This window comes from Haliotis rufescens, unplaced genomic scaffold, assembly GCF_023055435.1.
Source record: "Haliotis rufescens isolate VD_foot unplaced genomic scaffold, xgHalRufe1.0.p SCAF_13, whole genome shotgun sequence".
NCBI classification, from domain to species: domain Eukaryota; kingdom Metazoa; phylum Mollusca; class Gastropoda; order Lepetellida; family Haliotidae; genus Haliotis; species Haliotis rufescens.
Genome location: NW_025963813.1, coordinates 37,761,759 through 38,013,419, shown reverse-complemented (window position 1 = coordinate 38,013,419; position 251,661 = coordinate 37,761,759). Strand labels below are relative to the sequence as shown.

At 43.1% G+C, this 251,661-nt stretch overlaps 6 protein-coding genes and 2 long non-coding RNA genes across 14 annotated transcripts; 3 read left to right on the top strand and 5 right to left on the bottom strand.

The window, feature by feature from the left end:
* Nucleotides 1–18,775: 18,775 nt before the first annotated feature.
* LOC124123556 lies at nucleotides 18,776–25,029 on the bottom strand. Its single transcript, XR_007220454.1, has 3 exons — nucleotides 24,920–25,029; nucleotides 20,976–21,052; nucleotides 18,776–20,327 (listed from the first exon to the last, which is right to left on the bottom strand). It is a non-coding gene; the product is annotated as an uncharacterized LOC124123556 (long non-coding RNA).
* A 13,398-nt stretch (nucleotides 25,030–38,427) lies between these two features.
* Nucleotides 38,428–106,797, bottom strand: LOC124123549 (DNA-directed RNA polymerase, mitochondrial-like). The gene is made up of 32 exons (XM_048394529.1): nucleotides 106,628–106,797; nucleotides 104,729–104,872; nucleotides 102,143–103,050; nucleotides 99,775–99,903; nucleotides 98,885–99,043; nucleotides 96,790–96,858; nucleotides 95,219–95,320; nucleotides 93,723–93,872; nucleotides 92,264–92,357; nucleotides 91,600–91,673; nucleotides 89,258–89,389; nucleotides 88,262–88,378; nucleotides 86,454–86,495; nucleotides 85,241–85,317; nucleotides 84,340–84,406; nucleotides 83,305–83,440; nucleotides 82,220–82,353; nucleotides 80,573–80,673; nucleotides 79,613–79,733; nucleotides 68,730–68,814; nucleotides 67,368–67,479; nucleotides 66,211–66,289; nucleotides 64,482–64,604; nucleotides 63,035–63,157; nucleotides 60,166–60,243; nucleotides 58,968–59,156; nucleotides 57,118–57,275; nucleotides 56,309–56,407; nucleotides 54,185–54,257; nucleotides 47,516–47,598; nucleotides 40,613–40,689; nucleotides 38,428–39,974 (listed from the first exon to the last, which is right to left on the bottom strand). Exons 1-32 carry the CDS (start codon nucleotides 106,767–106,769, stop codon nucleotides 39,925–39,927), a joined length of 4,227 nt encoding a protein of 1,408 aa, XP_048250486.1. The 5' UTR covers nucleotides 106,770–106,797; the 3' UTR covers nucleotides 38,428–39,924.
* Nucleotides 106,798–107,005: 208 nt separating this feature from the next.
* Nucleotides 107,006–112,350, top strand: LOC124123555 (E3 ubiquitin-protein ligase TRAIP-like). Its single transcript, XM_046486747.2, has 3 exons — nucleotides 107,006–107,097; nucleotides 108,964–109,510; nucleotides 109,943–112,350. Exons 2-3 carry the CDS (start codon nucleotides 108,991–108,993, stop codon nucleotides 110,764–110,766), a joined length of 1,344 nt encoding a protein of 447 aa, XP_046342703.2. The 5' UTR covers nucleotides 107,006–107,097; nucleotides 108,964–108,990; the 3' UTR covers nucleotides 110,767–112,350.
* Nucleotides 112,351–122,101: 9,751 nt separating this feature from the next.
* LOC124123551 (E3 ubiquitin-protein ligase MIB2-like) lies at nucleotides 122,102–159,118 on the bottom strand. Of its 3 annotated transcripts, XM_048394528.1 has the most exons (20): nucleotides 158,743–159,118; nucleotides 150,937–151,153; nucleotides 150,549–150,720; nucleotides 149,427–149,533; nucleotides 147,992–148,189; nucleotides 144,534–144,670; nucleotides 143,584–143,688; nucleotides 141,858–141,962; nucleotides 140,629–140,794; nucleotides 139,387–139,568; nucleotides 137,223–137,371; nucleotides 136,010–136,166; nucleotides 135,160–135,314; nucleotides 134,311–134,440; nucleotides 132,883–132,985; nucleotides 132,063–132,148; nucleotides 127,267–127,436; nucleotides 125,298–125,533; nucleotides 123,962–123,992; nucleotides 122,102–122,510 (listed from the first exon to the last, which is right to left on the bottom strand). In XM_048394528.1, exons 2-20 carry the CDS (start codon nucleotides 151,136–151,138, stop codon nucleotides 122,507–122,509), a joined length of 2,595 nt encoding a protein of 864 aa, XP_048250485.1. In that variant the 5' UTR covers nucleotides 151,139–151,153; nucleotides 158,743–159,118; the 3' UTR covers nucleotides 122,102–122,506. The 3 variants fall into 3 exon arrangements, with proteins under 3 accessions (XP_048250485.1, XP_046342697.2, XP_046342698.2); XM_046486741.2 differs by lacking the exon at nucleotides 123,962–123,992 and having other exon boundaries at nucleotides 158,743–159,117; XM_046486742.2 differs by lacking the exons at nucleotides 123,962–123,992; nucleotides 158,743–159,118 and adding an exon at nucleotides 154,493–154,690.
* Nucleotides 159,119–161,466: 2,348 nt separating this feature from the next.
* On the top strand, nucleotides 161,467–179,394 carry LOC124123543 (translocation protein SEC62-like). Of its 2 annotated transcripts, none has more exons than XM_046486730.2 (9): nucleotides 161,467–161,590; nucleotides 170,705–170,813; nucleotides 171,828–171,927; nucleotides 173,172–173,301; nucleotides 174,190–174,309; nucleotides 174,703–174,780; nucleotides 176,222–176,282; nucleotides 178,102–178,221; nucleotides 178,671–179,394. In XM_046486730.2, the coding sequence occupies exons 1-9, from the start codon at nucleotides 161,546–161,548 to the stop codon at nucleotides 179,111–179,113; spliced, it is 1,206 nt and encodes a 401-aa protein (XP_046342686.2). In that variant the 5' UTR covers nucleotides 161,467–161,545; the 3' UTR covers nucleotides 179,114–179,394. The 2 variants fall into 2 exon arrangements, with proteins under 2 accessions (XP_046342686.2, XP_046342687.2); XM_046486731.2 differs by lacking the exon at nucleotides 161,467–161,590 and adding an exon at nucleotides 169,710–169,790.
* A 13,132-nt stretch (nucleotides 179,395–192,526) lies between these two features.
* On the bottom strand, nucleotides 192,527–199,979 carry LOC124123545. Of its 4 annotated transcripts, none has more exons than XM_048394525.1 (3): nucleotides 199,852–199,979; nucleotides 197,227–197,528; nucleotides 192,527–195,190 (listed from the first exon to the last, which is right to left on the bottom strand). In XM_048394525.1, exons 1-3 carry the CDS (start codon nucleotides 199,857–199,859, stop codon nucleotides 193,710–193,712), a joined length of 1,791 nt encoding a protein of 596 aa, XP_048250482.1. In that variant the 5' UTR covers nucleotides 199,860–199,979; the 3' UTR covers nucleotides 192,527–193,709. The 4 variants fall into 4 exon arrangements, with proteins under 4 accessions (XP_048250482.1, XP_048250484.1, XP_048250483.1 ...); XM_048394527.1 differs by having other exon boundaries at nucleotides 199,899–199,958; XM_048394526.1 differs by having other exon boundaries at nucleotides 199,821–199,954.
* Nucleotides 199,980–211,892: 11,913 nt separating this feature from the next.
* On the top strand, nucleotides 211,893–251,159 carry LOC124123547. Its single transcript, XM_046486736.2, has 5 exons — nucleotides 211,893–212,316; nucleotides 224,191–224,245; nucleotides 231,650–231,728; nucleotides 240,772–240,939; nucleotides 251,018–251,159. Exons 1-5 carry the CDS (start codon nucleotides 212,004–212,006, stop codon nucleotides 251,108–251,110), a joined length of 708 nt encoding a protein of 235 aa, XP_046342692.2. The 5' UTR covers nucleotides 211,893–212,003; the 3' UTR covers nucleotides 251,111–251,159.
* On the bottom strand, nucleotides 230,563–231,192 carry LOC125378650. Its single transcript, XR_007220451.1, has 2 exons — nucleotides 230,928–231,192; nucleotides 230,563–230,690 (listed from the first exon to the last, which is right to left on the bottom strand). It is a non-coding gene; the product is annotated as an uncharacterized LOC125378650 (long non-coding RNA).
* Nucleotides 251,160–251,661: the final 502 nt, after the last annotated feature.

Below are 251,661 nucleotides of genomic sequence, written 5' to 3'. Positions count from 1 at the left end.
AGTCAATGTGTCTTTGTACACTATTGTCACAAGACATACTTATACCATAGTCAATGTGTCTTTTGTACACTGTTGTCACAGGACATACTTATACCATAGTCAATGTGTCTTTGTACACTGTTGTCGTAAAAAATATTTAAACCATAGTCAATGCGTCGTTTGTACACTGTTGTCACAACACATACTTATACCATAGTCAATGTGTCTTTTTTACGCTATTGTCACAAGACATACTTATACCATAGTCAATGTGTCTTTGTACGTTATTGTCACAAGACATACTTATGCAATAGTCAATGTGTCTTTGTACGCTATTGTCACAAGACATACTTATACCATAGTCAATGTGTCTTTTGTACATTGTTGTCACAAGATATACTTATACCATAGTCAATGTGTCTTCTGTATACTGTTGTCACAGGATAAACTTATACCATAGTCAATGTGTCTTTTGTACACTGTTGTCACAAGACATACTTATACCATAGTCAATGTGTCTTTTGTACACCGTTGTCACAAGACATACTTATACCATAGTCAATGTGTCTTTTGTACACCGTTGTCACAAGACATACTTATACCATAGTCCATGTGTCTTTTGTACACTGTTGTCACAAGATATACTTATACCATAGTCAATGTCTCTTTTGTACACTGTTGTCACAAGATATACTTATACCATAGTCCATGTGTCTTGTGTACACTGTTGTCACAAGATATACTTATACCATAGTCCATGTGTCTTGTGTACACTGTTGTCACAAGATATACTTATACCATAGTCCATGTGTCTTGTGTACACCGTTGTCACAAGATATACTTATACCATAGTCCATGTGTCTTGTGTACACTGTTGTCACAAGATATACTTATACCATAGTCAATGTGTCTTTTGTACACTGTTGTCACAAGACATACTTATACCATAGTCAATGTGTCTTTTGTACACTGTTGTCACAAGATATACTTATACCATAGTCAATGTGTCTTTTGTACACTGTTGTCACAAGATATACTTATACCATAGTCAATGTGTCTTTTGTACACTGTTGTCACAAGATATACTTATACCATAGTCAATGTGTCTTTTGTACACTGTTGTCACAAGACATACTTATACCATAGTCAATGTGTCTTCTGTACACTGTTGTCACAAGATATACTTATACCATAGTCAATGTGTCTTTTGTACACTGTTGTCACAAGATATACTTATACCATAGTCAATGTGTCTTTTGTACACTGTTGTCACAAGATATACTTATACCATAGTCAATGTGTCTTTTGTACACTGTTGTCACAAGATATACTTATACCCTAGTCCATGTGTCTTGTGTACACCGTTGTCACAAGATATACTTATACCATAGTCAATGTGTCTTTTGTACACTGTTGTCACAAGATATACTTATACCATAGTCCATGTGTCTTGTGTACACTGTTGTCACAAGATATACTTATACCATAGTCCATGTGTCTTCTGTACACTGTTGTCACAAGATATACTTATACCATAGTCCATGTGTCTTCTGTACACCATTGTCACAAGATATACTTAGACCATAGTCCATGTGTCTTCTGTACACTGTTGTCACAAGATATACTTATACCATAGTCCATGTGTCTTCTGTACACTGTTGTCACAAGATATACTTATACCATAGTCAATGTGTCTTCTGTACACTGTTGTCACAAGATATACTTATATCATAGTCCATGTGTCTTGTGTACACTGTTGTCACAAGATATACTTATACCATAGTCCATGTGTCTTCTGTACACTGTTGTCACAAGATATACTTATACCATAGTCCATGTGTCTTGTGTACACTGTTGTCACAAGATATACTTATACCATAGTCCATGTGTCTTGTGTACACCGTTGTCACAAGATATACTTATACCATAGTCCATGTGTCTTCTGTACACCGTTGTCACAAGATATACTTATACCATAGTCCATGTGTCTTCTGTACACTGTTGTCACAAGATATACTTAGACCATAGTCAATGTGTCTTGTGTACACCGTTGTCACAAGACATACTTATACCATAGTCCATGTGTCTTCTGTACACCGTTGTCACAAGATATACTTAGACCATAGTCCATGTGTCTTCTGTACACCGTTGTCACAAGATATACTTATACCATAGTCCATGTGTCTTTTGTACGCCGTTGTCACAAGACATACTTATACCATAGTCCATGTGTCTTCTGTACACCGTTGTCACAAGATATACTTATACCATAGTCAATGTGTCTTCTGTACACTGTTGTCACAAGATATACTTATACCATAGTCCATGTGTCTTCTGTACACTGTTGTCACAAGATATACTTATACCATAGTCCATGTGTCTTCTGTACACCGTTGTCACAAGATATACTTATACCATAGTCCATGTGTCTTCTGTACACTGTTGTCACAAGATATACTTATACCATAGTCCATGTGTCTTCTGTACACCGTTGTCACAAGATATACTTATACCATAGTCCATGTGTCTTCTGTACACTGTTGTCACAAGATATACTTAGACCATAGTCCATGTGTCTTCTGTACACCGTTGTCACAAGATATACTTAGACCATAGTCCATGTGTCTTCTGTACACCGTTGTCACAAGATATACTTATACCATAGTCCATGTGTCTTTTGTACGCTGTTGTCACAAGACATACTTATACCATAGTCCATGTGTCTTCTGTACACCGTTGTCACAAGATATACTTATACCATAGTCAATGTGTCTTGTGTACACTGTTGTCACAAGATATACTTATACCATAGTCCATGTGTCTTCTGTACACTGTTGTCACAAGATATACTTAGACCATAGTCCATGTGTCTTGTGTACACTGTTGTCACAAGATGTACTTATACCATAGTCAATGTGTCTTTTGTATACTGTTGTCACAAGATATACTTATACCATAGTCAATGTGTCTTGTGTACACCGTTGTCACAAGATATACTTATACCATAGTCAATGTGTCTTCTGTACACCGTTGTCACAAGATATACTTATACCATAGTCCATGTGTCTTGTGTACACCGTTGTCACAAGATATACTTATACCATAGTCCATGTGTCTTGTGTACACCGTTGTCACAAGATATACTTATACCATAGTCAATGTGTCTTGTGTACACTGTTGTCACAAGATATACTTATACCATAGTCCATGTGTCTTGTGTACACCGTTGTCACAAGATATACTTATACCATAGTCCATGTGTCTTGTGTACACCGTTGTCACAAGATATACTTATACCATAGTCCATGTGTCTTGTGTACACCGTTGTCACAAGATATACTTATACCATAGTCCATGTGTCTTCTGTACACTGTTGTCACAAGACATACTTATACCATAGTCAATGTGTCTTTTGTACGCTGTTGTCACAAGACATACTTATACCATAGTCCATGTGTCTTCTGTACACTGTTGTCACAAGACATACTTATACCATAGTCAATGTGTCTTTTGTACGCTGTTGTCACAAGACATACTTATACCATAGTCCATGTGTCTTCTGTACACCGTTGTCACAAGATATACTTATACCATAGTCAATGTGTCTTCTGTACGCTGTTGTCACAAGACATACTTATACCATAGTCCATGTGTCTTCTGTACACTGTTGTCACAAGATATACTTATACCATAGTCAATGTGTCTTCTGTACACTGTTGTCACAAGATATACTTATACCATAGTCAGTGTCACCGAGTTACTTGTCTACCCTTGTTACGGTCTGGTGCCAGGGCCGCTCTCTCGCTTTATTTCCGACACCGCTCAGGAAAATTCTACACTGTCATGCATTCATGGCTAGAGAATTTGAGAAATTACATTCTCTTGTGGTTTAATGGCATATTCATACCATGTATTGACTTGAAGTTTGTTATCTCCTTTTTGTTCCCGACCTTATTCATGGGTTGAACATGTTTTTTGTAACTATGATTTTCAGACATTAGGGGAATATATATGTACACTCATATATTACTCATGTATTTAAGATCATTTTTGCCTCCTCGGTAAGCTTGTTGTTTATCTTTAATGATACCGTAAGATATAGTAGTTAGTTTGTTTTTCGTGTTTTCCCCATATTTGAAAACACACATTGGCTAAGCGCCCCAATCTGTATTCCCCGGCTGTACAGGAGAGATTGATCTCTCTGGGGTTCGCGCTCAGTATATATATACTTCTGTCAGGGATCTTGTGTCTTGATGATTTTTTGTACTTCCTTGGTCAGTCAAAGTGACCTAATTTTTAGTCGATTAGACTAGTTTGATATTCTGACGTTCTCGTCTATTTTATTGTCCTTGTCATTAGAGTGTTGAGGTAATTAACTCAAGTGTTAAGTGGTTATTTTAGAAACTCTCATTGTATTACTGTAACACAGTTGCTTAGCTCACAAGCTTGTGTATTTGCGCTGATTTAATTAAACATAGATCTTTGTCAGTGCAAATCTGGTGTATCTGATCCCTCTAATGTCATTTATTGGTACAATTAGCTGTTATTAATAAACCTGTGAACCTATTACTATGTCATCATTATTACTTTATTCTTGTTTAATGACACCCCTGATCACCCCTGATCATCCAGTTGTCCACAAGACCATAACCAAGGTGGGTTTGTATACAGTTGTCCACAAGACCATAACCAATGTGGGTCTGTACACTGTTGTCCACAAGACCATAACCAATGTGGGTTTGTACACTGTTGTCTACAAGACCATAACCGAGGTGGGTTTGTACACTGTTGTCCACAAGACCATTACCAATGTGGGTTTGTACACTGTTGTCCACAAGATCGAAACCAAGGTGGGTTTCTACACGGTTGCCACAAGACCATAACCAATGTGGGTTTGTATACGGTTGTCCACAAGACCATAACCGAGGTGGGTTTGTACACTGTTGCCACAAGACCATAACCAATGTGCGTTTGTACACTGTTGTCCACAAGACCATAACCGAGGTGGGTTTGTACACTGTTGTCCACAAGACCATAACCGAGGTGGGTTTGTACACTGTTGTCCACAAGACCATAACCGAGGTGGGTTTGTACACTGGTGTCCACAAGACCATAACCGAGGTGGGTTTGTACACTGTTGTCCACAAGACCATAACCAAGTTCGGTTTGTACACTGTTGTCCACAAGACCATAACCGAGGTGGGTTTGTACACTGTTGTCCACAAGACCATAACCAATGTGCGTTTGTACACTGTTGTCCACAAGACCATAACCGAGGTGGGTTTGTACACTGTTGTCCACAAGACCATAACCAAGGTGGGTTTGTACACTGTTGCCACAAGACCATAACCGAGGTGGGTTTGTACACTGTTGTCCACAAGACCATAACCAATGTGCGTTTGTACACTGTTGTCCACAAGAGCATAACCGAGGTGGGTTTGTACACTGTTGTCCACAAGACCATAACCAAGGTGGGTCTGTACACTGTTGCCACAAGACCATAACCGAGGTGGGTTTGTACACTGTTGTCCACAAGACCATAACCAATGTGGGTTTGTACACAGTTGTCCACAAGACCATAACCAATGTGGCTTTGTACACAGTTGTCACAAGACCATAACCAAGGTGGGTTTGTATACAGTTGTCCACAAGACCATAACCAATGTGGGTCTGTACACTGTTGCCACAAGACCATAACCAATGTGGGTTTGTACACTGTTGTCCACAAGACCATAACCGAGGTGGGTTTGTATACTGTTGTCCACAAGACCATAACCAAGGTGGGTTTGTACACTGTTGCCACAAGACCATAACTGAGGTGGGTTTGTACACTGTTGCAACAAAACCATAACCAAGGTGGGTTTGTACACTGTTGCCACAAGACCATAACCAATGTGGTTTTGTACACTGTTGTCTACAAGACCATAACCAAGGTGGGTTTGTACACAGTTGTCCACAAGACCATAACCAATGTGGGTTTGTACACAGTTGTCCACAAGACCATAACCAATGTGGGTCTGTACACTGTTGCCACAATACCATAACCAATGTGGGTTTGTACACTGTTGTCCACAAGACCATAACCAAGGTGGGTTTGTACACTGTTGCCACAAGAGCATAACCAAGGTGGGTTTGTACACTGTTGTCACAAGACCATAACCGAGGTTGGTTTGTACACAGTTGTCACAAGACCATAACCAAGGTGGGTTTGTACACTGTTGCCACAAGACCATAACCGAGGTGGGTTTGTACACTGTTGCCACAAAACCATAACCGAGGTGGGTTTGTACACAGTTGTCACAAGACCATAACCAAGGTGGGTTTGTACACAGTTGTTACAAGACCATAACCAATGTGGGTTTGTACACTGTTGCCACAAGACCATAACCAATGTGGGTTTGTACACTGTTGTCACAAAACCATAACCGAGGTGGGTTTGTACACAGTTGTCACAAGAGCATAACCAAGGTGGGTTTGTACACAGTTGTCACAAGACCATAACCAATGTGGGTTTGTACACAGTTGTCACAAGACCATAACCAAGGTGGGTTTGTACACAGTTGTCACAAGACCATAACCAAGGTGGGTTTGTACACAGTTGTCACAAGACCATAACCAAGGTGGGTTTGTATACAGTTGTCCACAAGACCATAACCAATGTGGGTTTTTACACAGTTGTCCACAAGACCATAACCAAGGTGGGTTTGTACACAGTTGTCACAAGACCATAACCAAGGTGGGTTTGTACACAGTTGTCACAAGACCATAACCAAGGTGGGTTTGTACACAGTTGTCACAAGACCATAACCAAGGTGGGTTTGTACACAGTTGTCACAAGAGCATAACCAAGGTGGATTTGTACACAGTTGTCACAAGACCATAACCAAGGTGGGTTTGTACACAGTTGTCACAAGACCATAACCAAGGTGGGTTTGTATACAGTTGTCCACAAGACCATAACCAAGGTGGGTTTGTACACTGTTGTCCACAAGACCATAACCAAGGTGGGTTTCTACACTGTTGTCACAAGACCATAACCAATGTGGGTTTGTACACAGTTGTCCACAAAACCATAACTAAGGTGGGTTTGTACACAGTTGTCACAAGACCATAACCAAGGTGGGTTTGTACACAGTTGTCACAAGACCATAACCAATGTGGGTTTGTACACAGTTGTCCACAATACCATAACCAAGGTGGGTTTGTACACTGTTGCCACAAGACCATAACCAATGTGGGTTTGTACACTGTTGTCCACAAGACCATAACCAAGGTGGGTTTGTACACAGTTGTCACAAGACAATAACCAAGGTGGGTTTGTACACAGTTGTCACAAGACCATAACCAAGGTGGGTTTGTATACAGTTGTCCACAAGACCATAACCAATGTGGGTTTGTACACAGTTGTCCACAATACCATAACCAAGGTGGGTTTGTACACTGTTGCCACAAGACCATAACCAATGTGGGTTTGTACACAGTTGTCACAAGACCATAACCAAGGTGGGTTTGTATACAGTTGTCCACAAGACCATAACCAAGGTGGGTTTGTACACTGTTGCCACAAGACCATAACCAATGTGGGTTTGTACACTGTTGCCACAAGACCATAACCAATGTGGGTTTGTACACTGTTGCCACAAGACCATAACCAAGGTGGGCTACGATCGACCTCATTCTCCCAATCTGAATTGGCGTCATTGTTTAAGTCATATCTCCAATAACAGTTTCTCTTACATAAACCTTAATCCGTTTTACTCCTTTGTCAATTTGCATGTGTCATCGGCAGTCACGTGAGAAAAATTAAGCATTTTCCTGCCGATGTGGAGACAGTAATCGGCATGTACCACTTATGCAAGGTGTGCTTGTCAAGATCGAGCTCAATTGGATATTGGCATGTTGGCAGAAGGTATCCTGCCTTTGGTGTAATTGCGACAGTCGCATTGAGGTTAGTCAATTGCGTCTGAATTGAGTTGAAAGTTTGGTGACTGAGTGCGTGGACGTTAATTTCTTTTTTGAACTGTTCGAATTGTCAGGGGGATTTTATGCTTAACAATAATGAGCAATAATGAGAGACATCGCCTTGTCACTACCGAGGGAGCTTGTCTCCATCCTGGAGCCTTTGCTGGCCTTCTGGGTTGGGGACTACTCCCTCAAGACTTCTTACAAGTCTAACACTTCTACGATCTCCATCTCCTTCGACCTAGGTCAAAGGAAGAGGCCTTTTGTCAAGGCTCCGGCCAAGACCAAACCTCAAGTGGAACGCACCCCGGCTCCAGCTCCTACTGCACCCCGCCCGGCGCAGAAGAACAGGCCCCTATGGGGAAAAGAAGACCCCTCCTCCAGTCCTCGACATGGAGATAGAGGCTTCCCTCCCTACCACCCCGCCTCCCCCGGCAGGTGCGTTGGAACTCCGGCTACGGGAGGAAGGAGAGGAAGAGGAGAGACATCCCCTCACCTGAACCTTCCCCCCGACCAACCACCACCACCGCGTCAACAGAGTCTCAGACCACGGAGCCCGCCCTAAACGACTTCAGCGTCCAGGCCACAGCACCACAACCCACATCCCTCAGCGAAGCTCAGACCCAGACCACACCGGTCGAGCCCCCCCCCCCCCCCCCCCCCCCCCCCCCACCCCCACCCCCACCCCAAAGGACAAAAATCAGATATCCTGATCAGCCACTACAAGACTCACCCGAAACTCCGTGCTGAGCTCGTCTCCACCACCATGGACAAGCTCTACGCCAAGAAAGAAGTTCCGTTCGCCATGGTGCACACATGCGGAGGCCAGGAGATCGAGTACGATATAACCAGTTTCACAGATTTGTACCACTTTTTCAAAAGTAACAGTGCTCCATCCTCCGAACACTTCATCGCCAACACCGCAGCCAGCCTCGCCAAGAGTCTCTACAAGAATCCCGACCCCAAGGAAGAGAAGCTGACCAAGAGACTCCTGCAAGGACACCGCCGCTAGACTTCTAGCTCACGCTCGCCAGCCACGCCGTGCCTTCGCACGCTTGATCTCCTCCCCTCCTCCCCTCCAACCCAAGCCCCGTGTGCGAAATACGCTTGAAGCCGGAAAGCGCACGTTAAATCTCCAATGTTAGTTAGTTAGTTAATAGTTCTCGGGAGTTTGTTGACAGAAGTATTCCTCTTTCTTTGTGTGTAAATACAATCATCTGCATGATATGGTATGCCTGACAGCAGTGCATGAATTGGGAAACAATTTGACTGTCCTTTGCACATCGACCGTGCACCCCCATTCTCTTATATGACCGTAAAACATATTCAAATGAAAGTAATTGTGTACAGACTACAAACAAACTCTTGTGCCGACGTTAATTAATATCCCTTTATTGTTATTTTGACACCATGATAGCATGTTTATCTGTATGGTTTATTGCACAGGTAACACTTTTTGTTTGTTTCTTGTTTAACGTCGCCCTCAGCAATATTCCAGGCATCTTACCGAGGCAAGAGAGTTAACTGACTTTAAAAGTCCAGTTTCCACCCTTCCCGAACTAGGCTGGAATTACTGGGGTTGATCATAACGCAACCAGTGGCTATTACCAGTTATGTCCCCTCTAAGCCTCCCCAATGGACCAGTCAGATTCCACCGCTCGTATCACTTGCATTTGCTTTACATAAAATGGTGGCGCCCAGTCAGGACGATCTGATCGATAATCAAGATCCATATTGTGATAAAACGGGTCTTACATCGCGAAATGCATCAAATCACGTGAGCAACTTGATTAAAAACATGAAAAGATTTGGAAAATATCTGTTGACAACGAGTTGGCGGGGCACATGCTTTGCAAATTCTGCAATCGACCGAAATCTGCAAGACAGGTTACGAACCGGATTTCGATTTCGGTGCGCGATTTTGATTGGACTATGCATAGACTCGTTAGTCCAGCCAAAATGTAACTCCATAATAACAGCCAAGTTCGGCAAGGGTGGAAACTGGACTTTTATAGTCAGTTAACTCTCTTGCCTCGGGAAGATGTATTCCAGCTATATGACGGCGGTCTGTAAATAATCGAGTCTGGACCAGCCGTTCCAGTGATTGACATCATGAGCATCGATCCACGCAATTGGGATCGATGACATGCATCAGCCAAGACAGTGAACCTGACCATCCGATCCCGTTAGTCGCCTCTTCCGACAAGCATAGTCGCCTTTTACGGCAGCACAGATAACATTATCCATTATGTGATACACGTAAATCAGACAGCAAAAGGGGGCAATCATAACACCTTTCACAAGGAACTGCTATCTTTTATTTTTTAGCTACAACTACACACAAGAATGTCCACTGACAACATGGGTGCTTTGCCTGAATATATATATCTACTCAGGTGAGCTACAACAACGTGGAGTCTTTATCTCGTGGTGGTTGGAATACTGTTTGCGTAACTATATATTTTATCTCACTGACTCGTGAGGAAATCAGAATTTCATTTGGCATGTGTAACAACCACATGCTGTGAATAACTTTATCACCAACATGCACAGTCTCATTTATAACACTTAAGTATTCAATCTGACATTGTAAACAAATTGGGTTCGATATGGTGCATAGGAAAGAACTCTATTAACACGCACGTCTTAGATGACATACAGTCGATATAGTATAAAGTATTGGTTACAATCACTGCACCTCACAGGAAAATCTCAAATAGAAAGTTTCTGCATAAGTAGCCTGTCAATTACCATTGGTCAATGACAGGATATCGAATTGCAATATTTCTTGTGATTTTCTACCACGCTTGATCTGATTATTGGTAGTCGGTTCAACAGTATAGTTACGCCAGCAGTATTTCAGTCATAGTCCTAATACTTCAATTCCTGGTCACGCACTCACTGTTACCAGAGTATGTTAGTGGGTAGCGGCTATAGTGAGACAGTATTACTTCAAGTACATGAAGACAATCATAATGAGGATTGTTTTATCCAAACTCTAAACTCTAAAAACAATTTAAAACTAACATTTAACAATAACAGTCACTGGCATCGGCGTCTGAATATTGTTGATAGTCCCTCACACCCGGATCTATTAGCTTAATGTATCATCTGTAGGATAACCTGATGTTTTTTACGGATACTTTTACTTATATATGTTTTCAATATTTAGATCTAAATTTAATGAGTCCCGATGCCTTCATTTTGATCAAAGTCAAACTTAAAAGGTAAACATTTCACACTAAATTGTATATTTATATAATTGTTCTATCTCTCGCACTAATGCATTTCTCCTTCCTCTTCCGATCCTGGCGTGAAAAAGACCTAGAACCAAGCTTGTTTATTTGTTGTTTAAGGCCGCACTCGGCGATATTCCAGCCATACCACGGCGGTCTGTAAATAATCGAATCTGGACTAGACAATCCAGTGACTAACATTATGAGCATCGATCCACGCAATTGGGGTACGATGACATGCATCAGCCAAGTCAGCGAGCCTGACCACCCAATTCCGTTAGTCGCCTCTGACGAGAAGCATAGTCCCCTCTTGGATATCTGTGATCGAGAAGTCATGTAGGCAGTGGGAAGCGAAGACTGCGTAGGACTTCCAGAAGTTCCCTGTCATGAAGTCGGACAAAGTGCAGTTACTATGTAACGCCATCGTTAAGGCAACAGCTCTAGTTTCGTGGGGATTTGACGTCACTGGGGCAGGCAATCCTGTAAAGGATAAGGCTTGTAAAATCGTTGAGCATAACCAAAAGGAAACCGTTGTTAGGGAGACTTCCGTGTTTGGATAATGGGATGAAGGTTCTATTCCGGGAGCGTTTGGAATCGTTTCCGAAGCCTTCACATGGATGCGGCACTCATGCAGAGAAACGCCCACGTGGTGAGTGCTGAGTGGCGCTAATCACTCTTCCTCCGTGTGGACACGGGGTAAAGTGTGTCCTCAGCACTCCATTTTCTGGTCGTATGAGGCGACTAAATCGGGCAACCTGTTTGCCGTGGGTTGCGCCCCTGTGTCGGTGGAGGAAGGGAGTCTGGTAGTTGAGGGCACTGGTTCCTGGAACTGTGTTCCCTTGCCCAACACACTACTTTGCCCCTTACTTCGCCTAGGATGGGCCCGGTCTTATCAATCGGTTGGTCATGCCAAGCCCTGTGCGTAATATTGTATATGCACACATGTGTTGTATTTAAGTGTATATTTTGGTCTTGGTCATGTATAATATAACTTGTATGAATTCACAATTCTGGATGGAATAAATTGCCTAGAGTCTTATGCCAGAAGACGGTGGCTCATTGGCCAATCTGGTTATGTTGACCTCTCTATTATGTTTGTCTCCACCTTTTTGCCATGGACTGAGCCAGCCTGGCACTACATCTGGTAGATAAATATAGCTATTCAAGTCATATCCCTGTATCTCTGGTGTTTGCATGCCGGAAATCCGACGTGCTACAACACTGTCCTTCTTAACACTCGATGGTGGGTGGGGAGCAGGTATGCTGAAACACTTTCTTTCACCATGTCAATCCAACAACCTGGTTCGATTCGCAACGACAAAAAAAAAAGATGTCTTGAAGTTGATGATTCTGGAAACATTCCCAACAAATATGATTCATGGTCCCGATTCCTGGTGATCGAGGCTGCTGACAAACAACATTTAGAATAGAATCCATTTGCCATTCCAAAAGCTATTAACGGACATTGTGGAAAAGTGGAAAATGTATTTCGTCTCCGTAGTGGTTCCATTCTTGTGGAGTGTGTGAAGAAGGAGCAATCTCTTGTCCATCGGTCAGTTTGCCAATGTTGAGGTTGCTGTTTCACCACATTGTTCGTGACAGAGCTCGATGCCTTTCTGACATGTTGGAACAACCAACTCTCCTGAAGCAATCAAAACAGAGTTGATTTGTGAATATCAACTTCTTTAATCTTTGAATGTTACGTTTCGGTACAGATGCTGGTACCTTTATCAAGCAAGTGGCACTGTCTTCCTCGATACTACTGCTTCTCAAATGCACATTAAGACAATCTCCCCAGTGGTGGAGGGTTACCTTCTACAAGTGTGTTTGCCGTCTCACTCCAAACATAGTTTCATGTTAAGAGACAAGGAAACACTACCTATAATGTTACATTGGGCCACATACTAAAATGACACAAGGCAGGGTTGTATGTTTAATCTTGACCAAACCTAAAATTCACAAAGGACTTATTGGCAAGGATAATTGATGTCATGTGAGTGAGTATGGTTTTACGCCGCTTGGCAATATTCCAGCAAGATCACTGCGGTGGACAATAGGAATGGGCTTCACACATTGTACGTACCCATGTTGGGAATCGAATCCGGGTCTTCGGCGTAACGAGCGAACGCGTTAACCACTAGGCTACCCGACCGCCCCTGATGTCATGTACCCGTGGTCAACTATAAAAGAGCGAGAAAAATACCCGTCTTGTTACCAGTGAGTCTGTTCGCGTATTGGGTTATCAATGTACCAGGTATTGCGATTTTATCATATAATTGGTAGGTTTCTCGGCAGGATAAAGCCAACGGATAAAAACGATATCCGTTGGGGTCATATGCGGATAAAGATGCAAATATCAAAGGTCAAGTAGGGACTACTTTTACTGTTTATAAACAAACATGGCGTCGCCCTTGTCATTCGGCGATCGAGTCAGAATTAACCATCGGGAATATGGATAAACTACAGGGATAATTGCTATCATTATCAAAAGAACAGTCATATAAACTGAAAATCAGTGTCTAACTGTGACGTAGCTAAGGCATTTTATACGTTTTGGCAACTTTGGCGATATAAATTTCGAAACAATTTTGCGAGGGCACGAGGCCTAGCCAAGCGGGATCAGTAACCATATCTGCAGCTTTAAACCTTCTCCACAAATTAAAATAGTTGGATTTGGCCGAAATATGTTTGAATTGTTACCTTGTTTCGTTTTGTCGCTGTGTGTACATCTGACTACACTTCTTAACGTTATGACAGGACAGACCGACTGTCAACAACGTCTGACCGTGGCCGTGACGTCTCATTGACTAGGGTTAGAGTAGCTTCCCTTTGACAAAGGGCAGTTACTCTAGCGGCCAGACCGATGGATTGCCGCGAAAGGCAATTAAAAACAATTGTTGTTTTGCGTATATGTTGCTTCGCCACTGTATAAGAAACAGATTTCAGTTGGAACTATATTGGTTTCTGTCACTGTCCGACTGACACATCACTTACCCTGTGACGTAATAAATATTAATGCGCGCATTCCAGGAAAACTCGCAATGTTTCGGTAATGTTTGTGAGAGAGGGAAAGCGATTTTGAAGCACAGAATTAAAGAATGACATTATATGATAAAGAGGTTATCACGCTTGTGTGTTTGGGGATGGTAAATATCCTGTATTAGGAATAAACACTATGTATTTAGCTCGCCAAGGCTCGCTAAATACAATGTTTATTCCTAATGCAGGATATTTACCATCCCCAAACACACTCGCGTGATAACCTCTATTTATTTTGTATTTACGTTGTAATTATTACTTAGCAGATAACATAGGAAAAAATGCTTATGTTTCATCGAGACCAATCCAAGCAACCAGGAAAGAATTATTAAACGTTGGACTGTAAACCTGTTGTCATGTTGCTATTTGTGTATTTCCACATCAGACCTCTCAAAGCACTATTCTACAGCTATGAAAAACTCGATCAGAAGTGAAAGAGTGACTACGCTGTTCCCTTGACAACAACCTAGGGGTATGTGTTTACTTATTCAATAGTCTGTGAATACGAATATAACACCGATGCAATTATGTTCTCTAACACAAAGCTGACCACACTTAAACAGCCAGTTTACGTGAAAAAATACATGCAAAGATCAATATAACCCAACCATCAAAACGTAAGATATTGACAAGGAACAGCATTAATTAGTATTCCCAAATGTCTTCAGTTCGTTCCTTGTCAACAGAAATTTCATGTCGTCATGTTGACTTGAGGGTTTGCACAAATTAAACATTCATCCTTGGCAGGTGCGTTGAGCCCAAATACCCCCAGGGGAGGAGGGGACTGAAGTTAGCTGCGGGAAAAACGAAAAACAAGCCAGCACCAGGTTCGTTGTTCAAAGGGTGAGTGAGTGAGTGAGTTGGGTTTAACACCCTTTTAACAGTATTCCAGTTATATTGCGGCGTGTCAGCTTGATTTGGGAGGAAAGCCCGAAGTGATACAGGTCTCAGACGTTTACCACCTCTGTGAAACCCACGAGCAGGGGTGTGGTGCTGACAAACCTAGAAACATAATCGGGGCGAGCCTGGATTCGAACCCACAATCATAGGTTTCTGGCGTGCCCAAGTGACGCAACTGCATAGCAAATCGCGGCGCCTTAGACGACTGGGCCTCCCGTGCCCCCGGTGATTAGAAAGAGAAATGCATTATGTGAGACAGAATAAGTTCAAAAATTCATATATTTTAGCAAGTTTTTTTATTTGGGTTTGGTTTGTTGTAAGAGGCGACCAACAGTGTCTGGTGGTCAGGCATGCTGCCTTGATTGGTGAACTTTATCGATCCCAAGCACGTGGATCGATGCTCATGATGTCAGTCATTGGATTGTCTGGTCCAGACTCGATTACTTACAGACCACCGTCATATAGCTTGAATATTGCTGAGTGTGGTGTTAAACAAGAAACAAACAACAAACAAATTATTTCTCGCATTGTGATACCATGTTTATCGGTTTGGTTTATCGCATTAATAACACTATCCATCATTTGATAAATATTATCAAAAAGCTATCATAAAAACTTTCAACAAAAATACTCTTTACTTTATTTTTGTCCGAAAAATATCTAAATGGATGTCTTGCCTGAAAATATATATGTATACCTGATCAGGTGAGCTGAACACAGTGGGGTCTTAAATGCCTTCATAACTGAAATACTGTTGACTTTACTTATCTTTAGTGACACCTGTCGGTAAATGTCATGTTCGTGACATGACGCACTCAACACCATTGTCAACTGAAGAATTTAGTCAATAACATGGCGACAGAGTCTCGTTCATCAAACTTAAAATGTCATATATAAACATTTATGTCAGGATCAATAGGTACAGAGAATAGGGTGCAACACTATCAACATGCAAATTCTTAAATGACTTTAAATAAATTTAAGTTTAGTAAGAACCTGTCACACCATAAATCTATTCAATGATAAATCCTTTAAGCGTTTTATCCTTTAAGCGAGCCTGACTACGGGATACCGTTAGTTGCCTCTTACCACAAGCACAGTCAGCTTTTACGGCAAGCTGGGGTTGCTAAAGACCTATTCTACCCGGGATCTTCATGGGTCCTGTACAATTAGCAGCTCTACAGCTCATTTTACCGAGGTAACTAGATTGATAAATCAAGTTCCGTCACAGCAGACAATCCTGATGGTGAAATGTATCAGTAATCGGCATTAGGCTTTCCAGTCACTTGGAAATGCTCATTAAACATTCTTAAAGTTTGATCTGTATGACGCAACCGGCTGTACATGTTGAAATTGCACCAAAGATAATTTACCTAATCCATGATAAGTTCAACAGAGAAGATGAAGGGTAAGCATTAAACAATGATAGGTTTAACAGAAGATAAATGGGTATGCAACGCTCCCACACCAAATTTCACAACACAGTTATTCTTCGACATAACACTCCTCGATGTACCAAATTTGACAATACAGTAATTCCTCGAATAACGCAACTTGATGTGCAACTCGCCCAGATGCAATGCGGAGTAACCCTTGGCTCCCAAAATTTCATAAAGAATTTCCCTAAACATCTGTTAATGTAAGTAAATAAACTGATGAGATTTAATTCCCAGTCGCATGTTTCTGTATTTGTAAAACAATTACATTTGTGACACATTGTACCTGGCTGCATGTGATCGTAACCATTCTGTATTTTGCTCCGGTTGTGAAACATATAATGTGTACAGATCTGGCATTATACTCACATAAAATATAATCACACCAACAAGAAACTGTAGCTGCATTGTTCGATTTAATACTCATCTCAGCTTGTTGTGATTGTGATGAATAAGGTAACCATGAAATGTCTTTTGAACTTCAAGTCGACCAAGTGTAATGCAATAACAACAGAAACAATGGCTTCTGGTATGTAATCCGGAGTGGAGTAACCGTGAGAAGCCTAAAAATACCCATTGAAACTTCATTGTTTACATAGCATAATTACAAGGGGTATATAATAAATCTTAATTTGTAGTCTTTGCCATTTCAAACATGGCAACCACTACAAGCAAATCTAAGAGAAATGTACAGTGTATCTCTCATCCACTCAAAAATGCGTTAGTGTTTGTTTCATTTTCAAAAATTGTTCAAATAACGGTGTTGTGTAAATTTTACACGTACATGTACAAAAGGTGCATACATGAGCCGGCCGTGTCCTGGTTTTTCATGACACTGAAACATCATCAAATATTAACCAATCACAGTTTTGGTCTCACAATCGTTCGGTTACAAGGCTCGGCGTTTGATAATGCGAGGTCGGCAAATGGACGTTTATTTCAAGAAACCAGAATATAACAACAGTTTGCTTCCATACATATAACCTCCAGTCGTAAAATAATACTATGATTCATTTACACTTATCATTATTGATGTAATTTCGCATACATTTTGAATCCACGTCTACGATCAAGGTTACATAGATCTACATTCATGTACATGTCACTGTGAAATAATTACGCTCCATTCACTACCATCACAGTGATGTGTTGCCATTCACTACCATCAAAGTGATGTGTTGCCATTCACTACCATCACAGTGATGTGTTGCCATTCACTACCATCACAGTGATGTGTTGCCATTCACTACCATCAAAGTGATGTGTTGCCATTCACTACCATCACAGTGATGTGTTGCCATTCACTACCATCACAGTGATGTGTTGCCATTCACTACCATCACAGTGATGTGTTGCCATTCACTACCATCACAGTGATGTGTTGCCATTCACTACCATCACAGTGATGTGTTGATCATCAGCAATTTCAGTATTTCCTAGAACGCAGGGTCCGGATCTTGGACCATGTTGGCAGTGGTATATCAAGTAATCACTGTAATACATGCAGTTTGTTTGTTTGTTGTTTAGCGCTGCACTCAGCAATATTCCAGCTATATGACGGCCGTCTGTAATTAATCGAGTCTGCACCAGATCATGAGCATCCATCCACGCAATTGGGATATGATGACATGCATCAACCAAGTCAGCAAGCCTGACCACCTGATCCCGTTAGTCGCCTCTTACGACAAGCATAGTCGCCTTTTACGGCAAGTATAGGTTGCTGAAGACCAATTGTACCCCAGATCTTCAAGGGTTGAGTAATCACCGTAATACAATCAGTTTGTTTGTTTGTTTAACGCCGCACACAGCAATATTCCACCTATACGACAGCAGTCTGTAAATAATCGAGTCCAGACCAGACAATCCAGTGATTCCATTGATCTACGGAATTGGGATATGATGACATGCATCAACCAAGTCAGCGAGCGGCAAGCATGGATTGTTGAAGACCTATTCTAACCCATATCTTCACAGGTGGCAATTCGAGCAGGAAAGGGCAGAGTAATATAGATTTTCGATATGTCTACCACGGTGGCAATGTTTAAAATCTGATTGGAACTCTGTGAGCAGATTTAAGAGACACCATATCTTGGATTAGCCATGACAAGTTACAGAACCGTGGTGTCAAAGGGTATGCTGAACTCACTAATGGACGACGGACAATGCGCCAGGACATTTAAGTCAGGGGAGCCAGAAAGGAATCAAAACAAGACAGGAGAATCATCATCATTCACTTTCTTATTCAATTAATAAAACATTTTTTCTACAATCCTCAAATTAAAATACAGATATTGCACACAAATGTCACATTCATCCTTTTTGTAGAAAATTCGACTTCAACACTTGATCACACACCTCTAACAAATTTGCATTCAATCATGTACATAATGCAAAAAGGCACATAATTACTTTTGCAAATTGAGAGTGTGGGAGTGAATATTGTTTTACTCCTCGGTCTGCAATATTCCAGTCATAGTGTGAGCCAGATAAACCAGTGATTAATAGCATGAGAAGGTGTCACACTGTTGGAATATGATGGCACACTATCACCCAGGTCACACATTTGTCCGCTCAAGCCTTGGTCCTTGGTAGCTACTCCGCAATTTAGAACACTTGACAACAACTAACACAGATGTCCTACACCAGGCAGTGTGGTAACAACATTTGAGCAGACACTTGGATCACGGCAGAACATTCAGGGGTCTGTATTCCTCTCATGCGTCACAGCTTCAGGCTGTACACTGCATCAGTGCATGAGTGAGTTGGGTTTAATGCCGCTTCGAATAGTATTTCAGACCTGAAGTGATGCAGGTCTCAGATGTTGGCCTTTTTGGTGAAACCCACAAGCATTGGTTTGGTACTGACGAATCTAGACACATCATCAGGACGAACCAGGATTCTGACACACCAATTATGCAACTCTCATGAAGGGCAGACTCTGAACCTGTTGTGAGGAAGATAGCATCCTTCATGAGACGAAGATTCATGGTGGTGGGTCCCAAATGTCGACCATTTTGTCCACTGGATCCAGAATTCTGACTGCAATGCTATTTGAATCACACTGGGGGGTTTTGAACTTGTATCACAGAAGACTGTCCTGTGTTTCTCCAATTTTGACAGAACAGAATACAATCCACATTGATGAGTAGCCACAGAAACAGGTAAGGTGAGGTGAAATGGGGTTAAACGTCGCGTCCAAGATTATTGCACTTATATAGCGACCTGCATGTATGTGTGTGTGTTTGTGTGGCTGCTTGTACAAGTCCGGACTGATGCTGAATTATAGTGCTAGGTCACCGAGAAACCATGCTGCAGTTTAACATGAATACCCCACTCAGACACAGTATACTGACTCCGAGCCGACCAGTCCTGTTTTAGCCCCTTAATACCGAGCGGTAACAACAAGTACCATCTTTTAACGTCTTTTGGTATGATGCGGCCGGGAATCGAACCCCGGACTTTCCACTCTCCGGGCGGACACTCTACCACTAGACCACGGAGGCGGTCTAGCCACAGAAACAGAACACAGATCCCCTGTAAGTCACGTGTCAAGACAGAGCCACTCTTCCTTGTTTCCATGACAACACAAGCCAGTAAACCAATGATCTCACTACTCATTCACTGCACATTGCAGGAGATGCTTCACGACTTCCCCTGGTCATATCACAGTCGAGGTGCAGAGGCTATACTTGTCTAGCAACAGCAGCACGAGGAACACCAGGCTCTCAGCTGAAGAAGTAGACTGACTTCAACACACTCCGCAGATCAAATGTACCTGAAAGTTCAGAAATAACAATCAAAGAATTTTATCATGACAGCTGTGCTAGTTGTTAAATTAAAACTACGAACACAATGCCATTTATTAAGTGGTTAAATGTAACAAATGTTAAATTTTTCTCAGGAAAGTACAGATTCTCATACTTTTTTTTTGGGGGGGGGGGGGGGGGGGGGAAATAATCGCCAGAGTGAGGCACCTAATCACCAGCACACAAAGTCAGCGATCTAACCGACTCAGTCATCCATGCTTTCAAAAATGAAAGTACGACAACTGGTAGTCAAGATCACATACTTTGTGTACCCCTCTGACAAGTATATATTGGCAACACTCCCATGGCCGAAAGCTATGAACACACAATGCCATTTTTTTGGGGGGTGGGGGACAACCAGCTGTCAGACTTTCATTTTTGAAAGCATCGATGGCTGAGTGGGTTAGATCGCTGACTTTGTATGCTGGTGATTATAGGTGCCTCACTCTGGTGAATCTCCGGACCCCGGACAGACTCAACCAATAAAAATAAAAAATACAAGAATCTGTACTTAGCTAAGAAAGTATTATCCAAATATAACATTTGTTAAATTTAAAACTACATTATACATGGTACTAAACCAGAGGACTTGATATAAGCACTAGCGTCACTCTTACCTCGTGATGGGACCTCAGCCAAAACCGAGTTAAGGAATGTCTCGGCAATTTCAGGTTCACAATCTGATCCACCATCCCTGGAAGCAAAGGAAGAAACACCCATGAATCTGTAACCCCATCCATTAGTCGAGGAACGTTACATGTCACCAGTCAAACAATTGTACCGTGATGTTCATCATCACTAAACCTCACTACCTGTCTAAAACCTGGATCCTTGTCAGCACTACACCTTCAAAGTACTTAAGTAATCCTCTCCTGGTACTCTCATTGGCTTCTTCATTATAATGTTATCTTAATCCTATCACATCGGCTGCGATATTATACTGTTATTTTTGTACATTAATGCTATCCCATCAGCTTCGTCATTATAATGTTATCTTAATCCTATCCCACCGGCTGTGATATTATACTGTTATTTTTGTACATTAATGCTATCCCATCAGCTTCGTCATTATAATGTTATCTTAATCCTTTCACATCGGCTGTGATATTATACTGTTATTTTTGTACATTAATGCTATCCCATCAGCTTCGTCATTATAATGTAATCTTAATCCTATCACATCGGCTGTGATATTATACTGTTATTTTTGTACATTAATGCTATCCCATCAGCTTCGTCATTATAATGTTATCTTAATCCTATCCCACCGGCTGTGATATTATACTGTTATTTTTGTACATTAATGCTATCCCATCAGCTTCGTCATTATAATGTTATCTTAATCCTATCACATCGGCTGTGATATTATACTGTTATTTTTGTACATTAATGCTATCCCATCAGCTTCGTCATTATAATGTTATCTTAATCCTATCACATCGGCTGTGATATTATACTGTTATCTGAATCCTATCCCACCGGCTGTGATATTATACTGTTATTTTTGTACATTAATGCTATCCAATCAGCTTCGTCATTATAATGTTATCTTAATCCTATCCCACCGGCTGCGATATTATACTGTTATTTTTGTACATTAATGCTATCCCATCAGCTTCGTCATTATAATGTTATCTTAATCCTATCACATCGGCTGTGATATTATACTGTTATCTGAATCCTATCCCACCGGCTGTGATATTATACTGTTATTTTTGTACATTAATGCTATCCCATCAGCTTCGTCATTATAATGTTATCTTAATCCTATCCCACCGGCTGTGATATTATACTGTTATTTTTGTACATTAATGCTATCCCATCAGCTTCGTCATTATAATGTAATCTTAATCCTATCCCATCGGCTGTGATATTATACTGTTATTTTTGTACATTAATGCTATCCCATCAGCTTCGTCATTATAATGTTATCTTAATCCTATCACATCGGCTGTGATATTATACTGTTATTTTTGTACATTAATGCTATCCCATCAGCTTCGTCATTATAATGTTATCTTAATCCTATCCCACCGGCTGTGATATTATACTGTTATTTTTGTACATTAATGCTATCCAATCAGCTTCGTCATTATAATGTTATCTTAATCCTATCCCACCGGCTGCGATATTATACTGTTATTTTTGTACATTAATGCTATCCCATCAGCTTCGTCATTATAATGTTATCTTAATCCTATCACATCGGCTGTGATATTATACTGTTATCTGAATCCTATCCCACCGGCTGTGATATTATACTGTTATTTTTGTACATTAATGCTATCCAATCAGCTTCGTCATTATAATGTTATCTTAATCCTATCCCACCGGCTGTGATATTATACTGTTATTTTTGTACATTAATGCTATCCCATCAGCTTCGTCATTATAATGTAATCTTAATCCTATCACATCGGCTGTGATATTATACTGTTATTTTTGTACATTAATGCTATCCCATCAGCTTCGTCATTATAATGTTATCTTAATCCTATCACATCGGCTGTGATATTATACTGTTATTTTTGTACATTAATGCTATCCCATCAGCTTCGTCATTATAATGTTATCTTAATCCTATCCCACCGGCTGTGATATTATACTGTTATTTTTGTACATTAATGCTATCCCATCAGCTTCGTCATTATAATGTTATCTTAATCCTATCACATCGGCTGTGATATTATACTGTTATTTTTGTACATTAATGCTATCCCATCAGCTTCGTCATTATAATGTTATCTTAATCCTATCACATCGGCTGTGATATTATACTGTTATCTGAATCCTATCCCACCGGGTGTGATATTATACTGTTATTTTTGTACATTAATGCTATCCAATCAGCTTCGTCATTATAATGTTATCTTAATCCTATCCCACCGGCTGCGATATTATACTGTTATTTTTGTACATTAATGCTATCTCATCAGCTTCGTCGTTTTAATGTTATCTTAATCTTATCCCATCGGCTGTGATATTATACTGTTATTTTTGTACATTAATGCTATCCCATCGGCTTCGACATAATATTGTGATTTTTGTACATTAATGCTATCCCATTGGCTTTGTCATTAAATTGTTATCTTTGAACATTAATACTATGTCACTGGCTTTGGCATTCTACATTCATCCCAGCTTGTGTTGTGTAAACATCTTGATTAATATATTTATATACAGTATCCTTTGTACTCACTAGGCATTCACCTAGTGAAGGAGCAAGAAAATAAAAGAAGTTCCTATCCATAAAAAAGTGTCATGTATACATGTAGTCATATATACTTCTAAATGGCTGTCAAAGACTTCATACTGTCAGTTTGTCCAGGTGTCCATCTGGGAACAGGCCTCAAAGTTGCGACTAAATGCAACCTAAATTTCAATTAGTCTACTGTCTTAAATTCATAGGTAGCCAAATGACTGCCTTGAAAAGTATCTTGTGGCAACTAAATTCTATTGCTTCACATAGGTAAACACAACATGTGTGCTGCTCACTGTCCTCACAAATAATTCCTCCTAAAGTCAACAATGAACCGAAATACATAAATATTACCGTATTCGACGTAATAAGCGCCCTGCTCTAATAAGCGCCCACGGCGATATTTGCTAATATATTGGCTAGTGAACAATCTCAATTGGCACCCCTTCCGATTGATTAATGTACACAAGACTTATTTATTTGTGTATAATACGCACTCGTATGTTATATGCACCCTTAATTATGGGCAATTAAATTCTGGAAAAATATATCTGTCGTATATAAACATTTCAGGCTGTAAGCATAAACCACGACATTTACGATCTTTCAACTCAAAATAATGTTCTAATAAGAGCCCCCTATTTCTAATTTTGAGAGCGCCCTGGGCGCTTATCACGTCGAATACGGTAATGTAATTAGTATTTTATTTTAGTTGATAATTTATTGGATAAGCAAGGAAAAAAACCTATGTAATCATGTAACATAAATTGCATCATTGTTTGAGTCACAAATAACAAAACTCAAGTACAGTTCCAAGACTAGTGCTATGCCTTGTATACATATTATAATAGTTATTTGATAAAAGATAATTTCAAATGCTTTTGGCTACCTACAACACTGACTTGACTTCTTGATTTTACCACTGGCTACCTGGAAGACAATACTTGTGGCCATATGGCTACTTAGTAAAAATTTAAACTTTGAGGCCTGGGCGGACGTGTTGCCACAGGTGGTAAAGGTACCGGTACTCACCTGCTGAACATGTGGAGGAGATACTGACACATGTGGTAGGGGTACCGGTACTCACCTGCTGAACATGTGGAGGAGATACTGACACAGGTGGTAAAGGTACCGGTGCTCACCTGCTGAACATCTGGAGGAGATACTGACACAGGTGGTAAAGGTACCGGTACTCACCTGCAGAACATGTGGAGGAGATGCTGACACAGGTGGTAAAGGTACCGGTACTCACCTGCTGAACGTGTGGAGGAGATACTGACACAGATGGTAAAGGTACCGGTACTCACCTGCTGAACATCTGGAGGAGATACTGTCACAGGTGGTAAAGGTATCGGTACTCACCTGCTGAACATCTGGAGGAGATACTGACACAGATCCTCAAGGACAGGCTGTTCATGAAGTGCCACAAACTGCTCTCTGCATATCTGAACAGTCAAGCATCAGTGAATTCATAAAAGTGAGTGAGTGAGTTATATTTAAAGTCACATCGGCAATATTGCAGCCATATCGTGACTATCAAGGCTTTATGATTATAAATACAATTATACTTATATAAAAACCTGCCAACGAGAATTCATAAAAGCCGGGTTGATAAGCACCATAAGCAACTCAACTACATAGCTCAGGCATCACAACATCTTCACAGTAGGAAAATAACTCAAATGTTTGTCTATCTTTGCTGTTTGTTTGTTGTTTAACTCCGGACTCAGCAATATTCCAGCTATATGACGGTCTATCTTTGCTGATAAAAGAATAAAAATATGATAAATCTGACCAATCTTGAAGTGACAGGCTACAGATATAAGTAACAAAATTATGAGTACCATCATAAAAAAACATCTAATGTAATTTGGTTTCCATATAGATCTACACCGGTCTGACAAACCGGTCAGGCAAACCAGTGATTGTTATAGTGAGCCACGTCTCACAACCTCTGTCAGAGTACAAGGACACACAGTCATGTTAGTACAAACATATGGCTTGTTGGGGACCTTTTCTAAACCGGAATCCAAACGGGAACAGATATATTAGAGAGGCATTGTAGCTAATTACGACTCATATCTTGGGCCCCATATCTTCATCGCAGCGCTGTTTATATAGCTACTGTACGATTTCGTAGCGAGCACTGGAACTTACTCGTTCAGCTTTCGATCACCATTTTATTCTCTCTCATTGTCAAACCAAGTATCATATGAAATTTATTTATTACTACATTTAGTATACATAATACAGATCAATATCGATAAATATAATTCTGTAGTATGGTAGCCTACGTGGCAACATATGGAGCTCGAAAACCGAACGAATATGGTTGCTATCAATTCCATTGTATTTTTCATTGGTGCACATTGGCTACACCTATCTCACCTTAAAAATCAACAAACGATGACCAACTCACTGACAATATATGGTGATATTTAACTTTTGACTATCGACTAGCTTATCATCACCAGAGAGGACAATACCGCAAACACCCCGTTATAGCGCGCGACGAGAGACACGTTTCTCTTTTGCTCGTTTTCATTAGAAGGGCGTCGGACATAGATCTAGTTATCGGAAAATGATGAATTGATTCTTTTTTGGAAATATTGAAAGTACACATGATAAGCGCCTTGCTAAAATAAACTTTATAGACAGCACCAACAACCAGATGATCCACATTTAGGTTACTTCAGTCAGTGCTAATTAGGCCTTTTCGGAAACAACAAGTATGTTTCTGTCTCGTCCCGAAAATACAATTTTTCATAACATTGAGCGCTTTAGACTAGGGCTATAACTAGCAGCCTACAGAGAGTCGATCTGAAAATACTTCCATTGTTTTGATTCCCTCTCTTCGCTGTATAAGAGAAATCTACTCAACCTTTCCCATGGCCCGAATGAGCCACATTGTTTCACAAAAATCAAAGTCAGAAGATTAGTACATGTAAACTTTAAACAGTAATGATTTTAGAAATAACAAGGAAGAAATGGCGATAACTGTCAGTGGTCAGTAGGCGATGCATAAGTTAGGCCTTACATTTACTTAAGCATTGACTGTGTATTTGTTTCGGTTCATTGAGGTATGAATCGAAAAACCAATGTGCAAACTTTTGTAAGAATCCGCTACGCGGATTCATACAGTTTGCACATTGGTTTTTCGATTCATACCTCAATGAACCGAAAACAATACACAGTCAATGCTTATAATTAAATTCGACAACATAAAACATGTTTTATCTACAATAGTTTAACCAAAAACAGTTGTATATATCAAAACAGACAAAAATGACGACATTGATAAACATTCCAGGTGTTGGAATACATACTGTGGCGTGCATGAATCAGGTGATTGCTTAATTTATGCACATAAATTGACACGCCTACACTGTCAGTAGCCAATCAACGGAGAGCAGGATCAAAACAATGTTCATTGGACCTGTCAGTTAAGACAAGTGGCGAAAAGAACTGCAACAGTCAGACTGTAACGAACCGGAAGAAATATGTCCGGGAGATTTTTTTTAAGGCGGCTGTTTCAAATTACATGGTCAGTTACCGCCAGATTCAAACATTACTTCCCTGATTACGGTAAAACACAGTTGGAAAAATGCTAGTTAGAAAGGAAACCCGAAGTCATGAAAGTTGAACCGAGACGAGCAGAAACAAAAACAGGCGAGCGAGCCTGCACGTTTGCTGTTTGATTCATTCTCGGCCTTCGGTTTCAAAGGTTTGTTTGGACAATGCATATGCATGAGAGTCGCTAAAAGTCCTGTGCATGACGATACACGTGAGCAGAAAGGGATCCCTCGGCTGTAATATTGGGATTCCCCGACATTCCGAAGTAATAAAAGTAGTGCGCCTCGGTGGGCGTGGCTTAATTTTTTACATTCATTCGGAAATGAATGCAATAACACGTGACCAATTCAGCTAATCAGAATACAGGAATTTCAATGAACACAACGAAAATTTAATTATTAGTCTGTGAATACGAATATAACACCGATGCAATTATGTTCTCTAACACAAAGCTGACCACACTTAAACAGCCAGTTTACGTGAAAAAATACATGCAAAGATCAATATAACCCAACCATCAAAACGTAAGATATTGACAAGGAACAGCATTAATTAGTATTCCCAAATGTCTTCAGTTCGTTCCTTGTCAACAGAAATTTCATGTCGTCATGTTGACTTGAGGGTTTGCACAAATTAAACATTCATCCTTGGCAGGTGCGTTGAGCCCAAATACCCCCAGGGGAGGAGGGGACTGAAGTTAGCTGCGGGAAAAACGAAAAACAAGCCAGCACCAGGTTCGTTGTTCAAAGGGTGAGTGAGTGAGTGAGTTGGGTTTAACACCCTTTTAACAGTATTCCAGTTATATTGCGGCGTGTCAGCTTGATGTGGGAGGAAAGCCCGAAGTGATACAGGTCTCAGACGTTTACCACCTCTGTGAAACCCACGAGCAGGGGTGTGGTGCTGACAAACCTAGAAACATAATCGGGGCGAGCCTGGATTCGAACCCACAATCATAGGTTTCTGGCGTGCCCAAGTGACGCAACTGCATAGCAAATCGCGGCGCCTTAGACGACTGGGCCTCCCGTGCCCCCGGTGATTAGAAAGAGAAATGCATTATGTGAGACAGAATAAGTTCAAAAATTCATATATTTTAGCAAGTTTTTTTATTTGGGTTTGGTTTGTTGTAAGAGGCGACCAACAGTGTCTGGTGGTCAGGCATGCTGCCTTGATTGGTGAACTTTATCGATCCCAAGCACGTGGATCGATGCTCATGATGTCAGTCATTGGATTGTCTGGTCCAGACTCGATTACTTACAGACCACCGTCATATAGCTTGAATATTGCTGAGTGTGGTGTTAAACAAGAAACAAACAACAAACAAATTATTTCTCGCATTGTGATACCATGTTTATCGGTTTGGTTTATCGCATTAATAACACTATCCATCATTTGATAAATATTATCAAAAAGCTATCATAAAAACTTTCAACAAAAATACTCTTTACTTTATTTTTGTCCGAAAAATATCTAAATGGATGTCTTGCCTGAAAATATATATGTATACCTGATCAGGTGAGCTGAACACAGTGGGGTCTTAAATGCCTTCATAACTGAAATACTGTTGACTTTACTTATCTTTAGTGACACCTGTCGGTAAATGTCATGTTCGTGACATGACGCACTCAACACCATTGTCAACTGAAGAATTTAGTCAATAACATGGCGACAGAGTCTCGTTCATCAAACTTAAAATGTCATATATAAACATTTATGTCAGGATCAATAGGTACAGAGAAAAGGGTGCAACACTATCAACATGCAAATTCTTAAATGACTTTAAATAAATTTAAGTTTAGTAAGAACCTGTCACACCATAAATCTATTCAATGATAAATCCTTTAAGCGTTTTATCCTTTAAGCGAGCCTGACTACGGGATACCGTTAGTTGCCTCTTACCACAAGCACAGTCAGCTTTTACGGCAAGCTGGGGTTGCTAAAGACCTATTCTACCCGGGATCTTCATGGGTCCTGTACAATTAGCAGCTCTACAGCTCATTTTACCGAGGTAACTAGATTGATAAATCAAGTTCCGTCACAGCAGACAATCCTGATGGTGAAATGTATCAGTAATCGGCATTAGGCTTTCCAGTCACTTGGAAATGCTCATTAAACATTCTTAAAGTTTGATCTGTATGACGCAACCGGCTGTACATGTTGAAATTGCACCAAAGATAATTTACCCAATCCATGATAAGTTCAACAGAGAAGATGAAGGGTAAGCATTAAACAATGATAGGTTTAACAGAAGATAAATGAGTATGCAACGCTCCCACACCAAATTTCACAACACAGTTATTCTTCGACATAACACTCCTCGATGTACCAAATTTGACGATACAGTAATTCCTCGAATAACGCAACTTGATGTGCAACTCGCCCAGATGCAATGCGGAGTAACCCTTGGCTCCCAAAATTTCATAAAGAATTTCCCTAAACATCTGTTAATGTAAGTAAATAAACTGATGAGATTTAATTCCCAGTCGCATGTTTCTGTATTTGTAAAACAATTACATTTGTGACACATTGTACCTGGCTGCATGTGATCGTAACCATTCTGTATTTTGCTCCGGTTGTGAAACATATAATGTGTACAGATCTGGCATTATACTCACATAAAATATAATCACACCAACAAGAAACTGTAGCTGCATTGTTCGATTTAATACTCATCTCAGCTTGTTGTGATTGTGATGAGTAAGGTAACCATGAAATGTCTTTTGAACTTCAAGTCGACCAAGTGTAATGCAATAACAACAGAAACAATGGCTCCTGGTATGTAATCCGGAGTGGAGTAACCGTGAGAAGCCTAAAAATACCCATTGAAACTTCATTGTTTACATAGCATAATTACAAGGGGTATATAATAAATCTTAATTTGTAGTCTTTGCCCGCAGTTGCAGTTTGTACTCCAAGCGAGCAACACCTCCCAAGCCAGCACAGAGCATTGCCTGATAGCCAGCCAAGGAGAAATCCATCATCGGTAATTATCACGTTATCCTTTCAGCCTTATTCACATACTCTTAAAATCACTCTCATCGTTTGTTTGTTTGTTGTTTAACGCCGAACCTAGCAATATTCCAGCTATAGGACAGCGGTCTGTAAATAATCGAGTCTTGGCCAAGCGAGCAACACTTCCCAAGCCAGCACAGAGCATTGCCTGATAGCCAGCCAAGGAAACTCCATCATCGGTAATTATCACGTTATCCTTTCATCCTTATTCACATACATCACTCTCACCGAATTAATCACAAAACCCCTAAATCCTTAAAACCAACAACAACACTCAACTCTTATAAATAACCAACACCTTATCCTCCCCCATCTCCCTAACACAGCTCGCACTCATTTCTACTCGCTACCCACGCCCACCACTCAAACACACCCTTTGACCCAACTCCTAAAAACAAAAAAACACCTAATCCCCCCTTCTCCTTAACACAACGCACGCTCTTTCCTACTCACCACCCACGCCCACCACTCACATACCTCCACTCCTTCGACTAAATATCTCCTAATCCCCGCTTTCCACTTGTCTCACCTAATCCCAGCCTTCCAGCAACAAAATAAATCTTTAATAATTAATCCATTTCACAAACCCTCCTACTAAAACCAACAACAAATAACCACCGCAACCTCCTCCGCCTCCTAAACACAACTCACCAAGTAAAAACAACAAACCAACTCACCTCCCCAAAACACCACTCCCACTCCACCACCACTCACCACAACACACGCTCTCCAACTCTCCAAACAACATGACTGACATCCGCAACGCCACACTCGCAGACATGCCAGCTCCTAACTCACCCACGCCTGCGGAAGCGCACAACACTTCCGGGAGGTCACTCGAAAACATCGTCCCGACCGAGTATGGCGAAAACACGACACACACCACCCCCACCAAACCAGCTAACTCGCCACCTCAAAACACCAAAAAACGCAAACTCGACACATCCACTCCACCTCCATCGCCCACACCCTCCCCGGCCGCCTTCCTCACGACCTTCGCCCTCTACTTCTTCTCAGCAGGCTCAGGCACCACTCTCTCACTAGAACTTTCGGCAGATAAAATAGGACTTTGGTTTAAAAGAGAAAAAATAAATTACAACAATATTAAAAAAGCCAACAAAGGATACCAGATAATCTTCCCTAACCGAGAATCTTACAACGCAGCAAATAAAATAACTCAAATATTCCACGTCACAGTAATCAAACAAACACCTAATTGGCAACAATATACACGAGGCGTAATTAGGGTTAACCCAAGGGAAACAACTGAGGACTTACAATTATACTCTCTAGAAGCTAACATAAACCAAGACCAAAACCCTCAACCCCTAATCACCAGCACGCGTAGAATAACCTCAACTAGAAACGGAAAAACGGTCCCAACCTCCATTGTCATAATCAACTTCAAAAAGACCGCTAAATTCCCTGAAGCCCCCAAACACATATCCTTCGGAGCCCACACCAACTTAGAAGTCAAACCCTATATAAAGCAGGTTAAGCAATGTACAAAGTGCCTCAAATACAACCACACTGCCTCCCAATGCACATACCGTAAAACTAAATGTAAAAAATGCGCACAAACAGACTGCCCAGGCACATGCACACCCTGGTGCATCCACTGCAAATCCACCCAACACACTTCACTCTCAAACCAATGCCCATACAGACACACACTCACCCAGCAGGCCAACAAACACATAAACATAGACACGGCTAAAATCCAAACACGAAAATTTGCTACACCTGCATCTAAACCACTCCTCCCTACACCACACCCAAACACCATCCCACAAACAAACACCACACCCATAACCGACAGCTCTGTCTGGGGCCCCTACCGAGAAACCGCACCCACCTCACACATACAAGCAGCCACTCAACCAACCACGAACCCTCCCACATCTCACATAGCCAAAACATCAACCCCCGCATGCAAAACAAACCTCAAAATGACCACCACAACACGACCCTCATCCAAGCACCCTACAGCCAATATGGTAACAACGCTCTCCCACAAGCAAGCACAACAACAAAACACAAACACTATGAAATCATCAGCTACACCCATCCCACAAACACCTTCACAATCCTCCACATCACATGCCTCCCCCATGGAAACTCAATCAGCTAAACCTAATCTAACCGATGACGAAGATTTCTCCACTACTGAGGAAACAATAGACACTACTCCAACTAAAACAAACCAAACTCCCGAACCAGCCAACACCCAAAACCTAAACAACCTCACCTTACTCCTAGCATACATGCATAGTCAAAACTCACCAAAAGCTAGCATGAAATCCTTCTACAAAGTAGCTTTCAATCTAAAATTAACCGATCTTCCCTTCTTCCTCTTTAACCTCCATCTAAAAGAACTCACCGAATAAAATAAAAAATAAAAAATAAATCACCAATCACCCGAACCCAATATTCGAAGGACTAAATATTTTTCAGTGGAACGCCAACGGACTCACCTCCCACGGCCATGAACTAAAAACTAAATTTAAACTAAATAAAGGCCCTCACATTGCTTGTATACAGGAAACCAAATTCTCAAAAAAATCCAAATTCACACTACCTAACTACAACTCAGTTAGAACTGACAGAGCTAAACCGAAAACAAGAAGAGCCGCAGGAGGACTAATCATATTTATCAGGGAAGATATAAATTACGAAGAAATAAAAATAGACACGCCAAACCTAGAAGCCAACGGCATTAAAATCACATTAAATAACCGAAACATAAACATCATAAATATTTACCACTGGGCGGAACAAAAAGTCCAACCTGAGGATCTAAACAAACTACTCCAAATAAGCGATAAATCTACTATATTCCTAGGAGACTTTAACGCTCACCATCCTACATGGAGCATAGATGATAAAATAGATAATCATGGCAAATTAATCTCCGAATGGATAGAAACAAACGACCTAGTACTCCTTAATAGCAACCAACCCACGAGGTACGATAAGATAAACCAAAAAATGTCGGCTATCGACCTAACCATATGCACCGCAGATCTAGCCCAAAGTACTCAATGGGAAGTGCACGACGTCCCGCTAGGTAGTGACCACTTCCCCATAAACATAACCATAGGAAATACAAACGTACCAATCCAAACAGAAAACCAAGAACCAAAATTCCATTACAATAAAGCTAACTGGGACCAATTCCAAGATATCTGCAACGAAGCTAACCTAAACGAAATAGATAATAATGATCCAGAAACCTATTGTAAAAACCTAACAGACTATATAATAAACGCAGCCAAAACCTCCATCCCCTTCAAAACATCTAAGACAGGCAAACCGACGGTACCATGGTGGAATGAGGAAATAGAACAGACTAGACGAAAACGTAAATCAGCCTTCAATAAAGCAAAACGCGACTACAAATATTTAAACATAGCCCACGAACTAAACCACCAGGTTCAAAAACTAGTCCAAATAGCCAAAAGTAGAGACTGGAAAAAATTCTGCGAAGGTATAAATAACCGTACAGATGCCAGAACGGTCTGGCGCAAAATCCACGCCATCAGAGGCTTAAAACGACATAAAAAAACCCCTAACATTGACAGCTCAACCAACCCCGCCCAAAAAGCAAATAATCTCGCCAACCACTTTTCGGCCGTTAGCAGTAACACCAACTTCAGTAAAAAATTCCAAGATAAACTTAAAACAGAAAACAAACCCACAAAAGAACCAAACAATAACAATCTAGAAATAAATCAACCCTACACAATGGAGGAGCTCCTCTACGTAATCCAAAACAGGAAAAAGGGCACAGCCCCAGGATTAGACCTAACTTCTTACCAAATAATTAAAAAACTCCCCCTAAAACTACTCCAGGCACTACTCAAACTATACAATCTCATCTACCTAAACGGACAGGTTCCTACTCCCTGGAAACAGGCCCTAGTCATACCAATCCCTAAACCTAATAAACCAGCTAATCAAGCTAACTCATATAGACCAATATCCCTAACTTCAAACTTATGTAAAGTAATGGAATCAATGGCTAAAAATAGATTACAACATTACTTAACCCAAAATAACATCATAAACCCAGATCAAAGCGGTTTCACTCCTGGCCGCTCAACCCTAGATAACCTCACCCGACTAGAACAAGATATTAAGACAGGACAGCTAAATAAACAATATACCACAGGCATCTTCTTAGACTTCTCTAAAGCTTTCGACATGGTATGGCACGATGGGCTAATACAAAAACTTAAAAAAATAGGACTCAAAGGTCAGATAATAAACTACATCCAGGACTTCCTAAACAATCGTAAAATAACCGTGGGTATAGACCAAACTCTATCGGACCAATGTCCCCTAGAAAATGGTACTCCACAGGGCAGTATCCTCAGCCCCACCCTCTTCAATATAATGATAAACGATCTATTCGAGGGCCTATCTCCTAAAGTAAACACATCAAAATTCGCGGATGATGGAGCCATCTGGATCCGCACTAAAAGCATGAACATGGTCCAAAATTTACTCCAAAAATCTCTTAATAAAATACAACAGTGGGCTGACAAATGGGGCTTCTCCCTTAACTCAGAAAAAACAACAGGAATAGTATTCAAACATAAAAACATGAAACCCGCCTCCCCAATCCTCCAGCTAAACAATCAAACAATCAAATTTCAAAAACAAACCAAATTCTTAGGACTTATTTTCGATGAACATCTCACCTGGGATGCTCACATCCAAAACCTAACAACTAAATGCAGTAAAGACCTAAACACCCTAAGATGCCTAACTGGTTCTAACTGGGGAGCATCCAAAGATACCCTCCTCTCTCTCTACATATCACTAATTAGATCAAAACTAGACTACGGCTGCGCCATATACAACACCCTAAACAACTCTCTATCTAAAAAACTTGACTCAATACAATATCAGGCTCTCAAACTAATTACACGCACCCAACATGGCACCTCCTACACCTCACTTCAGGCCTTAACAGGAGAAATGCCACTAAGTCTACGCAGGGAACAGCTAAGCTTAAATTTCTGGGCCGCGTCCCAATCAAACCCTCTCATCCAAAACTTAATAAACCAAAACATCAGCCCCAAAAACCAAGCTCTAGCTCGTAAACACCCCTTACTTACCCCAATATCCCAAAGAATAACAAACTACCTAAATGAACACCAAATTAAAAATCTTAAACAAAACTGCAAACAATCAAATATCTTCACCCCTAAACTTAAAATACCCAAAATAGACACAACACTAGCTAGCCAAATAAATAAACAAACCGACCCAAACATAGCTAAAACTACCACACTAGCATACATACACGAAAATTGGCCAAATTGGTGTCACATTTACACGGACGGATCCTCAGATCCGACCTCCAAACACACAGGTTTCGGAGTCCATACCACACAACCAACTAAAACCACACAATCCTTCCGACTCCCTAACAACCAATCAATATTCACGGCAGAACTAATGGGCATGGCCTCAGCCCTCCATAATCAAGAATCCAAAAACCACAAAAAAATCCTAATACTTACCGACTCCCTAAGTGGACTGCAAGCCCTCCAAAACAAAAATACCAAAAACCGACCTAAATTAATAAATCGAATACTTAAAAGCTCCAACGACCTAACTAAGGCAGGCAAACAAATAACCTTCTTGTGGATACCCGCCCACGTAGGAATATACGGTAATGAAAACGCCGATAAAGCAGCTAAACTATCCCTCAAAATCCCAGAAATAAGCTTAAACTTACCCATCTCAAAATCAGAAATTAAAAGTGTAAACAAGCAAAAAATCACCAAAAAATGGCATAACCTATATCTAAACTCAAATAGCCAAATCAAAAAAGTGCTCAGCAAACCACTAACCAAACCAAAAATTCTCCATCCATCCAAAAAAATCGACAGAGTAATCACTAAACTCCAAACAGGACACACCAACCTAAATAACCACCTAAAAAAAATTAAAAAACACACTACAGGTAACTGCCCACACTGCAAACAACCAGAAACCCCAGAACACGCACTCATCCACTGCACACACTACCTAACACATCGAACCGCATTACAAACCACCCTCAATCTAAACAAGGCTCTAACTCTAGAAGCAATACTAAACCCACAAAATAAACTAGAAAACTTCAAGGCCTTAGGCGTATTCTTAATCAAAACGGAACTAATAAAACGCATCTAAAAACACAATAACTCACCAAATCAAAATCACATAAACAAACAAACATCCACCATACCCAGCTCCCTTAGTTCTCCTCCCCAATCCCATCGGCATCTATTCCAAATCTCAAAATTCCCAAATTCTATATAAGCAACCCCTAAAACCCCCCTCTTGGGTTGCACAGACCACCTTCGCCCCTTTCGGAAACACATTAAATGGCCTGGCCGGGCCCGTGTGCGAAATACGCATCAGTCGGAAAGCGCACGTTAAATCTCCAAAGTAAGTAAGTAAGTAAGTAAGTAGTCTTTGCCATTTCAAACATGGCAACCACTACAAGCAAATCTAAGAGAAATGTACAGTGTATCTCTCATCCACTCAAAAATGCGTTAGTGTTTGTTTCATTTTCAAAAATTGTTCAAATAACGGTGTTGTGTAAATTTTACACGTACATGTACAAAAGGTGCATACATGAGCCGGCCGTGTCCTGCTTTTTCATGACACTGAAACTTCATCAAATATTAACCAATCACAGTTTTGGTCTCACAATCGTTTGGTTACAAGGCTCGGCGTTTGATAATGTGAGTTCGGCAAATGGACGTTTATTCCAAGAAACCAGAATATAACAACAGTTTGCTACCATACATATAACCTCCAGTCGTAAAATAATACTATGATTCATTTACACTTATCATTATTTATGTAATTTCGCATACATTTTGAATCCACGTCTACGATCAAGGTTACATAGATCTACATTCATGTACATGTCACTGTGAAATAATTACGCTCCATTCACTACCATCACAGTGATGTGTTGCCATTCACTACCATCACAGTGATGTGTTGCCATTCACTACCATCAAAGTGATGTGTTGCCATTCACTACCATCACAGTGATGTGTTGCCATTCACTACCATCACAGTGATGTGTTGCCATTCACTACCATCACAGTGATGTGTTGCCATTCACTACCATCACAGTGATGTGTTGCCATTCACTACCATCACAGTGATGTGTTGCCATTCACTACCATCACAGTGATGTGTTGCCATTCACTACCATCACAGTGATGTGTTGCCATTCACTACCATCACAGTGATGTGTTGCCATTCACTACCATCACAGTGATGTGTTGCCATTCACTACCATCACAGTGATGTGTTGCCATTCACTACCATCAAAGTGATGTGTTGCCATTCACTACCATCACAGTGATGTGTTGCCATTCACTACCATCACAGTGATGTGTTGCCATTCACTACCATCACAGTGATGTGTTGCCATTCACTACCATCACAGTGATGTGTTGATCATCAGCAATTTCAGTATTTCCTAGAACGCAGGGTCCGGATCTTGGACCATGTTGGCAGTGGTATATCAAGTAATCACTGTAATACATGCAGTTTGTTTGTTTGTTGTTTAGCGCTGCACTCAGCAATATTCCAGCTATATGACGGCCGTCTGTAATTAATCGAGTCTGCACCAGATCATGAGCATCCATCCACGCAATTGGGATATGATGACATGCATCAACCAAGTCAGCAAGCCTGACCACCTGATCCCGTTAGTCGCCTCTTACGACAAGCATAGTCGCCTTTTACGGCAAGTATAGGTTGCTGAAGACCAATTGTACCCCAGATCTTCAAGGGTTGAGTAATCACCGTAATACAATCAGTTTGTTTGTTTGTTTAACGCCGCACACAGCAATATTCCACCTATACGACAGCAGTCTGTAAATAATCGAGTCCAGACCAGACAATCCAGTGATTCCATTGATCTACGGAATTGGGATATGATGACATGCATCAACCAAGTCAGCGAGCGGCAAGCATGGATTGTTGAAGACCTATTCTAACCCATATCTTCACAGGTGGCAATTCGAGCAGGAAAGGGCAGAGTAATATAGATTTTCGATATGTCTACCACGGTGGCAATGTTTAAAATCTGATTGGAACTCTGTGAGCAGATTTAAGAGACACCATATCTTGGATTAGCCATGACAAGTTACAGAACCGTGGTGTCAAAGGGTATGCTGAACTCACTAATGGACGACGGACAATGCGCCAGGACATTTAAGTCAGGGGAGCCGGAAAGGAATCAAAACAAGACAGGAGAATCATCATCATTCACTTTCTTATTCAATTAATAAAACATTTTTTCTACAATCCTCAAATTAAAATACAGATATTGCACACAAATGTCACATTCATCCTTTTTGTAGAAAATTCGACTTCAACACTTGATCACACACCTCTAACAAATTTGCATTCAATCATGTACATAATGCAAAAAGGCACATAATTACTTTTGCAAATTGAGAGTGTGGGAGTGAATATTGTTTTACTCCTCGGTCTGCAATATTCCAGTCATAGTGTGAGCCAGATAAACCAGTGATTAATAGCATGAGAAGGTGTCACACTGTTGGAATATGATGGCACACTATCACCCAGGTCACACATTTGTCCGCTCAAGCCTTGGTCCTTGGTAGCTACTCCGCAATTTAGAACACTTGACAACAACTAACACAGATGTCCTACACCAGGCAGTGTGGTAACAACATTTGAGCAGACACTTGGATCACGGCAGAACATTCAGGGGTCTGTATTCCTCTCATGCGTCACAGCTTCAGGCTGTACACTGCATCAGTGCATGAGTGAGTTGGGTTTAATGCCGCTTCGAATAGTATTTCAGACCTGAAGTGATGCAGGTCTCAGATGTTGGCCTTTTTGGTGAAACCCACAAGCATTGGTTTGGTACTGACGAATCTAGACACATCATCAGGACGAACCAGGATTCTGACACACCAATTATGCAACTCTCATGAAGGGCAGACTCTGAACCTGTTGTGAGGAAGATAGCATCCTTCATGAGACGAAGATTCATGGTGGTGGGTCCCAAATGTCGACCATTTTGTCCACTGGATCCAGAATTCTGAATGCTATTTGAATCACACTGGGGGGTTTTGAACTTGTATCACAGAAGACTGTCCTGTGTTTCTCCAATTTTGACAGAACAGAATACAATCCACATTGCTGAGTAGCCACAGAAACAGGTGAGGTGAGGTGAAATGGGGTTAAACGTCGCGTCCAAGATTATTGCACTTATATAGCGACCTGCATGTATGTGTGTGTGTTTGTGTGGCTGCTTGTACAAGTCCGGACTGATGCTGAATTATAGTGCTAGGTCACCGAGAAACCATGCTGCAGTTTAACATGAATACCCCACTCAGACACAGTATACTGACTCCGAGCCGACCAGTCCTGTTTTAGCCCCTTAATGCCGAGCGGTAACAACAAGTACCATCTTTTAACGTCTTTTGGTATGATGCGGCCGGGAATCAAACATCGGACTTTCCACTCTCCGGGTGGACACTCTACCACTAGACCACGGAGGCGGTCTAGCCAAGGAAACAGAACACAGATCCCCTGTAAGTCACGTGTCAAGACAGAGCCACTCTTCCTTGTTTCCATGACAACACAAGCCAGTAAACCAATGATCTCACTACTCATTTACTGCACATTGCAGGAGATGCTTCACGACTTCCCCTGGTCATATCACAGTCGAGGTGTAGAGGCTATACTTGTCTAGCAACAGCAGCACGAGGAACACCAGGCTCTCAGCTGAAGAAGTAGACTGACTTCAACACACTCCGCAGATCAAATGTACCTGAAAGTTCAGAAATAACAATCAAAGAATTTTATCATGACAGCTGTGCTAGTTGTTAAATTAAAACTACGAACACAATGCCATTTATTAAGTGGTTAAATGTAACAAATGTTAAATTTGTCTCAGGAAAGTACAGATTCTCATACTTTTTTTTTTTGGGGGGGGGGAAATAATCGCCAGAGTGAGGCACCTAATCACCAGCACACAAAGTCAGCGATCTAACCGACTCAGTCATCCATGCTTTCAAAAATGAAAGTACGACAACTGGTAGTCTAGATCACATACTTTGTGTACCCCTCTGACAAGTATATATTGGCAACACTCCCATGGCCGAAAGCTATGAACACACAATGCCATTTTTTGGGGGGGTGGGGGACAACCAGCTGTCAGACTTTCATTCTTGAAAGCAGCGATGGCTGAGTGGGTTAGATCGCTGACTTTGTATGCTGGTGATTTTGGTGCCTCACTCTGGTGAATCTCCGGACCCCGGACAGACTCAACCAATAAAAATATAAAATACAAGAATCTGTACTTAGCTAAGAAAGTTTTATCCAAATATAACATTTGTTAAATTTAAAACTACATTATACATGGTACTAAACCAGAGGACTTGATATAAGCACTAGCGTCACTCTTACCTCGTGATGGGACCTCAGCCAAAACCGAGTTAAGGAATGTCTCGGCAATTTCAGGTTCACAATCTGATCCACCATCCCTGGAAGCAAAGGAAGAAACACCCATGAATCTGTAACCCCATCCATTAGTCGAGGAACGTTACATGTCACCAGTCAAACAATTGTACCGTGATGTTCATCATCACTAAACCTCACTACCTGTCTAAAACCTGGATCCTTGTCAGCACTACACCTTCAAAGTACTTAAGTAATCCTCTCCTGGTACTCTCATTGGCTTCTTCATTATAATGTTATCTTAATCCTATCACATCGGCTGTGATATTATACTGTTATTTTTGTACATTAATGCTATCCCATCAGCTTCGTCATTATAATGTTATCTTAATCCTATCCCACCGGCTGTGATATTATACTGTTATTTTTGTACATTAATGCTATCCCATCAGCTTCGTCATTATAATGTTATCTTAATCCTATCCCACCGGCTGTGATATTATACTGTTATTTTTGTACATTAATGCTATCCCATCAGCTTCGTCATTATAATGTTATCTTAATCCTATCACATCGGCTGTGATATTATACTGTTATTTTTGTACATTAATGCTATCCCATCAGCTTCGTCATTATAATGTTATCTTAATCCTATCACATAGGCTGTGATATTATACTGTTATCTGAATCCTATCCCACCGGCTGTGATATTATACTGTTATTTTTGTACATTAATGCTATCCAATCAGCTTCGTCATTATAATGTTATCTTAATCCTATCCCACCGGCTGCGATATTATACTGTTATTTTTGTACATTAATGCTATCCCATCAGCTTCGTCATTATAATGTTATCTTAATCCTATCACATCGGCTGTGATATTATACTGTTATCTGAATCCTATCCCACCGGCTGTGATATTATACTGTTATTTTTGTACATTAATGCTATCCAATCAGCTTCGTCATTATAATGTTATCTTAATCCTATCCCACCGGCTGTGATATTATACTGTTATTTTTGTACATTAATGCTATCCCATCAGCTTCGTCATTATAATGTAATCTTAATCCTATCACATCGGCTGTGATATTATACTGTTATTTTTGTACATTAATGCTATCCCATCAGCTTCGTCATTATAATGTTATCTTAATCCTATCACATCGGCTGTGATATTATACTGTTATTTTTGTACATTAATGCTATCCCATCAGCTTCGTCATTATAATGTTATCTTAATCCTATCCCACCGGCTGTGATATTATACTGTTATTTTTGTACATTAATGCTATCCAATCAGCTTCGTCATTATAATGTTATCTTAATCCTTTCCCACCGGCTGCGATATTATACTGTTATTTTTGTACATTAATGCTATCCAATCAGCTTCGTCATTATAATGTTATCTTAATCCTATCACATCGGCTGTGATATTATACTGTTATCTGAATCCTATCCCACCGCCTGTGATATTATACTGTTATTTTTGTACATTAATGCTATCCAATCAGCTTCGTCATTATAATGTTATCTTAATCCTATCCCACCGGCTGTGATATTATACTGTTATTTTTGTACATTAATGCTATCCCATCAGCTTCGTCATTATAATGTAATCTTAATCCTATCACATCGGCTGTGATATTATACTGTTATTTTTGTACATTAATGCTATCCCATCAGCTTCGTCATTATAATGTTATCTTAATCCTATCACATCGGCTGTGATATTATACTGTTATTTTTGTACATTAATGCTATCCCATCAGCTTCGTCATTATAATGTTATCTTAATCCTATCCCACCGGCTGTGATATTATACTGTTATTTTTGTACATTAATGCTATCCCATCAGCTTCGTCATTATAATGTTATCTTAATCCTATCACATCGGCTGTGATATTATACTGTTATTTTTGTACATTAATGCTATCCCATCAGCTTCGTCATTATAATGTTATCTTAATCCTATCACATCGGCTGTGATATTATACTGTTATTTTTGTACATTAATGCTATCCCATCAGCTTCGTCATTATAATGTTATCTTAATCCTATCCCACCGGCTGTGATATTATACTGTTATTTTTGTACATTAATGCTATCCCATCAGCTTCGTCATTATAATGTTATCTTAATCCTATCACATCGGCTGTGATATTATACTGTTATTTTTGTACATTAATGCTATCCCATCAGCTTCGTCATTATAATGTTATCTTAATCCTATCACATCGGCTGTGATATTATACTGTTATTTTTGTACATTAATGCTATCCCATCAGCTTCGTCATTATAATGTTATCTTAATCCTATCCCACCGGCTGTGATATTATACTGTTATTTTTGTACATTAATGCTATCCCATCAGCTTCGTCATTATAATGTTATCTTAATCCTATCACATCGGCTGTGATATTATACTGTTATTTTTGTACATTAATGCTATCCCATCAGCTTCGTCATTATAATCTTATCTGAATCCTATCACATCGGCTGTGATATTATACTGTTATCTGAATCCTATCCCACCGGCTGTGATATTATACTGTTATTTTTGTACATTAATGCTATCCAATCAGCTTCGTCATTATAATGTTATCTTAATCCTATCCCACCGGCTGCGATATTATACTGTTATTTTTGTACATTAATGCTATCTCATCAGCTTCGTCGTTTTAATGTTATCTTAATCTTATCCCATCGGCTGTGATATTATACTGTTATTTTTGTACATTAATGCTATCCCATCGGCTTCGACATAATATTGTGATTTTTGTACATTAATGCTATCCCATTGGCTTTGTCATTAAATTGTTATCTTTGAACATTAATACTATGTCACTGGCTTTGGCATTCTACATTCATCCCAGCTTGTGTTGTATAAACATCTTGATTAATATATTTATATACAGTATCCTTTGTACTCACTAGGCATTCACCTAGTGAAGGAGCAAGAAAATAAAAGAAGTTCCTATCCATAAAAAAGTGTCATGTATACATGTAGTCATATATACTTCTAAATGGCTGTCAAAGACTTCATACTGTCAGTTTGTCCAGGTGTCCATCTGGGAACAGGCCTCAAAGTTGCGACTAAATGCAACCTAAATTTCAATTAGTCTACTGTCTTAAATTCATAGGTAGCCAAATGACTGCCTTGAAAAGTATATTGTGGCAACTAAATTCTATTGCTTCACATAGGTAAACACAACATGTGTGCTGCTCACTGTCCTCACAAATAATTCCTCCTAAAGTCAACAATGAACCGAAATACATAAATATTACCGATCTTTCAACTCAAAATAATGTTCTAATAAGAGCCCCCTATTTCTAATTTTGAGAGCGCCCTGGGCGCTTATCACGTCGAATACGGTAATGTAATTAGTATTTTATTTTAGTTGATAATTTATTGGATAAGCAAGGAAAAAAACCTATGTAATCATGTAACATAAATTGCATCATTGTTTGAGTCACAAATAACAAAACTCAAGTACAGTTCCAAGACTAGTGCTATGCCTTGTATATATATTATAATAGTTATTTGATAAAAAATAGTTTCAAATGCTTTTGGCTACCTACAACACTGACTTGACTTCTTGATTTTACCACTGGCTACCTGGAAAACAATACTTGTGGCCATATGGCTACTTAGTAAAAATTTAAACTTTGAGGCCTGGGCGGACGTGTTGCCACAGGTGGTAAAGGTACCGGTACTCACCTGCTGAACATGTGGAGGGGATACTGACACAGGTGGTAAAGGTACCGGTACTCACCTGCTGAACATCTGGAGGAGATACTGTCACAGGTGGTAAAGGTACCGGTACTCACCTGCTGAACATCTGGATGAGATACTGACACAGGTGGTAAAGGTACCAGTACTCACCTGCTGAACATGTGGAGGAGATACTGACACAGGTGGTAAAGGTACCGGTACTCACCTGCAGAACATGTGGAGGAGATGCTGACACAGGTGGTAAAGGTACCGGTACTCACCTGCTGAACATCTGGAGGAGATACTGACACAGGTGGTCAAGGTACCAGTACTCACCTGCTGAACATCTGGAGGAGATACTGACACAGGTGGTAAAGGTACCGGTACTCACCTGCTGAACATCTGGAGGGGATACTGACACAGGTGGTAAAGGTACCGGTACTCACCTGCTGAACATGTGGAGGAGATACTGACACAGGTGGTAAAGGTACCGGTACTCACCTGCTGAACATCTGGAGGGGATACTGACACAGGTGGTAAAGGTACCGGTACTCACCTGCTGAACATGTGGAGGAGATACTGACACAGGTGGTAAAGGTACCGGTGCTCACCTGCTGAACATCTGGAGGAGATACTGACACAGGTGGTAAAGGTACCGGTACTCACCTGCAGAACATGTGGAGGAGATGCTGACACAGGTGGTAAAGGTACCGGTACTCACCTGCTGAACGTGTGGAGGAGATACTGACACAGATGGTAAAGGTACCGGTACTCACCTGCTGAACATGTGGAGGAGATACTGACACAGGTGGTAAAGGTACCGGTACTCACCTGCTGAACATGTGGAGGAGATACTGACACAGGTGGTAAAGGTACCGGTACTCACCTGCTGAACATGTGGAGGAGATACTGACACAGGTGGTAAAGGTACCGGTACTCACCTGCTGAACATGTGAAGGAGATACTGACACAGGTGGTAAAGGTACCGGTACTCACCTGCTGAACATGTGGAGGGGATACTGACACAGGTGGTAAAGGTACCGGTACTCACCTGCTGAGCATGTGGAGGAGATACTGACACAGGTGGTAAAGGTACCGGTACTCACCTGCTGAACATCTGGAGGAGATACTGACACAGGTGGTAAAGGTACCGGTACACACCTGCTGAACATCTGGAGGAGATACTGACACAGGTGGTAAAGGTACCAGTACTCACCTGCTGAACATCTGGAGGAGATACTGACACAGGTGGTAAAGGTACCGGTACTCACCTGCTGAACATCTGGAGGAGATACTGACACAGGTGGTAAAGGTACCGGTACTCACCTGCTGAACATGTGGAGGAGATACTGACACAGGTGGTGAAGGTACCGGTACTCACCTGCTGAACATCTGGAGGAGATACTGACACAGGTGGTGAAGGTACCGGTACTCACCTGCTGAACATCTGGAGGAGATACTGACACAGGTGGTAAAGGTAGCAGTACTCACCTGCTGAACATCTGGAGGAGATACTGACACAGGTGGTAAAGGTACCGGTACTCACCTGCTGAACATCTGGAGGAGATACTGACACAGGTGGTAAAGGTACCAGTACTCACCTGCTGAACATCTGGAGGAGATACTGACACAGGTGGTAAAGGTACCGGTACTCACCTGCTGAACATGTGGAGGAGATACTGACACAGGTGGTAAAGGTACCGGTACTCACCTGCTGAACGTATGGAGGAGATACTGACACAGGTGGTAAAGGTACCGGTACTCACCTGCTGAGCATGTGGAGGAGATACTGACACAGGTGGAAAAGGTACCAGTACTCACCTGCTGAGCATGTGGAGGAGATACTGACACAGGTGGAAAAGGTACCAGTACTCACCTGCTGAACATCTGGAGGAGATACTGACACAGGTGGTAAAGGTACCGGTACTCACCTGCTGAACATGTGGAGGAGATACTGACACAGGTGGTAAAGGTAGCAGTACTCACCTGCTGAACATCTGGAGGAGATACTGACACAGGTGGTAAAGGTACCGGTACTCACCTGCTGAACATGTGGAGGAGATACTGACACAGGTGGTAAAGGTACCGGTACTCACCTGCTGAACATGTGGAGGAGATACTGACACAGGTGATATAGTTACCGGTACTCACCTGCTGAGCATGTGGAGGAGATACTGACACAGCTGGTAAAGGTACCGGTACTCACCTGCTGAGCATGTGGAGGATATACTGACACAGGTGGTGAAGGTACCAGTACTCACCTGCTGAACATCTGGAGGAGATACTGACACAGGTGGTAAAGGTAGCAGTACTCACCTGCTGAACATGTGGAGGAGATACTGACACAGGTGGTAAAGGTACCGGTACTCACCTGCTGAGCATGTGGAGGAGATACTGACGCAGGTGGTAAAGGTACCAGTACTCACCTGCTGAACATCTGGAGGAGATACTGACACAGGTGGTAAGGGTACGGGTACTCACCTGCTGAACATGTGGAGGAGATACTGACACAGGTGGTAAAGGTACCGGTACTCACCTGCTGAAGATCTGGAGGAGATACTGACACAGGTGGTAAAGGTATCCGTACTCACCTGCTGAACATGTGGAGGAGATACTGACACAGGTGATAAAGTTACCGGTACTCACCTGTTGAACATGTGGAGGAGATACTGACACAGGTGATAAAGTTACCGGTACTCTCCTGCTGAACATGTGGAGGAGATACTGACACAGGTGGTAAAGGTACCGGTACTCACCTGCTGAACATCTGGAGGAGATACTGACACAGGAGGTAAAGGTATCTGTACTCACCTGCTGAACATGTGAAGGAGATACTGACACAGGTGGTAAAGGTACCGGTACTCACCTGCTGAACATCTGGAGGAGATACTGACACAGGTGGTAAAGGTATCCGTACTCACCTGCTGAACATGTGGAGGAGATACTGACACAGGTGGTAAAGGTACCGGTACTCACCTGCTGAACATCTGGAGGAGATACTGACACAGGTGGTAAAGGTACCGGTACTCACCTGCTGAACATGTGGAAGAGATACTGACACAGGTGGTAAAGGTACCGGTACTCACCTGCTGAACATCTGGAGAAGATACTGACACAGGTGGTAAAGGTACCGGTACTCACCTGCTGAACATGTGGAGGAGATACTGACACAGGTGGTAAGGGTACCGGTACTCACCTGCTGAACATCTGGAGGAGATACTGACACAGATCCTCAAGGACAGGCTGTTCATGAAGTGCCACAAACTGCTCTCTGCATATCTGAACAGTCAAGCATCAGTGAATTCATAAAAGCTGGGTTGATAAGCACCATAAGCAACTCAACTACATAGCTCAGGCATCAGAACATCTTCACAGTAGGAAAATTGTAGAATTTTCCTATTCGGAATATTCTATAAGTAATACGTTACCACTGTTATACCGAGGCTGTTGTCTCCCACAACTGCTGCTATAGCGAAATCTACCACAGAGATCTCAATTACCTCATGCAGCACGTGCGTAGCCACCTAGCTGCCATGTGACACCCTTCACTCTTGTCTCCTGCGAGAGCAAGTGCTCGGGGGACGGACGGGCGGGCAGCAGCCCAGTGGTAACGTATTACTTATAGAATATTCCGAATAGGAAAATTCTACAAATTACATTAAGTAATACGTTACCACTGTTATACCGAGGCTGACTACCACAGTAGGCGGTGGGGAGCACCTACAACCCGAATCCTGACTGCTAGCGTTCCTTCCGACCAGCGGAAGTAAACACCAAGGCGGAAGCACTCGATGCGCATGCACCTAGCTAGGCGTTACCCTATAGGAATACCAAAGCACTGTCAAGCGCATACCGTAAGGCTCAATCGTCATTGCCAAAACGATTGGTGACTCCAAACGGCCCCACTGGATAGGTATTTCATCGCCGCAGCGGATGAGAACACTGTATCCGCGTGAGCTTAATCTTAGATCAGGTTAAACAGTCGAAAAGAGGGAAATTAATTTCATTCAGACCGTATATCCCAGAGCAAGCCTACTTAAAGTATGCATTAGGCGCGTGACCTAATTCCAGTATTTGTAAGCATGCATCACAAGGTTGGGATACACGACAGACAATTAAAGACATAATTGTCAAAATACAAATAAGGACAAAGCACACAAAAAGCCGCCCTCACCTGTGGTGTGAGTGCGCTGGTTTGCGGGACCCCAACTCCTGTACCCACGGCAGTGGGAACATTGGAGTAGACCCAGATTGACCACCGTGCAAGGTCAGACGCCTGAGGAGTTCGGAATTGCGCTGGGCACACCCCTTAGGTGCCCGCTTGCGCCGCGATCCGCGGGCCAAGACGGTGCACACTCTCCACGACGGCATCAGCGACCTGTTTGAGGTAATGATTGGCAAAAACCGAGTCAGAACGCCAGTAACAACCTCGTAATATTCTGCGAACAGAGATATTCGAGTGTAGGGCAAATGTTGCCGCTAGCGCCCTGATCTCGTGCGGGTTTGACCCCGCTACCGGTAACCCCCGAGACCGGTACGCCAGATTGATGACAGAACGAAGCCACAACGCAATCGAGTTGCGAGGTATGTCAACCGTGCGATTAGGGTTACACGATATGAACAGACGGTCACGCCCTTGTCTACGTTCATTCGAAGCCTTAAGATAATACTTAAGGGCCCTAACCGGACACAGCGCTCTGTCCTCAGTATCAGCAGGATGTAAGATTTCTTTGAGTGATCTTACAGTGAATTCTCTCTCCGTTTGCCCGACTCTCTGATTCTTGGCGACGAAGCCCATGAGCAGGCCCAGGCGGACCGCTCCTTCGTCACCCCTATCGAATCGTACCTTGGCGACATCGAGTGCATGAATTTCGGATACACGTGCCGCCGTGGCAAAGGAGAGGAGAAATGCTGTTTTCCAAGTCACATGCCGGAACGAAGCACTATGCAAGGGTTCATACGGAGCTTCCGTAAGTGATTGCAACACTAGCCAAAGATCCCAGGCCGGTGCCCGAAGGCGGCCCTTCTTAAGATCGTGCTGTTTGAAACCCTTGATAATACCCCGTATCACCGGCTCTTTGGAGAGACTGGTACCCATAGCAACGTCCCGTACCGTAGCAACGGACGAGACATAGTTGGCAATGGAACCCCCGGAGAGTTTCCGGGTCTCTCGCAAGTGAGACATGAAACGAGCAATATCCTGCACAGATACCTTATCTGGCGAATGAATGTGATGTTTACAACACCACTTCGTGAAAATAACCCAACGTGCATTATACACCTTCTGGGTAGAATCACGATGCATACTAACGTATGCCCGAGACGCCCGGCGAGAAAAAACTTTACTCCTCAGACGCTCGGTGACAACATCCACGCGTGCAGATTGAACTGCCCTGCGTTTGGATGAAGCTGACGGCTGTGAGGGTGGATCAAGAGATCCGGTCTCACAGGCAGTGGAAGTGGCGACTGCGTGACCTGGGTCAGCAAGTCGGGGTACCACGATCTGTTCGGCCACATGGGCGCGATCAGTAACATTCGACAGCGAACTCCTCGGAGCCGGCTTAGAATGTGTGGTATCAACGCTGTCGGCGGGTAAGCATAAGCGACCAAGCCCGTCCAGTCTAACGCGAGAGCATCGTGATCGATGGCCCTCGGGACCGGGACTGGTGATACAAACAACGGGAGTTGATTGTTGAACCGCGTTGCGAACAGGTCGACCTTCGGACGACCCAAACGTTCGCACAGCCACTGAAACACTACTGGGTTCAGCATCCACTCTGTGGGGCTCGGATCCTGAGGCCTCGATAGAGCATCGGCCAGTACGTTCCGCACACCTGGGATGTGACGGGCGCGTATCTGGCACGGGACACTGTCCACCAGAGCGTAAAACTCGAACGTGAGATCGAGTAGCCAGTGACTGTGGGTTCCCCCCAGTTTGTTCACATAGGACACTACCGTCGTGTTGTCGGTCGCCAGCATGAGCCGGGCGTCGACGAGACGATGCTTCCAGTGATTGACTGCGTTGATCACTGCCTTGAACTCGAGACAAGTGATGTGAAGACCTAGTTCGTCTAAGCACCACAGCCCCGAGCTCACCTCCCCCTCTAGATGGGCGCCCCAGCCCACTAGAGAGGCGTCTGTATACAGGGTCAACGTGGCCCGGTAGGGCCGCATAGAGACTCCTGATAAGACAATGTAAGGGACCGTCCACCACTCCAGATGCGGTCGGAGCCGATCCGGGAGGGCGACGGTCGCACTGTTCACCTCCGTTGCTAACAACTGGATTAAAAACCGTTGCAGCGGGCGGAGTTGGAGACGACCCCGTGCGGTGCAGTCCTGGGCTGATACAAGTAGCCCTAACAGCTGTTCCCAAAAGTGAACAGTCTGTTGCACCGCTAAGACTTTGGCAATCATCGCCTGAATTTTGTGCCACCGGTCTGGGGGGACAAAGAGGCGATGGGACACCGTGTTGAACCGACCTCCGATGAACAGCAAGTTCTGAGAAGGGGTTAACTCGCTCTTGGGGAGATTGATAATCCACCCAAATTGCTCCAAGAGCCGACGTGCGAAATCGAGATGGCGTGACAGGGTGTCCGTCATTCGATTTGCTACTAGCGAGTCGTCCAGGTACGCGAAGTACCGGACACCCCTCCTGTGGAGGAACCCCACTATGGGGGTGGTTAACCGGGTGAACAGCCAGGGAGCGGACGTGTGAATCATTCTGAGTTCGGCACTGTCCTACTTGGGAACGAGAAATATCCTGGAGTAAAACCCCGGTGTTATTTCTAGTAGAGCTAACTCCCGTACTGCCCCTTCTCCACCAACCTGCCGATGGCATCGGCGAGGATGGGAAGATCGGTTTCCGAATCGAAACCTGCCAACGGGGCAACGGTGAGCGGCGGATTCGCTTTGAGATCAAGCCGATAGCCGTACCGAATCGTGTTGACCACCCACGGGTCGTCGAACACTTGTTCCCAATTCTCCCAGTAAGTCTGGAGTCTGGCTCCCACTGGGGAAGGAGAGGGGGCCCTGACAGGTTGCGACAGGCGCAACTGTCCAGGGCCAAGTGACTCGGGTTCGCCTAAGGGCCAACCGAAGTTGGCGCTGTCGGCATACGAACCCCTCCAATGAGAGTCACCTGGAGGGGCCCTTGCCGTCCGTCGACGACTTGGGCTTCCCCCAGTTCCCCGTCTTCCCGCGAAAGGGCAGCTGATTGCCCATACCGGAGCCCTCAGGGCGGGGCTACTTCCCAGAGGAAGAAGAACCCGACCCCTTAGACCTACCGGCCGCAGCAGCCTGGGGCGCGCTCCGGTTAGGAGCGGCACCCAGGCGCCTATGCAGGGACCCAACAAGAGCAAGTGTGTGCCGAGAGTCCTCGGCAACGTACTCCAGGGAAGCATTTAAACTGAGCAGGCAGTTGTAAATGCGCTGGTCACGGTCCGTGGGAGAACCTTCGACCAGACGGGCCGCTGCAGCCAAGTAAGTGTCTCCGTGAGACATGGAGTGCCGAGCGAGGGCGTCCAGCTGGTGCAAGGTAGCTTGCGTTACCGTAGCAGCCGGTGGGGCACGGACACCCAACCGCTCAACATGGGCCTCCGCGGTAGGACCAGCCTCGGGAAAGGCAAGGTCATGTACCGGGAATAAACCCTTTCTCCACGACGTCGGAGGCAACGGGAGACCCCGACCGGAGGCCGCCGCGAAGGCGTTCTCCAAGGAAGGCTTGAAACCGCGCAGCAAGGTTGATGCGGGGAAAGCCGTGTCGGAAGACTCATCGTATACCTCGGAGGAACCCACAGTCGTGGATTCCCCGCGGTACCGGCCGGGGCATGTCCTCAAAGAGGTCATAAACCATGGCCACGCGGTCCTAAACCGATAGCGGGAGCAACGGTTCGGGGGAAGGACCGGTGACCACGGGAGCCGCCGCCGTACCGGTGGACCCCGCGTCCGACCCCGCGGCCACCGAAGTGGCCGGGGACGGAACAGCCAGCGGCCTATCCTGAGATAAGGCCGCCAGCTTGGAGTCCACAAGTTATGCAAGTAATGCAGCGACGGAATCCCCGGACAGCACACGGGCCGCCAAGAGATCCGCCGCTTTACCGGTGGACCCCGCGTCCGACCCCGCGGCCACCGAAGAGGCCGGGGACGGAACAGCCAGCGGCCTATCTTGCGATAAGGCCGCCAGCTTGGAATCCACAAGTTTCGACAACAATGCGGCGACGGAATCCCCAGACAGCCCGAGGGCCGCAAGGGGATCCGCCGCAGCCGAGGAGGTGGTACCCGCACGGGGACCCCGACCGGACGAACCGGCCACCACAGGGGTGGAGACGGACTGTACGTACAGCCGGTACCGCTCAAAATCCGCAGGCCCCAGACCTTCGCACAGGATGCACCGGGTGTCCCCGCAAGGAACCCTGCACCGCGGGCAACGATCGTGGGGATCCCGGGACGACAAAAACTTTCTGCACACCCCATAACTCCGAGGAGCAGGGGTAGAGGGGGTGGATACTGGGGACATATCCATGTCAGACATTGATTGTTTGCTATAAACAAAGAACAAAACATGGTTACAACGCACGCACCACAATGATTCACAAACGAACATTTTCACAAGAAAATAAACGAGCAATGTGAACATATAACATACACATATAACTTTTATTAAAGAAATAAGTTATGTTAACCCCCAAAACATACAAGAACAGGGGAAACGTAAAACACAACGTGCATACGCGAACCCCGCAAGTATATAGAAAAAAGGGCGGGAAAATTATAACCAAGCGTAGCTACCGCAACGCCCCATAAAAGCACAGTTTATTAGAGAATAAACTATAATAAATATCACCAAATCTTCAAGGAACGCTTCAGCAGGAGAAAACACGTCTTGCTAAGCAGACGAAGGAGACAAGAGTGAAGGGTGTCACATGGCAGCTAGGTGGCTACGCACGTGCTGCATGAGGTAATTGAGATCTCTGTGGTAGATTTCGCTATAGCAGCAGTTGTGGGAGACAACAGCCTCGGTATAACAGTGGTAACGTATTACTTAATGTAATTAACTCAAACTTTTGTCTATCTTTGCTGATAAAAGAATAAAAATATGATATATCTGACCAACCATGAGGTGAGGTGAAATTTGGTTTAACGCTGTATTCAATATTTTGCACTTATATAGCGACGTGCATGCACATTTGTGTGTGTGTGTATGTCTGCTTGTACTAGTCCGGACTGATGCTGATTTATAGTGCTAGCACACTGAGATACCATGCCGCTGTTTAACATGAATACCCCAGTCAGAAACAGACTCCAAGCCTACCAGTCCTTGTATTAGCCCCTTAATGCCGAGCGCCAGACAGGGTAGCAACAAGTACCGTCTTTTGGTATGATGCGGCCGGGAATTAAACCCTTGACCTTCCCCTCTCTGGGCAGACACTCTACCACTAGACCACGGAGGCGGTCCGACCAACCATGAGATAAGGGACCTTATGGGTGAAAAATCACATTTTGAATTTTCATTATATTGTAAAACTACAAAATCTTCGGAACACAAAAATACAATTCACAAGCTTTAATTCATATTCATTACAGAGATACATGACATCACACGTGGCTATCTTCACTGAAGTAAGTTGACGTCAAACGTCTTTATGACGTCAACACAATTGTATCCCAGCAGCCATAAGGTCCCTTTTCACCTGATGGTTCACATATGTTGTTTGTCTTTCTCTGAAACGCTTGAAGATTGATCACAAATGCAAAATCTAAGACACTTTTACGGCAAACAATATGCTTATCAGCCCTGGCGAGATGAAGTATGAAAATGGAAAGCCTGTTCAAGCCTGTGTGTGCCACATACTGTAATAAGACTCACCTTATTCATGATCTCTACATCAGCCGGATGAGTCCAGTAGCAGTCGTGTACCGACACGTAGGTGATGCCCGCCCTGCGACAGAGAGACAGGCAGTCAGTCAAAGAGTCAGCAGGGATTAATAACACCTCAAACAGTACAGCAGCTACTTCGGTTGTCCGCAATTAATGCTTCAGTGTCCTCATGGGCACTTAGCAGTACAGGGACAGTCTACAGGTTCACCTACCTCCAGCAGTACAGGGACAGTCTACAGATTCACCTACCTCAAGCAGTACAGGGACAGTCTACAGGTTCACCTACCTCAAGCAGTACAGGGACAGCCTACAGATTCACCTACCTCAAGCAGTACAGGGACAGTCTACAGGTTCACCTACCTCAAGCAGTACAGGGACCTATATCACGGTGTATACAGTCTACAGGTTCACCTACCTCAAGCAGTACAGGGACAGTCTCAAGTTCACCTACCTCAAGTAGTACAGGGACAGTCTACAGGTACACCTACCTCAAGCAGTACAGGGACAGTCTACAGGTTCACCTACCTCAAGCAGTACAGGGACAGTCTACAGGTTCACCTACCTCAAGCAGTACAGGGACAGTCTACAGGTTCACCTACCTCAAGCAGTACAGGGACAGTCTACAGGTTCACCTACCTCAAGCAGTACAGGGACAGTCTACAGGTACACCTACCTCCAGCAGTACAGGGAAAGTCTACAGGTTCACCTACCTCAAGCAGTACAGGGACCTATATCACGGTGTATACAGTCTACAGGTTCACCTACCTCAAGCAGTACAGGGACAGTCTACAGGTTCACCTACCTCAAGCAGTACAGGGACAGTCTACAGGTTCACCTACCTCCAGCAGTACAGGGACAGTCTACAGGTTCACCTACCTCAAGCAGTACAGGGACAGTCTACAGGTTCACCTACCTCCAGCAGTACAGGGACAGTCTAGAGGTACACCTACCTCCAGCAGTACAGGGACAGTCTACAGGTTCACCTACCTCAAGCAGTACAGGGACCTATATCACGGTGTATACAGTCTACAGGTTCACCTACCTCAAGCAGTACAGGGACAGTCTACAGGTTCACCTACCTCAAGCAGTACAGGGCAGTCTACAGGTTCACCTACCTCAAGCAGTACAGGGACAGTCTACAGGTTCACCTACCTCCAGCAGTACAGGGACAGTCTACAGGTTCACCTACCTCAAACAGTACAGAGACAGTCTACAGGTTCACCTACCTCAAACAGTACAGAGACAGTCTACAGGTTCACCTACCTCAAGCAGGACAGGGACAGTCTACTGATTCACCTACTTCCAGCAGGACAGGGACAGTCTACAGGTTCACCTACCTCAAGCAGTACAGGGACAGTCTACAGGTTCACCTACTTCCAGCAGGACAGGGACAGTCTACAGGTTCACCTACCTCAAGCAGTACAGGGACAGTCTACAGGTTCACCTACCTCAAGCAGTACAGTGACCTAAATCATGGTGTATACAGTCTACAGGTTCACCTACCTCCAGCAGTACAGGGACAGTCTACAGGTTCACCTACCTCAAGCAGTACAGGGACAGTCTACAGGTTCACCTACCTCAAGCAGTACAGTGACCTAAATCATGGTGTATACAGTCTACAGGTTCACCTACCTCAAGCAGTACAGGGACAGTCTACAGGTTCACCTACCTCAAGCAGTACAGGGACAGTCTACAGGTTCACCTACCTCAAGCAGTACAGGGACAGTCTACAGGTTCACCTACCTCAAGCAGTACAGGGACAGTCTACAGGTTCACCTACCTCAAGCAGTACAGTGACCTAAATCATGGTGTATACAGTCTACAGGTTCACCTACCTCAAGCAGTACAGGGACAGTCTACAGGTTCACCTACCTCAAGCAGTACAGGGACAGTCTACAGGTTCACCTACCTCAAGCAGTACAGTGACCTAAATCATGGTGTATACAGTCTACAGGTTCACCTACCTCAAGCAGTACAGGGACAGTCTACAGGTTCACCTACCTCAAGCAGTACAGGGACAGTCTACAGGTTCACCTACCTCAAGCAGTACAGGGACAGTCTACAGGTTCACCTACCTCAAGCAGTACAGGGACAGCCTACAGGTTCACGTACCTCAAGCAGTACAGGGACGTCAGCATCATGTGGGAGGAATCCAGAGAGTGGATGAAGTTTGGAGGGAAGGCATTTTTCTGTTTCACAGAATTGGGTTTGCTGCAAAAAAATAGTTCATAAAAGTTTTCAGAAACATTAATTGTACATATTATCGAAATCATTCACACCTAACTGTTTGATTGGCATTCTTGAAGTTGGTGAGTAAATAAGAAAACGTACAATGTAGATTCTTATCAAGCTTGAGTGAAAATGGAAAGTTGTTGAATACAAAAAAGCAGAAGTTCTTATCCACAAAGTTGTATGTTTTCTTTATTACATACCTGTGGAAAAATTTAAAAAATATCTCAAGCACACACAAGGTGAATCTTGGTTCGCTGATAGATGACCTAGTCATGAGACCCGCGAAGATCTGAAGTAGAATATGTCTTCAGCAACCCATGCTTGGTGAAAAAGGCGACTGAGCTTGTCGTAAAAGGCGACTAACGGGTTTGTCATTTGTTTGCTGTTTAAAGCTGCACTCAGTTATATTAAAAAAATTGAATCTGGATCTGACAATCCAGTGATTGATATCATGAGCATTGATCTACGCAATTGGGATACGATGACATGCATCTACTGAGTCAGCGATCCTGACCATCCGATTCCATTAGTCGCCTCTTACAACAAGTATTGGTTGCTGAAGATCAATTCTAACCCAGGCCTTCACAGGGGTGCTGAACATTCAATGATTAAGATGTTTCCAGCTAGTGACTCATGTCTGTATCACTGCTTTCCCTACGGACAACAATCGTGTGTGAAGTTGTTCCTACTTTTCATTGATGCAGGAGTCAATGATGTTCATGCCGAGTCTGCTGAAGGTCAGTTGTTTGTGGTAGGGTTGTATGACCAACAAACCCATGGGGGTGACCCACTCCACCGGCTTGTGGCGGATCGTGGAGATGAGCTGTGCACTCAGTGTCAGCCAGTCCTAGGAAACAAGGAAGCGCATGAGAAGGAGGGACAATGCCGACACTCATGATGGGGAGGGACAACGAGGAAACTCATGACGGGTAGGGATGAGGAGACTCATGACGGGAAGGGACGAGGAGCCGCATGATGGGGAGGGACAAGGAGACATGATGGGGAGGGACGAGGAGAAATAAAGGGGAGGGACGAGGAGACGTATGATGGGGAGGGACAAGGAGACAGAAAGGGGAGGGATGAGGAGACGCATGATGGGGAGGGTCGAGGAGACATGAAGGGGAGGTACGAGGAGACATGAAAGGGAAGAGGAGACATGAAGGGGAGGGACGAGGAGACATGAAAGGAATAGACGAGGAGAAATGAATGGGAGGGACGAGGAGGCGTATGATGGAGAGGGACGAGGAGACTTGAGGTGGTGAGGAGGTTAAATGGGGTTTAACGTCGCGTCCAAGATTATTGCACTTATATAGCGACGTGCATGTACGTGTGTGTGTTTGTGTGGCTGCTTGTACTAGTCCGGACTGATGCCGATTTATAGTGCTAGCTCACTGAGATACCATGCCGCAGTTTAACATGAATATCCCACTCAGACACAGTATACTGACTCTGAGCCGACCAGTCCTTGTTTTAGCCCCTAAATGCTGAGCGCCAGACAGGGTAACAACAAGTACCGTCTTTTAACGTCTTTGGAATGACGCGGCCGGGGAGACATGATGGGGAGGGACGAGGAGACATGAAGGGGAGGGACAAGGAGCAAATGATGGGGAGGGACGAGGAGACATGATGGGGAGGGACAAGGAGATGTATGGAGAGAGGAGACATGATGGGGAGGAACGAGGAGACATGAAGGGGAGGGACAGGGAGACATGAAGGGGAGTGACGAGGAGACATGAAGGGGAGGGACAGGGAGACATGAAGGGGAGGGACAAAGAGGAGATGAATGATGGTAAGGGATGAGAAGACATGATGGGAAGAGACGAGGAGACATATGATGGGGAGGGATGAGGAGACATGATGGGGAGAGAAGAGGAGACATATGATGGGGAGGGAAGAGGAGACATGATGGGGAGGGAAGAGGAGACCTGATGGGGAGGGACGAGGAGACATGATGGGGAGGGACGAGGAGACATATGATGGGGAGGGACGAGGAGACGAATGATGGGGAGGGACAAGGAGACATGATGGAGAGGGACGAGGAGACATGGAGGGGGGGGACAACGAGACATATGATGGGGAGGGATGAGGAGACATGATGGGGAGGGACGAGGAGACGTATGATGGGAAGGGCCGAGGAGACATGATGGGGAGGGACGAGGCGACATGGAGGGGGGGGGACGACGAGACGTATGATGGGGAGGGACAAAGAGGAGACGTATGATGGGGAGGGACAAAGAGGCATATGTTGGGGCAACATCAGAAATGTTATTCAACCAGTTCATTCAGTGGTGTTTTTTTATAATTTTTTTATACATCTAAAAAAATATCTCCCAGGTATTACAGGGTTGATTCGAGGTAAATTTAAAATAAAAGCTGTTAAGTAAATTATTTTAATTTTCAGATTATTATTTTTATTCCTTTCCTCCTGTATGTTGTGATATAGGAATTAGAAAACCCTCAAGACGTTTTAGATCACAAACGTTGATAAAATTAGGAGTTCCTGAATTGACTGCGATGATAAAGGAGACAAAATGTTCACCTGGATTTCTCTTGTTGCTGTGAATTTTTCCCTAAGGCACTGGAAGGTCTTCTCGGTTAGGTAGGAACTAGCTTTCCACACTTCCTCCTGGGGGAATTCTGGGATATCCTTTAGTTTGCGCTGGATCTGGTACTTGGCGCCGTACTTGGTGACACCATACACTGTCGTCATCACGGTCTGCTTGATGACCTGCATCACGGACAACACATAGGACATGACCATTATGTAACTCCACACATTTCAGTCAGACAGTATGAAAGGCTTGCTGACTTGGTTGATGCATGTCATTGTATCCGAATTGTGTAGACTGATGCTCATGATGTCATCACTGGATTGCCTGGTCCAGACTCGATTATTTACAGACCATATTCATATAGCGGGAATATTGCTGAGTGCGGTGTCACACAACAAACAAACAAGTCTGACAGGGCAACACATGGTACATGACCATCATGTTTAAACACAGCACTTTCCAAATTGTAATCACATTTCATCATGCTCATGTGACAATTTGAGTGTGAGTGAGTGAGTGAGTGAGTTGGGTTTAACACCGCTTTTAACAGTATTCAAGTTATATCACGGCGTGTCAGCTTAATGTGGGAGGAAAGCCCGAAGTGATGCAGGTCTCAGACGTTTACCACTTCGGTGAAAGCCACGAGCACGGGTATGGTGCTGACAAACCTAGAAACATAATCAGGACGAACCGGGTGACAATTTGAATTGATACTGGAAAACATACTGACAATACAGTATAGCTTTGTCAATAAGACAGTCTGCTGGTTCACTCACTAACTCTGCATAGGTATCGTGTAGTTGATGGCGACAAACATATACAAGATAGCACTGTCAATAATCTAATGTTAGCGTACATTAATTACCCTATTTATAACGATTATACTTTGAAAAAACACGGTACTATAATTCACAGTTGCATATTTTGTGGGTTTTCGTTTGTTTGTTTTGTTCAGTGGTTGATATTATGAACATCCCACACCATCAGGGTGTGATGACGTTAAGTCAAACAAGGACAACTCAATCCATCTTAATCATCTCTTTTTAAAGCAGTAGAGTGTTTGGAAATAAGTACAACCAAGTACTGAAGGGGGCACCTGCAGACACAACATTGTCACATTGTAGACCCAGTCAAGTAGACAAGGATGTTGCTGACAGGGTTTTATATTGACTGATGTCTACCTACCTTTCGTCTGACGAATCCCTCCAGCAACTTGGCTATCTCGTGTCCCTCCGCGGCATCCCGCTGCCTCACCTGCTCCACCTGCAACATGTACCACCAAACATCACCTACATCTTCAACATCACCTACACCAACTACATCAACTACACCAACTACATCTTCAACATCACCTACACCAACTACATCACCTTCATCTTCATCATCACCTACACCACCCACATCTTCAACATCACCTATACCAACTACATCACCCACATCTTCAACATCACCTATACCAACTACATCAACTACACCAACTACATCACCTATACCAACTACATCACCCACATCTTACTACATCACCTACATCTTCATCACATCAACTACACCAACTACATCAACTACACCAACTACATCACCTTCATCTTCAACATCACCTATACCAACTACATCAACTACACCAACTACATCTTCAACATCACCTATACCAACTACATCAACTACACCAACTACATCTTCAACATCACCTATACCAACTACATCAACTACACCAACTACATCACCTTCATCTTCAACATCACCTATACCAACTACATCAACTACACCACCCACATCTTCAACATCACCTATACCAACTACATCAACTACATCTTCATCACATCACCTATACCAACTACATCAACTACACCAACTACATCTTCAACATCACCTATACCAACTACATCAACTACACCAACTACATCTTCAACATCACCTACACCAACTACATCAACTACACCAACTACATCTTCAACATCACCTATACCAACTACATCAACTACATCACCTACATCACCTACATCTTCAACATCACCTACACCAACTACATCAACTACATCTTCATCACATCACCTATACCAACTACATCAACTACACCAACTACATCTTCAACATCACCTATACCAACTACATCAACTACACCAACTACATCTTCAACATCACCTACACCAACTACATCACCTTCATCTTCATCATCACCTACACCACCCACATCTTCATCATCACCTACACCAACTACACCAACTACATCACCTTCATCTTCATCATCACCTACACCAACTACATCACCTTCATCTTCATCATCACCTACACCAACTACATCACCTTCATCTTCATCATCACCTACACCAACTACATCACCCACATCTTCATCATCACCTACACCAACTACATCACCTTCATCTTCATCATCACCTACACCAACTACATCACCCACATCTTCAACATCACCTATACCAACTACATCACCCACATCTTCAACATCACCTACACCAACTACATCACCTTCATCTTCATCATCACCTACACCAACTACATCACCTTCATCTTCATCATCACCTACACCACCCACATCTTCAACATCACCTATACCAACTACATCACCCACATCTTCAACATCACCTATACCAACTACATCAACTACACCAACTACATCACCTATACCAACTACATCACCCACATCTTCAACATCACCTATACCAACTACATCAACTACACCAACTACATCACCTATACCAACTACATCACCCACATCTTCAACATCACCTATACCAACTACATCAACTACACCAACTACACCACCCACATCTTCAACATCACCTATACCAACTACATCAACTACATCTTCAACATCACCTATACCAACTACATCAACTACACCAACTACACCACCCACATCTTCAACATCACCTATACCAACTACATCAACTACATCTTCAACATCACCTATACCAACTACATCAACTACACCAACTACACCACCCACATCTTCAACATCACCTATACCAACTACATCAACTACATCTTCAACATCACCTATACCAACTACATCAACTACACCAACTACATCACCTACATCTTCAACATCACCTATACCAACTACATCAACTACACCAACTACACCACCCACATCTTCAACATCACCTATACCAACTACATCACCCACATCTTCAACATCACCTATACCAACTACATCAACTACATCAACTACATCAACTACACCAACTACATCACCTTCATCTTCATCATCACCTATACCAACTACATCAACTACACCAACTACACCACCCACATCTTCAACATCACCTATACCAACTACATCACCCACATCTTCAACATCACCTATACCAACTACATCAACTACACCAACTACATCACCTATACCAACTACATCACCCACATCTTCAACATCACCTATACCAACTACATCACCCACATCAACTACACCAACTACATCTTCAACATCACCTATACCAACTACATCAACTACACCAACTACATCTTCAACATCACCTATACCAACTACATCAACTACATCACCCACATCTTCAACATCACCTATACCAACTACATCAACTACACCAACTACATCTTCAACATCACCTATACCAACTACATCAACTACATCACCTACATCTTCAACATCAACTACACCAACTACATCACCAATACCTTCAACATCACCTACACCACCCACATCTTCAACATCACCTATACCAACTACATCAACTACATCAACTACACCACCCACATCTTCAACATCACCTATACCAACTACACCAACTACACCAACTACATCACCAATACCTTCAACATCAACTACACCGACTACATCACCTACATCAACTCATCCGCCACACAAAATACATCTTTCATTCCAACTAAACACAAAACAATTGTGGACATATTCAATAATAACTTTTGCACCTACATCAATAAACATTATCCAACATGTACTTTCAGATTTGCGGAACCGATTGATTATTTGATGCCAAGGATCTTCCAAGTCTTCCAAGCATCAAATAGCCACCTACACCCACAAATCTGACTGTTTATCTCCGTCATCATTCCCTACCAGCTCAGCCACATCGCTGTACACATCCCGGGGCTCATCAAAGGGGCACAGGTTGACAGACTCCGCACCCGACTGGTCACGCCCGAGCGCGGCGTAATGCTGCAGGCCGTTACAGGAACCATCCTGAAATATATACACTGCAGGTGATGCCATGGCATTTGATTGGCCAACCAAGTAACTATTTCTGTGTTTATGTTTCTATACACCAAAACATAAACAAGGCCATGCCTACTAACAGACTTCTGTTTCCTGATTGGCTGATAATAGAATGGGCGGAGCTTGTGCCGCACTGTTGTGTTAATGATGTCACCAATGTTGTATTGTTGCAGTTTTTGTTGTCTTAATGAATAAAACAACAGTCTGTGATTATTGCTAAAAATATATAACATAAGAATTGACATCAGTATATTTTTTGGCATTTTAAGACTTATCAACTTAAAAACGTGGGTTTACACAGTGTGCACACCAGTTTTTACACTTAGGCCTCCATAAAGACCAAAAATATTGAACTCAGTCTTTAAACATTCTTTTATCAATATACAGAGAGAAATTATTACCTCTCTGTTCATTGGCTGGAATTTGCTTCAAAATATATTCAAAGGATAATATTTGAGTCAGTGAGTGAGTGAGTTTGGTTTTACGCCGCTTTTAGCAATATTCCAGCAATATCACGGCGGGGGACACCAGAAATGGGCTTTACACATTGTGCCCATGTCAGTATTCGAACCCGGGTCTTCGGCGTGACGAGCGAACGCTTTAACCACTAGGCTACCCGACCGCCCCAGGATAATATTTGATTCTAAGAGATTTGAGTGAGTGCACATTATGTCGCCATTTGCAATATTTCAACCACATGACAGCCTGAGAAACCAGAAATTGGCACAAACTCACTCACTCACTCGATTCATCCACAATGTACCCATGTGGATGAATCGAGTGAGTGAGTGAGTGAGTGAGTGAGTGAGTGAGTGAGTGAGTGAGTGAGTGAGTGAGAGTATGATTTTACGCCGCTTCTAATAACATTCAAGCAATATTACGGCAGGGAACAACCAGAAATGGGCTTCACACATTGAACCCACATGGGGATTCGCCCCTATTATGTTTCTAGGTATGTCAGCACCATACCCGTGCTCGTGGGTTTCACCGAAGTGGTAAACGTCTGAGATCTGCATCACTTCAGGCTTTCCTCCCACATAAAGCTGACATGCCATGATAGAACTGGAATACTGTTAAAAGCGGTGTTAAACCCAACTCACTCAATCACTCACTCACTCACTCACATGTAGTCAAAGAAAACTTGGGCACAGGGATTTTGCTAGTTTTAAACTAAATGGGGAAAAAATACATACTTTGATATCTTTTAATTTGTTAAAGATTTTGGTATTTTTTTGATTAGTTAAAGATTTTGATTTTTTTTTTATTTGTTCAAGATTTTCATTCCCCTTACCTGATGCACTGGCAGGTGACAGATGTACTGCGCGGGGTCAGGCGAGCGGACGATGTTAGCGATCTCCTTGCAGCATGCCAGGGTCTGCCACCCCTCGTCAGATCCCTGCCACCACTTGTTCCCCTGCAACAATGTACACAGAGCAATGTACATGGAGCACTACACAATTCAATGACCCGTCCCTGTGAAAGCCTTCAAAATCTATGCTAATTAATATACCGATCCGGAATGAAGCACATCATCAGCGCAATAAACATAGGTTTGAAGAAACAAAATTCAAGTAGGCCTATGCGCAGAAAAAATATTACATCATATCCTATCAGCAAATACAAGCTAACGAAAAGGTGATAACAAACATGGTCAAAAAAATTTGAGGTGAGGTGTGGTGAAATGGGGTTTAACATCGCATCCAAGATTATTGCACTTACATAGCGACGTGCATGCACGTGTATGTGTGTGTGTGTGGCTGCTTGTACTAGTCCGGACTGATGCCGATTTATAGTGCTAGCACACTGAGATACCATGCCGCAGTTTAACATGAATACCCCACTCAGACACAGTATACTGACTCCGAGCCGACCAGTCCTTGTTTTAGCCCCTTAATGCCGAGCGCCAGACAGGGTAACAACAAGTACCATCTTTTAACGTCTTTTGGTATGACGCGGTCGGGGATCGAACCCCGGACCTTCCGCTCTCCGGGCGGACGCTCTACCAATAGACCACGGAGGCGGTCAAAAAATAAATTTGAAATTTGAGACACTACATCACTAGGCATTGTTTTTTAAGCAGAGATTAAGATTACCATGTGTATTGTCTCATAAACTAAGCCAGACAGGTGTCAGGTGGACTCTAAGGTATTTGGATGCAATTATCTTAATAATTGTATCTGAAACTATTATTGTATCAGGAATATTATATTCCAATATAGTGTTATTTTTAGTATATATATCTAAAATAAAATAACCATAACCGCAGCACTTTGGTACAGCTGACCGCTATTGTCAAATACTTTTTATGTATGGGACAATTTGACCAATCACTGTTGAGCTGAAACGTGATCGCAAAAACTATGTTGACATATAATAGTCAAACTCCAACAAATATGATCAAATACTTCACACACAATTTCGCGTAAAATTTATGTAAACAATATTGATTGAACTTTTGAATACATAGTCATTCAATAAAATAGGTTACAAACATTAGTCCAGCTACAATGAACACTTTCTTTAACCAGACTGTGTAATTACATGATTAATTTGCTTACTTCAGTACAGATTTGTTGACACGTTTTTTCTGGTGTTACCAGCTGGTTACATGCTCTTGGTAATGTCTTTGTGCTTGGGGGGCAAATAAATATCAAAACTCTATTTGTGTATAAGGCAACCCCATTTAAACCCCCCTATGTCTAGGTATGAAAAACTCGCCTCATACACAGAGATATATTGTATTCAAATAATATACTTCCCTTACACACCACACAACACACCCACTTACCACCACCCCCACCCCTCTATACACGCATACACGCACCCACGCACACAAGCATGCACCCACACATGCACACATACAAACACAACAGGTCCAGAACCTGCCACCCTTGGCTCTCATCCCTCCACAATCTGACACACAATGGGATAACGGAAATCGTGTTCAAAGCAGTGTCCTAACCCACTCACTGACACACTTCCCTCACACTCAACATTTCTATTCCAATGAAGTGACTTACCGTCATTGGATTGTCTGCAGAGTCCAAGATCTCCGGCATCATTTCATTGGCATAAGCCAGTCTGTCTTTGTTGGAGGATCTGGAAGTCAACATACACCAACATTACCACGCTTTCTCTAGACCTGCTCAGAGCCGATATTTCGCCCAGAGTCTAATGCCAGTAATAATTCCAAAATTGAACAATGTTAAAATACCTCTTAAGTTAAGGGGGGGGGCACGGATGTCCAAGTCGTCTAAGGCGCCGCGATTAGCTGTGCAGAGTTGCGTCCCTTGGGAACGCCAGGAACCTGTGATAGTGGGATCGAATCAAGGTTCGCCCCGATTATGTTTCTAGGTTTGTCAGCACCATACCCGTGCTTGTGGGTTTCAACGAAGTGGTAAATAGTCACTTGAGAATTTCCTCCCACATTAAGCTGACACGCCATGATATAACTGAAATACTGTTAAAAGCGGCCTTAAACCCAACTCACTCACTCACTCACCCAATTTGCCCAGTAAGTGCACTTAGTTTAGAATCCTAGTTATAAGGTGAGGTGAGGTGAAATGGGGTTTAACTGACTCTGAGCCGACCACAGAGGCGGTCCCCTAGTTATAAGCCAATGGTGGCATCATCCTATTGTTCTGAAGGTTTCTTCAAATGGTCCAAAGCCTGCAAACTCACTTGCTAGAATCCCTCTCATTGGCACTTTCCCATGAGCAGAGTCCCCTTGACTTTCTACCCTAACTATAGAGTGTCAAATCACCAAGCATTCATAAATATTGGATTTATAAACATCCATTTAATATGCATTTAATGTTTATTTTTGAGGGGTTAAAAGTCATGATACTTCTACATGAAAGTTCCGTGACATGAATCAAATGTCAAACATGTCACGTTTAGTTTTGAAACCCACTTTCTTCCCACTGAGCTACTAGAGCAGGTGGTGAAAAGATGTTCAATATTATATGCCATGACTTCAGTTGTCCACATGCTGCACATGGTTTTTCTCTTGCCAGCTGTACTTATTTTACTATAAGGTTTCCCTATGTCCCTTATCTTACCCTCTCTCTTTCCATTCAACATCTGGATCAAGTGTTGGTGATAAGACCATGTGACACACAAACATCACAGCTGTTTACAAAATACCATGACAACATGAACTGGAGGGGCACTGTACCTCTTCTTGAAGCCTGTGAGGTTGATGAGGTGAATCTTCAACCAGTCCAAGCCGTGGTCACCCAGGGGTTTACCCTTCGCAAACAACAGAATACTCCGAGCTACGTCACTCCCTGAAACAGACAGAAATATATTCCCTGTATTACATTACAGTACTCTCATAGAAAATGATCACAAAGCAGTGAATGTGGTTTGGGGCCACTTTTAGAAATAGTCCAGCAACATCATCACAGCACAGGCTTAACACATTGTACCCATGAGTGGAAACAAACTGGCCCTCATTCCACAAAGTGATCTTAGCGCTAAGACAATCGTAACTGCCATACTTTAACATAGACTTACGACAATCAGAGTGCTAAGGTATCTTTGTGGAACAGGGCCCTGGGCATTAGACATGACAAGCCTATGTTTCTGACCCACAATGATAGGTGCTACAGATGGTGTTGACCTTTCACACACCAGACATATTAAATTGCGAGCCGTGAAGATCTGGGGTGGAATAGGTCTTCAGCAACCCATGCTTGCCTAAAGGGGACTATGCTCGTTATAACAGGCGACTAGCGGGATCGGGTTGATGCATGTCTATTATCATGATATTAATCACTGGATTGTCTGGTCCAGACTCGATTATTTACGGACCACCGTCATATAGCTGGAATAGTGCTAAATGCAACAAACTACATATAGTTATCATCCATGTCATTTTTGAAAAGTCTACAAATGTCAAGCTTGTTTTCTATTTGCTGTTTAACACCGCACTGATCAATATTCCAGCTAAATGATGAGACAATCCAGACATTGACAAAGAGCATCAACCTACCGGTATGCAACTGGGATAGATTAAAGCCAGACTTATTCTAAAACTTGGTTTTCAAATCTGCCAGCTCTCAAAACTTGAAATGTTGAAAAAAATGACAAAATGACAAACAGTCTTATTTTTTTCATTCTGCTTACCAGAAATATGTTAAACTTTAAACAACAATCATCAGAAGATGAGATCTCATCCCGGTCTGGTGCAATTCCGAAATGGAGTTTGTCTACTCATACCCCACTTTTGGTTCATTGCCACTGGATACCCTCAGTTCAGTGAAGTAAAAATTCATGCTGTTCCGTATTTTTCAAAATCCCAAATCATCAAAAGGCACCAGGTCACCACGAGGCTGATCTGTATAGCAAGTTTCACCTAGAAATATTCAACAGTTTTGGAGTTCTGCTCCATGCTGATTGCTATATCCCCAATCCCCAACCCCCATCTCCCACCCCCCATCTCCCACCCCCCAACCACCAGGGGGATAAAAATGCAACAACTCAAATACTAACGCGATCGCCACCTCGATTCAACAAAGATCAAAGGTCAACTCACCCAGGTGGTTCAAGTGAGGTGGACAGGGGTAGGTCCGGCCACGGAAGTCCATGTTGTGAGGGAACCAAAACATCTCATCTCGAAACTGAAGTAGAAGCATTACTGTACTCCACAAGGCAAGGCTGGTAACACTGCAATCTCAGTAAAATTAGATCTTGGCTCTGGCTACTGCTAAACAAAGATCTGAGGACATCCCATTAGGGGTCACGTCAGAAAGACCTGTCATCTGACCAATCAGAGCGTCGCTCATGGATGTGACAAGCGGCTGTGATTTCTAATCATGCAACCTTCGAGAGCTCCAGATAAGCTTTTGGTGTTGTTGGTATTTTACCCATGCATTTAAAAATCATTGGGTATCAGTAATTCTATCTGGGTATTCAAATTTCTGTTACCCACTAGTTTTTACACATGTGGGTATTTAAGTTAAATATTTATAAACACTATTCATCTAGTCCCTGCAAACTGGTGTCATGTGGTTAGAGAGCTTTATAGGACTCAAAAATATCACGATACTTCCACAAGAAAGTGTGATGGCAAATGATCATGATGTAACTGTCATCGTGGAGTTTGGCAAGGTTGACAGAATGACCGTTTATAATTTCAAAATAAGTTGCTGATTTGCTAATCGAATACGCAGGGTTACTTAACAATATTTTGATGATACGCACAAATTTTATTTTTATAGCGTATCTGTAATGTTCGTTGCGTATTTGATATGCTTAGATTTTATTTTACTGCATATTTCTGCATTTCTGATGCTTATTTTGGCGCAGATACGCAGCTTATGTGGAGCTCTGTGCTTTAACTGCTGGACTACACCTTGCCCTGTTGCAGATCAGAATAGGTGCTTAAAGCACCAGGGCCCCGTTCCACAAAGCGATCTCAGTGCTAGGATTGTCATAAGTCTGTGTTAAAGAATTGGAGTTACAATCAACTTAGAGCTAAGATCACTTTGTGGAAGAGAGCCCTGGTGCAGAAGCGCCTGTGACTAAAGGCATGAGCACTGATCCAGAGTACAAGGACACCCAGTCAGCCATGGCACTGAGCCTTACATGGATCCCAATGATAGTCAGCCATTTCAGTCAAGAAGTACAGGGGAACTACAGTCTGTGACGGTACACCTACCTGGTTGGATACAGACAGTTTGTACAGCACCATACACCACACTCGACAGTACACCTACCTGGTTGGATATAGACAGTTTGTACACCTCCGTACACCACACTCGACAGTACACCTACCTGGTTGGATATAGACAGTTTGTACACCTCCGTACACCACACTCGACAGTACACCTACCTGGTTGGATATAGACAGTTTGTACAGCTCCGTACAACACACTCGACAGTACACCTACCTGGTTGGATATAGACAGTTTGTACAGCACCATACACCACACTCGACAGTTTGTACAGCTCCGTACACCACACTCGACAGTACACCTACCTGGTTGAATACAGACAGTTTGTACATCTCCGTACACCACACTCGACAGTACACCCACCTGGTTGGATACAGACAGTTTGTACAGCTCCGTACACCACACTCGACAGTACACCTACCTGGTTGGATATAGACAGTTTGTACAGCACCGTACACCACACTCGACAGTACACCTACCTGGTTGGATATAGACAGTTTGAACAGTACCGTACACCACACTCGACAGTACACCTACCTGGTTGGATATAGACAGTTTGTACAGCATCGTACACCACACTCGACAGTACACCTACCTGGTTGGATATAGACAGTTTGTACAGCATCGTACACCATACTCGACAGTACACCTACCTGGTTGGATATAGACAGTTTGTACAGCTCCGTACACCACACTCGACAGTACACCTACTTGGTTGGATATAGACAGTTTGTACAGCACCGTACACCACACTCGACAGTACACCTACCTGGTTGGATATAGACAGTTTGTACAGCACCATACACCACACTCGACAGTTTCTACAGCTCCGTACACCACACTCGACAGTTTGTACAGCTCCGTACACCACACTCGACAGTACACCTACCTGGTTGGATATAGACAGTTTGTACAGCTCAGTACACCACACTCAACAGTACACCTACCTGGTTGGATACAGACAGTTTGTACAGCACCATACACCACACTCGACAGTTTGTACAGCTCCGTACACCACACTCGACAGTACACCTACCTGGTTGGATATAGACAGTTTGTACAGCACCATACACCACACTCGACAGTACACCTACCTGGTTGGATATAGACAGTTTGTACAGCACCGTACACCACACTCTACACTCGACAGTACACCTACCTGGTTGGATATAGACAGTTTGTACACCTCCGTACACCACACTCGACAGTACACCTACCTGGTTGGATATAGACAGTTTGTACAGCTCCGTACAACACACTCGACAGTACACCTACCTGGTTGGATATAGACAGTTTGTACACCTCCGTACACCACACTCGACAGTACACCTACCTGGTTGGATATAGACAGTTTGTACAGCTCCGTACAACACACTCGACAGTACACCTACCTGGTTGGATATAGACAGTTTGTACAGCACCATACACCACACTCGACAGTTTGTACAGCTCCGTACACCACACTCGACAGTACACCTACCTGGTTGAATACAGACAGTTTGTACAGCTCCGTACACCACACTCGACAGTACACCCACCTGGTTGGATACAGACAGTTTGTACAGCTCCGTACACCACACTCGACAGTACACCTACCTGGTTGGATATAGACAGTTTGTACAGCACCGTACACCACACTCGACAGTACACCTACCTGGTTGGATATAGACAGTTTGTACAGCACCGTACACCACACTCGACAGTACACCTACCTGGTTGGATATAGACAGTTTGTACAGCACCGTACACCACACTCGACAGTACACCTACCTGGTTGGATATAGACAGTTTGTACAGCACCGTACACCACACTCGACAGTACACCTACCTGGTTGGATATAGACAGTTTGAACAGTACCGTACACCACACTCGACAGTACACCTACCTGGTTGGATATAGACAGTTTGTACAGCACCGTACACCACACTCCACAGTACACCTACCTGGTTGGATATAGACAGTTTGTACAGCTCCGTACAACACACTCGACAGTACACCTACCTGGTTGGATACAGACAGTTTGTACAGCACCGTACACCACACTCGACAGTACACCTACCTGGTTGGATATAGACAGTTTGTACAGCTCCATACAACACACTCGACAGTACACCTACCTTGTTGGATACAGACAGTTTGTACAGTACCGTACACCACACTCGACAGTACACCTACCTGGTTGGATATAGACAGTTTGTACAGCATCGTATACCACACTCGACAGTACACCTACCTGGTTGGATATAGACAGTTTGTACAGCTCCGTACACCACACTCGACAGTACACCTACTTAGTTGGATATAGACAGTTTGTACAGCACCGTACACCACACTCGACAGTACACCTACCTGGTTGGATATAGACAGTTTGTACAGCACCATACACCACACTCGACAGTTTGTACAGCTCCGTACACCACACTCGACAGTTTGTACAGCTCCGTACACCACACTCGTCAGTACACCTACCTGGTTGGATATAGACAGTTTGTACAGCTCCGTACACCACACTCAACAGTACACCTACCTGGTTGGATACAGACAGTTTGTACAGCACCATACACCACACTCGACAGTTTGTACAGCTCCGTACACCACACTCGACAGTACACCTACCTGGTTGGATATAGACAGTTTGTACAGCTCCATACACCACACTCGACAGTACACCTACCTGGTTGGATATAGACAGTTTGTACAGCACCGTACACCACACTCTACACTCGACAGTACACCTACCTGGTTGGATATAGACAGTTTGTACAGCACCGTACACCACACTCGACAGTACACCTACCTGGTTGGATATAGACAGTTTGTACAGCTCCGTACAACACACTCGACAGTACACCTACCTGGTTGGATACAGACAGTTTGTACAGCACCGTACACCACACTCGACAGTACACCTACCTGGTTGGATATAGACAGTTTGTACAGCTCCGTACAACACACTCAACAGTACACCTACCTGGTTGGATATAGACAGTTTGTACAGCTCTGTACACCACACTCGACAGTACACTCACCTGGTTGGATATAGACAGTTTGTACACCTCCGAACAACACACTCGACAGTACACCTACCTGGTTGGATATAGACAGCTTGTACAGCTCTGTACAACACACTCTACAGTACACCTACCTGGTTGGATATAGACAGTTTGTACAGCTCCGTACACCACACTCGACAGTACACCTACCTGGTTGGATATAGACAGTTTGTACAGCACCATACACCACACTCGACAGTTTGTACAGCTCCGTACACCACACTCGACAGTTTGTACAGCTCCGTACACCACACTCGACAGTACACCTACCTGATTGGATATAGACAGTTTGTACAGCTCCGTACACCACACTCAACAGTACACCTACCTGGTTGGATATAGACAGTTTGTACAGCACCGTACACCACACTCGACAGTTTGTACAGCTCCGTACACCACACTCGACAGTACACCTACCTGGTTGAATACAGACAGTTTGTACAGCTCCGTACACCACACTCGACAGTACACCCACCTGGTTGGATACAGACAGTTTGTACAGCTCCGTACACCACACTCGACAGTACACCTACCTGGTTGGATATAGACAGTTTGTACAGCACCGTACACCACACTCGACAGTACACCTACCTGGTTGGATATAGACAGTTTGTACAGCACCGTACACCACACTCGACAGTACACCTACCTGGTTGGATATAGACAGTTTGTACAGCACCGTACACCACACTCGACAGTACACCTACCTGGTTGGATATAGACAGTTTGTACAGCACCGTACACCACACTCGACAGTAAACCTACCTGGTTGGATATAGACAGTTTGAACAGTACCGTACACCACACTCGACAGTACACCTACCTGGTTGGATATAGACAGTTTGTACAGCATCGTACACCACACTCGACAGTACACCTACCTGGTTGGATATAGACAGTTTGTACAGCTCCGTACACCACACTCGACAGTACACCTACTTAGTTGGATATAGACAGTTTGTACAGCACCGTACACCACACTCGACAGTACACCTACCTGGTTGGATATAGACAGTTTGTACAGCACCATACACCACACTCGACAGTTTGTACAGCTCCGTACACCACACTCGACAGTTTGTACAGCTCCGTACACCACACTCGTCAGTACACCTACCTGGTTGGATATAGACAGTTTGTACAGCTCCGTACACCACACTCATCAGTACACCTACCTGGTTGGATACAGACAGTTTGTACAGCACCATACACCACACTCGACAGTTTGTACAGCTCCGTACACCACACTCGACAGTACACCTACCTGGTTGGATATAGACAGTTTGTACAGCTCCGTACACCACACTCGACAGTACACCTACCTGGTTGGATATAGACAGTTTGTACAGCACCGTACACCACACTCTACACTCGACAGTACACCTACCTGGTTGGATATAGACAGTTTGTACAGCACCGTACACCACACTCGACAGTACACCTACCTGGTTGGATATAGACAGTTTGTACAGCTCCGTACAACACACTCGACAGTACACCTACCTGGTTGGATACAGACAGTTTGTACAGCACCGTACACCACACTCGACAGTACACCTACCTGGTTGGATATAGACAGTTTGTACAGCTCCGTACAACACACTCGACAGTACACCTACCTGGTTGGATACAGACAGTTTGTACAGCACCGTACACCACACTCGACAGTACACCTACCTGGTTGGATATAGACAGTTTGTACAGCTCCGTACACCACACTCAACAGTACACCTACCTGGTTGGATATAGACAGTTTGTACAGCTCCGTACACCACACTCGACAGTACACTCACCTGGTTGGATATAGACAGTTTGTACACCTCCGTACAACACACTCGACAGTACACCTACCTGGTTGGATATAGACAGCTTGTACAGCTCTGTACAACACACTCTACAGTACACCTACCTGGTTGGATATAGACAGTTTGTACAGCTCCGTACACCACACTCGACAGTACACCTACCTGGTTGGATATAGACAGTTTGTACAGCACCATACACCACACTCGACAGTTTGTACAGCTCCGTACACCACACTCGACAGTACACCTACCTGGTTGGATATAGACAGTTTGTACAGCACCGTACACCACACTCTACACTCGACAGTACACCTACCTGGTTGGATATAGACAGTTTGTACAGCACCGTACACCACACTCGACAGTACACCTACCTGGTTGGATATAGACAGTTTGTACAGCTCCGTACAACACACTCGACAGTACACCTACCTGGTTGGATACAGACAGTTTGTACAGCACCGTACACCACACTCGACAGTACACCTACCTGGTTGGATATAGACAGTTTGTACAGCTCCGTACAACACACTCGACAGTACACCTACCTGGTTGGATACAGACAGTTTGTACAGCACCGTACACCACACTCGACAGTACACCTACCTGGTTGGATATAGACAGTTTGTACAGCTCCGTACACCACACTCAACAGTACACCTACCTGGTTGGATATAGACAGTTTGTACAGCTCCGTACACCACACTCGACAGTACACTCACCTGGTTGGATATAGACAGTTTGTACACCTCCGTACAACACACTCGACAGTACACCTACCTGGTTGGATATAGACAGCTTGTACAGCTCTGTACAACACACTCTACAGTACACCTACCTGGTTGGATATAGACAGTTTGTACAGCTCCGTACACCACACTCGACAGTACACCTACCTGGTTGGATATAGACAGTTTGTACAGCACCATACACCACACTCGACAGTTTGTACAGCTCCGTACACCACACTCGACAGTTTGTACAGCTCCGTACACCACACTCGACAGTACACCTACCTGGTTGGATATAGACAGTTTGTACAGCTCCGTACACCACACTCAACAGTACACCTACCTGGTTGGATATAGACAGTTTGTACAGCACCATACACCACACTCGACAGTTTGTACATCTCCGTACACCACACTCGACAGTACACCTACCTGGTTGGATATAGACAGTTTGTACAGCTCCGTACACCACACTCGACAGTACACCTACCTGGTTGGATATAGACAGTTTGTACAGCACCGTACACCACACTCGACAGTACACCTACCTGGTTGGATATAGACAGTTTGTACAGCTCCGTACAACACACTCGACAGTACACCTACCTGGTTGGATACAGACAGTTTGTACAGCACCGTACACCACACTCGACAGTACACCTACCTGGTTGGATATAGACAGTTTGTACAGCACCATACACCACACTCGACAGTTTGTACAGCTCCGTACACCACACTCGACAGTACACCTACCTGGTTGGATATAGACAGTTTGTACAGCTCCGTACACCACACTCGACAGTTTGTACAGCTCCGTACACCACACTCGACAGTACACCTACCTGGTTGGTAACAGACAGTTTGTACAGCACCATACACCACACTCGACAGTTTGTACAGCTCCGTACACCACACTCGACAGTACACCTACCTGGTTGGATATAGACAGTTTGTACAGCTCCATACACCACACTCGACAGTACACCTACCTGGTTGGATATAGACAGTTTGTACAGCTCCGTACACCACACTCAACAGTACACCTACCTGGTTGGATACAGACAGTTTGTACAGCACCATACACCACACTCGACAGTTTGTACAGCTCCGTACACCACACTCGACAGTACACCTACCTGGTTGGATATAGACAGTTTGTACAGCTCCGTACACCACACTCGACAGTACACCTACCTGGTTGGATATAGACAGTTTGTACAGCACCGTACACCACACTCTACACTCGACAGTACACCTACCTGGTTGGATATAGACAGTTTGTACAGCACCGTACACCACACTCGACAGTACACCTACCTGGTTGGATATAGACAGTTTGTACAGCTCCGTACAACACACTCGACAGTACACCTACCTGGTTGGATACAGACAGTTTGTACAGCACCGTACACCACAATCGACAGTACACCTACCTGGTTGGATATAGACAGTTTGTACAGCTCCGTACACCACACTCAACAGTACACCTACCTGGTTGGATATAGACAGTTTGTACAGCTCCGTACACCACACTCGACAGTACACTCACCTGGTTGGATATAGACAGTTTGTACACCTCCGTACAACACACTCGACAGTACACCTACCTGGTTGGATATAGACAGCTTGTACAGCTCTGTACAACACACTCTACAGTACACCTACCTGGTTGGATATAGACAGTTTGTACAGCTCCGTACACCACACTCGACAGTACACCTACCTGGTTGGATATAGACAGTTTGTACAGCACCATACACCACACTCGACAGTTTGTACAGCTCCGTACACCACACTCGACTGTTTGTACAGCTCCGTACACCACACTCGACAGTACACCTACCTGGTTGGATATAGACAGTTTGTACAGCTCCGTACACCACACTCAACAGTACACCTACCTGGTTGGATATAGACAGTTTGTACAGCACCATACACCACACTCGACAGTTTGTACAGCTCCGTACACCACACTCGACAGTACACCTACCTGGTTGGATATAGACAGTTTGTACAGCACCGTACACCACACTCGACAGTACACCTACCTGGTTGGATATAGACAGTTTGTACAGCTCCGTACAACACACTCGACAGTACACCTACCTGGTTGGATACAGACAGTTTGTACAGCACCGTACACCACACTCGACAGTACACCTACCTGGTTGGATATAGACAGTTTGTACAGCACCGTACACACTCGACAGTACACCTACCTGGTTGGATATAGACAGTTTGTACAGCACCATACACCACACTCGACAGTTTGTACAGCTCCGTACACCACACTCGACAGTACACCTACCTGGTTGGATATAGACAGTTTGTACAGCTCCGTACACCACACTCGACAGTTTGTACAGCTCCGTACACCACACTCGACAGTACACCTACCTGGTTGGTAACAGACAGTTTGTACAGCACCATACACCACACTCGACAGTTTGTACAGCTCCGTACACCACACTCGACAGTACACCTACCTGGTTGGATATAGACAGTTTGTACAGCTCCATACACCACACTCGACAGTACACCTACCTGGTTGGATATAGACAGTTTGTACAGCTCCGTACACCACACTCTACACTCGACAGTACACCTACCTGGTTGGATATAGACAGTTTGTACAGCTCCGTACAACACACTCGACAGTACACCTACCTGGTTGGATATAGACAGTTTGTACAGCTCCGTACAACACACTCGACAGTACACCTACCTGGTTGGATATAGACAGTTTGTACAGCACCGTACACCACACTCGACAGTACACCTACCTGGTTGGATATAGACAGTTTGTACAGCTCCGTACACCACACTCAACAGTACACCTACCTGGTTGGATATAGACAGTTTGTACAGCTCCGTACACCACACTCGACAGTACACTCACCTGGTTGGATATAGACAGTTTGTACAGCTCCGTACAACACACTCGACAGTACACCTACCTGGTTGGATATAGACAGTTTGTACAGCTCCGTACAACACACTCGACAGTACACCTACCTGGTTGGATATAGACAGTTTGTACAGCTCCGTACACCACACTCAACAGTACACCTACCTGGTTGGATATAGACAGTTTGTACAGCTCCGTACACCACACTCGACAGTTTGTACAGCTCCGTACACCACACTCGACAGTACACCTACCTGGTTGGATATAGACAGTTTGTACAGCTCCGTACAACACACTCAACAGTACACCTACCTGGTTGGATATAGACAGTTTGTACAGCACCATACACCACACTCGACAGTTTGTACAGCTCCGTACACCACACTCGACAGTACACCTACCTGGTTGGATATAGACAGTTTGTACAGCTCCGTACACCACACTCGACAGTACACCTACCTGGTTGGATATAGACAGTTTGTACAGCTCCGTACACCACACTCGACAGTACACCTACCTGGTTGGATATAGACAGTTTGTACAGCACCGTACACCACACTCGACAGTACACCTACCTGGTTGGATATAGACAGTTTGTACAGCTCCGTACACCACACTCAACAGTACACCTACCTGGTTGGATATAGACAGTTTGTACAGCTCCGTACACCACACTCGACAGTACACTCACCTGGTTGGATATAGACAGTTTGTACAGCTCCGTACAACACACTCGACAGTACGCCTACCTGGTTGGATATAGACAGTTTGTACAGCTCCGTACAACACACTCGACAGTACACCTACCTGGTTGGATATAGACAGTTTGTACAGCTCCGTACACCACACTCGACAGTACACCTACTTGGTTGGATATAGACAGCTTGTACAGCTCCGTACACCACACTCGACAATACACCTACCTGGTTGGATATAGACAGTTTGTACAGCACCGTACACCACACTCGACAGTTTGTACAGCTCCGTACACCACACTCGACAGTACACCTACTTAGTTGGATATAGACAGCTTGTACAGCTCCGTACACCACACTCGACAATACACCTACCTGGTTGGATATAGACAGTTTGTACAGCTCCGTACACCACACTCGACAGTACACCCACCTGGTTGGATATAGACAGTTTGTACAGTACCGTACACCACACTCGACAGTACACCTACCTGGTTGGATATAGACAGCTTGTACAGCTCCGTACACCACACTCGACAGTACACTCACCTGGTTGGATATAGACAGTTTGTACAGCTCCGTACACCACAGTCCATGAGCTTCACTCCTCTGCTGTCTAATCTTCATCCTTTCCATGAAAATCTTTGACTTTTCCTGGGGAGACATATTTCTGCAAGAACCAACCAAAACTTTACTTGGCAGGTATGTAGTGATAGTTATCCTCATTTACGTTACTAAAGGACACTGACCAATGTCCGAGACACAGTTAGATCAGTGCTCCATCCAATGATGCTAGTTCGTTTGTTTGTTTGTTGTTTAACGCCGCACTCAGCAATATTCCAGCTATATGACGGCGGTCTGGAAATAATCGAATCTGGACAATCCAGTGATTGACATCATGAGCATCGATACATGTAATTGGGATCGATGACATGCATCAACCAAGTCAGCAAGCCTGACCACCCGATCCCGTTAGTCGCCTCTGACGAGAAGCATAGTCCCCTTTTACGGCAAGCATGGGTTGCTGAAGATCTATTCTACCCTGGATCTTCACGGGTCCAATGATACTAGTGCTACAACTGTCTTCACTCTGCTGTGATAGATATAATGAGCAACATCACAGACAGTCTAAGACCGCCTGGTAGAATGACACACAATCACAAAGCCTGACCACCTGCTATATCTAGTCCTTCGTACGACAAGTGTAGGTTGCTGAAGATCTACTTTTACCTGGAATCCCCAAAGGTGAAGTCAATGATGAAGTATGGCACAATAACAGGGTTTCAGATTAGTATATTTTCACACACAAAGTTAAAAAGAATATTTCCAAAATTGCTAATATTAAACAATATTCTTTTGAAAGTTGACCAAATCATGAAAATGTCCTCATTCAATTTGTCTCCATCAACATCACTGCATCACAGTGCTACAATTGCTCTGTGTAACAGGCCTTGATAGTGTTGGTCATTTAAAGGATCTTGAGAGTGTCTGACAGTGAGTGTGTCTTACTGTGTAAGTTTAGGCATGGGGGGACACTCGGACACAGGGGGAGGGATGTCCAGGTCCTGGTTGCCCTTGTTCTTGAAGATGTCCGTGATCAGGTCCAGCATCTGAAACAAGGGAGGGAAGTGATGAAATACAATCTAAAAACAGAAAATCACGAAAGAGACATTAGCGCAGGTGTGATGTTTCAGGTACAGGTGTGATGTGTCAGGTACCGGTGTGATGTGTCAGGTACATACAGTTGTGATGTGTCAGGGACAGGTGTGATGTGTCAGGGACAGGTGTGATGTGTCAGTTACAGGTGTGATGTGTCAGGTACAGGTGTGATGTGTCAGTTACAGGTGTGATGTGTCAGTTACAGGTGTGATGTGTCAGTTACAGGTGTGATGTGTCAGGTACAGGGGTAATGTGAAAGGTATGTACAGGTGTGATGTGTCAGTTACAGGTGTGATGTGTCAGATACAGGTGTGATGTGAAAGGTAAGTACAGGTGTGATGTGTCAGGTACAGGTGTGATGTGTCAGTTACAGGTGTGATGTGTCAGGTACAGGTGTGATGTGTCAGTTACAGGTGTGATGTGTCAGTTACAGGTGTGATGTGTAAGGTACAGGTGTGATGTGTCAGTTACAGGTGTGATGTGTCAGTTACAGGTGTGATGTGTCAGATACAGGTATGTGTCAGTAACAGGTGTGATGTGTCAGTTACAGGTGTGATGTGTCAGATACAGGTATGATGTATCAGGTACATACAGGTGTGATGTGTCAGTTACAGGTGTGATGTGAAAGGTATGTACAGGTGTGATGTGTCAGGTACATACAGGTGTGATGTGTCAGTTACATACAGGTGTGATGTGTCAGGTACAGGGGAGATGTGTCAGTTACAGGTGTGATGTGAAAGGTATGTACAGGTGTGATGTGTCAGGTACATACAGGTGTGATGTGTCAGGTACAGGTGTGATGTGTCAGTTACAGGTGTGATGTGTCAGTTACAAACAGGTGTGATGTGTCAGTTACAGGTGTGATGTGTCAGGTACAGGTGTGATGTGTCAGTTACAGGTGTGATGTGTCAGTTACAGGTGTGATGTGTCAGATACAGGTATGTGTCAGTAACAGGTGTGATGTGTCAGGTACATACAGGTGTGATGTGTCAGGTATATACAGGTGTGATGTGTCAGTTACAGGTGTGATGTGAAAGGTATGTACAGGTGTGATGTGTCAGGTACAGGGGAGATGTGTCAGTTACAGGTGTGATGTGAAAGGTATGTACAGGTGTGATGTGTCAGATACAGGTATGATGTGTCAGGTACATACAGGTGTGATGTGTCAGTTACAGGTGTGATGTGAAAGGTATGTACAGGTGTGATGTGTCAGGTACGTACAGGTATGATGTGTCAGTTACAGGTGTGATGTGTCAGTCACAGGTGTGTCGTGTCAGTTACAGGTGTGATGTGTCAGTTACAGGTGTGATGTGTCAGTTACAGGTGTGATGTGTCAGTTACAGGTGTGATGTGTCAGGTACATACAGGTGTGACGTGTCAGGTACGTACAGGTGTGACGTGTCAGTTACAGGTGTGATGTGTCAGTTACAGGTGTGATGTGTCAGTTACAGGTGTGATGTGTCAGGTACATACAAGTGTGACGTGTCAGGTACATACAGGCTTGTTGATGATCCAGGCACACGCCCCGAGGTTGTTGAGTGAGTCCAGCACGGCCTGGATCTTGCTGACAGGGGTGTTCTGTAGGCGGTCTGAGTGCCTACTCAAGTGGTCAGGGCGCCGCACAAGTTGGACTAGGGTCACAGACAAACATGGGTTATTCACAGTGAAAAGATAAACACATAACACTTAAAGGCACAATTGGGAAAGGAAGAAGCTGTCGGGAACACACACTACTCATGGCGTCCATACCCGTGCTCGTGGGTTTCACCGAAGTGGTAAACGTCTGGGACCTGCATCACTTCGGGCTTTCCACCCACATTAAGCTGACACGCCGTGATATAACTGGAATACTGTTAAAAGCGGCGTTAAACCCAACTCACTCACTCACTACTCATGGCGCCCATACCCGTGCTCGTGGGTTTCACCGAAGTGGTAAACGTCTGAGACCTGCATCACTTCGGGCTTTCCTCCCACATTAAGCTGACACGCAGTGATAAAACTGGAATATTGTTAAAAGCGGCGTTAAACCCAACTCACTCACTCACTACTGGCATGAGGTGGCTTTTTGTCTTATATAAATATATCTTCAAGTGGAGATATGCAAGACTATCCGTTAATACATAATCCCTGTGGAAGCCAGTATTTGATGACCAAAATCAGTAACAATTGTTAGTTTACACCTGAGGTGAGGTGAAATGGGGTTTAACGTCGCATCTAAGATTATTGCACTTATATAGCGACGTGCATGTACGTGTGTGTGTTTGTGTGGCTGCTTGCACTAGACAGGACTGATGCCGATTTATAGTGCTAGCTCACTGAGATACCATGCTGCAGTTTAACATGAATACCCCACTCAGACGCAGTATACTGACTCAGAGCCGACCAGTCCTCGTTTTAGCCCCTTAATGCCGAGCACCAGACAGGGTAACAACAAGTACCATCTTTTAACGTCTTTTTGTATGACGCGGTCGGGGATCGAACTCCGGATCTTCCGCTCTCCAGGCGGACTATCTACCACTAGACTACGGAGGCGGTCAGTTTACACCTGAATATAGCTAATGACAGATGGCAGGAACATGTACCTGACCCCAGCAGAAATCCCCCATGATTCATTGACACCCAGGGGATAGGTGGAACCAGCATTGGGAGGTCACTGGTGTCAAAGGTCATTTCGTCGAGGTCAGCGCCTTGATAGATACGCACTAAGGTCGGGTTTGGCTGCAAAGACAAAGTCACCATATTACACTATTTTATTTAGTGATTAAGTTTGTTTCAACTCGAGAGTAATGTTTGTGAAGTTAAATAAATTATCATTTAAGTATTCATGAAAGTAACCAGGACTAGACAACCAGTGGTTGACAGTGTAAGCAACAATTCATGCCGCTGGGTTACGATGACACCACTCTTCCCCTATGAAGACAGAAATGGTCTTCAACCAGCCATACTTGTTGTAAGAGGCAATTTATCAGATTGGGTGGTCTGACTCGTTGTCTTGATTGATGCATGTCATCATATCCAAATGTGTAGATCGATGCTCATGATGTCAATCACTGTACTATCTGGTCAAGACTTGATTATTTTACAGATTGCCGTCAAATTGCTGGAATATTGCTCCACGATGACAGTTACATCATGATCATTTGCCATCACACTTTCTTGTGGAAGTATCGTGATATTTTTTAGTCCTATAAAGCTCTCGAACCCACACAACACCAGTTTGCAGGGACTAGATGAATAGTATTTTTAAATATTTAACTTAAACACCAACATGTGTAAAAACTAGTGGGTAACAGAAATAGAGGTTATCACGCAAGTGTGTTTGTGGATGGTAAATATCCTGCATTAGGAATAAACATTGTATTTAGCGAGCCTTGTGACTTTTTCAGTTTGTAGACAGTAATAAGCAGTGTCTTAAGTGTAAAAAGTACTGCTGACAGCTTCAGTAGTAGAGCTATTAGTGATGTCTTTTGATTGTGACGTCATGGTAACCAATGACATCACAATGGTCTGCAAAGCATTGTGATGCAATTTCAATGTAGATATCGCTTGATCTCACCCAAGCGATATCTCCTGTGGGAGCCAGTTTTGGATGACGGATGACAGAGAAGCCCACTTACTTTCAGTTCTTCAATCATTCGGTGCCCGTAGGTCCTGTACACGGAGTAGAAGGCTGGCACCATCTTCCTACAAACAGAACACACTCTCTGTCTTACGCCTAGCTGGCTAACACAGTACAGCATAGGGATGTCATTCAAAGATCAATGAAGTGTGATGGCAGAAATACTTCTGATGCCTTTAACTTTTGACTGAATTCAATGAAGTGTGACAGGAGAAATACTTCTCATACCTCAAGAAATCAAGAGTCGACCAGACAAACTAGTGATCGACGTTAAGAGCAACATCCCAGGTGGATGGGGCACAAAGGATGCCACACAATCAACAAGACCATGTGATCCATATTAGCTGCTGCTCTTGACAGGCAATCAACCAGTCCACAGTCTGACCATTCAATCCAACTCAGCTGCATCCTACAACCAGCATCGGTTATTGGGGACCTGTTCTAACCCAGAGTCTCAAAGGGAGTGACGGCACAGACAAAACAGATCTGCCTCCGTGGTCTAGTGGTAGACCGTCCCCCCCGGAGAGCGGAAGGTCCGGGGTTCGATCCCCGGCCGCGTCATACCAAAAGACGTTAAAAGATGGTACTTGTTGTTACCCTGTCTGGCGCTCGGCATTAAGGGGCTAAAACGAGGACTGGTCGGCTCAGAGTCAGTATATTGTGTCAGAGTGGGGTATTCATGTTAAACTGCAGCATGGTATCTCAGTGAGCTAGCACTATAAATCGGCATCAGTCCGTACTAGTACAAGCAGCCACACACACACATATACGTGCATGCATGTCGCTATGTAAGTGCAATAATCTTGGACGCGACGTTAAACCCCATTTCACCTCACCTCACCTCTCAGACAAAACAACGTGAGTGTGGTTTTCAGTTCAAGACCGACGATTGTCCTCACCTTTCATTTGTATTCCTGAACAAATTAGAATCTATCTTCATATCATACAGGATGACATCGAACAGGGTCTTCCCGATCTGTGGACAGACAAACATACTGGTGACAAAACAGCAATCCGTTTAATGATAGACAAATCGTGATGGAAAGTATAGGGTAGTTTGGATAAGACTCTCTAGATAGCTGAAACAAAGAAAGCTTTGCATGTAGTGACAATTCTTGTGTACCCCAGCCATGCATTATACCTAACATAAATAAATGTTGTGACAGCATGATAGGATTTTAATGTTAATGTTCAAAATCAGGCATAAGGCTTAAATGTCTAAAAAGTATTTTGTTTAAATCAGGTTTTAATTTCTTATCACACTTAAATGTCTTATCAGAGTTAAATGGACTAGAATAACCTGTGATTGTTCCGAGCCAGCAGAGCATCATCCTGTTTATTATGACAGCATTAAGTTTGGAGGAAGGAGACAGGTTCAGTGAGTGAGTGAGTGAGTGAGTTGGGTTTAACGCCGCTTTTAACAGTATTCCAGTTATATCGCAGCATGTCAGCTTAATGTGGGAGGAAAGCCCGAAGTGATGCAGGTCTCTGACGTTTATCACTTCGGTGAAACCCACGAGCATGGGTATGGTGCTGACAAACCTTGAAGCATAATCGGGGCGAACCGGGATTCGAACCCACAATCATAGGTTTCTGGCGTGCCCAAGGGACGCAACTCTGCACAGCGAATCACGGCGCCTTAGACGACTGGGCCACCCGTGCCCCCGAGACAGGTTCAGTGACAGTGTCACTGTATTGTATTATGTGGATGAGTGATGTTTGTATGTTTGTTTGTTGATTATTCCAGCTATGTGATAGCGGTCTGTAAATAATCAAGTCTGGACCAGACAATCCAGTGATTGACATCATGAGCATCGATCCACATGCATCAACCAAGTCACCAAGCCTGACCACTCAATCCCATTAGTCGCCTTTTACCACAAGCATAGTCACCTTTTACGGCAAGCATAGGTTGCTAAAGGCCTATTCTACCCCGGACCTTCACGGGTCAGATGAGTGAGTGAGTGAGTGAGGATGATGGTTGGTTATTGATAATACTTCAGCTGTGTCACAGTGTGCCAACTTAAGTTGGGAGAAAGTAGGCAGTTGCACTGACAATATAACTATTGTATAACCAGAAATGTGGATGAGAGGTAGGAACGTGACACTTACTGCCTTCATGATGTGGTCTGGCCAGGGCTTTGTGGGAACATCCTGAAAAAACAAGATAGGTCAACTGAGGAATTGCTACACATCAAGAAATTATACCATGGTGGACAAAAAGTTATACCATGGTGGACCATATGTTATACCATGGAGGACCATATGTTATACTTTGGTGGACCACATGTTATACCTTGGTGGACCATATGTTATACCATGATGGACCATATGTTATACCATGGTGGACCATAAGTTATATCATGGTGGACAATAACTTATACCATGGGGGAGCATATGTTATACCATGGTGGACCATATATCATACCATGGTGGACCATAACTTATACCTTGGTAGACAAAATGTTATACCTTGGTGGACCATAAGTTATACCATGGTGGACCATACGTTAAACCTTGGTGGACCATATGTTAAACCTTGGTGGACCATAAGCTATACCATGGTGGATCATAGGCTATACCATGATGGACCATATGTTATACCATGGTTGACCATATGTTATACCTAGGTGGACCATACGTCATACCATGGTGGACCATAAGTTATACCATGGTGGACCATAAGTTATACCATGGTGGACCATAAGTTATACCATGGTGGACCATAAGTTATACCATGGTGGACCATATGTTATACCTTGGTGGACCATAAGCTATACCATGGTGGATCATAGGCTATACCATGATGGACCATATGTTATACCATGGTTGACCATATGTTATACCTAGGTGGACCATACGTCATACCATGGTGGACCATAAGTTATACCAAGGTGGACCATATGTTATACCTAGGTGGACCATACGTCATACCATGGTGGACCATAAGTTACACCAAGGTGGACCATATGTTATACCATGGTGGATTAGCCACAATAAAGTTATCTTATACATGCAAATGTCGAAAGAACCTTTCCTCAAAACTATTCTTAGTCCAAGTGGGATCCTCTGGGAACATGTTTACCCCCAATACACATACAAGTTGTCTTTTATAAGCACGCATCACTGGGTGTTCATCTACATATGTTATCCTTACTTAATATATCAAATAATCCAACGGGCATTCCAGGCCAGAATAGGTCCCTAGCAACCTCTCAAGAGAGAGAGAGAGAGGGAGGAAGGGAGGGAGGGAGGGAGGGAGTGGGTGTGCTTTCAGCAATATTCCAGCAATACCATGACAGGGGACACCAGAAACGGGCTAGACCACATTGTACCCATGTGGGGAATCAAACCCGGGGCTTCAGTGTGACCAGTGAATGTCTTAACCACTAAGCTACTCCACCGCCCCTGTCTCATCATGAATGCATTTATTGCTGCTCCTAATATCATTAATATGAATGTGATTACTTACAAGGCGCTGTCACATAGCTGCAATACTACTGAGTGACGAGTTACACAACAAACAAACAAATGAGAAATGAAACACATTGTCTTCAGCATGACATGCCAGTACGTTAGCCACTTGACAAGACCACAGTCCTCTACATAACAACAGGGGGCACGGGTTGCCCAGTCGTCTAAGGGGACGCATTTCGCTGTGCAGAGTTACGTCCCTTGGGCACGCCAGAAACTTATGATTGTGGGTTCAAATGCTGGTTTGCCCCAATTGTTTTAGATTTGTCAGCATATACCCATGTTTGTGGGTTTCCCCGAAGTGGTAAATGTCTAAGACCTGCATCACTTCGGGCTTTCCTCCTATATCAAGCTGACACGCCGTGATATAACTTGTATACTGTTAAAAGCGGCGTTAAACCCAACTCACTCACTCTCTCACATAACAACAACTGTTGGGTACTGACCAGTGCTGACCACATGCCCTCCTTGGTGATGATGTGGTGCCAGCACTCCCTGTGGTTGGAGAAGGGGAAGTCCTTGTCATTGTAGTACTTTGCATACTGCCGGTAGAGCTGGGCAATCTGGAGCATAAACACCACAATTGTTGTCGGTTTCAGACTTACAAAATCAAGATCCTGTGAATGCTTCAACAACTTATACTTTGTTACCAAATCACCCTGGGACATACTCACTTCAACCTGGGACACATTCCTTACATCAAGACCCTGTCAGCCCCAGCACCCTATCCTCCCACCCCCAACATACCAACACCCCGTCTGTCACCCCAACACTTCATCCTGTCACCCCAACACCCAATCCTGTCACCCCAACACCCCATCCTGTCACCCCAACACTTCATCCTGTCACCTCAACACTTCATCCTGTCACCCAAACACTTCATCCTGTCACCCAACACCCCATCCTGTCACCCAAACACCCCATCCTGTCACCCCAACACCCCATCCTGTCACCACCCAACACCCATCCTGTCATTCCCTGTCCTGTCACCCCGGCCACCCCATCCTGTCACCGACACCCCATCCTGTGACCCCTTACACCCCATCCTGTGACCCCGCCATCCCGTCCTGTCACCCCAACACCCTGTCCTGTCACCCCACACCCTGTCCTGTCACCCCCAACAATCCACTCTGTCACCCCCAACACCCAGTTATGTCACCTCCAACACCACATCCTGTCATCCCCAACACCCTGTCCTGTCACCCCTAACTCCCCATCCTGTCACCCCTAACACCCCATCCTGTCACCCCCAACAATCCACTCTGTCACCCCCAACACCCTGTCCTGTCACCCCCAACACCCCATCCCATCACCCCCAACACCCCATCCTGTCATCCCCAACACATTGTCCTGTCACTCCCAACACCCCATCCTGTCACCTCCAACACCCCTTCCTGTCACCCCTGACACCACATCCCATCACGCCCAACACCCCGTCCCACCTTCTGGTCGGCCCTGCTCTTGGTGTTCTGGTGTCTGATGAAGCTGTTGTAGATGCTGTAGCCCAGCTGTTTCGACAGGATCCCCATGCTGGGACTGAACGACTCCGCGAACATCGCGATCTTATCCATCTCCTGAAAGTGACATCACAACACATGAACCACTGTACTTGTAACAATGAACTTCTCATAACATGTCTCCAAACATCCTAAATATCTTCTAACCTCTACTGATGTGACAGGAGGAGAATAGTGATCATCTTCATACCTTCATACCTTCATGAGAGTCATACTCAGTCCTAGCATGTGTGGCAAACCCCCTCTGTCTGCTGAATATCCATGTGGCATGCTGACCACAGTAATAGGTGAGGTGAAATGGGGTTTAACGCCGCGTCCAAGAATATTGCACTTATATAGCGACGTGCATGCACGTGTGTGTGTTTGTGTGGCTGCTTGTACTAGTCCGGACTGATGCCGATTTATAGTGCTAGCCAACTGAGATACCATGCCGCAGTTGAACATGAATACCCCTCTCAGACACAGTATACTGACTCCGAGCCGACCAGTCCTTGTTTTAGCCCCTTAATGCCGAGCGCCAGACAGGGTAACAACAAGTACCATCTTTTAATGTCTTTTGGTATGACGCGGCCAGAGATCGAACCCCGGACGTTCCGCTATCCGGGCGGACCCTCTACCACTAGACCACGGAGGCGGTCCCACAGTAATAGACACCTGTCTCAGTTAAATACTGTGTACTAGGCCAGAGATGTCAATCAGGCAGTGGCTACTGTCCCAGTCTGTGCCAAAACCAATTGAGACTACGAGCCCGAACATGGTTCTTAGCATCATTTTCGTTGTTTGTTTGTTGTTTAACGCCGCACTAAGTCAACCAAGGCAGCCAGCCTGACCACCCGATCCCGTAGTTGCCTTTTACGACAAGCATGGCTTGCTGAAGACCTATTCTACCACGGACCTTCACGTGCAGCAACATTTTCGGTGGAATGTGGTGTTACTAAGTGGACTATCATCAGCTGAGCTAACGAGACAGAACAGAATTTTAATTGGCTCTGACGTCTTCGAAAAAATTTTTTTTTGTGAATACCAAACTTTACAGTATTACTTTCTGCCCAAGTTATGTTTGTTTGTTTGTTGTTTACCATCAATATTTCAGCTATATCACATTATCTTGCAAACAAAAAGTCTGGACCAGATAAACCAGTGATTGATAATATGAAGTTCCCACCTTGTCGTTTTGACACATAACCAACCAAATCACTGAATCTGATCACCTGATCCACCTAATCGCCTCTTATTAAAAGTACTGGTTGTTGGGGACGTATTCTAACCCGGTATCACCATGGGGTCGACATCCCACCTTGTCGTTATGACACACACCCAGCCAAATCACTGAATCTGAGTACACGATCCACCTAATCACTTCCTATTAAAAGTATAGGTTGTTAGGGAAGTATTCTAAGCTGGAATCCCCGTAAGGTCCAACATGTTCTGTAACGACCACAATGCTGTACGTACTGAATCTGAGTACCCGATCCACCTAATCGCCTCCTATTAAAAGTATAGGTTGTTAGGGACGTATTCTAAGCCGGACCACAATGCTGTACGTACTGAATCTGCGTACCCTTTCCACTTAATCACCTCCTATTAAGGTATAGGTTGTTAGGGAAGTATTCTAAGCCGGAATCCCCATAGGGTCCAACATGTTCTGTAACGACCACAATGCTGTACGTACTGAATCTGAGTACCCGATCGAACCTAATCGCCTCCTATTAAAAGTATAGGTTGTTAGGGAAGTATTCTAAGCCGGAATCTCAATAGGGTCCAACATGTTCTGTAACGACCACAATGCTGTACGTACTGAATCTGAGTACCTGATCCACCTAATCACCTCCTATTAAAAGTATAGGTTGTTAGGGACGTATTCTAAGCCGGAATCTCAATAGGGTCCAACATGTTCTGTAACGACCACAATGCTGTACGTACTGAATCTGAGTACCTGATCCACCTAATCACCTCCTATTAAAAGTATAGGTTGTTAGGGAAGTATTCTAAGCCGGAATCCCCATAGGGTCCAACATGTTCTGTAACGACCACAATGCTGTACGTACTGAATCTGAGTACCCGATCGAACCTAATCGCCTCCTATTAAAAGTATAGGTTGTTAGGGAAGTATTCTAAGCCGGAATCTCAATAGGGTCCAACATGTTCTGTAACGACCACAATGCTGTACGTACTGAATCTGAGTACCTGATCCACCTAATCACCTCCTATTAAAAGTATAGGTTGTTAGGGACGTATTCTAAGCCGGACCACAATGCTGTACGTACAGTGAACACACAGTCGACATACTCATCGGGGGGCAGCAGCCTAAGATATGGCAGGAGGGACACCCCATGTGTACCTGGAAATAAAACACATCAAACACTACGTGTATTAGTCTTGTATTTAGTGAGTGAGTGAGTATGGTTTTACGCCGCTTTTTGCAATATTCCAGCAATATCACGGCGGGGGACGCCAGAAATGGGCTTCACTCATTGTACCCATGTTGGGAATCGAACCCGGGTCTTCGGCGTGACGAGCGAACGCTTTAACCACTAGGCTACTGACCGCCCAGTCTTGTATTTAAATGCGGTGGTGTTTGAGAACCAAGAATATTTTTTTTAAAGCCTTATGGATATCAAAATTAACAATGTAAGACACATATATTATTATATGATGACAGATTAATAATACCGTATTCCCCCTATTAAGTGCCCTGCCCAAATATACCCCTCTGACCAAATTCTATTCGGTGTCTAAGTGATCTTTAATACCCTACTAGGATCGAAGACCAGTAGCGGGGGAATTATAATGGCTTGATAACTAGTATTGAAAACATTTTACTTTCACTGACATTTAACTACTGCTCAATCTCTGAAAACAAATTTAACTTGCTGTGTATGGCTTTTAAAAGCACCCCTTTTGTCATTTTTCTAAGCACCCGTGACTCACCTTTGGACTTGCGTGTCAGGTAGCGTATCTTTTTGTCCAGGCCCTTCTTGAACATATCCCTCCACAGACTCCGCACAGCATCCAGTTTCTTCCGCTGGAATCAGACCAAATCATGTCTGATATTCTTTAATATTATTTTGTAACTATCAGAGGCAATACAAATACTGTAAAACGCGAAATTAATGCGTCTCCAAAAGAATGCGACCGCTGGCCCCTAGCCAAAAATGCAACTCAATATGAATGCGACACCCCCTCCTCTCAAGCATCAGTGGATTAATATCTAAACAAAATGTCTTCCGTCAGGTTTACAGGAGAATCCTCACCTTAATCCAACCTTACATTAATCCAATCACACACCAAATAGCACCGCTTATTAGCGCTGAGTAGTGTACTTCAGCTAAAACAATCCGTGCGCGCTGGCTCGTGTCGGCCTTTGATGCAGTCGCAAAGAGCAAAGACACCGTGTTGGGTGGCGTCTGTCTGGACTTGCAGGTGTGATGACATGAGTGAGTAGAACGCTTGTCTTGACCCCAGCAGTGACAATTCACAGGATGTAATTAGTGTTTGAATGACATTGTTTATATACTTGTAACAAGTGCTGCTCAAAAAACAGTGATGTGGAATACATAGTTGGTATTTCTGCTATCCAAAATGTCTTATTGTTGATATAAATGTGCTGTTTAATATTGCGAGCAAAGACCACTCGCATTTTTCGCATTTAATTCACGCTCGCATTAATATCAAGATTTACAGTATTGTGCAAAGGAAACAAGCTACTACTCTGTATTCCCATACTTCATTTGTCTGTCACTTAGCTTCACCAGTTATTGTGTTTTTTTGTATTTTGATTTTCCTATGGCTTGAAAACCACAAAAACAGTGAAACTCTTGTCACTCTACACGTCTTAAGATTTTCAGGTTTGACAACATAGCCACATGTGTTCCACATATCTATTAGGCCAGGCGTTTTATATTTTTCGGATTACGGACCCCGCCGACTCTAATTTTTGAGAAAATTAAAAAATATTAATCTGATTTCCAATTTTTTTTCCCGCCAATAGCAACGTAGTCAGTTATTTTATTTGTTATCATCACCTTTTTGTAAAAACATATGAATTTACCGTTGTAAACTAGTAAAGAGTTACATAATTGATCTTTGTTGATCTCGAAGCCAAACATGAATAGCCTCCCTTGACAATTGTCCGTGATGTAAGTGGTAGACTTTTTATTGTTACAAGGGGCTTTATCGTCACAAATGGCAGTCTTTTGAGCACAGAATGTGTTCATAAAGTATGCCAGAGGCATTCTGCATTAAAAAAAAAGCATCTGGCTTTTCTTTTTTTCTTTTTTTCCCCCTCTTCCAACCCTGGACTTAGGGCTGAAAAATCCGTAATCCTAAAAATAAAAAAAGTCTGGCCTTAGAGATCATATAAACGGTCACATCAGGGCAGATAACTCACATAGTCCTTCATCTTCTTGGTCACGTTGGGTCGGGAGGCGATGGACTTGACAGTGACTGTGCCCTTCAGCTCACGCTCCAGCTGGGCCCCGATCTGCCGGGAGAACCTGTCAGGGGACACAACTCCGGCATAGGGGTTGTGTTCCACCACCTGCACACGCACATCATGGTGTCATAGAGGGTGGAGCCATGTGCAAGGTTAAATACTCAGGGCGTATTTGGAGGCATGTGCTATGTAATGTTTGTTTGTTTGTTGTTCCACCACCTGCACACGTACATCATGGTGTCATAGAGGGTGGAGGCATGTGCAAGGTTAAATACTCAAGGAGTATTTGGAGGCATGTGCTATGTAATGTTTGTTTGTTTGTTGTTCCACCACCTGCACACGCACATCATGGTGTCATAGAGGGTGGAGCCATGTGCAAGGTTAAATACTCAGGGCGTATTTGGAGGCATGTGCTATGTAATGTTTGTTTGTTTGTTGTTCCACCACCTGCACACGCACATCATGGTGTCATAGAGGGTGGAGCCATGTGCAAGGTTAAATACTCAGGGCGTATTTGGAGGCATGTGCTCTGTTATGTTTGTTTGTTTGTTGTTCCACCACCTGCACACGCACATCATGGTGTCATAGAGGGTGGAGCCATGTGCAAGGTTAAATACTCAGGGCGTATTTGGAGGCATGTGCTATGTAATGTTTCTTTGTTTGTTTGTTTGTTTGTTGTTTAACGCCGCACTTCGCAATATTCCGGCTATATGACGGCGGTCTGTAAAAAATCATCATGAGCATCGATCCACGCAATTGGAATACGATGACATGCATTAACAAAGTCAGCAAGTCTGACCACCCGATCCCGTTAGTCGCCTCTTACAACAAGCATCTTACGGCAAGCATACAACCTATTCTACCCCGGATCTTCTCGGGTCGTGCCATGTAATGTACTTGGAGGGTCCTGGGATACAATTGTGCTATGACATCATAAAGACAAGTGAGGTCAACCTACTGCTGTGAAGATTGCCATGTGTGATGTCATGTATCTCTGTAATAAATAGGAATTGAAGCTTGTGAATTGTATATTTGTGTTCCAAAAATGCTGTAGTTTTGAAATATAATGAAAAGTCAAAATATGACTTTTCACCCATAAGGTCCCTTATGTCATGGTTGGTCACATTTATCTAACCCGCCTCCTGCTTGTAAGACCGGGGTAGAATAGATCTTCAGCAACCCATGCTTGCCGTAAAAGGCGACTATGCTTGTCGTAAAAGGCGACTAACGGGATCGGGTGGTCAGGCTCGCTGACTTGTTTGATGCATGTCATCGATCCCAATTGCGTGGATCGATGCTCGTGATATCAATCACTGGATTGTCTGGTCCAGACTTGATTATTTACAGACTGCCGTCATATAGCTGGAATATTGCTGTGTGCGGCGATAAACAACAAACCAACAACCAACATACTTGAGAGGATGTATTCAGTTCCAGGGTATCCAACTTACCTGATCACTGGGTTGGTTGAGGGGCTCCAAGAGGGGTCCGTTGTACGGCTCAAAGTCTGGCCGGGGCCGGGGCGTGAACCCCTGTCTCACCTGGAGAACCACCTGTAGGGAGTATTGGACATGACATCATTGTCATCGAGTTTGAACATCAATTTGTTTCATAACACAAAAGTGAGTGAGGTTTCACGCCGCTTTTAGCAATATTCCAGCAAAATCAAGGCAGGGGACACCAGAAATGGGCTTGACACATTGCACCCATGTCGGGAATCAAACCCAGGTCTTCGGCACGATGAGCCAACGCTTTAACCACCAGGCTACCCGACCGCCCCTCATAACACAAGAGTGCGGTGGGGTAGCCGACGTGTTAAAGCATAGTTTTCTCCTCCTCACTATAAGCTCTAGTCTCTGCGTACATTGTGGTTATTTCTCGTCATACACCTTAGGCACCACAAATATCCTTTGTAGAGTTACACCTTGGAATTTAATCCAAGATACACATAATTATGATATTGATCCCCTTTGTCTGTACCCTACACACGGAAACACGTCCCCGCTGGTATCCACCGAACAAGAAACATCTGCAGTCTGTATAAACTTAGGCATTTTCTCAGATTAAGGAAATATGTTAAAAGCAACCTTAAAACCCAACTCATTCACTCACTCAAAACTCCAACCCACTCTCGATCACTAATCGCTCTGACCACCCATCCATTTTCTCACCGATTGCTCCGTACACTCACACAGCCACCCACTCTCGATCAACAATCGCTCTGACCGACCACCCATTTTCTCACCGATCGCACCGTACACTCACACAGCCACCCACTCTCGATCACTAATCACTCTGACCACCCATCCATTTTCTCACCGATCGCTCCGTACACTCACACAGGCACCCACTCTCGATCACCAATCGCTCTGACCACCCATCCATTTTCTCACCGATCGCTCCGTACACTCACACAGCCACCCACTCTCGATCACCAATCGATCTGACCGACCACCCATTTTCTCACCGATCGCTCCGTACACTCACACAGGCACCCACTCTCGATCACTAATCGCTCTGACCACCCATCCATTTTCTCACCGATCGCTCCGTACACTCACACAGCCACCCACTCTCGATCACCAATCGCTCTGACCACCCATCCATTTTCTCACCGATGGCTCCGTACACTCACACAGCCACCCACTCTCGATCACCAATCGCTCTGACCGACCACCCATTTTTTCACCGATCGCTCCGTACACTCACACAGCCACCCACTCTCGATCACCAATCGTTCTGACCGACCACCCATTTTCTCACCGATCGCTCCGTACACTTACACAGCCACCCACTCTCCATCACTAATCGCTCTGACCACCCATCCATTTTCTCACCGATCGCTCCGTACACTCACATAGCCACCCACTCTCGATCACCAATCGTTCTGACCGACCACCCATTTTCTCACCGATCGCTCCGTACACTCACACAGCCACCCACTCTCGATCACCAATCGATCTGACCGACCACCCATTTCCTCACCGATCGCTCCGTACACTCACACAGCCACCCACTGTACCTGCATGACTGCATCAAACTCCTCCTTCTTCAGCTTGCACTCGTTGAGGATGTTCTCCAGCTCTAGGCCCTGAAATCAAAGTTATTTCCCTTGTTTTATTGTCAACACTTTGTATATACATCCTTCCTCCGTCACCTGTTCATACACCATCTCTGTGCAGTGTGCTCTGACATATGTCTTTATGAAGCCTCAAAGTGAAATTGACCAATCAGGGAGCAGAACTACAAACCAAATATACCGTATTTTCTTGAGTATAGTGCACACTTTTTTTCCAAAAAAACACAGCTGTGTTGAAGGGGGTGCGCATTATACACGCCATAATGAGTTTTGATGTTTTTTTCCCCCAATGCAAAGACATTACTGTGAGCACGTAACACCGGAAATACCATGTCAACAAATCCATACTGTAGTATGCAAATTAATCATGTAATTACGCTGTCTGGCTATAAAAAGTGTTCATTGACTATCTGGACTTGTCTGGACTTTTGTTTGTAGCTTATTTCAATAATTTTATTCAAAATTCCTTTTAATATTATTTCAATTAATTTCAGCGAAATCGTGTGTGAAGCGATCAGAAGGTAAGCCTTTATGAAGCCTGAAAGTCAGATTGACCAATCTAAGAGCAGAACTACTAACCCCATATAAGCCAATATACCAACAGTAGAAATCCAAGATGGTTGTTACTGACCTGATATGAGACCGAACATCGTCAGTAACAGCCAATTTTGATTTTTTAAACACCCACATCACATATTTCAAATGAAACCTCTGGTAGTTGAATTCATTATACGACACTGTCTTGTGTTTTTATATAATTAATTGTGAAGAAATTTTAAAGAAACCACGTTCGTGACTATATTAATATGGATAATAGGGGAAAATAAGCTTACATTGGAGGTCACTGATTAACAATTAGCAACGTCATAGAACATAATATAGGATGACGTCACAAACAAGAAATGTGACGCCAATGACAACGCCAATGACAACGCCAATGACGTCACACAGCAATAGAATAGATAGGAGCCCGTCAAGTTACAGTGGCCTTCAGATTTCTGATAACATGCAGCATTTTTATGATAATTCTATTCATTTTTTCTAAAATACTGGTCCTGTCATTTAGACTGGTTGGAAGCGTAAGTTTTCATTTTGACATGACACGTGCGACAAAGATACTAGATAGTGTACTCTTTTCGGAACAATAAATTTGTTATACGGTGTCATTTCAGCTAATATGTTTGTTTGTTTGTTCTTTAACGCCGCACTCAGCAGTATTCCAGCTATATGACGGCGGTCTGTAAAATAATCGAGTCTGGACCAGACAATCCAGTGATTGACATCATGAGCATCGTTCCAGTTAGGATCGATGACATGCATCAACCAAGTCAGCGAGCCTGACCACCCGATCCCGTTAGTCAGCTTATATGTCACTGAATACGGCAACTAAAGACACCACAACTAAGAGTATATAGTCCGCTGATGAAATGGAGAGGAGGCCGACCCTGTGCATGAATTAAGTGCCAACTCTACCGTTGTCTGACACTGAAGCATATAGCAATCAGAGACAGCCATGGCGCATGTTGCACAAGATGTCAAGCACGAAACATTGCTGATTGTTTGATGCAATCTGAGCGCTGACTGGTCATAGCAGTCGCTGGCTTCACTCTCATCTCACAAGATTGACTGTTTGTTGTTTAACCCTGCACTCAGCAATATTACATTGAAATAATAATAATAATTGAGTCCAACCAGACAATCCAGAGATTGATATCATGAGCATCAATCCACGCAATTGGGATCGATGACATGCATCAACCAAGTCAGCGAGCCTGACCCACAAGATCCTGTTAGTCGCCTCGTACGACAAGCATAATCGCCTTTCACGGCAAGCATGGGTTGCTGAAGACCTATTCTACCCCGAATCTCCACGGGTCTCATCTCACAAGAAGCCCTGCTTAATTCAAAGGTTAAATATACTACAACTCCACAGCCTAGTGGTCATACGTATACAAGGGTACAAGGTAAACAAAGTACTGACTATGTCTTTAAGCTGAATCTCTAGACTACAAGTGTTAGGAATCCTGTGACAGTTTACCTGTGTCTCCAGGTCGTCAATAATACTTCTACACAGAGCCATGTCCAGGTCCTTCTGGTGATACAGACACTCCAGGCACGCCACGTAGGTCTGCAGGGTCGGCTCCAGGCCGTCCTTCTTTATGAAGGCGAACAGGTCCTTGATCTTAGCCATGTTGCCCTGGAAACAAGCATAAAACTGCTGCTAGACAGGTCTTCATGTAGGCAAAGTTTATATACCCAGTGGAGAGTCATGGATTGGTGCCCAGTTGGGCTGGGATGGGTAACTCGGGTACCGTACTCGGGTTGGGTGGTTCCTGAGAAGAACCTGGGTATTCACGGGACTATCTAGACCTGTGGATAGTCACATTCTGTATTGTTAAATAACAAAATTCACTGTAACTCCATGGTTATACAACAAGTCACTGATGTTCGTATTTTGAGTATGCATGCATTCCTTCAGACTTTTATATGTTTAACAAAAGATAAAGCTTCAGTCAACTTCAGTGTGTTCAGGACCAGATCATTTTATATGTGTGTCTAAATAGTCAGTCAGTCAGTCAGTCAGTCAGTCAGTCAGTCAGTCAGTCAGTCAGTAAGGTTTTACGCCATTTGAGTGTTGCTCCAAAGTATGGAAGATACAATCATCTTAGCGCTACGGCTGTACTGTCGTAAGTCTATGTTAAAGTATGTGGGATATGCTCGTCTTAGCGCTATTACTGTCGTAAGTCTATGTTAAAGTATGGAAGATATGATCATCTTAGCGCTTAGACTGCCATAAGACTATGTCAAAGTATGGGAGATACGATCGTCTTAGCTCTGCAATCGCTTTGTGAAACGGGGCCCTATACAAACACAACATCTGAAGACAAGACCCGAGAGTGTCTGTGACTCCATTGCTTGCTGTCTGACCTGTTTGGCCCAAGCGCTGATCATCAAGTTGTAGGTGTCAATGTCCAGGATGTGCTGCATGGCAGGGTTGGTAGGGTTGGACTTCATCATGAACTGGTAATACAAGATGGCCGAGTGTGCCTGGTCCAGCTGCAACAGCACCAACACCCATCACAGCAGCGGCGGCGACTACAGGTAACTAGCCAACTACATCACTACTGACAGTCATCACTACACACAATACTACACTACACACAATACAACACTACCCACAATACAACACTACCCACAATACAACACTACACACAATACAACACTACACACAATACTACACTACCCACAATACAACACTACCCACAATACAACACTACACACGATACAACACTACCCACAATACAACACTACACACAATACAACACTACACACAATACTACACTACACACAATACAACACTACACACAATACTACACTACACACAATACTACACTACACACAATACAACACTACACACAATACAACACTACCCACAATACTACACTACCCACAATACAACACTACCCACAATACTACACTACACACAATACAACACTACACACAATACTACACTACACACAATACTACACTACACACAATACTACACTACACACAATACTACACTACCCACGATACAACACTACACACAATACTACACTACCCACAATACTACACTACACACAATACAACACTACCCCCAATACTACACTACCCACGATACAACACTACCCACAATACTACACTACCCACAATACTACACTACACACAATACAACACTACCCCCAATACTACACTACACACAATACAACACTACCAACAATACAACACTACCCACAATACAACACTACACACAATACTACACTACACACAATACTACACTACACACAATACTACACTACCAACAATACTACAATACCCACGATACAACACTACACACAATGCTACACTACCCACGATCGGCACTACACACAATACTACACTACCCACAATACTACACTACCCACAATACTACACTACCCACGATACAACGCTACACACAATACTACACTACCCACGATCGGCACTACACACAATACTACACTACCCACAATACTACACTACCCACAATACTACACTACCCACGATACAACGCTACACACAATACTACACTACCCACGATCGGCACTACCCACAATACTACACTACCCACAATACTACACTACCCACAATACTACACTACCCACAATACACCACTACCCACCAGAGCTCCAGATAACTTTTTTAACTATTGAGATTTTACTCGAAAGGTTTCTATTTTAATTGGGTTACAGCATTTTTCATTGGGTAACCCCAATATTTGTTTCACTCTATTGATCACTCTATTGGGTTTTACCAAAATGAGTGAACATTTTAACATGTTTAAGATTTCAAAAAAATGTAATAATGTTTTTGTTTCAGAAGAAGGCCTCCTTCAACTGTATTTCAGTACATCAAGTAGGCCAGTACCCTGTATATTGGAGGATAAAAATGCTGTATTAATGTTGAGGTATTGTGTAGCATACTCTAGAAGAGTATATAACAGTTCTAAATATAGGCTTGAGTCAGAAAGGATATTTGCTTGTAATAGGGTTCTGTAAATAAGCTCTGTTGTAGCATCCCGAAAGCTTCATTGGTATTTACTCGTGCTGTTTTTATACATTTGAGTTTTTCATTTAATGCACACACTTCTGTATGCAAGTTAAAGTAATTGGGTTTTGAATACATTTTTGGGGTATTTTACGCAAATAGGCAGCTTATCTGCAGTTCTGACCCACAATACAACACTTCCCAACATGCAACACTACCCACAATACAACACTACCAACAATACAACACTACCAACAATACAACGCTACCTATCATACAACACTACCCACAATACAACGCTACCTATCATACAACACTACCCACAATACAATGCTACCTATCATAAAACACTACCCACAATACAACACTACCCACAATACGACACTATCCACAATACAACACTACCCACAATACAACACTACCCACAATACAACACTACCCACAATACGACACTACCTTCAATACAACACTACCCACAATACAACACTACCCACAATACAACGCTACCTATCATACAACACTACCCACAATACAACGCTACCTATCATACAACACTACCCACAATACAATGCTACCTATCATCAAACACTACCCACAATACAACACTATCCACAATACAACACTACCCACAATACAACACTACCCACAATACAACACTACCTTCAATACAACACTACCCACAATACAACACTACCCACAATACAACACTACCTTCAATACAACACTACCCACTATCCCCTTCCTCACTCACCATTCCCGCAGCAAAACACGCCTCCATGTAATGTTTGACATCCGGGTTTAAAGACTTAGTCCTGAGAGCTGAAACATTAGCAAAGGGGCTGCCATACTCCAGCTTCTTGCCTGTCTTGGGGGCACTGCTTGCAGCGGAATGTTTAGTCACTGTGGGATCTCTTTCACCCAATAACTGTTTGTGTAACTTCTCAGCGCCCGTCACGCGTTTTATGTCCTGCGCCTCGCTGTGCTCGTCATACTCATGTTCAGATATGTGCCTGGCTATCACAGCATCAAGTATTTCCTCAGGAATATCGGGAAACGATTCAAGTTCGTCCCGAACATGGGATCCTCGGAACATCATCCCATCCTCATCAACAAAATCAGTATATTTGGCAAAAGATTCGGCATCCTCTGTACCTGAAAGACTAGACCTGAAGGAGTCCAACTCAGAAGCACCACGCTCATGGTGTTTTTTATCCGTCTTCTCAGAACCATATTCCTGCAATATAGGTGGCCCTGGGTGAGGGGGTTTGTGGGGGTCTTTGTGTTTTCTGTCCCTGGAGTGCAAAAACGCTTCCGACCTATCCTCACTCAATGACTGAGAAACATCCTGTTCCTTCCTTTTCATGAAAAACTGATTTTGGAACACCTCAAAAGAAGAACGCCAATGTTCTTCCCCCTGATATTCCCTGTCCACATCAGGAGAACGCTCCCTGTGAGAGACTCCTGTCCTATCACCATGGAATTTCTTACTTTGTTTTTTTCGATATGGAAATGGTTTTGAAAGCTCTAGGTTTTGTGTCTCTCGCAAGAACTTTAAGGATCTTGGCACTACCAAAATGGCATCTGGCGAGTCCTTGGTTGTTTCCCCTTCTTCTTGCATCATGGCTCCCAGGGCTAGCTGGGTGGTGCGCATGTTGAGAACTGTGGAAGGGAAATAGTACATGTCAGGTCTATATGCATATTATATAGTGGGGTACAAATTGAATTATCTTACCTTACAGGGGCCATGGGTGGCCCAGTCGTCTAAGGCACCGCAATTCAATGTGCAGAGTTGTGCCAGAAACCTATGGTTGTGGGTTCAAATTCCGGTTCTCCCCGATTATGTTTCTAGGTTTGTCAGCACCATACCCGTGTTCGTGGGTTTCACCGAAGTGGTAAATGTCTAAGATCTGCATCACTTGGGGCTTTCCTCCCACATTAAGCTGACATGCCGTGATATAACTGGAATACTGTTGAAAGCGGAGTTAAACACAACTCACTCACTTACCTTACATGTAAAATACTTGAATTTTATTGTTCACTGACGTTTCGACAAATTTCTATGTACCCTACTCAAACTGTACATCGCTGTCAAGCTCCTTACAGGGAAAGATCATCCCATATGAAAAATATGGCCAAATATACCTGGCACACTGATGATTTACAGTTGGCAGTGTCAAGTATGGCACAATGGATGAAAATATATATGTTTTCACTATTAACTTGCACCACTGATTTGTGTTTAGTGGAACAGTTATTAAAAAATCGCGATCCACTGAAGCATCAATGTATCGTCCCACCACTATAAATCATACATCATAATATTTGAAAACTTCTTCAGGATGCTTAGCTCCCTAACTGATATGTCACTGACTTGAATAATTCAGACATATTAAAAGCTGTGGTTACATCTCAAAACCTGAAACACTGTGTACCAAACCCCAGGAATATACAATAACTATCTGCCACTACACACATCCGAGTTCGCTTTTGTTTATTCCAACTTTTGGTTGAACCAGGCCTTCTGGTTTTTCTGTTGATGTTATGGTTGCAGAATAACTGCATTGAGTTGAGACTGCAGTGTTGACTAATCCTTGGCGATCAGTCATTTTGTGAAACTTGTAACAGATATGTCACTTCAACCTGTTAACATCCTCACCATTCCTCCTTACAGATCTAGCTAACTGACTGGCCAGTCACCGCAGTCTTGTAACAACCCCAATCTCATAAAAATCAGATCTTAGTTCTCGCTGCCGCTAAACAAAGATCTGAGGACATCCCATTACGGGTCACGTCAGACCGACCTTTCGCAAAATCTGACCGACCAATGGAATTACTGACAAGAAGTTGATATTAACCAATCAGAAGGCAGCTTTCTCGTGGTTTACGGCACTAATTTCAAATTGGCGACTACGCTTCGAAACATATTTTGACAAATTCTCGCTTAGAAATTTGAAACCTGAACAAAAGATTATTCTCGAATGGCTAATATATGGTCTAGATTGTATGGATTCAGTCGTTAAGCCTGTAACTATCGTTCGGAATACCCTTTTTTAAAGTTTTCGAGGTTGCATGATTAGAAATCACATTCCGACTGTCACTTTCATGATCTGGTAAGCGACGCTCTGATTGGGCGGATGAAAGGTCGTTCTGACGTGACCCCTAATGGGATGTCCTCAGATCTTTGTTTAGCGGTAGCGAGAACTAAGATCTGATTTTTATGAGATTGGTAACAACCCATACAATCTGGCTGGCCTGCACAGAAATCATAACAATATACTGGTTGATGTCACATCCCTTGCTTGTCGTGTCACAATAGACAAAACAGTGTTATACATACCACTGAAAAGATCTCTTTCCACCTTGACTTTCGAAATGGCAGATTTCCTCTTCTTCCACTTTGGTCGACCTGCACGAGTAGCAGTAAACTTGACCCTCGCAGACCCATTGGAGAGTAAAGTTGGCGTGCCACTGTAGCACTTACCTGGGAAGAAGAAAAAGTTAGTGAGTGAGTATTGTTTTACGCCGCTGTTAGCAATAATCCAGCAACTTCAGGCAGGGGACACCAAAAATAGCCTTCATGTTGTACCCTTGTGGGGAATCAACCCAGGTTTTTGGCATGACAAATTCAGCGACAACATTTCTGAAGTAACTTATTTAGCATGTTTAGATCTTCACGTCATTCACACAAAGTTCAATCACAATTTTCTCTCTTTTTTCTGGGGGCAGTCAGGTAGCCTTGTGGTTAAAGCGTTCGCTCGTCACGCCGAAGACCCGTTTCGATTCCCGACATGGGTACAATGTGTGAAGCCCATTTCTGGTGTCCCCCGCCTGGATATTGCTGGAATATTGCTAAAATCGGCGTAAAACCATACTCACTCACTCACTCTCTTTTTTCTGAACATTTCACTTTGATTCAACACTAAGTCACTACAAACAGATATCTAACCTCAAAGCAAAGGTTAAATAGCAAAATGGTAAATGGGAAAACCTGATGATAACAGTCAAGCTGACTTTATTTGAAAAGTATAGTTTTTGACTATCGACGATGCTTTGTTCAACAACAAAGATTTACAAGACACCTTATTTTCCACAGAGATTCGTAGTCACATGAATTACCGGTTCAATCTAATTTTACCGGTAAAATAACTGGTGATTACCAGCAAACGGGAACACTGTCTGTAATTTTGTATGTGTCAACAGCGCAACTGTTGCTCATAATATTTCGAGAGAAAGTCGCTACAAATATACATTTAACCTCGAAGTACAGCAAAATATTATTTCCTTGCACAAAAACAGACAAGGGGAAAGCCTGCTTGATCATAACATACAAGCTGTCTTACTTCGATAAAAATGCTTACCATATTTGACGTAATAAGCGCCCAGGGCGCTCTCAAAATAAGAAATAGGGGGCTCTTATTGGAATATTATTTTAGTGAAAAAAACAGAGTTGAAAGATAAATATCGTGATTTGTTCTAACCATGCTAACAGCCTGAAATGTTTATGTACGACAGATATATTTTTCAAGAATTTAATTGCCCATTATTAAGTGTGCATATCAAATGAGTGCGTATTATATGCGAATAAATAAGTCTTGTGTACACTGATCAATTGGAAGTGGTGCTAATTGGGATTGTTCACTGGCCAATATATTAGCAAATATCACCGTGGGCGCTTATTAGAGCGGGGCGCTTATTACGCCGAATACGGTATATGAATATCGCTGATGTTTTGTTCAACAACAATTTTTAAGGTACAGTACTTTATTTACTGGTCAACAGGGACTGGATGTCACATGAATAACCAGTCCAAGCCGAATTTTACTGGTAAAAAACTGGTCATTACCAGTAAACACTGAGTAAACAAACACTAATTATTTCTGACAGTGCCAGTGGTAAACATGCTAATTGAAATCTCCCAAAGAGGGATCGGTAAAGTGCAATACTCTCCAGTGTGGATTTCAGCGCAAGACAAACTCCCAAACAACTCAACAACTAACCTAAGACCAGTAGAGAATTTACGTAAGCTTGGATGATGTCTTGCATAATCAGATTCATAACTGGTATTGTCACCTGTCTACGCCACGTCAAGGCAATTGCGAATTGACAATCAATACCAATAAAGCTACATATTGTGCCAAATTAAAATTATATGTCAAAATCATTAACACGGTCATTGCACGTGTATGACATTTGTTTATTATCACTACACTACTACGTCTGATTTGTCACTGCTTACCTGACACACATTGAAGTGATGTATGTTTGGGGCATGTGGTAATGTCCCCCCTTTCTCTTAACAAAATTTCATTCAAGGACGCTCTTCTGTTAATGTCAATAAGAAAAACGAGCGATCTTTTCAATCGCAATAAATGCGACATCGTGTTTGTTGTCGGCCATGAAACTCCCTGCACTTCACCTTGAGGGAGACATTATTATATCATTAAATAGTACGTATAATAATAACGTACGTGACATTATCTAGACATGTTCTACGTCCATTTTAATAAATTGATGCTACACAATTTTTTCAAGTAAGAAAATATGGATAGTTGTTCATATTCATTAGGAATCAACGGGAGAGAAATATTTACATACATAACTTCTCCCCGGAAGTGTAATCAATCGGCGGGAAGGACAAATGACGAAATGTGGAATTAAGTCACTCTGCGATCAGGATAAACAGTGCTGGGATTGTCCCTATTTTAGGTATCTGTTCATAGATCACAGATACACTCCTAAACCAGCGTTATATTTTTTATGTGTTTATTAAATGTCGATCTGGCTTCTGAAGTAAGGATGGGGCCTAGTGGAATATTCAAATCTGGTGATAAAATAGCCTAGGTATAATGCGTTATTGATCATACTGGGTCATAGATTGCGGCCGTAGATGTGTCTTTTTCAAAACAATGACTTCAGCCAATTTCAGCCAATTGCTGACTCCTGTCAAATAAGACGATCCTGCCCAATTGTCAATAGGGACAACCAATGGTACACAAGTTTGCTGGTCATCAACCAGTTATTTAGGGCTGGGACGGGCAACTCGGATACCTGGGTCGGGTGGGTACTAAGTAGGACGCGGGTACCCACAGGACTACCCGGACCCGTGGTTAGTCACATGATATATTGTTTAATGACAAAAATTGTCTAGAACGCTATGGTTACACTACATTTCTTTCTGACAATGCACCATTCCTTCTGATTTTTCATATGGTTGAATTGCGTTTTGCTAGGGCTATGCTAAAAATGTTCCCAATCAGACATTTTGAGACATCCCCTGAGACCAACAGTGGGTACCCCAGTTGGGTCGGGTAATAGGGGGATGGGTACCTGGGTAGTAAATATAAACTTGTCCCAGCCCTACAGTTATCACCATTTTTATCATCTTGTTTCTGACATATTCTGTGTACAAAGTTGACTGTACCAATAACTTTAATTTTTGTGAAACAATGAGCAAATGCGCTTGTTTCTGTCCGTGGAATAGGATTCAGTTGATTTCTGTTGTAACACTACGATTAGGAGATAAACAAACTGTGTTTTCAATTACTGTGGAGCTAGGTTACCTGGAGATTTAACCACGCTAAATAAAATTTGGAACAGAACACGCAGCATGAGGTTTCAAATGTTAAATTTAATGCAGTTAAATCTACAGGTAACCTAGCTCTACATTGAAAACACAGTATGTTGATCTCTATTCTACCATGACTAAATATAATGTGAACTGAAATATATTGAACAAAGTGGCATGGGTTGAGTCCAGTGTTTGTTTTGAGTGGGTTGTCGATGTGAATTACGGATTCACTGACAACAGCCTTAAACAAAATATGGAGCTGTATATGCTCAGGCATTTTGTTTACACCATAATACTTCACTCAACATATGACTGGCATTGACAGCAACTTGGAAAGCTAACATGAGCTGGGCACCCCTTAAAGAAAACTAATCAAGCTTTGCAAAGCTTTCGTTCTACACCGCACGTCACCATTATGACATCATTATCACTCATTGTGACGCAAAAGATATGACATCACAGTCGTATACAGAAAAGTGCCAAATTCCAATCTCTCTGTTGTCCCTAAAACTTTAATTACATTTACATTGTAGATTTCTATTGTGTTTTCTGCACGAAGTGTATTGTCACACATCAATTGAATTTTGTAGTAACCGCTGAAGTAACTTAGTTAGATCTATACGCCATCCACACAAACTTCAGTCACAATTTTCTCTTCTTTTGTTATATATTTCGAGACTAGTCACTACAAATGGATATTTAACCTAGAAATAGACACGGGGAAACCCTGATGGTAACAGACAAGCCGACTTGAATATCACCAATGTTTTGTTCAACAACAAAGATTTATAAGGTACTTTATTTGCCGGTCCACAGGGACTGGCAGTCACATGAATTACCGGTTCAAACCTAATTTTACCGGTAAAAAACTGGTAATTACCGGTAAACGGGAACGCTGTATGTATGTACTACAGATTTCGCGATATATACAGGTTATGCATTTTTGAAAATATAGCTCAAATATGTTTCAGGATTGCATTTTGCAGTTTTCTTTTTCCTTTCAGATGTAGAGGTTTGTAGACAGCATCACCATGAGAGCGCAGTGTTGTATATGTGCAGACCTGTTTGAAAATGATGACAATGTCAACATTGCAGCAGTTCCCTGCGGACATACGTTTCACGAGGAGTGTGTCATGAAGTGGGTGGAGACGTCCAACTCCTGCCCTCAGTGTCGCAAATATGTAAACAAGAAGCAGGTCATTCGCAAACTCTATTTCGATGCCGGAGACGAACCAGATGAGCATGAGAAAGACCCTGATAAACTCCAAAATGAGTTGTTGACTTTGAGAACCAAATTGAAACAACGAGATCGAGAGAAAGCAGAATTAGAATCATCAAAAGACTCGTTGCGAAAGAATGTACGCGATATTGAGGAGAGCAAGTCTGCAATACAGAAGTTGTTGAAACAGGAAGAAGGTACTAGTTCATCGTTACGGAAGCAGTTGGCGTACTTTGAGTCACAACAGAAGGCACTGAAGACTGAAAGAGAGTCGTACAAACAAGCACAAGCCAAGCTGTCAGCGATGCAGCATGTGGAGGCGCTACTGTCAGGTGGGTTATACTTCTAGGGTCACAATCACCCATGTATCAGTGGAACACACATTTAAACCTGCATCACAATACACAATGTCCCAACCCAAGTATCGATACATGTTTTATTGATTTTCCAAAAGTTATATTTACAAAGTTTTGCAAGTCAGGCTAGCTTTTCATAACTGCCCATCTTAAAGAACACTTTAAATCAGCCTGAATGATTTGTTGGTTTGTTGTTTTAACGCTGCACTCAGCAATATTCCAGCTGAGATAGATGCTCATGATGTCAATCACTGGATTGTCTGGTCCAGACTCAATTACTTACAGACCGCCATCATGTAGCTGGAACATTGCTCAGTGCGGCGTTAAACAACAAACAAATTTTACACAAGCAATGTATCAGATTTATAGTTGTCATTTCCTTTAGCCATGTACATTACATCTCTACAGGATGTGAAAGTGATGCCGAGTCCATCTTGGTACAGTACGGAGAAGGAAAGGCAGCATCGAGGCAGCTGGCACATTTCTGTTCAATCATGAAACGAGAGTATGAACAAGCCAAAACTGATAAAAAACTATTGAAAGACCAGCTTGATAAAGTGAGACGTGAATTGTGCACCAAAAGTCGCCTTCTGTCAGAATTAAGCAAGGAGCTCAAATCCTTGAGAGACCACTTCAGCCAGTCGGAGGAAGATCTCAAACATGCAGAGAAGGATAAAGAAATGATGAAGAAAAAAATCCATCATCTAAAACGAGCAATAAAAAGCCCAGGTTGTGCTAGTTCCAGCTTTGTTGCAACACTGACTGAAGACAGCCCTGCATTTATCACACCTGTGAAACTGGGTCGTCCGGGGAACAAAGACGGTGTCATTGACCTTGAGAATACCCCTGACCCCAAACTGGCCTTGACACCTGATTTGTTCAAGGACACACCCACAACGGAGGCCAAGAAGCATTGTGTTGAAAATAATATGAAATTTGTGAAAATAAGCACTGCCTCAACACAGAACCCTGCCAAACGACCTAGAAACGAATCAAGTGATCCTAATCATTTAACGGCTTTGGGGTCCTTGAACATCTTCAAGAAGAAGCAAGGCCCATGTTACCCCTCTGTGTCAAGGAAGGGCTATGATGGACTTGGTGGCCATACAACGTTTACTCAGGGGCTAGGTGGGAAACCCAAGTTTGCTGTGAGAAAAACAAAACCGACACTGTTCAAGAGAAAGGACTGCCGGCAGCCAGATTTACCCTCTCTTGGTGATTTCCTGGAGTAATTTAGGAATGAAGAACTGTGCTCTTTGTGATATGTGATTATAATTTTGCCAGAAGAAAGGAGTGTATTTATCAGTTTCAGGTGGCAAGTTCATCAATGACATGTTCATGATGTTGAGGGGCTTTTTTTTGTCATACCAATACTGGTTTGTGTCAATGTTCCCTTCATATTTAACAGCTCACGTTTGATTCAGTATAGGGGCGGTCGGGTAGCCTAGTGTTTAAAGCGTTCGCTCGTCACGCCGAAGACCCGGTTCGAATCCCGACATGGGTACAATGTGTGAAGCCCATTTCTGGTGTCCCCCGCCGTGATGTTGCTGGAATATTGCTAAAAACGGCGTAAAACCATACTCACTCACTCACTCACACAATCATATCTAACAGCTCACGTTTGATTTATTCATAATCATGATATCAGCAATATATCACTTTATTTATAACAAGTATTCGTGTGTGATGCCCATTTCTGGTGTACACCACCGTGATATTTTTGGAATATTCCGAAAATGGCGTAAAACCGTACTCACTCACTCATAACAAATAGTAGTTGCAGGCCAAACACTGTCACATCAAGAATATACTTTTGAAAAATAGATACTGTCTTCATCATGTCAAGTGGTGTGGTCGGGTAGCCTAGAGGGTAAGCGTGTGCGCGTTGCGCCAAAGACCCTGGTTCGATTCCCGACATGGGAACAATGTGTGAAGCCCATTTCTGGTGTCCTCAGCCGTGATATTGGTGGAATATTGCTAAATGCGGCATAAAAACCATACTCACTCACTCATCATGATAAGCACCCGTCTCCAATTTTTGCCACCAGTGAAACAATAATGTACATGATGTAGAAGGGTATATAAGGGTATTTTAGTTTTCATCAACGTTTGAACAAACTTTTTTCTGTTGTAGATCAATATTTTTTTCTTGTTCTATTCCGCATTGGCAAAGTCTTTTTATTTACAGAAAAGTAGCCACGATATAAAGGCGTATATGCTTTTCGTAAGAGGTGACTAACGGGATCGGGTGTTCAGGCTCTCTGACTTGGTTAATGCATGTCATCGTATCCCAGTTGCATGGATCGATGTTCATGATGTCAATCACTGGATTGTCTGGTCCAGACTCAATTATTTACAGACAGCCATCATATAGCTGGAATATAGCTGAGTGCTGCGTAAAACATCAAACCAACCAACCAGCCAACCAACTCAAATTAATCTCATGAACTAACAGTGTTTAAAAGTCAAAATGTCCCTGCTAGAGCCCTGATGTTAAAAGATCATTTGAAGACCTCCAGGGCACCAGGGCCCCCCTCAATTTGGAACACTGATTTAGCTGCCATGCTGTGGTATAAATGAAACACCGTTTAAAATGGAATAAATAAAACCCACTCACTCAAAGCAGAGTTGGACTACACTGTTATTGTACTTGTGATACGAGTTTGTGTTAATGATTATGGGACTTCTTGTCCAGTATACATGAACATATACTTGTAGACATTGATCATTTGTAGATATAGAGAATCTCACCCGAGTGTCTTTTGATATCAAATATATCAACACAAGTTGATAAAAGTGGACAAATTCTGAGGCTTGCTGAGGATTTTTGCCACTTTTATCAACGAGTGTTGATATATTTGATATCAAAAGACACAAGGGTGAGATTTTATTTATCATCCAATATCATTCTTCCAACTTTTTCAATTTGTAGACAGTAATAAGCAGTGTCTTAAGTGTAAAAAGTACTGCTAACAGCTTCAGTAGTAGAGCCATTAGTGATGTCATTTGATTGTGACGTCATGGTAACCAGTGACGTCACAATGGTCTGCAAAGCATTGTGATGTAATGTCATTGCAGCGATATCTACGATGTAGTGATCTCATCCAAGCGATATCTCCTGTGGGAGCCAGTTTTGGATGATAAAAATGTTTTGTATACATTCCAATCATTATTTTGTATTTCATTTTTTCATTTCAAATCATAATCTTGAAAATACATCTAGAAGATGAACTATGTCTGTGTCATACATCCATATCATTATATTCAAGAATCCAGATATTTGTTTTATAATTTGATTTGATCAGGGGGCACGGGTGGCCCAGGCGTCTAAGGCGCCGCGATTCGCTGTGCAGAGTTGCGTCTCTTGGGCATGCCAGAAACCTATGGTTGTGGGTTCGAATCTCGGTTCGCCCTGATTATGTTTCTAGGTTTGTCAGCACCATACCCGTGCTTGTGGGTTTCACCGAAGTGGTAAACGTCTGAGACCTGCATCACTTGTGGCTTTCTTCCCACATTAAGCTGACACGCTGTGATATAACTGGAATACTGTTAAAAGCGGTGTTAAACCCAACTCACTCACTCACTCACTCGAATCTCGGTTCGCCCTGATTATGTTTCTAGGTTTGTCAGCACCATACCTGTGCTCGTGGGTTTCACCGAAGTGGTAAATGTCTTAGACCGGCATCACTTTGGACTTTCCTCCCACATTAAGCTGACATGCCATGATATAACTGGAATACTGTTAAAAGCAGTGTTAAACCCAACTCACTCACTCACTCACTCACTCACTCACTCACTTGATTTGATCATAATTCATGAAAGACCATGTACATGGTCATGATGATGTAGAAATAATCAACCTGGGGCATGGATGGGATAAGGGATGATGTTAAAACCCACCGTAGATAGAAACACCAGCCATGTGAGATGCCTAAATATCGTGAAGAAAAATATATGAAATTTCACGAACCCCTAAGAAAACCATGTGAAATGAACTGACAATTTATTCCATGCGATCATATATAGTACCATATGTTTCAACCTGATGTTCAACCTTCTGCCAAACATCTGTATGCCTCCCTAACTGATTTGACCCGTGAAGATCCTGGGTAGAATAGGTCTTCAGCAACCCATGCTTGCCGTAAAAGGCGACTATGCTTGTCGTAAGAGACAACTAAAGGGAACGGGTGGTCAGACTTCCTAACTTGGTTGATGCATGTTATCGTATCCCAATTGCATGGATAGATGCTCATGATGTCAATCAGTGGATTGTCTGGTTCAGATATGATTATTTAGAGACCGCCTCATATAGCTGGAATATTGCTGAGTGTGGGGTTAAACAACAAATAAATAAACAAACAAACACCTACTGATTTGTCAAATAGATATTTGTATTCAAAATTATGTGTGAATGTGAACATGAAAAGTGAATAGATTTTGTATTTTGTGAAAAAATGTATTTGCTGCAAAATATATGATACTGACTTGTACCTATTGACATGTCTGGAATCTTCAGAAGAAACTGAAAATGTCAAAAAAGAACATTAATTTTTGCCTCAAAAACTGAATTTTGTGTTTTGTTTTGTTGTAGAGAGGTAACTGTAGTCAGTGACACTCATCTAGAACCCGAGTACTACAGCTATGGTACACACAGTGACTACACACACAGAGTACAATCAGTAGGCCTTATATTTGTGCAGTAACCGATGATTTACCACACTATAACCAACATCCAAAATAAAATTAGAAAAACATGAGCCTACATTTTCACAAAAGAGTATTGTTTGAAGAACACATTAGTGATATAAATGATAGCTCTTTGGAGATTGAAACCACAATGGTTTTCTAACTGACAGCTCATGAAATACTTTAAAGAGTTGGTAGTTGAAGCTTGGTTCCACGCACCTGTTAAGTTTTCTCCACTTTTGCTGGGTGTAGAAACCATACACAGATGATGGATTCTGCTGGAATTTGGTATAAACCATTAACACACTGCAGTCCATGTCCTCCTGACATTTTCTTTCTTCACTGGTAAGTTAATTTGGAATTTGGGCGTTTAAGCTTTAAGAGAAGAAGGGTAACCTTGTGGTTAAAGTATTCTCTCATCACACAGGGATCGATTCCCAACCTCGTGTTCCCTTAGCTAACCCTCGTAGTACCGAAAGGTTGACTACCTGTGCATGAACCATCTGTGCACAGTCGTGTCCCTTTGTCATTACTAAAGAATATGGGTTTGAATTCTATACTCTTGGGTTTCAGGGGGCACGGGTGGCCCAGTCTCAGGCGCCGCGATTCCCTGTGCAGAGTTGCGTCCCTTGGGCACGCCAGAAACCTATGATTGTGGATTCGAATCCCGGTTCGCCCCGATTATGTTTCTAGGTTTGTCAGCACCATACCCGTGCTCGTGGGTTTCACCGAAGTGGTAAACGTCTGAGACCTGCATCACTTTGGGCTTTCCTCCCACATTAAGCTGACACGCCGCGATATAACTGGAATACTGTTTGTTAAAAGCGGCGTTAAACCAAACTCACTCGCTCACTCTTGGGTTTCACCCAGTCAACTTCTGCCATCATCACTTTGGACTTCCAGGAGAACCACAGTTTCATACAGGGTTAAACCATCTCACTCATTTAACGGCATCTTATCAGCTGAAACCTACGTGTGGTGTAACCTAGTGTTCAACTGGTTGTGCCCAAGACCTGTGTTCCATTCTCCACCTGGGTACAATGGGTGAAACACATTCTTGTCCCCAGCTGTGTGAAACTCCTGTGGTGTAGTGGATAGAGCGTCTGCCAAGGGAGCAAAAAGTCAATGGTTCGATCCCCTGGCCGCGTCATACCATAAGAGGTCAGGTTAGGTGAAATGGGGTTTTTTACATCGCGTCCAAGATTATTGCACTTATATTGCGATGTGTGGCTGCCTGTACTTGTCCGGACTACTGCCGATTTATAGTGCTAGCTCACTGAGATACCATGCCGCAGTTTAACATTAATACCCCACTTAGACACAGTATACTGACTCGGAGCCGACCAGTCCTTGTTTTAGCACCTTAATGCCGAGTGCCAGACATGGTAACAAAAAGTACCATCTTTTATCGTCTTTTGTATGACGCGGCCTGGGATCGAACCCCGGGCGGACGCTCTACCACTAGACCACGTAGGCGGCTCATACCAAAAGATGTTACAAGATGGTACTTGTTGTAACCCTGTCTGGCGCTCACAATTAAAGAGATAAGACAAGGACTGGTCCACCAGACCAAAGTCTGTATACTTTGTCTGAATGGGCTATCAATGTTAAACTGAACTGCGATGGTATCTCAGTGGGCTAGCACTATGAAGCTGGCATTATTCTTGACCTGACAAATACAAGAGCGCCTGTCCTCAATGCAGAGTTCCAATCAATTCATGTTCATGGCTTTAGGTCCAGGGGGCGTGTCCATTCCATTTGGTACCAAACTGGTTTACTATTCCTCAATTTCCCGGTTAGTTTATATAGATTCCACGTGTTTTTAACAGCATTCATGTTTTGATTGATAATGTATCCAAGTCTTCCTTATCTACTAAATCAGGTTTTACTAAACAATCTTTGGTTCATAAACCCATCTCGGTGAAACTAGTTATGCTTCATATAATGTCATGCCCACAAAGAAAATATTCTAAGTACTGGCCGCCTCCTGGGATCTGTACAATTCTGCATTCGTGAACTCTGCGTTCATTTTTGTTTATCTTGACTACCTGAGTCATAACTTTGTATAAGATCCATTGAAGTTTGTGTTATATCATCGGAAATATTATTGAGTGCGAGGTTGTCATGTTTCCAAGAAAGGAATCGGAAATTCTTGCGGACAATGTTAATGCTAAACCTGTTTCACAAACTTTCAGACTGCGTGGTTGGGTAAGATTTCTGCATACGGAGTTCTGCCTCAGGACCCAAAAGTGCATATAACAAAATAGATACTGTGTATTCATCAACAGGTTCATCACATTTTAAGCTATTAATATCCATGGCCATGTCATAAATATACATAGAAGACAGTGTTGGTGACATCTCTCTCTCTCTCACACACCACAGCCGTGTTCCAAAAAGCGATCGTGGGGCTATGAGTGTCGTAGGTCTATGTTAAAGTATGGGAGTTACGATCATCTTAGCACTTTGATTGCCTTGTGGAACAGGGTCCTGGAAACAACGGAATGTTTGATGTTTAATGCTGCACTCAGCAGTGTTCCAGCAGTATGGCGCCCCCACGTGGGGACCCGGGGAAGATAAACAAAAATGTGTCCTCAGCACCCCATTGCTGGTGGTAAAAGGCGATCAAATTGGGCAACCCGTTTGCCGTGGGTTGCGCCCCTGTGTCGTCGGAGGACGGGATTCTGGTGGTTGAGGGTATTGGAGCCAGGAACAGGTGTTCCTTTTGCCCAACACATCACTTTGACCCTTACTTCGCCTAGACGGGTGGTAGTCATATGCCAGAAGGCGGTGGCTCATGGGCCAATCTGGTAATGTTGACCGCTGAATTTTGTATGTCTCTAATTTTTTGTTATGGGCAGAACCAGCTTTGCAGTAAATTTAGTTGACAAATATAGCTATTCATGTCATATTTGCTGGAATATAACACCCCTGTAGCCCTGGTGTTTTGCATTTTGGATATCCAATGCAATAACACACCGTCCTTATTGATACTCGGTGGTGTGTGGGGAGCAGGGGTGCAGAAACACTGTCTCACAAACACTCTGGTTCAAAGAGAAAACACGTAGATGCTAGCTCATTAGATGAAGAAACTGATATCAGATTGAATTCCTGGGCTCGATTTATTGTCATTGAGGCATCACTTTCTCAAATTCCTGAATATATTAAAGCTGGGTATTTTAATATCGGAGTGGAAGTTTATGTACCACTCTGATGTTACAAATGTCAGAATTTCGGACACGGTGCCAAGACCTGCACCCTCAGCACTGTCTGTGTGCGCTGCAGTGGCTCACATGAGAGCACTGAGTGCACAGATGCCATTAAATGCGCAAATTGCGATAGGGACCACTTGGCCTCATCCAATCAAAAATTCTAAAAATAAAACACACTAACAATGTCTCTTTCCATGAATCTAAAAAAGTAGTCAATCTCAATACCCAAATACTTCTACTAAATCCTACTCGGCAGCAGTAACTTCCACTCCGATTGTCAAAGTTGCTCCAGCATCTACCGGATGCCAAACAAACATCTCTTGGGTTAGTGATCAGCAGATCATACTAGACATCACACCTCAAACATCTCCAGATGATACCTTAAAAGCAACATCAGCTTCACAGAGTGAGGCTGTACAATCACCACAACCTTCAAATGAAACATTGGAACCAGAAACATCAACAATTCGAGACTTACATTTGACGAATAAGGAGAAAAAGAAACTGAAAAAACCGGCCAGGGCCCTCCATCACCTGGAGTTGCCTTCTTCTCAGTCCATAACTGTGAAGGTTCAAAATCAATTTGAACCTATCTTTTTCGATCTGGAAAAAGCATATGACACTAAATGGAAACATGGAATTTACATGATTTTGGATTAAGAGGCCGTTTGCCTCAATTTTTATCCAAATGTTTAACTGACAGACAATTTCGAGTCCGCGTGGTTCTACCCTGTCTGATCATTATAATCAGGATCAGGGTGTCCCACAAGGCAGTATCTCGTCTGTCACATTGTTTAGTATTAAGATAAATATCCAAAGTTTTAAATGATTCGATTGATGGATCGCTCTTTGTGGATGATTTTAATATTTCCTGTCGTGGCAAAAACATGCATACTATTGAAAGGCAACTGCAGCTATGTTTAAAAAAAGTGCAGAAATGATCTTTAGAAAATGGTTTTAAATGTTCAAAATCTAAAACAAACTATACCTTTTTGTACAAAATTTAAACCCCACAAAGATCCAGAATTACTTTTAGATAACACTCCCATTAAAGTTGTAAAGGAAGCCAAATTCTTGGTCTAATTTTCGATCATCATTTGACCTTTCTGCCCCACATTAAATACTTAAAGAATAAATGCTTGAAGGCCCTAGATCTGTTAAACGTTGTCTCTAATTCCATGTGGGGAGGGGGTCAGAAAACCCTCCTTCAACTTTACAGAACACTGATCCGATTAAAACTTGATTATGGCTCCATCGACTATGGTGGAGCCTGTAAAAGTAATTTAAAATTATTAGATACAATTCATCATCAAGGACACGCTTTGCTTTGGTGCTTTCAGAACTTCACCCATTAATAGTCTGTAAGTTGAGGCTAATGAACCATCCCTCAAACAACGCCGCAAAAAAACCTCATTACAATACGTTACAAAACTTTTTTTTTCTAATCACTCAAATCCATCTTATGAGTCCGTTTTTAATCCTCTGTATGGGGATCTTTATTATAAAATACAATCCCCTTGGATTAAGAATCAAACCTGACCTTTCTGCTGCCAACATACAACTCAATAGCATATCTCCCACCCAAATTCTGTCGTCTCTTGGTAAAGCCACAGGAAGATCTCTCGTTCACTAAACTAAAGAAATCAGACACCAATGAAATAATGTACCAGCAAGAATATCATCAATTAAGAAACAATTATCATACATACAACTCTATCTTTTCAGATGGATCCAAGTCTGGCGACGCAGTTGCTAGCACCACTGTCATTGGATCCAGAACCATATCATCCAGATTACCAAATGACAGTTCGATTTTTACAGCAGAATCACATGCAATCTTAACAGCTCTCAAATATATTAATACTCAATCTAAGCATACTCAGTTGATTATATTTTCTATTTCCCTTTCCTGTCTTCAAGTCATTAAGAATATTTCCTGTCAACATACACTTCTACGTGACATCATGGATCTTCATAACAATCTTGCTACTGGCCAGTACGACATCGTCTTTTGTTGGTTACCCAGCCATCTTGGAATAACTGGTGACACAATGGCTGATGCTGCCGCCAAAGCAGCACTCAACAAATGCGTGACGCCACTTCTGATCCTATACACTGATCCCATGCATGTGATTAGATCTTACATCCGTGAAGTAATGCAAAAGAATATGTAACCTTGTAACCGTAACGTAGTGGAAGACGAAGTACATTTTCTAGTTGATTATAGTTTCTACTCAGAGCTGAGGTACGACCTATGGAAATAGCATCCCAACATTCTTGCTAATGTCTTCTTTATACACCGATGAAAGAAACCTCCTTTCTTACAAATACGCCAACTTTGTTTTCTAACGGTTTCCTGTCGTTTAATGATGTTGAGGAAGATAAGTTTACTTTGTCAATTTGTAATGTCAATTTGTAAATACCTAACTGTACTTATTTAAGTGTTTTAATTCAACTTCATTTCATTTTCTTTTCATGCGCATGGAAAAGGTCAATATTCTAAATTAAATGTATTTTATCTTGTATATTTGTTAGTGTCATTTGTTGAGGTGAGACTTTGATAAACTATCTTTCTGTCGACAAGACCGTACTTTTAATGAGGTAAAGTAAGTGACATTAATGTTCTCCACGAGAATCTAAATTTTAATATATTGGCATATTTGTATGTATGAGCTGTATTCTGTGTCTTACAGGCCATATGGCCCGATATTTAATATTTTTTATGAATATATTTATAGTCATCCTTGCATTTTACAATGTGTGACATTTTGTTGAATAAAATATCATCTCCTTCTTCTATGGAACATTCTACCAGGGCCACGGGTGGCCCAGTCGTCTATGTCGCCGCGATTCGCTGTGCAGAGATGCGTCCCTTGGGCACGCCAGAAACCTATGATTGTGGGTTCGAATCCCGGTTCGCCCCGATTATGTTTCTAGGTTTGTCAGCACCATACCCGTGCTTATGGGTTTCACCGAAGTGGTAAACGTCTGAGATCTGCATCACTTGGGGCTTTCCTCCCACATTCAGCTGACACGCCGTGAGATAACAGGGATACTGTTAAAAACGGCGTTAAACCCAACTCACTCACTCACTCATTGTCTACCGAGATGAACTTCTACATACTTAAGTATGCTTAAGTATTCAACGTCACACACGTTTTGATGACAATACTTTATTAATGAACAATAAATTACATAAAGAGATCGGTAAACAGACAAATTAATATCGATCTCTCTCTTTTATAATAACACACGTCTCAACACCCACCCACATGTTAACGACCCGTGAAGGTCTGGGGAAGAATAGGTCTTCAGCAACCCATGCTTGCCGTAAAAGCCTACTATGCTTGTCGTAAGAGGCGACTAACGGGATCGGGTGGTCAGGCTCGCTGACTTGGTTGATGCATGTCATCGATCCCAATTGCGTGGATCGATGCTCATGATATCAATCACTGGATTGTCTTGTCCAGACTCGATTATTTACAGATAGCTGAATATTGCTGAGTGCGGCGTTAAACAACAAACCACCAACCAGACCCATGTTAACAAACAAACGTTGTTTAACATTATACTTTTCCTCAAGTCACATGTCATGTAAATGTCCAAATGTAGCCACGCTATATATATATCTATTATAGTCTTATTCATGAAGATACGTTAGACGATATAGATTCAATACAATGACATTTCACTGTGCCATCCAGTTAACACATCAAATAGAGACATGTATGACATAAAGTGGACTGAACGAAGAAATATTTAAACGACGTTGAAGGTGTCTTGTGCATCAGGTCGGACAAAACACTGTCAGCAGTCGTTATGTTGATAGTAAAAAGAGTTTGTTAAAGTCTCTGCTTTTACTAATATCGGACCGAACACAGACGACACATCTTCCCGAGACAAGAAAGTTAACTGACTTTAAGAACCCAGTTTCCACCCTTGCCGAACTAGGCTGGAATTCATGGGCTCAATCGTAGCGCCACCAGTGGTTATTGCGAGTTATGTCCCTTCTAAGCATCTCTTATGGACCAATCATATTTCACCCCTCGTATCACTTGTTTCAAACAAAATGGCGGCACCCAGTCAAGACGATCTGATCGATAATCAAGATCTATATTGTGATAAAACGGATCTTACATCGCGAAGTGCATCAAATCACGCGAGCACATTGATTAAAAACATGAAAAGATTTGGAAAATATCTGTTGACAACGAGTTGGCGGTGCACATGCTTTGCAAATCCTGCAATCGACCGAAAGTTTACGAACCGGATTTCGATTTCGTTGCGCGATTTTAATTGGACTATGCATAGACTCGTTAGTCCAGCCAAACTGTAACACCATTATACCAGCCTAGTTCGGCAAGAATGGAAACTTGACTTTTATACTCAGTTAACTCTCTTGCCTCGGGAAGATGAGAAACACACTTCTGACAGTTGGTTCACAAAAGAGGCACAGTAGCTTCACATTGAGCGACGTGTTTGCGTTAAATACCAATATGTCTGACATGAAAATGGTATTTAGGTAGATATAATACTGTTCTATAGATATAAACACATTAATAAGCAGTGTGTAGTGATCATGTTGCACGAGAAATATTGTCGATTGCGTGATGTACTCAGAACGCTCATGTGTCTGAGCAATCGCTGAAACCAGGCCGGGGCTTGATTCGTGGGTTCATGGGGGATGGAGAAACAAAGAGTATACAAACTCGTGAAGTATCGGCGATGTTTTTTTGTTTTTTTTGGTTTTTTTGGTTTTTTTAAAAATTATTCAGTCATATACGAGTATCGGCAATGTTAGTTAGGTGACATGTTCTGTTGGGTTGTCATGTCTTAGACTGGCCACGTCAAGTATCACCGACAATGCTCACGATAGAAATAGTCAATTGCATAATCAATTGAAACAACAGTTCTTTTTGCAGAATATATATAAATATTATGTATCTAGAGATGATAAATAACATATACTGATACACAATTATACGTCCCAAACAAAAGAAACCCTCTTCATCTTCTATATGGTCAAGCCCTGTGACGTCATCACTGCACTTTACACAGGTCAGCAGGGTCAAACTCAGCTGAAATGAAAACAACATGATGACGTTCGGAAAGTGAGTGAGTTAAAATGTTGATGTCGCATCGGCATTATTTCAGCCACATAGCGACGAGACCAAGTTAATATATTCACAATTGAGTCATTTATGCAAAGTTATATTTTAAAAAAATATGAAACATATTTGAACATAACAGTATCATGCATACAGTTTTAAATCACGGGACATAGGTCACCAGTAACCAAAGCTAGGCCACCTCGCTGGGGTTCATGGGGACTTACAGTATCTCGGCTTCCTGCATGATACCCCAGCAGGATTTACGTCATCACTTTAGTCACTGGTGGTTGTGCACAATACTAGCAAATATTGAAAAATACTCAGCAATGAGTTGGCTTAAAACATTGGTTGATGACAGTTACATCGATTATGATAGAATTACATATCACACACGGGGACAAGTTCGGAATGGTTCGTTGTAAATGTAAAAGTTAGGTAAAACGAAACTATCGTCAAACACAGCGATAATACATGAAAATTCGTGTGGTCCAGTCGTCTGAGGCACCGCAATTCGCTGTCCTTGGGCACGCAAGAAACCTATGACTGTGGGTTCGAATCCCGGTTCGACCCGATTATGTTTTGTCAGCACCATACCCGTGCTCGTGGGTTTCACCGAAGTGGTAAACGTCTGAGACCTGCATCACTTCGGGCTTTCTTTCCACATTAAGCTGACACGCGGTGATGTGATGGCCGGGGAACAAGCTGAAAGCGATGCTCATTTAACTGACAACACGTTGTGTTGGACCAGCTTGTACTTCCTGACTCTATCTGGGGCCATGGGAAGTAGAAGAATACAACATTATTTATATGGTTGATCATGTAACTCCTGACATGATCAGTATTCATCTGATGAAGGGACAAGAAGAAGCCCTGACAAGTCGTAACAATGAAGATAGAAGTTGTTATCCATAGACAAACGTCATGTATTCATGTTCTTCCAACTTTTAAATGCCTATCGGGGACACGGGTGGCCCTGTCGTCTAAGGCGCCGCGATTCGCTGTGCAGAGTTGTGTCCCTTGGGCACGCCAGAAACCTATGATAGTGGTTCGAATCCCGGTTCGCCCCGATTTTGTTTCTAGGTTTGTCAGCACCATACCGTGCTCGTTGGTTTCACCGAAGTGGTAAACGTCTGAGACCTGCATCACTTGGGGCTTTCCTCCCACATTAAGCTGACACGCCGCGATATAACTGGAATACTGTTAAAAGCGACGTTAAACCCAACTCACTCACTCACTCTAAATGCCTATCAATGACTCCTTACAAAACCGTATGATGGTTGTCTTTAAGCGATACTTGTTTAACATCTAAGTAAGCAACGTGCGGTGTTTGGGATGGGTATTTGTGAGGTGTTGTCTCGTGTGGGTGGGGGTTTTCGGTTGGGAGTTGGGTCGGGGGAGGGCATACAAGTGACAGTTACCGGTAGAAATTGCTCTTTGCTGAGGCGAGTACTGGAAAATAAGAAACTGTCGATATTGATCCGGGTAACCAATATGCAGCAAATGAATATACAGTAAACTACGGTTATAACGAACTCAAAGGGACCACTACTTTTAGTTCGTAATAACCGTAGTACGTTATAAGCACACACACACACACACACACACACACACACACACACACACACACACACACACATATATATATATATATATATATCATACATACAACAAATGGCCGGCACTAAGAAATAAGTTCGTTAAATCGGTCAGTTCGTTATAAGCATGTTTGTTATTAACGTAGTTTTTCATAATTTCCTTATTCTGTGTACAGCAAGCATATCTCTCTTGGTGATAATTATAATCAGACCTGTTTTGAAACAGCAGAAACGTTTTAACTGTATGGGTATATGCGGGGTGGCTGGGTAGATGTGTATTGGCACAACCATGGTTTGGTTGTCTAAAATGACATAAAAATAAATTTCTTAAGACGTCTCTACGATTCCGATTGTATCGTGAGCATGTGTTTATGAAACACTATTAAATAGTATTGGTACCAGGTGAGCGTATCCTTCCCCACCGCCCCAAACACATGCAAGGGCAAATCAAACACGGGATCACATGGTACAAGTCAAAATAGGGAATTACTTCGAACATCATTTTTTCACTGATGCGTCATTTTAGAAACGCACTCGACATAACCATGAAACATTTATTGAAAGTTTTACTAAAATTGTAAGCTAATACTGAGGATATATAAAGGAGAATGAAGCATCACACACACACACACACACACACACACACACACATATATACACACACAGATAAACACACACAGAAACACAGAGAACCACACACACAGAGAACCACTAAAACACACGCACACACACACAATCACTAAAACACACACACACAGTAACACACACACACTCGCTGAGAAACACACAGACACATACACACAGAGAAATACACATAGAGACACAGAAACACGCTCACACACAAACACACACACACACTCGCTGAGAAACTCAGACAGAGAAACACACACAAACAGAAACAGAGAAACAGACACACAGAAAAACACAAACAAACACAAAAACGACACACCACACACACAGAAACACACACACACTCGCTGAGAAACACACAGACACATACACACAAAGAAATACACACACAGACACAGAAACACGCACACACAGAAACACACACACACACACACTCGCGGAGAAACACAGACAGAGAAACACACAAACAGAAACACACACACACACACACACACACACACGCTCAGATGATAAGAATGCTGGGTCCTACCCTCTCTCTGTTGAATGGTGACGTTGCACATGGGACACTTGTTGGTTTTGGTACAGCAGGACCGACACATGACTTTGTGGTTGCACGGCCTGAAGGTGATGTCCGAGACGGCGTTGAAGCATCTACAGCAGGGCAGGGCCATGGTCAGGGTAGACAACGTGTTCAGACCGTCTGCCTTCCCTTTCGGTCGCTGTGGGGAGCTTGCAGATCCCGGGCCGGAGTTGAGAGACCCTTGACTGAAACACGCAATCTGTCTTGTACCAAATATTGATATTGTTTATTCATGCAGAGTGATGTTTCTGGAGGCGAATGGCAATAGGACAAGTCATTTTATCAACATTCTGTGGGACATTCTTCTCTTTATGAGAAAGCATTTCTTATTCCACCATTTTGAAGAATACAATCTGATATTTCTGCGGAAAAATAAATCTTGAAAACATAGGCACCACTCAAATTTCGTCTTCTCCACCATGGCAGTAGGTATAGTCAGGGGTGGTTCTAACAGTAATTTAACTAAGAAATTCAGAAACAATTCAACGAATTTATCAACAAGAATGTGAGCAGTTAATAAGCTTATACAATGCATACAAATCTATAAACACAGATGGATCCCAGAAAAGTCACACAGTTGCGAGCGCCACTGTCATTGGATCCAGCACTGTGTCATCCAGACTACCTGACAGCTGTTCCATTTTCACGGCAGAAGCAAATGCCATTTTAACAACTATTGAATATATCAATATTCAGGTGAGGTGAAATTAGGTTTAACGTCGCATCCAAGATTTTTGCACTTATATAGCGTGTGTGTATGTGGCTGTTTGTACTAGTCCGGACAGATGCCGATTTATAGTGCTAGCTCACTGAGATACCATGTCGCAGTTTAACATGAATACCCCACTCAGACACAGTATACTGACTCCGAGCCGACCAGTCCTTGTTTTAGCCCCTTAATGCCGAGCGCCAGACAGGGTAACAACAAGTACCATCTTTAAACGTCTTTTGGTATGACGCGGCCGGGGATCGAACCCCGGACCTTCCGCTATCCGGGCGAACGCTCTACCTCTAAACCACGGAGGCGGTCTATCAATATTCAGTGTATATATAAGAAGTTTATAATATTTTCAGATTCTCTTTCATGCCTTCATGCGTTCATGCCTTCAGGCTATCGGGAATAATTATCATGAACATCCACCTTGAAATTGTTGACTTATATAATGATCTTGCTACTGGTCATTCGCTTTGGAATAATTGGTAACAATGGCTGTCGTGGAAATAAATCTTCCTCTTCCTCTATGGAACATTTATTGTCTACCCGGGGGCACAGGTGGCCCAGTCGTCTTTGGCGCCGCGAATCGCTGTGCAGAGTTGCGTCCCTTGGGCACGCCCGAAACTTGATCTTGCTTCAGGCCAAAACAACATTCGCTTTTGTTGGGTACCTAGCCATGTTGGAATCAGTGGTAAAAATGGCTGACGTTGCAGCAAAAGCTGCTTTTGTGATGAGAGAATCACAGTCAAGTTTCACTGCTGATTTTTTAATCACAAAGGATAAATATTTCAGCCCAACATCAAAAATGGATAACGGGTGGCCCAGCGCGTGCAGAGTTGCGTCCCTTGGGCACGCCAGAAACCTATGATTGTTGTTTCGAATCCCGGCTCGCCCCGATCATGTTTCTAGGTTTGTCAGCACTATACCCATGCTCGTGGGTTTCATCAAAGTGGTAACCGTCTAAGACCTGCATCACTTCGGGCTTTCCTCCCACATTGAGCTGACACGGCGCGATATAACTGGAATACTGTTAAAAGCGGGGTTAAACCCCACTCACTCACTCACTGAACAACTTGGCCACAATGTTATGTTAAATTATGTTAGCAGTGGTGGAAAATAAGGCAGGTAAATCGAGACCGTTCTAAAAGTCAATATTATAATTTCATGAAGAAGGTTTCGATGCTTATATTTATTTAAGTTTACTTTTTCTGAATGAAGTTCTTGATGATGAGCTTTATCCTCTCACTGAGGCACAGCTGCAGCGGGACAGCGCCCATGTCGTTCTTCTGGTTGTACGGAGCCTTGTGCTTCAGCAGCAGTTCCGCCACCTTTACAAACTTCTCAACATCATGCGGAGACAGCGACGCCTCTCCCTGGAGACAACAAACACAATGCAACAAACGAAGCGGTCTAATTACATCAGGAATGATGGAATCAATTCCATTCTTACGTTTAAGGTTGAGATCATTCTGTAATAAAACTTAACTTTACAAATACGACAGATTGAGAGTAAAATATATTTGCATAACTCTTATAAAGCAGCCACATGACAACCTGTTCCCGAATTCACTCGAACTTGAAACATATCAACCTAAACAGATGAACAATTTTGACTTCCGCAAACCGAGGCGGTGGTTGACCTGTGCTCTTAAGGTAAAACTTTGGATTATTTATGGATAGTCAAATGTCACTTCAAGTCACTTCAAACTAACCGCCTTGTAATGGTCATACACTTAAAAGATGTTTTCATTTTATGATGCTTCAGTTGGGTATCAAGGTAGACCATTTTCATTTTCTTAAGCCCAATAGGGTGCGCTGTACACTAGTCTATTTATAGATGCATTTAATCAAGGCATGTAAGGCATGCACAGAACCACATGGCAGCTGGCTAGGTAGCCACATGAGTTGATAAAAGTGGTCAACAACTAGGTAAATACAACAGCATTTTTACTAATATCTTTAGTTTTAGATGTATAATTGTGATATTATGTATTTGAATTAATTACATTGCTTCTAGTAAATAACATTTTGTAATTACCATAAATTTCCTAATGTGTCCTAAAGTCAATGTTCTTTTGCAAAGAAATGTTTTTGAGTAAAGTTTATTTGTATTTACAATCTAGAGTAATGGTATTTTTGCTTTGTTTGCAGTCAATCATGAAATGACATGACATGAATAGAAATGAAGTGAAATGAAATGACATGACATGAATAGAAATGAAGTGAAATGAAATGAAATGAAATGAAATGACATGAATAGAAGTGAAATGAAATGAAATGAAATGAAATGAAATGACATGAAATGACATGAAATGAAATGACATGAAATGAGATGAAATGACATGAAATGAGATGAAATGACATGAATTGACATGAAATACTCATGCAACACTCATGAAACAGAATAAAGTAAACAGAAATCCAAAGATTGAATTGTTTTCACTTGAAAAGTATCAGTGCGACATTTGAAGTCCACACGCCTTAATAGGAAAATAGTAAAACATATTTCCGCACTAACGACCTTTGCCTTCATCATCGGCCGTAAATTGTCAGAAAATGTCCCTATTTCAGCAGCAGATTGTCCTACAAATGAGAAATCTCTTAACCATGGTGCAAATATTCTTTCAAATAGCCAATTGCCCTGACATCTGACATGGCCTTGACACAAGGCAGGTATTGAAGAAGAATTCATAACAATAATAGAAATGAAATGTTTGATAGGCGTTATTTAAATTTGACGGATGACAAAGTAGACACAAATTATGGAAAACAACTTCTTTAACAACTTTAAAGGCGACATTTCGGTTAGATCCTTATACCGTTGTCAAGCAAGTATAAGTTGTTATCCATAAATGGTGTCTACTTTGTGATATTTGAAATTTTCCAATATTATCTCCGGTGGCCTTGACATTGGACGTCAAAATGTGTGATCAAATGTTCACTGAGAAGATTCAGGTTTGGCATGATAAAAAGGTTTGGGAAGCTTATTTACCTTCATTCTACGCCAGCCGCTTGCGAAACCATTTCTAGCTGCACACATCTTCCCGAGGCAAGAGAGTTAACTGACTTTAAAAGTCCAGTTTCCACCCTTGTCGAACAAGGCTGGAATTACTGGGCTCGATCGTAGCGCCACCAGAGGCTATTACCAGTTATGTCCCTTCTAGGCCTCTCCTATGGACCAATCAGATTCCGCCTCTCGTATCACTTGACGATCTGATCGATAATCAAGATCTATATTGTGATAAAACGGGTCTTACATCGCGAAGTGCATCAAATCACGTGAGCACCTTGATTAAAAACATGAAAAGATTTGGAAAATATCTGCTGACAACGGCGGTGCACATGTTTTGCAAACGACCGATATCTGCGCGACAGTTTACGAACCGGATTTCGATTTCGGTGCGCGATTTTGATTGGACTATGAATAGACTCGTTAGTCCAGCCAAAATGTAACACCATGATACCAGCCTAGTTCGGCAAGGGTGGAAACTGGACTTTTATAGTCAGTTAACTCTCGTGCCTTAGGAAGATGAGCTTCACATTGTTTGTATACCAAACTGTCAAAATGTTCTGAATGAAACTGTTGACAGTAATCCCAAGAAAGTATGACCATAAAAATGGCCTTCGCGTTTTACATAATCAAGATAAATATTGGTGTAATCATTAAAAATATAATTTTTCACTGTTTGAAGCAAGCTTCTATCAAGATTTGAACCGAAATGTCCTGGGGATTTCGTCGTGTTCCATTTAATCTCCGTACATCTTATACAGAGGCCGCCCGATCTAAACATTTCATGATCACACTCTAGAAGATGGCATGTCAAATCTCTTCACATTCCTTCTTTGAGTGGCATTTAGAAGTTGGAATGGTAACTAAGACAAAATTGTTATGGATGAGCAGCTTCTTTATTACAATTGGGCGACGTTTCAAGTGATCAAGGATACTACATCCCTCCAGCTTACCATGATCTCATCAGTTTGCCAAAACAACACTGAACTATTATCTCCCACTTGCTTCCCATACATTCCTTCTTAGTAATCCTTGTGTTAATCCCATACCCATCAATCACTGTACATCAACCCTATCTCTTCTATAAACTTGTCTTATCATAACTACCTAATCAATCAGTGTACATCAACCTTATCTGTTATATAAACATCTATCTATTGTTATGTATATATATCATGCTCATACCTAGTTTGTCCAATCCAAAAAACACAAAAAATCCTAATACTTACCGACTCCCTAAGTGGACTGCAAGCCCTCCAAAACAAAAATACCAAAAACCGACCTAAATTAATAAATCAAATACTTAAAAGCTCCAACGACCTAACTAAGGCAGGCAAACAAATAACCTTCTTGTGGATACCCGCCCACGTAGGAATATACGGTAATGAAAACGCCGATAAAGCAGCTAAACTATCCCTCAAAATCCCAGAAATAAGCTTAAACTTACCCATCTCAAAATCAGAAATTAAAAGTGTAAACAAGCAAAAAATCACACAAAAATGGCATCACCTATATCTAAACTCAAATAGCCAAATCAAAAAAGTGCTCAGCAAACCACTAACCAAACCAAAAATTCTCCATCCATCAAAAAAAATCGACAGAGTAATCACTAAACTCCAAACAGGACACACCAACCTAAATAACCACCTAAAAAGATTTAAAAAACACACTACAGGTAACTGCCCACACTGCAAACAACCAGAAACCCCAGAACACGCACTCATCCACTGCACACACTACCTAACACATCGAACCGCATTACAAACCACCCTCAATCTAAACAAGGCTCTAACTCTAGAAGCAATACTAAACCCACAAAATAAACTAAAAAACGTCAAGGCCTTAGGCGTATTCTTAATAAAAACGGAACTAATAAAACGCATCTAAAAACACAATAACCTACCAAATCAAAATCACATAAACAAACAAACATCCACCATACCCAGCTCCCTTAGTTCTCCTCCCCAATCCCATCGGCATCTATTCCAAATCTCAAAATTCCCAAATTCTATATAAGCAACCCCTAAAGCCCCCTCTTGGGTTGCACAGACCACCTTCGCCCCTTTCGGAAACACATTAAATGGCCTGGCCGGGCCCGTGTGCGAAATACGCATCAGTCGGAAAGCGCACGTTAAATCTCCAAAGTAAGTAAGTAAGTAAGTTAGTTTGTACATCATTTGCTTGATAACGGTGTTAGAATCTACACCGAAACGTCGCCCAGTTGTAATAATTAGAGAAGTTGCTCATCCATAACAATTTTGTCTTAGTTACTCTTCACATTCCTATCATTAATACTCATCATAAGACGAACCCACTGTTTTTCACACATCATGTTCGCACTGTACCACTAAAGTAAATTCGACAGGGTGTCATACTTTATTAAGCAACCATAGGGTCACTTAAGCTAGTTTAAGATGAACAGCAATCAACGACTCTTATTTAAGAAATAAACGATGAGTGGGAGTTGTTTATCGTACAATAAAACACTGCACTGGTTTATTCTCCCTGCAGTGTTTTATTGTACGATAAACAACAACCACGAGGCGTTACTTACTCATATGAGATATCTTTTTAAGGATGTCAATAAATTGTACAAGCTTTGAAAACATTTACCCGCATTAAATAACGATGACTCCCCGAATACAATCCGACCTCGGCAGTGTCGGACAACTCCATTTTATGTACAGGGGGTTAAGAATGATATTCTCACAATTTTCACATCAATTATCTGCACCTTTTCTCCCATATTTCTCCCTCTGTTCAGCTGCATCCCTCTCAGCAATAACGTCGTCCTATTTACGACGTCATCAAGTTGCCAACGCATCTTCGAATCTCCAGAAATGACATCATGATAGAACGATGTTTTATCGTGAAATAAACCGCGTTTCGTTCTTCATTGTTGTTTGCGATTTATCACGTAGCTATCTTATATCATATAACTTTAACTATGGCTAGGCCTATACATGACCTAAAATATCAAAGAGCTCACTGCTTCCTTCTTCTTCTTTGAACTGAAAATAAAGAGCGTGTGGAGGGGCGTGTCGCCTGTGTCGTTAGTACTATTCACATCAGCACCTGGAACAAGTAGAACCAATATACATCACCATTTAACAAACAACAGTAGGAAATTCGGATTTGAAAATACAGCTATGTAAAAAGGTCCGTGAAGTTCCGGGTTAGAACTGGTCTTCAGCAACACATGCTTGCCGTAAAAGGCGAGAATGCTTGTCGTAAAAGGCGAGAATGCTTGTCGTAAAAGGCGAGAATGCTTGTCGTAAGAAGCAACCAACGGGATCGGGTGGTCAGACTCGCTGACTTGGTTGATGCATGTCATCGTATCCGAATTTCGTGGGTCGATGCTCATGATATCAATCGGTGAATTGTCTGGTCCAGACTCGATTATTTACAGACCGCCGTCATATAGCTAGAATATTGCTGAGTACGGCGTTAAACAACAAACAAATAAACAAACAAAACATGTAAAAACGGAGTAGGCCAAACACATGGGTCCTCATCAATCAATGAGTTGAAAATAATTCACGCCCTATTCAATATTTTGTTTGTTTGATTGTTTGTTAGTTTGTTTGAAAACCAGAATTTCATAGATTGAACAAGAAAAACCCAACAGTACTATCTATTTCAAAAGGACCAACAGCGTACAATGCTGGTCATAAGAAGTGTCAGGCTCGGTGACTTGGTTCATAGCGTCTCATCGTACCCCGACGATTGTTGTAATATTACAGGTCGCTGTAAAATGGCCGGAATATAGCTGAGTGCGGCGTTAAACAACAAGCAAAGATGCAACTGACCTTTTTCCAACAGTAGTTCCACTACACGATAGTTGGGTGTGCTGACTGCCGTGTGTAGTGGCGTAACGCCTTTGTGTCCCTTCCTATTGACATCGGCCTTGCCCTGGGGGTGCGGTTAGAGTGAGTGAGTGAATGAATGAGTTGGGTTTAACGCCGCTTTCAACAGTATTCCAGTTATGTCAGGCGTGTCAGCTTAATATGAGAGAAAAGCCCGAAGTGATGCAAGTCTTACCACGTTGGTGAAACCCACGAACACCGGTATGGTGCTGACAAACCTAGAAAAATAATCGGGGCGAATCGGGATTCGAAGCCACAATCATAGGTTTCTGGTTTGTCCAAGGGACGCAACTCTGCACAGCGAATCGCGGCGCCTTAGGCGACAGGGCCACCCGTGCCCTTAGGTACGGTTAGAAATATGGCAGTTATTTATACATCAAATATTTTTCTCTCATACATGACGGTGAATCCACGGTGAATAAAACATTTACTGATGAAAGCACAAAGCGTCCATTCATGTATATAATTGCTTAAGTATTGTATTTAAAAAAGATTTACATTGCACGTTTTTGTCACGGATCAGAATCAAAAGGAACGATCTGGCACACAATTCGTTTCATTTTCCCGATTCCCAATGTACGAGCGCCTATGTCAGTGACGACCCCACTTCATTTTTATGCCAGAATGCGATGATCGTGAATTCGAATTCCGATTCTCCCTTATTAGGTGAGGTGAAATTGGGTTTAACGTCGCGTCCAAGATTATTGCACTTATATAGCGACGTGCATGCACGTGTATGTGTGTGTGTGGCTGCTTGTACTAGTCCGGACTGATGCCGATTTATAGTGCTAGCTCACTGAGATACCATGCCGCAGTTTTAACATGAATACCCCACTCAGACACAGTATACTGACTCCGAGCCGACCAGTCCTTGTTTTAGCCCCTTAATGCCGAGCGCCAGACATGGTAACAACAAGTACCATCTTTTAACGTCTTTTGGTATGACGCGGTCGGGGATTGAACCCCGGACCTTCCGCTCTCCGGGCGGATCTCCCTTATTATGTTTCCAGGTTTGTCAGCACCATACCCTCATCTACATAATTTTGGGTGACCTTATTCCCTCTGACCTTCCACCCCCGAACCAACTTAATAAATGACCGGTCCCGGCAATGCATCTCTCTGTGCAGAGTTGCGTGCCTTAGGTGCGCCAGCATCCCATGATCGAAAGTTCGAATCTAAAATGCTCCTTGATAATGTTTCTGGCTTTGTCAACAACACCCGCATAACTTGGACTTTGTTTTACATGAAGCAGACACGCCGTGATATAACCGAAATACTGTTCAAAGCGGCGTTAAATCCAGCTCACACAATCTCTTTGTTTTCTCAGAAGACAACACTTCTTTATCTGAAGTTCGGATGTATCAAACTCACTTTGTCCAGGAGTAGCCTGGCACACTCGACGTGGTCGTTGGCTGCAGTGATGTGTAAGGCACAGAAGCTATCCCCGGCCATCAGTAGGTCCACCAGGGATCTGTCTCGTTCCAGGAGCTTCTCTACAGCACTATAAATATAAACAAACCTCTAAAAAAGGAACGTTATCTCAAAAGGCCTATAACTGTTCAATCTCGGCATTAGTGAGTGAGTGGGTTGGGTTTAACGCCGCTTTTAACAGTATTCCAGTTATATCGCGGTGTGTCAGCTTAATGTGGGAGAAAAGCCAGAAGTGATGCAGGTCTCAGACGTTTACCACTTCGGTGAAACCCACAAGCACGGGTATGGTGCTGACAAACCTAGAAACATAATCGGGGCGAATCAGGATTCGAACCCCAAACCATAGGTTTCTGGCGTGCCCAAGGGACGCAACTCTGCACAACGAATCGCGGCGCCCTAGAAGACTGGGCCACCCGTGGCCCCTAATCTCGGCAATAAAAGGAATTCATCTAGGTTTGTCATCAGCGCGTGTTAAAGGAAAGATTGGTTACTTGGTTGGTTGGTTGGTTTGTTGTTTAACGCCGCACTCAGCAATATTCCAGCTATATGTCGGCGGTCTGTAAATAATCGAGTATAGGCTTGCAATCCATTGATTGATATCATGAGCATCGATCCACGCAATTGGGATCGATGACATGGATCAACCAAGTCAGCGACCCTGACCACCCGATCCCGTTAGTAGCCTTTTACGACAAGCATAGTCGCCTTTTACGGCAAGCATGGTTTGCTGAAGACCTATTCTACCCCGGATCTTCACGGGTCTATTGGTTACTAAAAGGGAATTCTTACAAGACATTCCCTCTGAGGCAGGCCAGATGAAGGTGGTTGAAGTTCCGTTTGTTGCACAGTCTCAGGTCGATGTTCCGGCTGCCCAGGAGAACCTCTATACAGTCATTGCTCTTTACCTCGATAGCGTCATGCAGGGGCGTGTCCATCGACCCATCCTGTACAAATAGAACATTTAAGTTTAGATGGCTAGTTAGAGTGGAGAGTGAGTTTGGTTTTACCCCGCTTTTTTGGCAATATATTACAGCCATATAACGGTGGGGGTCACTAGAAATGGGCTTCACACATTGTACCCATGTCGGGAATCGAACCCGGGTCTTCGCAGTGACGAGCGAACGCCTTAACCACAAGACTACCCGACCCGGCTAGTAAGACCCGGGCTGTTATAAAAATAGATTCCTTGAGCTTTTAACTGTCAGACATAACCTTAGACATAACTCTGTAAGTACATAATGATTAATTGCCAATTGCCAATTTTCAAATGTCCTGCGACATATTGAGTGTATCCTAGCAGCAATTTAAACTAATACTGATGAAATAGATTATTAGTCTGAAAATAGTGAGTTCGACTTAACGCCCTTTTTTAACAGTATTATGTTATATCACGGCGTGTCGACTTATTGAGGGAGGAAAACCCGAAGTGAGGTCTACGTTTACCACTTCGGTGAAACCCACGAGCACCGGTCGGTTGTTGACAAACCTGAAATCGTAATCAGGGCGAATATGACAATCGAACCTATGACCATCGGATTCTGGTACGCCGAAGGGGGGCAACTCTGCACAGCATCCCCATTTACTAAGATCCCAATACTGCGTATTATATATATAAAACAAGAATTGTAATGCGCTTCACCACAGAATTGACGTCCACGCCCTTCTGGATCAGAAGCTTGAGAGTACGGGACAGATTCTTGTGCACCGCCAAGTGAAGGGTTGTCTGTCCATCGTTCAAGGTCACGTGAATGTTGGCACCCCTTTCAATCAGCAACTGAGCCACCAATTCCTTGCCACTGATAGGGAATATTGATTATTTAGTGAAATAGTGTAAACACATCTGCAACTCTAAATAATTCAGGAACCAGAGGTTCGTTACGCACCTATAAACTCTGACATAATCGACTATCCAGGCATTTTTCTATTATTATAATCCTATTATTATAATTACCCTAAACCCACTCGCCATCACAGTTTCGTTTCGGCAGTGACGTAAGTGTCACTAACAAAGCACATAATTTCTGTCGCTCATGAGAGTTTTTTGATTGGACGGTATTTCTGGCGTCGTACCATTCCACTTGGGTTCCAAATGAGTGAGTGAGTGAGATTGGTTTAACGCCGCTTTTAACATTATTCCAGTTATATCGCGGCGTGTCAGCATAATGTTGGAGGAAAACCCGAAGTGATGCAGGACATTTACCACTTCGGTGAAACCCACGAGCACGGGTATGGTGCTGACAAACCTAGAAACATAATCGGGGCGAACCGGGATTCGAACCCACAATCAAAGGTTTCTGGCGTGCGCAAGGGACGCAACTCTGCACAGCGAATCGCGGCGCCTTAGACGACTTGGCCCCCACTGCCTCCGGTTCCAAATGAATAGTGAATGAGTGTGTGAGTATGGTTTTACGCCGTTATTAATAATATCCCAGCAATACCACGGCGGGGGACACCAGAAATGGGCTTCACACATTGTACACATGTCGGGAATCGAACCCGAGTTTTCGGTGTGACGAGCGAACGCTTTGATCACTAGGCTACCCGGCCGTCCCGCAAATGAATAGAAGCGAATAGGTCCATGGTATTTCTCACAATAGAATTGATATAAAGAGTGAGTGAGTTAGTGAGTATGGTTTTTCGCCGCTTTTAGCAATATCCCATGCCAGCAATATCACGGCGGAGGACACCAGAAATCAGCTTCACATATTGTACCAATGTCGGGAATCGGACCCGGGTCTTCGGCGTGACGAGCGAACGCTTTAACCACCAGGCTACCCGACCGCCTCTAATATAAAGAAATTGGATGATGGAGGATGAAGTTGTAACAACATAGCAACGAGTCCTTGACTTACCCTATTATTGCTGTTGCGATGGCTGTGACACCCTTTTTACCTTTGACCTCCATGTCAACCCCGCTGTCCAGGAGAACTCGAACAATGTCCACCTGCCCTTCATGAGCTGCGATCATCAGCGGAGTCAGTTCTTTGATCAGTTCTGTAGCCTACATCAAACAGTGAGTGAGTGAGTGAGTGAGTGAGTGAGTGAGTGAGTGAGTGAGTGAGTGAGTGAGTGAGTGAGTGAGTGAGTGAGTGAGTGAGTGAGTGAGTGAGTGAGTGAGTGAGTGAGTGAGTGAGTGAGTGAGTGAGTGAGTGAGTGAGTGAGTGAGTGAGTGAGTGAGTGAGTGAGTGAGTGAGTGAGTGAGTGAGTGAGTGAGTGAGTGAGTGAGTGAGTGAGTGAGTGAGTGAGTGAGTGAGTGAGTGAGTGAGTGAGTGAGTGAGTGAGTGAGTGAGTGAGTGAGTGAGTGAGTGAGTGAGTGAGTGAGTGAGTGAGTGAGTGAGTGAGTGAGTGAGTGAGTGAGTGAGTGAGTGAGTGAGTGAGTGAGTGAGTGAGTGAGTGAGTGAGTGAGTGAGTGAGTGAGTGAGTGAGTGAGTGAGTGAGTGAGTGAGTGAGTGAGTGAGTGAGTGAGTGAGTGAGTGAGTGAGTGAGTGAGTGAGTGAGTGAGTGAGTGAGTGAGTGAGTGAGTGAGTGAGTGAGTGAGTGAGTGAGTGAGTGAGTGAGTGAGTGAGTGAGTGAGTGAGTGAGTGAGTGAGTGAGTGAGTGAGTGAGTGAGTGAGTGAGTGAGTGAGTGAGTGAGTGAGTGAGTGAGTGAGTGAGTGAGTGAGTGAGTGAGTGAGTGAGTGAGTGAGTGAGTGAGTGAGTGAGTGAGTGAGTGAGTGAGTGAGTGAGTGAGTGAGTGAGTGAGTGAGTGAGTGAGTGAGTGAGTGAGTGAGTGAGTGAGTGAGTGAGTGAGTGAGTGAGTGAGTGAGTGAGTGAGTGAGTGAGTGAGTGAGTGAGTGAGTGAGTGAGTGAGTGAGTGAGTGAGTGAGTGAGTGAGTGAGTGAGTGAGTGAGTGAGTGAGTGAGTGAGTGAGTGAGTGAGTGAGTGAGTGAGTGAGTGAGTGAGTGAGTGAGTGAGTGAGTGAGTGAGTGAGTGAGTGAGTGAGTGAGTGAGTGAGTGAGTGAGTGAGTGAGTGAGTGAGTGAGTGAGTGAGTGAGTGAGTGAGTGAGTGAGTGAGTGAGTGAGTGAGTGAGTGAGTGAGTGAGTGAGTGAGTGAGTGAGTGAGTGAGTGAGTGAGTGAGTGAGTGAGTGAGTGAGTGAGTGAGTGAGTGAGTGAGTGAGTGAGTGAGTGAGTGAAGTGATGCAGGTCTCAGACATTTACCACTTCGGTGAAACCCACGAGCACGGGTATGGTGCTGACAAACCTAGAAACATAATCGGGGCGAACCGGGATTCGAACCCACAATCATAGGTTTCTGGCGTGCCCAAGGGAGGCAATTCTGCACAGCGAATCGCAGCGACTGGGACGACTGGGACACCCGTGCCCCCACGAGAGGTTATGAGTGAGTTGGGTTTTAGCCTCCTTTAGCAATATTCCAGCAAGAGAAATGGCTGCATACAATGTACCCATGCGTAAAATAGAACAGAGCCTTCGGCGAGATGAGCAAACGCTTTAATAACTGGAAGCTCCACCTCCAAATGAGGACCATTTAAAATTCGCAAGGGTGGCACTGGATTTTTGTTTGAGACAATTTAGACAATTTTCAGTCAGCACGTGTACCTCTTTCCAACCTCAACACCACCATGCACACACATGCACACACGCAAATATTAAATAGCCCCCCCCCCCCCCCCCCCCCCCCCCCCATAATGTAAGACCCTGTGAAGATCCGGGGTAGAATAGGTCATCAGCAACCCATGCTTGCTGTAAAAGGCGACTATGCTTGTCGTAAAAGGCGACTAACGGGATCGGGTGGTCAGGCTCGCTGACTTGGTTGATACGTGTCATCAATCCCACATTGCATGGATCAATGCTCATGATATCAATCACTGGATTGTCTGGTCCAGACTCGATTATTTACAGACCGCCGTCATACAGCTGGAATATTGTTGAGTGCGGCGTTAAACAACAAACCAACCAACCAACCTACCCAAACACCACCATGTACACACATGTACCCCCCTCCCCCTATAATGTACCTTTTGGGGGTTGGCTTTGACAATGGCTTTGACCGCCTCTTTGTCCCCCGTCAGGATGGCCTTGAAGAGGTCCCCCGAGCTCGCCCCTGGTGCAGCAGCACGTGCAGCCATGCCCGCCACCATCTCCAGCACCTGTTTGTCCAGCAGTCCGGCCATGAGCTGCATCAGGGGACCCGCTAGACCTTCACACAACAATTTAGAGATGCTCAGTGAGAGTTCATGGTTATAACGATAAGCTAGGCTCGAATGTATGGAAGTCAAAGCAGACCATATACGACACTGAAATAATGAACCTTGTCCTTAGGATGTGATCATTGTATTGATTAAGTGCAGTTGGGTTGAGGAAGTTTTCACTCCAACAACTCATGACGAATCCCTCTATGTGAAGTCAAATTTCGCTGTTGTTGCTAAATAATGTTTGCTATTTCTAATATTACCATAGTGAATTGTGCCCTCTTATATAGATGGCCCGTACCATGACTGCAGAATATCTTCATTTAATAGAATCAGAACAAGTCTGTATCATAAATATATACACGTCTAACATTCTATATTCCACATATGATATCAGCATCAGATTTATTTTTTTTTAAACAGAGAAAAAATAGTAATGTATTTTACAGACGCTTTGTTCGTCCATGAAGGCAGAAATTACTTCTGGATTTCAACTATCGCGTATTCTCTCAACGTGACGTTTCTGTAGGTTCTACTATACCAAATCAGAACCAGTTTGGACAGTGCGGTTTTCGTAGGAGCCTTCAGTGCAGATCGAGAGATATCTGCAGGCTGTGATTGGAGGATATTCTGTAAGATTTTTATGTCTTTCAAATGTACATCCTTCCAGTTATTTAAACTGACCATGTTTTTCTATATTTAGTACTGTCTTTTTCAACATGATGACTTATGCTGAATGTGACCACAGCTATTTTCAAGTAGGTGACATTTGGTGCGAAACTGGGGGTGGTGTGTTTAGCTTCCTGTACTCGGAAAAGGAGCTGGCTAAGCTAGTCATTTTTTATTTTTTTATTGCTGCTCTAAGGCCAAACTGTGCACACACGTACAGGTAATAGCTGTTGAATGCTTAGTTATTTAAAAATTTTTTATAACGTTACTATAGAAGTCTATGGGAAAACATTTGGTTGTGTGTAACCTGTAAAGATGCTAGCACCTTTCTCAAGCAAGCGACATTAAAAAAGACAATGGAGTGTTATTTATCGTTTGTATATATGAGGTTCCACCCACCTCCGAGCCCAGCAGTTTCCCCTCCCCCCGCTTCCACGTCGTCCACCCTCTCCCCGGGGGCGGGGACACAGCACGCAGGGTTGAAGATCCACTTGGAGGAGCCAAAGGACACCACGATGTCACCGTCACTATCCACTCTCACCACGCGACCCACCTTGCCAAGCGCCTGGGAACACAAAGATGGTTGGTTTGTTATTTAACGCCGCACTCAGCAATAGTGCCATCTTGGGGCTAATACCACCAGAGCTCAACACGGACCTACGACTGTTTTTTTCGCCTTGGGGAAAAAGTCCCTTTGTTGAGCTTTTAACAACTTTCATTTCTTGAAATACGGAAATTAGATATATGACTGAGATTTCACTTGAGTGAAATAACATTTTATGCCGCACTACTGGCCTTTGCCACAATGTCATAAGGTTTTCAGAGTAAGATCGTGATTTGTTTGTTTGTTTGTTGTCCAACGCCGCACTCAGCAATATTCCAGCTATATGACAGCGGTCTGTAAATAATCTGGACCAGACAATTCAATGATTGACTTCATGAGAATCGATCCACGCAATTGGGTTACGATGACATGCATCAACCAAGTCAGCGAGCCTGACCACACGATCCCGTTAGTCGCATCTTACGACAAGCATAGTCGCCTTTTACTGCAAGCATGGGTTGCTGAAGACCTATTCTACCCCGGTCAGTAAGATCATGAAGATCACTGATAATGTATATAATAAATCAAAAATTTGTATTTTCTTGTCTAATCTAGTGATCTGACAAAACATATTTTTATGAATGGCGAATCATTTCATAATCCAGTTCAGGATATCAGCATCCCTGGAACCAAAGCCAGGTGACACCGACGGTACTGACTGTGGCATAACGGTACTGACTGTGGCATAACGGTACTGACTGTTGCATAACGGTACTGACTGTGGCATAACGGTACTGACTGTGGCATAACGGTACTGACTGTGGCATGACGGTACTGACTGTGGCATTACGGTACTGACTGTGGCATGACGGTACTGACTGTGGCATAACGGTACTGACTGTGGCATGACGGTACTGACTGTGGCATGACGGTACTGACTGTTGCATAACGGTACTGACTGTTGCATAATGGTACTGACTGTGGCATGACGGTACTGACTGTGGCATAACGGTACTGACTGTTGCATGACGGTACTGACTGTTGCATGCCGGAACACAGTGGTTGAAGTAATGTGGAGCCTTACCTTCTCCATCTTGGAGTTCCACTCCCCGTGCCCCTCCTGGAGCTGTTGCACCTTCTTCCTGTCCGCCAGCACCCTCACCACGGTGTTCAGCATGTGGTCGTGCACCTGCAGTTGAGCCATAACACAGCTAAAGAACTCACGGAAATGAAAAAACCCTGTTTTTCTCAATTTAAAAATCGACACAAAGTGTTACGTAGCTTTAAATACGAAATAACAAAACAATTCGAAAAGTACTAGTCTGGATTTGCTAGTTTGATCTCAGTGAACAATACAAAATGTACTTTACAGGAGGTAATTTGTCGGCACTTTCAACATTCAAAAATAAAACTAAGTCCAAATTGACAGAAACAGACTTTAGGCTATAGGCATTATGCACCTGTTCTCACCTGTCGTCAAGGTGTCATAGGTCACCTTGATCTACTTACACCTGGTTATGCCCTGTTTCACAATAGTCTGTTTTATTCACATTTTTACACACTTTTACGTGTAAAAAGGCATAAAAACATTTGATACGCTGTATTTGTGCCACGGCCCAATTAGTACTAATTTAGTTGTTTGAATATTTACATATTTTGTATATTAACTGCATTTATTTAAGATCTGAGGTCGAAAAAACAGGTTTTTTTCATTTCCGTGAGTACTTTAGTACCTCTGTCGTCAGTTAGTATTGTGTTACTCCACATTGTAGCTCATCATAGCAATATCACAGCGGGTACACTAGAAATGGCGCTATCAAGCATTTTACCCATGTGTGGAATCGAACCCGGGCCTTCGGCCTGACGGGCGAACGCATTAACCGGTAGGCTACACCACCGACCCATTGCAGTACATTTTAACACAAATTGACTAATTTTGTCATGTTTGTATAAGCTGCCTGTTGTTATATTGTCGGCGTTATATTTACACGCACGGCATTACCAATCATTTTATTGCGACGCTGATACGTTAACATTTTTTACAATTATTAAAGATGAAATACGACTGTCATTTGCCATCATACGATATATATACTCTGCCAGGCAAAACAAAGTATACATTTGAAAATTGGAAATAAAAATATCATAAAAGTTATCAAAACGTTACTAGACAAAACCCAGTCGCCGAAACACTGCAAACTTAAGTTCAAAAACACAGTTATGATTCCCGTGATCAAATACAACAACATCGAATAACCATTTCTCCAAACAATGGTGTATACTTCATTTTCCCCGGTAGTCAAGTGAGTGAGTGAGTATGGTTTTACGCCGCTTTTAGCAATATTCCTGCAATATCACGGCGAGGGACACCAGAAATGGGCTTCAAACATTGTACCCATGTCGGGAATCGAACCCGGGTCTTCGGCGTGACGAGCGAACGCCTAAACCACAAGGCTACCCGACCTTCCCCCGGCAGTCAATAGTTTCAAATACAAATGTATAGATAAACTTCACGACTGGGAATTGCATCGACGAACACTGTCACAGATACAGATTATATACACAGATTCAGTTTCAAAAGAGTGATTGAGTGAGTGAGTGAGTATGGTTTTACGCCGCTTTTAGCAATATTCCAGCAATATCACAGCGGGGGACACCAGAAATGGGCTTCACACATTGTACCCATGTCGGAAATCGAACCCGGGTCTTCGGCGTGACGAGCGAACGCTTTAACCACTAGGCTACCCGACCGTCCCCAGTTTCACAAGATATTTTGTATGAACAGATATACCGGTTACTGTTCTCAGTACCTTTAAGAGTGCCTGTGTCGCTATCCTGTACTGACTCCTCCCGAACTCCACACTAGCCACACCCTCACTGGGAATCTGCTTGATGACGCCGACTTTCCCAATACACTGAAACAAATATGCAAACCATGTTTTCTTCGTTTAAGCGAGCCTGACCAGATAATCCAGTGATTTATACTTTTGAGTGAGTGAGTGAGAATGGTTTTACGCCGCTTTTAGGAATATTCCTGCAATATCACGGCGGGGGACACCAGAAATGGGCTCATACATTGTACCCATGTCGGGAATCGAACCCGGGTCTTCGGCGTGACTAGCGGACGCCTTAGCCATTAGGCTACCCGACCGCCCCTATATTTATGAACAACGACCAACGCTTCCATCGGGAAGATGACACACTGTAAACAAACCCGGGTCTCCGAGTCTGACCACCCGATCCATTTAGTCGCCTCTTACGACGATCAGAGATTGCTAGAGACTGTTCTAACCCGGAATCCCCATGGGGTCCTTCTAAATTGTTCTGGACATCCGCCCAGAGAGCGGAAGATCGGCAATTCGATCCCCGGCCGTGTTATACCAAAAGATGGAACTTACCTGTTGAAATGGTCTTAACGTCGCGTTCAAGATTTTTGCACTTGTATAGCGATGCCCGGGCAAATGACAATTTTATCGTGCTGGTCAAGATACCAGTTTAACAAGGATACTCCTCTGAGGCATGGCATAGTGTTTCGTAGCCGAATAGTTCTTGTTGTATATCCACAATGACAAGCGCCAAGCAGGGTAACAACAAGTACCATTTTTTATGCCTTCTTGTTTGACGCGGCCGGGATTCGAACCGCCGACCTTCCGGCCTCAGGCAGACACGTTATCCACTACACCACGGAGGCGGTCGGGTGGGATGACAGGCGTGATCTACCCGAGCAGACTGTAAGGTCCTGTAGTGCTGTAGGTCGTACCTGTGACATACCGGCCGACCATCCTCCCTTTGTCGCCTGGATCTGCTTCAGTTCATCCTTGTCCACCTGGACACACACTTTACATCCGGGCTCTAGCTTCGTGCCGCCCACACTGTCCCTCCGTGCGCTACTCACGTCTGAAAAAGAGGTGTGAGGTGTTGATGTATTGCTGGTTTTAATTTATGTTTGTTTGTTTGTTGTCTAGCGCCGCACTCAGCAATATTCCAGCTATATGACGAGGGTCTGTAAGTAATCGAGTCTGGACCAGACAATCCAGTGATTGACAACATGAGAATCGATCCACGCAATTGGGATCGATGACATGCATCAACCAAGTCAGCGAGTCTGACCACCCGATCCCGTTAGTCGCCTTTTACGACAAGCAATGTCGCCTTTTACTGCAAGCATGGATTGCTGAAGACCTATTCTACCCCGGATCTTCACGGGCGGTTTCAATTTATGTGTCATTTTTTAGAAGTCAGGATTTCATCATAATATTTTCCATATCCTTTTTGAAATTAGTTTGGTGGATGACGCCCTAGTTTTGTGAAATGCAACCTTACATCAAGGACGAACAGATCCTCCGCAGTTACCATTGCTAAGTGTTGTCATTTTGAAATGTCTTCACAAAGGACTGACTTCTTAGCTCCTTCACGAGAGTCAATCAATCAATCTTTATTTTCAACTTCTGAGAAAGCCAAGGGCCTATAGTGCCACACAAGTAATTATTTGTATTGTAGGATCTGTACAGAGTAGCCTATTGTTTTTTTTTAATGTGATATCAGCTGCGTAGAAAGTCAGAGATATGTAAGGTCGATCTGAATAGTTTGTACTTGGGGTCGTGGTCACAGCATGTAAACGTGTACTGTCAGATTGATAGTGTGTACGTGAGGTCGGATTGACAGAGTGTGTACGTGAGGTCGGATTGACATAGTGTGTGCGTGAGGTCAGATTGACAGAGTGTGTGCGTGAGGTCGGATTGACATAGTGTGTGCGTGAGGTCAGATTGACATAATGTCTACGTGATGTCAGATTGACATGGTGTGTACGTGAGGTCAGATTGAAATAGTGTGTGCGTGAGGTCAGATTGACAGAGTGTGTACATGAGGTCAGATTGACATAGTGTGTACGTGAGGTCAGATTGACATAGTGTGTACGTGAGGTCAGATTGACATAGTGTGTGCGTGAGGTCAGATTGACATAGTGTGTACGTGAGGTCAGATTAACATAGTGTGTACGTGAGGTCTGATTGACATGGTGTGTACGTGAGGTCAGTTGATGTAGCATATCAATAGGGAAGAGTTTAATAGCTTTTACGTGGGGTCAGGTTGATGAGCAAGTGACTTCAATATTTGTTTTGCCTTTATGGAGGTATAAACGAAAACACATATAGAAGTCAAACCTTATAAATGAATACGTCAACAATAAGATTACAGACTAATTATTTAATCATTAACACACAAACACCTGTAGACAACAGTGCGAAATCAGCAACATCATTCAGCGCGGGGCGGTCGGGTAGCCTAGTGGTTAAAGCGTTCGCTCGTCACACCGAAGACCCGGGTTCGATTCCCGACATGGGTACAACGTGTGAAGCCCATTTCTGGTGTCCCCGCCGTGATATTGCTGGAATATTGCTAAAAGCGGCATAAAACCAAACTCACTCATTCATTCAGCGCAACAATGCAACATAAACCCCAGAAGAAACTCCATAAGAAACGAACACCCTAAAGTATGAAATGTCCGAAAATGTAATTATGGTAACTTTCAGTTGTCGGACATCTAATACTTTAGGATATGTATTTCTTTTGGAATTGAGAATATTATCAGCTATTATATTATCAGGAAACAGTCGTGCATTTTGCGACAGTGGCCTTATGTTTTCGGTTTATGGAAACATAAACGCATAATATGCTTGTTTAGCCAATCAGGTGCCACGGAATCCCATGCAATTGGTTTATTGATGTGCGTACGTACGTATACGATCGGATTGACGTAGTGTTCGTATAGTCGGGTTGGTAGAATGTAGGTAGCGAATGGTTCCTATTCTGTATACGGGGGTAAATTTGAAAAAGTGTGTACGTATGATCTGGTTAACATTGTGTGTACGAATAGTCGGGTTAACATAATGTGTACGTATGGTCGGGTTAACATAATGTGTACGTATGGTCGGTTAACATTGTGTGTACGTATAGTCGGGTTAACATAATGTGTACGTATGGTCGGGTTAACATAATGTGTACGAATGGTCGGGTTAACATAATGTGTACGCATGGTCGGGTTAACATAATGTGTACGCATGGTCGGGTTAACATGGTGTGTACGTATGGTCGGGTTAACATCATGTGTACGTATGGTCGGCTTAACATGGTGTGTACGTATGGTCGGGTTAACATAATGTGTTCGTATGGTCGGGTTAACATGGTGTGTACGTATGGTCGGGTTAACATAGAATATACGTATGGTCGGGTTAACATAGAATGTACGTATGGTCGGGTTAACATGGTGTGTACGAATGGTCGGGTTAACAAAGTATGTACGTATGGTCGGGTTAACATTGTGTGTACATATGGTCGGGTTAACACAGAATATACGTATGGTCGGGTTAACATAGAATGTACGTATTGTCGGCCTAACATGGTGTGTACGTATGGTCGGGTTAACATGATGTGTACTTATGGTCGGGTTAACATAGTATGTACGTACGTTCGGGTTAACTTAGTGTGTACGTATGGTCGGCCTAACATGGTGTGTACGTATGGTCGGGTTAACATAGTATGTACGTACGTTTGGGTTAACTTAGTGTGTACGTATGGTCGGCCTAACATGGTGTGTACGTATGGTCGGGTTAACATAATGTGTTCGTATGGTCGGGTTAACATGGTGTGTACGTATGGTCGGGTAACATAGAATATACGTATGGTCGGGTTAACAAAGAATGTACGTATGGTCGGGTTAACATGGTGTGTACGAATGGTCGGGTTAACAAAGTATGTACGTATGGTCGGGTTAACATGGTGTGTACGTATGGTCGGGTTAACACAGAATATACGTATGGTCGGGTTAACATAGAATGTACGTATTGTCGGCCTAACATGGTGTGTACGTATGGTCGGGTTAAAATGATGTGTACTTATGGTCGGGTTAACATAGTATGTACGTACGTTCGGGTTAACTTAGTGTGTACGTATGGTCGGCCTAACATGGTGTGTACCTATGGTCGGGTTAACATAGTATGTACGTACGTTCGGGTTAACATAGTGTGTACGTATGGTCGGCCTAACATGGTGTGTACCTATGGTCGGGTTAACATAGTGTGTACGTATGGTCGGGTTAACAAAGTATGTACGTATGTTAGGGTTAACAAAGTATGTGAATAGAGACGGGATGGTAGAGTGTGTGCGTAAAGTCGGATTGGTTTGGACGGGTACACTTGAGGCAGTGTGACGTACACGTACCCAGCACCGGCATGTTCTCCCTGTAGTACGACGGTCCGACCCCCTCCTCTGTGTACTTGACGTCCACTTTTCCCTCGTGGCCGACTCTGTAGATGTTGGAGCGGCCATTATCCCACTTGACCCGCGCGATGTTCCTGATGGTGGTCACGTTGTGCTCGGTCGGGATCTCAGTTAGTTTCCCCTTACTCCCTGACCCGCCTGAAGTGAAGGAAAACTGACACTCGATCCTTGGATAGAACGTCCTACACAGCTTGAACACTTGCTTTTTCGCCTACAGTAGACAGAGCTCCAGATAAGCTTTTGGTGTTGTGGGTATTTTACCCATGCATTTTAGAGTCATTGGGTATCTGGGTATTCAAATTTCTGTAACCCACTAGTTTTTACACATGTGGGTATTTAAGTTAGATTTTTAAAAAGACTATTCATCTAGTCCCTGCAAACTGGTGTCGTGTGGGTTCGAGAGCTTAAAAGAACTAAAAAATACCACGATACTTCAACAAGAAAGTGAGATGGCAAATGATCATGATGTTACAGTCATCGTGGAGTTTGGCAAGGTTGACGGAATGCCGTTTATAATTTCAAAATAAGTTGCTGATTTGCAAATCGAATACGCAGGGTTACTTCACAATATTTTGATGATACGCACAAGTTTTATTTTTGTAGCGCATCTGTAATGTTCGTTGCGTATTTGATACGCTTGGATTTTATTTTACTGGGTATCTCTGCATTTCTGATGCGTTTTACGCAGATACGCAGCTTATCTGGAGCTCTGAGTAGACGGGGTATAAGATCTTGGATCACGGGGATAAGGGAGGACCCGTTGTAACGCCGTAACTGGCTGTGAACAGTTGCATCCCGAACGACTTGCAGATTTCGATTTCGGGTGTCTATGTTTGCCAGCACAATACACGTGCTCGTGAATGTCAAGTAGTGAGTGAGTGAGTGAGTTGGTTTTAACGCCACTTTGAACAGTATTCCAGTTATATCGCGGCGTGTCAGCTTTATGTGGGAGGAAAGCCCGAAGTGTTGCAGGTCTCAGACGTTTACCGCTTCGGTGAAACCCACGAGCACGGGTATGGTGCTGACAAACATAGGAAACATAATCGGGGCGAGCCGGGATTCGAACCCACAATCATGAGTTTCTGGCGTGCCCAAGGGACGCAACTCTGGGTCACCCGTTTCAAGTAAGTGTTAACGTCTAAAACAACTTCGGGCTTTCCTTCCACATCAAGCTGTCATGGTTGTGAAATAACTGAGATATTGTTCAAAGCGGCGTCAAACTCATTTCACTCATGGAAACGTCTTGCTATATATCAATAATACTTTAGAATATTTAAAGAGAATGATTGGTGAAGAATGCGTCGTGGTTCTGACGTTAATGTCTGTTTTGAGTGACCTTCACTTTAACCTTGACCATGATATGACCTTGACCTACCATCCTGCTGTTCCCACTTCCAGTCTTCACCCCGGACAACCCGCGCTCCTGGGAAAAGTCCAAGGGATCGGATCTTCAGACACCCGGAACGTTTCTTAACTTCAGTTCTGAAGTGATTAAACACTGTTGTTATATTATATTTAACATATTTGGTTTACAGTCTGCCTGGCAGACCTGACACACATTGGTTTAGGTGCTTTTCTGTCAACATGCAAATATAGTTAACAAACTGATGGTTGGTTGGGTGTCGTTTGATTTGGGGCCATAGAGGTCTAGTTGCGGCCAACACATCAACTGATCTTAAACAAGAGATATGTGTTTCAAGTGGATGAGATGATTTAACAATATGCTTCTGGAATAAATTCAACACTTAACACCGCAAGTAAATACTCTGTCATGTCAGAGAGATGAGTAACCTCATTCCATACAAAGCAGATAAGACGACTAAAAGGAAACTGTGTTAAGCTTGACCCTTAGTTTTAGCCTGATCTGATTAATTGAGGCCTTGACATTCAACTAAATTTTTAACCGTCTCATGAGTAGATTGCATACCCGAGAGTCCTCTCACCAATAAAGCTGCGGAAAGCATTCAAATCACAGTGTCAAAGATGAATGAGTGAGTTTAACGCCGCTTTTAACATTATTCCAGTTATATCACGGCGTGTCAGCTTAATGTGGGAGGAAAGCCGGAAGTGATGCAGGTCTCAGACGTTTACCACTTCGGTGAAGCCCACGAGCACGGGTATGGTGCTGACAAACCTAGAAACATAATCGGGGAGAACCGGGATTCGAACCCACAATCTTACTATTAGGTTTCGGGTTGGGGTGGTAGGGTGGGTGGGGGTGTGTGGGGTGTGGGGGTGTGGGGGGTGTGGGGTGTGTGTGAGTGAGATAAGACCTTGCAAAAGTGTAGTTTTTGTGACCGACAAGTTCCTTTATTTATCAGTCTGGAGCATAATCATTTTTTTTCAAGAGATTTCCTGTACAATTCAAAATGCCTAAGTGTCGGTACATATTGCTGACTCGTGGTATCATTAACCATCTTTAAGCTTTAAAATAACAATAAGTTCAAGTGTCAACAAACAGCGACATCTGGCAGTGGAGTTATCTCTCTTGGCCTACCCTTTATCCCCGGGGGAGTCGTGACGCACAAACACGTGGCTCAGGGCATGCTTGTCCGCGGAGTAGCAGAGGAAGCACAGGTTGGCGTCCTTGCACTGACTGCACGTCCATTTCGTGCCGAAGAAGTCCTTGGTGTCACACCCACTGCACGTGACACCCTTGTGACGTATGCCTGGAAATAATTGGTGCGTCATAGCACATATCTTGGACACTGTATTAACAACCATAAACATTGTAAATGATGACGTATGACGTTATTGAAAATTAATTTCTTGTTAATCTACTAGGCCTCAATATTCTTCCAACTGTTTACAATATATATATATATATATATATATATATATATATATATATATATATATATATATATATCCATGGCCACACATACCTACAGGTGCGCTGTCAAATACTCTCAGTTCATGTTGACCACCCTTGCCCGCCTTGCACGTGCTTCTCTGACCACTGTCCCAGATGACGTCAACAGCACCAGGGCCCTCTATCGTCGCGACCGTACCAACGTGACCTTCACCTCCATCACATTCGCTGTTTGACCAATCAGGGCCTCGGATAACTCTTAGACCAATAAACATCGTTCACGCTCTGTACTGCGAAGGAATAGAAAAGAGACACTGACATACGATATATGTAAATAGAAAAGCAGACACACTAGCGAAGCTAGTCGAGACAAAGCGGGGATACAGCCTATTCCCATTTGTGAACATTAGTGAGATAAAAAGCAAAATCAAAGTCTCCATAGCCAAAAGATCGCAAGCCCAGTGGAACGCAAGTAAGATCGGCAGATGGCTATACAAAATTCAACCCAAGATCCACTAAAAGCCAAACTCATACTCAAATGAAAGGAAAGTTGAAATTGCCATCTCACACCTCAGACCCGGTCACAAAAAACACTATGACAAGGTATGTCCATCTTGCCATCAGGTTGAAACCATTGCTCACGTGTTACTAGACTGTCAAGACCATGCCCCAGCCCTGGGTCAGTTAAAACAAGAATTGCAGTTAGATCTGTCGTAGATCTCCTAAAGCCAAGATATGCAATAGCGAAGGCCAAACTAACTCTATTTCTGAGAGATGGACAGCTGCTCGAACGCAAATAAGCAGAGCAGCCAAAGATAAAAATGAAATCATATCAATTTACGAAAACAGAAATCATATCAATACAAAAACAGAAATTCTATGAATAACAAAACTCGCAATCGATATGTGTATCTTATTCACACACATGAGTCCCAAAGAGGGACAGGTCAGCCGAAATTTCTAAGACAGAAGGCGAATTCTTAAAGATTTAAAGCAACAACAACAACAACAACGATATATACCGGAATACAACGTTTTGAGACGACACGCCCATTTCAAGTTAGCATCTCCTTAAGTTAAACACAAAGATAGATCTGACCAACTCTGTGTTTTCTGAATTATTATGTGAATTCTAAATAGCGTTGTTTGGTGTTTGATGCCTACAATATTAGGATATTTAATTTAAACAGGCCTCCGGATTCCCCTCGCTATATCAAGGCGTAATATTGGGGAGGGGGGCATTTAGTCCACATATGTTGGTATAATTCTCAGTAAGCAAGATTTCTACATTGTAATATACAAAAGACAAGGTACAATAAGGACCCTGTTTGGCTCTTGGATTGAACATACCTTAAGACATTTAGAGTGAGTGAGTTGGGATTAACGCCGCTTTAAACAGTATCAGCCAAATGTGGGAGGAAAGCCCGAAGTGATGCAGGTCTCAGACGTTTACCACTTCGGTGAAACCCACGGGCACGGGTATGGTGCTGACAAACCTAGAAACATAATCGGGGAGAACCGGGATTCGAACCCACAATCATAGGTTTCTGGCGTGCCCAAGGGACGCAACTCTGCACAGCGAATCGCGGCGCCTTGAACGACTGGGCCACCCGTGCCCCCTAACACATTAAGAACTGTTATGAGACTTTGACTGTGTTGATTTTTAAGGTTTTAAGGTTTTGAACATAACACTAAATATTAGTACACAGTATAAAGATTAAAATGTGTCAACGAAGGCTGATCTTAGAGTGAGTGAGTTGGGTTTAACGCCGCTTTTAACAGTATTCCAGTTATATCGCGGCGTGTCAGCTTAATGTGGGAGGAAAGCCCGAAGTGATGCAGGTCTCAGACGTTTACCACTTCGGGGAAACCCACGAGCACAGGTGCGGTGGTGACAAACCTAGAACATAATCAGGGCGAACCGGGATTCGAACCCACAATCATAGGTTTCTGGCGTGCCCAAGGGACGCAACCCTGCACAGCGAATCGCGGCGCTGTTCTTAGAGGTTCTTATAGATGAACAGTGGTTTTCAGGAAGCGTATTTTCTAATAAATGAACATCAGCATGTCTTTGACCCAAGTTGATTGCATGGCACCAGGCGTCGTGCCTTGTTTGTTATAGGTTTGAGAAAATTACACGGGGGCATGGGCCATGGGGATGAGTAATCGTTGGAGGTGAGGTGAGGTGAAATGGGGTTTAACGTCGCGTCCAAGATGATTGCACTTGTATAGCGACGTGCATGTACGTGTGTGTGTTTGTGTGGCTGCTTGTACTAGTCCGGACTGATGCCGATTTATAGTGCTAGCACACTGAGATACCATGCCGCAGTTTTTCATGAATACCCCACTCAATTTCACCTCACATCACAATTATTGTGTCAACTTAAAGGGCAAGTTCACACGGAAATGAACCTAATTTTCTTGTACTTTTTCCACAATAAAAGTGTTAACCTAGAAGTGTCATAGACAAAAATATAAAAATATCACAATTAATTAACATATGTTTTGCATTAAAACGATTTATATTTTTCACATTTACCAAGTGTTCTATTTCCATAACAAAAACACCATGGCTTATGCCCCTTGCAATATGACGTCATTGGTGCCAATTGATAAACATTATGACGTCATCATGCTTTGTTAGAGCCGCTTCACGTGGTGTAGGTATAGGTGTGTGATTCTAGCGTCTCAGATGCCAGCCAGCATAGTGTAATGCTGAGTCACCACTGCGCCGGAGTGTGTCGTAGGCCATGTTGTTTTACCGAAAACTGGTACTTGATATCTTTTGCGTTCAGAATAGACAGGGACCCAGTTGAACTGGCACCAAATACGTCATAATCTAAGGGGGATAACTCAGGCCTGTTTAGCTCGAAAAACGAAGGCCTCATAACGGCATATCATTTTCACACAATTGTGAGCTTCCTACTTTCACTGTGAAAAAAATGAGTGTATATTTTCAAACACAGATACTAACTAAATCTAAAATTGCGTTTTGTTTAGAAAAAGTAAGAAAGTGATTTTTGCGTGTACACTTCCCCTTTAATACCCCGGTTTCTTGAAAACAATAACAAATGTTTCAGGAAGTCATTGTTGGGAAAACATATTACTGGTTTTGTTTCCAAAGCTGGTTGCTGGTTGCAATATGTTTGTTTTCTACTTTTACATTACATACATATTTAAACTGAAATGTGCCATATTCTCATTCCTGTTTCTGAAGGTACCACATGCAAATAAAAATTTGTTTTATCTTCTGGGTCACACGTGTGCGCTTAATGGCAGTGTAGAGTATGTTGATCCTCTGGATGAAAGTTATCTTGTTTTCGTCGTATGTAATAAAAATAGTACAAGCATATTTTACTAAATCATCCTGGGTCAAGGAGTCACTGCAGCCAGAAATATTCATCTACATCACAGCGGCCTACAGTTGGTTGGTTGGTTGTTTAACGCCGCACTCAGCAATATTCTAGCTGTATGACGGTGGTCTGTAAATAATCGATTCTGGGCCAGACAATACAGTGATTAATATCATGAACATCGGTCTAAGCAGTTGGGAACGACGACATGCATCAACCAAGTCAGAGCCTGACCACCCGATCCCGTTAGTCGCCTCTTACGATAAGCATAGTCACCTTTTACGATAAGCATGGGTTGTTGAAGACGTCTTCTACCAGGCATCTTCACGGGTCCACAGCGGCCTTGAAATAATCGAGGTCCGGACCAGACATCTCAGTGATTGAAATCTTGTGCCCACATATCCCATGTCGTCACGATGACGCACCATCAGCGAGGTCATAGAGTATGACTCTTCGAAAAAATTAAGTCACCCCTACGATTATATTTAGGGGGCTTGGGTCTATTCAAATAGAAAATAAGGGAAATAATGAGGCTGCATATATTGATATGAATGATAAAGATATTCCGTGAAAAAATAAGCAAGAAATTGTGTAATGAACTTACGCTTCGAATACATATTTGTACTGGAATTATTCTGGGGTCTTATCGCGTGATTCAATATGTAACGGTATGTGAATGTATACAAGTAGAGATTGCTGCAGAGCATCAATAGCTCCCCGCCATATAATGTTATGTGCAGAGGAAGGAAGTGTAAGCTATGGGAGGAGAGAATTTGTGTTAAGTACAAATTGGTTGTTATTAATGTACTTATCTTTGGAAAGCACAATAAAAGAAACCGTGTCTTTAATTGGTCAGCACAAAGAAAACCCAGGCAAGAAAACTGGGCCTGTCAGGCAAAACTTGATGTATTACATATTGTAAAAACAAAGGCCATAGGTCACTTTTCTCAAAACTTCGTTTAAGTAATCACAAACTAAAAATTGAAAAAATTGTAGATATACAAAAACACCAACCCCATTTGAACAACGTCTCTGTGAAACATGTGATGTCTCAGAAGATGAACAACATTACGCACTGTCTTACATAATACAACCAAGAAAGAGAATCACAAATAATCCCCAATCATGATAAAGAATTTGGTACACTCTGTTAAAAGGAGCAGATTCTTAATAAGTTTACCAACAGTTATCCAGAAACAACTTCCAAGATCTGTTAACATATCAACAATTACAAACAAATACCTTGTACATGTATGTACTACATTCCAGAGTTTTGCTCAATTCTCATATTGTTTCCATATCATTATAAAACACTTGTTTTAGAAATTAAATTCTACCTCTTTTGAATGTTGAATGTTCCTGTGTTTTTTAATTGTCGTTTATTGTGCATGTTTTTTGTAGTTTGTGATTGTGCAATATTGCCACTGTTTCTTCATGGAATGTTCCGCAATACATATCTCATCTAAAACATCTTTGTTGTATAATAGTTTCTCACAGTTGTTTACGGGGGCATGGTTGGCCCAGTCGCCGAAGGCGCTGCAATTCGCTATGCAGAGTTGTGTCCCTTGGGCACGCCAGAAACCTATGACAGTGTGTTTGAATCTCGGTTCGCCCCGATTTTGTTGTCAGCACAAAACCCTTGCTCGTTGGTTTCACCAAAGTGGTGAACGTCTAAGACCTGCATCACTTCAGACTTTCATCCCACTTCAAGCTGACACAGAATACTATTCAAGACGGCGTTAAACCCAACTACCTCACTCACTCTTGTGTATGGTTCCGTTTGGTTAACTGGGTTTGTGTTGTGATTGCTTCCGGCTTAGATTTGAAATTTGTTTAGAAGAATGTTACTATGTTCAACCCAAACATCGTGAAGATATCATACAACCGTATTATCTTTTTGGAAAATAATTGCAAATTACAGACCAACCTGTTGATTTCCTATGTATCCAGAAGCAAAGAACATATACGGGTGTATGATCTCTGCTGGAAGTTAATTTTTTTTGTCAAAGCAATAAACCATGCAGAAACGTAAACCGCCGCATGAAACGGCATGTACCATACATTACATACATTGAAGTATTTAAAACAATGCTGTGCTCAACTATGCACAGCAAGCGCCATACATGTGATTATGAAGACAACTAATAAAAAATTTCTCATATCAAACCCGTTGTTTTACATGTGTTGTTTATTGAAAAAAGTCATAGTTTATAGAAGCCTGTTATTTAATCGTGTTGAACAATATGTTGCAATAGCAGTGTGAAAATTGAGTGCGCGTGACAGGCTTGGCCTAAATTCCTTCCTGGAACGTTTCTCGATGGCTGCCTGAATAACATGCGATACATTGCAAAGGTAGTGCGCAATTGAACTGTTCGGGTAAGGGAGATAATCACTCACTCTCAGTGATACAGCTTGAATAAGATATGATGTACAGCAATGCAAGGTCAGTGCGTGAATTTATCACTTCTATACTACGCCTATAGCTAAAGAAGATAATCGCTCAATGCGCAATAGTTTATTCTTACAAAATATAGACCGGTTAACTTTAGCGAAATGGGATAATTTTTAGCTCTTTTAAAAACAAAATGAACAAATTTCATGGGTTATCAGCATTACGAAAAGTGACTAAGTCTCAGAATAGCAAGACGATTTTGAAGTATCTCTTATTGCTGGAAAAGATAAACATCAACATTTCACGCACATTTCACATGATTTGTATGTTTCGTTTCGGTAACTGTGTGGCTTGAAATTTCAAAGAAACCAACATGTCGACTTACATGCTCCAAAATTAACCTCTCCCGTATACTTCCCCGCCTTAAGGGCGGGGAAGAATAAGTTTACTTAACAGTTCATATTATCAATAATAATTCATTATTTAAAGATCATTCGTCAGCATGTTAGTCATCCTCGATTGTCCAGGGTATTATCTCCATTCTGTTATGATAAACACCCTGGGTCCATTCCCTTCCACAGCTTCGTATTGATTCCGATTCGAAGGAGGCACCACAATTACAGCCATTTGCGAGAGAGTGAGTGAGTGAGTTGGGTTTTACGCCGCTTTTAACAGTATTCCAGTTATATCGCGGCGTGTCAGCTTAATGTAGGAGGAAAGCCCGGAGTGATGCAGGTCTCAGACGTTTACCACTTCGGTGAAACCCACGAGCACGGGTATGGTGCTGACAAACCTAGAAACATAATCGGGGCGAACCGGGATTCGAACCCACAATCATAGGTTTCTGGCGTGCCCAAGGGACGCAACTCTGCACAGCGAATCGCGGCGCCTTAGATGACTGGGCCACCCGTTCCCCCCATTTGCGAGAGAACTGTGCGCGGTTTCTGATAGGAGACGTGATTGTGCTTTGGTGGAGGAGGGATCCAGGGCACACCATCATAGAATGGAGCTATTATGCTTATATTGATGTGGGTTTGTTGTTCAATGCTGCCTCAGCAATATTCCAGCTATATGATCTGTAAATAATCGAGTCTGGACAAGATAATCCAGTGAGTGACATCATGAGCATCGCCTCTTACAAGCATAGTTGTCTTTTACGGCAAGCATGGGTTGCTGAACACCTATTCTACCCCTGGTCTTCACAGGTGGATTATTATGAGCTAGATATAATTGAGGATGTGTGCCTCTGACGGAATCAATACACTTGTTTTGACACTGCGTCCGCGCATGAATGGGTAGCCCCGGGAAACCAGTGATTTGGAGATATAAACCCAACAACATTTCTTTGGTTTGTTGTTTAACGCCGCACTCAGCAATGTTCCAGCTCTATGACGGCGGTCTGTAAATAATCGAGTCTGGACCAGACAATCTGGGGATTGACATCATGAGCATCGACTCCTGCAATTGGGATACGATGACATGCATCAACCAAGTCAGCGACCCTGACCACCCGATCCCGTTAGTCGCCTCTTACAAGCATAGTTGTCTTTTACGGCAAGCGTGGGTTGCTGAACACATATCCTACCCCGGGTCTTCACAGGTGGATTATTATGAGCTAGATATAATTGAGGTTGTGTGCCTCTGACGGAATCAATACACTTGTTTTGACACTGTATCCGCGCATGAATGGGCAGCCACATGCCCCGGCCTCTCTGGGAAACCAGTGATTTGGAGATATAAACCCAGCAACTTTTGATCGATATTGAAACACAAAATCGAAATTGTTTATATGTCAACAACGTGTTAGTGTTTGTGACGAGTCTCGTCTTCAAATGTAGGACAGCTCTCAGCATACAGACCCGATCACAATAACCCTTATACATGACAACGCTGGCATATCGCCAAGATTGTTGGTTGTATTTCTCAAGGTCATGTACAGAAACTGGTATTTTCAAAAACAGTATTTACTGATTTCAAAAATGACCAGTATTATATCCATTGATATATTTTCATGTGTAGCATTTCCATGAACGTATTTACTGATTAAGATTAATAGTATGTTGTCCTTGATGACAGTGGTGATGTTGTGTGAGTGACGTACCAGGTATATACTTTTAGGAACTGTGGCACCTACCTTCTCTGTGTATCTCGCTCTCTAACACACAGTAACCACGGGTACTGACTCGAGGGACACGCTGTGCGCTGCAGATACAGGGATGGGGTTATCGCGGAGCTCCCTTGACGGTGAGACCCGACTAGGAAGTGCTCAAGCAGGTGACTGCGTTCTATACTTAGCCTACGTCGCGGGGTTTTCCACTTTCGATATACAACAAAAGGCTTTACGCGTCAGTATACATCGCTGCGAATTCGAAATTATGTGACGCTCCGATTTGACTGTTCCACATCCACTACATGGTCACTTATACGCGTCTTGTATCAAGCTTGTGGAACCTATCTGCATATCATTGAGACCCGTGAAGATTCCGGGGTAGAATTGGTCGGGTTATAGCGAAAACGGCACCTCAGCAAAACGTCACCGGGCGAAAACGGCACCGATTGGCGAAAACGGCACCTCGACTCGAGCAAAAACGGCACCTCGACTCGAGCGAAAACGGCACCTTATTATTTTTTTTTTACCTTGGTCAAATAAATGATATTAAACTTACATTGTAACTTGCAAGCGCCAATAATTGTGAGATGTTAAAACAAGTTTACATTAGATATTAGCCTCTACTCCAACTATAATCCAACTTAGCTTATACGCAACTCAACTTATTGTGAAAACATAACATGCTTTGAAGAAAAATAATAGAAATTAAACTCACATCGTCTCTTACAAACACAACTAATTGTGAAATAAAACAAATAAGAAATTAGCCCCCTACTCCAATTTACTCACCGACTCCGATCTTCAAGAGGAGATCTTCGACGTATGGCGAAGATACAAGGATGGAGATCTCTCCCTGAACCAAGTACTTTCACAATGTTCTGTTGTTCATGGACCAATTTTGTGAAGAGGATGATGATGATGATGATGATGATGATGATGATGATGATGAAGATGGACATGTATATATGAACATATTTACTGAAAAGAGGAAATACAATGTAAATCACCAATCAAATACTATGTAAATAAACCCTATATATTACTACAAAAATCGTTGTTATCGTTATTAAAAATAGAGGTGCCGTTTTCGCCCGACTCATAGTAGCCGTTTTCGCCAAATGCGGTGCCGTTTTCGCCAGAGAAATCGGTGACGTTTTGCTGAGGGGCCGTTTTAGCCTGCACCCGAATTGGTCTTCAGCAACCCATGCTTGCCGTAAAAGGTGACTATGATTGTCGTAAAAGGCGACTAACGGGATCGGGTGGTCAGGCTCGCTGACTTGGTTGATGCATGTCATCGTATCCCAATTGCGTGGATCGATGCTCATGATATTAATCACTGGATTGTCTGGTCCAGACTCGATTATTTACAGACCGCCGTCATATAGCTGGAATATTGCTGAGTGCGGCGTTAAACAACAAACAGACCAACCAACTAACCAACAGCATATCATTTAGTTGACGGCCTCACCGTCAAGATGATAAACATGTTTCTCTAGCTAGCTGTATTATATATATATATATATATATATATATAAACATTAATAAGTAAAAATGAATAATAATCAGAGAAATTCAATATGTAATGAAATTTTGTATAGACTAATGTTAGCCTAAAAGTTCAAGCATGTTAACCGTTTGATTGATTTCTAAAAATTTCAAGTACAATTATACTACAATAATACAAAATATCACACGGACTGGACATTGTTTTAATGTCGGGGCGGTCGGGTTGCCTAGTGATTAAAGCGTTCGCTGAAGACCCGGGTTCGATTCCCGACATGGGTACAATATGTGAAGACCCATTTCTGATGTCCCCCGCCGTGATATTGCTTGAATATTGCTAAAAGCGGCGTAAAACCATACTCACTAAAATAATGTTGAAGCTATCATGTGTTATACTAATCAAAGTAATAATTTACGAATCCGTTAAGGTTATATGTGTTCACATTATTGTACTAGTGATGATAGGTATGTTGTTGTTATTAGTATCATTATTATTATTCATGTTTTTGTTGTTGTTATTGTTATTATTAGTATTAGTATTATTGTTGTTTTATCATTATTATTATTATTTATGTTTTTGTTGTTATTGTTATCATTACTATATTGTTATCTTATTATTATTGTTGTTACTATGGTGGTTGTTGTTGTTGTTGTTGTTATTACTTTTACTATTACTATTATTAGTATCTGAATCTGAATCTGAAGTCCCCTTCCATGACTCAATAAGAGCGGCGTGAAAGTATACTCGGTCACTGTACCTATATGCATACTGCATATCATTCCGAGGAGTTGTCTGGAGTACACACTTTCTGGAATGATGAGAAATCCATTTTACGACAGTGGCGATATGATTCTATTTGGGAATGCTCACAAGAGGTATCCGAACCTTGAGGGTCCGTATAAACCAGGTTAAACTTAAGGCATATATTGTTTTCATGCACTTTATCACCCGTGACGTAACATTTATTATAATATGTATTGCCATTTAATTTTTGTTTGGTAGTAATTATTTCGATTCCATGTTAGCAATAATATGCAGTATGATTTGACATAATTAACTTTATTCGTAATTTGCTTTGGATATTTTTCTTTCATTCAAATTACAGCTATATTAATGTAAGTTGATATAGTGCTGTTGTACATAACCAAAATCTACAACGGTAAGAACATATACACAGATGGGAATCGAACGTGTAATCATCTTATACCGTCCATTACAGTTCATACAAATGGATATGTCGTGAGGAAATTCTCTATTATCCCCCTTGTTTGGTCACATGGGGGTTTTCCCATTTAGGAACCAAAGCGAGGTCAAAGCCACGTAATGGCGGTCGAAAGAAAGACGAAGAGTCGGCGCAAAATGGACGAGGTAGGTCACTGACTGAACATATGATGATCTTTATGGTTTCTGATGCACGTTTAGTTGTTATTTATGCCAGACATCCTGCTGTTTCGGATATCAAGGACGAACGCCAGTCACAATCATCCACTGAACATGGAATCGCCTGGCAGATGTCAAAACTAGGAACCCGTGGTTTTGTAAACATTGGTCCATGCATCGTCATAGAACATTAATGATAATTAATTACTTGTCTCAGTCCATACATTTAAACTGGCCTATGTAGCGAGCGTTTATTTCAGTAATTATAGCAGTAAAACTGATCAATTTTCAACCGTGTTCTGTCACAATGTCGATATCATTAAAAAAACAAAAACATCTGGTACATACATAATAATCATACAATACAATGCTGACACAAAAATCATAAAAAAACAATGTGTCAGTCGTCGCCTAACTAAAACACTGGCCATTTTATATGCTGTACACTTCATTTGGAAAATGGTCTTTGGGAAGTGGAAGTATTGTCACAAAAAATATCACTTGAATTTGGTTAAAATTGATTGTGATTTAATAAACTACAGTAAATGTGGGAGTCTAGTTGTATAGTTAACATGGTTAAGCTGTCTTTGACAAATATGTGCGTATTTGATAGCTCAAATACATCCCACATTTCAGCAGATTTTTCACTCAACATATGTTATGTCAGAGACCATATGGTCTCCCTTTTAAGTTTTGTACTGACTATTTTTAGTCAAGCTAGTATTTCTTGTCAAGCTAGTATTTCTTGTCAGAGATTTTACTAAACTCTGTCTTGGGACAAGTGATTAAACATGACTAGATCTAGTTAAAAACTTAAATACCTTACCATATACCATGTATACAATACCATACACATGATATTGTTAAAACATCTACAACTAAACAGTAAAAACTTCAGATTACTGGGGTCAGACTTGTTCAATTTTTTCTGCGGTATCATTTTCTGCCTATACTGTTTCACTCTCCCAGTCTGACATCAAGTTACACATAATTTAGGACTCTATAGAAATGCACCCTGCTAGCCAACCATGCAGGAAGCAGAAGTACTGTAAGTCGCAATGGTCGCAATGGTCTACTCTTGCTTACTGCCTATCTAGTTTTATATTGTGTTGTCATTTAACAATCTGATCTCAGTATTGTTTTCAAGCTAGTTGATAATATATCTATCTCTGATACGTCACTACTAATATTATTGTCTTTTGATGATTTCCAGAAAGCACATGCATTACTTTGTCTAGTCACAATATGGCTGAAATATTGCCGATGTGACCTAATTTTAACTCACACACAATAACAAGAAACACAGTAATGTGATTGATGAGGTCATTTTTAAATACTTTGGCCTTCATCTAATATTTTTAATTTTCTGTGTCAAGCATCACTCATCTCCTTTGATCAAAAGGAACTATACTGATTTATATTAACAGGCTTGGTCTAGACTGACTTCCCACGTGTCAAAAATTACCAGTCCCAACTTTGAACAAATAAAAATTGTTTGAAAATTGTCGACAAATTCATTGACATAATGAAAAAATTGTTTGAAAATTGCTGACAAATTCATTGACATAATGAAAAAAGAGAGTAAAAATCAATTGGATTAAGAAATTTCCAGATTAATGAAGCATTGTTGTGGAGAACTGCCTTGTGTTCATCTGTTGCTACCAGAAAAGTCTGTCAACGGTGGTTTCCATACTTAACACTGTCCAGATTAAAGGTGTTTCACTGTATGTACACAGCATACGTTGACCTTTGTATTGCAATGTATTGTGATGCTTGGGTCAAAAGGTGCACAGGTGGCCCAGTCGTCTACACCATGTACACTGGTCTTTGGCGCAGCAATTCACTTTGCAGAGTTGCATCCCTTGGGCTTGCCAGAAAGCTATGATTATGGGTTCGAATCCCAGTTCATCCTGATTATGTTTCTAGGTTTGTCAGCACCATACCCATGCTTGTGGGTTTCCCCAAGTGTAAAATGTCTGAGACCTGCATTACTTCGGGCTTTCCTCCCACGTTAAGCTGACACGCTGTGATATAACTAGAGTACTGTTCTCTCATGCCTGATGAAATATAGCGATGTGTGATAATATTAATGTTTATGTGCATGATGTAAGAACCACTGACCCACAGGCCTATTTAGAAGACAGTTAACCATGTTAATATGAATACAGTATTTGACGTAATAAGCGCCCGGGGCGCTCTCAAAATTAGTAATAGGAGGCTCTTATTAGAATATTATTTTGGTGAAAAAAAACAGATGAAAGATAAATTTTGTGGTTTATGCTGACAGTCTGAAGTGTTTATATGCGACAGATATATTTTTCCATAATTTAATTGCCAATAATTAAGGGTGTATATAACACACGATTGCGTATTATACGCGAATAAATAAGTCCTTTGTACATTGATCAATCGGAAGGGATGCAAATTGGGCTTGTTCACTAGCCAATATATCAGCAAATATCGCTGTGGGCGCTAATTAGAGCGGGGCGCTTATTACGTCGAATACGGTAATCTTTATACCATATTCACCATAATAAGCGCCCAAGAAAATGGGAATGCTTATGACAACACACACAATAAGCGTGACAAGTTAAATTTGTTTGTTCAGATCGAGCGGTAGTGAACAGGCTTATTTCAACTGTTGATGAAACGAAAATGGTTTTGATAATAGTCAGTTTTATACCCCTTCTATGCTATAGTTCTCTTTAATGATAATATTCACAAGAAAATTGCTCTGTACTGTACGTTTTTAGTCTGAGTAGGGGGCGTTTATGAAGACTACTTACATATTGGTCTAGAGTTGGGTCAGGGCGTGCTTGTTGAGGAGGAAGCTTAATATAGCGATGATGGTATATCTATAAACATTTTGAAACTACTCCAATATGTATGAGTTGCCCTTGTGGAAATCAATTTATTGAGTTTTATAGTTCAGCACAACAATAGCACAGCTTTAATGAAGGCACTTTGTGGAGCCATCAGTGTGTGCAAATAGCTACTTTTGTAACGGTTGTATGTTGTTGACAAACTCACAGTATGTCACCAGATTTCCAATAATGGAGGAGTATTTCTAAACTGGACCATGTTTACTCCACCATCTGCTGTGAAGGAGGTGATGACTGTTAATATACCGTATTCGATGTAATAAGCGCCCAGGGCGCTCTCAAATTATGAAATAGGGGGCTCTTATTAGAATATTATTTTGGTGAAAAAAAGAGAGTTGAAAGATAAATTTCGTGGTTTATGCTGACAGCCTAAAATGTTCATATTTGACAGATATATTTTTCCAGAATTTAATTGTCCACAATGAGGGTGCATATTACACAGGATTGCGTATTATACACGAATAAATAGGTCTTGTGTACATTGATCAATCGGAAGGGGTGCTAATTGGGATTGTTCACTAGCCAATATATTAGCAAATATCGCCGTGGGCGCTTATTACATCGAATGCTGTATTCGCTCACCACTGGGAGAACATAATTACCTGGCATTAACCCCTCTGCATATTTTCCCCAAGCAATACAGAGCTCCAGATAACATTTTGAGCAATTGAGTTTTTACTCTAGGGTTTCTATTTTTATTGGGTTATTACATTTTTCATTGGGTAACCAATATTTTATCACTCATCTGTTCATCACTCTTTTGGGTTTTCCCAAAATTAGTGAACATTTTAAGGTTTAAAAATAATGAAATAATGTTTAGATAAATATAACTGTTTGTAATTGTTTTTTGGAAATTAGGTTCTTTGTACGCATGCTGAAAAAGCTTCATTGTGTATTTACGCGTGCTGTTTCTATACATTTGAGTTTTTCATGTAATGCATGTGTTTCTGTACGCAAGTTAATTGAAAGTAATTGGGATTTGAATATTTGGGGGGGGGTATTTTACACAAATACGCTGCTTATCTGGAGCTCTGTGTTGTCATTATTGGAGTCTGAGAAAAAAAGTTTTTTTCTCAGTTATGCTTTTCCATCTCTGAGATCAACGCAAGGAAATCGTCTGAATTAAGAGTGTGAAACAAGAGACAGAAGACAGTTACCATGACTTTACCATGCTGACATATGTTGCAAAATCTGAAAAACTAACTATGTGTAAAATTTTCTGAATTATTTCCTTTTCTGTGTATCCTCATATTTGACTTACCTCCAGTGGAGCTGAGACAAAACATAACAGTGATGTAGGACACTCTTCCTTGTGTTGACTGGCATTCCAGTTGTGTACCAACAACAAGGGACTGCTCAGTGCACAGACTAGTGGCAACTGAATTGTGTTAGCATGTCCAGCTCCTGTTATGATGAAGATGACGAAGGCTTGCCTTGGCAGGACAGGGTAAACGTTTCTTCTAGTTTACAAGTTTTGTGCTTATCAGGTCATATACAAGGTATATTAGCATTTATTATAGTTTAGGGGCGGTCGGGTAGCCTAGTGGTTAAAGCGTTCGCTCGTCACGCTGAAGACCCGGGTTCGATTCCCGACATGGGTACAATGTGTGAAGCCCATTTCTGGTGTCCCCGCCGTGATGTTGCTGGAGTATTGCTGAAAGCAGCGTAAAACCAATCTCACTTGTTACCACAGTGGTCTCAGTGCTAAAACTTTCATGTTTCATGTTTCATGTTTCATGCAGTAATCAAACATGAAATTAAGGGGTCCCTAGGCTTTTGATTGGTTCATTTTCTAGCTAGGTCATTGACTGATTCATGGTGATTGTCATCCAAAATGTCCTCTAGGTCTTTATTTTCTTACATTTGGTCCTAATATAGACAGCAGCGATAGAAGCTAACTGTTTTAGTCCAGTACAGCAGTAGTCCTTATAATGATAACACATAGCAAAACCCTCAATAATGGCAAATTTCTACTAGTCCTTAGATACCTTTATGATTGGGCAGTTTGGCAAGGACTATAGGACTGGTGCCAATTTCTAATGCTGTGGACATGATAGAAAGAGAAGAATACACAAATATTACAAACATTAAATCCTGAAAATGTTTTGTCTGCAGCAAAATCATGGGATGCTTGCAGCCTGTGCCAAAAGCTGTTGACTTGACTGTCCGTGCTAGTCCTTGTTTCTTAGCATCAGTTTTTGTACCGATACATGCTAGTGTTATCATGTTGACTTTTATTATGAGCTTTCCAGACCAACTTTTCCCCTTGACTCAGACTTCAAACTAGTGCTATGGTCACAGACTTCTCTTCATCAAAACTAGAGGTGTCATATTGATTGGAAATTTTGTAATTGAGATATCAACATGCTCAAAAGTATCGTGATAATCCATATATGGTTCCTTTGTGGAGCTGAAATAAATACATTTCATGCTAAATATGAACTAGGCTGTTGCATTAAATATTTTTTTAATTTTCTGCTATCTCATTATCCGGTTTGCAAACAATAGAAGATAACCTCCAAGCTCATTGCACAACAGAAGTTTCTGCTTCAGTGACCACACTGCAGGTGTAGGCTTTTCAAGTGTCTGTTTTTTGTGTGTGACAAACACTGAATTCTGAAATAAGCACAGGTGGGCCTAACATGGGCCTAATGCAAGCCTTTCAATGCGCTGTACATATTGTTTTGCATAATAATGTAGATAGGATGTTTCCTCAGTGAAAGTTAAACATTTCATGACATGTTTATCGAAATGTGCAGACTCGTCCAAAATGACCGAGGCATATTAATATGTATTAAAAACCTTCTAAGGGGCGGTCGGGTAGCCTAGTGGTTAAAGCGTTCGCTCGTCACGCCGAAGACCCGGTTTTGATTCCAGACATGGGTACAATGTGTGAAGCCGATTTCTGGTGTCCCCCGCTGTGATATTGCTGGAATATTGCTAAAAGCGGCTTAAAACCAATCTCACTCACTCACTCAAGGCTTCTAAGCTTATCAAGCTGGCAATTAGTACTAATTTACTCATCCGTGAGAAAAATACACAAGTTTTCTCTTCAGTTTGCATCTAACAGAAAATATGACTGTAGCCTGTCTACTCTGTGCAGGGCTTGCGATGTCAGCTTCACTGTGCGGAGCTCTAGTGTTTGTTTGAGAATTGAATTGGCCATGAACTAAGGGTGGGATGTCATGATATTAAAACACAAAACCGTCACTGTCACTTTAAGTTCAACCATGGTGATCTTAATAAGACTACACTTTTCTGTGGCAGTGAGTTATGAGTTTAGTGTGTTTAGAATCGATATTCATAAATCTGTATTGCTCATGTCAATACAGCATGGACATTAAAAAATTCCTGATACATCAATGTCATAATATGCTATGACATCCCTTGTCATAAAGTCTGTCCTTAATCATTTAATGGTATGGTGGAACAGTTATTAAAATTCTCTACCTACCGACCCCACTTCAAACTACTGGCTCAGGTTGCTAGACACAGATACATGTATTATTAATGATGGCCTTTAGTCTGCTAAATATCAATGTAAATGCCACATGGTACACATTAGAATACCCCATTTCTATCCCTGCTCTGTCCATATTCCATGTAACCCGTGAAGATTCCGGGGTAGAATAGGTCTTCAGCAACCCATGCTTGCCATAAAAGGTGACCATGCTTGTCGTAAAAGGCGACTAACAGGATAGGGTGGTCAGGCTCGCTGACTTGGTTGATGCATGTCATTGATCCCAATTGCGTGGATCGATGCTCATGATATTAATCACTGGATTGTCTGGTCCAGACTCGATTATTTACCATTTGTTTACAGACCGATGTCATATAGCTGTAATATTGCGGAGTGCGGCGTTAAACAACAAACAGACGAACCAACCAACTATATTCCATGTCAGTGTGGGACACACATGTGTATCAGTTCGTAGAGTAATGACGTTTATTGTAGTCAATGCATCACATTGCTTCAGCCTCTGATATCACACCTGAACTATCTTGGCAGTAAAAAGGCACGCTTGGCATAAAATTACCAAGCGGCAGCTGCTATGAATTTGTGCTGTATGATAAAGAGAGAGAAAAAATTAATGCATGCAAAATCGGGTCGATTATGACTATGGCTAACAGTAATAGAAACTAACAGTTTTTGTCCACTAGTCCTTATAATGATAATATATAGCACAACCCATACGATATTTTCATAACACAGTTTTACTTACATGAAATATGTTTAACAGTTTCAAAGCCAGTTTGTTGTTTCAGTAAAACATACTGTATTGCTGACAATTTGCTATAACAGTAAATAAACACTTTATATCTTCTTCAACTGTACTTGTCACATCTTTTAGAGAGCAGAAAGACAGCAACTTGGCTTAACTTGTACCAGTAAACACTGTATCGTGATACGTATCGTATCGCGACCCCTGTATCGCGATTCCTATCGTATCGCGACCCTCCCATATCGTTACACCTCTAGTTGTTTAGCATGAATCAGACAGGTCTGATGTCTCATGTTTAAATGCAATATGTCTGCATGGCCATAAGCTGCTGTACATGGTGAAGTTTTATGAATTTGATGAATCTGTTGTCTTGATGGACTGATCCTGAGTGCAGTTGATATTTGTTTTTTTAACTGACTTAATATCTGTGTTCATGAGTATTGATGATTCCGATATGCTGATATGTACGGAGGTGGGTTTGGGTGTTGCATCATGTGGTAGACATGCAGTGACGCCCTGCGAGACACTGATTGATGATGGCAGCGTTAGAAATAGGCACTAGTCTTGTATTCCTTACCAAAGTGCCCAATAGCAGAATAGTAAAGGTATCGTCATTTCACAATTCGTCCGTATAAACGAATTGCCGTATAACTGAAACCAGCTTCTTACTGGAAGAGTTACTTCCCTTCAATTATGCAACTCATGACAGATGACAGAGCAAACAGATACATCCACTCAATCTTTATTCATACACGTTTCAAAAAGTCTGTCATGGAAGTTTGAACTGTCACCAATTGTCGATTTTCCTATGGTATGTCCAAATTCAGTGCCATAATGCTTACTGATGGTTTCTAATCTTGCTGACGGGTGTTTTTCTTTAAACAGACAAATTTCCCTTTTTTCGCGTTCTGTAACTGCGTGTCGCTTACGTTTTGCTGGTTGACAGGCCATACTTACACAACTTTGACCTCTGACCTCCACAGACGCCATATTTATCGAAGGGGATTACATGTACAATAAACAAGCTCGTCTCAAGCGTAACGTATTGCATCATGTGGTAGACATGTCGTGATGCCCTGCGAGGTACTTAGTGATGATGGTTACTGTGTCATGTATATATGTTGATATGTACAGAGGTGGGTTAGCGGTTAGGGTGTTGCATCATGTTGTAGACATGTCGCGATGCCCTGCAAGACACTGATTGATGATGGTTACTGTGTCATGTATATGCTGATATGTACGGAGATGGGTTATGGTATTGCATCTTGAGGTAGACAGGGGTTGATTTAACTACTGGCCAGTGGCCCATGGCCAGTTTAAATTACAAAGGGCTTGCTGTAATGTAAAGTAGATATCCTGCATATTTGGTCAAAATTTCACCCCTTCTCCGTGAATGTTAATTTTTTTTAATTGGACACGGATAGTGAATGTGTTATTGTGATGAGAAAATATTTAGGGTGTGTGTGATGTGAATGGTTAACTCAAAGATTTATGTTGATCAACTTGGTAGAATTCCAACAGGTTGCCATTTTGTAATGTTGTGTACAACAACATCTTTATTTTGCCCATAAACCACCACGAAATGAGGCAAATGGAAGCCAAGATTTAACTTCAGAATGCAGAAAACAAATGGAAAAGGCGTTGCAGGGTTGAGGAGTTTAAAAATTTTCGGTAGTAGGCTACACGACCACAGGTTCGACAACTTTGCTGTCTCCTCCATTAAGAGAAGGCCAGTAACTTTTAAATGGAGCAAGCGCTGCTGGCTACATAGAAATTTCTTGTTTAGTCTACCCCTTGAAAACACTGATTGATCCTGTTGATGATGGTTACAGTGTCATGTATATATGCTACGGAGGTTGGTTAGGATATAGCGTCATGTGGTAGACATGTCGTGATGCCTGCAAGACACTGTATGATGATGGTTACTGTGTCATGTATATATGCTACGGAGGTGGGTTAGGATATAGCACCCAGTGATAATTGTTACTATGTCACAGGTGCAGGAGAAGCCCTCGAAGGAGGAGTATGCTGTTGCCAAGTTTCTCCGATTCGGTGTTCCGACCAGACAAGGGAGGCTGGTGGGGATGACAGTACAGTGCTTCTTTGGTAGGTGTTATCATGATTACTGCCCATATCCACTCACAAAGTCACCTTCCACGTATATCCGAAGCTCCTGCAAATGTATGAGCATCATCGATATATTGTGTGTTGAAAGCTTCTAGGGACTGGAGGGTGGTCGGGTAGCCTAGTGGTTAAATCGTTCACTCGTCACGCCGAAGACCCGGGTTCGATTCCCGACATGAGTACAATGTGTGAAGCCCATTTCTGGTTTCCCCCGCCGTGATATTGCTGGAATATTGCTAAAAGCAGCGTAAAACCCCACTCACTCACTCACTCACTCACTCACTCACTCACTCACTCACTCACTCACTCACTCACTCACTCACTCACTCACTCACTCACTCACTCTGACCATGTTCCAGTGATGGATGTGGTCAGCCAACTGCCATCAAGCCATCCTCGATTATCAAGTGTGTTATGTCACCTTATATCACTAGGGCCCATTGTCTTGACGGGTCACTATCCTTTGTAACGACCCAAGCACGAACAGCGTGCTAAGGTCGTATGATTTGATTCAGACAAGAGGGGAGTGACGCCTTCTTGGCCAACCATATGGTCTAAGTCAGTTAGTTACTCAGCCCCACCCTCTTCGCCTTGAGTGTTGAAAGTCTGTTATACCCTGAGGAGACGCTAGCTTATACATACTGTTTGATAAATATTCTGGAACTATTGGCTAATGTGGCTTTGTTGGACACAGACCTGTGCAGATCCGGGTAGAATAGGTCTTCAGCAACCCATGCTTGCCGTAAAAGGCGACTATGCTTGTCGTAAGATGCAACTAACGGGATCGGGTGGTTAGGCTCGCTGACTTGGTTGCATGTCATCGTATCCCAATTGCGTGGATCGATGCTCATGATGTCAATCCCTGGATTGTCTGGTCCAGACTCGATTATTTACAGACCGACGTCATATAGCTAGAATATTGCTGAGTGCGGCGTGAAACAACAAATAAACAAACAAACAAACAACCCAAACTAACAAGGCTTCTTCTGCTTGCAGCCAATAAAGCGGTGGACGCTCTGCTGGAGTCCAAGTGGTCGAAGCAGGCCAAGGAGCCTCTGTTCACCAACCGGTCATCCTGTGTGGCATTCTGTAACAGGTACCCTCACTCAACACCCTCGCAGTAGCGTCAGCAGAATCAGTGAGTGAGTGAGTGAGTTTGGTTTAACGCCGCTTTTAACAGTATTCCAGTTATATCGCGGCGTGTCAGCTTAATGTGGAAGGAAAGCCCGAAGTGATGCAGGTCTCAGACGTTTACCACTTCCGTGAAACCCAGGAGCTCGGGTATGGTGCTGACAAACCTAGAAACATAATCGGGGCGAACCGGGATTCAAACCCACAATCATAGGTTTCTGGCATGCCCAAGGGACGCAACTCTGCAGCGAATCGCGACGACTGGGCCACCCATGGCCCCCCAGCAGAATCAGACATACACACACAAAGGATACCTTTAGCACACAGCTCTAGATTAGCCTTTGGTTGTTTGGGTATTTTACCCAGGGGTTTGTTTTTGATTGAGTATCCACAATTTTTAGAGGGTATTCCAATTTTTTAACCCACCTGTTTCTTGACATTTGGGTATTTTAACTTAAAACCAGTTTTGTAACAATCCCTGAAAATCATTTTAAACTATGTGAATAGTAGTATACCCATCTGCATCTGCTTCCTGCTCCCTCTCTGGGAAGCCATTTTGTTTGCAAAACCTAACACTATTTTTTTTTAATCACAAATCAGCGACTTATTAACATGATTAAGATACAACCTGTACACTGACTAGGCACGATGTGCTTATCAATTGGCATCTCTCAGTATTTTTGTCGCACAAGCTTTTCCGAATGTAGCTGTTCACCATCTGCTGATCCAGAATCATTTTATCAAACAGTTGTAATATACATAATCAGTTTATTTGATACTTGTAATATAAGCTTTATTTTTTTTTCAAGAACGTATTTATATTTTTTGTTGCGTATTTGATACACTAGGATTTGATTTCAGTTTATTTAATGCATATTTTACGCAAATACACAGCTTATCTCGAGATCTGTAGCATTTTCCAGATTGATGTGGGCAGGGTCCTAATATATGAAGTATTTTATACAGAAAATAGCAGTGTGAAAGGGCTAGATATATGTTGCCTAGTAACTTTATCAAAAACAATTTCCAGTGTTTGAAGTCAGAATGCTAAGTACATGGGATATGGTAATTGTTGTCAGTGTCCACTTATATGAGATGGTTGCAATGAGTGGTTGTCTGGCATTGTGTTCCAGATATCATGGATATGGGGGTCGTCTTTGTTCATGAATGTCATCAACACTGGTTTGCTACAATGACTCTGTGTTTCAGGCTGCTACAGAAGGGGCTCTTCCACCGAGCAGAGAAGGTACAGCGAAGCAAGGACCGAGACAAGACCAAGAAGAAGAAGAAACTCAAGGAAGGGGAGAAGGATGAAGAAAGCAATGAGGAGACAGTTCGGGTGAGGAGGTTAAGCCTAGTGGCAGGGGAAGGGGTCTCTCGTGACAGCTACTGCACAGAATGGACCGGGATGTAATGTATGTAATGCCCTGCTCACTGGGTTGGGTCAGCGCCAGCCAGCTATAGAAATTGGCACCAGTCCTGTAGTCCTTGCATATCCAAAGGACTATAGTCTGGAAGTTAATTTAAGGTGACGACGTTTACTACAATATCTGAAAAACTATTGGACCTTCTATAGTCAAAGTTGGTATGAGATTATTAAACAGTCATACATAACTGGATATTACATTTAAAGACAATCGGTGCATGAATAAAAAATCTGTCTATTTAGCTATCACTATATTTCATCAACAACCAGACCTGTTCGTCACGGGTGGAACGAGCATTCATTGAAACAGCCATCTGCATAATGCTACCCCTGCGTCACAGGGCCATATGACACAGTTGAACCAATCAACTCAACTCGAAAGGGTGCACGGGAATCACACACGCACGAATACGGTGTTTAGCGTTGGGCGTCTCAACGTGCATGATTCCTGCCGAATACAGCACGTTAATGTTTTCGAGGTTGCATGATTAGAAAGCACATTCCGACTCACTTTCATGATCTGGTAAGCGATGTTTTGATTGGTCGGATGAAAGGTCTTTCTGACGTGACCCGTAATAGGATGTCCTCAAATCTTTGTTTAGCGATTTTAATGAGATTGTGCTGTACCAAACTGTGCTTTAGTTTGTTAACTGAGGTTATCACAGACAGGTTCATTGTCACTGTCAAGGTAGGAAAATGAGAATTATATGAAAATGCTTTCTGAAATATGTTACGAAAATGTTTGATGAGGAGAGGTGATGATTAATCTGAAAAGTTGAGTTTTGAAATTATGGAATTCAGGAGAGAAAGAAAAAGGAAAAGAAGGGAAAGAAAGATGGAGACACAGAGAAAGAAGAAAAGAAAGAAGAAGTAGAAAAGAAGGAAGAAGGAGACAAGAAGGAGGAGAAGAAACCAGAGAAGGTAAAGAGAATAAAACAATAACATTGGTCATTTGATGTCTTCACTGAAATAAGTATCAATCACAACTATTGAGTATTTGGTGATGTTGTATGTAAGGGAGGTAAGTATTTATGGAGAAAAGGGAGGTAACTATGTATGGCATGATATGACAACAGTCAAGGACAACAATTGAAATACAGATGACAAAAACATCTACAGTATACTGTGAAATAACCTTTGTGTGACATAGATATAATTTGTAAAGAAATGACATGATAAACAAAATAAAAGTAGGTTAAGATACCATTGTCACTTGGTGATGTATAATTTGATAAGAGACATTGAATGAGTCTAGCCTTGCTACATGCTTTATGCTGCATACTTAACATAAATAGTTTTATTGGCTTGTTTCAGGAAGAAGAAAAGAAGAAGAAGGAGAGGAAACTGAAGCTTAACATGCATGACGACCAGCGGTTCGTGGATGGAGACGAGGTGAGTCTTGAGGTCATGTGACTGTGGCTGTCGCGTCAAGCTCAATGACTTTGAGTCCGGAGATCATGTGACTGTCCATGCCACGTCAAGCACTGTGACTGTCTGATGGTCATGTGACTGTGGCTGTCACATCAAGCTCTGTGACTGCGAGTCTAATGGTCATGTGACTGTGGCTGTCACATCAAGCTCTGTGACTGTGAGGCCGGAGGACATATGACTGTGCCTGTCACGTCAAGCTCTGTGACTATGAGTCTGATGGTCATGTGACTGTGGCTGTCACGTCAAGCGCTGTGACTGTCTGGAGGTCATGTGACTGTGGCTGTCACATCAAGCTCTGTGACTGCGAGTCTGATGATCATGTGACTGTGGCCGCACGGCAAGCTCTGTGACTGCGAGTCTGATGGTCATGTGACTGTGGCTGTCACATCAAGCTCTGTGACTGCGAGTCTGATGGTCATGTGACTGTGGCTGTCACGTCAAGCGCTGTGACTGTCTGGAGGTCATGTGACTGTGGCTGTCACATCAAGCTCTTTGACTGCGAGTCTGATGATCATGTGACTGTGGCCGCACGTCAAGCTCTGTGACTTCGAGGCTGGAGGTCATGTGACTGTGGTTGTCATGTCAAACACTATGACTTTCTGGAGGTCATGTGACTGGCTGTCACATCAAGCTCTGTGACTGTGAGGCCGGAGGACATATGACTGTGCCTGTCACGTCAAGCTATGTGACTATGAGTCTGATGGTCATGTGACTGTGGCTGTCACATCAAGCTCTGTGACTGTGAGTCTGATGGTCATGTGACTGTGCCTGTCACGTCAAGCGCTGTGACTGTCTGGAGGTCATGTGACTGTGGCTGTCACGTCAAGCTCTGTGACTGCGAGTCTGATGGTCATGTGACTGTGCCTGTCACGTCAAGCTCTGTGACTGTGAGGCCGGAGGACATATGACTGTGCCTGTCACGTCAAGCTCTGTGACTATGAGTCTGATGGTCAAGTGACTGTGGCTGTCACATCAAGCTCTGTGACTGCGAGTCTGATGGTCATGTGACTGTGGCTGTCTCGTCAAGCTCTGTGACTGTGAGGCCTGAGGTCATGTGACTGTGCCTGTCACGTCAAGCTCTGTGACTATGAGTCTAATGGTCATGTGACTGTGGCTGTCACGTCAAGCTCTGTGACTGCGAGTCTGATGGCCATGTGACTGTGGCTGTCACGTCAAGCTCTGTGACTGCATACTGCTTATGTGCAGATACTTTGAAATATTGTCTCATGACATTACTATGTAAAGAAAGGAGTTGCCCCCGTGTAGATTCCAGGTGGTAGTCTGTTATTTTGTTACTAGTTAAGATCTGTTTTGTGGTTGTAAATAAGTGTGTGAGTGTGTGTATTTTTGAATGACAAGCCAGGAAGTGTTTGTTATACTGACATTACCTTTCTTTCACCAGGTGTATGTGTGGATATATGATCCCGTCCCACTCAAGACCTTCCTCATCGGCCTTCTCATGGGTAGGTAGCTACCAAACTTACAAATCGGGTGACATTTGTTGCCTTGACTGCAAGGAGGCTGTGGAGACCTTGTGGACTAAGTTATTAGTCTACGTTGCTGCAACAAGGATGCATTAGGATTCCAAACAAGTGAAATACAAGTCATTTCCACAAAGACATAACATCAGTTATTACTATGAAACATGTTTTGAGAAATTTGTAATTCCATTTTGGGAATTTTTACAGCCATTTACTGTGGACATGGGGCCATATACTGTCCTCTGAGTAGGTCTAGATAAATCCCTGTGCATATCCCTATTGGGATTCCTGGCCAGAAGAGGTCCCCATAACCTATGCTTGTCGTAACAGACGACTAAATGGATTGCGTAGTGCGGGTTGGTGACCTAGCTGATTGCGTGTCATCGCCTAACATTTCTCATAATATCAACACTGGTTTCCCTGGTTTCTCTGGTCCAGACTCGATTGTTTACGTTGGTATATGGCTGAAATGTCATTAGGTGGGGCATTTGACTTATAAACAAAAACTGCTGCATTTTTCTGTAAAGATTCGCAGAGCCAACTAAAGAGGATCTAGTCAGGATGACATTGCTGGTTGCAGGTCATGCCCAGGGTGACATAGCTGATTGCAGGTCATCTTGACCAGGGTGACTTTACTGATTGAAGGTCATCTTGACCAGGGTGACATTGCTGATTGCAGGTCATCTTGCCAGGATGACATTGCTGATTGCAGGTCATCTTGACCAGGGTGACATTGCTGATTGCAGGTCATCTTGCTAGGATGACATTGCTGATTGCAGGTCATCTTGCCAGGGTGACATTGCTGGTTGCAGGTCATCTTGCCAGGATGACATTGCTGATACAGGTCATCTTGACCAGGGTGACATTGCTGATTGCAGGTCATCTTGACCAGGGTGACATTGCTGATTGCAGGTCATCTTGCCCAGGATGACATTGCTGATTGAAGGTCATCTTGCCCAGGATGACATTGCTGATTGCAGGTCATCTTGACCAGGGTGACATTGCTGATTGAAGGTCATCTTGCCCAGGATGACATTGCTGATTGCAGGTCATCTTGACCAGGGTGACATTGCAGATTGCAGGTCATCTTGCCCTGGATGACATTGCTGATTGAAGGTCATCTTGACCAGGATGACATTGCTGATTGAAGGTCATCGTGACCAGGATGACATTGCTGAATGAAGGTCATCACGACCAGGATGACATTGCTTATTGCAGGTCATCTTGCCAGGATGGCTATACTGATTGAAGGTCGTCATCATGACCAGGGTGACATTGCTTATTGAAGGTCATCTTGACTAGGATGACATTGCTTATTGCAGGTCATCTTGCCAGGTTGGCTTTACTGATTGAAGGTCATCTTGCCAAGGGTGACTTTACGGACTGCAGGTCATCTTGCCAAGGGTGACTTTACTGACTGCAGGTCATCTTGCAAAGGGTGACTTTACTGATTGCAGGTCATCTTGCCAAGGGTGACTTTACTGACTGCAGGTCATCATGCCCATGGTGCCTTTAGTGATTGCAGGTCATCTTGTCAAGGGTGACTTTAGTGATTGCAGGTCATCTTGTCAAGGGTGACTTTAGTGATTGCAGGTCATCTTGTCAAGGGTGACTTTAGTGATTGCAGGTCATCTTGCCAAGGGTGACTTTAGTGATTGCAGGTCATCTTGTCAAGGGTGACTTTACTGACTGCAGGTCATCTTGTCAAGGGTGACTTTAGTAATTGCAGGTCATCTTGCCCTGGTGTCACCATGTGGTGGTATATGTGTGAAGATGTGTGATGTTCCTCCTTGTGTTGCAGTGTTTGGTGCCACGGCTCTCTGCCTGTTCCCGCTGTGGCCGGAGGAGGTGCGGATCGGGGTCTACTATCTCAGTCTGGCTGCTGCTGGCTTCGTGGGCTTCATCCTCTCACTTGTTGTTGGTGAGTAAAACTGGCAAGATCATTTGTCCTAAGAGAAATTATCGATGTCAAGTTTGTTATGAGGATCACAACGTTTCGATGTATATGCTTGCTCCTTCATCAGGTGAATAAATACTATGAAGCAGTGATTAAAGCATCGTGCTGAAAACCCGGGTTCAGTGACCTCCATGTTTGTGGCACATTTCTGGTGCCCCTGCTGATATTGCTGGAAGACTGCTGAAAGTGGCATAAAACCATACTCACTCACCTGTTGCTGAGATCCCAAAACACAATATCCTTCTAGGTTAGGATTTAAAATGAAATTTTTGGGAGGATGTAATTTTAAAGTTCCCATATGTTGAAAAAAAACGGTCATGTTTTCGTGATACAATAAAATGAGTGGTCAGTGAGTGACCATGTGGTATACTGTTTACAACGTCATCCATACATGACCTGTGTTTGTTTTCCAGTTCGCCTTATATTATTCTGCCTGGTGTGGGTTGTATCTTTCGGAAAACATCACTTCTGGTTCTTACCAAACTTGACAGAAGATGTTGGTTTCTTTGACTCCTTCAAACCTCTTTATAAACACGATTACTTCGGCAAGGAGTCAAACCCAGACAAGGAGGAGGAGAAGCAGGACAAGGAACTGACCGGGAAGGATAAAGAAGAAAAGGTTGGACCCGGAGAAGCAAAGAAGGAAGAAATTGAAAAGGATGAAAATTCTGGGAGTGATAAAAGTGAAAATGGGGAATTCGAACTTGTGGATAAGGATGAGCTTACTGGAGAAGAAATTGCAGGAAATGAGGAAGTTCAGGAGGAAAATGATGACGAGATTGATGATGAAGATAATGACTTTGATGATGAAGACGATTCAGAAGACGAAAACACTGAGGGAAAGAAAGATAAATAAGTTTACAATGATGAACTCAGGATTTGATGAAGTTTATACATGTTCAGGGCTGGTAGCAAAGACTTTGAGGTAAAGAAACCTGGATATCATGTCATTAAGAACGTTAAATGTTCAACTTCATCAAATGCTGACACTATTTGTTTTATTGGGGATATCTGACTATGTTGTATAAGCAACTTATACATGTTTAGGTTGTTGTATATGATTAGGTAAGCATCTTTGAAACAATGTTATATATCAAATCTGTAACACTGTGTCTGTTAAATAAAGAATGATTATCATCTCATTCTTACAGATAATTATTAGCCATACAACTACGGCGTCCTCTATCAGGAATTGTGATTTGTTGACAGATACCGTACTCGACATAATAAGCACCCTGGTCTAATAAGCACCCACTGCGATATTTGCTAATATATTGTCTAGTGAACAATCACGATTAGCACCCCTTCCGATTGATCAATGTACACAAGACTTATTTATTCGTGTATGATACGCACTCATGTGTTATATTATTGGCAATTAAATTCTGGAAAAATATATCTGTCATATGTAAACATTTCAGGCTGTCAGCATAAACCACAAAATTTAACATCTTTTAACTTTTTTTTCCACCAAAATAATATTCTAATAAGAGCCCCTTATATCTAATTTTGAAAGCGCCCTTGGCGCTTATTACGTCGAATACGGTAGTTTATATTTATTAAATTCTGCACGGTCGGGATTCATATTGGAGGTGTCACGTACACCAACCAAGATTGTATTTAACTTTTTTGACCTTGCCTGGTTTCTAATGCTGTTGTGCAGTCAGATATAGAATTTTGTTTGTGACAGGCGGGAAGGTAACCATGGTAACGTTGGCCTGAGTACTTATCAGGCTGGGTTATTGCAAAACTTCATAAATACTGCGTTTTGAAATAATTACAAAATTATTACATTATTGATACGTGGGTAGGCGTATCATGTATTGTATCATCAAGTATTAATTTGTGATTCATCGATGCATCCGACGCCCCTGATATAAATTGTGATAGGGATTGATCTAGCTTTCCATACTAAATTCCCATTGCAGATAAATAGGGAATTTGTTATTTGTTTCTTCAGCAACCCATACATACTAACGGGATCAGTTGGTCGGGCTCGCTGACTTGGTTGATGTATGTCATCGATCCCAATTGCGTGGATCGATGCTCATGATATCAATCACGGGAATGTCTGGTCCAGACTTATTTACAGACCGCCGTCATGTAGTTTGAAGATTGCTGTGTTAGGTGTAAAACAACAAACAAACAAACAAACCTAAATTGGGATATTTTTAATGTTATTATTTCTTTAATATAGATGTATTTTAACGTTGTATTTAGTACAATAATGCCCCTTCTCTTCTTGGTCCTTTGATCAGTGATATTCATGTTGACTCCACAAAGCCATAGGGGGCATGGGTGGCCCAATCGTCTAAGGCGCCGCGATTCGCTGTGCAGAGTTGCGCCCTTGGGCACGCCAGAAACCTATGATTTTGGGTTCGAATCCCGGTTCGTCCCGATTATGTTTCTAGGTTTGTCAGCACCATACCCGTGCTCGTGGGTTTCACCGAAGTGGTAAACGTCTGAGGCCTGCATCACTTCCGGCTTTCCTCCAACATTAAGCTGACACGCCGCGATATAACTGGAATACTGTTAAAAGCGGCGTTAAACCCAACTCACTCACTCACAAAGCCATATATTTTTTATGATTATATTGACATGAATCAGAAAATTTATAATTTCAAATTTGGAATTTTTGCTCACATGTAGACTTGGGGCCGATTATCCCTGAGGGAAGATTTGGAGAAACAAACAAATTTACAAATATCAGAAGAAATTCCTGTATTTGGTTCAAGCACAATCGATCTCTTCAGATCTATTAGATTCCTTGTGGACGAGTTGGCCATGTTGAGGTTCTCCATATTGCATGACTGTGATAAAGTAATAGCACTACTAACTAAACTTATCTCCCCTTGTATGTTGTGACTATCTTCCCAGCTGTCAAGTAACCATGGTAACTGGAACTGTTGCTGACACGCCCCTCCTCAAGGCCACCCCTGGTTGTATGAAGCCGGGGTGACGGGTAGCACAGCATCACCCACAGCATCACCCACAGCACTTGGATGTTTACAATAACATGACTAGAACTCAATTCATTGTGTATCACTGCATCGTGGATGTATCCAGATGGAAAACTGTACACAAACAACAGATTACTCCTTCGAACATGGAGAATAGATCTCCAGCAACCCATGCTTGCCGAAAAAGGCGACTATGCTTGTCGTAAGAGACGACTAACGGGATCGGGTGGTCAGGCTCGCTGACTTGGTTGATGCATGTCAAAGATCCCAATTGCGTGGATCGATGCTTATGATATTAATCACTGGATTGTCTGGTCCAGACTCGATTATTTACAGACCGCCATCATATAGCTGGAATATTGCTGAGTGCGGCGTTAAACAACAAACCAAACCATCTAACATGGATGATGTCAGTTTAAGACAAGGCCTTTCCTACTTTAGGACCAAGAATTTGTTTATTTGCTAAGTGTGAAATTTGACAATATGAGACAAGAAACTGGGATGACTGTCTTTCTCTTGTTTCCACCTCTCTACATTGGTGTAGCGGGGGCACGGGTGGCCCAGTCGTCTAAGGCGCCGCAATTCGCTTTGCAGAGTTGCGTCCCTTGGGCACCCATGATGGTGGGTTCGAATCTCAGTTCGCCCCGATTATGTTTCTAGGTTTGACAGCACCATACCCGTGCTCGTGGGTTTCAGCCAAGTGGCAAACGTCTGAGACCTGCATCACTTCGGGCTTTCCTCCCACATTAAGCTGACACGCCATGATATAACTGGAAGATTGTTAAAAGCGGTGTTAAACCCAACTCACTCACTCACTTATTTGATAGCCAAAGATCATTGATGTATTCAAGAAGATATCTACCAGTTATGAACCAAGTGTTGAGGGACCAGTGACGAGCCAAGCAGAGTACATTATGTCTAGGTGATACGTTCTATCATATCCAATGCTTGTACTGTTGTTAAATTCTTTAAAAAGTCTTGCAGACAGTTTCGTTAATCTTCATTTACTATCAACACACACGATTAGAATGAAATAGCGATTTCTTTCATTGTTGTCTGCATCTAGATTGTTTGAAGAAATATGACACAATCCCTCTCCCTGACTTCAAACACTATAAATATCTTCAGCTCTAAGATTTGACATGTATGTTGAGGTTGTCCATCTTTCATGCCTGTGATAAGGTACCACTACTAACTGAAGTTATCTCCCTTTGTATGTTGTGACATCTCCGCTGTCAAGTAACGATGGTAATGGCACTGTTCATGACACGCCCCTCGTTGACCCATGCTTGCCGTAAAAGGCGACCATGCTTGTCGTAAAAGGCGACTAACAGGATCGGGTGGTCAGGCTCGCTGACTTGGTTGATGCATGTCATTGATCCCAAATTGCGTGGATCGATGCTCATGATATTAATCACTGGATCGTCTGGTCCAGACTCGATTTATACAGACCACCGTCATATAGCTGGAATATTGCTGAGTGCGGCGTTAAATAACAAACCAACCAACCAACCTCGTTGAGTTCCCCCCATCCCGAACACACAGGTCATCATGGTCATGTTTGTATGAGGAGACTGATGCTTGCCGAGACCATTACCCACAATGCAACAGCCTGGTTTAAGTCTTTCTGCTTTGATGAGGGTTGTCTGACCTGCACCACTTCGGGCTTCCTTCCCACCAGCTGCCATGCCACGATATGACGGATTCAAATCGATGTTAACCCCTTTCACTCTCTTAATTTTTTCTCTATTTCACAAGTGTCTGTCAATTTCATGACTCTTTGCCTTGTTGTTCATTCTTTGCAGGGTTGGTTGGTTAGCCTAGTGGTTAAAGCGTTCGCTCGTCACCCTGAAGACCCGGGTTCGATTCCCCACATGGGTACAATGTGTGATGCCCATTTCTGGTGATATTGCTAGAATATTGCTAAAAGCGGCGTAAAACCATACTCACTCACTCACTCATTGTTTGCAAGTCATTACACAAGTCTCTCTTGAGTAGAACGGACATGTGCGCCACACAGCAATGTGACGCTGTGCTCCACACTGCATTTAGCTTACACTGTAATGTCACTGAAAAATAGGAAACCTATGATTGTGGGTTCGAACCCTGGTTCGCCCCAGTTATGTTTCTAGGTTTGTCAGCACCATACCCGTGCTCGTGGGCTTCACCGAAGTGGCAAATGTCTGAGACCTGCATCACTTCGGGCTTTCCTCCCACATTAAGCTGACACGCTGCGATATAACTGGAATATTGTTAAAAGCGGCGTTAAACCCAACTCACTCACTCACTCACTCACTCACTCACTCACTCACTCACACTGAAAAATAGCATCCATTCTACCTGGAGGAAGTTGGTACTATCCAATTAACAGCTGCTGCTGCAGGATTGTGGAGAAAGTTGAAGCTGGTAGCAAGCTGCTCGCACATGTAGTTTGCTTTTGTCAGTCATTTTGTTTTTTAGGAATTTGATTAAACTTTCTTATCATTTTGTTTTACCTGTTACTGATAGTTTGCCACTTACTCTTCGGTACTTTTTGGGATGTCCTGAATTAACATCAGCGTTGGCTATTTGTGGTCCCCAGCCCTTTTTGGGATGTCATGAAAGCCCCTGCCCTATTTGGGACGTCATGATAGCAGGGGGCATGGGTGGCCCAGTCGTCTAAGGTGATTCACTGTGCAGAGTTGCGTCCCTTGGGCACGCCAGAAACCTATGATTGTGGATTCGAATCCCGGTTCGCCCCGATTATGTTTCTAGGTTTGTCAGCACCATACCCGTGCTCGTGGGTTTCACCCAAGTGGTAAACGTCTGAGACCTGCATCACTTCGGGCTTTCCTCCCACATTAAGCTGACACACAACGATATAACTGGAATACTGTTAAAAGCGGGGTTAAACTCACTCACTCACTCACTCATTCACTCGTGATAGCACCTGTCCTATTTGGGATGTCATTAAAGCAGCTACACTATTTGGGATGTCATGAAATCATCTGCTCTATTTGGGATGTCATGAAATCATCTGCTCTATTTGGGATGTCATGAAAGCATCTGCTCAATTTGGGATGTCATTAAAGCTGCTTTTTAGCACCTGCTCTATTTGGGATGTCATTAAAGCACCAGCGCTATTTGTGGTCTTTCATGAAAGCACCAGTGCTATTTGTGGTCTTTCATGAAAGCACCAGTGCTATTTGTGGTCTTTCATGAAAGCACCAGTGTTATTTGTGGTCTTTCATTAAAGCACCAACGCTATTTGTGGTCTTTCATGAAAGCACCAGTGCTATTTGTGGTCTTTCATTAAAGCACCAGTGCTATTTGTGGTCTTTCATGAAAGCACCAGTGCTATTTGTGGTCTTTCATTAAAGCACCAGCGCTATTTGTGGTCTTTCATTAAAGCACCTGCTCTATTTTGGATGTCATTAAAGCACCAGCGCTATTTGTGGTCTTTCATGAAAGCACAAGTGCTATTTGTGGTCTTCCATTAAAGCACCAGCGCTATTTGTGGTCTTTCATGAAAGCACCAGCGCTATTTGTGGTCTTTCATTAAAGCACCTGCTCTATTTGGGATGTCATTAAAGCACCAGCGCTGTTTGTGGTCTTTCATGAAAGCACCAGTGCTATTTGTGGTCTTTCATTAAAGCACCAGCACTATTTGTGGTCTTTCATGAAAGCACCAGTGCTATTTGTGGTCTTTCATTAAAGCACCAGCGCTATTTGTGGTCTTTCATTAAAGCACCAGTGCTATTTGTGGTCTTTCATTAAAGCACCAGCGCCAGTTGTGGTCTTTCATTGAAGCACCAGTGCTATTTATGGTCTTTCATTAAAGCACCAGCGCTATTTGTGGTCTTTCATTAAAGCACCAGTGCTATTTGTGGTCTTCCATTAAAGCACCAGCGCTATTTGTGGTCTTTCATTAAAGCACCTGCTCTATTTGGGATGTCATTAAAGCACCAGCGCTATTTGTGGTCTTTCATGAAAGCACCAGTGCTATTTGTGGTCTTTCATTAAAGCACCAGCACTATTTGTGGTCTTTCATGAAAGCACCAGTGCTATTTGTGGTCTTTCATTAAAGCACCAGCGCTATTTGTGGTCTTTCATTAAAGCACCAGTGCTATTTGTGGTCTTTCATTAAAGCACCAGCGCCAGTTGTGGTCTTTCATTGAAGCACCAGTGCTATTTATGGTCTTTCATTAAAGCACCAGCGCTATTTGTGGTCTTTCATTAAAGCACCAGTGCTATTTGTGGTCTTCCATTAAAGCACCAGCGCTGTTTGAGATGTCATGAAAGCACCTGCACCCATCTCTACAAAATTACCATATCCTCCAAAGAGAATGTCACCTTTTGTCAAATGTCAAGAAATCAGATGTATTGGTTAGTGATCTGACAAGCAAGGATTTAGCAGTGAATTTGTTTGGAACATTATCACTAATGTTAGGCATTTTGTTAACAGGTAAGTAGTGATTTGTCATATTACAACATATTCAATTTGCATTTTTTTCACTTGTTATCATGCATATATTGTTTACTGTAATGTCGCGTAATGAACACTCAGTGTCAGCAGCAGAAGACAGGATAAAGAGGGCGACAACTACCTTTATCATCTCCTAAACAAGATTAGGATCAGCAATCTTCACTCATTTCAAATCGCTTCTTTGTTATGTAGGGTCACGGGTGGCCCAGTCATCTGAGGCGGATTATGTTTGGTCAGCACCATACCCGAGCTCTTTGGTTTCAATGAAGTGGTAAATGTCTGAGACCTGCTGATGTTCGGACTTTCCTCCCACATTAAGCTGACACGCAGTGATATAACTGGAATACTGTTAAAAGCAGCGTTAAACACAACTCACTCACTCACTCTCCACATGGGTACAATGTTTAAGCCCATTTCTGGTGTCCCTTGGCATGATATTTTTTAAGTTGATAAAAGCAGTGTAGAACACAACTCACTGCCTCACTCTAGTCAACCTGAAACATACCTTCATCAGCCTGTATCCATTACTTACTTCATACTGTCATCGTATCCCAATTGTGTGGATCGATGCTCATGATGTCAATCACTGGATTGACTGGTCCAGATTCGATTATTTACAGACCGCCGTCATATACCGTATTTGACGTAATAAGCACCCCGCTCTAATAAGTGCCCACGGCGATATTTATTAATATATTGGCTAGTGAACAATCCCAATTAGCACCGCTTCCGATTGATCAATGTACACAAGACTTATTCATTCACATATAATACGCACTCGTGTGATATATGCACCCTTAATTATGGGTAATTAAATTCTGGAAAAATATATCTGTCGTATATAAAAATATCAGACTGTCAGCTTAAACCGCGAAATTTATCTTTCAACTCTGTTTTTTTTCACCAAAATACTATTCTAATAAGAGCCCCCAATTTCTAATTTTGAGAGCGCCCTGGGCGCTTATTACGTCGAATACGGTAGCTGGAATATTGCTAAGTGCAGCGTTAAACAACAAACAAACTTACTTCATACATCATATCTTATCACACGGGACATAATGCGACACTGCTTTCTTAGTTTGATCGGTCTGTGTGTTTTAAAATAGGATACATCGTTGATAGCTGGGTTATTTTCTTAAAAATAAGCTTTACAAGGATACAATTCACCATCAGATATAGTCAAGGACACAATATGGTCGTTCTCAATTGATAAGAATTTTCTGAAAAAAATAAATATCAATGTACATAAATGCAACAATGTTGACTGTTGGTTAAACTTCTGCACAGTCAGTAGCCGAGGACGCGATGTGGTAATACAATCAATATATCATTGTACATCTTTGTTGGTCATGCATGGCAGGAATTAGATCAGTGCCAATGCAAAGCGATTTTCTGTTTTGCTCATGTTGTCTTGTCACAGAGGGGCTGTATTGTGGCCTAGTGTATGGTTTCAATTCCTTGGAAGGTGCGGGTTCGATTCCCGCCATCACTTGCATTTTAGGGTGTGCAGAGTTGTCTCCCTTAGTCATGCCATGAGCCTGTGATTGTGGATTCGAGTATCAGGTTAGCCCTGACTACAACAGATTATGTTTTGTCGGCACTATATCCATGCTTGTGTTTTACCAAAGTGGTAACTGTCTAAAACCTGCACGACTTTGGCTATTCAAAGCAGTGTTAAACCAAGCACACTTGCCACAATCTGAAGACATCCACTGGCTGATTAGATCAAACTGGTCAAAGTTACATGCCATGGATTCAATGGCAGAATTATTTCACAGCACAGCACTAGATCCTGATCCTTGACCTTCTTGCTGCTTTCTGATGTTTGCTGTGTTGATCATTCGGCTTGACAATGGGATGTTAAAGGGGAACTGTGCTCTACCTAGTTCTAGGCAGTTTAATACTGGGTGAATAAGACACTATCCCTGTAGTAGGGGGCACGGGTGGCCCGGTCGTCTAAGGCGCCGCAATTCGCTGTGCAGAGTTGCGTCCCTTGGGCACGCCAGAAACCTATGATAGTGGGTTCGAATCCCGGTTTGCCCTGATTATGTTTCTAGGTTTGTCAGCACCATACCCGTGCTCGTGGGTTTCACCGAAGTAGTAAATGTCTGAGACTTGCATCACTTCAGGCTTTCCTTTAAGCTGACACGCCGTGATATACCTGTAACACTGTTAAAAGCGGCGTTAAACCCAACCCACTCACTCACTATCCCTGTAGTTTTGGTCATCATTAACTGCTAAATTTGAAACTGTACACACTATAGTATTGGTGTTTAAGGAACTAATCAAATTTGCTGAGACTGCTAATTGGCTTGAGCATAGTCTCCCTTTAATTCCCTAGGACTTTCATTAAAAACAACTATATATATGGACATGTGTGCATCATAATGTTGTTATGATTGTTATTTAAATCATATCAATATCAAGGCACTGCTAAAATTCATGCATTTATTTGAAGTAATGATTTTGGTTGCTGGGGGAATTTATTGCTATTTCGGTGTTTATTAATTATTAAATTGTTTCTTGTAAAATATTCATGTCAAAATATTGAAGGCCATTTGCGAAATGCTAAGTTAAGACATGTTTTGGTCTGCTGTTTCATTTGAACATGTAAAACTTTTAAACCAAAACTGTTTTGATAAACCATTAAATATTATTTTACAAAACTTATCACTTTATGTGAAAATTGTTATCATAGATAAGGAATAAATACAAAGATATACAATGACTGTTTTGTTTCTTTTCTGAACATGTCTGTTCATAGCAGTATCAAGAAAGGCAAGAATGCATTCTACCAGCTGCAATTTTGATTTGGGCTGTGCACAAGTTTCCATATTACTGGAGTAGTGAGTGAGTGAGTTGGGTTTAACCCCGCTTTTAACAGTATTCCAGTTATATCACGGTGTGTCAGCTTAATGTGGGAGGAAAGCCCGAAGTGATGCAGGTCTCAGACGTTTATCACTTCAGTGAAACACACTAGCACCAGTGTGGTGCTGACAAACCTAGAAACATAATCGGGGCGAACCGGGATTCGAACCCACAATCAAGTTTCTGGCGTGCCCAAGGGACGCAACTCTTCACTGCAAATCGCGGCGCCTCAGACGACTGGGCCACCCGTGCCCCTTGAAAGGGTAATGCAATGACAATTACCATTGAATTTGTTTCAATAAATGTCATTTCATTTGCTGGGTCTCAAAGTCTGTATCTTTTTCAGCAGAATTAATACAGGATTTGAACTTTCGTAAATGGAAATGTGTTGCATTACCAACACAGGAACTCGTTATTGGTCAGTAAATAAAAATATATACCCCCTATATGTAAGTAGAGATTCTATACTTACATATAGGGGGTATATAGTTTGGAAATAGTTTTCTGTATTTTCATTTTAGTTTTTGACATTTTCATTTCAGTTTTTGATATTTTCGTTTTAGTTTTTGACATTTTCATTTTAGTTTTTGACATTTTCGTTTTTGTTTTTGACATTTTCATTTTAGTTTTTGACATTATCTTCTTTACACATGATTTATCACATATTTGTAAGACAAAGCGTGTTGATTTGCAAAAGGTTACGATAAAAGTAAGTGAAATATCAAAAAACAGACTCCATGTCCCTTATGGGCCACCGTAGTAATTGGACATTTTTAACACTTGAATTTGAAAGCTCAATTTTTAAGTTGTTGTTTAACGCCGCACTCAGCAATATTCCACCTCTATGACGGCGGTCTGTAAATAATCGAGTCTAGACCAGACAATCCAGTGATTGATATGTCATGAGCATTGATCCACGCAATTGGGATACGATGACATGCATGCACCTAGTCAGCGAGCCAGACCACATACAGAAAGTAGAGTTTTCAAAGTATTTCAGAAAAAAACTATGAGCAAGTTTCAAGATTTATCAATACATGTATTAAAAATATCTTCTCTATGAATATAAGTGGGGGCACGGGTGGCCCAGTCGTCTAAGGCGCCGCAATTCGCAGAGTTGCGTCCCTTGGGCACGCCAGAAACCTATCATTGTGGGTTCGAATCCCGGTTCGCCCCGATTATGTTTCCAGGTTTGTCAGCACCATACCCGTGCTCGTGGGTTTCACCAAAGTGGTAAACGTCTGAGACCTGCATCACTTTCTTCCCACATTAAGCTGACACGCCGCGATATAACTGGAATACTGTTAAAAGCGGCGTTAAACGCAACTCACTCACTCTATGACCTCTTCACTCTTCGGTCAAGAACGCACTCATGTTGAAACAATTACATATCATTTTTCAAAAACCGCATAAACTGACCATTTCAACTCGTTCAGCCACACGCTTTGCTTTAACACCATTTGTTCAAAACTTCAAACTTAAGGTTAAAAAAAAGTTTTAACTGCCAATCAAATAAACTCTTTCCGAGATTTTCGGGATCTTTTTCATAATCGGAAAATTAGTTCTGCTGAGCCCTTTGATATACGTTGTCCTCAATGCGGGATTGAAATAATCAATGTACCGTATAGTGTGTTTTCTTTCAGATATATACCAAATTGATTAAATGACCTATGGAAACAGAGGACACGGGTGGCCCAGTCGTCTTCTAGTTGTTGTTGTTTGTTGTTTAACGCCGCACTCAGCAATATTCCAGATATATGACGTCGGTCTGTAAATAATCGAGTCTGGTCCAGACAATCCAGTGATTGACATCATGATCATCGATCCACGCAATTGGGATCGATGACGCATCAACCAAATCAGCGAGCCTGACGACCTGATCCCGTTAGTCGCCTTTTACGACAAGCACAGTCACCTTTTACGACAAGCATGGGTTGCTGAAGACCTATTCTACCCCGGAATTTTCACAGGTCCAGTTGTCTTCTAAGCCGTATATGGACACCTATTAAGAGTTTAGATTTGTCTATCCGAAACCGCTCATTCTGTTTAATAAGGCTCAGTCACACAGACAATGCGACCGCGATGCAACCTCTTGGCGATTGATTTCCTTTGCGACTGACTGGCGCTGATCAATCAGTGATAGGTTTTGCAACTTGTCAGTGATTGATCGACAACTGTTCACCGCAGATACGGCGAAATGTTTGCAACCGGTTGAGACAGTTCGATGAATTGTCAGCGAATCTTCGGTGACTTGTTGCAACTGAACGGAGACTGGTCGGTGATTAGTTGTCGATCGATCACCGATCAAAACATAATGCTTTTCTGAATCAAATCATTTCTTTGCAAGTTGTCCAGTTTCAGTTGTTCTTCAGTTGCGCCGGTCGATCACCGCCTCATCACTGATCAATCACTGATAGGTCGCCTATTGGTTGCAAAGAGTCATCCTTGTGTAGACGAAACCGATCGCCGGACAATGGAAACCAATCTGTGATTAAAATAAGATCACTTGGGGACCTCTAGGAGACCAATGAAACCTCCGAGCTACCAAATCGGTCGCATCAAGTCTTTTGTGTATGTTCCAAAGACTGGTTGCGACCGAATGGGTTTCGCGACCGCTCTGAAACCTTGTGGCGACCTCAGTGAAACCTTTCAGAGACCCTTGAAACCTCACTGCGATTGTCAAAAATTGGTCGCCAGCAGGTTGCATCGCGATGGCATTGTCTGTGTGACCGAGGTTTTAGTAAACAGAATGAGCGGTTCCGAATGGCCAAATCTAAACTTTTAATAGGTGACCCATATACGGCTTAGAAGAGGGCGGTCGGGTAGCCTTGTGGTTAAAGCTTTAGCTCGTCACGCCGAAGACCCGGTTTCGATTCCTGACATGGGTACAATGTGTGAAGCCAATTTCTGGTGTCCCCCGCCGTGATATTGCTGGAATTTGCTAAAAGCGGCGTAAAACCACACTCACTCACTCACTTTGAAGACCCCAAAAGGGTACAATGTGTGAAGCCAACTTCTGGTGTTCCCCGCCGTTATATTGCTGGAATATTGCTAAAAGCGGCGTAAAAGCATACTCACTCACATTCATATTGAAATGCTGTCACAAGATGTGACTTTTAATTTGTATGTCACAGCAGAATAGAGGTCTTTTTGTCAAGAAGTGTTCTTTTTGTGTGCATCAGTCACTACAGTAGATTTCCTTCTTTTGATCAGTAAGGGCGTTGGGGTAGCCAAGTGGTTAAAGCGTTTGCTCGTTACGCCGAAGCTCTGGGTGCAATGTGTAAAACCCATTTCTGGTGTCCCCCGCCGTGATATTGCTGGAATATTGCTAAACGCGGCGTAAAATCCAACTCGCTCACACTCACTTGATCAGTAAAGAAATACATGCACGCATGTTGAAAAGGATTCATTATGCAGTGTTAAACGATGGCGGTTTTGAGATTTTCCTGCGAATTTTTACAAATACAACTTAAGTTGGTACTAGTGATTCATTTTGCATATTTGAGTCGAATATTCAGCTAACCTGGGGCTCTGTTTGATCACAATCTTTGCTACATCACTCATTCAAGTGGGGGCGGTCGGGTAGCCTAGTGGTTAAAGCGTATGCTCGTCACGCCGAAGACCCGGGTTCGATTCCCGACACGGGTACAATGTCTGAAGCCCATTTCTGGTGTCCCCCGCCTTGGTATTACTTGAATATTGCTAAAAGCGGCGTAAAACCTCACTCACTCACTCATTCAAGTGTTGTTGTTTTTAATTTGTCGGTTTGTTTCTTAGCATTTACAATTGCACCAGGTGCAACAAGATCTACACGCACCTAAATTTCAGTTTCGAACACCAAGGCCTGATTTATTCAGTGCCAAGGCACTGTAGCTTACCGTCTACATTCCGAGTGAGATGAGTCTCGTATGTCGTGAAACCTTACTATCATATTTTCTTTTCCTTCCATTTTTCTACAGAAAACAACACGTTGATGCAATGTATTAATCGTTTTATACTGACCGGGCAAGTAGAGATGACAGAATGACTCGGTATCATCGAGGGGTTTTTTTTATTCTGGCGGCATGGCATATCATATGACATGATCCATGGCGCAAGCGCAGGACACAAGACATACATTGTCATATTAAAGAGGGAACTGTGACACACAAAAGAAAGATTGTCATCCGGAACGAATATATTACATTAATGCCATTGACAAATCCAACTTTCAACATTAACCAGTTTCCGAGAAGTTAGTTGTTTTTGAATGTTGGACAAATGTAATTGAAAACCGACCATATGAAAGCACACTTTGATCGTCAGTCCTGGTGTGTTAAAAGATCATACAACTTTAGAAAATACACACTGCAAAACATAAGGGACGTTTCTGTTAAATAACACAGAGAAGGAAGCCCAAAAGTATTCACCTTCTATGAATCTCACTAAAATGGATCAGTGAGTGGGTATGGCTTGACGCCGCTTTTAGCAATATTCCAGCAATATCACGGCAGGGGACACCAGAAATTGGCTTCACACATTGCACCCATGTCGGGAATCGAACCCGGTCTTCAGCGTGATGAGCGAACGCTTTAACCACTAGGCTACCCGAGCACCCCCTAAAATGGATCAGGTGGGCGGACAAAGTGAATTTGTTGATTACATGTTGTTGTACTCCGACTTAGTGGACTGCTGCTCATCATAATAATAATAATAGCAAATCACTGATTTGTCTGGTCCACACAGGGGCCGTCGGGTAGTCTAGTGGTTAGAGCGTTCGATCGTCCCGCCGAAGACCCGGGTTCAATTCCCGACATGGGTACAATGTGTGAAGCCCATTTCTGGTGTCCCCCGCCGTAATATTGCTGGAATATTGCTAAAAGCAGTGTTAAACTATACTCACTCACCCACTCACTCACTCACTCACTCATGGTCCACACATGCTTATCTACAGCAACCATTACCTTATTGTATGGCGTCAAACACCAATCATTGTGAATACACATGGTTATCTAAACCAACAATTAAAAAGGTCTGAAAACTGCTTATGGAGCTTTAAGCACTAGACACATCCACTGTAGATTTTCAGACCAATCTTGGCATCTTACCCCGCCAACAAAGGAATGTTAGTTCATGTAAATCTCTTGCTATTGTCCAAGTGTGGAAATAATAAAGTTATGTCAAGTTTCTTTGGTGAGCTGAAACTTCTTAATAGTCCCCCTCTGCTCCACCACGAACATGGCGCCCCTGTGTAGGCAGACACTTTTTGGGAAGAGGATGCCATGTTCTTCTGAAAGGACAGTCATGTTATCTTTTCCTTCCCTGACCCACACAACTTTGTTGCTTTCCTTGTCAACTATAAACAGCTTGCCATCGCTGCTACATGTTATCCACTGTAACGGCTGCTGGAGCTCGGTGTCCACTTCCATACCAGGAATCCCTTCTTTGGTTATGGACAGAATCTTCCCCCTTTTTTCAGCAACCAAATAATTATAATCTCCCCAAGGTGACATTGCGATGCATGTTGGGGATTCCAAGAGGTTACAATTCCTGAAACGAGCAATGGTTTTCAGGATGGTTCCCTTCATGTTGATGATGTATAAGGCAGGGGGATGCTCTTCTTGAGCACAAGCTACAACTGCATCAGCATCCACTGTGGCAACACTGAACAATTTCTTTCCAACTTTTATTACCTTCTGCATCTCAAGTTCAGGATTGACCCTGATTGTGTAGATAGCCTTTTGTTCTGGAGACGTAACAGCAATCCTTTCATTTTTAAGCTCTGTGAGTCCCCATGGCTTACCAGGCAGCTCTAAGCGGCTATGATGATCTCCCCCTTCGTCAGTGTAGAAGGACTTGACGCAGCTGTTGTTGTTATCGGTCACAATGATAGTTTCCATGTCTAAGGAATTCATAACAAGGATGCTCTTTATCCAAGGATCATCTTCATCTTCAATCTTACCGTCAGTGGTACCCAGATAGCTCGGAGACAACTCTTCCATCTTATCCTCTTCATCAGACTCCGAGTCCTCCAGATCATCCATGTTTACAAGAACCTCTATGGTCTCAATCCCAGAGATATCGGAATCAGGTGGGGGCAATCTCGGATCATCCGCTTCCTTGAAGTCGAATGTTGTCCTTGCCGATGCCAATGAAGCTTCGTAGCTGCTGTTGATAAATGTCTCCACCTTTGATGACAGCTTGATCGTAACCACTACCTTTTCGCTGTCCTCTTCACCGGAATCTTCAGAGGAGCTGTAATCACTCTCTGCATTAGCAGGTACTGGATAGGATGTATCAAATTTCTCCAACACTTCATCTATTACAGCATCAGTATCCTCTGTTAACTTCTCCTTCTTCTGCTTGATGTTCTCCATGCCTCTGTGATAAATGACATCAATTTTGGATTTTATTTCATTTCGAACTCTCATGGACATTTTCTTTCTTTGACTTGATGACGCATTCTTTTTCAGGTTGATGTTAATGTTATAACATTCATGCTTGAGAGGAGGGCTGGTGGCTATTCTTCTCACTGTATGGTTTTCGCATGTAGGGATCCTTCTGTGGACACGGTGACAGGACTGGCAGAACGTGAGCTGACATGTTGAACATTGAAACTCTGCTTGGACTGCCCTGTCATCATCTCTGCAGATGTCACAATCTGGAGACAGAGTATGATCAGATAGGGTGTGTGTGTGTGAGAGAGTTGGGTTTAACGCCGCTTTTAACAGTATTCCAGTTATATCGCGGCGTGTCAGCTTAATGTGGGAGGAAAGCCCGAAGTGATGCAGGTCTCAGACTTTTACCACTTCGGTGAAACCCACGAGCACGGGTATGGTGCTGAAAAACCTAGAAACATAATCGGGGCGAACCGGGATTCGAACCCACAACCATAGGTTTCTGGTGTTCCCAAGGGACGCAACTCTGCACAGCGAATCCCGTCGCCTTAGACGACTGGGCCACCCGTGCCCCCGATCAGATAGGGAATAATAGCAGACATGGAATATATCAAACATACACCAGACATGGAATAATATATGCATCAGACGTAGAATAACATTTCTACAACCTGTAAAACTGAGACTCTCCCATATGCTGACATGTCATGATCTGGCTGAACTACAGCATCAAACCAAACTCACTCACTCACTCTTTGACATGGATCAACGTATACAGCGTGGACCGCTTGTATTAAGTGTAAGTGTATGATATGTAATTATTTAGTCAATCTGGATCAGTTCTTTGATCCAACAGCTTCAATACATCCTGCCTGGTAGCATTTCACCCCACTGCCACCTCACCAAAGCCTCGCCAAATCACCCAAAGCCTCGCCACCTCACCCAAACCTCGCCACTTCACTCAAGCCTCACCGACTCACTCAAGCCTCACCACCTCACCCAAAGCCTCGCCACCTAACTCAAGCCGCGCCACCTCACTCAAGCCGCGCCAACTCACTCAAGCCGCGCCAACTCACCCAAAGCCTCGCCACCTCACTCAAGCCTCACCACCTCACACAAGCCTCACCGACTCACTCAAGCCGCGCCAACTCACCCATAGCCTCGCCACCTCACCCATAGCCTCACCACCTCACTCAAGCCTCACCACCTCACTCAAGCCTCACCACCTCACTCTAGCCTCACCACCTCACTCAAACCGCGCCAAATCACCCAAAGCCTCACCACCTCACTCAAGCCTCACCGACTCACTCAAGCCTCACCACTTCACTCAAGCCTCACCACCTCACTCAAGCCTCAACGAATCACTCAAGCCTCACCACCTCACTCAAGCCTCACCCCCTCACTCAAGCCTCACCGACTCACTCAAGCCTCACCACTTCACTCAAGCCTCACCACCTCACTCAAGCCTCACCGAATCACTCAAGCCTCACCACCTCACTCAAGCCTCACCACCTCACTCAAGCCTCACCGACTCACTCAAGCCTCACCGACTCACTCAAGCCTCACCACCTCACTCAAGCCTCAACGACTCACTCAAGCCTCACCGACTCACTCAAGCCTCACCACCTCACTCAAGCCGCGCCACCTCACCCAAAGCCTCGCCACCTCACCCATATACATACAGCAATATTCCAGCAATATCACGGCAGGGAACACCAGAAATGGGCTTCACACATTGTACCCATGTTGGGATTCGAACCCGTGACGAGCGAACGCTTTCACCACTAGGCTACCCGACCGCCCCTTAATGTTATATGTAAATTCCATGTATACATCACTATCCGTGGTTCAAGAGGCCACCTGCAACTCCACAGGTGAATGATTTTCATAAAATAAACAAATACTTGACATTTATATTTTTTTATATTTTGACCAACCTTGTGTGGCAAAGCTTGAATAAACCCGTGACACATAAGATTAAAGAGGTGTGGCCTTTGGTCCCCAGCAACATATGTGTGAGTGAGTGAGTTACGATTTAAGTCACACCAGCAACATATGTGGTTAGGTTGGTGGTGATGACGTGTCATTGTACCCTTGAGATGTGAATCGTTGCTCAGAATATCAATCACAGGCGTATTTGGCTTCATTATTTACAGGCCACTATCATATAGCTCGAATATATTGCTGAGTGTGTTATTTAACAGTAAATATACAACTCACATAATCTCAACCATCGCCACTTCTTCCCTATGACCTCTCCTTCCCCTTTCCCCTGAAACATCCACCAGGGCCGTCTCACCTTTGTTGGCAGGCGTGTGCAGGCCCTCCTCGATGGTGTTCCTGATGCTGCAGTTGGTGCGGAGCTGGTTCACCCACTGGCTCACTGGCCGAGAAGGGTCAGCGACCTGGGTCTCTTCTTTGCAGATGGGACATGCAATGCCGGACACACGGGGGTTGTGACGTGTTGATGAATCAAGATACTTCTGGAGACACGTGGAACAGAAGTTGTGGAGACACTGCAGTGTCTTTGGGTCTCGCAGAACCTCAATGCAGATGGAGCAGCTTAGATTGACCTCAATAGCAGTTTCAGCCCCCTCCATCCTGCATGTCATTAACAGAAAATATATTGTGTGATATCACTACCTCCACCCTGCATGTCATTAACAGAAAATATATTGTGTGACATCACTACCTCCACCCTGCATGTCATTAACAGAAAAAATAATGTGTGATGATATCACTACTCCCTCCACCCTGCATGTCATTAACAGAAAATATATTGTGTGATATCACGACTCCCTCCACCCTACATGCCATTAACAGAAAATATAATGTGTGATATCACTACTCCCTTCACCCTGCATGTCATTAACAGAAAATATAATGTGTGATGATATTACTACTCCCTCCACTCTGCATGTCATTAAGAGAAAATATAATATGTGATATCACTACTCCCTCCACCATGCATGTCATTAACATAAAATATAATGTGTGATATCACTAATCCCTCCACCCTGCATGTCATTAACAGAAAATATAATGTGTGATATCACTACCTCCACCCTGAATGTCATTAACAGAAAATATAATGTGTGATATCACTAATCCCTCCACCCTGCATGTCATTAACAGAAAATATAATGTGTGATATCACTACCTCCACCCTGCATATCATTAAGAGAAAATATAATGTGTGATATCACTACTCCCTCCATCCTGCATGTCATTAACAGAAAATATAATGTGTGATATCACTACTCGTTTCACCCTGAATGTCATTAACAGAAAATGAAATGTGTGATGATATCACTACTCCCTCCATCCTGCATGTCATTAACAGAAAATGAAATGTGTGATGATATCACTACTCCCTCCATCCTGCATGTCATTAACAGAAAATGAAATTTGTGATGATATCACTACTCCCTTCACCCTGCATGTCATTAACAGAAAATATAATATGTGATATCATTTACTCCCTCCATCCTGCAAATCATTAACAGAAAATATAATGTGTGATGATATCACTACTCCCTCCATCCTGCATGTCATTAACAGAAAATATAATGTGTGATGATATCACTACCTCCACCCTGAATGTCATTAAGAGAAAATATAATGTGTGATATCAAGACTCCCTCCACCCTGCATGTCATTAACAGAAAATATAATGTGTGATGATATCACTACTCCCTCCATCCTGCATGTCATTAACAGAAAATATAATGTGTGATGATATCACTACTCCCTCCATCCTGCATGTCATTAAGAGAAAATGAAATGTGTGATGATATCACTACTCCCTTCACCCTGCATATCATTAACAGAAAATATAATGTGTGACATCACTACTCCCTCCACCCTGCATGTCATTAACAGAAAATATAATGTGTGATATCACTACCTCCACCCTGCATGTCATTAACAGAAAAAATAATGTGTGATGATATCAAGACTCCCTTCACCCTGCATGTCATTAAGAGATAATAAAATGTGGGATATCACTACTCCCTCCACCCTGCATGTCATGAACAGAAAATATAATGTGTGATATCACTACTCGTTTCACCCTGAATGTCATGAACAGAAACTATAATGTGTGATGATATCACTACTCCTTCAACCCTTCATGTCATTACCAGCAAATATAATGTTTGATGATATCACTACTCCCTCCACCCTTCATATCACAAACTTCTCTGAGAATAGGTGTGATGACATCACTATACTCCCTCCATCTTGCATGGCATAAACAGAGAATATATTGTGAGAAGATATCACTACACTCCCTCTATCTTATACATGCATGTTATACATAGAGGATATCCCATGTGAGAGATGTCACTAAACACCCACCAAGCATAGCTAGTTTTCCAACAAACAGTACGCCATGTATTTCCAGGAATCCTACTTTCGGTTTCAGGAAACGACAAGGGTGTATTAAACGATGTAATATTAGAAACGTGCGATAAGAGATACTTGATACCAATGTTCAGAGTAACGTATTTTGTTTCCTCCAATGCAAACAGAATCAAGTTGTATGTTGTAACCCTAAGCCATATCTGTTAATAACGTACATGCATATTAGATGCGCGGTGTCCGAGAATATTCGCCATATATAATACACTGTTTGTTGCAAGGCATTTCGTGTTGCAGTCAGTTCTATACAAGGCTAGACGCATACTGTTACGCTGTCATGACTCGCGCCAGTGCCGACAATGTATATTCTACCGGTAATATAATGTCACACAGTTCGTTTTGGGTTAGAAATGTCTTTGACGTTCAAGTATGATAAAATCCGATTTCTATTCAATTCTATCCGATCACCTCAAACGGCGTGAAAAATACGAAATAAAATCTACATTGAACAAGACATGCATTAAACGCTACCTTATTGGCACAGTGACGACGCAGGTCCTACCTCGTCATGATGAGACGGAGCCCGGTTATCAGCCCTGCGCTCAGTACCTGGTTTTCGGCTCTCACCGCGCGCTGTCAACGCGTCATGATTAGACAGAGCCCGGTTATCAGCCCTGCGCTCAGTGTCACTCTGATCTCATATATACACATGTACTATCCGGAGACAACTTATTCCCGTCGGTTATTTATTTGAAACACCTGTCGACAGATTCGCTGTTGTCAGTTATGCCATGTAGACATACCCTGTCCGACCTCTACATTAAGAATAATCTGTCATTCTGTCATCTGGCGCGATTGATGACAGCGTAACAGTAGGCGTCTAGCCTTGTATAGAACTGCCTGCAACACCAAATGCCTTGCAACAAACAGTGTATTACATATGGCGATTACTCTCGGACATCGCGCATCTTATATTCATGCACCTTATTAACAGATATGGCTTAGGGTTACAACATACAACTTGATTTTGTTTATACTGGAGGACAAAATACGATCTCATATCGCACGTTTCTAATTTTACATCATTTAATACACCCTTGTCGTTTCCTGAAACCGAAAGTAGGATTCCTGGAAATACATGGCGTACTGTTTGATGGAAAACTAGCTATGCTTGGTGGGTTTTTAGTGACATCTCTCACATGGGATATCCTCTATGTATAACATGCATGTATAAGATAGAGGGAGTGTAGTGATATCTTCTCACAATATATTCTCTGTTTATGCCATGCAAGATGGAGGGAGTATAGTGATGTGATCACACCTATTCTCAGAGAAGTTTGTGATATGAAGGGTGGAGGGAGTAGTGATATCATCAAACATTACTTTTTCTGTTAATGACATGCAGGGTGGAGGTAGTGATATCATCAAACATTATATTTTCTGTTAATGACATGCAGGGTTGAGGGAGTAGCGATATCATCACATATTATATTTTATGTTAATGACATGCAGGGTGGAGGTAGTGATATCATCAAGCATTATATTTTATGTTAATGACATTCAGGGTGGAGGTAGTGATATCATCACACATTATATTTTCTGGTAATGAAGTTTACGTCGCAAAGGCTTTCAGCCTTAGCACGACGTTCAATACAAAATGATCTATCAGTAATATACTCATCATGTCAAGACAATTTGACAATTTAAATGTATAGGCATTTCTAGTAGAAACAAACAAACAAAAATGAAATGTAGATACTCCTGATCTAGATGCGAAAGTTTCAAAACAACTAATTATTTCTGGACATATCGGATTTACTTAGTAATTAACTACGCACTCGTAGACTTTGATAGATGTATTGTAATATCACGTGCTGACTGGTTCTACCAGAGCCAAACGTGTACGTCCAGTCCAGCATCACGTCAGGCTTTCCTCCCACATCAAGCCCGACCCGTCATATAACTGGAATACTGTTCAACACAGCGTTAACCTCCTAAACTGGGGTACTTGACTACAGTGGAGAGTGATGTTCATTTGTAGCAGCAAATGTTATGCTCAATATCAAATATTATTTCCTCAAGTATCAGCGAAACATTATCTACAGAACATGGTTCGTAGACAACCGGCTCTTACATGCTGAACAGCAAAAGATACACGAATAATAAAATGTGTTACCTGAAACATATTTTGTTATGTATGCACAGACGATGTGTGGCAGTTACACTAATGGCGGATACACTCGATGTCAAATGCAGTCTGACTCATTCGTGACCAACCCTTGCCATTCCGGCACAAGCCAAACGGAGACTGGTGACCAACCGTAGGAATACATATCGGTATGTACAAAGACATGTAAACTGTATACAAACTCTGCCCGATATAAAATACAACAGCTTTGGTTCAGTTGACATAAAAGTAAATAAATAAATTCTATGGGAATAACTTAGTTCGTTACCGTTCGAATAAGCCAGAATCAATGTATACTGACACACAATGAAAACGCATCAAGCATCAAACATCGAGACGTTAAATGAGATTCTGTTCCGTATGACGACATTGATATGTTTGAATATACCATATTTTTGTGGACATTTCACCAAATATTGCACAAATTCAAAAATATGTTTTCAAAGTGTCAGTACACAAATTGGTCATTACTACATCAAAGATACATATATTGTAATAAATGTTGGAGTAAGAATGTTCACGATTTTCGAAATAATCCGTTCGAATCTCATGTCTTTGGGAGCACGGGTGGTCCAGTCGTCTAAGGTGATTCACTGTGCAGAGTTGCGTCCCTTGGGCACGCCAGAAACCTATGATTGTGGGTCCGAGTCCCGGTTCGCCCCGATAATGTTTCTAGGTTTGTCAGCACCATGCCCGTGCTCACATAGGTAAAGTTCATATGTTTTTATAGACCCTCTGGACACAATTCATGTAAGTTTACACATATGAAGCGTGAACTACGCCTGGCATGGCGACTCCTGTCAATTTGAAAGGAAATTGAAAAGGAAAACGAATGATTACATCATATTTTCAAGTTAACGTGACTGAAACTGATAAATCTATCGACCAAGAAAAAGAAATCAAAAGTTGTGAATGTTCAAACATGTGTATTTAAGGAGTCATAGTTACTAGAATATGACTGGTTGCGATCCTCCAAATCGTCAGACACAATGTTTTGTGATCTGCTGATGGAAATAATGATTATGTTTATGACAGACAGAAGTTTTACCGAAAGAATATTAAAGCGCATAGTGATTCTCACAGACGTAGAAAATGGAGAGACTACTATTTGTATTAAAATACGTCCCCTTCTAAATTGAGTTATTACGCTACAATTTCATGCGGTAGATACCAAAACTGATAAGAAAAATGTGGTTTTGGAAACATTGAAAGGGTTACATCGACTATCCAACTATGTTAAAATAACCACATGGGTGTCGCGCATGCGCGTGATGTAGCACCCTAACAGAGGCCTCTGACATTAATCAAGACACCTTCAAACGGTTGTATGTCCCTAACGACCCCTTATAGGTGTGTCGGATTTGGTATCAAACGTCTTAAAATTTGGAGAGCTTTCCAACGAGCCATCATGCACTAAAATCGCTTGATATTTGAGAAAAGCGTGTTTTTCATCTCTCCAGCAAAAGTACATCCAAGTAAGGAAATCGAAAACACTTGGTCGGCATTGCGAGTTTGAGAAACGTGCCAATTTTCGTTCTGGGCTTAAATGTGCAGGCTTTTTGAAACACTTTGCAGTGAACAAATCTCTTGAAATCGTTTGGAAACATTGAAAGGTTACACTATCTATCCAACTATGTTAATCTAACCACAAGGGTGTCGGTAGCACCCTAACAGAGGCCCACACATCTTAAACTCTGTCTCCAACAGCCTCGACCCACACATCTTCAACTGTCGCCAACAGCCTCGGCCCACACATCATCAACTCTGTCACCAACAGCCTCGGCCCACACATCGTCAACTCTGTCACCAACAGCCTCGGCCCACACATCGTCAACTCTGTCACCAACAGCCTCGGCCCACACATCTTCAACTCTGTCACCAACAGCCTCGGCCCACACATCGTCAACTCTGTCACCAACAGCCTCGGCCCACACATCTTCAACTCTGTCACCAACAGCCTCGGCCCACACATCTTCAACTCTGTCACCAACAGCCTCGGCCCACACATCTTCAACTCTGTCACCAACAGCCTCGGCCCACACATCGTCAACTCTGTCACCAACAGCCTCGGCCCACACATCTTCAAATCACCAACAGCCTCCGCCCACACATCTTCAACTCTGTCACCAACATCTTCGGCCCACACATCTTCAACTCTGTCACCAACAGCCTCGGCCCACACATCTTCAAATCACCAACAGCCTCGGCCCACACATCGTCAATTCTGTCACCAGCAGCCTCGGCCCACACATCTTCAACTCTGTCACCAACAGCCTCGGCCCACACATCGTCAACTCTCTTACCAACAGCCTCGGCCCACACATCATCAACTCTGTCACCAACAGCCTCGGCCCACAAATCTTCAACTCTGTCACCAACAGCCTCGGCCCACACATCATCAACCCTGTCACCAACAGCCTCGACCCACACATCGTCAACTCTGTCACCAACAGCCTCGGTCCGCACATCTTCAACTGTCGCCAACAGCCTCGGTCCACACATCTTCAACTCTGTCACCAACAGCCTCGGCCCACACATCTTCAACTCTGTCACCAACAGCCTCGGCCCACACATCTTCAAATCACCAACAGCCTCCGCCCACACATCTTCAACTCTGTCACCAACATCTTCGGCCCACACATCTTCAACTCTGTCACCAACAGCCTCGGCCCACACATCTTCAAATCACCAACAGCCTCGGCCCACACATCGTCAATTCTGTCACCAACAGCCTCGGCCCACACATCGTCAATTCTGTCACCAGCAGCCTCGGCCCACACATCTTCAACTCTGTCACCAACAGCCTCGGCCCACACATCGTCAACTCTCTTACCAACAGCCTCGGCCCCCACATCGTCAACTCTGTCACCAACAGCCTCGGCCCACACATCATCAACTCTGTCACCAACAGCCTCGGCCCACACATCTTCAACTGTCGCCAACAGCCTCGGCCCACACATCTTCAACTGTCGCCAACAGCCTCGGCCCACACATCGTCAACTCTGTCACCAAAGCCTCGGCCCACACATCTTCAACTCTGTCACCAACAGCCTCGGCCCACACATCTTCAACTCTGTCACCAACAGCCTCGGCCAACACATCGTCAACTCTGTCACCAAAGCCTCGGCCCACACATCTTCAACTCTGTCACCAACAGCCTCGGCCCACACATCTTCAACTCTGTCACCAACAGCCTCGGCCCACACATCGTCAACTCTGTAACCAACAGCCTCGGCCCACACATCTTCAACTCTGTCACCAACAGCCTCGGCCAACACATCGTCAACTCTGTCACCAAAGCCTCGGCCCACACATCTTCAACTCTGTCACCAACAGCCTCGGCCCACACATCATCAACTTTGTCACCAGCAGCCTAGGCTACTGAATCTCAACATAAACAATGTGATGCAAGACAACATTGTTTAGCATTTAGACTGCCGAATAGCACAAATGTGTACATATGAAATGCATAAATCGTTATGAAAGTACTTTAAAAAAAAAGATTCCTATAGTTTGTGATTGTCGGGCTCGGTGATCAAAGGGAATCAAGCTTGGTATTAGGGACAGACGGGAAACTTTGACCAGGTTTCCGAAAGGCGAGGTATGAGCCCTTTTGTGCAGCGTGTCCAGCTCCTTTCTGAAATTGTTGTTAAACACACGAGGCGCACGTAAAATCTCTTCCGTTAGCCACACTTCCTCAATGACATCTACCAGCTGCAGCAGCAGCATCGGAAACACTCGGAACCGATTTTGTCTTTAAAAGAAGTTTTTATCCCGTAAAATCCTGTACGTCCTTTTTTTGTCTTTACAAGAAATTTCTTTATGTAAGATCCTGTACACCCGTATTTTGTGTTTTACAAGCAACTTCATCCCGTAGCATCCCATACACCCGCATTTCGTGTTTTACAAGCAGTTTCATCCCGTAACATCCTGTACACCCGTATTTTGTGTTTACAAGCAGTTTCATCCCGTAACATCCCATACACCCGTATGTTGTGTTTTCAGCAGTTTCATCCCGTAACATCCCATACACCAGTATGTTGTGTTTTACAAGCAGTTTCATCCCGTAACATCCTGTACACCCGTATGTTGTGTTTACAAGTAGTTTCATCCCGTAACATCCCTTACACCCGTATGTTGTGATTACAGCAGTTTCAGCCCGTAACATCCCATACACCCGTATGTTGTGTTTACAGCAGTTTCATCCCGTAACATCCCATACACCAGTATTTCGTGTTTTACAAGTAGTTTCATCCCGTAACATCCCTTACACCCGAATGTTGTGTTTACAAGCAGTTTCATCCCATAACATCCCATACACCAGTATTTCGTGTTTTACAAGTAGTTTCATCCCGTAACATCCCTTACACCCGTATGTTGTGTTTACAGCAGTTTCATCCCGTAACATCCCATACACCAGTATTTCGTGTTTTACAAGCAGTTTCATCCCGTAACATCCTATACACCCGTATGTTGTGTTTACAAGAAGTTTCATCCCGTAACATCCTGAACACCCGTATGTTGTGTTTACAAGCAGTTTCACCCTGTAACATCCCATGCTACCGAATGTTGTGTTTACAAGCAGTTTCATCCCGTAACATCCCACACACCAGTATGTTGTGTTGACAGCAGTTTCACCCTGTAACATCCCATACACCTGTATGTTGGGTTTACAAGCAGTTTCATCCCGTAACATCCTGTACACCCGTATGTTGTGTTTACAAGTAGTTTCATCCCGTAACATCCCATACACCTGTATGTTGGGTTTACAAGCAGTTTCATCCCGTAACATCCTGTACACCCGTATGTTGTGTTTACAAGTAGTTTCATCCCGTAACATCCCATACACCCGTATGTTGTGTTTACAGCAGTTTCATCCCGTAACATCCCATACACCCGTATGTTGTGTTTACAGCAGTTTCATCCCATAACATCCCATACACCCGTATGTTGTGTTTACAAGCAGTTTCATCCCGTAACATCCTGGATTGCCGTATTTTATGCTTACAAGCAGCTTCATCCCGTAACATCCTTTATCATGCAATGGGTAGGTTTCTCGGCAGGACAAAGCCAACGGATAAAAACGATATTCGTTGGGGTCATATGCGGATAGAGATGCAAATATCAAAGGTCAAGTAGGGACTACTTTCAGTGTTTATAAACAAACATGGCGTCGCCCTCGTCATTTGGCGATCGAGTCAGAATTAACCATCGGGAATCTGGATAAACTACAGGGATAATTGCTATCATTATCAAAAGAACAGTATAATATACTTAAAATCAATGTCTAACTGTGACGTAGCTAAGACATTTTATAAGTTTTGGCAACTTTGGAGATATAAATTTCGAAACAATTCTGCGAGGGCCAAGCGGGATCAGTAGCCATATCTGTGCTTGTCGACCTCTGCGGCTTGAAACCTTTTCCACAAATTAAAAAAGTTGGATTTTGCCAAAATATGTTTGAATTGTTACCTTGTTTCGTTTTGTCGCTGTGTGTACATCTGATTGCACTTCTTAACGTTATGACAGGACATGCAGACTGGCAACAACGTCTGAGCGTGGCCGTGACGTCTCATAGACTAGGGTTAGAGTAGCTTCCCTTTGACAAAGGGCAGTTACTCTAGCGGACAGACCGATGGATTGGCGCGAAATGCAAGTGAAAACAATTGTTGTTTTGCGTATATATATGTTGCTTCGCCACTGTATAAGAAACAGATTTCAGTTGGAACTATATTGGCTACTGTCACTGTCCGACTACCACACCACTTACCCTGTGACGTAATAAATATTCATGCGCGCATTCCAGGAAAACTCGCAATTTTTAGGTAATGTTTGTGAGAGAGGGAAAGCGATTTTCAAGCACAGAATTAAAGAATGACATTATATAATAAAGAGGTTATCACGCTTGTGTGTTTGGGAATGGTAAATATCCTGTATTAGGTATAAACACTATGTATTTTGCTCGCCAAGGCTCGCTTAATACAATGTTTATTCCTGATGCAGGATATTTACCATCCCCAAACACACTCGCGTGATAACCTCTACCTACCCGTATTTCGTGTTTTGCAAGCAGTTTCATCCCGTAACATCCTGTACACCCGTATGTAGTGCTTACAAGCAGTTTCATCCCGTAACAACCTGCACAGCCGTATTGTATGTTTACAAGCAGCTTCATCCCATAACATCCCTTACACCCGTATTTCGAGTTTTGCAAGCAGTTTCATCCCGTAACATCCGGAACACCCGTATGTAGTGCTTACAAGCAGTTTCATCCCGTAACAACCTGCACAGCCGTATTGTATGTTTACAAGCAGCTTAACATCCCTTACACCCGTATTTCGAGTTTTGCAAGCAGTTTCATCCCGTAACATCCTGTACACCCGTATGTTGTGTTTACAAGCAGTTTCACCCCGTAACAACCTGCACAGCCGTATTTTATGTTTACAAGCAGTTTCATCCCGTAACATCCCATGCACCCGTATGTTGTGTTTACAAGCAGTTTCAACCCGTTACATCCTGTACATCCGTATTTTATGTTTACAAGCAGTCTCATCCCGTAACATCCTGTACAGCCGTATTTTATGTTTACAAGCAGTTTCAACCCGTACTATCCTGTGCTTTCCGTATTTTATGTTTACAAGCAGTTTCTTCCCGTAACATCCTGTACAGCCGTATTTTATGTTTACAAGCAGTTTCAACCCGTAACATCCTGTGCTTTCCGTATTTTATGTTTACATGCAGTTTCATCCCGTAACATCCTGTACATGCATATTTTGTGTTTACAAGCAGTTTCATCCCGGAACATCCCATACACCCGTATGTAGTGCTTACAAGCAGTTTCTTCCCGTAACAACCTGCACAGCCGTATTGTATGTTTACAAGCAGTTTCATCCCGTAACATCCTGAACACCCGTATTTCGAGTTTTGCAAGCAGTTTCATCCCGTAACATCCTGTACACCCGTATTTTATGTTTACAAGCAGCTTCATCCCGTAACATCCCTTACACCCGTATTTCGAGTTTTGCAAGCAGTTTCATCCCGTAACATCCTGTACACCCGTATGTTGTGTTTACAAGCAGTTTCATCCCGTAACAACCTGCACAGCCGTTTTTTATGTTTACAAGCAGTTTCATCCCGTAACATCCCTTGCACCCGTATGTTGTGTTTACAAGCAGTTTCAAACCGTTACATCCTGTACATCCGTATTTTATGTTTACAAGCAGTTTCATCCCGTAACATCCTGTACAGCCGTATTTTATGTTTACAAGCAGTTTCAACCCGTAACATCCTGTGCTTTCCGTATTTTATGTTTACATGCAGTTTCATCCCGTAACATCCTGTACATGCATATTTTGTGTTTACAAGCAGTTTCATCCCGTAACATCCCATACACCCGTATGTTGTGTTTACAGCAGTTTCATCCCGTAACAACCTGCACAGCCGTATTTTATGTTTACAAGCAATTTCCATCCCGTAACATCCCATGCACCCGTATATTGTGTTTACAAGCAGTTTCAAACCGTAACATCCTGTACATGCGTATTTTATGTATACAAGCAGTTTCATCCCGTAACATCCTGTACAGCCGTATTTTATGTTTACAAGCATTATTAGGTCATTATTAGGAGCCGCTGCTTACATTTCAAGTAAACGTATGTGATAAGTGGCTCTGTTGGCCTGAAGAACAATAAAGGATGGTCATTATCTTTATAATGTGTTCCCAATACGGTCATTATTAGGAGCCGCTGCCTACATTTCAAGTAAATGTATGTGATAAGTGGCTATGTTGGCCTGAAGAACAATAAAGGATGGTCATTATCTTTGTAATGTGTTCCCAAAACGGTCATTATTAGGAGGCGCTGCCTACATTTCAAGTAAACGTATGTGATAAGTGGCTATGTTGGCCTGAAGAACAATAAAGGATGGTCATTATCTTTGTAATGTGTTCCCAATACGGTCATTATTAGGAGGCGCTGCTTACATTTCAAGTAAACGTATGTGATAAGTGGCTATGTTGGCCTGAAGAACAATAAAGGATGGTCATTATCTTTGTAATGTGTTCCCAATACGGTCATTATTAGGAGCCGCTGCTTACATTTCAAGTAAACGTATGTGAAAAGTGGCTATGTTGGCCTGAAGAACAATAAAGGATGGTCATTATCTTTGTAATGTGTTCCCAAAACGGTCATTATTAGGAGGCGCTGCTTACATTTCAAGTAAACGTATGTGATAAGTGGCTATGTTAGCCTGAAGAACAATAAAGGATGGTTATTATCTTTGTAATGTGTTCCCAATACGGTCATTATTAGGAGCCGCTGCTTACATTTCAAGTAAACGTATGTGATAAGTGGCTATGTTGGCCTGAAGAACAATAAAGGATGGTCATTATCTTTGTAATGTGTTCCCAAAACGGTCATTATTAGGAGGCGCTGCTTACATTTCAAGTAAACGTATGTGATAAGTGGCTATGTTAGCCTGAAGAACAATAAAGGATGGTCATTATCTTTGTAATGTGTTCCCAATACGGTCATTATTATCATACAACTATTACTAGAAACTGATCTATCTTACTTTCGGAAAGTTTAAGTTATTTCCGAGTATCCCCTGCTTTTTATAAAGAGTATAATTTAGTACATTCAGTTTTAATGACAGTGCAGGCAAAACGTAGACTGTCTACAGCTATAGCCCCATAGGTTACTGCGGCCTATGGAAATAATGATAATCACATGGCCTTCTTCGGGTATACTATTCTAAAAATGTATATTTCAGCCATAAGACAATTTGAATCATTAAATAAGGACGACCTAGATAATAACAAACAAACACGTGTTAACAAAGAATACTCTCGAGCATCCTATAAGCTCGTGTTTGGCATTTACTGCGGGCATCACTGCCAGCAAACCGGCGATCGATTGATGGATTATAGCTGGCGTTGATGCTACCTGTACTTTAATGCTTGATTTTAATAGTGTAATGTTTTCCACAGTCAACAAAAAGTGCAGGAGAAATAAGATGGGAAGGCGTTGATGCTGCCTGTACTTTAGTGCTTGATTTTAATAGTGTAATGTTTTCCACAGTCAACAAAAAGTGCAGCAGAAATAGGATGGGAAGTCGTTGACAACATGTTCTGCACTTTAGTGCTTGATTTTAAGGGTGAAATGTTTTCCAGAGTCAACTAAAAATTCAGCAGAAATAAGATGGGAAGACGTTGACAACACTTATTCTGTTCTAAGCTGGCCTGCATGAAAGCTTTGCGAGATTTGGAATCTACAAAACAGTTATTTCATAGAGGTGTTTAGATGAGGTGAGGTGATGAGGGGTTTAACGCCGCGTTCAAGATTATTGCATTTATATAGCGACGTGCATGCACGTGTGTGCGTGCGTGCGTGCGTGCGTGGCTGCTTGTGCTCGTTCTGACTAATGGTGATTTTATACTGCTAGCACACTGAGTGAGTGAGTGAGTATGGTTTTACGCCGCTTTTAGCAATATTCCAGCAATATCACGGCGGGGAACACCAGAAATGGGCTTCACACATTGTACCCATGTCGGGAATCGAACCCGGGTCTTCGGCGTGACGAGCGAACGCTTTAACCACTAGGCTACCCGACCGCCCCGCTAGCACACTGAGAAACCATACCGCAGATGAACATGAGCATGAACACTCAGACACAGTATACTGACTCTGAGCCAACCAATCCTTGTTTTAGCCCATTTATGCAGAGCGCCAGGCAGGGTAACAACACGTACCATCTTTTAATGTCTTTTGCTTTGACAAGGCCGGGGTTCGAACCCCTACTTCGCTTTCGAATTGTCACGCTTGCATCCCAAGTACCAAGTTGTTCAACTCCCCATTGTTCTCGGTGCCTTAGGTCTGGTACCTCACAATCTGTTGGGAGAGTATCCGGGTTTGCTGCCAGGAATACAGCCTTTCTGACAATCTGGGCAATGCAGAAGTATGCAGTTGTTGGAGAGTCTTCACATTCTCCGAAACTTCCTAAGTGCGTTTCACTAGGCAGCGCTTCCTGTCTGGGCTGCGTGTAGAGGGGGCAAGGATGCTGAGCTGATGATGAGCCTACCCAGCCTGGCTGTGCCAGAATCACCCAAACCCTCTTTGCTGCATTTTATATTTTAATCTGTAAATAATGATAATAATAACGACGAAGCACAATCGGAACTTTGTTGTTATAATGAATATGATGGATTGCTTAAGTCAGCTTTACCGCAAGATTAAAAACAAACGATGAAAAAATATTATCACCAATGAATGCACACTGGGTGATCATTAGTCTAACGTCAATCAGAAGTTCAATCCAATGAGACAAGCACGCCATCAGTGTAAAAGTGATCAGCAGCCAATCGGGGAAACATGTTAATTATGTAACCATTCTAACCCTGCTGGCAAGGAGCCTGGGTGTGTCCTGGGGACGATACTTGATGCCCGTGATTCACAGGACTTGTAAAGAACATTGCAGGTAGCAGGAGTGACGTTCAGTCGACGAACCAGCAGAAACTACCCGCAGAGAAGATGGCCGGATACTGGACAGTGTGGGCAGCTGCTTTGTACATCGGTATGGCCACTGGTCAGACAATAACTATGACACAATGTAATACTAAGTATGAATTTAGCCGTTCCAATAGCTACTTCCAGGATAAGAAGATCGAGAAAACCATAAGACGACGTGGCAATGCGAATAGTCTGATGGAGTGTTTGTTGTTCTGCAACCGGTTCAGTGTCAATAACTTCTTCTACAACCAGGCCACCCAGGACTGTATCTGCCCCCTGGGTTACCCTAGGGAAGAGACAGCCGCACCTGGTTATATGTATTACAGCACACCAGGTGAGAATTCCAGATATTTCACCTTATATCCAAATTTACGTGATAACAGTGTTGACAGGTAGCATTCTGACGTTCAATACAAATGAACATTTGACTCGGTTCGTTTATTCTGTTATTCTTATGCTGTTTGTATTGCTAATTTAAAAACAGAAGTGCGTTGGTCCAATATTTACTTCTGAGTTAAGCTCATGTTTAGACTCACATATGGATTACCCAGAAATTCAATTCTAGCAGGATTCCCTTGGCATCGCACTTGAGATATGAAGACTCAAGGACAACGTGTGTCAAGGAACAGAGGTAGACATAATGTTTTTATGTCGTTGTAGTAGGGAGGTCTGGACGTTAGAGACACACGTGGCAATCTAAGACAGTATCGACAGCTGAAGTCAGCATCAGTTTAGAGGCCTTCTGATACGCAGATAATACAAACAATTCATGAAAGGATACATATTGATACTGAATTAAGCTATAGTATTTCCTATTGTTGCGGCGACGTATAATCCGCCCGCTCTTGTAGATGACCTGGGCCCTTCTCTCTGACTGACCATGTATAACATGGTATAACATAACTTGGGGCAAGGTCACTGACCCACTTACATGTACATACGTAAAATCCGGCGACGTAAAGGGGTGTTAACTGACATTCATAGATAGTGCCGGAGATTATTGAAGTATTCAACTGATTTGCACTATAACAATATGAATATCGATGATTGATGTTGTTACGAGCCTAAGGGAGATAACTGTCATTTATCTTTAACTTTAGTCTGGTTGTCCGTTGTCTATATTTTATTTTAAAATAAATATTTTCTCTGTCTTTTTTCCGATGATGTTCTGGACTGGATGATAATTTTTTTTTTATTGCAGTTACAGGTAGTTGAACACATGTCATTGATAGAATGAGTGAGTGAGTGAGTGGGTATGGGTTTACACCGCTTTTAGCACTATTCAGACACATATGTGGGGATTAGAATCCGGGACCTACGGTGTGACGAATGAATGCTTTAACCACCAGGCTACCCCACCGCTCCTTTTGATAGAATTAGGCGAGAGTTGTGGTATAAAAGTAATACGAATCGCACCTTCAACGAAATGATCCCTATAGATATCGTGATCCCCTCATGGTGCCCGCCCGTCATTACCGCTTCTTGTTCTCACTTAAACCTCATGATGCTTGCCCGTCATTACTGCCCCTTCTTCTCACTTAACCCTCATGGTGCCTGGCCGCCATTACTGCCCCTTGTTCTCACATTACCCACATGGTGCCTGGCCGTCATTACTGCCCCTTCTTCTCACTTAACCCTCATGGTGCCTGGCCGCCATTACTGCCCCTTGTTCTCACATTACCCACATGGTGCCTGGCTGTCATTACCGCCCCTTGTTCTCACATTACCCACATGGTGCCTGGCCGTCATTACTGCCCCTTCTTCTCACTTAACCCTCATGGTGCCTGGCCGCCATTACTGCCCCTTGTTCTCACATTACCCACATGGTGCCTGGCCGCCATTACTGCCCCTTGTTCTCACATTACCCACATGGTGCCTGGCCGTCATTACTGCCCCTTCTTCTCACTTAACCCTCATGGTGCCTGGCCGCCATTACTGCCCCTTGTTCTCACATTACCCACATGGTGCCTGGCCGTCATTACTGCCCCTTCTTCTCACTTAACCCTCATGGTGCCTGGCCGCCATTACTGCCCCTTGTTCTCACATTACCCACATGGTGCCTGGCCGTCATTACCGCCCCTTCTTCTCACTTAACCCTCATGGTAATTCCCTGTTATTTCTGCCCCTTGTTCTCACTTAACCCTCATGGTGCCTGGCCGTCATTACCGCCCCTTCTTCTCAATTAACCCTCATGGTGCCTGGCTGTCATTACTGCCCGTGGTTCTCACTTATCCCTCATGGTGCCTGGCTGTCATTACTGCCCCTTATTCTCATTTAACACTCATGGTGCCTGGCCGTCATTACCGCCCCTTGTTCTCACTTAACCCTCATGGTGCCTGGCCGTCATCTCTGCCCCTTGTTCTCACTTAACCCTTATCGTGCTTCCCGTCATTACTTCCCTTTGTTCTCACTTAACCCTCATGGTGACGCGCCGTCATTTCTGCCCCTTGTTCTCACTTAATCCGCATGGTGCCTGGCTGTCATTACTGCCCCTTGTTCGCACTTTACCCTCATGATGCCTTGTCGTCATTACTGCCCCTTGTTCTCACTTAACCCTTATAGTGCCTGGCAGTCATTACTGCCCCTTGTTCTCATTTAACCCCTATGGTGCCTGGCCGTCATTACTGCCCCTTGTTCTCACTTAACCCTCATGGTGCCTGGATGTCATTACCGCCCCTTTTTCTCTCTTAACCCTCATGATACCTTGCCGTCATTACTGCCCTTGTTCTCACTTAACCCTCATGATGCCTGGCCGTCATTACTGCCCCTTGTTCTCACTTAACCCTCATGGTGAATGGCTCTCATTACTGCCCCTTCTTCTCACTTATTACTCACGTTGCCTGACCGTCATTACCGCCCCTTGTTCTCACTTAACCCTCATGGTGGATGGCTGTCATTACTGCCCCTTCTTCTCACTTAACCCTCATGGTGAATGGACGTCATTACTGCCCCTTGTTCTCACTTAACACTCATTGTGTCTGACCGTCATTACTGCGTCTTGTTCTCACTTAACCCTCATGGTGCCTGGATGTCATTACTGCCCCTTCTTCTCACTTAACCCTCATGATGCCTTGCCGTCATTACTGCCCCTTGTTCTCACTTAACCCTCATGGTGCCTGGCTGTCATTACTGCCCCTTGTTCTCACTCAACCCTCATGATGCCTGGCTGTCATTACTGCCCCTTGTTGTCACTTAACCCTCATGGTGCTTAGCCGTCATGAAAACCCCTTGTTCTCACTTAACCATCATGGTGCCTGGCCGTCATTACTGCCCCTTGTTCTCACTTAACCCTCATGGTGCCTGGCTGTCATGTCGTCCCTTGTTCTCACTTAACCCTCATGGTTCTTGGCCGTCATGTCTGCCCCTTGTTCTCAATTAACCCTCATGGTGCCTCGCCGTCTTTTCTGCCCTTGTTCTCCTTTAACCCCCATGGTGCCTGGCTGTCATTACCGCCCCTTGTTCTCACTTAACCCTCATGGTGCCTGGATGTCATTACCGCCCCTTGTTCTCCCTTAACCCTCATGATACCTTGCCGTCATTACTGCCCTTGTTCTCATTTAACCCTCAAGTTGCCTGGTTGTCATTACTGCCCCTTTTTCTCACTTAACCCTCATGATGCCTTGCCGTCATTACTGCCCCTTGTTCTCACTTAACCTTCATGGTGCCTGGCTGTCATTACTGCCTCTTGTTCTCACTTAACCTACAAGGTGCCTGGCCGTCATTACCACCCTTTGTTCTCACTTAACCCTCATGGTGGTTCCCAGTCATTACCGCCCCTTGTTCTCACTTAACCCTCATGGTGCCTGGCCGTCATATCTGCCCCTTGTTCTCACTAAACCCTCATGGTGCCTGGTCGTAATTACTGTCCCTTGTTCTCACTTAACACTCATGGTGCCTGGTCTTAATTACTGTCCCTTGTTCTCACTTAACCATCATGGTGCCTCGCGTCATCTCTGCCCCTTGTTCTCCCTTAACCATCATGGTGCCTGGCCGTCATTACTGCCCCTTGTTCTCACTTAACCCCCAAGTTGCCTCGCCGTCATTTCTGACACTTTTTCTCAATTAACCCTCATGGTGCTTGCCCGTCATTCCGCCCCTTGTTCTCACTTAACCCTCATGGTGCCTGGCCGTCATATCTGCCCCTTGTTCTCACTAAACCCTCATGGTGCCTGGTCGTAATTACTGTCCCTTGTTCTCACTTAACACTCATGGTGCCTGGTCTTAATTACTGTCCCTTGTTCTCACTTAACCCTCATGGTGCCTGGTCGTAATTACTGTCCCTTGTTCTCACTTAACCCTCATGGTGCCCGATCGTAATTACTGTTCCTTGTTCTCACTTAACCCTCATGGTGCCTGGCCGTCATCTCTGCCCCTTATTCTCACTTAACCATCATGGTGCCTGGCCGTCATTACTGCCCCTTGTTCTCACTTAACCCTCATGGTGCCTGGCCGTCATGTCTGCCCCTTGTTCTCACTTAACCCTCATGGTTCTTGGCCGTCATGTCTGTCCCTTGTTCTCAATTAACCCTCATGGTGCCTCGCCGTCTTTTCTGCCCCTTGTTCTCCTTTAACCCCCATGGTGCCTGGCTGTCATTACCGCCCCTTGTTCTCACTTAACCCTCATGGTGCCTGGATGTCATTACCGCCCCTTTTTCTCTCTTAACCCTCATGATACCTTGCCGTCATTACTGCCCTTGTTCTCACTTAACCCTCAAGTTGCCTGGTTGTCATTACTGCCCCTTTTTCTCACTTAACCCTCATGATGCCTTGCCGTCATTACTGCCCCTTGTTCTCACTTAACCTTCATGGTGCCTGGCCGTCATTACCACCCTTTGTTCTCACTTAACCCTCATGGTGGTTCCCAGTCATTACCGCCCCTTGTTCTCACTTAACCCTCATGGTGCCTGGCCGTCATATCTGCCCCTTGTTCTCACTAAACCCTCATGGTGCCTGGTCGTAATTACTGTCCCTTGTTCTCACTTAACACTCATGGTGCCTGGTCTTAATTACTGTCCCTTGTTCTCACTTAACCATCATGGTGCCTGGTCGTAATTACTGTCCCTTGTTCTCACTTAACCCTCATGGTGCCTGGTCTTAATTACTGTCCCTTGTTCTCACTTAACCCTCATGGTGCCTGATCGTAATTACTGTTCCTTGTTCTCACTTAACCCTCATGTTGCCTGGCCGTCATCTCTGCCCCTTATTCTCACTTAACCATCATGGTGCCTGGCCGTCACTACTGCCCCTTGTTCTCACTTAACCCTCATGGTGCCTGGCCGTTATCTCTGCCCCTTCTTCTCACGTAACCCTCATGGTGCCTGGCCGTCATTACTGCCCTTGTTCTCACTTAACCATCATGGTGCCTCGCGTCATCTCTGCCCCTTGTTCTCCCTTAACCATCATGGTGCCTGGCCGTCATTACTGCCCCTTGTTCTCACTTAACCCCGAAGTTGCCTCGCCGTCATTTCTGACCCTTTTTCTCAATTAACCCTCATGGTGCTTGCCCGTCATTCCGCCCCTTGTTCTCACTCAACTCTCAAGGTGCCTGGACGTCATTACTCCCCCTCGTTCCCACTTAACCCTCAAGGTGCCTGGACGTCATTACTGCCCCTCGTTCTCAATTAACCCTCATGGTGCTTCGCCGTCATTTCTGACCCTTTTTCTCAATCAACCCTCATGGTGCTTGCCCGTCATTCCGCCCCTTGTTCTCATTTAACTCTCAAGGTGCCTGGACGTCATTACTGCCCCTAGTTCCAACTTAATCCCTCAAGGTGCCTGGTAGTCATTACTGGCTCTTGTTCTCACTTAACCTACAAGGTGCCTGGCCGTCATTACCACCCTTTGTTCTCACTTAACCCTCATGGTGGTTCCCAGTCATTACCGCCCCTTGTTCTCACTTAACCCTCATGGTGCCTGGCCGTCATATCTGCCCCTTGTTCTCACTAAACCCTCATGGTGCCTGGTCGTAATTACTGTCCCTTGTTCTCACTTAACACTCATGGTGCCTGGTCTTAATTACTGTCCCTTGTTCTCACTTAACCATCATGGTGCCTCGCGTCATCTCTGCCCCTTGTTCTCCCTTAACCATCATGGTGCCTGGCCGTCATTACTGCCCCTTGTTCTCACTTAACCCCCAAGTTGCCTCGCCGTCATTTCTGACACTTTTTCTCAATTAACCCTCATGGTGCTTGCCCGTCATTCCGCCCCTTGTTCTCACTTAACCCTCATGGTGCCTGGCCGTCATATCTGCCCCTTGTTCTCACTAAACCCTCATGGTGCCTGGTCGTAATTACTGTCCCTTGTTCTCACTTAACACTCATGGTGCCTGGTCTTAATTACTGTCCCTTGTTCTCACTTAACCCTCATGGTGCCTGGTCGTAATTACTGTCCCTTGTTCTCACTTAACCCTCATGGTGCCCGATCGTAATTACTGTTCCTTGTTCTCACTTAACCCTCATGGTGCCTGGCCGTCATCTCTGCCCCTTATTCTCACTTAACCATCATGGTGCCTGGCCGTCATTACTGCCCCTTGTTCTCACTTAACCCTCATGGTGCCTGGCCGTCATGTCTGCCCCTTGTTCTCACTTAACCCTCATGGTTCTTGGCCGTCATGTCTGTCCCTTGTTCTCAATTAACCCTCATGGTGCCTCGCCGTCTTTTCTGCCCCTTGTTCTCCTTTAACCCCCATGGTGCCTGGCTGTCATTACCGCCCCTTGTTCTCACTTAACCCTCATGGTGCCTGGATGTCATTACCGCCCCTTTTTCTCTCTTAACCCTCATGATACCTTGCCGTCATTACTGCCCTTGTTCTCACTTAACCCTCAAGTTGCCTGGTTGTCATTACTGCCCCTTTTTCTCACTTAACCCTCATGATGCCTTGCCGTCATTACTGCCCCTTGTTCTCACTTAACCTTCAAGGTGCCTGGCCGTCATTACCACCCTTTGTTCTCACTTAACCCTCATGGTGGTTCCCAGTCATTACCGCCCCTTGTTCTCACTTAACCCTCATGGTGCCTGGCCGTCATATCTGCCCCTTGTTCTCACTAAACCCTCATGGTGCCTGGTCGTAATTACTGTCCCTTGTTCTCACTTAACACTCATGGTGCCTGGTCTTAATTACTGTCCCTTGTTCTCACTTAACCATCATGGTGCCTGGTCGTAATTACTGTCCCTTGTTCTCACTTAACCCTCATGGTGCCTGGTCTTAATTACTGTCCCTTGTTCTCACTTAACCCTCATGGTGCCTGATCGTAATTACTGTTCCTTGTTCTCACTTAACCCTCATGTTGCCTGGCCGTCATCTCTGCCCCTTATTCTCACTTAACCATCATGGTGCCTGGCCGTCACTACTGCCCCTTGTTCTCACTTAACCCTCATGGTGCCTGGCCGTTATCTCTGCCCCTTCTTCTCACGTAACCCTCATGGTGCCTGGCCGTCATTACTGCCCTTGTTCTCACTTAACCATCATGGTGCCTCGCGTCATCTCTGCCCCTTGTTCTCCCTTAACCATCATGGTGCCTGGCCGTCATTACTGCCCCTTGTTCTCACTTAACCCCGAAGTTGCCTCGCCGTCATTTCTGACCCTTTTTCTCAATTAACCCTCATGGTGCTTGCCCGTCATTCCGCCCCTTGTTCTCACTCAACTCTCAAGGTGCCTGGACGTCATTACTCCCCCTCGTTCCCACTTAACCCTCAAGGTGCCTGGACGTCATTACTGCCCCTCGTTCTCAATTAACCCTCATGGTGCTTCGCCGTCATTTCTGACCCTTTTTCTCAATCAACCCTCATGGTGCTTGCCCGTCATTCCGCCCCTTGTTCTCATTTAACTCTCAAGGTGCCTGGACGTCATTACTGCCCCTAGTTCCAACTTAATCCCTCAAGGTGCCTGGTAGTCATTACTGGCTCTTGTTCTCACTTAACCTACAAGGTGCCTGGCCGTCATTACCGACCTTTGTTCTCACTTAACCCTCATGGTGGTTCCCAGTCATTACCGCCCCTTGTTCTCACTTAACCCTCATGGTGCCTGGCCGTCATTTCTGCCCCTTGTTCTCATTTAACCCTCATGGTGCCTGTTCTTAATTACTGTCCCTTGTTCTCACTTAACCCTCATGGTGCCTGGTCGTAATTACTGTCCCTTGTTCTCACTTATACCTCATGGTGCTTGGCTGTCATTACTGCCCTTTGTTCTCACTTAACCCCCAAGTTGCCTCGCCGCCATTTCTGACCCTTGTTCTCACTTAACCCTCAAGGTGCTTTGCCGTCATTCCGCCCCTTGTTCTCACTTAACTCTCAAGGTTCCTGGACGTCATTACTGCCCTTTGTTCTCACTTAACCCTAATGGTGCCTGGACGTCATTACTGCCCCTTGTTATCACTTAGCCGTCATTGTGCCTGGCCGTCATTACTGACCCTTGTTCTCACTTAACCATCATGGTGCCTGGCTGTCATTACTTGCCCTTCTTGTCACTTAACCCCCATGGTGCCTGGCCGTCATGAAAACCACTTGTTCTCACTTAACCATCATGGTGGCTGGCCGTCACTACTGCCCCTTGTTCTCACTGAACCCTCATGGTGCCTGGCCGTCATGTCTGCCCCTTGTTCTCACTGAACCCTCATGGTGCCTCGCCGTCTTTTCTGCTCTTTGTTCTCCATTAACCCTCATGGTGCTTGCCCGTCATTACCGACCCTTGTTCTCACTTAACCCTCATGGGGCCTGGTCGTAATTACTGTCCGTTGTTCTCACTTAACCCACATGGTGCCTGGTCGTCATTACCGCCCCTTGTTCTCACTTAACCCTCATAGTGCCTTACAGTCATTACTGCCCCTTGTTCTCACTTATCACTCTCGGTCCCTGGCCGTCATTACCGCCCCTTGTTCTCACTTAACACTCATGGTGAATGGCTGTCTTTACTGCTCTTGTTCTCAGTTAACCCTCTTGGTTAATGGACGTCATTACTGCCCCTTGTTCTCACTTAATCCTCATGGTGCCTGGCCGTCATTACTGCCCCTTGTTCTCACTTAACCCTCATGGTGCCTGGCCGTCATTACTGCCTCTTGTTCTCACTTAATCCTCATGGTGACTGGCCGTCATTACTGCCCCTTGTTCTCATTTAACCCTCATGGTGCCTGGCTGTCATTACTGTCCCTTGTTCTCACTTAACCCTCAAGGTGCCTGGCCGTCATTTCTGCTCTTGTTTTCACTTAACCATCATGGTGCCTGGCCGTCATTACTGCCCCTTCGTTCTCACTTAACCCTCATGGTGCCTAGACGTCATTACTGCCCCTTGTTCTCACTTAACCCACATGGTGCCTGGTCGTCATTACCGCCCCTTGTTCTCACTTAACCCTCATAGTGCCTTACAGTCATTACTGCCCCTTGTTCTCACTTATCACTCTCGGTCCCTGGCCGTCATTACCGCCCCTTGTTCTCACTTAACACTCATGGTGAATGGCTGTCTTTACTGCTCTTGTTCTCACTTAACCCTCTTGGTGAATGGACGTCATTACTGCCCCTTGTTCTCACTTAATCCTCATGGTGCCTGGCCGTCATTACTGCCCCTTGTTCTCACTTAACCCTCATGGTGCCTGGCCGTCATAACTGCCTCTTGTTCTCACTTAATCCTCATGGTGACTGGCCGTCATTACTGCCCCTTGTTCTCATTTAACCCTCATGGTGCCTGGCTGTCATTACTGTCCCTTGTTCTCACTTAACCCTCAAGGTGCCTGGCCGTCATTTCTGCCCTTGTTTTCACTTAACCATCATGGTGCCTGGCCGTCATTACTGCCCCTTCGTTCTCACTTAACCCTCATGGTGCCTAGACGTCATTACTGCACCTTGTTCTCACTTAACCATCATGGTACCTGCCCGTCATTACTGCCCTTGTTCTCACTTAACCCTCATGGTGCCTGGCCGTCATTACCGCCCCTTGTTCTCACTTAACCCCCAAGGTGGCTGGCCGTCATTACTGCCTCTTGTTCTCATTTAACTCTCATGGTGCCTGGCCGCCATTATTGCCCCTTGTTCTCACTTAACCCTGAAGGTGCGTGGCTGTCATTACTGCCCTTCTTCTCATTTAACCCACATGGTGCCTGGCCGTCATAAAAACCCCTTCTTCTCACTTAACCCTCATGGTGCCTGGCCGTCATTACTGCCCCTTGTTCTCAGTTAAACCTCATGGTGCCTGGCTGTCATTACTGCCCCTTCTTCTCACTTAACCTTTATGGTGCCTGGCCGTCATTACTGCCCCTTGTTCTCACTTAACCCTCATGTTTCCTGGCCGTCATTACTGCCCCTCGTTCTTACTTAACCCTCACGGTGCCTGGCTGTCATTACTTCCCCTTGTTTGCACTTAATCTTCATGGTGCCTGGCCGTCATTACTGACCCTTGTTCTCACTTAACCCTCATGGTGCCTGGCCGTCAGTACTGCCCCTCTTTCTCACTTAACCCTCATGATGCCTGGCTGTCATTACTGCCCCTTCTTCTCACTTAACCATTATGGTGCCTGGCCGTCATTACTGCCCCTTGTTCTCACTAAACCCCCATGGTGCCTTGCCGCCATTACAGCCCCTTGTTCTCACTTAACCCTCATGGTGCCTGGCCGTCAGTATTGCCCCTTGTTCCGCTCAAAACCGCACTAAGATGACGTCGCGGTTTCAAAACCGTATACATTGCATCAAAAGTGTTACAACGTTCTTATTTCTTCACACAGTGTAACCAAATTGTATTATAACATTCAACTCTAGTTGATTGTCTTTCCAACATGGGTACAATGTGTGAAGCCCATTTCTGGTGTCCCCCGTCGTGATATTGCTGGAATATTGCTAAAAGCTGCGTAAAACCATACTCACTCACTCACTCACTTTCGAACAGCATCTAAAGTCAACAAATCCAAAGATCAATGCACTGCATAGCCATCGATAGAAGTGCTGGTATTCTCAGTTTCCTACTTTTTTTCATTCATCGCGATATGGAAGCACCCGAATGTAGCAAGTAAAATCAAACAAGCGCCCTTGTTTGATATCAAAATGTCCAATAATTCATATCATTGGAAAGTACATATCCTAACGGCGATAGACATATGATATTTATGTCGAAGTACGGATTCATTGAGAATTTTCAAAAGATTATGTTACAATACGAATGACAGTTTGGAATTAATTATATGTATCTTGATGGTCATTATAAAATGTAATAACTTACGTTTACACTTGTTATTACAAATAATTTATTTCAAAATACTTACTTATGTAATCAATTTATTAAGTAAAAGAATGTCACAAATTACGTCATAGGGTATACTGACGTATTTGTAAACTTTGTGCTGCAGGGTCCCGTTCCACAAAGCGATCGTAGCGCAGCGACAGTCATAAGTTTATGTTAAAGTACGGGAGTTACAATCATCTCAGCGTTAGGATAGCTTTGTGGAACGGACCCCTGAAGTCGAAAGGTAGACCGTTGTATGGTATTCAATTAATACATGTCAACTTTGAATGTGTTTGAAGTAATATTTCGTTTAACTCAATTGGGTGATGCTGTGCGTCGCGTAGATATCTGCCGCCTATTTACACACGACGGTAGCTTTTTGAAAGGTAATAGACGGCAAGTAATAAATAAAATACCTAACTAGCTGCCGTGCGATACCAATTTTATGAAACTCCTTTCATGGTTTTATAGCTTCATAGACGAACTTTCGCTCTGCAGATGCCAGAACAGTTTACTCGTTTCATAAAATTGGTATTACAAGGGAGCTCTTTAAGTATTCTATATAATATGTATGTGTCACGTCACAAACGTATATGAATGTGTCACGTCACAAACTGATATGTATGTGTCACGTCACAAACGAATATGAATGTGTCACGTTACAAACTGATATGTATGTGTCACGTCACAAGCGAATATGAATGTGTCACGTCACAAACTGATATATATGTGTCACGTCACAAACGAATATGAATGTACATGTGTCACGTCACAAACGGATATGTGTCACGTCACAAACGGAATTGGCAAAGCGAGAACAATACCGCTTCTCACGTGAAATAATAAATTAATAAAAATGTGGTCTAATTAACAAGCTTATTTTGAACCCTAGATTATTAATAATGATATTTTGACATTTATATACATGTGTCTATATCTTCTAAAACATGCTCCACGTTGAACTATTTGTAATTTGTAGTAACATCGCTCCTGTTTCTTTCACAGGTCTGATTCGAAAGTGGATGACAGAGGCGATCAACGCTTCTTCACAAGACATTGGGTACGTTTTTTTCATCCCCGCTAGATTAGTATCAGAACAACATGTCGGATTTATGAATTATGCCATTATTTAAAATATTCCGATCAGGGTTCCAACACGTTGATTCACCCATCTTATGACTTTGTGACGTCTGTATTGCGTCAACAATACTACTTGCCTTACGAAGTCAACAATACATCAAAGCGCGTGGAATCATTAAACATATAAATGTTTCGTACGTCTTATTATGAAATTGCTTATCTAATTGTATGGATACTAAAATCTGTCATTATCTCTAAATAAACGATAAAAGGAGCTTATTTGTCAGCGAGACCTCAAATTATAGGACCCAAAGTTCGTTCAACCCCAACATGGTGAAGGATATTGACAACACTGGCGACACAATAGTAGTTTTATTGTCACCATTCAATGGGATTAGTGTTTTACCTACCCACAAGATTTGGAAAAGAAGGAAAAAACCATGATTTTTATCAATGTTTTCACTGAAAATTAGAATAACAGTTAAATTAAACAAACTGCTTGCCAAATTCATAAAGTTTAACGACTTTAGAAAAATGTTACAGCAAATGTTGTCAAATTATGCATTTTTCCTTCAATTTATGCAATTTTGACTCCGTGAGAATTCACGCACACACTTGCAAACTTACTACCCAATGAAAAGTGTGTACAGATACCTTTTTTATGCAATAGAAAAGGTTTAAGGTATAAAGGAAAATGTGGGAACGAAAATCTTGTTTTTCACCCCTGGCCAAATGACTATGAAGAGAAAAGTGAAATGTGACCACTGAATGTTGATGTCTAATCACGTACAATCCACAAAGTCGATATATCACCAGAGCATGCGAGTTCTGCCCAGTGAAACGGTTTTATCACAGCTGATTGAACAATGTCAATTTTAGGACACAGGTTTCGTTCAAAAGAGACACCGTGAAGAAGGATACTGATGACACTGGCGGAACAATGACGGGAGATATTGTCGTGGCAACACGATGACATGCGACCGTTGTCAATGGCGGCACAGTGACGTGGAGATATTGTCACGGATCGCACAGTGACATGGGGATATTGTCGTTGGTGGCACAGTGACATGGAGATATTGTCGTGGGTGGCACAGTGACGTGAGGATATTGTCACGGGTCGCCCAGTGACATGGAGATATTTTCGTGGGTGGCACAGTGACATGGGGATATTGTCATGGGTGGCACAGTGACATGGAGATATTTTCGTGGGTGGCACAGTGACGTGGAGATATTGTCGTGGGTGGCACAGTGACGTGGGGATATTGTCGTGGGTGGCACAGTGACATGGATATATTGTCGTGGGTGGCACAGTGACGTGGGGATATTGTCGTGGGTGGCACAGTGACGTGGAGATATTGTCGTGGGTGGCACAGTGACATGGAGATATTGTCGTGGGTGGCACAGTGACGTGGAGATATTGTCGTGGGTGGCACAGTGACATGGGGATATTGTCGTGGGTGGCACAGTGACATGGAGATATTGTCGTGGGTGGCACAGTGACGTGGAGATATTGTCGTGGGTGATGCAGGGACGTGGAGATATTGTCGTGGGTAGCACAGTGACGTGGGGATATTGTCGTGGATGGCACAGTGACGTGGGGATATTGTCATGGGTGGCACAGTGACATGGAGATATTGTCGTGGGTGGCACAGTGACATGGAGATATTGTCGTGGGTGGCACAGTGACGTGGGGATATTGTCGATGGTTGCACAGTGACGTGGGGATATTGTCATGGGTGGCACAGTGACGTGGGGATATTGTCGTGGGTGACGCAGGGACCTGGAGATATTGTCGTGGGTGGCACAGTGACATGGAGATATTGTCCTGGGTGGCACAGTGACGTGGTGATATTGTCGTGGATGGCACAGTGACGTGGGAGATATTGTCGTGGGTGGCACAGTGACATGGAGATATTGTCGTGGGTGGCACAGGGACGTGGAGATATTGTCGTGGGTGGCACAGTGACATGGAGATATTGTCGTGGGTGGCACAGTGACGTGGAGATATTGTCGTGGGTGGCACAGTGACGTAGGGATATTGTCGTGGGTGATGCAGGGACGTGGAGATATTGTCGTGGGTGGCACAGTGACATGGGGATATTGTCGTGGGTGGCACAGTGACATGGAGATATTGTCGTGGGTGGCACAGTGACGTGGAGATATTGTCGTGGGTAGCACAGTGACGTGGGGATATTGTCGTGGGTGATGCAGGGACGTGGAGATATTGTCGTGGGTGGCACAGTGACGTGGGGATATTGTCGTGGGTGGCACAGTGACATAGGGATATTTTCGTGGGTGGCACAGTGACATGGAGATATTGTCGCTGGTGGCACAGTGACATGGTGATATTGTCGTGGGTGGCACAGTGACGTGGGGATATTGTCGTGGGTGGCAGTGACGTGGGGATATTGTCGTGGGTGATGCAGGGACGTGGAGATATTGTCGTGGGTGGCACAGTGACATGGAGATATTGTCGTGGGTGGCACAGTGACGTGGGGATATTGTCGTGGGTGGCACAGTGACGTGGGATATTGTCTCGGGTGGCACAGTGACGTGGGGATATTGTCGTGGGTGGCACAGTGACGTGGAAATATCGTAGTGGGTGGCACAGTGACATGGGGATATTGTCATGGGTCGCACAGTGACCTGGAGATATTGTCACGGGTCGCACAGTGACATGGAGATATTGTCACGGGTCGCACAGTGACATGGAGATATTGTCGTGGGTGGCACAGTGACGTGGGGATATTGTCGTGGGTTGCACAGTGACGTGGGTATATTGTCGTGGGTGATGCAGGGACGTGGAGATATTGTCGTGGGTGGCACAGTGACATGGAGATATTGTCGTGGGTGGCACAGTGACGTGGGGATATTGTCGTGGGTGGCACAGTGACGTGGGATATTGTCTCGGGTAGCACAGTGACGTGGAGATATTGTCGTGGGTGGCACAGTGACGTGGGGATATTGTCGTGGGTGGCACAGTGACGTGGAGATATTGTCGTGGGTGGCACAGTGAAATGGGATATTGTCATGGGTCGCACAGTGACCTGGAGATATTGTCACGGGTCGCACAGTGACATGGAGATATTGTCACGGGCCGCACAGTGACATGGAGATATTGTCGTGGGTGGCACAGTGACATGGGGATATTACCATGGGTCGCACAGTGACGTGGAGATATTTTCACGGGTCGCACAGTGACAAGGGGATATTGTCGTTGGTGGAACAGTGACATGGGGATATTGTCGTAGGTGATGCAGGGACGTGGAGATATGGTCACGGGTCGCACAGTGACATGGGGATATTGTAACGGGTCGCACAGTAACATGGGGATATTGTCGTGGGTGGCACAGTGACATGGAGATATTGTCGCTGGTGGCACAGTGACATGGGGATATTGTCATGGGTCGCACATTGACATGGAGATATTGTCACGGGTCGCCCAGTGACATGGGGATATTGTCACGGGTCGCACAGAGACATGGAGATATTGTCACGGGTCGCACAGTGTCATGCGGATATTGTCACGCTTTCCCCAGTGACGTGGGGGTATATTCACGTACTGCCCTGTCACGTTGGGTATTGTAACATGCTGCCCAGTGACGCGGGGCTATTGTCACGCTTTGCCCAGTGACGTGGGGGTTGTGTCACCTGCTGCCCAGTGACGTGGGGCTATTGTAACGTGCTGCCCAGTGACGTGGGGGTATTGTCACATGCTGCCCAGTGATGTGGGGCTATTGTAACGTGATGCCCAGTGACGTGGGGGTATTGTCACCTGCTGCCCAGTGACGTGGGGCTATTGTAACGTGCTGCCCAGTGACGTTTTGGTATTGTCACATGCTGCCCAGTGACGTGGGGGTATTGTCACCTGCTGCCCAGTGACGTGGGGCTATTGTAACGTGCTGCCCAGTGACGTAGGGGTATTGTCACATGCTGCCCAGTGATGTGGGGCTATTGTAACGTGATGCCCAGTGTCGTGGGGGTATTGTCACGTGCTGCCAAAAACAACATTTTATATATTGTCCAAACTGAAGGTGAATGTCAAGCGAAATGTGTTAAACTGTATTCGGGAAAGGTGCCACAGGTCATTGTACAAAGTACATATCACAAGGAATTACATTGGAGCACCGTAACAATATATGGTAACATAAGCATGATGGTCGTACACCTCGGCTTGGACACTCGCCCCTTGCAGACGTGTCCTTCCTAGCTCGCAACCCACGCTCTACCATGAGAGATATCGCCCTATCGCTACCTAGAGAGCTAGTTGCAATCCTGGAGCCCTTGCTGGCTTACAGGGTTGGGGACTACTCCCTCAGGACTTCATACAAGTCCAACTCATCCACCCTCTCCATCGACCTAGGCCAAAGGAAAAGGCTCCACCAATCACCCCCATGGAGATCCAGGAGAGCCTTCCCACCACCCCTCCGCCCCCGACATCTGCACTGGAACTCGCTCCTCTCGAATCCAGAGGGGAGGAGCCCTTTCGCACGCCGGTAGGGACTGGCCACGGGAGGAAAAAGAGAAAGAGGAAAAGCATCTTCTCCCCTGACTCTCCCCCCCTCCCATCACCTCCAACCTGCAAGACCACGAAAACGCAGACCGCCACAACACCAGGACCCTCCCTCAACACCAGCCAAGTCCAAACCGACCCGGTTCCGGAACAAGATGTTGAGGTAGACGTCCGTGCCCACCTTGCACAGCAGGCAGACCTAATCCTGGAGCAGCACAAGGTCCACCCTAACCCCTGCTACCAGAATGAGAGCGGCAAGATTTACCCCAGCAACCGCCAACGCCCACCCTTGGTGCTGGTGCAGTACTGGGGTGAAGAAAGGTTTGAGCACGAGATCCACAGCTACCAGGATCTCTCGGAGCTCCTGGTCGACTGTGAGCTCCCAGTCAGCCCGCTCTTCATTACCAACGCCGCCGCCCGCCTCACCACCGCACTGTTCCGAGCTCTTCCTCCAGGAGAGCTCGACCTAGCCAGGAGGCTCCTGGCTGTGAAGAAGCAGTAACCTCCTTCGCCACACCAGCTCGCGAGCCACGCCGTGCCTTCCAACGCTTGACCCCCTCCCCTCCCCTACCCCGTGTGCGAGATACGCTAAATGTAATTTATTACATGCGGAAAGCGCACGTTAAATTCCCGAACGAACGAACGAACGAACGATGGTCGTACATGACAGTCAAGATGCTTTATCGTTGTTTAAAATATATATTTAGCCACAGAGTTTATTACACGTGATCTTGATGATGTACATGGTCATATAAATGTATTGTGTGAAGGATTCTCAGAGTGAACAGAAATGACATATGCAAAAAAGAACGAAGTCTTCACTGTTCTATTCGTCTACCAAATTCAATGATAAGAGTGGGACTTGAGCACCGAAACTGACTTAAAGCGATGCGATATAAGCGATACTATCCTACACAAGATAAATACATTTCATATGTAACACATAAACCACACTATTGTAATCCAATTTTGGAAATGAGAATATGTTATTGCACCTTACTTGATTGGCATTACAGACTTGGCTTGTCAAAACTTATGATTAATTATGGACGGAATATATCAATTGAAAGAATACAAAGAATTTGTCCATTCTGTAACTCTGCTATAGAAGACGAAATACATTTTACCTTTGAATGTACTTATTATGCAGAACTACGTACTAAATATATACCAGAATGTTTCTTATCTAAGACGAGTAGAATAGCGTTTGTTTCTATTTTGTCATCGAATGATGCCGATGTAATGTTAACACTGTCTTTATTTGTAAAACATTGGATGGAACTACGAAATAACATGTTGAGTGGAAATTCAGAATTTTAATTACCTTACCTAGAAGTCCTCATGATTATCACCGATTGTTAAATGAATGTTAGATTTTTATAACTTTTGTTGTATCTCCCAATCTGTAAATTCTCACCCACTGTATTTATCTGATGGCCTTTGATACAATAAACGTCTTTGACTTTGACTGTGATTGTCAATATCAATTCATCTCTGACTAAAACCTACATTAGAAACCTATTATGTGGGTATCGCCATTATGAAAAGATGTGTTTTCTGCCAATGGTAAAACCTGGGAAGAGGTTTTACATTTTGACCAAAACCCTGGGGTGAGATTTTTGTAAATTTAGTAAAACCTCATCCCAGGGTCTTTGTAAAAAGGTAAGACCTCCGTACCAGGTCTCGCCACTGAAAAAAATACATTCCCGATACACACTGATTTCACAGGGTCTTACTTAAAGGCACATACCCGGACTTCTGCACAAAGACAACAGAAAACAACAGCCAGTAACATCCTTTAATGAAAGTTAAATGTAAAGTAGAGAGACCCTTTTTGGGATAGACCTTCCAGCCTTGGACTTTACATCGTCGCTGGTGCGTTTGTAGATGCGGACAGCACCACTCCGGTGCCCTAAAAAATATGTTATAGTTAATTACAACAAAGTATACAACCGTATGTTCTAAACATCTATAAAGCATTAAGCCACTTAAGAAAATATGGCTACATCAAAATACATTTTTATAGTAAAAATTAACCATTTCTATACGCTTGTTAAGGGCGTTTCATTTTATTCACAGATAATATTCGAAACAGTGATAATCATAAAATATTGGTAAAGGACTGTCCTATACATTGAACTAAACTTACCAGTTTGTTCGCAAATCTGCTGCTCGCTTACTTCCAGAAATAGGTCTCCGCCTTCCTCCTCGCTCGACATCTCGAACTCAACTGAGAAAGACAACCACGTGTTCTTACCGCATGTATCCCACGTGCACGGTTCGAGTTCTTTCTATGCGCTTATCCTGGCAATAGCGAGGTAGTAAATCCCCGTTATAGTGCCCTAAATGGGAGACAATTAAATTTACAGTAATTCTAAACGTTTAACGGTTTCTAAGCCGGATTAAACACTCCTCCTCGGTTTTGGTAGAGAATGTTAAACCTCTGAGTCGGGAAATCCCTCCTCCGGAGGTTTTACATTCTCTACCAAAACCTCTGAGTCGTGTTTTCTCCATTACATAGAACCTTGGGTAATTATCTCTTGATTGTCCAAAACATAGCCCAAACCCTATAGATGTAACACATTTGTTACATTTCATGATCAACATTTTATGCCCTTTTTCGCAATACAATACTGATAGAAATAGAACTTATATGTCAAGTACCACACAAACACATACAGATACACGAAGTACAGGTACACAGAGACTCGTGTATCCAGGTGAGCTACCTATTTTAACACTGATATACTATTGGAATGGTAGTGATGACATTAATATATGTATTCTCTCATCCATTCGTAAATGAAAAGCAAAGTTTATTTTCACCTTATTTATATGGAAAGGGTCACTGTATGACTTGTAATATTTCAGGTATCCATTAAGCAATGTCATTGGAGATTCTTACTCTGTCTGGAAGCCAAGGTCGGACGATGCAGCTCCGTGGATTGAGGTGAATATATCGTTAGCATTATGTTGTCACTCGACAACCTAATCGAACGGATCACTTACAATGTATCTTAGTTGGTGTAGTGTCTACAACAAACCTGTAGCATTCAAATCTATTATATAAGACATCTACATGTCAGCATGACCCGTTATACATGTTGGTCACTTGTAGGAAAGTAGTTACACTAACTACGGAAACTGTGGGAATCGCCGACACATGTAAACTTACTTACTTACTTTGGAGATTTAACGTGCGCTTTCCGACTGATGCGTATTTCGCACACGGGCCCGGCCAGGCCATTTAATGTGTTTCCGAAATGGGCGAAAGTGGTGTGTGCAACCCTCCGCCAACTTCTAAGTAATGCCTATCAAACAAGTTATTCTTTGGGATATTGGGGTAAGTAAGGGGTGTTTACGAGCTAGAGCTTGGTTTTGGGGGCTGATATTTTGGTTTATTAAGTTTTGGATGAGAGGGTTTGATTGGGACGCGGCCCAGGTGAAGTGTAGGAGGTGCCATGTTGGGTGCGTGTAATTAGTTTGAGAGCCTGATATTGTATTGAGTCAAGTTTTTTAGATAGAGAGTTGTTTAGGGTGTTGTATATGGCGCAGCCGTAGTCTAGTTCTGATCTATTTAGTGATATGTAGAGAGAGAGAGGAGGGTATCTTTGGAGGCTCCCCAGTTAGAGCCAGTTAGGCATCTTAGCGTGTTTAGGTCTTTACTGCATTTAGTTGTTAGGTTTTGGATGTGAGCATCCCAGGTGAGATGTTCATCGAAAATAAATCCTAAGAATTTGGTTTGGTTTGAAATTTGATTGTTTGGATGTTTAGCTGGAGGATTGGGGAGGCGGGTTTCATGTTTTTATGTTTGAATACTATTCCTATTCCTGAGTTAAGGGAGAAGCCCCCTTTGTCAGCCCATTGTTGTATTTTATTAAGAGATTTTGGGAGTAAAGTTTGGGCCATTTTAATGCTTTTAGTGCGGATCCGGGGGGTTCATCTGCCGCGAATTTTGATGTGTTTACTTTAGGGGATAGGCCCTCGAATAGATCGTTTATCATTATATTGAAGAGGGTGGGGCTGAGGATACTGCCCTGGGGTGTGCCATTTTCTAGGGGACACTGGTCCGATAGTGTTTGGTCTATACCCACGGTTATTTTACGATTGTTTAGGAAGTCCTGGATGTAGTTTATTATCTGACCTTTGAGTCCTATTTTTTTAAGTTTTTGTATTAGCCCGTCGTGCCATACCATGTCGAAAGCTTTAGAGAAGTCTAAGAAGATGCCTGTGGTATATTGTTTATTTAGTTGTCCTGTCTTAATATATTGCTCTAGTTGGGCGAGGTTATCTAGGGTTGAGCGGCCAGGAGTGAAGCCGCTTTGATCTGGGTTTATGATGTTATTTTGGGTTAGGTAATGTTGTAATCTATTTTTAGCCATTGATTCCATTACTTTAAATAAGTTTGAAGTTAGGGATATTGGTCTATATGAGTAAGCTTGATTAGCTGTTTTATTAGGTTTAGGGATTTGTATGACTAGGGCCTGTTTCCAGGGAGTAGGAACCTGTCCGTTTAGGTAGATGAGATTGTATAGTTTGAGTAGTGCCTGGAGTAGTTTTAGGGGGAGATTTCTAATCCTGGGGCTGTGCCCTTTTTCCTGTTTTGGATTACATAGAAGAGCTCCTCCATTGTGTAGGGTTGGTTTATTTCCAGATTGTTATTGTTTGGTTCTTTTGTGTGTTTGTTTTCTGTTTTAAGTTTGTCTTGGAATTTTTGGCTGAAGTTGTTGTTACTTCTAACGGCCGAAAAGTGGTTGGCGAGATGATTTGCTTTTTGGGCGGGGTTGATTGAGTTGTTAATGCTAGGTTTTTTTATGTCGTTTTAAGCCTCTAATGGCGTGGATTTTGCGCCACCAGACCGTTTTGGCATCTGTGCAGTTATTTATACCTTCGCAGAATTTTTTCCAGTCTCTACTTTTGGCTATTTGGACTAGTTTTTGAACCTGATGGTTTAGATCGTGGGCAAACTTTAGATGTTTGTAGTCGCGTTTTGCTTTATTGAAGGCTGATTTACGTTTTCTTCTAGTCTTTTCTATTTCCTCATTCCATATGGTACGGTCAGTTTGCCTGTTTTGAAGGGGATGGAGGTTTTGGCTGCGTTTATTATATAGTCTGTTAGGTTTTTACAATAGGTTTCTGGATCATTATTTTCTATTTCGTTAAGTTAGCTTCGTTGCAGATATCTTGGAATTGGTCCCAGTTAGCCTTATTGTAATGGAATTTTGGTTCTTGGTTTTCTGTTTGGATTGGTACGTTTGTATTTCCTATAGTTATGTTTATGGGGAAGTGGTCACTACCTAGCGGGACGTCGTGCACTTCCCATTGAGTCGATAGCTGACATTTTTTGGTTTATCTTATCGTACCTCGTGGGTTGATTGCTATTTAGGAGTACTAGATCGTTTGTTTCTATCCATTCGGAGATTAATTTGCCATGATTATCTATTTTATCATCTATATGCTCCATGTAGGATGGTGAGCGTTAAAGTCTCCTAGGATTATAGTAGATTTATCGCTTATTTGGAGTAGTTTGTTTAGATCCTCAGGTTGGACTTTTTGTTCCGCCCAGTGGTAAATATTTATTATGTTTATGTTTCGGTTATTTAATGTGATTTTAATGCTGTTGGCTTGTAGGTTTGGCGTGTCTATTTTTATTTCTTCGTAATTTATATCTTCCCTGATAAATATGATTAGCTCCTCCTGCGGCTCTTCTTGTTTTGGGTTTTGCTCTGTCAGTTCTAACTGAGTTGTAGTTAGGTGTAGTGTAAATTTGGATTTTTTTGAGAATTTGGTTTCCTGGATACAAGCAATGTGAGGGCCTTTATTTAGTTTAAATTTAGTTTTTAGTTCATGGCCGTGGGAGGTGAGTCCGTTGGCGTTCCACTGAAAAATATTTAGTCCTTCCATTATTGGGTTCTGTTGATTGGTGATTTAGTTTTAAGTTTTTATTTTATTCGGTCACTTCGTTTAGACGGAGGTTTAAGAGGAAGAAGGGTAGATTGGTTAAGTTAAGATTGAAAGCTACTTTGTGGAATGATTTCATGCTAACTTTTGGTGAGTTTTGACTATGCATGTATGCTAGGAGTAAGGTGAGGTTATTTAGGTTTTGGGTGTTGGCTGGTTGGGAAGTTTGGTTTGTTTTAGTTGGAGTAGTTTCTATTGTTTCCTCAGTAGTGGAGAAATCTTCGTCATCGGTTAAATTAGGTTTAGCTGTTTCCATGGGGGAGGCATGTGATGTGGAGGGTTGTGTAGGTGTTTTCGGGATGGGTGTAGCTGATGATTTCTTAGTGTTTGTGTTTTGTTGTTGTGCTTGCTTGTGGGGGAGTGTTGTTGCCATGTGGGCTGTAGGGTGCTTGGATGTGGGTCGTGTTGTGGCGGTCGTTTTGTGGTTTGTTTTGCATGCGGGGGTTGATGTTTTGGCTATTCGAGATATGGGAGGGTTCGTGGTTGGTTGAGTGGCTGCTTGTGTGTGTGAGGTGGGTGCGGTTTCTCGGTAGGGGCCCCGGACAGAGCTGTCAGTTATGGATGTGGTGTTTGTTTGTAGGATGGTGTTTGGGTGTGGTGTAGGGAGGAGTGGTTTGGATGCGGGTGTAGCAAATTTTCGTGTTTGGATTTTAGCCGTGTCTATGTTTATGTGTTTGTTGGCCTGCTGGGTGAGTGTGTGTCTGTGTGGGCATTGGTTTGAAAGTGAAGTGTGTTGGATGGATTTGCAGTGGATGCACCAGGGTGTGCATGACCCTGGGCAGTCTGTTTGTGCGCATTTTTTACATTTATATTTGGGTATGTGCATTGGGAGGCAGTGTGGTTGTATTTGAGGCACTTTGAACATTGTTTAACCTGCTTTATATAGGGTTTGACTTCTTAGTTGGAGTGGGCTCCGAAGGATATGTGTTTGGGGGCTTCAGGGAATTTAGCGGTTTTTTAAAAATTGATTATGACAATGGAGGTTGGGACCGTTTTTCCGTTTCTGGTTGAGGTTATTCAACGCGTGCTGGTGATTAGGGGTTGAGGGTTATGGTCTTGGACACATGTAAATCTAATACACTTATTAAGTTACACCCATCCGGGCAGCAGGGGCATATTGACCGCTGGGATGTGATTGCCTGTGGGTGAAGAATAATGCCCGTCTGTCATTGCCAGTAAAGCAAAAGAGGCTCCAAGTGCAACTGGCTTCTTCTATTGTTCACAGTGATGTCAGTGACTTATCAGTCTGTGAGTCCATCGTATGTCCACAATACAGTCTAGGTACAGTACGTCGAATTTAGTTCCCGACACTTTCCCTGCCAGAAAACATTTCCCCCAAACTTTCATACTTGTGTGATGCATGTGTAAAACTACCCACAACAACATCATTGTTTACGGAGCACGGTTTATACAGATAAAAATGCAACATGCAATACAAAGTATTCTATTATGACATTTAGCATTCTAATGCTGATTGGTCCGCCAGCGGTATCGAATCTACGTCAGACTATGCTTTTGCTAATGAGCGTTTCAATGCAGATGAAACTATATCTTTGAAAGCCGTTTTCTGAAACCCGAACGGTAGGAATGATCACATGTTGTGGTTGTTCTGTGTTGTTGGTGGTGTGTGCAGTGTAATAGTGCGTGTTCAGGTGTTTCTGTTTGGTTACGGGGGCACGGGTGACCCAGTCGTCCAAGGCCCCTGCGATTCGTTGTGCAGAGTTGCGTCCCTTGGGCACGCCAGAAACCTATGACTGTGGGTTCGAATCCCGGTTCGCCCCGATTATGTTTCTAGGTTTGTCAGCACCATACCCTTGCTTGTGGGTGTCACCGAAGTGGTAAACGTCTGAGACCTGCATCACTTCGGGCTTTTCTTCCACATTAAGCTGACACTCCTTGATATAACTGTAATACTGTTAAAAGCGGCGTTAAACCAAACTCACTCACTCACTCACTCACTCTATTTGGTTACAGTGAGGACATTTACCTGGGGTTTTTTTTCTGATTCTGTGTAGGTGAGAGTTTAGTTTAGTGTACCCTGTCTGTAATTTGCTTATTGCCCTGTCGATTGTTTTGGATTTATGATGATCTTTTGGTTTTTTGAGTGGCTTTAGGATCACCTGTTTTAATTTACAGTTTGATTTCTGATATTGGTTTTGCCACTTTTGGAGGATTTTACTCTTAGTGATACTTTTAATCTCGTTTTCAGGTATTGGAAGGTTGATGCTTATTTCTTCAAGTTTTACTGATGCTTTGGCTGCTTTATCGGCGTGTTCGTTACCAAACATTCCGACGTAGGCAGGGCTCCATACGAATTCTATTTCTTTACCTAGATTGCGGAGCTTGTTGGAGCTTTTGAGTATCTGTTGAATTAGTTTAGTTCGAATTTTTGTGTTTGTGTTTTTAATAGCTTGGAGTCCACTTAGTGAGTGAGTAAGGATCAGGGTTGTTTGTTGTTTTTTAATTTGGGGGTTATGTAGAAATGAAAATTGATTGATTATTTGGGAACCTATAGCATTTATTTTCTTTTGTGGGTTGATGTACATGGACGCCGAATCCTGTGTGTTTCGGGGTCGGGTCGGAGGACCCGTCTGTAAAGATGTGACACCAATTTGGCCATTTTTCATGTATGTATGATAGTGTGATGGCTTTAGCGGTATTAGGGTCGATTTCTTTGTTTAGTATGGAGGAGAGCGTTGTGTCTATATTGGGGATTTATAGTTTGGGTGTGAATATTGTGTTTGGTTTTGTGTTTAGTTTTAAATCGTTTAGGTTGTGTATGTTTAAGTAGTTGAGTGTGCGTTGAGAGACTGGTGTAAATAATGGGTTTTTCAGTGCTAGTGTTTAGTGTTTTAGGCTTATATTGTTTTTTAAAAGTTGTGTTGGATTTGGGTGTTGTGTTGGGTTGAGGCCCAGAAATTTATTGTTAACTGTTCTCGGCGTAAATCAAGTGGGGTTTCGCCTGTTAGGGCCTGCAGTGAGGTAAGCGAGGTGCCCTGTTGTGATCTTAAGTGCTCTGTAACGGATTGAGTTTAGTTTATCGTTTAGTATTGTGTTTAAGGTATTGTATATTAGGCACCCATAGTCTATTTTTGATCAAATTAATGATGTGTATAATGATAGTAGGGTCTACTTTGAGCCCCCCCAATTTTTACCTGTCAGGCAGCGTAGTGTATTTAGGTCTTTACTGCATCTATTTATTAAATTTGTAATATGAGCACCGCAGCTTAGATGTTCATCAAAGATTAGTCCTAGAAATGTGGTCTGTTTTTGGAAATTTATAGGATTATTGTTTAATTGTAGTTCGGGGGTGTTTACCCGCATATTTTCGTGTGTTTGAAAACTATCCCTGTGTTTTTTTCGGCATTTAGTGAGAAGTCCCATTTATTTGCCCATATTTGTATTTTGTTTGTAAAATATTTATGCTTCTAGTGCGGATCCAGAGGGCTCCGTCATCTGCGTATTTAGAGGTTTGAACTTTATTTGATAATCCCTCGAATAAGTCGTTTATCATAATGTTGAAAAGTGTTGGGCTTAGAATGCTGCCTTGGGGTGTGCCATTTTCTAGGGGACACTGGTCGGATAGCGTTTGGTCGATTCCCACGGATATTTTGCGATTAGTTAGAAAGACTTGAATATAGTTCATTAATTGGCCCTTGAGTCCTGCTTTTTGGAGTTTTTGTATTAGTCCGTTATGCCATACCGAAAGCTTTAGAGAAATCTCGGAATATGCCTACTGTATATTGTTTGTTTAATTGGCCCGTTTTAATGTCTTGTTCTAAGCGGGCGAGGTTGTCTAAGGTTGAGCGGCCTGGGGTGAATGCACTTTGATCCTGGTTTATTGTATTGTTTTGGTCTAGATAGTGGTTGGAGCCTATTTTTGATTCTCCATGATTCTACATAAACTTGAGGTTAGGGAGATTGGTCTGTAAGAATTTGCCTCGTCTGCCGGTTTGTTTGGCTTTGGTATTGGGATGACCAAAACCTCTTTCCATGAAGTCGGAACCTGACCGTTTTGGTAGATGAGATTGTATAGTTTAAGAAGTGATTCAAGAATATTTGTGGGTAGTTTAATTAGTTTAATTATTTGGTATGAGATTAGGTTTAGACCAGGGGCTGTACGTTTTTTTCGATTGTTTAATACATGGAGTAGTTCCTCTATTGCGTGTGGTTGATTTATTTCTAGGTCATCGTCTTCTGACAATCTGGCGAATTTATTTTCATTTTTTAAGTGTTTTTGGAATTTCTCAGAGAAGTTACTATTGCTACTAATGGCTGAGAAATGGTTTGCTAGGTTATTTGTTTTTTGTTTAGGGTTTGTTGAGTTATTTATGTTCGGTGTTTTTTTGGTTCGTTTAATTCCTCGGGCTGCGTGTATTTTGCGCCATACTGTCCTTGTGTCTATGTGCTGGTTTACTTCGTCGCATAAGTTTTTCCAGTTTTTTTTTTTTTTTTTGCTGTTTTGACGAGGTTTTGTACTTGGTGATTTAGTTGATGGGTTATCTTTAGATGTGTGTGGTCTCGTTTAGCTTTGTTAAATGCGCTTTTGCGTTTTTCTCTCGTCTTTTTAATTTCCTCTGTCCACCAGGGTACCGTGGGTTTGCCTATTTTTGGTGTCCTGAAGGGGATTATGTTTTAGCTATGTTTATTATGCATTCTGTAAAGTTTTAGCAGTATTTTTCGGGGTCTTTATTATCGAGGTCCGCTGGGTTAACCTGTTTACATAATGTTTTGAATTTGTCCCAGTCGGCTTTGTTGTAATGGAATTTTGGTTCTTGGGGTTCATTTTGGGTTTGGATTTTTATGTTTCTTAACGTTATATTTATTGGAAAGTGGTCACTGCCGAGTGGCTCCTCTTTCACTTCCCACAAAGTGCTTTGGGCGAGATCAGGCGTGCAGATTGTAGGTCAATAGCTGATATATTTTGATTAATTTTATCATATCTAGTTTGTTGGTTGTCATTTAGTAGCATTAGGTGTTTTTATTCGATCCAGTCAGCGATGAGTTTGCCGTGTTGGTCTGTTTTATCTTTAACACCCCAGGAAGGGTGGTGGGCGTTGAAGTCCCACAAGAAGATGGTGGATTTTTTACCTATTTGATTCAAGGTTTCTATGTTTTCAGGTTTAATTTGTTTCAGTGCCCAGTGGTGTATGTTTACGATGTTTATTTTTCTATTTTGATGAGCTATTTGTATACCATTCAGATTTTGTTTTTTTATTGGTATTTCCTTATAGTTTATGTCCTCTCTGACGTATTTGATCAGGCAACCGCCTGCGCTCCCTGGGCGAGATTTGACTCTGTCGTGTCTTACCGAGTTATAATTAGGCAGGGCGAATTTTGATTTTAGGGAGAAGTGGGTCTCCTGATCATGAACACATATGACATGAGGACCTGGGTTTTTCCTAAATTTGGTTTTTAGTTCGTGGCCGTAGGGGCCAGTCCATTTGCATTCCATTGCGGTATGTGTAGAACACTGTGTTCGTGACCCAGATTATTTATAGCAAATGTGGCAATATGTTTTCAGATGGGAAACCCGACGAAGAATGTCTAAGAGAGGGTGTGTTAAGTTCCGTTACATTAACAAAGTTTGACATTAAGTTAGCGCTTATTTATAACGTCCTGTGACGTCATGTCTATCGCTTCATAACACGAGGTTGGTGTGTACAAGCTGCAAGGGTCGTTTTGAAAAATGTTTACACAGTGTGTGTGGTAGATAGTTCTAGTGTCTCTTAGTGAAAACATTTTAGTATTATGGTGTTAATTATGTTTTGAGTAAACACAACCAAACATTCTCGAATTAAATCTTACTGATCCCTAAAGTTGACCATTCAGCCTATTGTAAATATTAGACTTAGCCCATGCCACGTCACTTATTACCTCTGTGTTGCGAAATAGTTCGAGATTATTACATATTAAATGTATCTACGATGTATTTTGGTCTTCAGCGGAGAAAGAGTTTAGTAGGAAAAACATATTTGGAGGTGTTTTGTTTAAGATGACGCATTTAGTAAATTAAACTGTTTTCTCAACAGGTTGGGATAGATACTTTCCTTTACTTTGCTGAGGTTTACATCTACCCAGACATCTCTACCTTAACGAAGGACATCTGGTTTCGGGACTCCAACAGGAACTGGATGGTGACATGGACGAGGAACGACGAGGCATCCATTGTGGGAAACTCCTTCTTTCCACACTGTAAAGTTAGTTTCATATTGTACATGTTGAATCGTTGCCAGTTTTAACACAGTTTGCATTGATCGGTCTGAATGAGAAGAAACATGGCCATCCCTTTTGGGGATATGGGTGTTTTCACGAGTTCGACTTGACAAGAAATAAAGTTAGTTTCATAGTGTATGAAGTTGCTAGTTTTACCATCGGTAGCTTTAACATTGAAGAGACAATTGTCCATACAGTTGGTGCTGAAAACAAGTAAGATTTTATAGAAAGTAATAATCTGCATATCTGTCATTTGTTGAAGTAAGTTAATTGCAACATACAAACATTTCTCGAGAACTGTAACATCACTTGTGATCCCTAGGGACCGTGCTGGGGTCGTTTACATCACTATACATCGACCTGAAACACATTCATGTGTGATCCCTAGCTGTGGAGGTTTATATAACTGTACATCGTCCTGTAACACACCCATGTCTGACCCCTAGGAACCCTGCTGAGGACGTTTACATAACTGTACATCGCCCTGTAACACAGCCATGTGTGATCCCAAGGGGACCGTGCTGGGGACGTTTACATAACTGTACATCGCCCTGTAACACACCCATGTGTGATCCCTAGGAACCGTGCTTGGGACGTTTACATCACTGTACATCGCCCTGTAACACATCCATGTGTGATTCCTAGGAACCGTGCTGGGGACGTACATAACTGTACATCGCCCTGTAACACACCCATGTATGATCGCTAGAGACCGTGCTGAGGACGTTTACATAACTGTACATCGCCCTGTAACACACCCATGTATGATCGCTAGAGACCGTGCTGAGGACGTTTACATAACTGTACATCGACCTGTAACACACCCATGTGTGATCCCTAGGAACCGTGCTTGGGACGTTCACATCACTGTACATCGCCCTGTAACACATCCATGTGTGATTCCTAGGAACCGTGCTGGGGACGTTTACATCACTGTACATCGCCCTGTAACACTTCCATGTCTGATCCCTAGGGCCCGTGCCGGGAACATTTACATAACTGTACATCGCCATGTAACACATCAATGTGTGATCTCCAGAGACCGTATTGAGGACGTTGATATCACTGTACATCGCACAGTAACATAGTCATTTGTGGTCCCTAGGGACTGTACTGGGGCACGTTTACATCACTGTACATCGCACTGTAACCTAGTTATGTGTAACTCTAGGGACTGTACTGGGGACGTTTACATCACTGTACATCGACTTGTAACATAGTCATATATGGTCCCTAGGGACTGTACGGGGGACGTTTACATCACTGTACATCGACCTGTAACATAGTCATGTGTAACTCTAGGGACTGTACTGGGGACGTTTACATCACTGTACATCGACTTGTAACATAGTCATGTGTAACTCTAGGGACTGTACTGGGGACGTTTACATCACTGTACATCGACTTGTAACATAGTCATGAGTAACCCTAGGGACTGTACTTGGGACGTTTACATCACTGTACATCGACCTGTAACATAGTCATGTGTAACCCTAAGGACTGTTTTGGGGACGTTTACATCACTGCACATCGCACTGTAACATAGTTATGTCTGGTCCCTGGGGACTGTACTGGTGACGTTTACATGACTGCACATCGCACTGTAACATAGTTATGTCTGGTCCCTGGGGACTGTACTGGTGACGTTTACCTCACTGTACATCGCACTGTAACATAGTCATGTGTGGTCCCTAGGGACTGTACTGGGGACGTTTAAATCACTGTACATCGACTTGTAACATAGTCATGTGTAACCCTAGTGACTGTACTGGGGACGTTTACATCACTGTACATCGACCTGTAACATAGTTATGTCTGGTCCCTAGGGACTGTACTGGGGACATTTACATCACTGTACATCGCACTGTAACATAGTTATGTCTGGTCCCTAGGGACTGTACTGGGGACTTTTACATCACTGTACATCGCACTGTCACATAGTCATGTGTGGTCCCTAGGGACTGTACTGGGGACGGTGACATCACTTTACATCGCACTGCAACATAGTTATGTGTAACTCTAGGGACTGTACTGTGGACGTTTACATCACTGTACATCGACCTGCAAAATAGTCATGTGTAACCCTAGAGACTGTACTGGGGACGTTTACATCACTGTACATCGATTTGTAACATAGTTATGTCTGGTCCCTAGGGACTGTACTGGGGACGTTTACTACACTGTACATCGACCTCTAACATAGTCATGTGTCACCCTAGGGACTGTGGTGGGAACATTTACATCACTGTACATCGCACTGTAACATAGTTATGTCTGGTCCCTAGGGACTGTACTGGGGACGTTTAAATCACTGTACATCGCACTGTCACATAGTCATGTGTGGTCCCTAGGGACTGTACTGGGGACGGTGACATCACTGTACATCGCACTGCAACATAGTCATGTGTAACTCTAGGGACTGTACTGGGGACGTTTACATCACTGTACATCGACCTGTAACATAGTCACCTGTAACCCTAGGGACTGTACTTGGGACGTTTACATCACTGTACATCGACCTGCAACATAGTCATGTGTAACCCCTGGGGACTGTAGTGGGGACGTTTACATCACTGCACATCGACCTGCAACATAGTCATGTGTGGTCCCTAGGGACTGTACTGGGGACGTTTACATCCCTGTACATCGACCTGTAACATAGTCATGAATGAATGAATGAATGAATGAATGAATGAATACTCTTTATTTCCCCCAATGATTTAGAGAGTAGTACATACAATTACAACGTCGCTATATAAGTGCAATAATCTTGGACGCGACGTTAAACCCAATTTCACCACCACCACATACAATTACATTACATTTGACAACGGCAATGACAAAATATATGTAAGTACAACAGATTGAGCTGGGTAGGCAGTAATGAAGTGATGCGTGAAACTATATTTACATGATGCGTGACATAGCTTCACAAATACAATATGGATGTTAAGTTCCATGAGCTGACATGTTTAGCCACGATACTCATGAATGTTGCCCAGCTGTCAAGTGTCATGTCTTGGACCACATCTGTAATAGCACCGAGGTATGTCAGAATCTTGACGGCATCACTAGACGTGTCCTCAAGTCTGAGATATGTTTCAAGGCTAACATTGTCAAATAGAGACTCACTAAGCACATTTCTCTGTTTCATTAGGCCATCACAGTAAAGCAATTGGTGCTTAACAATGTCATCACATTCAGAGTTACAGATAAGACACAGTCCAGATGGAAATTCCCCAGAGTTGATTAGTTTATCTAAGACGCCTGAGAATCCATACTTTTGAGCCACATTCAGTAGATCATGTGTTATGGATCTGGCACTGTGTGAGATCGTGGTGACATACTGGGATAGTCTGAGATAGAAAATCGGCTTCACAATGGTTGTGCCTGCTGCTCTACAGAGTCGTCCCAGAAAGAGAAGCTTCATTTTCTCCACCTTGCCCAGCATTGCCCACAATCCTAGAACCTGGGTTGTAGCAGCTGTAGAGGATCTCCTGTGAAGGTTTTTGACTCGTCGTGCAAAGTAGCGCTGTAGGGTTTCCATCTCACTGATCTCACGTTTGTTGATATTAGGCCAGAGCTCACATGCATAGAAGGCAGTGGGGAAGATCACTTGTTGCCAGATATTCGATTAAGATACTGGGCTCAATCCTCCAGCTCTAAGACCGACATTTCTTGAGGAGTTGATTGTCTGTCGCGCCTTAGCACAAGCCCTAGTAGTTCGTTCACTTGCTTTTTCCGTGTGTATCAGAGAGCCGGCATAAATCGTACTGCTTTGGATCTTCATTGTCACATCTCCAATTCTGAACACAGGTCTATTACAATGTCTTCTGTTATTGCAAAAAGACAAGACACAGCTCTTATTGGCGTTATATGTCAGTCTCCAGCGCCGAGCATACTGGTGGATAGTATCAAGAGACATATTCAGTCCATGTACACTCGTACTCACAACAGTAGTGTCATCAGCCAGTACTACCGTTGGGATGTGCTCCTTACCAACAATTAGTCCACATTGTAGATTATCAAGCTGAGATATCAGGTCATTAATATAGACTAGAAACATCCATGCTGAGAGCGCACGACCTTGTCCTACTCCTTGTTGAACATTGAACAAATCACCTGTGCTCCCATTGTATTTAACACAAGCACTTGCTTCTTGGTAAGATTGACGGATAATGTGCCATGCACGGCCTTTCACACCAAGATTGTATAGTTTCAGTAGCAGCCCCTCATGCCATATCCTGTCGAAGGCCTTTTCGTTATCCAGAAAGGCAACATATATATTTGAGTGTCTATCTTGATAATAGGAAATAGCCTCTTTTAACACATATGTAGCCACACTGGCGCCATGCTCTTTCCGGAAGCCGCACTGGAGACAATGTGGGAAATCAGGATTAATAGATTTGATGTAGGACTCCAGTCTGTCTAGCAACAGCCTCTCAAATACCTTCGCAATCACGGATGTTAGAGTGATACCGCGATAATTAGCTGGGTTGCATTTATCTTTATTATTCCCTTTGTAGATGGGAATAATAGTTCCAGTTCTCACCATGACAGGCGTGTAACAAGTACTGATCATCATATTGTAGAGGTGTGCCAGATGTTTAAACAGAAGATTGTCAGCATTACAGAGGTGTTCTACAGTAATACAGTCTGGTCCAGGAGACTTATTCTTTTTCAGCCTCTTAATGGTTGATTTCACTTCATTAGATGTAATACTTGTCGCCAGGATTGGATCGTTCTCAGATATGTTACTGTTTGCTATATCACAAAGCTTTGATTTTGTTTCCTCATAAAAGTCCGTTTCAAACTCAGGCCTACCGAGAGGAGACAGCAGATCTCCGTAGTAATCAGTCCACATATTGCAGATGTCCTCGGGTGTGCTGGCCGTCTTGTCTTTATACTGTAGAGATGTACATGTTACATTAGTCTTCCTCTGTTTCCTGACAGTTCTATAAAATTCACCAATGTCCACTTCACAGGCAGAGTTCAGCTCTGTATACTTGTGTCTGTCCCATTGCCGTTCGGCTTTTCTCTTCTGTCGACGGAAATTGCATTTAGCTGCTTTATACTGTTTATAAGAGCCATGTGCATCTCCTCTAGGTTTACCTTGAGATATCCATTGTCGTCTAGCATGACACATCTGGTAGTGGTAGTAGTCTAGACTAGATCCTCTCCAATAGGGTCGAAGGTATGGTCTGTAGTGTCCTGTTGGGATGTACATTGCTTTTGACGTGTGGAGAGAGCTCACTATAGCATCAAAGTAATATTCCACTATATCGCTGTCAGAATGTGTCACGTCTGGAAGGATGTCACCAAGTATTTTGTTAACTTCAGATGAGTACATCTCCAGTTCAAGGCCATTCGCCTTCTGCCATTTGTAAGTTGGGGGAGTCCATAGCTTTTGCTCTGTTAAGAACGCATCGCTAGGAAATGATACCACTAATGGTGAATGATCCGATATCTCGAAATCGATGTTGTTATTGACAGAGGTCGTCAGCACAGATGATTGAAGAGCATCTGGCAAGAAAATATAATCAATCAGAGATGACTGTGTTCCAGCCTTGTTGCACCATGTCTTGAGATGACCTAGAGTAACACCACAGTTGTATGATGGTATCATGTTTCTTGTATCCAAGTATGACTGCAGTACAGTGGAGCGAGGGGATGCTGGGTAATTTACAAGATCTGTATTAAAATCTCCACAAAGAACAACATAACTGCTTTCTGATAGCTCATCAACCACGTCGAACACTTCCTTGACACTCTCCTCATACACTGCTGTGTTGTGATTAGTGGAGGGGAGCAAAGCACACACTACATACATATCAGCACACTGGGGACGGGAGAGTCTCACAGCTACAACACTATCATACTCACATTCACATATCAGTGTACCTGGACATATTTTTCTTAACTAAAATTGCCACACCGCCTTCCCCTCTACATCCTCGCTGGTTAGCCTTAACCTTAGCCGCGACGTCAAACTTATCATTTAGACAGTCAAACCAGCTCTGCGTTCTATCGTTCAACCAGTGTTCACACACTGCAAGGGCATCACAGTCACTCGCTAGTTTCTCTAAGTACTGTCGACAATACAGTACACCTCTTACATTCCATGTTCCTATACTTAGCATGGTAATAAGTATTAGGCAAGTGTTCAATGCTATCATGTTAGACGAGTTAGCGTGCACCATTGCTGTTTCTGTGTGACTGTGGTATCTATTCCTGACATCTTACATTTGGCGGCCAGAAATCTTCATTCTCACTAACTTGTTCTGCTGTCCTACTGTCAATGTTCACTCTCAGTGTGTAGGTGGGATTGTAGCCTTCCCAGTGCCTCAGCAAACGAACGTAACTCACATGGACGCCACGTTGTTTAGCATATTCACATATGGCATCTTGCACTGTCTTTAGTGGTTTATCCGCTCTAACATACGATTGCACAAACCTTTTTGTTTTAAATTTTGGTAAAACACCTCTAAAAGCTCTGGACCATTCACTGTCGAATCTCACAGATCTCTGAGCATTGTCTTCGTGTTGTTTATGGCTAACGTCATCATATCCAACATCCCTGATATGGTCATCGCTGACTCTGTCATGTTGAGTAGGACTTGTACATATAGTGTCACTGTCGCCGCCCTCGTCGTTCTCGGTGTTGTCTCCAATAGTATTCCTCTCGTGGTTAATAGTAATGTCAACAACACTTGGAGTTTTTGTTTTGTTGGTCTCTGCTGTTCTGGTCAGAACACTGTCAGCCTCATGTCCTGGTTGTGCGCTGGAGCTCACAGTTCTGAGCAGCGGGGGGCTTCTAACTGCCTCAGAGTACATAAGGTTGTTGCGAGTGTTTACTATGTCTATTTTGCCGTCTATAGCATTGGTTTTTCGCGTTAGGTTACTAATATTGTCTTTCAGATCACTTTCAAGGTGGTGTATCCGTGAATCTTTCTCACGTAGTTGAGAGACTAGTATCCATCGTCTCCACGTAGCTTGAGCTCTACGTTTTTAGACCTTTCTATCTCCCTTGACGCTGTTATTAGGTCGCTGTTCTTCTCTTCGATGGTCCGCTTCATATTCCTGAGTTCAGTGTCGAATTTGTTGTGTAGTTCTTCAATTCTTCTGTCCAGACTGGCATTATGTTCGCTCGCAGAATCCCGCAATTCCATCATTTTTGCATAGATTAGGGTCAAAAGATCATTACCTCTTTGTGTATCCAGTAAACTATCTCCTGGTACGCTGGTGGGACGTGCGTTTGATTTGCCTTTGCTGAGTACAAGTTTTTCCAGTATATGAGAGGGGATTGTCTGTGTAATAAAACCATATAGGCAATATAAATCAGACGCATATTTCTCAATTACAGACTTCCTGGAATGTTCTCTTTGTACACGTTTTGGTAGATATCCATTTGGGGTATCGTGTCGAGTATCCTTGGCTACGTCATAAAGACTTTGTCTCACTTCGTTTAGTTTTTCTTCATCATTATTGTATATGTCCAAAACTTCAGTTTCAAAAGAAATTCGATCGAGTTGTCCAAGGCGTCTGTGTATTTCATTGAAAATGTCATTGTATGTATCATCCACACTTTGTGTAGCGTATCGAAGGTCATCTTCCTCGCTGACAGAGCTACTCAATGCTTCACTGACTCTGCTTGGGCTGCTCATTGTTTGTTGATTAATCGGACGCTCAGTCAATCAGCACTGGTCCACTTGTGTAGATTCTCCTTCACATTTCTACAAATTTTGGACACTTGATTTTAAGCAAAACCCAAAATCATCTTCATGATTCACTAACATGAGTCCATTGTAGGTATCATCATAATCACCTTACATGACTTTTGCGTCACAATATCTGATAATGATACAGGTATAAGATGATTCTGGTGGAGAAGACTTTTCAGCGACTTGCTGTTCTGACGCATGCGCGCTCGTGCTGGGGACGTTTACATCACTGTACATCGACCTGTAACATAGTTATGTGTAACCCTAGTGACTGTACTGGGGACGTTTACATCATTCTACATCGACCTGTAACATAGTCATGTGTAACTCTAGGGACTGTACTGAGGACATTTACATCACTGTACATCGCACTGTAACATAGTCATCTGTGGTCCCTAGGGACTGTACTTGGGACGTTTACATCCCTGTACATCGACCTGTAACATAGTCATGTGTAACCCTAGGGACTGTACTTGGGACGTTTACATCACTGTACATCGACCTGTAACATAGTCATGTGTAACCCTAGGGACTGTACTTGGGACGTTTACATCACTGTACATCGACCTGCAACATAGTCATGTGTAACCCCTAGGGACTGTAGGGGGGACGTTTACATCACTGTACATCGACCTGTAACATAGTCATGTGTAACCCCTAGGGACTATACTGGGGACGTTTACATCACTGTACATCGACCTGTAACATAGTCACGTGTGGTCCCTAGGGACTGTACTGGGGACGTTTACATCACTGCACATCGACCTGCAACATAGTCATGTGTGGTCCCTAGGGACTGTACTGGGGACTTTTACATCCCTGTACATCGACCTGTAACATAGTTATGTGTAACCCTAGGGACTGTACTGGGGATGTTTACATCACTGTACATCGACCTTTCATATAATCATGTGTGGTCCTTAGGGACTGTACTGGGGATGTTTACATCATTCTACATCGACCTGTAACATAGTCATGTGTGGTCCCTAGGGACTGTACTGGGGATGTTGACATCACTGTACATCGACCTGTAACATAGTCATGTGTAACCATAGGGACTGTACTGGGGACGTCTACATCACTGTACATCGACCTGTAACATAGTCACGTGTGGTCCCTAGGGACTGTACTGGGGATGTTGACATCACTGTACATCGACATGTAACACAGTCATGTGTAACCATAGGGACTGTACTGGGGACGTCTACATCACTGTACATCGACCTGTAACATAGTCATGTGTGGTCCCTAGGGACTGTAGTGGGGATGTTGACATCACTGTACATCGACATGTAACATAGTCATGTGTAACCATAGGGACTGTACGGGGGACGTCTACATCCCTGTACATCGACCTGTAACATAGTCATGTGTAACCCTAGGGACTGTACTTGGGACGTTTACATCACTGTACATCGACCTGTAACATAGTCATGTGTAACCCTAGGGACTGTACTTGGGACGTTTACATCACTGTACATCGACCTGCAACATAGTCATGTGTAACCCCTAGGGACTATACTGGGGACGTTTACATCACTGTACATCGACCTGTAACATAGTCACGTGTGGTCCCTAGGGACTGTACTGGGGACGTTTACATCACTGCACATCGACCTGCAACATAGTCATGTGTGGTCCCTAGGGACTGTACTGGGGACTTTTACATCCCTGTACATCGACCTGTAACATAGTTATGTGTAACCCTAGGGACTGTACTGGGGATGTTTACATCACTGTACATCGACCTTTCATATAATCATGTGTGGTCCTTAGGGACTGTACTGGGGATGTTTACATCATTCTACATCGACCTGTAACATAGTCATGTGTGGTCCCTAGGGACTGTACTGGGGATGTTGACATCACTGTACATCGACCTGTAACATAGTCATGTGTAACCATAGGGACTGTACTGGGGACGTCTACATCACTGTACATCGACCTGTAACATAGTCACGTGTGGTCCCTAGGGACTGTACTGGGGATGTTGACATCACTGTACATCGACATGTAACACAGTCATGTGTAACCATAGGGACTGTACTGGGGACGTCTACATCACTGTACATCGACCTGTAACATAGTCATGTGTGGTCCCTAGGGACTGTAGTGGGGATGTTGACATCACTGTACATCGACATGTAACATAGTCATGTGTAACCATAGGGACTGTACGGGGGACGTCTACATCACTGTACATCGACCTGTCACATAGTCATGTGTAACCCTAGGGACTGAGTTGTGGACGTTTTCATCACACAGGTCCAAGTCAACCATTAGTAGTTAAGTTAACATCTGTCACAATTCACCTTGTTATACCGCGATGTTTTCTTTACAGATGCTGACGGTCCCCACAGACGCAATCAGAATCACAATGGACAAACACAGCAGTGTTCAAGTCGCATTCATTGCTGTTCAGGGTCGTGTGTAAATTCATTTAAATACAAGACCATCATTGTTAAAAACAGCCTCTGACCACATATCATCAACTGTGCCTCGGCCAACACATCTTCAACTCTGTCATCAACAGCCTCGGCCCACACATCATCAACTCTGTCACCAACAGCGTCAACCCACACATCTTCAACTGTCACCAACAGCCTCGGCCCACACATCTTTAACTCCGTCACCAACAGCGTCAACCCACACATCTTCAACTCCGTCACCAACAGCCTCGGCCAACACATCTTCAACTCTGTCATCAACAGCCTCGGCCCACACATCATCAACTCTGTCACCAACACACTCGGCCCACACATCATAAACCCCGTCACCAACAGCCTCGGCCCACACATCTTCAACTGTCACCAACAGCCTCGGCCCACACATCTTCAACTGTCACCAACAGCCTCGGCCCACACATCATCAACTCTGTCACCAACAGCCTCGGCCCACACATCTTCAACTGTCACCAACAGCCTCGGCCCACACATCTTCAACTGTCACCAACAGCCTCGGCCCACACATCTTCAACTGTCACCA

Coding starts and splice junctions, on each gene's coding strand:
- LOC124123543 (XM_046486730.2), top strand. CDS start 161,546: ATGGCGGTCGAAAGAAAGACGAAGAGTCGGCGCAAAATGGACGAG. Junction 171,928..173,171: donor TGTGTGGCATTCTGTAACAG/GTACCCTCACTC, acceptor TCTGTGTTTCAG/GCTGCTACAGAAGGGGCTCT. Junction 173,302..174,189: donor GCAATGAGGAGACAGTTCGG/GTGAGGAGGTTA, acceptor TATGGAATTCAG/GAGAGAAAGAAAAAGGAAAA.
- LOC124123555 (XM_046486747.2), top strand. CDS start 108,991: ATGAGAGCGCAGTGTTGTATATGTGCAGACCTGTTTGAAAATGATGAC. Junction 109,511..109,942: donor TGTGGAGGCGCTACTGTCAG/GTGGGTTATACT, acceptor ACATCTCTACAG/GATGTGAAAGTGATGCCGAG.
- LOC124123547 (XM_046486736.2), top strand. CDS start 212,004: ATGGCCGGATACTGGACAGTGTGGGCAGCTGCTTTGTACATCGGTATG. Junction 224,246..231,649: donor GCTTCTTCACAAGACATTGG/GTACGTTTTTTT, acceptor GTAATATTTCAG/GTATCCATTAAGCAATGTCA. Junction 231,729..240,771: donor ATGCAGCTCCGTGGATTGAG/GTGAATATATCG, acceptor TTTTCTCAACAG/GTTGGGATAGATACTTTCCT.
- LOC124123549 (XM_048394529.1), bottom strand. CDS start 106,769: ATGTCGCATTTATTGCGATTGAAAAGATCGCTCGTTTTTCTTATTGAC. Junction 85,318..86,453: donor CAGACCACATCATGAAGGCA/GTAAGTGTCACG, acceptor GTCTGTCCACAG/ATCGGGAAGACCCTGTTCGA. Junction 57,276..58,967: donor CAGCAACAAGAGAAATCCAG/GTGAACATTTTG, acceptor CTTGTTTCCTAG/GACTGGCTGACACTGAGTGC.
- LOC124123545 (XM_048394525.1), bottom strand. Junction 195,191..197,226: donor GCACACGCCTGCCAACAAAG/GTGAGACGGCCC, acceptor CTCTGTCTCCAG/ATTGTGACATCTGCAGAGAT.
- LOC124123551 (XM_046486741.2), bottom strand. CDS start 151,138: ATGTTTATTGGTCTAAGAGTTATCCGAGGCCCTGATTGGTCAAACAGC. Junction 143,689..144,533: donor GGTCGGCCGGTATGTCACAG/GTACGACCTACA, acceptor TATTTGTTTCAG/TGTATTGGGAAAGTCGGCGT. Junction 136,167..137,222: donor ATCGCAACAGCAATAATAGG/GTAAGTCAAGGA, acceptor ATTCCCTATCAG/TGGCAAGGAATTGGTGGCTC.